At 47.0% G+C, this 288,358-nt stretch overlaps 5 protein-coding genes and 1 long non-coding RNA gene across 12 annotated transcripts; 4 read left to right on the top strand and 2 right to left on the bottom strand.

Annotated features, from left to right (window-relative positions):
• Window positions 1-13,086: 13,086 nt before the first annotated feature.
• Window positions 13,087-36,083, bottom strand: LOC144145397 (putative phospholipase B-like 2). Its single transcript, XM_077676986.1, has 12 exons — window positions 35,945-36,083; window positions 31,251-31,501; window positions 30,394-30,640; window positions 28,836-28,933; window positions 25,855-26,084; window positions 24,538-24,629; window positions 24,235-24,395; window positions 16,959-17,051; window positions 16,799-16,870; window positions 16,055-16,207; window positions 14,418-14,577; window positions 13,087-13,321 (listed from the first exon to the last, which is right to left on the bottom strand). The coding sequence occupies exons 2-12, from the start codon at window positions 31,463-31,465 to the stop codon at window positions 13,145-13,147; spliced, it is 1,698 nt and encodes a 565-aa protein (XP_077533112.1). The 5' UTR covers window positions 31,466-31,501; window positions 35,945-36,083; the 3' UTR covers window positions 13,087-13,144.
• A 64,688-nt stretch (window positions 36,084-100,771) lies between these two features.
• LOC144145390 (monocarboxylate transporter 9-like) lies at window positions 100,772-167,122 on the top strand. Of its 2 annotated transcripts, none has more exons than XM_077676978.1 (6): window positions 100,772-100,962; window positions 150,924-151,179; window positions 159,716-159,859; window positions 160,885-162,000; window positions 162,861-163,160; window positions 165,537-167,122. In XM_077676978.1, the coding sequence occupies exons 1-6, from the start codon at window positions 100,942-100,944 to the stop codon at window positions 165,692-165,694; spliced, it is 1,995 nt and encodes a 664-aa protein (XP_077533104.1). In that variant the 5' UTR covers window positions 100,772-100,941; the 3' UTR covers window positions 165,695-167,122. The 2 variants fall into 2 exon arrangements, with proteins under 2 accessions (XP_077533104.1, XP_077533103.1); XM_077676977.1 differs by lacking the exon at window positions 100,772-100,962 and adding an exon at window positions 124,443-124,517.
• A 14,665-nt stretch (window positions 167,123-181,787) lies between these two features.
• Window positions 181,788-183,862, bottom strand: LOC144145387 (uncharacterized). 3 transcript variants are annotated; one of them, XR_013317492.1, is made up of 3 exons: window positions 183,782-183,862; window positions 183,285-183,357; window positions 181,788-181,988 (listed from the first exon to the last, which is right to left on the bottom strand). It is a non-coding gene; the product is annotated as an uncharacterized LOC144145387 (long non-coding RNA). The 3 variants fall into 3 exon arrangements; XR_013317491.1 differs by having other exon boundaries at window positions 183,663-183,786; XR_013317490.1 differs by lacking the exon at window positions 183,782-183,862 and adding an exon at window positions 183,564-183,775.
• A 115-nt stretch (window positions 183,863-183,977) lies between these two features.
• LOC144145386 (uncharacterized) lies at window positions 183,978-207,254 on the top strand. Its single transcript, XM_077676975.1, has 4 exons — window positions 183,978-184,381; window positions 202,053-202,196; window positions 203,631-204,953; window positions 206,283-207,254. The coding sequence occupies exons 1-4, from the start codon at window positions 184,150-184,152 to the stop codon at window positions 206,420-206,422; spliced, it is 1,839 nt and encodes a 612-aa protein (XP_077533101.1). The 5' UTR covers window positions 183,978-184,149; the 3' UTR covers window positions 206,423-207,254.
• Window positions 207,255-212,455: 5,201 nt separating this feature from the next.
• LOC144145385 (monocarboxylate transporter 12-like) lies at window positions 212,456-242,123 on the top strand. Of its 2 annotated transcripts, XM_077676973.1 has the most exons (6): window positions 212,456-212,791; window positions 218,398-218,636; window positions 221,067-221,334; window positions 226,271-226,414; window positions 227,163-228,131; window positions 241,954-242,123. In XM_077676973.1, exons 3-6 carry the CDS (start codon window positions 221,124-221,126, stop codon window positions 242,100-242,102), a joined length of 1,473 nt encoding a protein of 490 aa, XP_077533099.1. In that variant the 5' UTR covers window positions 212,456-212,791; window positions 218,398-218,636; window positions 221,067-221,123; the 3' UTR covers window positions 242,103-242,123. The 2 variants fall into 2 exon arrangements, with proteins under 2 accessions (XP_077533099.1, XP_077533100.1); XM_077676974.1 differs by lacking the exon at window positions 218,398-218,636.
• An 11,962-nt stretch (window positions 242,124-254,085) lies between these two features.
• LOC144145383 (monocarboxylate transporter 9-like) lies at window positions 254,086-286,621 on the top strand. 3 transcript variants are annotated; one of them, XM_077676970.1, is made up of 7 exons: window positions 254,086-254,526; window positions 260,344-260,409; window positions 274,217-274,488; window positions 275,579-275,722; window positions 277,822-278,160; window positions 281,662-282,324; window positions 285,121-286,621. In XM_077676970.1, the coding sequence occupies exons 3-7, from the start codon at window positions 274,266-274,268 to the stop codon at window positions 285,330-285,332; spliced, it is 1,581 nt and encodes a 526-aa protein (XP_077533096.1). In that variant the 5' UTR covers window positions 254,086-254,526; window positions 260,344-260,409; window positions 274,217-274,265; the 3' UTR covers window positions 285,333-286,621. The 3 variants fall into 3 exon arrangements, with proteins under 3 accessions (XP_077533096.1, XP_077533095.1, XP_077533094.1); XM_077676969.1 differs by having other exon boundaries at window positions 274,203-274,488; XM_077676968.1 differs by having other exon boundaries at window positions 254,087-254,526; window positions 274,210-274,488.
• Window positions 286,622-288,358: the final 1,737 nt, after the last annotated feature.

Below are 288,358 nucleotides of genomic sequence, written 5' to 3'. Positions count from 1 at the left end.
TGCCCCGCGCAACCAGCGGAGGCCGTGGTGGAATGAGAACTGTAGGCGGGCGCGAGAGGCCCAGAACAAGGCGTGGGGTATCCTTCGTCGGTACCCCACGTCGAGTAACCTGCTCTTGTTCAAACGGGCCAAGGCGTTCGGAAAACGTGTGCGCCGTGAGGCAAAACGCGATAGTTTGCGTACATTCATAACATCAATTAACTCCTACACAGACACACGGAAAGTATGGACGAGAATACGTAAACTCAAAGGACAACAAACACACAGCCTGCCTCTGGTCAGCACAACAGGGGACACACTCGTAGACCAGGCTGACACACTCGCACAACACTTCCAACACGTGTCCAGTTCAGCACACTACACAAACACTTTCATGAAACACAAACAAACGGCCGAAAAGAAGCCTATACTAGATAACAATAGGTCAACATCTTCTTATAACTCAGAGTTTTCACTGTATGAGCTGAGGGCTGCTCTGAGCACGTGTAAACCCTCAGCTCCAGGCCCAGACAACATCACATATACAATGATACAATACCTGCACGCAGACACTCTTCTAACACTCTTACACCTATATAACAAGATATGGCTTTCAGGGCACATTCCAAACTCTTGGAAGGAGGCTATAGTTCTAGCTTTCCTGAAGGAGGGAAAGGACCCGTCGTCTCCCTCAAGTTACCGTCCTATTGCCCTGACGAGCTGCCTGTGCAAGCTTCTCGAGAAGATGATCAATCGCAGGCTCGTGTACTTCCTCGAGTACAATGGTCTTCTCGAGAGCTGCCAGGCAGGCTTCAGGGCGGGGCGATCCACGAACGATCAACTCGTATCTCTTGAATCGTATATAAAGGATGCCTTCGTTCATAAACAGTATTGTGTAACTGTGTTTTTCGACCTTGAGAAGGCCTACGACACCGCTTGGCGGTACGGGATCCTCAGTGACCTAAAGTCATTCGGTGTCTCGGGTAACATGTTAAACACTCTTGTCAGTTACCTGTCAGAAAGAACGTTTCGAGTGAGAGTCGGTGGTGCACTCTCAAGGGTTCACGTGCAAGAAAATGGCGTGCCACAAGGTGGTGTGTTAAGCTGCACTCTCTTCATAGTAAAAATGAACTCTCTTGGTAAGGCACTGCCACCCACAATCTCTTATTCCATGTATGTAGATGACGTCCAGATATCCTATAAATCATGTAATATGTCAATCTGCGAACGTCAAGTCCAGCTTGGTGTAAAGAAACTTGCCGGCTGGGCAGACAAGAATGGTTTTAAATTGAATCCTGCAAAAAGCTCCTGCGTTGTGTACTCCAGGAAGCGCGGGGTTCATCCGGACCCAAACATTACTCTTAATGGCGTGTCGCTTCCTGTGAATAAGGAGCACAAGTTCTTAGGTGTGGTGTTTGATCACAAACTCTCATTCATTCCCCACATCAAGGAACTTAAAAATAAATGTCTCAAAACAATGAATATACTTAAGGTTCTCTCCCACCAATCCTATGGTTCCGACAAAGAACTCTTGCTTCGCTTGTATACTGCTTTGGTTGGGTCTCGTTTGGACTATGGCAGTGTGGTGTATGGGTCGGCGACTAAGACAGCCTTGCGAATTCTTGACCCAGTGCTACACTTGGGCCTTCGTCTTTCGGCGGGTGCTTTCCACACTAGCCCTGCTGAGAGTCTGTATGCCGAGTGTAATAAGTGGAGCCTTCAGAACCAACGGACGTACATGGATTTACTTTATGCTTTTAAAATTTCATCGCTGAATAATCATCCTTTTTATCCTGTCTTTAACGATACATCCACATCTCTGCTCTTTGTAAATCGCCCATCCGTTCCTCTGCCTTTTTCACTTAGAGCGAGAGAGCGAGCCTCGGATCTGAGCGCTTCGTTTTTAGACGTGTACAGGTCATCCTCTTTAAACATTTTACCACCTTGGCAAGTTCGCCCTGTGTCCTGTGACCTTTCTTTTATGAAACTTGACAAAAATCGGGTACCGCGAGCTGCAATACTTCAGCACTTTCTTTCTTTGCAGTTCAAATACCCACGTGCTGAATTCTACAGTGACGCTTCTAAAACCTCCAGTATGGTGTCGTGCGCTGCTCATGGTCCTAATTTCAATGCAGCCAGAACCATGACCGTGCACACATCAATTTTTTCAGCAGAAGCGTACGGAATTTTACTGATTGTACGACATATCCTTGAAAATCAAATTCCCAATTCTATCATCTACACAGATTCTTTGAGTGTTGTTCGCGCATTATCATCGCATAAACCCCCCAAAAACCACATAATTAATCTTGTATTCAACACTATAATGTCGGTGTATGCGGAGAAGCATCGGCTGCTCCTCTGCTGGGTTCCAGGACACTCTGGGATCGCTGGGAACGAGTTGGCGGACGAGAGGGCCGGTGCTGCTGCACTCAGGAACACTGTCGACATAACAAGCGTACCATATACAGACCTCAAGCCTCACATAAAACAACACCTGCGCAGAACATGGCAAACACACTGGGACGAACAGACAGACAACAAACTACACGTAATAAAGCCACACTTGGGACGGTACACAACTGACTCACACAACAGACACACAGAAGTCGCCTTGGCAAGGCTGCGGATAGGGCACACCCATGGGACGCACTCGCATCTGCTGACGGGATCTTCTAGACCCCAGTGCAGCAGGTGCGGAGAAGCCCTATCCGTAGTGCACATACTAATCACATGCAAGGCACTTCACACAACACGACACAAACACTTCAGAGAACTCTACAGACAACATATTCCCCTACATCCATCATTTTTTCTAGGTGACGATGCCATTGTTTCTGTGAAACGTGTGTTTGAGTATTTGTTAGACGTCAAGTTTTTAAACCTCATTTCCTATCACGCATAATCAAATCTGGCTCTATACACCAGCCATCACCATTTTCTTTAATTGATTTTACTATGTTCGGTTTACACTTTTTTTTTCTTCTTCTTTTTTATACCTACCTTTGTATGGTAATCACTTCTCCATTAAATAACGTCTTCTCTGGCGCTCTTTGCCCTCGCTGGCCTTGCGCCATTAAACACTAACCATCATCATACTCCGCATGCAGCTGAACAGCCCTCCCAACACGCTTCCCGAAAACTCCCTGTGGGGGAAAATAATATACGGCCAATGCTTACCTTCAAAACTCCCATTTTAGTGGCAGTAAAACCTTACTTTCATATACTACTTAATGAACTGCGGAAATACTGGAACTACGACGATATTCCCATTGGAAGTCCCCTTGGAAGAAGTATTGGATACTCCGACTTGAAACTGAGATATGCAACAAGCCATTTACTCCCATTTCGGCTTCTTTGTGTTCTGTGTGTGCGATACGCTATCCGTGTTTGTCTGACATTCCGGAGGACCCTGATCCGGAGGACCCTGGCTGGAGGACCCCACCTAGGAATTTTATTTCGATGAGTTTAGTTACTTTGTTTATAGGAGCTTCCCTGAAAATTGGGCTCCACTTCGAGCCTTTATTGACTCATTTATTATCCCTTGAGCAGTAGGCCATATTTTGTGTGTCATTTTTCGGCAATATTGTGTCCTCTCCATCAGCCATATTTTTTGGGCCACGGTTGCCGTATTTTTTACTAAAGTAGTTAACTAACGATTTCTTACTAATCACTGCAACGACTACAGCCCAGAGGCTTGCCTATAACACGCAAAACTACTCAACTTGGCCCGTGACCCATCTTCCAGTTTGTGGGGAGCGCCTTGGCACGACACCTTCTGGCCTATAGGGTGGTGCTGGGGCCCCTCGCCATGGGCTCCCTTCCCTCGCCCTCCTCGCCTTCCGTGCGGCCACCGCGCCGCAAGACTTGGAGACGTCGGCACCCGAGGGATGGCGCTGGCGGACACGGAGCAGAAGCAGCGATGGGGAGGCGCGGGCGGTGGTGAAGAAGAACTGCGCGCGGGGAGTCGAACTCGGGACGCTGGGAGTTTTGGTGGTGTGTGTGTGTGTATGCCCGGACGGGCGATAGCGTGGTGGAAGATGTAAGTAAAGAGTTCTTTCACGCAACCGCAGTGTGCCTCATTCCTTGGCATGCCGTAGAGAGCAGATCCACAAGTTGCACTTCCCACTGTGTCCGGGTGTCATGTTGACACGAATCCTTCATTGATTCTGCATTGGCACCAAGGAGAGACCGCGTTCTTCCCAGCTGTTTTACAAACAACCGCGGATTCGCTACGCTGAGACACGTTCCAAGAGGCTCGTGCACTGACGGATGCTTTCGCAACCCGACGCCTCTGGGATGCTTTGGGGCCGGGGCAGCCATTTGAGCGCATCTGTTCCAAGCGACTTGAGCGTTGAACAGATGCTTTGCCAACAGAACGTTTCCGATGTGCTTCAAAGGGACGACGCCGCCTCTTCTGATATGCCTCTGACGGCTAAAGAGGGGACGCGTGCGCAACAAATAAGACGAAGAGCACGCCTCAACCTCGCTCTGTGGTGCATACCCCGAAATAGTAGCCTCGAGAGCCCCGTTTTGGCCCGTAGAATGACTTTCGCCATTACAATATATTGCGCTTCCTAGCCCTCTACTGGGAATTTCGGCGTCTACAGAACTGGAATAAGAGAACCGGACAAAAGGATTACAGTTAAACGTGGATACAGTTAAACGTGGATATAACGAACCTATATCTAACGAATTCCTGGACTTAACGAAGTATTTCAATTCCCCATTTCCAACTTCATTGAAGCCCATGTGTTTGCGACCTCTATGCAACGAAGGAGTTGCGACGGTTAACCTGGATGTAACGAAGTCGCTACGCTGATGAGCCAAGGTTTCTTGCCATTTTTCTGAAAGATCGGCTGCCGAAATGCACTAATTTAGTGAATTTCGCCCGCGCCGCAAACTCTCGTGCGTTTAGACGTGTGAGTGCGGTGCCGGCTAGGTGCTAGGAGTGTCTGTCGGCGGGTAGTCTCGTGCGTCCCCTGATATCTGTGGTGTTGGTTCGTGGATAAATTCTGCTGCCTGAATACGAAAAGATTTGTCTTTTCAAGACAAGTTCGCAATTTTAAATGCCGTTCCGCTGCGACAAAGAAGAACGTCACCGCCCGGTACAGTGTCCCAGCTAGCATCCCTTCAAAAAATTTGACGGCAGAAAAGAGCATGAAGTTCGCAAAAAGGCGCCCTTCAGCATAACTTTGGTTCGCAAAATGCGTTAAGGCCCCAAAAAGTATCAAAAATCACAAGTGATACTTAGTTACGTTTGGGAATTCTAAGGCCCTGTAGTAGCAGCAAGCGCAAATCACGCAGTTTTTCAGTGTGAAAAACATCCTTGAACATGGGTGGGTACAGCATCACTGATACCTAGCATACTGGTTTCGTTTCTACTTCATACCCGCGTGCTTTAATTCGAAACCTGCATCTAACGAAAACCCGGATGTAACGAAAAACTGCGAGTTTTTTTTTTGTCAACTTCGTTATATCCAGGTTTAACTGTATAACGAAGTTGGCAAATGTTCGCAATTTTTCATTACAGGAAGATTTTCGTTACACGCAGGTTTCGACTAAGACTCGCGTGAATGAAGCTGAAATGAAACAATATTGCTAGAGATTAGTGAAGGTGAACTCAACTTTCGAGGATTTATTCCACAGGGAAAAACTGCGTGATTTGCGCCTGATGCTTTCCCATGAGCTTAGGCACTACGCGGCACCACACAAAGAAGCAAGGTTACTTCACCCCGTATTCACAAGCGCAACTTAAGTATCACTGTTTCAAGAACCAAACTTCTTTGGAAAGGGCTCCTTTCCTCGAAGTTGATGCTCTTTTCCGTGCACTCAAATTATTGAGAGGGCGCTAGCTGACCTGTAGTACCGGGCGGTGACGTTAATTCTTCTTTCTCACCGCCGCAAACAGCATTTCAAAGAGCGAGCTTGTCTTGAAAAGACCGAACTTTTCCTTTCTTCGCAGCAGAACTCACCAACGGCGTAAGGACACCGCAGATAGCAGTAGAGATGCGCGACTACACGCCGCCAGGCAGGCCTATGGCGCACCTATCCGACACCGTACTCGCACGTGCAAACGCATGGTACTTTGCGTTGAAGGCGAAATTTGCTAAATGAGTGCACTTAGTGCAGGTTTTCCGAAAGCTTGTTTTACAACGCCTCGCACTAGAACATAACGGGTACTAAAAAATACACCGGGACACTAGTTTTTAAGCGCCTCGCGCTAAAACGTCTCATCTCCATTGGCAAAAACACGTACTAAAAGAACAGCCGGGACACTCGTTTTTCTACACCCTGTCACGCTAGAACGCTTCGGGATTCAAAGACACAATGCTTTTGCAGCAAATCTGTGTACCTCTACCCCCCAACGGTTTCATCTCCGTGAGCAAAAACCCCAAGGCGGCCTCATGCGCCGAGCGCTCAGCATCGAAACCGCATTATAAACTTGTACACTGCATGCTTCGCTCCTCGTCAGGTTTTAGGTTAGTGGAGGTGGCCCGGTTTTTAAATGCAGAGCATTTCTTTAACTCACGATGTTATGCGTCCGTAAGTCGGCGTCCGCAGCCAGCCAGCACGTGCGCCCCTCCCCCGCTCCTCCTCGCTCTCAACAACAGGTGCGGGCGCGCATGCGCGTGCTCCGGCGCTGAAAGAGGCGTTGCAGCAGCAGGTGCTACCTCTTCTCCCTTTGCTGCGCGCGCTACGAAAAATTGGGCCCATCTCCCCGCGAGGGGGACTAGAGTAAATGCGTCGCATAGGGGATGGGTGTATTCGTTAAAGGAGCCATGAAGAGAAAACAAAAGTTTGTTTTATTCGAAATATTAGGTGTTTCATAGTACCCCAAGAGCTTTCCCGGAAGCAAATGATGCTTTATTCACTGAGAAATAGGGCAATTTAAGCCAAAATTTTAAATCTCCCGCTAAAATTGCACATTTCGTCACGTGAACAATGGCGTCATACGAGCCGGTCCATGAAACAGATACTTAGTATGTCGACTCCATATAGCACCCACATGCGGGAGTCGACCGAGACGGCGGCCATTTTAAAAATACTAGTAAAACCTAGTGCACCCGCAGCCCTAGTCATGGAATCGCCTGATCCGGAGAACAAAACTCTCGCCGAGGAGCTCGGGCTTGCATTTAACAACCTCACACCACTTGAACGCTCAATGCTTCTAAGTGCACGAGCGGCAAGAGTTGTGGGATACGCGGTGGACGGGAAAGCGACCATTCCGCGATAGCCACAACAGACGAACGCCCAGCCGTCGGCACCGCTGCCTCGTCAGCCCCGTCGCGACGGACGAATGCAGACTGGTACGTATGTGCCGTATTTTCAATTTCAGTAGAAGTATCGCTTACGCCAGTTGGCCGGTGTCGTGTATGGAAAGCCGTTCGCTCGAGCTCTCTGCTCCGACCAGAAAGATTCGAGCGTCAATGCGCGGTGTGTACGGCAATTTTTTTCCCCAAGGTCAGGGCGATTTGAGGAAGTCGGCGACGAGCGCCAGCATGTCCGGGTCCCTGCCGTAATCACTTCCTCGGAAATGAAGCGAGCACACTCGTACTTCCTTTAGCTCTTTTTCTCCTCCGTTTGCAAAGTTCACAAAACGTAGCCACTTGCTTCGCCGAGGTTCGTCGTTGGGCAGCACATGAAAGGAGATCTCACCGGCGGGGATGTCGCAGTCCCTCGACGATTTGCCCGTACTACATGGGCATTTCAAAACACAGCAACGAAATTTCATTGTAAAGTACTCGAACAAACTGAAGTTTTCAGTGGTTGTAAACTGTAAACGAGCTCGTAACGACAGCAGCAAGCCAACACGACCTCCATACCGAAACCTGTGCGACGAGTGGCACTATCTCGTTGCTGCTCTGTGTTCCTTACTCCCCTTGTTTCTATTTTTACCTTTGCTGGTTGGCGCTATGACGGCCAACCTCCTGTGAAGGGATTACGATACCAAGCAAGGTCGCGGCTGTGCGTGCTGGGACGGTTCGTTGGCCCCGAAGAGCCTTGAACCCGAAAATTCGTCTGCACGACGGTGGCGACGGGGAGATGTCGAGTTCGGCTGGCGGTAGTTTCGTACGCATTGGCATACACGCTTGCGTGTTCGTTCGGGACTTCAACCGTTTACTCCACCGTTCTTTGTCATAAAAAGAATGTGCAGTATGTTTCACGGGCATTTAGCTCACTATGCAAACTGTAAGCCCTGCCTAACATGCGTTTGCTTTTGCCGGCCTCCGCCAAGGAGGAGATATGGCCTGTACAGCAGTTTTGGCAAGCCAGTCGTAAGTCTGTGAGGATTGCTACGTAATTGTACGAAGCTGTCGTTGCTGCCAGAGAGATGGCTGTCTCTTCAGATATTGTGGTGCATGTGCGGAGAAGGCTGAGGGAGGTAATATTAGCCGATTTGGACTCGACGACAACCAGTGCATCAGCGGGACGGGATGTTTACGGAGTGACGTCCGTGTATCGGGTGTCCGGTTTGATGTGGTATTCAGCTCAGATGAAGGTGACGCTGGCCTGTCTTCTCCCTTGATTGAAGGCAGGATGCACGTGCTTGGGGATGGGATGCACGAAGATGTGAGTGCGGAGAGATGGAAGGATACGCTGGGGGGACGTTGAAGGGCGAAGGAGTAGGGTGACCTAGTTTATTCAGTATACCGTGCGGCGAATTGGGGTGAGAGCAAGACGAGTGAGTTGCTGGACCCGCTGTGCTTCGAGGAGATCAGAAGGGGTATTGTGGATACCTAACTGCAGAACGCGGGCAGTAGGCGAGGAGGCCGATTTGTACGATGTCCTGATAAGGGCGTCCAATTTGACATGTTCCTTTGGTTTGAGGTCGGCGTAGTTATAACGAGTGCACGTGTTTTTTTCGCCAATTCTCCATTTTTGTGGAAATCCAGGGGGTTACATTGTTTTCCCGCGTTGTTGCCGTCTTTATTCGTATTTAGAACGCCTTTTCGAGGATTTTTCTTGTGTATTCTTTAGTCTTAGGGACAGATGTATAAGATGCATATCTTTCATTTCGACGGAGTATTTTTGTGAAAATTTCATTTTTTGTACTTTTACGTAATTCTTGGTTTTTCTAAATTCTGTTCAACCAATTATCTCCATCTACGCCATTAAAACGACTGCAGGCGTTACTCTTTACAAATCTGCATTTTTGTGGAAATGCAGGGTGTAACACGATTTGCCAATATCGCTATTTTTATTCGTATTTTGAACCATCCTGCGGATTCCTTTTGTTTATTCTTTGGTTCTTGGGGAAGATGCATAAGATGCATATTTTTTTATAATCATAGTTGGATGTTAAATGTGCAAAGCCAACTATGGCAAAGAGAACCAAAGCAGTGGTTTGCATGAGTAATGAAGACGTAAACACTAAAATCCACCAGCAAGAACAAAAGTAAAATCATAGACAATGAGGATGGTTGGTGTAGAAGGCCAGCTAGTGATTACGCGTGGCACGAAATTAGGTCTAAAAATTTATCTTCTGCTAAATGGTTTAAAACGTGATTGGCAGAAAACATGGGATCTTCTGACAGGAAATGCGCTGGGTGTAGTTGGATGGGTTGCCTGTAATGTCGTGTTGTGTGGAATGCTTTGCGTTGAAGGAGTACGAGGATTACAAATAGACCCTCTACACACTTGCTACACAGGGGTTTTGGAGATACAGTGAGCAGGTAGAAGTGTTTTACATGGGTGTGGCCTATCCGCAACCTAGCTAAGGTAACTTCAGTGTGTCTGTTGTGTCTGTGAGTGGTTTATGGTCTCAAGAATGGCTTTATTACGTGTAGTTTGTTGTCTGTCTGTTCATCCCAGTGTGCTTGCCATGTTTTGGGAAGGTGTTGTCTAATGTTGGACCTAAAGTCAGTGTAAGTTATTGGTATTACGTCCACTGTTTATTTTGCTTATTAATTTTTATTTGAAATGCTGCCAGTCTCTTTTGAGACCAGAGCAGGTGGACATGCATAAACAGACATAGACAATAACAGTAAAACAGGTGGGTACAAATGAACAAACATAAATCATAGTCAATAACAGTGGAACCGGTGGGTATACATGAATAAACACGGATAATAACAGTAAGGATACTCGGTAGATAACATAACAGTGGTGAAATGAACATTCTTTAAACTGATAAAAAAGAGACATGCAGGTTTTGTTTGCACAGCGGGTGTTCGGTGTCGAGAAGAAAATGAAAGTGCGCGACTCATATTTAAACAGAATTTGGTCGAACAGATCTGGGAAGAGTACGTGTCTGGTGTCAAGAATGGCTTTATTACATGTAGTTTGTTGTCTGTCTGTTCATTCCAGTGTGCTTGCCATGTTTTGGGTAGGTGTTGTCAAATGTGATACTTAAAGTCAGTCTAATGTATTATTATTACGCCCACTGTATTTGTAAGTGCAACACCACCGGCAATTTGATCCGCTGTCTAGTTTCGGGCAATCTCCGAGTGACCTATCACCACGCACACGGTCATTCCAAAATTTAACGCACATGCTGACATAATGTTTCTGCAAAGTAAAGGAATAGCATGATGTTTACAAGACTGTTTGCACGTACAACGCTCAAGGAATATGTGAAGCAGATGAATTGGTGGACTTCATGTTGGGCTATGTGATTTAAAACCTTAAAAATACCATAAGCTTCTGGCGTAAAAATGCTGCTTTTGACTTTCAAGATGCATATTTTTGATTTTGTTAGATAATATTTGTGAAAACATTATTTTTTCTATTTGTCTAATTTTTTTGGTTTTTCAGAAGTCTGTTCGACCAATTAGTACCTCTATTTGCGCTATATAACAGGTATTACTAAAGAATCACAGTTGTTACTAAAGGATTACAGGTGTTACTGCCGCCAAAGCTGCATTTGTGTGGAAATGCAGGGCGTTACACGTTCCTGGCTGGGAGGGGGGGACCTCAGCCAAGGCTTGAGAAAGATAAGGAACGGGGAGACCGGCCAAACTTCCCAGGCCTGTCCACTCCGGCCGCCCACTTCAGTTAAGGAAACTTAATGCAGCAGCCCTTTTATTATCTGCTCAAGCTCGTCAAACCATGAAACGTAATAAGAATGTAAAAAGGCGATTTAAAAACAGTACGAGAACTCCAGCCATACAAAAATTCCAGAACCCTGGAGACAAGGGACTCTGTTTTTCGTACCTCCCCACGTGCGCTGAATATTTGGAGAAAATCGTACGCTGTTCGACCATGTCGTGTTCTTAACATTGGGACGCCATGGATGAATCATTGCCTCCACACTCACACCAGACTAGGCCAGGCTTCATTCAAAACAAAATTGGATACGCAAAAAGAGGCGCCGTAGCCCATAGCATACTGCTTCGACGGGAACATAATTCGCGCCATGGAATTGTCGATGCCGAGCCCGCTAAGCGCAGCGCCGCCTTGCGGGTCACGCCTATATAGGTTGTCAAGAGCTCATCATATTGGATCATGCCGCCTCGGCTAGACGGCGCCACTTACCTGGGCGATGCTTGGGCGCAATGGTTTTTATCAAAGGCGCGAAAACAAAGCGATGCTTCCTTCTCGAACAGCGGCAGATCAAATGCAGTTTTGGTGAATAAATAGTGGGACGTTTTGAACAAAGACTGCTGCGACTTTTGCTGCGTTAATACATGATCAAAAGCAAAAGTACTAGTTACAAAATATAAATTGTTTGTGGTTAGGGTGGGCGAGGGGCCCTTGACACAGAGTGTCGCCGAAAACACAAAAATATAAAGCCGACTATTTTCTTGCCTGCTATAGAAGTGAGGCCACTCTTCAGTCATAAATTATCAGCCCCTCAGAATTGCATTTAAAATAGTTGTGATATGGTGGAAAATTTCACTGCGAGTGTAACGCGCAATGTTCCAAACATCACCGAAGGTGCGTGAGGGCTTTAACACCTGTAATATCTGATTGATTGACGCAACGCAGGCGATGAGGCGCGCCGTAGTGGAGGGCTCCGGATTAATTTTGACCACCTGGGGATCTTTAACGTGCGCCGAAATCTCGTGCACACGGGCGTTTTTGCTTTTCGCCTCCATCAGAAAAGCGGCCGCCGCGGCCGGGAATCGAACCCGCGACCTCGTGCTCAGCAGCGCAACGCCTTAGCCACTGAGCCACCGCGGCGGGTAACACCTGTAATATCTCATTTACGACGCTCAAAGCACGGGGAAACGAAATACTATGCTCTCGGGTGACAGAGTGTAACTGTACTACCCTGTATAGATGTAGTGTTCGCTCTCCTAGAGTCCGCGCTTTCATCAACTTTTTCTACTGCAATCTATACATCGCTTGTTCGATTTTAGTTTATTCTAATATATTTTATTCATTTATTTATAGGTGCCCTCGCAGCCGAATCGTTACACAGGAGAATTGTTTTGAATTCGTGGACAAGAACTGAACACAGTTGAAATGAAGCAGTCATACGAAAATGACGATATATTTTACGGCGAAGCTGTGTACAGATGTGTTGGGGTAACACTATAAAAACTGTACATATTAACACCGAAGGGGTCAAGGTTTAAGACCTCTGCGTGTTCAGCGTCTGCAAAGATATTGAGGTGCCTACGAGTAGCAGGGCTGCTGAAATGAATAACGTGGACATGATAAGACGGAGAGAGAGAGAGAGAGAGAGAGAGAGAGAGAGAGAGAGAGAGGGGGGGGGGGGGATTCAATGAAGTCGAGCGATGTTGGCCGAGCCTAGGTGTTTAGTTTGCTATGCCAGACGAATGTGGTGGCAATGATAGGGCAGATGCTGATGCTTGTTGAAGTTGGTGCGCACTGTTTCTCTCAGTCATTTACGCTGCCATGTGAATTAATTGATTGGTTGTAGGGATTAACGTGCCGACGAAGCGCAGTTGGTGAGGCGCGCCGTAGTGGACGGATCCGATTTAATTTTGAACACTTGGGGATATTTAACGTGCGCCGAAATCTCTTGCGCACGGGCGTTTTTGCCTTTCGCCTCCATCAGAAAAGCGGCTGCCGCGGCCGGGAATCGAACCCGTGTCCTCGTACTCAGCAGCACAAAGCCTAGCCACTGCTCCATCACGGCGGGTGCTACGTGGATAAAGAGAGGAAATAATTGAAAGCATTGAATTTATCCGATAGTGTCAGTGACGCGGGTATTTATTTTTCTTGTTTGTCTATTTTCTTCTAATGGTTGGCGCTAAGCGGAACAGGATCCCCATTGGTGGTGAACCGGTCCAAACTGCCACTTGTCAGGGTGTCCGATGTGGCTGTCGTTGAATCCACTCGTGCTCCACTCGAAGACGGGCTGCGTCCCCCAGGTTGGCCCGCTGATTCCGATGAACTCCAGCGACTTGAACAGCGTGTAGTTGGTAAACTGTGCAATAAATAATGTGCCGTAGGTTCGGGGTTCCGTGAAATAGCAAGCCATCATCCCGCTATAAAATGACGCAGTTTTTAACCTATGAATTCTATTTTGGAAACAAATTCAGCACGCATGAAGCACGCACTAAAAAAATGTCGGTGGCGTACCGCTTTGAAAATTATTCCGCTTGACACTCGCGGCTGTCGAATGTCTTTAACTACTTCACTAGATATCCTAAGAAATCAAATAACAATTTCATAAAAAAACACCGCCTTGTGTCTAGACCTTGAACACTGCTTTAGTTAATGAGTGAAGGCTACAGAACAATGAACGTTATTTATATCGAGCGTAATTGCCAAATGGATTCCCGCTGTCCTTGGTTAATTTTTTTTTCCTGAGAACCTGCACCTGTAACAACGGGCTGATCACACTAACGTGAGATTCGTTTTCTATATCTGCAAGGCTTGTAACATCATTTATGAGGTTGTGACGAAGCAGGTGTACATGTAAAATCATTAGTATCGGTTGCGTACAGGGCTGGTCAAATCTGTAAAAATATTAGAATCATAACAAATACTATACAGTACAAAATAGCCGCAACATTTACTGAAGAATCACGGCCACCTTATGTAATGTACATCGTTTTCCGTGTCCAATGTAAAGCAAGCAAACACTATTGGACGCAATTCATATCCTTGTAATTCTGCCAAAACCGGAGTGTGTTTACTAAGGCTGTAAATCTTCCTAAAAAGGGTAAAATGTAATCCACTCATAGGCCATTCGATTGGTCTGTATATCAAAGGCATGCATCCTACGGGTTAAAGTCGCACTATGACGAGAAGAGAAAGCGTACTACCCAAAAGCTATCATTTAACGGCAAAGTGAGGTTTATACCATTTTCCTTTCGCTCCGTCTCTCGTTAAAACGAAATTCCCTCCAGTCCGGCGTGTGCCAACGACTCTAACACTATTGCCAGTGACGCGTACAGCCGTCATGTTAAATCAGAAATGTTGTTAGCTTTCGCATTGCGACGATCGTCTGCTCTGTGCAAAAACATACCGCCACTGCGCTTGCCTGGTGGATGATGCCCCGTGTAAGAGCAACTCACCTTCATATCAGTGCCCCCGACAGGCATGGGGTGCATGTTGGGCACGTCGTACTTGCCGTGTGGATCAAGCAAATCGTACCGCGACGATATGGCGTACACGGCGTTGTACGGCGGCGTGCAGTTGCAGCGAGACAGAGGATCATGGGTGTAGTCGTTATACCTTTAAAAAAATGTTACGACACAAGGCGACGTAGGTATAGTACGCACCAGTGGGGCACAACGTTTAGTCAGTTCGCACAGAGTTCGCACACAAAGGAATTCACCGCGTCCTTGCACACTCCTGTCAAATTATAGGTAAAATGTGAGAGAATTTCCTCGCAGTGTGAATCGCACCCCGGCCTCACCCCGATTTTCGGGTGAATGTAGCGCGATCGATCTGGGGTACATCGGACGTCACTTATGACGTCAACAGGCAAGTTGGATAACAGAGATTACTCGCTTAATATTTTCGTCTTCCATCTTCTACAGAGCTGAACAAAGCAGAGCGAAAGAGGAAACCGTGTTATCGGCTTACAGTAACGCGCCCCATCCAAATAAATGTGCGTTGCATTTCATATCGTGTTTGCAGATGCTACTTTTGTTTATTTATTTATTTATTTATTTATTTATTTATTTATTTATTTATTTATTTATTTATTTATTTATTTATTTATTTATTTATTTATTTATTTATTTATTTATTTATTTATTTATTTATTTATTTATTTATTCATTCATTTATTTATTTATTTATTTATTTATTTATTTATTTATTTATTTATTTACCTGTTTATTTATTTGTAATATACTGCCAGCCACCTGTTGGCAGCCAAGGCAGGAGTGGTTACATATTGATACATTCAGCACTGTGGTGCAGCGGAGAACTCGCGTGGTACAGCGAAACACGTAACCGAACAAGGGAGACAAGGTTTTCTGAGTAGAAACCAACAATCCGAGAAAAAAAATAGCACGTAACATAGCTGACAAAAGCACTCTTGGTTAAGTACATCCATCACAAAGTTTCCGGAGCAGGAACAAGCAAAAAAAAAGCGCGTAACACACCAGAAAGCAGACTGTTGCGTAGGTGCATCCCGGCTTCAAAGAAAATACACACAAGTTGAAATGTACACAATTTTTGCCCAATGCGAGGCGATAACGCTCGTTGGCGTCTTGCGGGCCCTGTTTGTTTGTTAAAAGTACGAACTGATAGATGATACGAATGATTCCGGGGTCACAATTTCAGTGACAGCTTGTGGCAGCGCATTCCAATCCAATATTGTTCGTGGGAAAAAAGAAAAACGGTGAGCATTAGTTTTTGTGGGGGCATTTCAATTGTTTTGGCATGTTTAAGCATCTTTGCATGTTTAAGCATGTTTAAGCATGTTGGTATGTTTGGCATGAACCAGATTAAGAGCGCAGAAAGCTATGGGCTGCCCATAGCGTCTTCCCGAGAAGTTCCAACGCCTCTGTCCAGAAAAACGCTTCCTCACACAGGGAAGATGCGATAAGTACTACACGTAAAAATATGATGGGATGGAATATAGGGCATGAAACCATTCATCCATTCATAATGGCACGGAAACAGATTTTAGGTAGTGTGTGCACAAAGTCCGGGAAAATGACTGACGAAAGTAACAGGCTTCAAGATCCGTGCGTACCTCATAAGCGCCATCATAGAGTCCATGTCATGAACCTTGACGTGGTCTCTCCTGAATATATTTGCCCGGGGCGCTCTTTCGTAGCTGTAGTAGTCTCCGTACTTTTCAGCGAGCTCTGGCTGGCAGCTAATGTTGAAGATGTCCTCGAAGTAACTGGAAACGAAAATAATATTTTCTTACCCGACGTCACATATGCTCGTGGTCTCTCTCATCTCCTGTAAACAAAGTGGCAGCCCCAAAGACAGGAAAACAGTTCCCTTTGGAAAAATGCGAAAACGTTTATACCTGCTGAAAAGCCCTCATGCTAATTTTGTGAGGAATCGCGCTAACATCACGGGGTTACAACTGCGCACTTCAAATGGCAGTGCAGAACGAGGCTATTCGAGCTTCAAATTGCCGTCCATTCGGTGATGGTTCGCCTCTCAGAGACGAGGGTAAACTTTGTATTTATATCCACATGATTAATGTCAATTTACTGTGCAGTTTCAACAGCATTAGAACCGTGACAGCAACTGAGGCGAAGATATCTATAATATGTACCTGCATTTTCTAACACCAGGGTGAACATGACGCGCAAATGATACAAGAAGCGGCAGAGACTGTTCTAATTGACCGATCTACTAAGAGCCGCCAAGCAGTTGTATAATAACGGCCCAACCTTCTTTGAAAATTAGCCTTGGTATCAACGCAAAAGTCTCCCACTTGCACATGGCGATTCCAAGGATAACTGCAAAAGTAACTTACGCAACGTTGTAGCTGGGCCAGTAGTGGTTCTTTCGAAGAACGTCGCTAACGTCCTTTTGCCTCGTTATTCCACTGCAGAAAACGCCGCAAACACAGAGACCGTGAATGAATCTTAACAAGTAAATACTTACCGCGAGGAATCTTCGCGGTTTGAGCTTACGGCATTTGTTCGAGGATCCAGAGTGTGTCGTTCACGACCGGTGATCCAGGGGTGAACAACTTGTAATCGAGAACAATCCACTGGTTGTTGTAGCTGCGGAAACACGGATATTACGAAAGATGAAAAACAGGTCACTGACGAAGTCAAAAATTATTGCTATTATTATAATCCCTTATTTACAAGGGGTGACTCGAGGTCTAGTAGGGGATGGCGCAGGCGGTAAACGGGGTGAGGGCTTCTACGTCCTCTTGCGTATCCCCGTGGTACTTTCGAAAGTCCACAGGGACATGACAGTCTCCTTTAAATGCGGCGGGCCCAGATGACGCGAAGTCCACTCCTGAAGGGTTTTGATGTTAGGTGGAAAATGGGTTCTTCTCTCCTAAGCCAGCCCCGTGCACTCCAACAGCATATGGTATGGCGTTTCGAGAGCGCTATGACTCTTTTGTTCACAATCTGCAGCATGCATTACTCCGCAATCCGGAATTCGCATACAATTACTGTAATTGTATTGTTTACGTCACACGGAATCTCAGAAGAAGCAGCCATTGTGAATTCAGTGCCTGAATGTAAACAGATTTTTAGGGCGAATCTATTTGGGAGACTGCAAATACACTGATGATTACCATACTCCCTAATGCGAAATTTCTGCGGGGCGCGAACTGCTGTCTTCTCGGTCATTGCGCACACTGACGTTTACTATACTCTTTAATGCGAAATATGTGCGCAGCGCGAACTGCTCTATTCCGGTCATGGCACATATAGGCCTCCTGCGCTGGAGTTGATGATGACGACGATTGATGACTGCTATTGGTTTCCCCTTTGTAGCGGGGTGATGACATGTCATCTTACCAAAAAAGACAGAAAAACCTATGTTTTACACTCTTGGTTTAATACCAGCGCTGCTTAGGGCATGCACAAAAAGCTTATTAGGCACAAAATACCTCTTTTCTCTTATACGTGGTACTGTCCGAGGCAATATTCCCCTCTCTGCTTTTCGTCCACCAGCATTTTGATCTTCTTTTCGTCCCTTCGACAGCCTTTAAGTTAACTTCCTCTGTGATACCTATAAATCGAAGGGCTTCTGGAAGCCGAATATTTCCTTCGTGTAGATTTGGATGGATACCCTCACATTCTAATACTATGTGCCGCATAGCTTCTGTTCCTTTTCCGCAGACCACGCATACCCCATCATTTTGTGAATACTTCCACACAAATCTCTTAGTTCGCAAGCAAGCTGCTCTAGCCTCAAAAAGCAAAGCACTTCCCTGGGAATTATCGTAGGAATTTTCCTTTCTGATGCTTCATTTCTCAGCCCTGTACATCTCTAACGACGTTATAGCTTCCATTTTGTCCCTCCATTTATTCGTTTCAATCTTCCTTGCCTCTTTTTTGGTTACCTTGGCTGTTTTGGATTCTCCACTGTTCTTTCCGTATTTCATCGTTAGCCTTCTAGTCTTCCTTAACCACTGCGTGTCCACGCTTTTCAAGAATAGGCACCTAAAAACCTTAGCTGCCCACCTTCGTTGATCCATTGCGCTCAACCTCATCTCAAAACATATTTTACTCTGAACGACATCCAGCCCATATCTCCCTGTACTGCCTCGTTAGTTGTTTTTCCATGCGCGCCTAAGGCCAAACGTCCTATCGTTCTCTGGTTCACTTCAAGACCTCAGAGAACGTCTGATTTTAAGCAGAGTACAGCATTCGCAAACGTAAGACCCGAACCATTACTCCTTTCCACATTCCTCTTACTACTTCAAATTTGTTATACCCCCACAGAGCTCTATGCTTCATTATAGCTGCGTTTCGCGTTCCCTTAACCTTAAGTTCCTCCCCGTGAGTTCTTAAGTAGTTATCCCCTTCGTTTATCCACACTCCTAAATATTTATATCCCTTCACTCTAAGTAATTCGCCTTGCTGGATAGACACTACGTCAGTGGTAGCGTAATTGAAAACCATTATTCCTGATTTTTCTGCACTTAAATTTAACTCGAGGTCGGTGGCTTCCTGGCCGCTAATATTTATTAGTCGTTTCATATCGGTCCGGTTATCAGCTAAAAGAACACTGTCGTCTGCGTATAACATTCCCGGAATACGCTGTTGTACCACTTCGCCTTTCAGCATATGGGTTGCTCTAAATGCTACTTGACTTTCTTCCCGTTTCTTTTCTAACCCTGCCAAGTAAAGCATGAACAGTATTGGGCTCAAAGGGCATCCCTGTTTCAGTCCCCGATGGATGTTGACCTGCTGGGCGCATTTCTGTCCTTCCCATGTAAGGTGCACTCTATTGTCGTTATAGATTGCCATAAGGAACTGCCTTAACTCGTCATTTAATCCCTGGAGTTCCAGCGTTCTCCACAGCCGTTCTCTATTTACGTTGTCATATGCCCCTTTAATGTCCAAGAACATAATCCATTATGGTCTATTCTGTGCTTTCGCTATTTCAATGCATTGCGTTATCACGAACAAATTGTCATCCAGTTGCCTATCTTGTCTAAATCCATTCTGCAGTTCCCCAAGTATTTCATTTTCTTCCATCCATGCTTGGATATCTGATTTTATCGCCTGCATTACGAATCTATACACCACTGACGTTAATGTGAGTGGTCTGTATGAAGCAATACTGGCTTTGTCTCCTCCGAATTTATATATTAAATTCATCCTACTTTCTAGCCAGTTCTCTGGTATTTGTTTGGTTTCTATCACCTTATCTATTACCCTCATAAACGATTCCTTACTTTTACGTCCAAGCAGGTTTATCAGTTGCATTGGTATTCCGTCCTGGACTACGGCTGTCTGGGGGGAAACCTTTTGCTCTGCCTTTTTTAAACCAAGGTTGCTCAAACTTATTTCCCTTTCCGCAGTCTTCAGTGGCTCTGATGGTATTGGTGCAGGCTTCCCTACCACTATTGCCCGACACTTCTCTCTAATCCCTCGATGAATACGCGCCAACGCGTGCTCTCCTTCTAGATGTTTCTCCTCCTCATCAATCAAGAATTTTTGATGTATATCGTTTTCTGAGCTGAGTAATTTTACATGGTTCCAAAACTTCTTGGATGCGGTTTTGTCCTTCTTCCATATTTCTGCCATCCATTGTTCGCTTTTCTGCTCGATCTTTGCTTACACCATTTTCTGCCCTTCTAGTTTTTTCCCACGGTAGATATCCCATTTCTTCTTCACTACCTCCAGTTCTATACCAGTCCTTTTTGCTTCTCTATGTTCTCTCGACGCCTTTCTTCGCTCGTCAATAGCCTCTTTTATTTCCTTATTTCACCAGCTTCTCGGCTTTCTTTTCCCTTTGCATAGGTTTCGTTGCTTTGCTTCATTCATCTTACCCTTTACGAACGCAATGATTTCGTCGTAATCCCAATTTTGGTCTGGGTATTTATTGATTTTATCTTCCAAGCTATCAGCGATTATCTTTAACTGCTCATTGTTCAAATTAGTTCCTCCTATTGTACCTATTTCTAAATTTCTCTGGGTTGCGCCTCCAAAGTGCAAGCTAAGCCGCTTGTGGTCGCTTCCTAAGCTGTCTGTTCTATTTTCATCTATCCTCATTTCCCGCAACCTTTCGTATACTGTCTCGGATACTAAACTGTAATCTATGCTGGACAGACTGTTACCGCTTTCCCACGTTATTTGTCCGTCACGCTTGCTTTCCGTGTTTACTATTACAAGCCGGTTTTTCCTGCATACATCTATCCCAAGAGAACCGCTGTGGTCTGTGTATCCATCCAAACCTTCTATATGGGCATTCATATCTCCAACTAAGATTATTTCGCCCGAATCTTTCAATGTGCTTGAAAGTGCGAGTGCGTGCGAACGCGTATGTGCGTCGCACACGCCCGTGTGTGTGCGTGCGCGCGTGCGTTCCGCATGGTGTGGTGTTTTCGAATGCACTTGTTATTGGAGTCCAGAAAAGCAGCCAGCCAGTCCCTTGTTTGAATCCTTCCTTAGTACGCAGAAAAATACTTTGTATTTAAAAAGCTATAAGCACTATAAGTAAAAACTAAAATCGGGATAACAATGCTTTCGCCCCATTCGGGTTTTGGAAGCGCGGAATAGGGAATGAGGTGAGACTTTTAAAGTTACGTCATCGACAGACCGACTGATCACCTGACTCCTTTATTTGTTGATGACGACCTGACTTTTCGAATTTTTTATTTTATTAGCTATATTTTTTGTATTTTGTCACCATTGGGCGCGTAATCATTTGTGTGCGTGTGTGTGTGTGTGCGTGCGTGCGTACGTGTGTGTGTGTGTGTGTGTGCGTGCGTGCGTGCGTGCGTGCGCGTGTGCGTGTGCGTGTGCGTGTGCGTGTGCGTGTGCGTGTGTGTATGTGTGTGTGTGAGGGGGGGGGGGGGGGTACAGGGGCCGCGGAATGCCCCACTAGACCGTGAAGTACTCGTAGTAGTAGTAGTAGTAACTTTATTTGAGCTCGAGGCGTTTTCAGACGCCAGACCGTGAATGAACTTTTATGCGAACGCCATATATTAAGAATGCAGCATTCCCGGCACTGGCGTCTAACGCGGCAACAAAAATAATGATAGATGAAAGAGCAGCGTGGGAGAGCACAGCGATTTGAGATAGGTGGCGAGATAGTGGAAGTGGTAAGCGAATATATCTAGTTAGGCAAGTTGTGACTCCTTATCCCAACCATCAGCCAGAGATGATTAGAATGATAGGAATTGGGTGGAGTGCATTCGGTAGGCATTCTCAGATAATGGATGGCAGCCTAGCATTGTCCCTGAAGAAGAAAGTGTGTGACAGCTGCATCTTACCGGCACTCACCTACAGGGCAGAAACTTGGAGGATCACTAAAAGGGTTCTTGTTAAGTTAAACTGAGGACGACTCAGCGAGCAATGGAACGGAAGGCGATACGTGTAACATTAAGGGAGAAAAAGTGAGCGGGGTGGGTCAGGGAACAAACGCATGTTAAGGACATACTAATATTAGTAAAAATAAGAAGAAGACATGGGCATGGGCAGTGCATGTAATGCGAAGGCAAGATAACCTTTTGCCATTAATGGTAACAGAGTGGATCCCTAGAGAAAACCAGCGTGGAAGGGGGCGCCAGAAAGTTAGACGGGCAGATGAGATCAGTGGGCGTAGATAGGCTGGTGGCGATGATGCTGCTGCTGCTGCTGCTGATGATGATGATGGTGGTGGTGGTGGTGGTGGTGGTGGTAGTGGTGCTGATGATGATGATGGGTGGACGTTGTCCATACAATCGGGCCATATAAGCCTAAAATGCCTTGTGACATTTTTCTGCTCTTATGGTGAAACTAAAAACGTGATCGACATCAGACCTCTCGTATCGCTATATATACACCATTTTCCTTGCTAGAGGTGGGCGCCGCCATTTGCTTTTTCTGACCAGACGCTAGCGCCGTCTATGAAGCGACCGCCGAAACCTCCGCGCTGGGCTGTTAAGTGCGCCGTTCTTTGCGTGCGTCTGCTCGGTATCCGTGCATTACCGAGTGAACTGTAGTGGTTTGGCGTTAAGTTAGCGGTTGCAGTGCTTGTGTGTGTGTGTTCTGTTTTGTTTTCATCATCTGCGGACGGATTTTAGGTCCTAATTTGCTGCCAGAGCGGGAAATTCCGACCTCGGCTGTTGCGAGCAGCAGTAGCAGTGTGGTGGTGGTGCCGGTGGTGCTCCGCAGTTCCGCGATGCAAACGTACCGGTATGGCACCGACTGACATAGAAATCGATATCGGGGAGTAAATACGTGTTTTCAATGCCACCGTGCTTGTTATGTTCACCGATTAGTCATGTTTACGGAAGCGCGGACGTCGAATGCGGTGATTCGGTGATCACGGTGATCACGGTCACGGTGATCCGTGCTCGCGATGGACTTTCGACGAGGCGATTGCTACGTTGTTGACATTGCAATGCAATATAATCTTTCTTAACTAGACTTATGACGGTTACTGACGAAACGAAATTACCCGGGCTGAAAAATAACACGACCGCACAACCAGTCAAATTACTATTCGAAGGTTGAGCGAAAGGGTTGACGTTCGGGCGAGTTAATATTGGTTGATCATGATCGTGATCATGATTGACCTAACTCTGCGCAGGGCACGTGGACTGTCGCTCGGAGCCCACCTTTGCGAAACCACTGCTTGCACCACAAATGCTTTACGCGACCAGCAGTAACTGATTTGTAATTGTAATACTTTAGATTCCGTGGCAACGCAAAAGGATTAGAAGATTTTCTTTGACCGCGTTGTGAACAGGTTGAGCTATTTTCCAAATGCAGCGTACACGCGTATCTCGAGCTGCGTTTCCAGATTTGGCTGCCAGCTTATCCTCCTATCCACCAGCAGTGTGCGATGGAGAAAGTTATCCTTTCATATCGTTTGGCAGTGTAATGCGTTGGCCTGAAAAAAAGTAACCAAAACACCGTGATTTTAAAGGTTAGATTAGATGAAAATGGTATTGTTTAATGCCAATCGGCTGTAATGACCAAACAATATATGGTATTTTAAATTGACTACAAGGAACCAGAAGGTATTGTAGTGTTGTATTGTATCGGCGCTCGTGAAAGATCCCCAAGTGGTCAAAATTAACCCGCAGCCCTCCAATACGGCGCGCCTCATCACCCATGAAGCGTCGGGGCGTTAAACACCATAATGAATGAATGAATCAATCAATCAACCAACCAATCAATTCTGTATTGTAAAGGATAAAGTTGCTTCTAACATTTCAGGGGGTTCCGTTCCCTGTCGCAGCTTTGCTTGTGATAAATGGATTTTGCTCCGTCTGCTTGCCGTCCAAGTGCACCCAACAAACCCTGGAGTTGGTCGTTGGTACAAAGTCGTCGCGATTTATCAACAGAATCCACCGATATCTCAACTCGGTGCGCGTTGGGAAGGGATGCCGCAGAAACACGCCGCAACCGCACTGCATTTTCTCCAGGCAGTGTCGTGCACATGCGTGCTGCCAGCGACTGTTTCTCGCTTTCGCTGGTTGTTCAATAACCCACCACCGCGCAGTGCTACCAAACACCGTTTGCGCCTTGAACTGCATCGCAGCATTGGCTAAAACAGTTGAAAGTTCCGCAAAAACTAAGCACACGGTGCGAAATACTCCTGAACTACGCAGCGGACCACACCGCGCCGAGCGATGTTAGCAGCCCAGCGCGCTCAGGCAACGCTGGTCGGCCGCCGAGAGAACTGGTTTGAGAGTATTTTCCTCCTTTCCCGGCTGCTTATGGAAAATGGTGTATAGCTTAATTGACAGGAAACTTGTCCTATACTAAGAGTACTTACGTGCCGCTATTTTTCTGCCCAAATATGGTCACCCACTCGGAACCCGTCGTGGCCAGGCGGTTTGCAACCATAGCACGAACCCACGTAAATGGCGCAGCGTCTGGTCTCAGCAGCAGATACAGATCAGAATTGTTGTTTCCTAGCGACGTCTCGGTGATGACCTGCGCAAGTTACGCGTAGCCGAAACTCCTGTCAACCGACCTCGACCAGCGTTTCGACTTCGTGTCGATAATAATTACGTGGGCTTTCGTTTGTGCAGTTGAGCCGCTTGTGCGGGGTCACAAAACTCCGGGTCATTCTTACCAGTCCCGTGGAGGTCAAATAGAAGTCGTCTAAGGAAACCAGGTTCCCAGCATATGATGACATGGTTATCGTTTGACCAGGAATTACACCGCCTGGAAAACAAGGCGGAAATCATGTGTCGGTAAGCGTGCATACATCGTATACGTTACACGATGCCCACCGCGCTTTTCTGCACGTTGTAAGATATGCCTGTCTGTCACCGTTGCAATCACCGGTGCCCGCATCACACGCACGAAATGTTCCAGGGGAGTCGGAGATGATAGCGAGGTGGCTCATAATAGTCGGGGCTCACGTACCCATATCCGGTTGGTGCTCGTGCAGCGACCATATTACTTATGTTATTTGACCATATCAAAGCGGGGAGCGGGAAAAACGCCCCATGCTGCTAAAGGTATTTTCTGACAGCTTCAATTGGTGTGCTTGAAGACATCTTCCGATCACGGCTTCACGTTAGTTGACGAGTACTTGCGAAACGATGTGCTGATACAACTGGAGGAGTCGCACAATCCCGACTTGATAATGCGTTGTGCAGCAGGGCTTAGCCTAGGAGCTTTGATCTAATATGCCCAAATCCTTTTTATTCTGCATCAATCTCACTAGCCAAAATTTCAAATTAGCCCCTCTGTGCTTAAATACACTTTTTTAATGAATATATTCTAACAATCAACGCCGTGTCTGAATGTTCGCCAAGCACGATTATATTTAAATATTTATGACCAGTGTAGCTGAAAGTTGCTTATTAAATTAATCGCCAGTTTTTAGCGAGGTCTTAATATACACACCGTTCATTGGCTTACTGCAAAACTTTTACATATTTTATTAGAATGTGTAGTCTCCTTGGCACCAGGATCCGGTTTTTTTTTTTTTTTGTGGAAGATATTGAACGCCTACATCAATGGCCGGTAACTCTGAAGACTATCATAGGACCATGGGCTTCCCCCTCAAAGTAGCATCAGGCTCTGAAAAGTTTGTTTTCTTAATTGGAGGAGATTGGTCCCATTTTAAAATTGTGAATTCTGTAACGCAATCTGAAAAATAGTGCATCAAGCACGTCAAACCACGCCAGTGTTTTTGTTTCTTTCTGCCCACATCTTTCTAGGGCCCGTTTTCCCTACATCCCTGACCACCAGCAGAGATGCATGTAGGCGATTGGAAACGCCGGTAAAACTCCCTGCTTTTTCATTAAGAGCCTTCTCTCTCTGTTTTACTGGCCACTGCGGTGGTTTAAGTACCTACACAAATGCTTACGCATGCTTTGCAACCATCAGTGATCCTTATTCTTTGCAACTCTACTTATAACCTAATCTTTGGACGCACCTGGACCCGTCACGGAAGGTTTGTAGTGCCATGGAAAGACGTATTTCTTCTGAATCCTCAGCATGCTGCGGTACAGAAACCAGGTGTTGTGAGCTATGTAAATGTCGTCGTTCTCTCCCACGATTTTCACAAGCGCGGAGCAGGCAGGTGTTTGGCTGAGAGAGCTCTCGTCCGATGGTCGCCTGAGGGCGGGCTCGAGATCGAGGAGATCGCCCATCAGGCTGAACATGCTGGAAAGGAAGATCGATTGGAAGAATAAGCGCAGGAGGCACATTTCGGAGCTGGCAGAAGAAAATTACAGTTCATTTAAGCTCAAGTCAATTGCAAAAAATTAAAGCCGTTCCACTCAATGAGAAAGCTGTGGGAAGTGCAGAGCAGTGATTAGCCATAATGTCTGTAGCGCCCTTACCCGCTCACTGCTACCACCCAATACAAATCACATTTCCCGCCGTCGTAGTGCTCACGCGCCCCCTGCCTGAAACTGCGCCAGCGGGAGTTCTCTTCTTTTTGTGCTTGCTTTTCCTCCCGCACGTGTCAGTGCTGCACTGCCACTTTTTTCGCTTAGTAAAAACCAACCCAACGAGCGTTCCTAGCTGAATTAACGTGAGCGCTGCCGGTTAATTACGTATATTCTGCCTAAACGTACCTGCAGTTTTATTTGTGCTAAACAACCATGAGATGTATGGCAAGCGCCAGCGGTTCACGAGTTTAGAACGCTTATGACTATATAAACCGCTTGTCTTTCGAAGCCTCTGTGTTACGCCGCGACGACAGCGGCTACGACGGAACGCCAGCTCTGCTTGGGTCCAGCGAGTGAGCTACGACGACAAGGCGCGGCCCTGAAGTGCTCTGCACTTAATAAGACCCCCTAATCGCGAAAAAACTCGGTGCTCACGCTGCCGATGGAAACTCGCCTGCACTAAATCGTCAACAGGACACAGAATGCAGACCAGTAAAGCGCAAAAAATTACACAAGGGAGGAAGAAGGATTTTTTGCGCTTTACTTGTCAGAAGTGTAAACCACCTTGCCCAGAAGTGAACATTAATCAGAATAAAGATACTGCAACATGCAGTGCGATTGCAATGTGCATATACACCTCTTGGCTGCGCTTTGTGGCAAATTTCTTTGTCAATGATAACCTTTTTAAGCATCGCTTGAGCCCCAGATTTTGCAGCTTAATCACGAGTGGAACAACCTAGACTATGTTCAACACGCCCTTAATCCGTTTATCCGTCCGTCCGTCCGTCCGTCCGTCCGTCCGTCCGTCCGTCGGTCGCTTGGTCGGTCGTCGGTCGTAATAAGGACTGTCGCCACCGACAAGGACTTGACAATGACTTTCCAAGTAGTGAGGGGAAGGCAACCCAGGTCATTTCCCGGGGAAGGGGGCTGAGGGGTGCGTGCTGGCCGTGAAGCCATAATTACTACCAGCTTCAACATACCATGCAATCTCTGCGCTGCAGACGATGCAATCAAAGCCAGAGGCATAGCGAAAGCTTCGTCCATCTCATAAGATACTGTCTTCTGTGTCAATTGATTTTGTCCAGCGCGGCTCGAAGGTCAACTTTAGTTTCGCACGCATGCATTCTCATCGAAGAATAAAACCTTATAGTTTTTGTGGGTGTCAGGATTCCCTGGGACTCTTTTGCTCTCGACCTACTGAGACGCACACTGCGTCGATAAGGTATCAGCCCAACGACCAGGAACCTACGGTTCCCGTGATACCTGCCATCTGCTCGGTGCGGCCTGCCAACGTGATCCGTGCAGCTTAATTAAGCGGCACGTATGAACACGATGTTGAAGTCTGGGTCAAATCCTGCAAGATGGTGAGCAGTCATAAAAACAGGGACGATAAGATCAAGCTCAACAACGGCATTTTTTTCTTGACTGGAGTTGTAAACTTGTGGAATCGGATCCACGAAGTCACCAGTCGCATCTGGTCGCATTACAAAAGTAGCTTTGCAGAGGCATTCGGACGCACCGCAGTCCGAAAACTCCGCGTTGAAGAGCGTTTGCGCGGGTGCCCACTAATGACAGGCGAAACCTTGATTGCCTTCGTAGATCGAATACACTCTAAGAAATCACCGCAGGTGTGCCCCAGAACGACCGATCCGCCTGAGGAAATGTGTGAATTTGGAGAATGGCGAGGCTCAGCATGCGATTACAGTTAAAGGGACCCTTGAACACTTCCTTGATAAACGCTTTCGCTCTTTCCTTCCCGCCTGGAACCACTGCGAAAGCTATAGTTATCGCCAGCACGGAGCAGCACTGCGTGATTTGCATGTCGCACCAGATACGTCTTCCATTTCTGCTTTGTGTTTGCGACTTTTGTTTTAAGTTGCTGTCGAAAAACATTCATTGCTGCAACTGAAAAAAAAAACCGGCTAAGAGATGCTACATGGCCCTAGTGACGTAATTCTAGCCGTCGAAGAGCGCCAAGAGCGGGAACGAAAGAAAAATCTTTTGAACGAGCAGCAATTTTTGCCTGAAGTACCTTGCGACCGCCTAATATAAGTACTGGGTGTGTTGGGCGACTACGTTATATAAACATCTAAAATTTCAAAAAAAGTTGAAAAAAGTGTTGCCATCGCTGGGATGACAGAACCATCGCTGGCACGACAGCAGAAGACGTGCATGTGCGCTTTTGATCCAGCGATAGTTCATTTGTAGCTCTAATCGCATAATGAGGCTCGTCATTCGTCAAATGCGCGTATTTGGTCACGCTGATTGGTCGTTTTCGGGGCGTTGTGGTGTTGCCCATCTGCGGTGATTTCTTGGAGTGTACGTCGTCGATTTGTAACACCAAGGTGCGCAATACAATAAGCGAAAGCAAGAAAAAAATCGCGTACACATTTGTAATGGTATACCCGAAAACGCATTCAAAATGGCCATCGCCAATAACACTCTAACCGTTGTTGGTTTCAAACCATTGCTGATGTACTTTCGATCAGAAAAACGTTCTTCCTAGAATAAATGTACTTACAATGCCCTTGTGATATTGACAAGGTCGTGGGAGGTATCTAGGGTGGCGTTCTCAAAAGCGTCGCTGAGTCCTTGAAGTTGCCGCATTTGTAGATGAACCTGATAGAATGAGGAGTGTAACGGTAATCATGAAATACTGCTCTGCGTGAATGTATAATTCATGGGTAACACAAAATACTGCAACGGCAGTTATGCTAAGTTTGTTGTAAATGATAATGATTCCACATTGCAACAAAAGTCGTTGCGAAATATATTATTACCGACAACTGAAACTCCCGGCTATCTCTGAAATTTTTGTTTTGTTTGGCGTGGTGTTAAAAGTACATAGCTGTGGTGTGTTAACATTGCTGCATTAAAAAGCGGAGGACCAAGCTACAGAGCTGGAAATATCGACATGTGGGATGTTCGAACCCGTAGAAGCACACAGGCCTACGAACGTTTAACGTGCGTCCCACAATTCTTAATCAGACTGCACTGCTAAAAACGCAGTTATTAAGAATATGGCAAAGTTTGACGTAGGATATTTTATTCTGGTTTGCGTTAGCTTTTTAACAGTAATCCTAAGCTTAAATAAAAAGGCGACTAAATGCAATTGACAGCGATGTTTTTGGTGTGAGCCTTAACAGAGATCTAATCACTATCATTCGTATCATCTTCACACTTGTTTTTTCAACACATCCCTGGGCCCAAATAATCGGCAAACAAAAAAATCATTAACTGTAGTTTTCAGACCGTTTCCGAAGCATTTCCCGCAAATTAAATACGCAATTTGCTGTGCCGGTCTGCCCGACGTCCTGTCTCTCCGTGCTCGGTATAATTGTTGCAGATAACACCTTCGGCGCGTTAAACATTTCCTGTTAACTACAAAAATTTCTTGAGTTGTGAGCGACAATACGTCAGACAGATGGAAATATGCTTGACCAATAGGTCAAAGCAACATATTAGGTTAAAGGAACATAATTGGTTACAGGAACATCCCTCTTTTTGACAAAGGGATTGCTTTCAAGTAATCTGCCGACCGCGTCACGCGAGAGATAATTGAAGCTGAGCTGATAAAGACGCTGGGCTGCGCATGTTTGTGCTCCCCTCTGTTGCACTCTCAAAAATACATCAACATCTCCCCCATCATGCGCTCTGAAACCTGAATAGTACATATTGTGTTGTAATGGTCGCTCTTATATATATTTGTGTTTAGTATTTCTGTTAATTCTGTTGGTTCGGCGCTCATATAGGTGATGTCTTCTCTCCTATACACTTGATAATACTGCTCACATCACACCTAAAACAGCTTTTCAGCAATACATTTGGCTATATAAGTGAAGCCACCTTTAAAATGATAAGAATTTTTGTAAGTTGGCTTCCTGACAGTGCGGCTTGCAGTATATAGAGCCTCCTTAAAAATACTTGGCTGCGTGTGCGTAATGAAACAACAGTTCAATTCTAAGCATTGAATTCGCCAGTCGATGTGCTTTGGCACGACATTTCGTGGTTAGCGCCGTGAAAACGTCTAACGTTTTCTTTTCATTTGTAGGATGCGACGACCTCTATACAACTCTTACCATGTTCCAATATGGATCCGCGTCCCCCAATTGGGCCTCTTGACGCCGCGAGTAGTCGAGATTCTTCTGCAGGAATTCGTTGAGCTTCGCGTAAAATTCTGTATGATTGTCGCAGTAGTGGGCGAACATGTTCTCCCACTGATTTTCCATCAGCTGCCGTGTCAGGTGCGCTTCGAGTGCACCCGCTGCATAGGCTTGGACGTCGTCCGTTACATTAAAATTTGATTCGATCTCTAGGTAACCCCATCTGGACAGACAAAGAAAAACGGGAAGAGAAACAAGTTACAATGTGCGATCGTCCCTGATCAACCAAAAAGGTTAAAAAAATACCCCCGCCCTTTAACGACGGGAAAACTTATTAAACATCCAATCCCGAGCAATTTATCTGTCCCATTGCGATTTATAAAATCTCAAGAGGGCTAAAGTGACATCCCGATACCAACTAACGGCCCGCAGCCAGACATTCCAAATTTCTGTACACTTTGTGCGGCTGGCCATTCGAGTGGTAAGATTTCTCACTGTTGCCAGAATTTTCAATATGTTAACCATTTGCTTTAGCTCCAATCGCGGTCCTTTGTGCCGTCTGGTAAACCCAAATTTGCTACAAATTATTTACACATCTTTACAAACCCAACACCCCTTTGCAGATATTAGGATACGATTGGAGTTACTTTGTCCGAGCACTGAAATAGGATTCATAACATAAAATAACATCGTATTTTAGTTCAGATACCCTTCTTCGGCAATAACATTTGATACAGTGGAAATGTTTGTCGCGCAAGCTTCAGGCTCATTTCAAGCGGCGTGTAGGGCACATTGAATTCATCCACCTATTTGACCGTCTTTGCTCAACTTACCCGGTATTTTGTATGTCGTCTTGAAAGCTAGCCCAGGCGACGGGGATGAGAGCGGTAGGATTGGAAAAATCTGCCGAAGGTGGCGTCCCATCCGTGATGACGAGTCGACTGCTTCCGGGCTCTAACGTAGCATAAGCTCTATGGCACTCAGCAGCTCCCCTACTCAATGAGAGTCCCAGGAGCAGCAGCGTAGCCAGGGCGCGCTGATGTTCCATGACGTGCCAGCGCTTTGTTCTTTGTGGAATGCTCCCCTTTTTGTGAAGAAAAAACGAGCAAGAAACACATAAAAAAATGAAGTAACTGCACGCTACGGCGCGGGATTGCCTACATCGCAATTTTAAAGCAAAGCTTTCTTTGCCTCACAATGGCGACTGGCCACACTAACACGTACTACAGAAAAGCCAGCTTTCTCACTCAATGACGATTGTTGTGGATGAAGTGAAATATGGTTGAAACGCGAAGCTTTCTCTGGTCGAATGCCAATGTCTCCGAAGTCCAAAGTCAAAGTCCCAAATCCAAATCATTACGCCTAAAACGTACTGCAGGAAAGCCAGCTTACACAATGGGTTTCCGCAAAGACACATCAAATGCCTAAAAAAACGATTCCCGTGGTTGGAATCGAACTTCGCGTTACTAAGCCGACGTCTATCCAAGTACCCCATTCCGACACGGTCGAAGTAGTTGGGATTTCAGAGTTTGACTTTGACTCAAGTCGCATGGTAGAAAGCTTCGCGTTTTAGCCATTTTTCTCTTCAAAAAGGGGCTTTAATTTTCTTGCCATTGCTGGAATCCCGCCAAGGTCCAACTAACGTCTTTAAAAAAAACGGCGGTCTGCTGTACCGGTAAAAGTTTGAAGGATCAATATTTGAGGTGATGAAGGTGGGAGCACGGCCGCTCGATGGAAACTAGGTCCTAGTTTCCATCGAGCGGCCGTGGTGGGAGTATGAGATGGGTATTGCAGCATAATTGTTGAGAGAAAAAAACACCGTAATTACGACGAAAACAAAACAACAGTACTGCCATTTGGGGACCAAAGTATTTGTCCATATTTGAGGAAGACAAATCGTCCGGGGCGAATGAGGAGAACCGGCACACGATTTGATTCGTCCACGCTTTGACATTTCGTCTTGAGAACACGGAAGGTACTTCGTGAGATGTGTCAGCGAAGGTCCCAAATATGTTTTAAATTTTGCCGAAGACGGTGTTTTTTTTTTTTTTTTTTGTTTCCGCAGTAAACTAACCCGGAAAGTTGTACCGAAAACTGAATACAGCAATTTGCTACCTTTTTATGCCATAAAAACAAAGTTATATGTTCTGATACCACTGACAAGCCCTAAAAGGCGAAAAAAGTATCGACTCTTGACTATTTAAAATTCTGCAGCCACTGTTTACTAATGGCATTTACTGCCTCTAGGTTTCGCCGAAAGCCTTTCAAAATTTCCTCTACGGCGAGACAAAATTGTCGTTTTTTTAATACCTAGTCTCCGTGTTGGAACCTACCTAACGGCTTCTATGTTTCTTTTATTAGAGCATCAAAAGCTTTCGTTCCGTTCATCGAGATTCGTTTACGTTTCGTAAATGGGAAAAGACAACTGAGACAGAGGTTCCGTTTAAGATAAAATTCCGCGAAGGGACTCCTGCTTACCTAAATTTGGCTGTACTTCGGATGACAAGAGAATTCTGAAACTTCCTTGCGAGCAAGATTCTTATTAGGGCAAAGCTTTCTTTGCCTAGTATATGGCGACCGTACGGGAAAATTCACTGCAGGAAAGCCAACTTTCTCGGTCATGATGATGATTGGGGGTGACGCGAAGGATGGTTGAAGCGTAACGATCAAAGCCCAAACCGCCAACGATTAAAATTCACGCCTCAAGAGCGCCGCGTTTCAACCGTCTTTGTTGTTATACGAAGGGGCGTTTGTATTTTTTTACGTTTCGGAACTTCCCCACGTCCAATTATTATGCTCAACATAGCCCAGCTGCAGCTGTAGTACTCCAAACCAAAAGTTAAATGTTTGAAATCGCTATTTCTAATAGCGTGCGTGTGGCACCCCTACAGGCGTAACCAAGTCTGACGTGCTCAAGTGAATGTTTGTCACGAGGTGAAGTGAAAACGATAATGAAGACGTGCTCTACGGGATATGCTCCAAACACCCCGAACATCATCATCGTCGTCTTCAAACGTCATCATATGACAATATGCTAGCAACGATGGAAGGATGCGGTGACGCGGAAGAGGGAGAAGACGGCCGTGGGGAATGCTAGGGTGATAGCTGTCGGACGTTCGGACCCGAGCACATATCAGCAGTCATCGACGGGTGACGTCCGCACCTACCGTCAGCCGGTGAGCCACTCAAGCATCAAGAGGTGTTGACCGTGCGTCCACGAGGGCCGCGGTTGCTGCCACCGCGAGAACCCGGAGCACGGTTCACCACAGGGAACCTCCATGCGTGATCTGGCCCCCACCAACGAAGTCATGCGACGACTGGCCCATACCGACGCTGGCACGCCTTAACCGGACTGAAGGTGCGACGGGACTGAACACTCGTGAACCTGTAAGCCGTGCGCTGTACTCTTCCGAGTAGTTGAACTTTCGTTTTAGTATCAGGTGCAAACAGTGCACCTGATTGTTTGTATTTGTCTCTGCACTTTTCTTGTATTTTGTGTGCGTGTGTTCGGGTGCACACAGATATCAGTTCGGGTTATCGGGGTGTTTCGTACTATATATTTCAGTTTCATAATACAGCTTCAGTTGCTAGTCGCGCGTCGTCCTGTGTACCTTCTGGTTCTGTGTCGTCGTCTTTTATCGCGCCTTCTTTCGTGATGTATATGTACCAACTAGCCCAACTTTCCATCGTTCTGCCATTTGTAATCAAATGCCAAATTATCCCTTCGGCCTGAAATGGAGGGAAAATCCGCCTGCCTGAAGCACTGGGTTTAGCAGTTGAGGTACGTGTTTACGGATATGCCGTGAAGATGAGGAAAAAGGTATTTAATCATTGGTGGAGAAAAGACAGGGAAGGGATGAATACATGGGCGTTATCACAATAGTTAGCGTCAATGCGTAATCGAAACGTAAATATGTGTCGTAGTTGAGAGAACAATTCCGGGCCATCTCCACGAACGTGAAATATGGAGGGGGGGGGGGGGTGAAGCATGCAGTGTATAGGTGTATTCTTCGCGCCTTGGCGTTTTTGTCAATGGAGATGGAACTGTTGGAGGGTAGAGCTATGTATCTTTGCTGTTGACGTCTGGCGTCTTTGAAGCACGAAGCATTCTAGCGTAAGGCCTAAACGAGACGAATCGCTCCAGCGAGACGCGTAAACGAATGTCCCGGTGTTTTTTTAGCACGAATTACGAAACGTAACACTGAGAGGAGTAAATGAATGTCCCGGTGTTTTTTTAAGTACGCGTTACGAAGCGTTCTAGCTCGAGGCGTAAACGAGTGTCGCAGTGTTTTAGTACCATGACTAGATGAGACGACGATTACGACGACGACGACGATAGGAGATGCCAGAAACCCGAGCTCCTAAGGGACTGCGCCTTTAAAAAACAAATAGCCAAAGTTAAGTTACGTACCCGGGCGAGAAGGCATTTGCAATCACCGCTACTCAAAAAAAGACGTTTTTAATTAAGTAACATCATCGGCTGACGTCGGCTGAACCTCCACACAGGTAAACGTTTCCACCCTACTTCAGTGGCATTACCCGTTGATTCTGGTTGGTAATCGTGAGCGCCATTTCTTTGCCCGTCATCGCGTGCATGCTCTCCGAACTAATTGCTTAATTTCGTGTCTTAAAGAGAATAAGGGCAGTAGGAATGCAAGCAAACAGAGCTAAGTTGTCTATTCGTCAGCATGACATGTAACGTAACATATTGGGCCCAACTACCATTTTCGGCGTCAATGACTTAAATTCTGTTCAAGATACGTCCATTCGCAGAAGCAATACGCCGTTGGCATTAAAAAATGTACAACTTCTTGGCGGGTGGTGAAACTAGGCTTTGTTTACTTATGGCGTTCACACGTGTCTAAAACATGCTAGATATATATTACGCAGGGCTTCAGATTCCTTATTGGGGGCCCAGTTGTTCTGCCTAGTTGGCAAGCCTCAATTTTCACAAGGAATACGCTATAAGCACTTAAAAAATGTACAGCTTCGTGATGGGTGGTGAAACTAGACTTTATTTAGTTATGAAATTTACACGAGTAAATTTGCACACTTTAAGATATGCGTCACACAGGGCTCCAAATCACCTATTGCGAGCCCCAATTGTTCTGCATAGTTGGCAAGCCTCTGCTGACAGTTCTGCCGCCAATAATACAGCTGTTCTTACCTGGAGTGCGGGCACGCGAGCCTGACCGCCTTTTTAGTGTAAGCGGGTTCTAGAAAATGTACGTCTTAATGATTTCATATACTGCCGTCTATCGATAGTGCACCGTCCTTCAGTGAATAAATACATCCCTGAACTCTGTGCTGCGAAAGGAACCCATCTGTGAGCTGTAAAATATTCGCATCAAGGATCAAGAAGAAGACGAAGAAGAAAGACCTGCTCATGCAGCGCGAGCGCGCGATCTGTATTATTTTTTTTCGCCATTAAACCAGCGTGTTCCGACAGCCGCTCTGTCTCTCGTCTCTACAAAACGATGGTGCCGTGACCAGGATTACCTTCGAGCCGTGTCGACAAGCACCTTACCTGCCTCGGAGCAGCAGAGACGACCACGGCGAGGAGCAACTGAGCAACCTGGACGGAAAAGGGACGGCGATGGAGCCTGCCGGAGCTGAAGAACACGTACGCGGACCAATGTTCAAAGCGTAAGCGAAAACCGCTGTCAGCATGAGTAAGGAAACGCTAATCAAGAAGAGGAAAGCGCTTACAAGACAGATTACGCCGCTAACCAGCCTGGCGGGAGAAAAAAGTGCTAACGGAGTGCACAAGCGAACCTTGAACGTACTTCAAGCGCAGAACAAAGTTATAGCCGCCAATCTAAAGACAACAAATGAACAAATGGAGGAGTTCATCACAGATGACTCAGCTGATAGCGAGTTTGAAAGAAATATTCAGTACTATATAAAGATATTTGCTATTCTGTCGCAACTGGAGACCAGCATAGCCGAGTTAACTCAGGCCAGCGGCCCAGACATGCCAACAGCTGCAAATAACGCAGAGCGGATCTGCCCGACAGACGCGACGGAGCTAGTCAAGTTACCCAAGCTGGACTTGATGAAGTTTGACGGGAATCCGCTTGCTTGGCAGCGGCTTCGGTCGCAGTATGAATCGGCGGTACACCAAAGGTCAAACATGATGAAGGGACACAAGTTTAATTACTTGATGTCGTCGGTGTCGGGGAAGGCAGCCGCCGCTATCGAAGGTCTCCAGTACTCCGAAAACAACTATGATCAAGCAGTGGCAATATTGAAGGAGACATTTGGTAATCCGGAGCAATCATTTGACCTGCACATGGAGGAGCTAATAAAGATAGAAAAAATCGAATCTCCAAAGCAAAGAGACGCTCTTCGCAAACTGGTTCAAGGAGTCCAAAAGCACACACTAGCCCTCGAGTCATTGAATGTTTCTAGGCTTGTGCGAATAGTAACATTTTAGTTCGAAGCGAATTCGAAGTGAATAGTCTTTGGGGTCGAATACTTTCGAAGCGATGTCGAATAACTGTCAGATGTCACTGAGCTTCCTGTCACTGAGAGACTGAGCTTCCGGGCCTGGCGGGACCTTCATAAAAAAGTTCTATACAGTGGAATCTTGATGATACGTTTCTGGGTGACACGAATTTCGGGATAGTACGAATTTCTGATAAGTCCCGGCGAAATTGGATTGTTCGCAATGGGAAAAATTTAGGCTTTTACGAACGGACCTGCGCGGCCCGGCGGATGATACGACCGAGCCGGCGAGGCGCCCGACCGCCGAGCGAGAAAGCGACGGCGACGTACGGGCTCTCTCTCCCCTGTTTGTTGGTCTTTCTCCAGGAACGGCCGGGCTATTGTTTTCTGCTCGCGAAAACGCGCCGCGCAGGTCACAGGCGCGCTGACGCTGCCGCGGAACCACCCGCACGCTGCGGGCGGAGCGGCTGGCGGCGGCAACATGGCGGCAGCGTCCGCGGCGAAGTGGGGTCGTGAGCTCGAGCGACCGCTTTTAAGCGCCCTCTAAAATGCTGCCCAAGGTACGCAGGAAGCTGCTTGTGCGGTAACGGAGCTTATAATGTGGGCGAAAATGATATTATAAAACATCATCCGCGCCGCTAGTAAAAGCGCCCATGCAATATCTGCCGGGGTGGTAAGCCTAAACATCTCTGGCGGAGCCAGCCGGGTGTCTCGAGCGGTTCGAAATGCCGCGCGCGACGCGCGAGGCAGAAGGTGCAGCGCGTGCGGAATCGTCGACGCGGGCGTCAAAAAATCGCACGCGCAACGCCGACGCGCCCCAATCGCGTGCAAAAACGCGCCATGCGGGTCACGCTTAATAAGAAGGCTACGACAAAGTTCCGAATGTGGCTTAGCTTGTTTTGGCTTCACATGTCGTCAAGATGTAGGACTGATGTCAATGGCACTGCGGCTTGCCTAACAAACCCGAAACTTGAACGCCGTTTTGATATTTGTTCACGCAGAATGCCTCGAAATATCGGAAAATTTAAATTCGAGTCGAAGCGAATTCGAATACTTTAATATTCGTTAGAATATTCGAAGACACCGAATACTCGCACAAGCCTAAATGTTTCTGCAGAATGCTATGCCACGATACTGATGCCTGTGCTTAGGAGAGTCCTGCCTCCGGAGCTAGCTGTTGAGTTTAAGATGAAAGAAGTCGCTACGACGAGCCCGGATAGTAGCGATGTTCAAGGACAGAGAAGTGACCCAGCCGGAAAGAAGAACGATGAAACACTCAAAAGGTTGCTAGGGTTTCTGCGTGAACAAGTGAAATACAGAGAGGAAACAGGAGAAGAGCAAGAACTGGAAAGCACGAAGGAACGGGCGAAATGCTGGAAAACCACCGCAACTATTTATGGCTCAGCTGAAAGATCAATGCTTATTCTGTAACCAACGAAATCATATGACCGAGGATTGCTGCAGAAGCTTTACCACGGAAGAAAAGAAAGCGGCGTTGGTCGCGAGAAGAGCATGCTTTAGGTGCACACCACCAAACCACACCGCTCGCGTCTGTAGGTCCAAGGTTAAATGCAAAAGGGGCAAAGGCCGGCACGCAACGTCGATGTACAGGACTAAGCTAAGAGACAAAACAGGAAGCAACACTTCGGCCGCACCTCAAAAGGAGGCAACCAGCCCGGCTTGTACTCTGCACGCAGTAGATCGAGAAGACCAAAATAAAAACACTGCCGTACTCCTGCAGACGGCAGTGGCTTGGTTCGGCGAAGGAACAAGAGGTGATTATGCCAGACTGTTGCTTGAAAGCGGAAGCCACAGGTCGGTTATATCAACCCGGCTCTCAGAAAAGATTGCAGCAAAAGTTCTGAGGAAAGAAAAGCTTGGGAAAGGCTGTTTCGGTGGAAATGAAAAGGTTACGGAGATGGAAGTGGTGCAAGTTGCCGTGGGTCCAGAAAGAGAAAGTGACAAAATTGTCATCTAAGCGGTGAAGGTTGAGGTGATATCTCGAAACAGACTATCCAGCCCAAGTAAAGAGGTATGCCAAAAATGCAGGCGATGGGCATGAAAATCGCAGATGATAATAAGAAACCGGCAGCATTTCAGTCGGTTTGGGTGCTAATAGGATCGGATTATTACTGGGACTTCTTTACGGGAACATCAAAACGAGTTGGAGACAAGCTTATGGCAGTTGAAACAAAGCTTGGTTGGGTTATGCAAGGACCACTCCAAGAGAGCAGAGTGACGCTAACGCAAGCGCAGGCTGTGATGGTACTCCATGTGGAAGCCGCCGCGAACGGACTTCACGACGAATTGCAAAAGTTTTGGAGCCTCGAATCAATCGGTATTGAAAGCAAGACGAATGACTCAAGGAACAATGACCCCATACTTGAAGGTTTCGACATTGTAATAGTTAAGCTGGGAGACCGATTTTCAGTAAGTTTACCGTGAAAAGGAAACGTCACACTGGATACTAATTACGACATCGCGAAAAAGAGGCTGATGTAGCTAACTAGAAGATTAAAAAAATGGAGAAACGCTCATTCGGTAGGACAAGGCAATACCGTAATATTTTTCATGGAATGTAGCCGACTGTGTCTCAGGCGAAACAGAAAGGCTTACAATGCTTTGATACTGTATGCCACACCAAGCCGTCATTCGAGAAGACTGAGAAACAACCAAAGTCAGAGTCGTGGTCGACGCGTCATCTAGCTGAACAAAAGGAGGGTCTCTGAACGAGAACTTGGAAAAAGGGCCGAATTACAACGAGGACATACTATCACTGCTGAGAAATTTCAGAAACGACAAAGTGGCGATGATATCAGACGTCGAGAAGGCATTCTTGCAAATTTCAATTCATGAAGAAGATAGAGACGCCTTTAAATTTCTGTGGTGGAAGCACGACTACGAAGGCAATATAACGGATGAGACGGAGTCATGGCGAATGACCAGAGTAACTTTCGGAACAACATCGAGCAAGTTCCTACAAGCAGCCACAATCAAGCACCACCTGAAGACATTGGAAACCGAATTTCCTGACACGGCGAACAAGCTGAAGAAGGCTATTTACGTTGTTGACGTGTTTCTGGGTGCATAAACGATAGATGAAGCCAAACCTTTGTACAAGGAAGCCAAAGAAGTCTTCAGGAGAGCGTCAGTCAACCTCAGAAAATGGACATCAAACTACAATAAAATTAACCAAATATTCAATGAGCACGAAAAGGATGAAGTACACGAGATGGTCCGATCAAAAGGAATAAGTACATTTTTAGGGATGGCGTGGCATCACTCAGGAGACATGCTATCTTTCCCAGTAAAGAAATGGCCATCACCAACAGACAACAGTTCTTTGACAAAAACAGCTGCCCTGCAGGCTACGACGAGAATGTTCGACCCGAGTGGATTTTTATCGCCAGTCACCGTCACAGCGAAAATATCACTTCAGAAGCTATGGAAGTTAGGAGAGACATGGGATGACCCTCTACCTGCAGAAGATATGGAAAAGTGGAAATGTTTCATTCAAGATATACAGAATCTAAAACACTTGAAAGTGCCCCGATGCTACGGTCACAAAGAAGAGAACATCGCGACTAGGACCCTACATGTGTTTGCCGATGCAAGCCCTCAAGCATATGGGTCGGCGGTGTACCTCGTCCTCGCGTCAAGAGAAGCGAAAACCAATGGCAGCGAAAAGCAGTGTGGCTCCTATGAAGAATCTAACGTTAGCAAGGCTAGACCTTATGGCCACTGTGGTGGCCATGAGGTTGGGCGACTACATAAATAGGGATTACATCGGCATACTCGAGAAAACTTTCTATTAGACTGACTCTTTCATAGTCCTACATTGGATAAAGGAAACAATAAAAACTCCCACCTCCCCTCGCGGGAACCCCTGTGTAGATGCGACGCATAGGCGGAGCGGCGAAGGGACCGCGTTTTATAGCGCACATAACGTTGAGGGGACTGCGTAAGCCGGTCCCAGTCGATGACGACGTTGGCGCACTTGTAAAGCGGCGTGGACTCTAGGTGTTTGAGCCAAGCGTGGATGTTGCTTCGCCGGAGAACGGCACACCCCCGAAGGAGAGGAAACCGCGGAAGAGAGAGTACTGCACATGCGCCGGCCCCAGCGCGTCTGCTGCGGCTATGACGCAACACAGTCCAACACAATCCACTTTAATCCAATCCAATCCAAATCCAAGCCAAGCCAATCCAAGCCAAGCCAAGCCACTCCAATCCAAGCCAATGCCCCTCGCGAGAGAGTGTTCGCTATCGGAGAGGAGAGGGAGTGAGCGGCGGAGAGCGCAGCTGGCGCGGCGAGGAGAATGGGGGAGGGGCAGACAACGCCGACGACGACGACGCCGGAGGGACAAGGCGAGTGAATCAGATGCTCAGCATCTAAAAAACAGCCATACGTCGAGAACAGCGTGTCGGAAATACGAAGAACAACGAATCCAGACTGCTGGTCGTTCGTGCAGGGAGAAAATAACCCGGCAGACGTTGTGACACGCGGGATCAGCGCGAAGGCCGTGATAGAATCAGAAAAAAAACGGCGTGTAATGCGACGATTTACAACTTCGATTGAAAAGCGAAATGCGGCTGTTTAGTCGTTATGGATAATATAGTTCTGTCCAGCCAGGAGCCCACTAATAAAATTAGCAAGCGGGTACTACTAAACTCATCACGCGCAGCGCTCCAACAAGCGACGCGCCTAAGCTCGTCTCGTACTTAGAAATTTCAAACTCTTTTCCATTATAAAAGCGGGAGCATTGGGCATTTCCCTAATATCAAGCGGTGACCAGCTCGATCACAATGTTTTGACTACAAAACAAAACTAGGGCGAACGGACACAATGGCGCCGCTTTCTGTTGTTGCTGTTGTTTATTGAACTTTTGACCATAAAAAAATTGCCAAGGTGCTGAGGCAAAAGGCCACTGTAATAGTCGCCTGACTGGGCACTTAGCACCTGACAGCGCAAGCGATAGGAACAGAAGCAACTATTCGTCCCTAAAGAAATACACATATTCATACACACGTTTAGCGTAATAAACCGAAATAGTACCTACTGCAAAGACATAATGTCTAAAGACATAAAGAAAAAGACATGCGCGCATTTCTTCCGTAATAACGTTAAAATAAAATTACCGTGTAAACACTCCGCTTTTGCGAAGGAAACAAGAATAGCCTAAACATATACACAAAATAACACAAAATTACAGAAAATCTTACACATCACGTAGAAGGTACATTTTAGTTTTTCGTATAAAAGCGGCTAACGAGGAAGTGTGCTCTCAATCTTGTCAAACACTACAGGGTGACTGTTCAGTAGATTAGGAATTTGTCATCTGAGTGTTTGAGTGCCATAATTCGTTCTGCTTCGTACTTTTATCACGTTTTTACGCCAGAGATTATATGCCACTTCAGTGTTAGTGTAATTAAGAAGAAAAAGCTCTGGGTCAGCTTTGAACTCCGCAAAAGTCGTTCAGCCAGTCGGGGATAATACGAAGACTTAATATCAAGTATGCGATCTTGTTTAAAGTAAGAAATTGTGTTGGCATAGCTTGATAGATTATGAATGAACTGCTTTCAAAACGGCAACAGTTACGATAATGTGGCACCTCACGCTGACACAGCTAGAACCAAAGCGTTCACACTTTTCCCAGACCAAACAAACAAACATTATGTCTCACCCATAGAGTTTCTTAGTAAGTATACTAGAGAGGAAACTGCGCCTGGTAATCCATGTCGTCGTGGGGGTTTATGGGACTACTCCCCTTTTTGGCTTGGGCTTGGCATGCCAATTGGATTCTTAATCGGTTTTGGGGATTTGCTTTCTTCACTATACATTAACGCGTCTACGAGCTACGAGGAAGCCGAAATCCTTCCTGTGCTTTGGTAGCCGTGCCATAGAGAAATATGCCGTGCTCTGTGAAACGGCATGCAGTGCGTGATCGCAGCTGACGTTGGTCATGCTGCAGTCGAAGGACGTATGACTGAGCGGGCAATATGCAGTGGCGAAATTTGTAGCCGACGAAAAAAATAAACAAAAGGTACTTCGACGAAGACAAGATACGACAGATACGGGCGCCTGAATCCGTCCTATCTTGTCATCGTCCACGACTGTTTAACGCCACGTTTTCTTTTAAATGCAGAGCATTTCTTTAACTAACGATGTCACCCGTTCTTGGCGTCCGTAGTTGTCCGCATCGCTCGCCTCGACATGCCCGGCTCAGACGCTTCGCTATCGGCGCGATCAACATTCGATAGCGCGTCCAGGCACGTTTCAAGGACACTCTCTCCCCTCTCTCGGACTCAACGTGCGCCGAGGCTGCCAATTTTACTGCTGACGAGCGCTCTCTCGTCAGCAGTTGCCACAAGTGCAACTCCATTAACGTAACGCAAACTACTTAACGTCGTGCGCCCCCGGAAATGCTCTGCATTTGATCGTGCCCCTCGCGAGGGGGATGTTTCACTGCGTCGCCATGCGAACAGTTTGCCACGCTTTAGTTTCAGTTCCGTATCTCCCCGCCGCGGCCGTGTAGAGAAGGCGGCCGGCCGCGACTCTCGCCACCGCGGCGCTGCGGTTGCGAGTTGCGCTAGGAAAGCGAGCGTCGTCTTCCGCTCGGCATCTCCGGTCTTCGCCACTTCTGGCTGCGCACTGCAAAAGAAATAATTTAAGAGGTAAGAGCGAAAGAAAGAGACAAACAAGAAGAGGGAGACACGCATCACCGTGTAAATCAAAAGATCTGCGAAAAAAGGTTCAAGAAAGGTTAACTAGTTTTCTTGCTAAACTGCAGCTGACGGTCGGCGCACCGGTTCACCACGAATGTGGCGTTTCGTTTTCATAGGCACGCTGCAAAAACTTTCGAAACTTCTCAAACAACTTATTATTTCAAATAATGGTAAAGTTAATAAAATAGGTGTCTATAATGAGTTTCCTCCCCAAATATTACCATTTTTCGTAACTACCACCGTGGCCTGCCAAATAGCAGGAACAAACGTTCCTGCAAAAATACGCTTTACCTCCTTTTTTCATAGTAAAAAACTGCCTGTTTTATTTTCCACTTACATAATTGCACGCTATTTTTCGCGTTTTTGTGGAAACGTGTTTAAATGTGCGGTCACTAAAACGTTTCAATCCGAGCCAATGATGAAATTTATGCGAGTGCATGATTTGATGGCGGTCCATGACGACATAGACGGCCTTGATGTGAGCCGCATAGACGATAGCGCCAGATTCCGCTCTACTGTATATTGTAAGAAACTCTATGGTCTCACCCACCTATCCACTTACTTACTAGCAAATTACGCTTGCCGGAAAGCGAACAATTCGCCGTACCGCCCAGTCCAGGCGCAATGACGTATACCAGCAACGGTCAGTACCTGTCCACTAGTCTGTGCGCTATCGGCATGCGCACGACGACCGGCAATGGGGCACAAAATGTGCGGAACGCTAGACTGGGAAGCCCTTCTCAGCGAGCTAGCGTAGCAAGCATGGCGGGTACTGCAGTGTTCGGGCTTATCACAACACGAAATACGAAAATACCACAACAGAAGCAATTTCGATTTCATAACTAGCTCGTGGACGACCGTTCATGGACATAATGAAAAAAGCAAAATGCGGGAGCCCGGGTCTGAATTTCTAACTGGGCATGCAATTTACCAACCGTAATGGTAAGTGAGCGTCGACGACAACGTATCAGCGGGAGCAGCACGTATTTTGCCTTTCGCGATCTGAAGATATGAAATACATATTTCTTAAACCTCGCGCAACAGTAGCGATTCGTACTCCCTGAATCTATAAGGCGAATGAAGAGTTAAACATAATATACGTTGCATGTCATTCTGAACGAACGCATACGCAAACTTCAGCGGAAGCATGGGAATTTGGAAAATTTCGATCGTAGCGCACTTACAAACGGACTCTAAGAAGGGAGACGATAAACCATAGCACTGAATTCCAAACAGAGGCAGCAGCAAATCACATTCATCAAGGCAAGCACCTAAACTGGTGCAGAAGGATGTGTGGCGCTAGGTCCGCGTGGAAGCAAAGTATCATAACAGTGCGCCGCCGTAACGAGTAATGGCAAAAACTGACACGTTTAAGATTCCAAGACCTCGCAAATGGGCTACTTTTTTCGAATTCGCCCATCCGAACCGTTTCGCCATTCTGATACGCGAATCCGTGAAAATGTGTGATGCTGTTTTTAACGAGTACGGGCACTCACAATTTGAGCTTTAGAACAGCCTATGTATTGACAGCTGCAGCAAGCAAGGCAACTATGTACACCACGAACTACGACACCATACCGAGGTTCTTCCTAATGCTTCCATCGCAGCGTGCAGCGGTATTAAAATAAATTGGCTTTGTTGCGACAATGTTACCGACACCAATTACGGCACCAAGTGCTACGAGCCCTAAACAACACTCGACGCCAGTGTGCGCAGCAGTTCCTCAATCAGTCATGACAGTGAAGAGTATCAATGCAATGGCGTCAGACGTCCACCAAAATCGCATTCCTATATCAACGCGCCACAGGATAGTTACCGTGTTCACTCGATTTTTAGCACCCCCTTTTTTCCGCGATCGTGATGGCCAAAGTGAGGGGTGTGCTTAGATTCGGAAAAGCTAAATCCCCCCCCCCCCTCTTTTTCGCGGCCGTATTTTGACGAGATTGGCGCAGGGAATAATGTTTTATTTGGCCAACAGAAAAATAGGCACAGGCAGTGAACCCAGCGGTTAGGTATGATAACCAGTCACATTCACTACCATTCGAGTCCTTTGTGCTGCTTGGGCCGCCGCTTTTTTTTTTTTTTTTGAGTATCCGCCAGCAGGTCGTCTTCGTTTCTGTTTGAGCGGTTTGTAATTGAAAACTTTATAAATTACTTGGCCCCAACGTCAACTCGAGCACGCTTTCACGCGTCTGAAATCCACCTGGGGATGGTTGTTTAGAAAAAAGGACGCTTAGATTTGCATGCAAACTTTTTTCCAAATTTTTTTCCCGGAAGTAGGGGTGCTTAGAATCGAGTAAATAGGGTACCCCACAAAAGGAGCCGAATGACGACATATTCCCGAAGCTTAATGCAATCGCGCCATTAACTGGTGGCTGTGCGTACGGGTAGATAGCGCCCTCAGCAACAACCACAGCGAGCGGACCCTGCGACGAATAGCCAACAGCGAGTACAAAAGCAAGAACGTGCTCCACGCGGAAAGCATATCACTCACGTAGCGCGTCCATAACAACCTTAGTGAGCTCATAGAAGCCCAGCTAACCGCCCAAATAGAACGGCTTTCTAAGAGTCAGACAGGGATGAAAATACTAGATTCTCTCAAATAAACCACAGAGGAGCGCAAGGCGCGAAAGTAGAAATACCAGCGGAGATAGGGACCCACGTACATATCCCTCCACTCCCTAAGAACATGCATCCGGTACATAACGAGGAGCGACGACAGGCCAGAGCCAGGGCTCTGCACAAAAGATACGCGATATCCGAGGACGTTGTGTACGTGGACGCCGCTGAATATACCAGCCGCGACGCTATGGCCTTAGCGGTAGTGAATCGACAGCGCGATTGCATCGCCTCCGGCTCGGTCTGGACGACGGACCCGGAGGTTGGCGAGGAGGTGGCCATTGCCCTGGCAATGGTCGCGTCCTCTAAGACCAAAGTTATAGTAAGCGACTCCAAGTCGGCAATACTAAACTTCGCGAGGGGCTGCATCTCACCCGAGGCGTTTCGTCTTCTAAAATCCGGCTTCACTATGGAGCGGGACGGCAAAATACAACTAAAATGGGCACCGGCCCACTCTGGCCTGGCCGGGAATGAGTGCGCGCATGACGCGGCTCGAGGTTTCATTGACCGAGCCGATGTCGAAACTCCTTACATAGACGCGCACTCGATACGACGGTCAGGAAGGGACAGGCTGGTGTCCTACAGAGACATAGTTGACCATTATAGACTGGAAAGGGCCAAATATCCAGCCCCAGACAAGACACTGAGCAAATGGCAGTCAGTAGCGTGGCGACGGCTGCAGACAGATTGTTTCCCCAATCCAGTGGCTTACAGCCGATGTTATCAAGGGCTCTATTCAGATAAATGCAAGGCGTGCGGTGACAGGGCTGACCTACATCACATGGTATGGTCTTGCCCTCTCCGGAGAAATGACCCGAAAAGCAGTAAGGCAGGGCAGCCTGCACTCAGCATAAGTTCGAAGGAGCAGTGGGAGACCGCGCTACTGAGCTCCGACCCGGGTATCCAGACCCGGCTCGTCCAGATGGCCACGACCGCCGCCAGGGACCAAGGACTCCTGACCGACGGCTAAGCGACAAATCTGGGCAAATAAAAAGTTGCTCAATCAATCAATCACGTAGCGCGAGTGCACTGGGAGCTCAGCACTCGAGAGTGGACTCGCAGTAACTCTCGCTTGCCCTAAGCGATGGTGAGGCTCACTCCCCTCTCACTCGTGAGTGGCGAGGAGAGGGAGTGTGAGTGCAGTCGTGAGTGGGCCTGCCGACCTATGCGTGGAAACGTAGGCGTTCGTTCAATGCAGTGTAATGAGGTGGGACCCATGGTGGCTCGTGTCCGATGGTGCGACTGTGTCCTCTCATGCTCATCATCGTCGTCGTCATCGTAATCATCGTCATCGCAATCATCATCGTCATCATTATCGTCTCCTCCTCTTCCTCCTACTCCCCTTCCTTCTCTCTTCTTTGTCTTTGATTGATTTGAATATTGTAGGGTTTAACGCGCCACCGCAATGCAGGCGATGAGGCGCGCTGTAGTGGAGGGCTCTGGATTAATTTTGTCCACCTGGAGATCTTTCACGTGCGCCGAAATCTCGTACACACGGGCGTTTTTGCTTTTCGCCTCCATCAGAAATGCGGCCGCCGCGACCTGTTATCGAGCCCTCGACCTCGTGCTCAGCAGCGCAACGCCTTATCCACTTAACCGCCGCCGCGGGTTCTTCTTCTTCTTCTTATTCGTATTATTATTATTATTATAATTATTATTATTATTATTATTAATATTATTATTTTATTGTTATTATTATTATTATTATTAATATTATTATTTTATTATTATTATTATTATTATTATTATTATTATTATTATTTCAGAAGCTGCAGGACCCGGGCCTATGGCCGACAAACTGCCTCTTTAAACCTTTCCAGGGAATTCTTCATGATCGTCACCTGCACGCATCTGAGTTAGAAAATGAACAGGTCACTCATGAATAGGTCTCTTAACGTTTTGTATCAAAATGTCCGTGGTCTAAGGACTAAAGCTAACGAGTTTTTTTGTAATGTATCTTCCTCAATTTTTTCTGTGATTGTTCTTACGGAGACCTGGCTCTTACCCAGTATCTCGTCTAAAGATTATTTTCCGCCTTATTACAACGTGTTCCGCAGTGACCGTGCCACACGCACGGGAGGGGGAGCTTTGATAGCCGTCAATAGCTCATTTAGATGCGTGAGGCGCGCAGACCTTGAGACAGAGGATGAGTCTGTCTGGGTTGAATTGTGTTGCATCGGTGGCGAACGCGTCCTGCTTGGTGCATTTTACTTAGCTCCTAACATAGCTCCGGTTTCTTTTCAAACTTGTTTAACATCGATAGAAAATGTAATTTCCTCTCATCCTAGACACCGTATCATGATTCTCGGTGACTTTAACTCGCCGGGAATAGAATGGGGTGACCTTAGTATTTCTCATTACAATACCTACGTTCTTCAAAAGGCCTCAGCCTTACTGGACTTTATTTCATTTACTGATCTTGAACAGTGCAACCACGTTGTGAACTCTGCTGGGAGCTTACTTGACCTTTGTTTTTCAAACATCGAAAACATCAGTGTCAACATAAGCCCTACTGGTTTGGTTACCCCGGACAATTACCATCCACCCTTATCTATAGTACTACCTATTCATAGTGATGTGCAAAAGGCCAAGCCACGTGTTTCCGAACTCCCCCGCTATAATTTTGCTGCAGGTGACTACATTAGTTTTTACCAGTACTTGTCGAATTTTGATTGGTCGGCAATCCTCGCGTCAAATGACCCAAATTTTCAGGCCAGCGAATTAACCAAAGTACTGCAAGAAGGTATGCGCAGATATATACCACTAAAAAAATCCAAATCTTCGAAGTATCCTTTCTGGTTCTCGAGTGAACTCCGGTCGGCGCTAAAAGGCAAAGAGCGTGCCCACAGGAAAGCTCAAAAGAATGGGGTGACAAAATGGAAGTTAGAATTTAAAGAATACCGGTCACTTTGTAAAAAACTGTATGATCGTGATCGGTCTGCATACATTACGTCCATAGAAAGCAATCTTAAAAGGAACCCCAAAGATTTATGGAAATATGTCCGCAGTAGATCACCCCAGAATAACACTGAGTGCATTAATCTTCTTAACTCCGATGGAGTAATCATCGATGACGTCCCTGCCGCTTTCGCTCAGCAGTTTAAAACGGTGTATAGGGATACCTGCGATGTTCCGTCAGCTCCGATGTCCAATTGTCGCGGTACGGCACCGAGCACGGCATTTGTGGGGGAGGAAATCGTGAAGAAAAGCCTACGGGACGCGAAGCCCTCGCTAGCCTGTGGCCCAGATGGCATTCCCATGGCTCTACTCAAGGCTTTCAGTCCTATCCTTGCTCCAGTGCTTGTATGTGTGTTTAACAACTGTATTAGTACTGGCACATTTCCTAACTGTTGGAAAATTGCTAAAGTTGTACCTGTACACAAATCCGGGTCAAAAACAGATGCAAAAAATTATAGACCGATTTCCCTCCTGTGCAGTGCTTCTAAAATTTTTGAATCTATAATTCATTCCCTCATTACATCCAGAGTGAGATATGAAATTATTCCAAATCAACATGGTTTTATACGTGGCCGCTCGACCACTACAAACTTAGTTTCTTTTATGGAACATGCGTCAAAGGCAGTGGAAGACCGAGGCCAACTTGACGTGGTATACTGTGACCTTAGCAAGGCGTTCGATGTGGTTTCCCATTCATTGTTGTGTAGAAAACTTTCCCACCTTGACATTCCTGATCCGTTGCTGGATCTGCTTCGTGACTACCTTACCAGTCGTCACTGCTACGTTCACTGTAACGCGCAACACTCCGGAACGTACTCAGCCACCAGCGGGGTGCCTCAGGGCTCAGTCCTTGGTCCTCTTTTGTTTTCACTGTTTGTCAACGATGTTTCGACAGCAATTCAGTACTCATCGTTCTTGCTATACGCAGACGATATAAAAATATTCAAAGTTATTGGCAACATCTCAGACTGTGCACAACTGCAATGTGATATCGCCGCGTTTTCGGGCTGGTGCAACAGAAATAAGTTGATACTCAATAGTGCAAAAACCAAAGTGGTGTCGTATACCCGTAAAACAGATGATATCAATTTCACCTATCGCATAAATGAAGAAGATCTGAATCGGGTATGCCAAATCAGAGACTTGGGAGTTTTGTTTGACTCTAAGCTCACATTTACAGCCCATACTAATGAGATTACCCGTCGTGCTTTGCGAACACTAGGTGCAACATGTCGTGTCTCCAGAGAATTCAACTATCCAGACACATTTCTTCAGCTCTATACCTCAATGTGTCGCCCTCTACTGGAATACGCATCCGTGGTCTGGAATGCAACGTGTCGGTCCAACGCGGCGGCCATTGAGAGAGTGCAAACTAAATTTCTCTCAATACTAAAGCATAGGTACGCTACTGCGAAGGCTAAAGATGATCCTGGTGTTGATGACGCCAGCTTGCTTGTAATGGACCCATTACACAGTCGGAGGGCCAAGGCTGACCTTTTATTCTTGTACAAACTGGTCCACAGCCTCATTGATTGTACAGAGTTGCTGGGTGCCATAAATTTGAGAACCCCGACAGGCAACACCAGGGCACCTAGACCGTTTCATGTCTCTGCCCGTGTCAAGAGTCCCGTGGGACGCATTCAGCACCTATACAATATGCACGCAGAAAGTTTGGACGTATTCCATCGTCCCTTTCGAGCTTTTTGTAAGAAACTGCGTCGCTTGACAAACCAGGAGTAGTTTGCTTGCCCTAGTATGTAACGTCCATTCACACACTTTATGCTGCCGGGGTCGGTTAACTATGTATGTATGCTAATTGTTTCGATATTCACTTGTGTATCTAAGTTTTATGCCTTCATTGTGGCGTGATCTTTAGCTAATATCTTTTTCCGGCCTACATGCTTCAGTGTACATAATTTTAACCATGCCTTGTTGTATTACACTTGTAGTCTCCATAGCAGTCAGCAGTGTCTTATTGCTATGCATTGATTGCAATGCCTTGTTTGCATATGTGCTCGTGTCATGTGCGTGTGTCGGCGTGTGTGTATCTCAAAGTGTCTCATTCTCGTTCAGACTGTACATTGCTATTTTCTACATTTCTCTGAGATATACACTTTTCTTTCTTTCCGCACCAGCACATCGTTCCTTGACACACTAATGAACAATTTTGGTTGTTTCATTCATCATTTTTATTATCTCTGCGATTTGTTGGTCTGATCATTTATGTCTATACTCCTGCCATTGTTTTTTTTTTCGCTATTGTTCTGTCAAACTTGCTGCTCTGTTTGCTGTGTGTCTCGACAAGATGGGACATCGCAAAGGCATCGCTCGTTTTCGGGTAATACTTTATTGCAGTGTGACTTTTCAAAAATCAAAACTCTCGTTTTATATGTATACATTCTGTCTCCATCATGTGCACTGTCTATTTTGTTGTATATTTCCTTTTTCAAGTGCCTTGAAAGTTTCGCTGGCCGAGTGCCATAGCTTGCAACGGTGTTTTTTTTTTTTTCTTTTCTGTCATATCGGGGATTTTGTATGTTGTGCCGTGCTGTCTTACGTTTCTTTTAATAATGTATTTTATATGGTGTGCCAGCACCAAGACCTTAGGGTTGTTCCTGGGCACTGAAAATAAAGGTTGATTGATTGATTGATTGATTGATTGATTGATTGATTATCCGCATGATGGCGCCCAGTAAGGACAAGTGCCTCCTCTGCTGCCTCGCTTTCTTCGGCAGGCAGGCGTTTTTTCGATGTTCTGCGTGTAAACGCCGTGCGCACGGAAAGTGCATTGTTCTTCCGGACGAGGAACTGCAGCGTTTGATCTGCGGTGAGCAGCCGTTCGTCTGCAATCTGTGTGTGGCCGCGGCGTCACCCGCTAGGCCTAGCGACCCCGGTGACCAAACCAGCGAAGACGGTGAGCCAGCGAACATCCCGGCCAAACGAGTGGCGTCCCCTGTCGTCCCAAGCTTCAACCCTTCGGCGGACCTACGCGCAGAGGTAGCGGCTTTGAAGAATCTCCTGTCCGAAGCCTGCGACAGCCTCTCTTTTCTTGGGGATGTTGTCACCGAGTTGCGCGAGGAGAACCGGCTTCTGCGACGGGACCATGTGGCTGGGCTTGCCCATCAGGCTACAATCGTCGCGTCCCTGCGTGAGGAGGTTCGCTGCCTGCGAGGGGAGCTCGCCCGTCCGCCGTCTTTCCCGCCTGCTTCCCCGAAGCCTGCTAGCCGTTCCACGCTACCGGTGACGTCACCGCACTCCGGTCTCCCCATGAGGTCGTCGTTCGCCGCAGCTGCCGCCGGTGCAGCGGGCGAAGGCGACCCCCTCCTGTCCTCGACGAACGCTTCGGCATTCTTAGAACGCTCCAGCGGTCAACCAGGTGCGGTGTTGAATGATTTGAGTTCCCCATCGGACTGCCCTTTGCCTCCGCCTCTACGGTCCGACACTGCGAGTAATGGCCCGCCGGTGAACTTAGTGAAGAAAAGAAGCCCTCCTCGCGTTGGTGCATCGGAAGCTTCTGAGTTGGTTGTGGTGCGCCGACCGCCGAGCTCCAGGGCCATCTTCGTTTCGAAGTTGTCGGCTAACACTACATCTGGGCAACTGTTGGCCCACTTGTCGAATGTGCAAGTCACGCCATTGTCATGCAAACGCCTTAAAACCAAGCATGACTCCTATTCTTCTTTTTGTGTAACTGTTGACGCAGAGTGTTTCAGGCGCCTGTGCGACCCGTCTATGTGGCCAAAGGGCTGCCTCTTCAAGCCGTTCCAAGGCAAGCTCCACCCTGGCATGGTGCACAGCTGTGAAACTTCTGAGAATGACCAGTAAGAACGACACTCTCGACATCTATTATCAAAATGCTCGGGGTCTACGTACTAAGTCCTCCGAATTTCTTAGAAATGTTGTGTGCTCCAAATTTTCTACTATTGTTATTACTGAAACTTGGCTTTGCGATGATATCTCATCTTCCGACTATTTTCCTCCGACCTATGAAATTTTTAGAAGTGACAGAAAGTTAACTGGGCCCAAGCAAAAGGGAGGCGGTGTTCTCATTGCCATCGATCGCTCAGTGCAATGCGTGCGGCGTGCAGACCTCGAGACTGAGGAATCAGTCTGGCTTGAGATAGGCCTCAAGAGGGGCGAGAAGCTGCTCATCGGTGCATTCTATATAGCCCCGGATATTTTACCTGCTGAATATAATCTAAAGCTCACATCTATTGAAAATGTTTCCAATTCACACTCCAACCATAAGCTAATTATACTTGGGGACTTCAACACCCCAGGTATTCACTGGAACAGTCTTTCATTTCAGCATAAAAACCATTATGCAGCGCAGAAATGCACCATGTTATTAGATTTTCAATCATTCACCTCTTTGCAGCAGTTCTGCCACATAGAAAACTTCTGTGGTAATGTCCTAGATGTGTGCTTCTCGAACTTGAAAAACGTAGAAGTGTGTGCCTCCGAAGTATCTCTTGTACACCCCGACAAGTTTCACCCCCCTCTTATTGTCTCTATCTCTGTCGCTGCCCAGCATTGCTATGGTGGTGTTGACGATTGTGCAGTCCCGCGATATGCTTTCAAGCGTGGAGATTATGTTGGGCTCTATCACTTTTATTCATCTGCTGAATGGTCTAGTGTTTTTGATGTCAATGATGTTGACGAACAGGTTCGACGTTTTACCGAAATTGTCAGGAGTGGCATGGAAAAGTACATCCCTTGTTATATGCCTGTTCATTCCAAATTTCCCCATTGGTTCTCTAAAGAACTTCGAAGTTCGCTTAAACTTAAGGACAGCGCCCACAAAAAGGCCAAGCGTTCTGGGCTCGACAAGTGGAAAGCGGAGTTTAGTCGGTATCGCTCACTTTGTAAAAGCCTCTACCGGCGTGACCACCAGCTCTATATAGAGTCGTTAGAGGCTTCTGCGTCTCAGAAACCGGCTGACTTCTGGAGGTATGTACGCGGCCGTTCTAAGGAGTCTAAAGAACACATTAGCCTGCTTAATTCCGATGGGGAACAGGTTGAGGATGTCGCCACTAGCTTTGCTCAGTACTTTCATTCTGTCTTTCAATTGCCAGATGGTCACGACGAACGCCTGTCGTTTAATAATATGTCTAATTTTAGTACACTTATGTTCGATGAAAAACTTGTCAATGATAGCCTTAAACGGATGAAACCGTCATTTTCCTGTGGTGCAGACGGAATTCCAGCAGCCCTCATGAAGGTTTACGGCAACATTTTTGTGCCTGTCTTAACTTCCATTTATAATAACTGTTTACTTTTCGGCAAATTTCCTCGTGCATGGAAGATTGCTCGAATTTTTCCAATATTTAAGTCTGGTGATAAGTCAGCCGTTACCAACTATCGCCCAATCTCACTCCTTTGTGTCGCCTCAAAACTCTTTGAGTCAGCTCTGCACAACGTTCTTGCTGCCTGCGTCAAGAACGTTGTGATACCAAATCAGCACGGCTTTTTCTCGGGTCGATCGACGGTTACAAATCTTGCAAGCTTCATGACTCAGGCTTCGGCTGCAGTTTGTGAAAACGGCCAGTTGGATGTTATTTATTTTGACCTCAGTAAGGCGTTTGATGTAGTGAACCATAAATTATTAATTAACAAGCTTACTATATCCGGTGTTGATGCAAGTCTTGTTGCCTTGTTGTCCAACTATCTCCTTGACCGGTCCTTTTACGTAGATGTAAACTTCAAAAGGTCTAGTGTTTACACTGCAACGAGTGGTGTACCTCAGGGTTCTGTGCTGGGTCCACTATTGTTTTCTATCTTTATCAATGATGTGTCAACAGTGTTAACAAAATCTTCATTTCTTCTCTATGCTGATGATGTCAAGCTATTTAGGCACATTAGCAGTTTTCAGGACTGCTGTGCCTTGCAGAGGGATGTGTCGGAATTATCGGTCTGGTGCAGCAAGAACTGTCTAATTTTAAATCCAGCTAAAACAAAGGTTGTCACGTACAGCCGGAAAACCCATCGTCTACTGTTTTCCTACAGCATAGCGGGAGCTCCTTTGCAAAGGGTTGAGGAGATTAGGGACCTCGGGGTTCTTTTCGACAGTACCCTCTCTTTTTCTTCTCATATTAGGCTCATCACCCGGCGAGCGCTCCGAAGTCTTGGAAATGTGTGTCGGATTACAAAGGAATTCTCTTCTCCAGATGCATTTCTAATGCTATACAATGCAATATGTATCCCCCAGTTAGAATATGCTTCTGTTGCCTGGAACGGCATCTCCAAATCTAGTAGTGAATTAATAGAACGTGTGCAGAAGAAGTTTTTATCCATATTTAAGCACCGTCATCACAATCACAGTTTTCATCCTGATTCTGACTTACCCATAGTTACTTCCATCCCTTCGTTGACCTGCAGACGTATGCGTGCAGACCTTACATTTCTTCACAAAATTGTTCATGGTGACCTTTCTTGCGCAGACCTGCTTAACTGTTTAGAGTTTAGTGTTCCACAGAGGCCCGCCAGGTCGCATCGCCCTTTCTTGACCGCTGCGCGCAACTCCAATCATTCTCCAGTGCGCAGAATACAGAATTGCTACAACCGCTTCTCTGAACGCCTTGACATCTTTCAAAGGTCCTTTACGATTTACCGTAGTGCGCTGTTGAACACAGTATGTTAAACATCTATGATATCTCTGCCGTTCGTTTTTCTTTTTATTATTGCTGAAATTTGGTTTCTCTGTGGTTCTGTTTAACCAATATAGTTGCCTGTTTTTGAAACTGTTTACTTATCATGCTTGTCTTATCATTTGTCTCTATACTCTTGTCATTGTTTTGGTCGTCTTACTGTTAAACTTTGTTCTCTGCTTGTTGTGTATTCATTACAATAAGCTGAGCCACAAAGGCATCTTCTTTTTCTTTTTTACCTGTACCCAGGCTCCGCCTGTACTTTATTTCTGTAATTTTCGCTACTTCAATTTGTGTTTCTTGTCGCTTGTTTGTTTCTTCCAATATGTTTCTTGTATTTTGTTTTCATGTAACTATCCGTGCGCCAGCACTCAGGCCTCTGGCTGTTCCTGGGCACGTAAATAAACATGATTGATTGATTGATTGATTGATTGATTATTATTACTTTCATTCTGTCTTTCAACTGCCAGATGGTCCCGACGAACGCCTATCGTTTAATAATATGTCTAATTTTAGTACACTTATGTTCGATGAAAAACTTGTCAATGATAGCCTTAAACGGATGAAACCGTCATTTTCCTGTGGTGCAGACGGAATTCCAGCAGCCCTCATGAAGGCTTACGGCAACATTTTTGTGCCTGTCTTAACTTCCATTTATAATAACTGTTTGCTTTTCGGCAAATTTCCTCGTGCATGGAAGATTGCTCGAATTTTTCCAATATTTAAGTCTGGTGATAAGTCAGCCGTTACCAACTATCGCCCAATCTCACTCCTTTGTGTCGCCTCAAAACTCTTTGAGTCAGCTCTGCACAACGTTCTTGCTGCCTGCGTCAAGAACGTTCTGATACCAAATCAGCACGGCTTTTTCTCGGGTCGATCGACGGTTACAAATCTTGCAAGCTTCATGACTCAGGCTTCGGCTGCAGTTTGTGAAAACGGCCAGTTGGATGTAATTTATTTTGACCTCAGTAAGGCGTTTGATGTAGTGAACCATAAATTATTAATTAACAAGCTTACTATGTCCGGTGTTGATGCAAGTCTTGTTGCCTTGTTGTCCAACTATCTCCTTGACCGGTCCTTTTACGTAGATGTAAACTTCAAAAGGTCTAGTGTTTACACTGCAACGAGTGGTGTACCTCAGGGTTCTGTGCTGGGTCCACTATTGTTTTCTATCTTTATCAATGATGTGTCAACAGTGTTAACAAAATCTTCATTTCTTCTCTATGCTGATGATGTCAAACTATTTAGGCACATTAGCAGTTTTCAGGACTGCTGTGCCTTGCAGAGGGATGTGTCGGAATTATCGGTCTGGTGCAGCAAAAACTGTCTAATTTTAAATCCAGCTAAAACAAAGGTTGTCACGTACAGCCGGAAAACCCATCGTCTACTGTTTTCCTACAGTATAGCGGGAGCTCCTTTGCAAAGGGTTGAGGAGATTAGGGACCTAGGGGTTCTTTTCGACAGTACCCTCTCTTTTTCTTCTCATATTAGGCTCATCACCCGGCGAGCGCTCCGAAGTCTTGGAAATGTGTGTCGGATTACAAAGGAATTCTCTTCTCCAGATCCATTTCTAATGCTATACAATGCAATATGTATCCCCCAGTTAGAATATGCTTCTGTTGCCTGGAACGGCATCTCCAAATCTAGTAGTGAATTAATAGAACGTGTGCAGAAGAAGTTTTTATCCATATTTAAGCACCGTCATCACAATCACAGTCCGGGTCCTGATTCTGACTTACCCATAGTTCCTTCCATTCCTTCGTTGACCTGCAGACGTATGCGTGCAGACCTTACATTTCTTCACAAAATTGTTCATGGTGACCTTTCTTGCGCAGACCTGCTTAACTGTTTAGAGTTTAGTGTTCCACAGAGGCCCACCAGGTCGCATCGCCCTTTCTTGACCGCTGCGCGCAACTCCAATCATTCTCCTGTGCGCAGAATACAGAATTGCTACAACCGCTTCTCTGAACGCCTTGACATCTTTCAAGGCTCCTTTACAATTTACCGTTCTGCTTTGTTGAACACAGTATGTTAAACATCTATGATATGTCTGTCGTTCGTTTTTCTTTTTTTTTTATTGCTGAAATTTCGTTTCTCTGTGGTTCTGTTTAACCAATATAGTTGCCTGTTTTTGAAACTGTTTACTTATCATGCTTGTCTTATCATTTGTCTCTATACTTTGTCATTGTTTTTGTCGTCTTACTGTTAAACTTTGTTCTCTGCTTGTTGTGTATTCATTACAATAAGATGAGCCACAAACGCATCTTCTTTTTCTTTTTTACCTGTACCCAGGCTCCGCCTGTGCTTTATTTCTGTAATTTTCGCTACTTCAATTTGTGTGTGTGTTGTCGCTTGTTTGTTTCTTTCAATATGTTTCTTGTATTTTGTTTTCATGTAACTATCCGTGCGCCAGCACCCACGCCTCTGGTTGTTCCTGGGCACGTAAATAAACATGATTGATTGATTGATTGATTGATTGATTGATTGATTATTATTATTATTATTATTATTATTATTATTATTATTATTATTATTATTATTATTATTGAAGCTTGTCAAACCCGACAAGCTTCATCCTCCATTTTCAGTTTCGGCTCCCGTTTCGATTCGGCATTGTGGTACCTCACTAAAGTATAATGAACTCTCTCCCTTCTGTTATGCACGTGGGGATTACATTGGCTTGTATAGCTTTTTTTCTTCGTTTGATTGGTCGGAAATTCAAGAACTCCCTGATTGCAATGCACATGTCGAACGGTTCACCGAAATTGTCAAAAGCGGTATGGACCAATTTATTCCCAAGTATAAAACATACCACTCCAAGCACCCACATTGGTTTTCGAAAGAACTTCGTACTACTCTTAAATTAAAAGACCGCTGCCACAGAAAGTATAAGAAAACCGGGAGTGACGAATGGAAACAGAACTTCTGCTCTTACCGTAAATTATGTAAAAACCTTTATGAGCGGGACCAGCACTCCTATCTCGATTCTGTAGAGAGTAGTGCGAATTCTCAGCCTGAAACATTTTGGAGATACATCCGGTCCCGTAAGAACAACTCACATGATCTTATCAATCTTGTAGATTCCTCTGGAGAAGAAGTTCATAATGTCGCCGACCACTTTGTTCAGCACTTCAGTGCAACATGCGGCCAGCGTGACGTCTCTGAAATGAACATATTGTTAAATCGCGTGCAGGGCTCTAGCTTAGTGCTTTTGGACGAGCAGTTGGTTTTGGAGAGCCTAAAGCGCATGAAACCGTCATTGAAGTGCGGAGCTGACGGAATACCTCCAGCTATTCTCAAAACATACGGCAGCATTTTTGTACCTGTTTTGACGGTGATATTTAACCAGTGTCTAAAAACAAACGTGTTTCCTCTCGCGTGGAAAATTTCTCGAGTACGTCCTATTTTCAAGTCAGGCTCCAAATCGGATGCAACAAACTACAGAGCAGTTTCTCTCCTTTGTGCTTGTTCCAAGCTGTTTGAGACAGCGCTGTACAAATTACTGTCAAGTTCTGTACAGAATCTTCTTGTAAGTAAACAGCACGGCTTTATATCAGGAAGGTCGACAACGACTAATCTCTCCTGCTTCATGGAGCAGGCCTCGGCAGCCATTTCTGAGAGGGGCCAGCTCGACGTTGTCTACTGTGATCTGAGCAAAGCATTTGACGTTGTCTGCCACACGCTGTTACTTAAAAAGCTTTTACAGGTAGGAATTGATACACCACTCGTGGCATTGTTGGGTAGTTATCTAGATAACCGGTTCAGTTTCGTTAGCGTTAACGGGCAGACGTCTGCTCTGTACAGATCAACAAGCGGTGTGCCTCAAGGCTCCGTGTTGGGGCCTCTCTTGTTCTCCATTTTTGTTAATGATGTGTCAGCCGCAATTAAGATGTCTTCTTTCCTTCTTTACGCTGACGACATTAAAATATTCAGACGGATTGAGTCCATTAATGACTGCATTGCCCTGGAGCAAGATATATCCTCATTTTCCAAGTGGTGCTCAGACAATAGATTAAATCTTAACTCTACAAAAACAAAGGTCATGTCTTATAGCAGGAAAACGAACCGCACTCTATTTTGCTACAGTATTAACGGCGGTTACTTGTCTAGAGTTGAAGAGATCAGAGACCTCGGCGTGCTTTTCGACAGTGCCTTAACTTTCTCACCTCATGTCACTCAACTTACTAGGCGGGCGCTACGCTCTCTTGGGGCTGTTTGCAGGTTTTCTCGAGAATTCCAGTTTCCTTCTTCATTCCTAAAACTATTCAGAACGCTTTGTATTCCGCAACTAGAATATGCTTCTGTCGTTTGGAATGGAACCTGTAGTTCCAACTGTCAACGTATAGAGCGTGTACAAACCAAATTTTCATCAATATTTAGGCATCGTTTTCCTTCGGAGCCTATCCCTATAACTGTTTCTCTAAGTTCCCGGCGGACCCACTCAGACCTTCTTTTCATGTACAAATTGCTTCATGGTATTATTTTATGCCCGGAACTACTTGAATCAGTCAGTTTTCGCGTTCCACAAAAAGCTACAAGGCTCGCCCACCCTTTTAAAGCAGCTGGAGCTCTCAGCACACGTTCGCCTCTTCAAAGGATGCAGCATTTGCATAATGTTCACTCCGAGAAGCTCGATATCTTTCAGCGTCCTCTTCGGGAGTTTTTGGCCGGGTTGTCAGCTCTGACACACTAGGTTCATCTTGGCAGTGCTCTTTTTCTTCACTTATCGTCCTGACGTGTGTATTGACTTCACCGACCTTGTTCTTGTTCCTGGTTATTCGTGTATTGTGCTGATACTGCGACTGTAATTATCGTAGAATTTTTCTTTTTCTGCCGTTTTTATCATTAAAAGTTGCCATATTCACTTCATGCGTCCATTTGAAACTGAAAATGTACGCTTCCCGAATCTTGTAAAAATTTTCTTCTTTTCACTCACCCTTCCGTATAGTTACGCTTATTGTAAGATGTCTTCTTGCAATTGACCAGACATTACAGTTTCTATTGATTGTGTAATGTTGCCTAAAATTACACTATGGTATTTTTATTCTTCTTTGCAGTTGTAGTTTCTTCTTATTTTTTGCTCACTCACTGTTCTTTTGCCAGCTGTTGATGCATTTCATTGCTGTCTTATACCTTTTCTGTGCGCCAGCATGACTTGATTGCGTAAAGTCGGTTCGATTGCACTATTTTATTACTAATCTTCTTTGCCGTTTTTGTAAGTCTTTGTGTCTTTTTTTTTTTTTTTTGCTCACTGAGTGTTTATTAGCAAATTGTTGATGTACTACAGTGCTGCATTTTCCCCTCTGAGTGCTCCAGCACGAAGGCCTCCGCTGTTCCTGGGCACTATAATAAACATTGATTGATTGATTGATTGATTGATTGATTGATTGATTGATTGATTGATTGATTGATTGATTGATTGATTGATTGATTGATTGATTGATTGATTGATTGATTGATTGATTGGTTATTATTATTATTCTCAGTGCGATGCTTTCTTTTTCTTTCGGTTACTTCGCCAATCGTTGGTTTTCCTGCATATGCGCTATCCGCGTTTATCTGACATTCCGGAGGACCCTGAACAAGGGGACCCTCTCTCTAGTAGCCCAGCTCAAAATTTCCTTTATTTTCGTTCCAACAAGTTTAGCTACTTTGTTTATAGAAGCTTCCCTGAGAAATTGGGCGCCATTTCGAGCCTTTAATGACGCATTTATTATCCTTTGAGCAGTGGGCCATATTTTGTGTGTCATTCTTCTGCAATAAATTTTGTGTACCATCCGTCAGCCTTATTTCGTGTGCCATGGTTGCCGGATTTTTTTGCTAAAGTACTTAACGAAAGCTTTCTTCTTAACCACTGTAATGACTAACGCCCAGGGGCTTGCATATAACACGCAAAACTACTCCACTGGGCTCTACTTCCGGTCGCGCTTCAATCTGTTTCCGGGTGTCATGCTAATACGAATCCTTCATTGATTCTGCATTGACACCAAGGAGAGACCGCATTCTTCCCAGCTGTTTTGCCAACAACCGCGGCTGACTACGCAAAGACCCGTTCCAAGAGGCTGGTGCAATGGCGGGTGCTTTTGCAACCCGACGACTCTGGGATTCTTCAACCTGGAGACGCCGTCTGGCCACTAGGGCTGGGACAGCCATTTGGGCGCGTATATTCTAAGCGAGTGTAGCGTTGAACAGGTGCTTTGCCAACAGAACGCCTCTGATGTGCTTCAAAGGGACGACTACGCCTCTTCTGATACGCCTCTGACGGGCGAAAAGGGGACACGGGCGCAACAAAGTAGACGAAGAGCACGCCTTAACCTCGCTTTGTGGTGCATACCCTGAAATAATAGCCTTGAGAGCCCGTTCTGGCCCGTAGAATTACTTTCTCCATTAAAATGTATTGCGCTTCTTTAGCCCTAGCTCTACTGGGAATTTTGGCGTCTACAGAAGTGGAATAAGAGAATCGAACAAAATGATTACAGCTAAACTTGAATATAACAAAGTTTACACAAATTCGCAATTTTTTATCACAAGGAGGTTTTCGTTGCACGCAGGTTTCGAGCAAGATTCGCGTGAATGAAGCGTAAATGAAACAATATTGCTAGACATCAGTGAAGGTGAACTCACCTTTCGAGGATTTATTTCACAGTGAAAAACTGCGTGATTTGGGACTGCTGCTTTCCCACGAGCTTAGGCACTACACGGCACCCCAAAGAATCAAGCGCACTTAGCCCCATATTCAAAAGCGTAACTTAAGTATAACTGTTTCCAGAACCGAACTTATGCTGAACGGGCGCCTTTCCGCGAAGTTGATGCTCTTTACCGTGCATTCGAAATTATTGAGGGGGCGCTAGCTGACCTATAGTACCGGGCGGTGACCGTCTTCTTTCTCGCCGGCGGAAACAGCATTTTAAACTGCGAACTTGTCTTCTAAAGACTGAACTTTACCTTTCCTTCCAGCAGAACTCATCAACGATGTAAGGACACCACACAGACCAGTGGAGATGCGCGACTACACGCCGCCAGGCTGGCCTAGTACCTAACCGACACCGCGCTCACTCGTGGAGACGCGCGGTACTTCCTTCACGTTGCAGGCGAAATTTGCAGTAAAAGTTCTAAAAACAATGAATCATCAGCGTAGCGAATTCGTTACATCAAGGTTAGCCATCGCAACGCCTTGGTTACTTAGAGGTCGCAAATACATAGGCTTCAATGGGGTTGGCAATGCGGAATTAAAAAACTTCGTTAAGCCCAGGAATTCGTTACATATAGGTTTGTTACATTCAGGTTTAACTGTACAGGTAAACCTGAATGTAACAGACCTGTATGTGAAGAATTACCGGATTTAAAGAAGTTTTTTTAATTCCCCATTGCCACCCCCACTGAAGCTCATGTGTTCGGGAGGTCTATGTAACGAAACGTTGCAGCGGGTAACCTTGATATAACGAATCCGGCAAGCAGATCAGACATTGTTTTTTTTTTCAGTTTTGGATGAATACCGGCGGGCGAAATTAACCAATTCAGTAATACTAGCACAACTGTAAAGAGCCAGCAGTAAAGAAAATGTATAGTATCGCCTAAAAACGAAATTCCTCATGATGACGATGATAAACGGAGCGGCAAGCACCATCCCGTGGCTAACGCAGAATCCACTTCTGGTTTTGCTTGTGTAGCGTGATACCACACGAGGCAGCAAACTAACTACACTTCACGTTTTTTTTTTTTTTTCGCGTGTACCGCAAACTACCGTGCGCTTCCACATATGAGTGAGTGCCGTTTCAGTTCGAGACTTACCCTGGTATTCTTAGTCCTTCCTCCACTCGAACGTCCGGTGGAGCAGATCCTTGAAATCTGTTTCACCATGCGTGAGCATTGCGTAACCCTCCCATTAGCCTGGTTGAGGGAGAATTGAGTGGAGGAGGGACTCAGAATACGGGTTCTAGTTTTGAGGTGCTCGGCCGTCCTGTCGGCGTGTAGTCGTGTGTCTCGACTGCCATCTGTGAATTCGGTTCTACGGTGATTATTTCTGGCACCAGAAAACGAAAAGTTGTGTCTTCTCAAGACTAGCTCAGAATTTATGGCCTCCGCTGGCCACAAGCAAAGATGTCGCCGCCTGGTAGGGTTTCGGAGCTAGCCCCTTCCCAACAGTTTTGGGCACGGTAAAGAGCATCAAGAAAACAAAATGTGCCCTTTCAGCATACGTTTAGTTCTTTCGACGCGTTAAGGCACCAAAGAGTGTTAAAGGGCAAAAGTGACACTTAAGTTACGTTTGTTAGTACAGAAGTAAGTGACTTTTCTTCTTTGGAGCAGCGTGTAGTGCCTCTCATGCGAAAGCAACAGGAGAATCTCAAGCAGTTTTTTAGGGGGGAAGTCTTTTAGGGGCTCGGGCTGTCGGCGTTTTATGTCGTCGTCGTCGTCTCATTTCGTCGTAGTATCATGTAGTCACGGTAGTAAAACACCGGGATATTTGTTTTCCAACGCGTCGCACTAATAACGGGTACTAAAAAATACACCGGGACACTGGTTCTTAAACGCCTCGCACTAAAACGTTTCATCTCCATTGGCAGAAATACGTACTAGAAGAACACGCCGGGACACTCGTTTTTCAACGCCTCGCGCTATATTGCTTCGTGATTCAAAGACACGAGGCTTTTGCAGCAAATCTGTGTACCTCTACCCCCCACGGTTTAATTACCGTGAGCAAAAACGCCAAGGCGCAGTGGCCTAAGACGGCGAGCGCTCAGCATCGAAACCGCCTTATACACTTATGCACCGCGTGCTTCGCTCCTCTTCAGGTTTAATGTTAGTGGAGATGGCCCGGTTTTTTATTGTGAAATAAATCCACGAAGGCTGCGTTTTTCCTTCACTGACGTTTACCATTTTCGCTTCGTTTCTGCTTCATTCGAATGAGCCTTAACTCTAAAGCTGCATGAAACAAAATATTGCGAACTTTTCTCAACGTCGTTACATCCAGATCTATCTGTATGAGTATATCTGCACAACTTAAAACCACATTGCAAGCTCTTAAGCTCTTGGTATACAAATAGGACAGCGAACGTTGCCATGTGCGGACAGCGAATGAGGCCATGTGTGGTTCAGGACCACTTTGTCAGTGTTACTGTAATCATGGCATAAAGGTTGGGGGAAAAAACTCTAACCATAAAAAATTTGTAAGGAATTTACACATTCAAACCATTGGAACCCAATTCTTCGTCCAAGTACGAATTTATGGCACCAGTTCTTCGTTATAATTATTCCTTGTCCTTGTAGCGATTATGTGCTTTCGGTGGCGATGGAGACGCCGTGCAGGAACGTATACAAATGAATTTTCGAGCAGACAATTTTTTTTTTGGTGGTGTGTTCGAACCTGGCCTGCCTAACCTCTTATATTAAAAACGCAGTAAAATGCAGCAGGAATCGGGGGTGACGTTTTCGCCACTCGCCCTACTTTGCACCCTGGCCTCGGCTGGTAGCGTGCACACGGGCGGATACTGGCATGTCACCCAAGCGTGACTAGTGAGATAACGGAAAAGGCACGTAAAAGCCTCACGCATAGACGCTTGGGTGCGCTGACCACCCTTTGGTGCCGTAAGCTCCGCAGAGTTGAACACAACCACCCGACGCTCACTCGGCGATACTTAGTGCAACCTTGCGGTCTGCTCAACGACGCGTGGAAGCCCCAAACGTATGCGGTCGCGTGCAGCAGCTCAGCGAATCTAACACGCATGCCGGGCAGCGTTAAACTCTCGCCGCTTCCGCTGCGAAGGTCGATGATTTCCCAACCGAGGCGTCCCTCCATTGTTTCCCTCGGCTATATCAATCTGTGAAATGGATACCGGACCGAAGCTGCCGACGTGGGCATATATGCGCGGAGTTGGAAATGTGGACTTGGCTTTCAATGGTGTTATCGTAAACAACGTTATTGCTCACCTGAAATATCGCCAAGAATATCCTAGAAGAAATTGGATAGAATTATTGCATATCTCCCCAAGTCTATATACTGTGTGCGGAGAACGGTCTGTAGCGAAAAACCTGTCGTTACAAGCCGTTTTTTTTAGCAGCGAAGCTGTTTGACAGATCATTAGAGTTTGGTGTCCGCTGTTAAAAATACCAATAAAATGCCGCGCGCACGTGAGCGCGTGAGCGGCTACAGCGCGGCTGTTAAAAAACAAGAAACGGCCGAACGCTCGAGTGTGCGTGCCTCGCGGCGACCGCCCAACGACCCCGGCGCACGTAAGTCAAGCCAAGCATATATCCACTTCGGGAGATTAGCCAAGATTGGCCACAAAAAAAAAAAAAAAAAAACTCCAGCTTTCGCCGTAATTGTAGCAAAACTTCCTTGGAGCGCGAAAGACTCCAAGGAAGCTCACACTTATAGCAATCATGATGGAGTAAAGGTCGTTGCGGCAGCGAAAAAGAAGCGAATTAGCTGTGATCATGGACTTACACCGTCGTGAAGGCTGCGTACAGGTTCGCGACCTTCAAGTCTTACGCGTTATTGTGAGCTTCCTTTGTTTTTTGGGGGGAGTAGGATTCTTTGCCCAGTACCCCAAGGCCAGGACCGTGTAACGCCCTGCATTTCCACAAACATGTCGATTTGGCGGAAGTAACCCCTGTAATCATTACAATAGCGCCGACGGAGATAATTGCTGTGACGCAATTTTAAAAATCAACAAAGAAAAATATAGTAAACAACATTTTTCTAAAAATGACCCCAAAAAAGCTAAAATATGCGTTTTATACATCTCCCCCCAAAACCGAAGAATAAACCAAAAAGTCCGCAAAAAACTTTCAAATACAAATAAAAGATAGCGAAAATAAACGAACCGTGCAGCGCCCTCCATTTTCACAAGAATGCAGATTTGTTGGAAGAAAACTTCAGTAAAATATGGAGTTGGGCTAGTTCAGCTAGGTGGTGCATATCGCTTTAAGAAAAAGAGCGTTCAAAAGATGACACAGATGCGCTACTAAAAAAGCCATGTCCACAAACTCATACAACAAGAAACACCAACCCTTAAAACATATGATAAAATAAAGGAACCACTGCTGAAGAAAATAATCCCACACCTCTGCTGCATATCATCTAGATTTCGTGTTTTTTGGTGTGTGTGTTTGTACACAACCTACTTATACCCCTGTCTTTTCTTGGAAAAAATCAGTTGTTCGTAGTGCATCTGCATCGTCGTGCTTCGTTTTTGTGTCGTGCTTTTAGAGCTCTTTTTCTTAAAGCGGGAGTAACACTTTGAATCGTTGTAATAACGTAAATGGAAGTATTTGGTGGAACAGATTTTGAAAAAGGAATAAAAAACAAATGGAAAAAAATTATTACGAAAATGATCTGACAATGATAATCAAAATCCGAAGACTCAGCAAAAAAGGTCCGCAAAATAACGTCGGAAATACGAATAAAAAAATAGTGGCAACGGACCAACCCTGCACTATACCTTCCAACTTCGATAAAAAACCGTAATTAGCGAAGTAAAGGCACTTCATAACAATAATGATATAAATTTACATCATTGGCGAAAAGAGATAAAAGAAAACTTCAAATAAAAAAAATCACCATCTTCTCGTAGGGCAACCCTGAGTAGTATGCGAAGCAGCCATGGGGTCGACTCAAGTTCTCATTAGTTTCCAGTTCGATCGCGACGTTGCGGGAGTAGAATGAGGGGAGCGGAGCGAGCGCGCGCGCGTCATTTATACCGCGGAGCTACAGTGGCGCCCCCAGCGGAGTATGCAGCGGCTACCGTCGCGTCTCTTACCCTAAGCTGCTTCGCATTATCGCGCGCGGAGCCACAGGTGTTGCTATTCGTTGCGTAATCCCGGAGAGGAGAGGAGCTTTGGAGAGGAGAAGAGCGTCAGTGAGGAGAGGAGGAATGCCTCGCATACTACTCAGGGTTCCCCTACGTGAAGATGACGACGGTGGTTGAACGCGAAGTTATCTCGTGATGGATTCTTTGGTTGGCCAATTCCTAGGGGCATCCTGCCACAATCATCATCAGCGGTGCCTGGCCAGGCATGCGCAGTGCGGGTGTGGACGCCGCACAACGGCGCCCACACAACGGCGGAGGGAACAGGCTCGACCATAAGCTGCTTCGCATTTAATAACCCAACATATTTCGCTACTCATTGCCATATTTGGCTTTACGGGAACCTTAACTTATCGCTACCCCCAAGGGGGTCTGATGCACTAGCAAGAGATCCCCGGGTGTTTTTTCTACATATAAATAAACGTTAAAAAAAATCACTCTATACAAGTGGCATAAGAATGCTACAGATTAGTAGACAATTCTCTGAATTACTGTGGATTTATTGCTGCCGTAAAGAATACAAGGACCCAATACAAGGACAAAGAACCCATATTTGCATTGTATATATGTTGTAAATATAATTTCCTACATTTATTTGCAGTGCAATAAGTACCGTGTGTAATATCTAGACATACAAATGAGTTGATCTCAAGATGAAAAACAAAACTAAACACAATGAACAGTTATGTACATTTGCCTCGCGGGCGAACAGCATTCTCTTCGGGTTCGTAGCGCGGGCTTTGGCTTTGGAGTTGGCCCCGGGGTTTAGCGCGGGTTAGCGTGGTCCACTTTGGAGAGATGTTACAGCTTGTGGACGAAACGATCGGGGCCTGCCAGTCATAGAGAACTTTCAGAGGAAACTTCGGAAATAAATGTGAGGTGCAACAGCCAGGTCTCCAATAAAAGGAGAGAGACCACCTGCTTTGCTGTTTCTCCAGACTAGTGCAAACTGCGCCAATTTTGTTAAACTACTTCTTTAATAAAGAAACAAGCCTGGGTGATGTCCCAACGTATACTATACCACGCCAGCCCCTCAAATGTATTGTTTTGTATGTCGCAAGCCCGGCGATAAACCTGAAAACCGCCGATCAAAGGAACCCGTACAGCAAGTCAGTGCCTGTGCCGCCAATGTAAACCAAGCACGACGAATCCACTTCGCTCCTGCTAGCACGCATTTACGCAAAAACACGGCAAACGTTAGGCTTGAGAGACCCCAAGAAAAAAAGCCACAACACTTTTCTGGGCTAATGACTTGCGAGTCGTAGTTGGACAGTTAACCGGAAAACCAAAATCAGTTCTGCGAGATTCTGGCGGCAACACTGTTATTGTAAAGAGACCTGGGGCGGTATTCTCGAATTTTGTCCCTTTTGCGTCCCTTTCAAAAGTGTCCCTTTTGGCGAGTCCTGATTGGCTAAAAGCCAACAACCGGAAGTGACGTAACGCAAGCGCGGCAAACCTACTGCCAACCTTCCTCCATGCTGCCAACGTCCACCTCTTAACCGGAAGTTAGGTTACGATGAAAGGGACGCAAAAGGGACGTTTTCAAAAGGGACAGTTCCGAAAATACCGCCCCTGGTCCCAGAATAGTGTCTTACGGGTCAACCAACGAGTGTTATTTTCCCTGGAAAGGCCACTCGCCGGCTTGAAGAGGCATATATTATGGTGCGCACGCCCTACTTCTCGGAAATAGTCTTCGCCAACTGTATGCCAGACCTTGTATTGGGTGATGTGCCAGAGAGGCTAGCGAACGATCTTGATCCTAACTGGCAGCATCATTCAACCGAACCTGAAGACACTTCTGAAACCCTAGATGAAACTCATCCACGGGTCAGCAACGCCGAGATGACTAAAGGCCTCAAGGTGATTTCTGTGCCGAAAAGCGACGAACCCGGGACAATTCACGTAGCCATGGCTGAAATCCAAAGAGAATAACTAAACGCAACGCAAGAAGAAGATCCCACGCTTAAGAAGTGCTGTAAGAAAGAGGGTATTGAGTTCCCCTCACTAAGCGGGAACCGCTATAAGTTTTTTCTAGAAAAGGGCTTGCTCTACCGCAAATCTCAATTTCCTTCCGGCATACGGTATAAGCAGCTGATGGGCCCGAGCTACCTGAGAGAACCAGTGCTTTACTCGGCACGCGTGCATAGGCAGCTGGACACCAACGCGTTTGGAAAACTACTTCCAGGATTTTGCGAAAGTTTTATTAGGCGAACATCTACGCCGACGTCAAGAGATACGTCAGATCCTATGCAATCTGCAAAGCACCCACAATAGTGGCCTCCCGAGCAAGAACAGGCTTGCAGCATATTGGAGGAGGTGTGTCCGTCTGTGTCGGGTTTACAAGCGCCAGACATATGAATGAACTTCGCCCTTCACAGTAAACAATCCCGCCTACTCTTACGAGCCTACTCATTCTGCGTACAGTGCGTTAGGAGAATTGAAAAATTCTCTGCAGAATTTTTTTTAGCAGAGTGTAGTGTTAACTCTTGACGAGTGCTTACAGTGCTTACTGATGATTCTTAGTTATTCCGGCTATAACTTCGACGGGTACATGAGGGCACTGTGTCAACTTCCTTGAGTGTTTTTTTTTTTTTGGGGGGGGGGGACTGATCGTATTTCAGAACAATTGTGTATACAGCGCCAGTGGAAGGACTGCGAACTGTTGAGTGATTAGTTTCCCATTGGACATCCAGGCTTTTTAGAAAGTGTGCGTGGTTTCACCCCGGCAACTTTCTTGGTCGGTCAGTAATGTCATGGGATGGCCGAAGGACAATCGCTTATGTGGGGGTATGTGCGATGAAGAAGGTTACAGCGAGTGAACCGTCAAAATAGCGGAAGGATTAAAGTGACGGGAAAAGAAGAGGAAGAGAGATCGTGGCGGGTGCCGAAGCAGAGTGAATTGGAGGAGCCATGATTCGGAGAGCTGCCCGGGACGTGTGTCGCAGAAACGGATCATGCGCTTAAGAAAGGCGTAGTAGACGGAGGCGAACGTTTATGTAGACGAGACAACTGACGAAACGGACGTTACGGTTCCAAGCAGGATGCGGCACTGAACTGAGTCCTAAAGCCACAAGGTTCGGCTAGGGCGGAAAAGCTAACACGTCTCAGTTCTGTTCGAACGGAAACCCATAATAAAACAAACGTCTCACATGCCGTGGCACTGTCGATGCAGTCGATGCTGCTATTTCATGGTTGCCGGGGACTTCTTGGTGGTGGTCACGGGGGACACAACGCTGCCTAGTCGAAGTCAGGCGATATAATGCGCGGTCGACGAACGGCTGGTACTGCAGCCTGGCTGGGCCTCCGGGTGCCCTTAACGACGGCCTCGGCAGATAAAGACTACTTCATCTTACTGGCAGCCCTCCGAATCATGGCTGCTTCGATTCACACATGATATTGGGGTGCGCATACAACCAAACCCTCCCACCTTTATCCACTTCCCTTCCCCTCCCTGAGCCGTGGGAGAACCTGACGACCAGCGCCGGCTTGGATGCACAGCAACTCCTGGTATCCAGGGCTGAGACAGCAAGGTCGTCCCTTGGTCTCCTGGACAAAGGAGCCACTCCCAGATCACCAGGCTCGCAATAAAGTTTTTGTCCCCTCCTTCTCCACTCTGCTTCGGCACCCGCCACGATCTCTCTTCCTCTTCTTTTCCCGTCACTTTATTGTTTCCGCTATTTTGGCGGTGCAATCGCTGTAACCTTCTTGATAGCACATACCCCCACATAAGCGATTCTCCTTCTTTGACCATCCCATGACAGTATGCTACCTCCATTGATTTGATTCTCCTAACAGGTTGTTGTTGCGGAAGTCGTACGTAGTAAACTGAGCTTTGAGTTCCACGCGCAATGCCTTCCAGGTAGGCAGCCTGTACTGAACCTCATTGGCCCCGTTCCCCAACCATGATCTGTCCCCTTAGAGGTCGTCGGGAGTACGAAGAGCATTGCATGCAAACGGGATTGACATGAAACGTTCGTCAAAACTTTTACGCGAACCATGCATGTTTCCCCACAAGGCAATCAACGCATCCGAAACGACTTAACCTTTCTCAGCATGAACGCGCTCACACGAGGTGACAAATATAACACCATCATTTCCATATCCGCATTCCATACTGTTTAGGTACAAGCAGCGTCGTACACAATTCTTTCGTTTATTAACAGCGGTGCTGTTGTTACTGGCAGTAAGTTCGGGGTTTGTGCGCGCCGAAAACTCCCAGGGAGAAACGTTATCGCGTAGGCGTCGCGCAGCTGTCGCATTACTCACTCTACATCGGAAAGACACGTGATAGCAGGCGCCGCAACACTCGAGAGGAGCATGCGCATGCGCTCAGTACCGCAGGAGAGCCTTAAGCTTCTCGCGGCAGCTCGCGTCGTCGTGAAAATACTCTCCGTATCGTGCACGAGACCTCGCGCGCAGCGTCTTCACAGTTCTCGGCATGGCCCGGCCACAAATAGTTCGCATGGCCGAGGAAGCGGCTGTGATCTGAAAGGCAGGGCGTGCTACTGAAACTATGTGTCCGTCAATACTCACCTACAACAGCTTCGCGATTCAAGTCTTGCACATGAGTGCAAGCTTCCTTGGATTTTTTACAAACGTAATCATACAAGTAGAACTAGAACGTTTATACTTCCATAAGTGGTTTTAAGTGTATACTGCAAATATGAACTTTTTCTGAAACATGAATGTGTGGCGGTATCATAAAAGTGAAATAAGCTGTTTACTTTGGCGTGAGCAGGTCGCCGACTGCTCAGAATTTTTAAATGGGTGTTGCGAATGCGCCAACCAGTTATAAAGTGATTAAGGGAGCAGCTCGTCGATCGCTCGTACGCCGGCGACAGGTCACAAGGAAACGAGTCACCAAGCATTTTCCATGTGACCTCCAAGCGGAGGGGATCAGAGCACATTAATAAACGCGTACCCGGAAAAGGAAAGCGTTGTAAGGGTCTGTAGGTACATAACTTAACCACCCAGTTTCAAGCACACCCGTGCCGATGCTGATATGGTTAAGGTGACCCTAGTGCGGACACGTACTTTTTATTTCCATTCGATAACCTTTACGAATCCAACGGCGTCTGTACAAGTTAATGTTGAAAGCATTTTCAAATATTCCATCCCATTTCTCGCAAAATGTGCTCAGAGAAGGAATCAGTGGGAGCTTTATTCGCATGGGCGTCCTATAGACCGACTTTGCCAACAATACGGCGTGACCAGAATGGTTTATTAGTGCGAGTGAAACTGGAAACAAAAAAAAATGACAGGCGGTTCAGCTACGCCAAACACGGGATATTGCGCAAAAATAGCGCCAGTTTCTGCTTATTACAAAGATTTCCCCATACGCCCATACTTACCCTCTTGCGAATGTTGGCTGCTCGGTGCGCGAGTGTGTAACACTGGGCTAGGCTCCAAGTGCGCACACAAGATTCATAATTGCGCTCAACCCACAACGTGCTTGCACTGTGGAGTGATTCATTGTTCAGGAAGCATCTGCTGCAACGTGTGTTGCAGCAGCAAATATTCCCGCCACCCACGTTACGACACAGCAATGGTATACTCATACTGCCAGCACCTGGGGTAAGTGCTGGGATGAGTGCATTGCGCACTTGGCGTATACACCGTCATCTCATTGACGACACCAAGACCAGAACGTCCCGATGGCAGGAACTTCCTTAAAACTCCTGCACCAATACCCAAGCGACCCCCAGCAGCTCGTCGCTCCTGTCCGAGCCCGCTACACTGCTCACGCACCCCCATAGGTTGCACGCACATGTCAAGGCACTGCGAATCCGACGCTTGACGCGCCATAGATAAAGACCGACACCCGCAGCGCCATGGCACAACTCCACACGCAATCGGAGCTTCGACCCGACGGGATAACCAATAAAACGGTTCGGAACTTGGGCGATGACGCCTGTGTCACGACACTCACCGCCTACTTCAAGAAATGCTGGGCCGACGGCGTGATCCTGGACGACTCGAAAACTGCCACCGCCGCATTCATACTGAATCCAGCGAAGTCCCTGCAAATCGAGAAAATTCGTCCCATCTCGCTAACCTCATTATCAGGGAAGTTGTTCGAGAATTTGGTCATGTATCTGACATTGAAACACTTAATAAGATCACTCGGAAAGCATTTGAACAAGCCCTCAGGCTCCCCATGACTACCTCGACAACCAAGCTTCTTCAAATGGGTCTTCACGACATAATCGAGGAACTCATTGAAGGTCATCTAGAAAGCACACCGCTCTACGTAAATTTTTCCCACAGCTAAATACCCTGCAGCATATAATTTTGGAATGTGCTCAAAACCCAGACCGACCACCCCTCTCCACCTGCTCCTTTCCTGAGCTGTGGGAGGCACTGTTGACTAGGTGTCAACTGAAGGACCACACCTTACTGGTGACACGGGCCAAGACGGCTAGGGCAACGCATGGGTTGTTGGACTAGGGTTACCCTCTCACGCTTGAGCTCATTAAAATGTTCTCTCTCTCTTTCTCTCTCTCTCTCTCTCTCTCTCTCTATCTCTCTCTCTCTCTCTCTCTCTCTCTCTCTCTCTCTCTCTCTCTCTCTCTCTCTCTCTCTCTCTCTCTCTCTCTCTACATCCAGCTTATGATTCTCGACAGTCTTGCTGCATATGTGGAGCCACATCAATTGCTAACCGAGACTATGTACGGCTTACGCAAGGGACGCTCCACGCAGGGCGTGCTGATTCAGCTAAACCATGATATCATATACTGGGCACTGGAGTATCACCCCGGGTGAGTCGTCCTTGCTTTATATCTCAAGAACGCCTTCGATAATGCAGCCCACTATGCCATCCTACGCGGTCCCACGGACATGAACGTCGGCGCTAGTGCCTATCACTACATACATGATGTTCCATCCCACCGTACGGCACGCCTTGCAACGGGGGCCTCAAATCCCATCCCATCCTGTTGGGCGATGTGGGGCCTCCCCGAAGCTCCGCTCTCGCGCCTTTCCTATTTAACGTGGCGATGCGGAACCTCCCACCAGCCCTAGCCCAGATACCTAACCTCCGACATAGTTTATACGAGGACAATATCACTTTACGGATAGCCGGGGGTAGCGACGGCGACATTCAGAGCCCCTTCAAACCGGCATCCCAGTCCGGACTGTGGAACGCCACGACAGTGCTGCAGTGCTCCCGCAGAAATCCGACCTGTTAGTTATCGACCCAGGCCGCCACGTCACGCAACCTCATCAGAGCATGCATTTATATTTCAGCACGGCAACGCCTATATCACAGGTTCCCGTTATTTGGATATGAGGGACTCATATACAGGCAAACAGTATCAACTCCGAAATCATCCGCCTCCTCGATATTCATGCCACCTATAGGTCGGTGGTATGCTCACTCAGGTACCTATTTGGAGACAAGGAACATCCGAACACTCTCTACTTTACCTCGTACAAGCCTTTACACCTTCCAAGATTACCTATGACACCCCGTATCTGCAGCTGACTCGCCTTGAAATGAAAAAAAAAAGAACTCAATATAATTCTGCGCCTTACCTACAAGCAGGTGCCAGGCATTCCCAGCTATACCCACCACCTCTTGGAGCTAGGCATCCATAATACGGCTGATGAACTCATTCAGGGTCAGCGCACCTCTCACATTCACCGTGTCGCGCGCGCGCCGACGGGCGCCAATATCCTACAACGGCTAGGCCATAAGGTCTCACTTGAACACCCTACTGTGCAACCCGTCCCTTTCTTTTTACAAGTCTTGATGCGGGCACCCCTTCTACCCAAGAACGTGAAAGCGGGCCCCCAAGACGGTCGACGCTGGGAACGAACGAGGTACCTCACCCGCCTCCTCAAGACACATCGACATGTCTGGTGCACGGACACCTGCCAATATAAAGGACGCCCCACCCTCTCCGCTGCCATATCTAACTTTTTCAATGGCAGGAAATCACATGCACCTTGCCACAAGGCGACATCACGTACGCAGAATAGGCAGACGTCACCCTTGCGGTTGTACAGACCGCTCGCGGTGCCTCGCCTGAAATCAGTGTCACCGACTCTCACTCAGCCCAGCGAAACATCTGCAACGGTAAGTACAACCCTCCAGCTGCTCGCATACTATACGCATCATCGCCGAGACTGTGCACTTACCTCCCATACGTCTCCTTTGGACACCCGCCCGCTCGGCCGGGAGGAGAACGATGTGGTTCATAGGTTGGCCTGCGACCTCACCAAGCAGACGGCAGATCATCCTGCACTCCTTCTCCAGCACCCCTCCTTGATTTTGAAGATATCCTAACTCGCTACAAGGACACTGAATTTACACTGCAGGCACGCCTCGCTTACTCGATACCAAGCAATCTTATTACGGCTAATCCAGACAAATAACCTCCCTTCCCTATACCTTTGCAGCAGAATGCACCACACCTTAAAGGAGCACTGAAGTCATTTGTAAACATTTTGGAATTACTTCCGCAAATTGCGTTCCTAGGCAATGTTTCGACCACTCTTGGTTAGTTTACGCGACTTGATTTAGCAGAAAGATCAATTCGAAAGTGCTGTCCTCCTCTCTGCATCTTCTTTGCCAATTACCTATGACGTTTCGTAGGACGCTCACCCGAGTTGGCTTGGCTTGACTGCGCTACTGCGTGGCTCGCCGACACTCCTAGTTCCGACAGAACCAGTTGGGTGGCCTCTGGCGGGTCGTGGTAATTTGTTTGTTCAGTTTAAACTAAACTATGACACGATTTCTACCTGGAAGAATCTACCTCTAGTTTGTAGACTGTATGAAGCTTAGTAACGTCTATGAAGTCAAAGTGGCTCCACACAAGCGCCCATGTGACGCTTCGCTGACGTACACGCTACTAGAAAATCTAAGGCAATGAAAGGCTGTAAAAGAGACAGAAGTTAATATAGGTACCTAGGAATTACAATCAACCAAAACTTGTATTGTGAAGCGTAAAATCAGGGTGCGGGAGGCACGTTTTTGGGGGAATTAGCCCAGCAGTCAGCAGCACGACCACACATTTGCGATAGTTTTTCTGCGTACGGAATGCAGCCGATAGCGATAAGATATTTTTCGCAATTTGGGGAACCCTTACTGCACAACCGTTAGTTAAGAAATAGTCATCCAAGCTGCTGGGAATGCAGAAACTAGAACAAAATAAACAAGCTTTATGATATATACTTTATATTTCCTCCTAGAACAGCGCTTTGGCTATGCCGAGCGGTCTCGCGCACTGGGTGCATTGTTTCCTTATTCGCAAGTTGAAATCCCCAATAGCGAGCATCTGTTCCTTTCTTAACAGCAGGGCTGTTTAAGCTTTTAGTTCCGCAGTCCAGCGTTACCAGAAAACTCAGCCCAGTCGAGCGCACGTGAGCGTCCGCCTCGTGAGGAACGCCCGGCGTACGTCGGCCAGCTCGACCTTTGAGAATAGCCCGCTCAGAGTTCGTGGCGTGATCGCTCGAGTGCTCTTCTTCTCGCCAGTTCGCGTGCGTTCGCGCCTAAAGTGGAGAGCACAGATGCTTAGCTCGCGGTACCGAAGCCGGGTTCTTTAAGCCGGTCGCCGCGGGTTCTAGCGCGTGCTAACGCGGTCCAGTTTGGGAGAGGTGCGAAAGGGTGCGGACAAAACGATCCGGGCCATTCAGTCATAAAGAAGTTTCAGTGGCAAGTTTAGAAATAAAGGTGAAGTGCAACAACCGGCTCTCCGACGAAGGGAGAGGGGCCGCCAGCTCTGCTGTTTCTATAATGCAAGCTATACCACTATAGTGCAAGCTATACCACTATAGTGTAAGCTGCGCCAATTCTTTCTTTTTAGTTGATTTTTCTTGTAATTGGGTGATTTTTTTCTATTGGCGGTGAGCGCGAACACGGGCGGCGCTGCGAAGCGCGAATCCGCGACGTCGGCTTAGGGATTCTCGCATTTGTCGTCTGCTTCACTGAGGCTCGCTCTCCTGCTGTTTCTTTGCGCTCGGTCAACGTCTGATGCTTTTCCGCACCAGAATTGGCGTGTGGGTAACTTTTCATCATAATAATAGGCTTGAAATCGCATACACTAGCTCATGGTGCCACTTAAAGTATAGTTTTGGATACCGCTACGGAAGAAACATTGCCGGCGTCGCCCCATTTCTTGCGAAGCCGGTCCTGTGCGGAGCGCGAAGAGTCGGAGCTGGGCGTCAGCTTCTCAATTAAGCAATCTTTCGAACAAAGGGAACAGTCAGCTGCTAATAACCGACAACAGCGAAAATGGAAGACCAAAACAAATGCTAGGGCTTCAGGGCTGAATTGGCTTTGGCAGAAGGCATTACGGTTCCCAGTAATCATATGTAAGGTAAAACAGTTTTTGAAACCTTACGGAACGCTCGAACGTGTTGTGTCACATCACTTTACGTTGTCAAGGCATGAAAGTTTGCCGACATGGACTATGGGCTGCAAAAACTGTAGGTTGAGTTCCAAATAACCCACTGTGTATATAGGTGCGTGCAGATTTCATACCAGGCATCTAACCAGTATGGAGGTTTGTTGAGCTAAACGAGCCACGTCTACGTTAAATATACAGTAACACTATGTTTGTTCAGACCTGGAGGGATATTTCGGTACATTTTCCACAGCCATATCTTCCCGATATTCGGATATGCGTTATAGGAAAACTGCACTCAAGAGGAGCAGGAGTAGAAGGAGGAGAAAATTTTATTTACAATTAAATCGAGCTGGTTAGTGGACCAGGTCCTAAGTACAGGACAAGAGAGTAAAAGTAATTTTCTTCAATTCATAGAACGCCATCCCGAGTAGAATAGGATTTGTTCTTTGCGCCTGGAAGGGTTGGAATGCAATAAAGAGCTACTTGGAATTATTCTTCAGTTTCGATTCTTGTAATATATGCAGGTATACTATTTATTGCGTTAGTTAGCGAGTATATCATGCCTTCAATATCGTAATCATGTCACCATTGTTCGGGTTGAGAGTCAGTTCATTATGATAACGATATGATTACGATAGAAATTCGGAGCACAAAAGCCGCCTTCGACTACTGTGGACAAGGTTGTTTAGGGCGCGATCACGGTGGCGTAGCACAAACCTTCTCATTCTATTTGCATGTGCATAAACAAAGCACGCTGCGGATATGCTCCTTCTTGCACGCAGCCGTAATGAAAGCCAATTTGTGAAGAAGCAATGTATGCCATACAACACGAAGGAAATATCCACACGATCTTTGTGAGCCTCCAAAACATCCCAAAACCCCCTAATAAGACGTTTGTGACGGCGCAGAAAAATTAATGCGTTGGGCAGAAAAAAAAGTAAGAAGCATTAATCTGATAGAAGACAACATCAACGAAAGAAATAGAAGAAAGCCGCTTTATTTCCTGCTGTACGATGCGCGTGTAGGGGCCGCTGCTTGGTACGTAGTATTAGACTGTTGAGTCTTCATAAGAGCATCTAAAAAATACTACAGGGAAGCCTACGCATTTTGAATACTTATCGAGAATCTCTGATCGCTGATCCTCGCGAATAAGCTAGAAAGGACGAGTTACACACGATCTTGTGACTGATGCTCTGAAGAAAGTTGTTCTCTATCTCCTCGTGTGTTGCAAACTTGTGGGGGATACAGCTTCAAATTATTCAGATGCGTCAGAAGCTGGAAAAATAACTGAATCACTAGAAATACGCTTTTTAATGCACTACAGCAACAAAGCGGGCGATTTCTAGCACAGACGCTGCTACCCCTCACAAAAGGAGTGTAGCAGACGACAGCGGCGCGAGTCCCTAAGCTGACGTCATAGCCAGGGGGCGCCACTCAAACATCTCACCGCCAATACTGATTTCACCATTTTGCTCTCAAACATTTATTCCTCCAGAGCTTGTTGGCAGTATTATGCAGACTGACACTGACGCGCTGGCGAGTTTTAGTTGGCGTGGTTTTTACATAAGCACTGACTGCTTGCGGGCACAGTGTCGAATCAGCACACTCTCGTCATGGTGCGAAGACGCCCCTTACGACACAGGGACGAGCCAGGCAAGCCCCAAAGGCGAAGGTAAAGCGCCTCGCATTTAAGCGTCTCCGATAGCTGGAGGGAGGTAAGCCACTGTGTACTGCCTCGGCTAGTGAACGTTGGGATTCTGAGCGGTGCTGGCAGGCTTCTCTGACGCATTCTATACCCGACAACATGGCACAAGCACGGTTCCTGAGATATCGAGATTACCCGCCCAACGATAACTCCCGATGCCAAGCAAGTGCATGTTCTTTCACAGAACCGAAACCGAAACTGGTTTGAATTCGAATTTTCAACATTGTCCAATCACGTCGTATCTCGAATTCGCGTCACTGCTTTTAGTTGTAGCGGCCGTCGCAAATGTCACATGGTGCTCTTTTTTTTTTCTTTTTTCAGGCTTTTTAATTAAATACTGCTTTACCAACGGGATAAACGAGGAAAAGTGCGTTTATTTGAGCCAGTCAATGCAATGCAAACAAAAACAGAAGTTTGACAAATTCACTTCAATGTCCCGTTAAACAACCCGCTACGTCCACCCTGAGGATGCAACCCACGTTATGGCAGTGCTCCAGCATATGCTGACGAACAATTTTATTGACGTCGAATTGGACTCGGAGGCCGCACTTCTCAGCCCCAGCAAGGACATCGAGACGGTTCTTGTGGCTTTGGCGATCAGGGCGGGTCCTCCGGGGCTGCAGCGGCTTCCGCCACAGCGATTGAGCAGCCCGGCAACAGGCGCCGCCGTCGGATCCTCTCTGTACTCAGCCGCCGACCCTGTGGTAGACTATCAGGCCACTAAATAAAATTCTCTCTCTCTCTCTCTCTCTCTCTCTCTCTCTCTCTCTCTCTCTCTCTCTCTCTCTCTCTCTCTCTCTCTCTCTCTCTCTCTCTCTCTCTCTCTATCTATCTATCTATCTATCTATCTATCTATCTATCTATCGTTTTAAAGCATTCTCCAACACACCGTGGCGGGCAAGTGGAACTCTCCGGGCATGTAAGCCTTCGCTTGAATAGGAACAACAACTGTTGGCTATGAGCCGAAGCACCACAGCTTAGGCCTAAAGTTACGCTTTGAGGTCATACGACGTCATCCGGCTCCTGCAGCTTGGAGTACCTCCAGAACAAGGAGTACTTTTCCAAAGGGGTATTGATTGACGACGGTAGACTTCAGACCGTTGCGTTAAGCCTAACGTCCTATATATGTTAAGGTAATGCCTAACGGCAGTCAAACTTCAAGTTTAGCCTTACGATTTGCAGAGCCGCGCCGACCGCCCTCTGCGCCCGCGAACGTATCTTCGCGAAGGCGTGTGGCATGACGTATATATTGCCGCGCATACCTGCAAAATATTATAACAATGACAGACAGAAATGTTATAAAAGGCGAAGCCTCCAAAAAAAAAAAACGGTGCTGATGGAAGGATATCGCCTTCCTGCCGAGCCGTAGGCCGACCCAACTGTAAAGGCTGCTTTCAAGGCTTTGCCTTTCCCCACAGACTCTTCTTTTTTTTTTTGCAAGTACGGAGCCGTAGTGTTGGTTATTGCATTATAAAATCACTAAGTGAGCGGATGGGGTTGGTTAGCAGGCTGTAAATACGCATAAAAGTTGCCGTAAATTGGTTCACAACGAGGACCACCAAGCGCAATTACCTTTGGGTAGTTTATCACCCAGCGGTGACAGGCGTCGTCTGTGCTTCGTCTATTATTTCATGTGCTTACCGCCGTATTTGACACCGTCAACCACATTTGGTGCAGACACGCCTTCAAGCGTCGAGGTTCCAAAATGGTTCTTTAGCTATTGGATATCATAACATATCATTGGCTTTTCTTGCGAAACAAATTACGAAAGACTGTTGTCTAAGCCACTGAAAGGCTAAGAAAAATGCGCTTAAAACTGGCATCAATGAATTAAGGTTGCAAATACGTGAAACCCAGGCCCAAATTTTCGCGCTCCACCTTTTTATTTCCAGAAAACCTTCTGCTGCAATTTGGCTGGAAGGTAATGAAAGCGATGAAATTTCTTTCTGACAGAGTTCTCGTGCCGGAGTCGTTAATGTGGAGCGAAGAGTATCACCGGTTATGAATATTCTAAAATGATCACCATACGCCTATAAGCGACCCCCCGCCGCGACCTCCTCATTTAAATGAAAGTTCTTTGGTAGCCTTCCAGGAAGTCTGCGATAGCATTTATTTCCAGCCCTCGAGACTTCGTAATCGACGGTGCGTTCTATTTACAAACGTCACCACTTTCGCTATGCTCAAACAAGTGGGAATTTCATACTGTTGCGCATGTCGAGTGCCATATTCGGATCAGCCACTATGTAACGCCCATGTGGCTCAGCCAGTAGCTCTGCAGTCAACATCGTACTTCGACTAATGAACTCACATGGATCGGCTACCAAGCGGAAGAATCGCGCAGCGTGTGATATCGTATTCATCATCATCATCATCATCATCATCATCATCATCATCATCATCATCATCCGCAGCAGCAGCCTACTTGTCAAGCAAAATATCCTCTTAAGAGGCCTTGAAATGATAAAGTACTGTTTCCTCCGAACTGAAACATGCAGAGCTTGAGAAAGTTGTGCGGGCAAGTGAGAAAGCAGGCGAGGTATCCTGCACATGCGCTTCTCTTCCGGGCATCACGCCGAGTTGTTTCGATCTTAAATCACCTACGCGACTTCAACCCCGTAAAGCCGCCTTCATTCGTCTGCACTGTGTGGCAGAATTGATGTAGAAGAGGGTAATTTACTGTAAATCTAAATTGGGCTATTAATACCATTAGTGCTGCAAAAAAAGGAGCTCGTTCCAGACGCGAAGGTGCTGGCGGGCGGTGACCGACCCAGTGTTGCACGTATCTGCCGTATGTGGCACTGAGTGTCACGGGTTCCGGTCACTCTCTAGGCACTGTCCGGAACGGCGGGCACTGTAGTCGGCGACAGCTTAATTCTGCGGTGGCTTTTTCAACATGAAAAAGATTTTGTGTTTATCCGCCACCAATGGCATCTCGCCGTTTGTGTGGCGCCTGCGACGCAAGTTTGACAGGAGAACTACTTCCAATATGGCCGCGCTCGCTTGGGGACCGCTGCCGCGTCGCCCAGCCTCAACGGGAGAACCAAAAGCTATATGTGCGATTTGTGTTACGAATGAGCTGTAGTGCATCAAGAAGCCGCTTATCGTCGTCTGTCCCGTGTGTGTCTGGCCGCGTTTTGGTTTGTCAGTGAGGAAATCGTGGTGGGCTCTTTTTATATGCAACGCCATCACGTCGTCACCGAACTCGATCTGAGAACGCCTAAGCGTCGAAGCTGCACCTGTTGCTGGTGTAATTGTGGAAATTGTGTCAGTGTAAGGCAACCTATATTAGGAAATAATACGATTTGCTTTCTTCTGCGGCAGTAGCTATGATAAGTTCCAAGCCTAATCATTTCTTGGGGTGAACGTAGGCTGCGCCCGATGTCGAGCGCCAGGCCTACGTGGTGTCCGTCTGGCCCGACGCGGATTGTGCAAACGTGTGTGGAGTGTTTCACGTTTAAGTTTTAACAAAGGGGTTTACGCTGTATCTTGGCAGAAATTCAGATTTCCGGCGCCTCTGTCATCATAGACCATTGTTATTTTACTCAGTGGGGCACATGTTTGAGCGGCTTCTCGTGGAGCATATGTTTATTTAGATTCGACACCGCTTCCAACTTTTGGATGGTTTTATTGTTCCAGCAACTGTGACAACAGTAGGAGAACGTTCAAGCAGTGACTGCACGTGGTTCAGGTTCAAGAGCTGCAGTAATAATTGCAAACACTTCTGTAGCAGGTGGAAACGGGTTATGTCGCCCCTTCAGAATGCTATGTTCGTACTTTTCAAGCATGCACTGTTGCTTCTGGTTATACAGCTGCAAGAAGAAAAGAAAACAATGATGAGGCATATCAAAATGGTTTAACTCCAGGCCTTCAGAGTGTCATGCCGCTGCTTTTCGAGCACACGTTTTTGCTTCTGGTTGTACAGACGCACTAAAAATTGGAAACATTTGCTCAGCAGGTCGCAATGGTTTTATGTGACTTCTTCAACGAGCAATGTAACTCCTTCGCAAGGTTTAACTGTTGCTTCTGGCTAGAAAGCTATGGTAAAAAATGAAAGCTCTAACAACTTACGATAGAATGTGTTTATGCCAAGCCTTCAGGCTGTCATGTCACTGATGCTTACGCGCACATTGTAGCCACTGGCCATGAAGTTGCGGTGAGAGTTGAAGACGCTTATGTAGCACATTAGAATGAATTCATGCCGCACTTTCATTCTGTGAAGTCGCTGCTTCTCTCATGCAAATATTGTAGGTTCTGGCAATGAAGTTGTGGTGAGAGTTTAAGATGCTTGTGTAGCACATTAAAATGAATTTATGCCACACCTTCAGGTTGTGATGTCGCTGCTTCTCACGCACACATTGTAGCTTCTGGCCATGAAGTTGCGGTGAAAATTTAAGACCCTTATGCGGTACGTTGGGATGAACACACGCCACACCTTCACGCTGGGACGTCGCTGCTTCTCACGCATACACTGTTGCTTTTGGCTGTAAATTTGAGTTCGGAATTGAAAACACTGGTGCAGCAAATCAAAATGGATTCAACGTCGGGCTTTCAACGTGCCACTTCGCTGCTGCTGGCTGGACAGCGGGGTGAGAAAAGAAATGCCTGTGCAGCAGCCCATGGCATCTTGACAAGAGGCAGTGAGAATTAAATATTTCTTCTCCCTGTTCCAGTTCGGTGCTCTGATTGCTTGCAGAAGTGGGCAAAAGAATGGAAATGCTTGCATGGAGATGTCGGCTACGTTACTCATTTTAAATATGTCACTTAGATCTCATATTCATTTATTATGGGGCCTGCTGAATGTAGTTGTCTAGATAGGTGCAGTCACTTTTTGGTGTACACTACCTATAGGCGAAGATTAGTGGCTTCAGGAATATTATCAGCAATGAAAATGTTTCTCCAACAGCTTGACGTGGCCTCAAAGGAACTACATGTTTAACAGAACATTTTCCCTTGAATGCTATTTCAAAAGCCTCATCAGTAATAAAAATGTCTTCACGGCAGCCTGCTCTATTTCAGTTTAAAGCCAATGAAAGTTTAATGTAGCCTAACCTGGAAAGTATAACTTTGGAAGAATGCATTTGTAGGTAACTATTAATTCGTTCGATAAAAGCTAACAATACTAACGTTTTAAGACGGCTGCTAGTGCTTCAGGTTTTTTTTCTGTGAATTTTTACCGCCAGTCAGGGTTCTCTGCCTTATCATTCCACTGTAAACTGCCGGGCAGTAATATGAAACTAAAGAAACGGCGTTAGCTGTTTTATTACATCGCCAGTAAACACCTCAGGAATCGTTGCCTGGATTGAAAGCAATGCACCGTAGTTTAAATCAAACCAACTGACGTACGCGTCTTGCTACTCGCGTGTCTCGTTTAGTAGCAATGATTAACTGCTAATGTTTGACGTCCCGCAATTCTCAGCTTTCTCCATACGGTGGTGTCGTCTTGTTTAAGCGGAATAAAATAAAGCTTGTTTCTTCGCACCTACAGCCGATTTGGCTAGACAGGACATCCCGTGCGTCACCGCGATCTGCACCGTTAGCGTGCGTCGCAACGATTGGTGTTTGCAGGGCGTCACTCCGTTCGAAACTGTCGCACAGAACACTACGTCACCCATTAATACCGCGGCCGATAACTGAGTGTACCGATTAATTTTCACCGTTGGATTCCTTTTCACCCCTGCTTACACAGTCCGTGCACCGTATCCAGTCATAGCGGCGACGAACCGCCCTTTCTTCCCCCTCCGTTTACGACGCTTGATTCGACAGTGATGATGGCTGTGGAAGATATTTTACCGCCTACATTTCTTGGCAATGAGTGCACACGCCAAAAGAATAAATAATCGAATATGACGAGCCCGACCGAATATAACAGACGGCCTTTATTTTTCCACAAGCCGAGGACGGATAAGCGGAGCGCAGCGAGCCATATTTGAACTATGCAGACCCGAAAATGGTATGCGCGTTATTTAAGTTTTAATGAAACAGTTCTGCATTCCCTAAAAAGAAATGAATATGGATATATTCCCATTCTTTGTAGTGACTATTTGCAGTCAAAACAAGGCTATCATTACGGAACTACATCCTGAATCGCGGAGGCCCTTAAAGGGACACTGAAGTGATATGTAAACACTGCGGGATTACTAGCGCAAATTGTAGTCCGGAGTCCCCAGGCCATGTTTCGACCACTCTGGGTGCGTTTACGCGATTTTCTTTAGTAGAAAAATTAATTCGAAAATGCTGTCCTCCTCTCTTGACGCTCGCCCATTTTCTGTGGCGTTTTCGTGTGACGTCGGGAGGAGCCGAGCTCGCAATTGGCTGCGCTACTGCACGGCTCCCCGGGTACAGTGTACTTCTAGTACACTGTACCCCGGCCTTCAGGCAGAGTAAGTCGGCCCAGCGTTCCGTCCGCCGGCCGCCGACGGGTCGTCGCAATTCGTTCGCTTGCCGGAGGTACCGTTTATCAAGCCAGGACACGTTTGGGAATGGAAGAATGTGCCTTTCTTTACATGGTTAGTTGTACACTGTATCTAGCTCCAAGTCAAGGTCGCTTCACACCAGCGCTGCACAAGCGCACATGCGACGCTTCGCTGACTGGTACGCCAGTAGGAAAATATAAGGCCTCTTGAAGGCGGGAGGAGAGTCAGCAAAGTCAATATAGGTACTAAGGAAATAAAATCAACTGATATTTTTACCGTATAGCGTAAAACTAGGGTGCGGGAAGCACTTTTTTGCGCTAGGCGAACAAGCACACCGGCCAGCAGCACGACTACGCATCTGCGAACGCTTTTCCGTCTAAGAAATGCAATTGCTAGACGTGAGATATTGTGGAAACTTGGGGGATGCTTACTGCACGAGCGCAAAACAACAAATAGTCACCTAAGCTGTTTGGAATGCTAAAACTAAATAAAAGTGTAAACTGGTTATACATTATATACCTTAAATTTCCAAGGTCGGCCGCGGCCGCCAGTGGCCGAGTTGTTTGGAGCGCTAGGTATGTCATGTATGTGGGCTAGGTGTTTTGAAAGTCACAAGTTCGAATCCCCGCGGGTACGGGTTTTTTTTTTTATAAGCTAACTTTTTCGTTTTCAGCCGATGTTTTCAATACTGAATTCACCATATTTTGGGCCGCAACGTTAATTGCTCCACGAACTAGTTCACAGAACGCGCGCAGGCTGGCAGTGACGCGCTAGCGAGTTCTCGTTGGCGTACTGTTGCCATAAGCACCGACTGCTTGCGGGCAGTGGGCACAGGCCAGAATCAACAGACCCTTGGCCTGGTGCGAACACGCTTTTTACGATACAGGCATGAGTGAGGCAAGCTCCAAATATGGGGGAAAAGCGCATGGCACTTGAGCGTCTGCGGGGACGCGGAGGGCGTTCATGCACTGCGTAGGCCTCAGCTAGTGAATGCTACGATTCGAAGCCGTCCTGGGAGGCTTATCTTACGCATTTTACAGCCGACAACATGGCAGAAGCGCGGTACGATGGTTACTGAGATATTGAGAATGCCCATGCAACAACGCCATCGGTTGTGTTTTACAGAAGCGCGGTACGATGGTTACTGAGATATTGAGAATGCCCATGCAACAACGCCATCGGTTGTGTTTTACAGAACCGAAACCGAAACTTGTTTGATTGCTAACCTTGGGCATCGTCCAATCACGGTGCTCCCTCCTCCCAACGTCACAGCTTTAGTTGGTGCGGCCGCCGCAAACCGCGCATAGTAGTTTTTCTTCTTTCGCGCTGTGTAAAATAATTACTGATTTGTCAACCGGATAAACGATGAAAAGTGGGCTAATTTGAGCCAGTCTACGCAGTGCAAGCAAAAATGGGAGCTTGACAAATTCACTTCAGTGTCCCTTTAAGGCGACCGCATCACGCCTGCGGGCGCAGCATCCCTTTGATGATGGAAACGCCGCTGTAGAGTTAAGCAGGCACCAACTAAAGTTGGCAAGATTAAAATTCGAGGCGTGAGGATAGGCCTAACGTCGCGCCATCGCACACCAGGGTCGCCCCCTCCCTGTACTACGCGCCTACCTTTGCACAGGATAGGTGTAAACAGGGAAATGTGGGAGACTTCACAAGCTCTGACACATTTTACTTCCGCGAAATGCGCTGAGGCAGGCTAATATAGTGCTTTCGCACTAAAGGAGAGCAGGGAGGAGTTTCTTATCTCTCCAATCTCTGGGAATGCAAGTTCACCGCTTACTGTCCTTCTGTCTCACGAGGCACGGGCGGTGGTCGCCCAAGGTGAACTGCCCACGGCGCACGAGACTTAGACGCGAGTGGCCCTGAACAGGCCAGACGGTCCCAGCGGCCTCTCGCCCTTCCGTTCATCAGGTGCGCCCTGCGAACTGCCGCTGCTGCCAAACGCATTGATTGCTCAAGCCGCTCACGCTGTAAGTGGCACTGCGCTAATTGCGGCGCGAGATATTAGCGACAGACGACGAGTAGAGCGGTCGACGACGAATGCCACCCACTTGCGCGAGGCCAAACGAGGGGGAGAGGGCCGAATGCCGTACATCGACTGATTTATGCACGGCTGTTCTTTCGTTCTTATCACTGCACAGCTGCGTCGTAAGATTAGGCTCTGTTTTTTTATTCTTGGAAGCATTACTAGGGTGGCATGTCAGAGCCAAAACATCTGAGATTAACGTGTACGCCACCATCAGCGTCTGCGTGCCTACTGATAGAGATCACGCTCAACTTAATGCCTCTAATACTAGTGGGGAGTGAGTCGGAGCGCCAGACTCCTTACAAGAAGCGGCCTCATTCATAGGCCTCCTGCGCTGGAGTTTTGGCGACATGCAGCGCCCCTAGCGGCCGACGCCTCTGGGTAGTACAAAAGCAGACGACCCTCGCCGCTCTCCATGTGTTTTCAATTACAAGCCAGAGTGAAACTTGGTTGTGGCGCTTTGTGGCGTGTTTAAATGACTGCATACTGTATGAAATAGCCCTTAAAGTAGCTGCAGAGGCTAAACAAAATAATATCCGCTAAAAGAAGCCGATTTGTCGGCTTTCTTTTGAGCGAGCTGTCGCGGTTGTCAGTATCGCCAGGTCGGGTGGTTTAACTGTTTGACGACATTTACAGTTTTTTTCTTCTTGCGTGCGGTCGACAAAGGAAAGTTCACGAGTAGCATAAACACTGAACGCTGCTCATCTTACATCCTGAGGTAACTGCAAAAGGTTGCTTCATCGGGAGCATGCAAGCGAACGCAAGAATTGCGCAGCGCCGCAGCTGACTCAGCTGACACTGCTGGCCTGGCACCGCCTTTGAAACGAGTGGAAATTTTGTTTCGTATTTTCGCAAACTAAATGATTCTTTCGTAACGTTTTACGCCGCACGATTTACGAACGGCAGGGTGCATGTATAATAGCGACTAGGTGGGGCAATAGCGCCAATTAAATAAACAAATTAAGCGCTATTAAAGGACGCAAAACACGCACCAAATCACACGCCCGCTGCCTGCAGAATATTTACATACGATCATCACTGACTGTGTTGGTTTTCTAGTGCAGGGGTCATCGAATCTCAACGCCGACACGACAGTTTTGACTTCAAATGGAGTTAGACAGCAAGACAAGAACAGAGAATTGGCGTCCTCCAGCTGAATTGCCCCCTCCCCCCCCCCCCCCCCATCTTCACACTTCGCCAGGTTATTGTCAAATATTATTAGAAATTCACAGAATTTTTTTCTCTTTGCATTCAAAGCCCCCCTCTGCCTTCTCCTCCCTCCCCCCCCCCCCCCCGATTTGCCGTCCAGCCGTACGTCCGCCGTATCGGCTGCATGGAGCTCGGCCGTTGCTGACCCTCATTCTAGGCTATTAAGTGCGAACTGGGAATGTATGCTGCAAGAGCATAATTAAGTAAAGTGAGCGCAAACAACGAAAGCGAGCGGCCTCTTAGTTCGCCCGACCACTTTGTTTTACGGCCACTAATTTCGGAATCGCAAAACAGATTTCACGCTTCTGACGGTCGCGGCATTTTGTCACTGAGACACGCAACAAAACGGCAAGCTAACGCTGCACCATGTATTCGTAACGGCGACGCAAACGAGCACTGTTTAATGAAAGTGCACGCATAGTGTGCAGGTACGCAAAAGAGCGGCGCACCCCAGCAGGCGAGCCTGCGGTCCGCCGGACTCGCTGGCTTTTTAAAGCGCGATCATCGCCGATTGCGTCACTCTTCTTTTTTGATCAGCTGTTTTTGAGAAGTCTTTGTCACCTAGAGGATTAGTTTAAACTAGAAATTTTACTTAAAATTTCACTTCGTACGACCATCGATCGGTGAACCTGCGAGTAGCAGACGCCGTCACGGTCCCGCGGCACTTTAGTCGGCGCTGTAAACGTGTTTAGCGCTGCAAAGCTTTTTCCCCTAATGCCAACTTGATCGCGGACGCGTCGAAGATGAGCTGGTGACCACGTCGCAAAATAATCGGGAGCGTCGAGCTCATTTTGCTTCTATTCAACACGGGATCCTATGGGACCCACGCAGCTTTGTACTACCCGGAAGTACTGCCCGGAAGCCGCTTGCGCAGCGCCCCCTGGGCAGCGCAGGAGGCCTATACCCCCCGCCCCCACCCGAATCCATCTGTGATGCTCCCAGCACATTGGTCTGTTGGATTAATAAAATCCACGACTGCCGAGTATGCGCCCGAGTTCAGTAAGTTGGCCTGGCATTGAGCTTTAAGGTTTTACGGCGTAAACTGTACCCGAAGCTCGGTGTACAACGAGTACTTGGGGCTCGATTAGCGGCCGCGGCCGCGGCTTTTCTTTCGGCGCACTTTAAAGATTCCCATACGGTCAAAATTAATCCGGACTTGCACTACGGCGAGCATCATCGCCTGTATCGCGTCGGTGCGTAAAACGCCATAATCAATCAATCTACAGTACTCTTTCCAGTGGGTACCAGTTTACAACGTTTGAGCTTAAAGCGTGACACAAAGCCTAGAGTACAACGCTTAGGCTTAACGTTTAGCAGCGATTCGCGAAAGAGCTGCGGACCCCAGCGGCCTACACAATCCCATTCCGAGAGGTCTGTGAAATGTCGTGTGACGCGGCGTATGAAAAGACACCTTAAAAATGGGGGATAAGCCTAGATCAACGTAGCAGCGTGCAAAAGTTCTGCGGGCAATATTCATTAACAAAAAGTTGCGGCGCTGACGGAGAGATTCGTTGCAAATATGATTGCGCCTTAACGGATGTACGGGTCAAACAAAAAGTAAACGGAGCATGGGTTGCAGATTTTGAGGGGATTTCTCCGCCATGTGCCTGCGTAGCCAGCAACCTCGAAGTGACTTTTCAAGAAAGTCATTCTAAAATAAAATCCGGCCGCACATACTCTATTTATGCTTGAAGCCGCAGAATAGAAATCATCCTCATTTTAAGAAGCCGTGCTCCGTTTACTTTCTGTTTCACCTGTACATGCACAAGAAAGCTTATCAACAGCAGGGATATCTGCTTCGTTTAGCGTATGCCATGAGATGACGTGGAATCGCGAAAAGATGACGCGGATTTGAATAAACCCCAGAAGAAATAGGGCAGCCAGTCACGTGAGCTCTGTGCTGCCCGTGAAAAAGCGGTATTCGACTCATATGGTATTGCTCCAGTTTTTTTACCATGTCGTGCGACTACATTAGAATGCATTTGCCCTGAACAAGGTTGACCTGCATAAAACGTGCCACAGCAGATAGGAGTTGGGAAGCCTCTTTCACAGTTTGCACTTCGTGTTTACACTGCCAGGACAGAAACATCCCCCCCCCCCCCCTTTTTTTAAATGAAAGCTTTCAACATCTACCAGCCAACCGTTCTTTCGTGGCGTGCGGGAAAAGAAACCCCCCAACGCGGCTGCGGAGGGAAGGGCGGTTTTCCTTCACGGAGCACAGTGTAGATGGCGCGGCGAGTTTACCCAGCGTTCCCCGCGCGCGTAAGCCGGCGGACGCACCGGTGCGACCCGGCTTTGTCGCCTACTTTAGCGACGGTTGTTTTAGGGGCGAAGCTCCTCTTGCTCGGGCCCTGTCCCGTCCCTCGTTGCTGCTGTATACGGCACGGCACATTAATGATGATTGTGGCAGGATCCCCTATGGATTGGCCAACCAAAGATTGGCCGAAGAGGACAAAACGTTCAACGCGTTCGTTGCTACCCAACAAGGAGAAGAGGAAGAAGAAGAGGTTGTCGTTCGTCGCCTGCGAGCTCAAGACACGTACCGGGGGTACACGACACAAGATGCTCTGCAGAAGGCGACGGCCAAGGTGGTTAAAATGTCCCACACCGAATTCGCCAACTTAACCATGAAGGTTCTCATTGTCCAAAACAACCCCTACATAACCACCACAAACATCGACGTCGTAGACGGGCTTGTCAACGGAGCGGTGGAAAGCTTGACGTGTCGAGTCTTTATATGATGTGTGGGCGAATGTTTCACGGTTTTACCGATAAGTATTTTTGCTTCGCCCCTCTCATCATTATTCACTTCGTGGAGATGGCGGAATTTTGGGTCTGTTTAGGCGCAGCTTCACGTCCATTGCGCGCTATCATCGCACTACTTGATTACACCATTCGACAGCTAGCACCTCCTGGGTAACCCGGACACGACTAAATTAAGTGGTCGTACGGCAAACATACATTAAGGATTGGTTTGCAGGGCACGAACACAAAATGTAGAAACTACATACAGACATCTGGCCGCTAAACAAACACGGCATTTTGCGCACTGCTTGCCACGAATGGGACTCCATTTTCTAAATTGGTGAATACCAATTCGGTTGTTTTAACAAATATTACAAAAGGCGAAAGGAGCAACTGGTTCTGATTAATAGAGATTATAAGAGTTCCCTCAGCTTTCTCGCAATTCTCAAACTTACTGAACTAACTAGTTTAAATCGGTATAAATGGGAATCACTAAGCTCACATGCCGAATTGTGTCGGTGCCCGCGCTTGTGTCGCGCGGTGATGTAGCCACGAGCTAGCACATCGGGATGGCTGGGTATCGTTGTCTCACCCTTCAAATGACGCCCCTCGCCGTTTTCATTCTGCCAACGCACGTCCGGGTTACAGCAGCGGTGTCCGCCGCTCTAGCCCTACCATGGCCGACGCTTCTGCGTTCGGGACATCTCCCCTGCGAATTCTAGGTAACGGCAGGCAGAATCTCTGGTTTCACTCTTTGTAGAGCCACGTGTGTAAATTCAAGTGATGTCGAACGGGCAATTGTTGTGGGTGTCGTTTACAGCTTTGCTGTCCAACCACCTTCACAGCATTGATTGGAGCCGTTCTTTTTTTTTTTTTTTTGTAGTGGTACGCGCCTCCTAGCGGAAATTAGCGTAAAAAATGGGCGCGAAAAGAAAACTGGCAGTGTTCGCTAAGATGTGCTCCGCATATGAAACGAAGGCACAATACAGACATGTTTCAACATGCAGAAATTGTCTTCTTAAGTGTGTATGGCAGCTGATGATATGAAAGGTGCCAAACGAATACATGCGAATAACATCTTTCTTATTATATAGCTGAACGCGTCATAGCGGGAACTAATTCAGTGATGCATATATTAAAAGATATCCGTGCATGTGTAAAGAAGCTTTGCCAAACGACATCCAGAACATGGTAAAATGTTATTCGTAGCCGTATTAAGTTACTCGAAGGTTGCCTGCAAGCGGGAAAGTTACCCAGTTGGGTGTTGGTTGATATGCATGGATAAAATGGGTTCTACTCCCACGTTGTTATTAGAAGAAAAAAAAAAGGAAATACAGTAAACGCTGTTTAATTCTAACTGGAAGGGGACCATAAAATTGTTTGAATTAAGCGGAGTTCGAATGAGCGGTCGGGCCCTAGAATGAATGGAAATCGCTCCACACTGCGCGGGCAGAACACAAAGAAGCCACGTCTGGACTTGTTATTGCGAATTAGGCGCAACTACACGTTTGTGGCAGGTGATTTCGTAAATAATGTTTCGTAAAAAATAATGGCATGCGCAGGGGCACTGGGGCCGCTGGCGCGGTGCCCTCTGTAACCGTGATATAAGCTGTCGCAGGAGCGTAGCGCACGCCACGCTGTTGTTTCTCTGTTTTCTTGTGTTGCATCTCTAGTAAATTTGGTTCGGTTTGGCTTTGCAACACATTGCAACCGCCCTTGTCCGACTTCTTCTGCCAGGAGCAATGGAAATCGTGGGCTCATGCATCGTTGGAATTAACCGTTCTGGATACCGGCGCTTTAGAATTATCGGGAGTTTTCCCCCATTGGAATATACATGGTTTTGCCGGGACCAGGGCGTGAGTTCGAATTAACCGGAAGTTCGAATTAACCGAGTTCGAATTAAAGAGCTTTTACTGTATGAAGGAACTGGCGCGAAGCGAATACTCGTTTAACGTTCCATGATGTTTTTCGACGATTGAGTTATTATTGCACAATAGAAACGCATTTAAATTTTTCAAGGGTGATTCCGTCACCAAATAGCTGGTACATGAATCGCATGCGCGCGCAAGTTCAGCTGGGTGTTGAAGAGTTCAGTTCCGCTGGTCTGATAAGATGAGTAGGTGAGTCAGATTACCCGCATCCATTGTATCCGACTTATTTCTAAAGCGCAGTTTCCTTGGTCTTGGTGATTGCGGCGCCATTACCCAAAATACACCGCAGCAAAAACAACTTTCCACAATGGGAGGGAACATGATGATACTGATGATGACGATGACGATGAGGACACAAGAAGAAAACGCTTCCCGTGGTCTGAATCAAAGCTGCGTCCCCCGCGTTGTGTCGCCGACGTCTGTCCCATTGCCCCATTCAGATACGGTTGAAGCCGTTTGTATTTTAAAGCGAATTTGAACTCTTCACCTTGAATGACAAATATTTGGGAGGGGGCGGCGATTACCTTCTCGTGAGGGATTCGTTTGCTGTCGTGTGAGTATACACTTTAACTTGCAGGCAGTTTGAGTTGTGATGTTTGACGCTTTGGATGTGACTCTCAGGCAGTTTGCACTTTGATTGCAGTGGCTTTGGCTTTGGAACTTTGTCATTTGATTTTCGCACGCAGGGAGGCTTCACGTTTGAACCATGGTCGTCGTTAGGCGGAGGGAATTTCGCTTGTTAGAGAGAGTTATGATAATAGATGGGACTCAAACAATGTTTGGATATACTGACAGTAATCTGAAAAAAAGTATCATCAGCAATTAGTTCACTTCCTGAAGGTGGCTAACGGGAGGCGGCGGGTAGAAAAGAGGTTTAGTATGTTATGCGGGAGTCACTTGAAAACTTACGGTGTACGGTTAAGCCGATATAGTATTATGTTCGTGGAATCTATATAATAGGGTGGGGAGACGGGGGTTACTAAAGGTTTACCTTAAACTGCGCTTTTTCTGGTTATTATCAGCAAAGTGGATTATTTATCTTAATTATCATTAACCAGTCAGTGCACCGCACCGTTTTGATAAGGTTTGCAATGCCTTGTGTAAGCCTAGATGACCTTTGTCGGAATTATCTCGTTTAGCGACGCTCTGATTCTGGCAACGGCGCATTACAAAAATGATAAAAAAGAGCCCGACTGGTGTAACCGAATGCAAAGCCTCGCACGAAAGCAAAAGCCACAACATAGCTTGAATGAGCCGCGTTAAGCTTCGAACTTTAACTGTAAGAGCGTTGATTTCACCTAAAACTGGGTCATAACAGCAAAGAAAACATAAACTGAAGCACTGATGGTTGCTTCCTCGTTCTGCACTTAACTTTTTTTTTTTTACTGCAGCAGCGTTTATGCCACAGCCCCACCCGGGCCTGTCCCGGAATCCGGCCGTGCTATACAGACAATTAAAAACGGGGTCCCTGCTTACCCCAGCGCTAGCGAAACACGTGTGCCCGAGTGTTTACGACAGTGACCTGTGTAGACTGTGCGCTAAGGAGCGAGCCACTGCGGCTCACATCCTCTGGGACTGGGGAACTCACCCGCGCGAAGCCAACGAGGTGACGACGATCCCTCCGCAGCTAGAAGCTGCCACGAGGCGCTACGATCCAGACATACAACTTCAGGCCGTCCAGCAGGTCTCGGCAGCCCTGGAACGACAGCGACCGGACGAAACTGCGGACAAGAGACACGGCCCCCCTGCCAAGGGGCGGCGGCCCTCTCGAGTCCCCGGGAGACGCTCGACCTCTGGGAGCAGGAAGTCGAGATTAACGTACAGGCCGCGTTGGAGTAGCATTTTCCCTCTCTGCCTGCTCTGGCAGTTGGTAAAATCTCAGAGCGTCGATAACATCCGACATTCCTGGTTATCCATCCCTGCGCTATACCTAAACGAGTGCAAAAAAAAAAAAAAAAAAAAAAAACCGGGCCGGGGCTTTTAATGCACGAAATTTAAGCATCTCCCAACACCGCAGACGCAAGTGTTGCGTCTTTTGAAGCAATGAAACCTTAACTGTGCATGGACCACGTCTGGGAGAAATTGCACTGGCCCGGCGACACTGCCTAGACCGATAGTCTAATTCGATTACGGGCTGCTCGCGAAGAGCGGGCCGCACCATCGCGGGGAAACTGGTTGCGCAATTCGCGGCGGCCGTTTATGTATAGACTTGAATTGCGTGTGGGGCTTGCAATGATTGTGCGCACTCTTGCTGCGACTGCACCCGAAAAAGTGGGCTAAAACTGTCCCCGCGCTGCGCAGGGGCCCTGTTCATATCTGTTGAGGGCACTTGAGAGCACGCTTTCAGTGTTGCCTACGCAGACTTCCTGCTTTTTTCCGGTACGAGCGCTTGCTTGTTCATTCGCCCTTTGTAAACCGTATCTAACCTTCGGCTGGTCAATTCGGGCAGTTTCGTGCTACATGTAAATACCGCCTGAAATTTGTAGTAAACTGCTTTTAGGAGCAAATTAGTGTTAGTAGCTTGTTCCCAGTGGAAGGTTAGGAGATCGCACAATGGGCCGTGAAAGTCGTCTCTTGTTGGGCGTGGGATCGAGCAGGTTCGGAGAAGTCAGCAGGTATATTGGGGACCCGCCGCTATGGCTAAGTGGCTAAGGCGTTGTTCAGCTGACTCCAACAAGGACGCGGATGTGATCCTGGCCGCGGTGGCTGCTTTTCTGATGGAGACGAAAAGCGAAAACGCCTGTGTGGCGAGATTTCGGCGCATGTTAAAGATCCCCAGGTGGTCTAAACTAATACGGAGCCCTCCACTACGGCGCGCCTGATAGCTCAGCTGTAGCTTCGGTGCGTTAAACCCCGCAATCAATAAATCAATCAATCAATCAATCAATCAATCAATCAATCAATCAATCAATCAACATGGATATTGGGGATACGACGGAGGTGGGTAACGATGAACGCCCGAAGGCGGTTTTATTTATGACGTGTACATTACCGTAAAATTCTTTAAATGCAGTTATAACTTGACACTCTGCTGTACGATGTTCTTCCTGAGGCTGGGGCCGTGGTCTGCAAGAGATGTGACAGGAGAACATCGCAACCATGTGATGAGTAGTAATATAATTTTATTGTTAGCATTATTGTCAAATCGGGATATATAATTTTGAAGCATGTTTATGAGACTGCTGCAAAGCAACACATAAAAAACAGCAATCGCCAAGTTTTCGAACTGAACCCTTCTATGCTGCACGATCTGACATCCCTCCTCTACCGCGGATGGAAATTGAACCAATGAAAAGGAACAACAAAACTTGCTGCCATTTACTCTCTAATTTCGTAAAGTGAACATATCACGAAAACGCAGTTTTATGCCAGTGCTGCGATTATTTTTGTTTGTGTTTGTGCTTAACTTCAACCAACTTATACAAAGAAAAGTGCGTTTGAGCAAGCGCGACAGTTGAGTATTGTGATATCATGTATGGTTTAATTAGTCGCTCTAGTGTAAAATAATGGCTATATTATTACTATCACTGCCCCAGTATTAACTACGTACCATCGATACTATAAATGTACCCGCCGCGGTGGCTCAGTGGCTAAGGCGTTGCGCTGCTGAGCACGAGGTCGCGGGTTCGAATCCCGGCTGCGGCGGTCGCTTTTCTGTTGGAGGCGAAAAGCAAAAACGCCCATCTGTACGAGATTTCGGCGCACGTTAAAGATCCCCAGGTGGTCAAAATTAATCCGGAGCCCTCCACTATGGCGCACCTCATCTCCTGCATTGCGTCGGCGCGTTAAACCCTACGATCAATCAAATGGACACTATAAATCTATACTTAATAACTAGGAGGTTCCGATGCAACAAAAGCAAGAAACTGCGCTAAGTATGTTTTTTTTATGTACAGGGGGATTAAAAGAAATACGAACAACGGAGCACACAGCCTCCGACGCATGCCGCACCGTGTGGCTGCAGTGTCAGTAAATTGCGCGCATGCGTAATTCTTTCAGAGCGCTTGAGAGTGTGGGCTACTGTCAGGACAAATGGTTCATCAAGAAGCCACGCCGGTTGTTTATTTTAAGGCTCCTTTTCACGCTGCGTCGGCACTGAGCATCCTGTTATCTACTACATTCGGCAGCCAAGCGCGCAGCAGGCTGATTGCAGCTAGCATGATGCCCTTCAATCCTGCTCAGTGGCGACGCAGCGGGAAAAGAAGCCTCAAAATAAACAACCGGCGTGCCTTCTTGATGAACCATTTATCCTAACAGTAGGCCACACCCTCAAGCGCTCTGAAAGAACTACGCATGCGCGCAGTTTACTGACAGTGCAGCCAGACGGTGCGGCATGCACCGGACGCTGTGTGCTTCGCTGTTCGTATTTCTTTTAATCTCCCGTGTACCACAATACTAACTATTCAGAGTAACTTCATGAACGCTGATGTTTTGTTTTGACGTCTTTATCTTCGAAATGCATGTAAATGACTGCACCAGTTCTTCTGGGTGAGCAGTTCAGCTACTGCCGATGAATAAGACATGATTCCGCGCACGAAATATTATTAATGTTTACGGCAGGCCTTCTGTGACTAGCGCTTGTTTCGAGTCGGAATTCCTTTAGGTGGTGTCTATTATCGCGGCAACCGTAAGAATTACCATCACAAATTTCTCACGGCAGTCGCCTCTCATTGGCTAAGCAAGCTACCCCGAGATTATATGGAACAAATATTCCCTAAAAAGGCGTGTTTGTATATGCGTTTGTAGCGCTGTGGTATAGTACCAGAAGGTTCAGATTCGATTCCGGCATTGCGATGTGTTTTTTTTTCGGGGGGGGGGGGGGGGGGGGCTGCTTTCGGAAGTTTTCGCTCATCATAATTTTGTTAATGCTTTTTCTTATTCTGGTTTTTACTATATCATGAGATCGATGCACAGGACTTCTAGATTGTGTTAGATTACATTGAATACAGGTTGTGTTCTGTGTCGCTGGGCTGTGTTAGATTAGGTTAGTTGCAGTTGGGCGGGATTTGGGTAGGTTATGATGCGTTCAGTTAGGTTATGTTACGTTATGTTCGGCGAGGTTGTTATGTTAGGTGAGGTTACGTTGGGACGTAATATTACTCTGCGTATTTTAGGCTAGCCAGCTTCTATAGAAACTGGCGTGAGAATTTCCCGGGGGTAATTCTCACGGCTGCCGTGCGATTATACGCAGCCATTTCTTCATTTGGCGTAAACAACCGGTGTAATGTCGCGTGAAGGCCCGTTTTAATATAACATAGCTACTTACATGGCTGGAAAAATGAAGACGCTCTTTCTGGTTATTTTTATCTTCTAGCGCACACTTCATCCGATCAGCGGCGCTCGCCTAACCGCCACAGCGCACTGACTCCTTCCTGGACCACCGCGCTCTTCCGGCCAGAGTAACCAATATTAAGAGGCCATGAAAACAAATACGCTTTCCGTATATTAAAAAGGCTGCTTTGGCCAGATTACAATGATGAGAATTTTAGCGCGAACTTCACGAAAATAATGGATATATTAATGAAAACAGAGGAGGCAGTAATGACTTCGCAACAACTGCCCGGATATTTCTCTATGACGTCACAGGATATTGTTTGAGCGACTGGCGGATTTCGACCAAAGCAACAGCCAAGAAGCACAACTGTGTGGTTGTAGCGGAGCCTGTAGTTCTGCTTGACCGTAAACCTTCAGTTCTAACTGTGCTATTGGCACACTGATAACTATTTCTTTAGTTCTTGCCCATAATACGTCCCTATTTCCCTTACTACGTCACCGTGGCGCGAAACTTGAAAGCTTTTGAATAGTCTTTGCGTTTTTATTTTTTCGGCTAACAAATGACTTTGGTGGCTGGAATTGAGCTGTGTGAGCTACTAAAGGCTAATTCTTCCAATCTGAGCAAATTTGTATTTTGTCTGAATGGTCCAGCTTGGTCCAAATGAAGTTTTCTTTTCTCCTTCTTAACGTGCACCGCGATTTGTGAACGCGCTCGTGTCTCCAGCATGAATTACACTGAAATAACGTGCACTGGCCGCCCCCCTTACTGGCTGTCACCTTTTAATCGTCCTACACGCATTCCCGCAGGGATAAACCAATGCAGCAAGTACGAATTCCAGCCTCCATTACACCCAAGACAAGCTTTACTTCCAACGTATAAAGGAAAGCATTCACGACGGCTGTGCGGTGGGATCTGTCCTTGTCGCATTGTCGCTTGTTATCACCCTCCTGATAACACCAACAGACGGGAAAGTGAAAGCGAATCGGGCCAACAGGCAGACTCCTCGCTCGAAGACCGACGATCGCTCAACCTCCTCCGGATGTGGCACTTGCTCACCTCCGCTGAGCCAATCACAATGTCGATCGCCACGGGAGCCGGAATCTTACAAAACACACTAATTAGGCGTCAAGGAGCGCAGCGGCCCTTCGCTTCCCTGAAACAAGACTCAGGGTGGCTGAAACCAGACGCGAGAGAAGCATTCGCGGTCACGCCTTAGTCACCGAAGGCTAAGTTACGGCGCGGCAGCCAACGCTTCGCACCAAGTTGCGAGCGAGCACGCGCAACGCCGAAAGCAGGCCCCCGCGGGCTGTACATAGCAGCCGCGCCGGCGCTCGCCGCCTCGGAGATCAGCTGGCCGGTCGTTCCAGAGGAAGAAGGAAGGATGGAATCGACTAGCAGGCGGAGAGAAAGAGCGGGAAATTAAACACAAGCGCGACGCTGCGCCACGTGACCGGTGACGCGTAGATGACGAAATGAAGGAAGAGGGTAGCCGAGCAGCGGGCGAGGAGGGACAGAAGCGAAGGCGCGGGCATGCGCCACCGCGGCCGCCAGTGATGGTGGCACGGCCGCGGACGCCAGTGATCGTGGTACCGCGTAGGAACCACATCTCGCGGGGAAGCCCACCCTCGCAGGGATGCTGACCGTCGTCGGCAATCTCCAAAATGGCCCAATCGGACAAGCAGGTGAGCCGCTCGCTTCTCATCGTCCGCGCCGGGGATCCGCCGCCTCGGCTAGCGGGTTGGGGGAGAAAGGGAGGGACAGGCAGGTGCGCGCATCATCGGGCGCTGAGTCGGTGGAGCGCGGAAGCTCGCCCAAGAAATGCACACCGTCCCTATACGCATATCAAGGGAGATCCCGGTTGCATCTAAGAGAGGAACTCTGATTTCGAGTAAAACGCCGCTTCGGCGGCTTGCGCCCTCCTTTAAAAGATACACGCACCGAACCGTCCTGATTGACAGCGATGTTGCTGTTCATCCGACTGCTACTTGCATCTGACAACGCGAATTCTCTCAGCGCGCGTGGATGTGCTCTTGCAGCGTTTGACAGCGGCGCGAAAGCGCGGTGTGAGCGCCGTCGGTGCACGGTGGGCGAAGACGCCTTGGGAGGCTATTTTGAGGCGGCGTCGGGCCCGTGCCGAGTGGGCCAGGGCCAGCCCCGGCTGCGAAGAGAGCGAGCGCCGTGTTTTGGGAACAGCTGATCGCGAGGGTTAGGCTGGCCGGCTGGGGACTTGTCAGGCTTGCAGGGAGGAAGGAGGGATTCGGGCTGCGGCGCGGAGGAGTTGTTGCGAAGGGAGCGCGAAGCCACTTGTTCCACCCGCGGGATTCGAGGAAAAGGCGGGCCCCGTTTATCGATCCACGGTGACACATAAGCGCCGTCCTCCACACCACCGCCGTCGCTGTGTTGTTCCTCGGTCGCCGGCGGCGGATCGGAATCGAGCGGGCGTTGTTATGCGGAGAAGGACGTCTCCAGCGGTGGCGTGCACTTTTCGAAGCCTGCCACGGGTGTGTGGGGTGGACAAATAGTACGTTAGTCGGCGTCGTTTGGGTTTCGGCTACCGCATTTGTTAAGTGGTGTAGCCGCGTTGACCGACGGGAACACCTGCAGTGGTGATACCTCGATTTGAGGGGCTGCATGCACGAAAGTGTAGATTGCGCGATTCAGCCCTTCGGGGAATGACGCATCCGCAGCAAAAGTGGAATAAATTAGCCCTTGTGGTTTTGTACAAAATTAAGCTACACCGCAATGAGAATTTTGGTACCGTCCGCCATGTCTGGTGCGCTGAAGAAGCTTTGTAATGCTTTCTGGCGCATGCTAGTCCCTCGTGAAGGTTTTTGCATTGTACTTTGCGTCATAAGTTTATGGTATAGCGTCACTGATTAACGCCGATACGTCGAGTTTTCCCCACACGAATTGTCAGCTTGTGGAAGTTGAAAAATCGCACAATTCGATAGCCGACGCTCCCGCAGTTTCTGCGCTTGTTAGGGTCGACAGTATCTAATTTTTGGTGTGTGTTTTGGCGCATGATTGGCGCCTTGAACCGTGCCGGGAAATAGTAAGCCGGTTCGCCATTTTGTGAGAAGAAGAGTTCGCATTGTAGGGTTGTTGTTGGAAAAATAACTGTGTGCATACAAAAATATATGCGCTGGAAATTCAAACCAAAATTTAGGTCTGCGATAAAAATCCTAATTTTTATGGATGACGTCCTGCAATAGTATATTTATGGTAAAGAAAAAAAAGAGTGGGAAGAAAGTGGCATTTGAGATTTTATCGGTCAGTAGGGCATGAGAACTGTAGGCAAATCCATTATCTTGTCGTTTGCTTTCATGTATATTTTAGTGTTCCTCATCACTTTCCCACGAAATATTTTAATCAAAATGCCCCACCTGCAAACACGTACATTGAACGACATTATGGCATAAAGGCTACGTTATAGAACCATAATAACTCAGTGGCTTTGTATTTCCGATTGAAAAGCATGTAATTTCAATACCAAGTGTGCCTCTCCACGACAGGGACATCGGAAAACGATGACAGATGCAGGGGGTACAGGACAAGGTAAACTAAGTTCTATCATCGATAAGCACATAGAAGCTTAAAAAAAAACGTTATTTAACGTCAAAGTACAAGTCTAATGCTTGTTTCGGCGCGCGTGCCTAACTGTTCCAGCGATAGACAGGGAGGCCATAACGCCTACTGCGTGTACTTGGATTATGTAACTGCACTCGAGATAACAACGGAATGTTATAGCATTGTGTTTCATGCAACCAGACATGTGACCGGCCTTGTCTGATCCATCACGCCTAAGCAGCCGTTATTTGCACCTCTTCCGACGTCAAAGTTATGAATCGCAGGCATGTGTGATTTCAAATACCATATATCCCTGGTTTTAGGAAACATTTCTTCGTCTGCATAAGCGCACGTCATGCTGTCCCCCATTGGCGTCATCACCCTAATCCCCATAATCCTGTTACCGGACGAGGACTTCAGGTATGAAATTAAGGGTAGGATCAGAATGCGTTGCTCCGATAAATAGTAAGCATGGTCGTTCTTCGGGCAGTCCAAGGACAATCCGTGCACTTGACGACCCTTAGGAATACATGAGAAGATCGAGATGTGCATTGCATCACGGGCAGCCCGGGGGGAGTCTGAAACTGATAATACGTTATACCCAGTGGCAGTCCTCCTCCTATTCAACATGAGAACGGAAATCGTTATCTAGCTCTTGTGCGAAGCAGTACAATCTACATAGGCAGAAAGCTGGATTGACTGGCCACAGTAACTCTTCCGCGGCCACTGTATCGACCAGCTCCACGAGCATCATTTCCAGTCGGTGTCCACTGCATGAAGGATGAAGTCCTCTCGCGCGGAATTTTAGCTACTTTTGTCTTGCCTAATCTGGATACATTTTTTACCCGCAAAGTTTCTCACCTCATTCGTTCTACCAAGGTTTCGTGTGTTTTCCTGCTTCTAACTTTCTTCCTTAGCACCCATTCTGTTACCCATAATATTCCACCTGTGATCCGTCCAAATGAAAAGAAAAAAAAAACAAAGGAACGAAAAATTATAATAAAGGCCAAAAGATCTGGTATGATGCGCACAAATTTCCGGCACACCAGGCGGCCGGCCCAACTTTAGAACATGTCTTCTGCGCAACGTTTGTTCTCTGAATCCATATCCCCTGTCATCCTGTTGTCCACGTCTTTTTTAACCGACAAAGATTTTCCTTAGCGTTCTTTCTAAGACACTAGTATCACTCATTCTGAATTACTACTTCTTTCTTGTTTATGTTATGCTGTCGGCATATACCTACTCCTGCATTAACCTGGACCAGTATTTTTACCAACCGAAACATACTGTGTTGGATCGTATAGGAGTTTGATCAGGATGTCAATTCCACCCTCTGTTTGGTCGTATGCACGCATAGCTTTCAGTCAGGGGGATCTGAAAATGCAGGAGCAGTCGTTTCCACTGAATAACTTCGCATTACCTTTCAAAAGCGGCCGCGCGAAAGAAGGCAGCTTTGCCACCTTGTCCGCTGCTCTTCGCGATGTGCGTTAACTGCCGCTGACTTACGGTACCTCCGCTCGGCGTCTTTGTTGCATTGACTCGAGCTCACGTGGCTCCATTATATAGACCATGACGGCACATCGCTTACCGCTAGATTCACGGAAGCTTTCCTCTTTTCTATTTTTGTTACCGTTTGAGCACAGCTTGTAAGCAAGCTCCTATCGTAACCGATCAACTATATCCGGGCGCTTAGCCAAAACCTTCCGCGTTTGTAAGTGTTGTGCAGTGTTTGATTACGCTATTGCAGATTCAGTAGCTTTCCCGATTCAGTCGTTTACTACAGTTCGCCCCCGAAACGTTTGCAAGGTTGGTTCAAAGTCGCAGCCAATGCAAACGAAAATGCGAGAGAGAGGAAAGGAAAATGAAAGAGCGTGTGTTTTATGGTGGAGGTGATGTTACCCGAGCTGGTAATTAAGCCTAGCTTGGTATTCCAGATGCAAAGAAAAAAAAAAGAAGGAAAAATTATAATAGAAGGCCAGAAGATCCGGTATGACGCGCACAAATTTCCATCACACTTGGAGATTCCTCGCAATGAAATTTGTCGCAAAACATGGCCCAACCCTACGGTCGGCAATAACACCGGGGCAGCTATGGTAGCTCTTGCTGCCTGACTTGAACTACAGCAAGAACCCAAAACAGCCCCTAATTGGAGACCCGCGTCATGAAGCCTACACAGAAATGTTACGATCTTCGGCCTGAAGTCCGTGAATTTTGAGCTGACGTGGATGGCATGCGTGATGTTCGGATGGCATACAGAGCAAAGAGGCCTGCTGGAATTTCAAGATGAAATGCCTGAAAGCCTCATTCAACCCTAGTCGATGTGAGACAGCTTCCTTTCGCTTGTTAAGCCCAAGCGACGTCCTGAAGACGCACTTTGGGTAATTAGGTGCAGCCGTGCTTACTGCCGCTTGCATCAGCCGAGACAAACAGCTGCGTTTCCTAGGTAACCAAGAATGCGACGGTTGCCGCATCCTTAATCGTGAATGGAAAGGTGCAACAGCCGTCGCTCGAAATAGGGTTGGCTGTGACGCGTATCTGTTTCTCCTTCAGCGTAAGAGATGAAAAAAAGGGCTTGTCGCACGTCTCTTTTTTTTTTTTTTTTTCAGATCTTGCCGCAGGGCCTGGAAAATTTTGATTCGGCAGTCAGTTTCCACACATTCTACTCTTTTGCGTCCGCGTCGAATTCCCACTAACTTTCCGTTCGTTCCTGGCATCGTAGTTCTCTTTTTTTGTTGTTCGTTCCGAAGACGAGACAGCCTCTAAAGTGGGCAATGAACTTGACACTAGTACACCGCTTTCGGAGCTCTGAGCGGGGCCTTTGAGTTTGTGTCGTCATCGAAGCGTGGGTTGTGGCACCATTCAATCGCAAGAATCTCGGCTAGCAAGTCGATAACCGTTGAAGGGCGATCCCTTTTCTAGTTTCACAATTTCTTTTCCAATCTCTCCCTTTGTTTCAGATGAAGGTTCTATCGGGGACTTTATTTCTTCACGAAAGGTAATCAAACGAAATGCGAGACAGGCCTCAGCTAGCCTCTTTCTCAAGACACGCCAAGAATAAGAACGAAATCACTGAAAAAATATGCTGCGGAAATGAGGTAAAAAGAGAAAAAAAAAGTAGTGTAATGTAGTATTTGAAGAAAGTGAATGCGGTGATAGAATGTCGAAATGTAGTTTACGCTCTTGACATCTAAGAGGCAAGAAATCGTGTGATGTAAGTGCGAGTAAGTGCTCGTATTTTCTCCAGCGTGAAGTACCTCGTCAGCTCGAGATGGCGGTCCTTGTCAGAGATATTTCGAAAGTGAAAAAAAAAAAAACGAAAGTGAGATAGATGAGGATAGTTCACACTTAGTTTTTTTTTTCTTTCTTTCTGGTGTTCTCTTTTTGAGGACATTAACAAGTCACGTAGGCAAACAGAGACATTAAAAAAAAAGCTAGAAACGCCGACTCTAACGCTCCTGTTTCAGGACTAATGGGAGCTGTGGTTTACACAATCACTAATGCCTAAAAATATATTGTTGGTCACGACGTGTCCACATACGAACTATTGACAACCTATTGCCCTATGAACTATTGATGACCTATTAATGACCTAATGACCTATGAACTATTCATATTGATGATGACGGAAAACAACAATTCACCGCTAAAAATATTGGGGAAGTTATAGCATAGTAACATGACGAAATGTTGGTATGGGAGACACCTCTTTATCGCTGCTAGCAATTTATTTAACAACGCCCACGCTACAATTGCCGTAATATGTGCATGGTAACAGCATTAACGGGGACTGTAACTCTGCGGATATTTCAGAAAACACGTTTTAGAAAGCTACAAACCCGACGAACCGGTAAATTTATACGTCGATCACGGTGCGGCTTTGTTTCCGTGCGCGATGTGGTCATCGCGAAAGTGGGTCATTAATTCAGACGTGTACCGACTAATCCAGCCTGGGGCGCCGTCGTATATAGACGTGAGCTGGCTATGAGGCAACGAAATGGCCGCATAAGTAACAAATAAAACGAATACCGTTAAGCGTGCAATAGAGTAAATATGAATCGGCCTAAGTGCACGGAACAAAAGGAACAACAAACGGGTGCACGCGTGGTCGGGGCGGCGTCCAGCGGTTTAGCAGGGACGGTGATGTCGTCAACGGCTGTTCGCCAGCTGACAAAACCGGCTTTCGGGGCCCCCCTGTTGTAGGTAGGCCCGTGGGCCCTCCGCTGCTGTCGACTATTTCAGGAAACGGGCGCGTGGAAAGTTTCCCTTGACCCCAGGCCGCCGCCGCACAGAAGGCAGCGGCCATCCTCTCCACCCAGCTGCTGTGCAGTGCTGCTGCTGCGGGATCGGAAATCGAAGACGAGGCTCCGTACGATGGAGACGCGGCAACGGCGAAAGCAAGAGCGAACGTCCGCGCGCGGCTGCTTTGCCGCACGAGTGGCTCGGGAAGCGACGACGACGAACCAGCGGTGGATACATCAGGAAAAATTGTAGGGTTTCACGCGGCGAATCTACAGTGCCTGGGCTCTGAGGCGCGCCGTATGGTGGACGGCTGCGGATTAATTATGACCGCCTGGGGGATCTTTAACGTGCGTCGAAATCTCGATGCACCGCCGGTGTTTTCGTTTGTCGCCTCTACAGAAGAAGAAAAAAAAAATCGGCAGCGTATGTGCTCAGTTCGCTGCGAATGCCGTCGAAAGACGATACTCTTCCGCCCTTGCCGCGTAAATATCTCTCTCCTCTCTCCCTCGCCCACGCCCCACGCGCTTTCCCTCCTCTCTCTCCTCCCACGATATACACGGGGAAGATTTCTGAAGTCAACTGCATTTTCCCGCGTTAGGACTGGTCGCGGGCCATCTATTGGAATTTCTTGTTACTGTTGGGCTTTGAATTTCGCCTCGACGTCTGGGCTAGGGCGCGAATCCCTTTTTTTTATTTTTTTGGTGAAAGCATAATTGCCAACGTGTTTTTTTTTTGTTTTTGCGTTCCCTCATTATCAAACACACATTTGTTTTTAATTACAAGAACGCTTCTGTTACCAGTTGTGGGTTGATGTTTCGCCTCGAATAGGTCTGTTGTTTTCTTCTTGCTTAATAATGCTGGCAAATATAGAGCAAGGTTTCATATTTAGTAGTTTTGAAAATTTCTGCCCATATGAATGTCTTCAAGAATTTTCTTACTATTTGCCGGGCGGCTGGATCGAGGGACAGACAGACAGACAGGCAGACAGACAGACAGACAGACAGACAGACAGACAGACAGACAGACAGACAGACAGACAGACAGACAGACAGACAGACAGACAGACAGACAGACAGACAGACAGACAGACAGAGTATAGAGGCATAGGTGCCTACGGGTACCTGAGTATGACCGGTAAACAGACCGACAGGCAGGCAGACGGAATTCCAAGGAAGACTATCCTCTTTAAAACAGTCGCCGAATCCGGTATCGAACCCGCGGACCTGGTCTCAAGGAGAACTCCTTAGTCCCTGAGCCACTGCGGCGGGAAAGGCGAGTCCGTCACAAGCGTCGTACGTGGTTCGAAAGCAAGTGTTGGGACGAAGTGAGACATGGAGCCTTGAATTGTCAGTACCCAAACCCGTGAAAAGAGGATAACGAAAATGAAACCCGGCTTAAGTGGTTGATTTTCAACCAAATGTGCACCTCTAGCCGACACCCTTTGGTCTCTACCCCATTGGTTTGCTTCCCTCAGCGTAGAGCTTGTCAATAGACCACCACTTTCCAAGTTCATATGCTCCCGACTGATGCCACGCCTCGTCGATTTTTCGTGCCCAAATTGGTTATCGCGGCTGAGCAGAATAACCAGAAGAGAGAGAAGGACGCCCTCAAATTAGTAATCACAACGCACATTTCGAGAAACTCGCGAAACGATATGATTCCCAAAATTATTTAGAATGTTAACTCAACGGTAATGCCGCAGAGTCTCCTAAAGTAACGCAAAGATAGCTAAAACTTTATTTCAGATGATTCCTCTTCAAAATAAGTGTTCCCCATATAAACGTTGAAAAATGTGGTATGAAATTCAGATCGGCTCTTTGAAAGGTTAAATTACGATCTGAATTTAGTATGTGCCTATTCTGAACTTCATTGTAGTCTTGTGCAAAGAAGACAACTACTTCACATTTTTTTCTAATCAGCCTTATACGAAGAACCTTCTGTTTTCACTTACCGCGAAAATCTCACCACGAAGAGCGTTTGTTTATTAGTTTGTTTGCTGCGTTTGGAGCACGCATGCAGCAGTACGAATACAACGAGCGATCCCGTACACATGCGCGCTTTTACTCAGGTAAATTTTCCGCACAGCCCACAAATTTGCAGTGCCAGGAAACAAAATGGCCCCAAGCCATTTTGTGTTCGTTCCTGCTCTAAATTATGCCATATTGGAGCAAAAGGCGGCACAAATCTCATTTACCTAAAACGAGCCATATTCGTATATTTATCCTTTTTCTTTGTATCGCAAGCAGGTCTGCCCACTTATAAATCTGGATCTCATGAAAGCAAATTTTTCCTTAAATTTGCTGCAGTTCCGCGTAATAAAAGACTCCCCACTCCACCCCCTCACTATTTCTCTCTCTATCTCTTCAGGAAGTCAGTTTCTCTAATTTTGCTGCTGTAGGCGGAGGGGACGTTTCATTGCTGCGAGAAATTCTTTAAAAGCCAGTTCTTGTCCCGTCCACCCTCCGCAGTGGTTCTGCAAACAACGTGATGGGAATGAGTGAAGAGTATCGGGTTCCTGTCCCTTTTTCTGGTGGAGGCGAAAAGCAAAACGCCGGTTCGTACAAAATTGTGGCTCTCGTTAAGGATGCCCGGGTGCTACAAAATATTCCCTAGCATTCCGCTGCAGCACGTTTCAAAGCCCAGGCGTATTTCCCACCCGCAGAACCGAATGTGGAATTCACTTTTGCCAGCTGAATTTTATACTAATTTATTATCGCAGGTGCTTCGCTGAAGGTCTCGAAAACTCCTGATAACTCCCTCGCTTGCGTGTTTTATTTTTTTTAAGAGGAGAAAGTAACTTGGAGCATAAGTAATCTGAAACACTTCTTCAAGGCTAGGCGTATTTTCCTTCGCAGGGCATGCCCACAGCAGAGAAACCAAGTGTGAGGGGCCCTCTAAATTTAACGATCTCAGGAGCGCGTATACACCGACAAAGGAGCCTTCGTTGAACGGTGAAAATAAATAGTGGACCTTGTCGCAAAAAAGTCGAGAAACGGCAGGAAGTTCATTTAGTTATAATACAAACGCGTGCCGGATATTTCTAACCGAAGAATGTTGTAATCGGTGAGTTTTCACTATAACGGTGTTCACAAAGAAAAGAAGAAGAAGAAGAAGAAGAAGAAAGAGGAAAGAGAAAGGAGGAAAAAGAAAAGAGGAAAAGGAAACGGAAAAGGAAAAGAAGAAAAAGGAAAAGAAAAAGAAGGAAAAGAAAAGGAAAAGAAGAAGAAAGTGAAAGAGAAAAAGAAGAAGAAAGAGAAAGAGAAGGAGAAAAAGAAAGAGAAAGATGAATACGAAAAGGAAGTATCCGAATGAATTAATTCTAAGATTACATATAGAAATTTTTCTCGTGTGTGGCTGATGGTGCGCTGGCTGTAACTTCATGCTATATATATGGCCTCGGTGTTTTACGGTCAAGTTTGCTGTTACGACACTTGGCTGCCATTTCTAAGTTGGAAAAACAACGTGTATTGCCCATTAATTCACTCCATTATTAGCAACAAATATTGTTAATGTTTCATATTCCAGCCAATTTCTACAGATAGCATTTTGTTTGTTGTGGTAATAAGGTCATCACTGCTATTTATTAATTCATTTTCTCCGACTCATCTTTCTTTCCTGAACTTGCTTTTTATTCACATCCTCGAGTGGTACTTGCAACACTGTGCTGTGATAAGCAACTTGACTGATTTACTGGTGTAAATGTTTTTTTTTTTTTTAGCGTCCCGGGATGCTTCAGTAGGAATAAATACGTTTCAGCACATTCTAAATCACTTCATCCCAGTTTAAAAGGGCCAATTTATACTCTAATAAGCACAGTTGTGAAATATTGTCAAGGCCAGCCGTAAACGGGCACCTAGAGTTACGCCCCAACTTATCCTCGTACACCGGTGTCGTTACTCTTATGCGTAGCTTAAGATACGCATAAGAGTTAAGCTACGCATAAGAGTAAATAATTATTTACTAATTCTAGGGACAATGACATGCTGTTGTCCCCAGAGCCGTTATCTCTATTCCCTGCACATAGCCGTTATACTTTGCTATCTGTAATAATGACTGCGCCACCGAAAGAGGGCGCGGCTCCGCCGAGTCAGGGGTGAGATGATGCACGGGATCGCCCAATTACAAATGGGATACCACGATCGACAATCAATCAATCAATCAATCAATCAATCAATCAATCAATCAATCAATCAATCAATCAATCAATCAATCAATCAATAATTATGAATTGTGAATTAATTAATTATTATATATTTAATTGGTAGTAATTTTGATTAAAATCAATCAAACGCTCGATCGGACGATCAATCAATCAATCAATCAGCGCCACTAGCATCACCTGGTATTGAGAGAGGTGCGCAGGCGTTTGCTAGCAGACAGGTTCACGCCACTGCAAACAGTAATAAAACGAACTAGCTTACGCTGGAACAGAGAGCTCTAGATTTTTAACCGGTTACAACGAACTAAGCGAACTTCGGGTGACTAAAACTCTCTAGCGCCTAAACAGTGGCGCCACTCCTATCTTACGATGCGCTTCTATACACAACTGTGCAAAAGCAGGGGGACAACACAGGTGGCGCTGCGTGTTGTCCTTTTTTTGTACTCTTTGTTGGCGCTGTTCTGAATTACGTTGCTTATGAACCAACCAGCCCGATATATAACACTGTCGCGTGCACAGTGCACCAAAAAACGAAATTCACGGTTGCTTACACCCGTTTGGCATTCAGATGTGTGCACAAGAAAGCTGTGTTTGATCTTTCTTTTAGGTCACTGCACACCAGCAAAGCAAAATTCGGCCAACACATGACAAGTGCTTTGATCGGAGGTTCTGTTCTCGTTACACATAATTCACTAGCAGCTCTGGCATCACTGGAGTGAGCTGGCGGTGCTACACTGATCAACTAGTGGTTCCCGCCGAATTAATCAGTCTGGGAGCCGCGGCGAGATAGATATAAAACGCCATAGGTAAAAAAAATATATCCATGGTGCTGATACAGGGCAGTTGTAATTATAGCACTCACACACACAACGCACACACACACACGCACACATACGCACACGCACACACACACACACGCACGTGCACGTACACGCACACACACACACACGCACGCAACGCACACACGGGCACGCACATACACGTGATCGCACACACACACAACGCACACACGCACACGCAGACACACGCAAAAGAAAGAAATGCAACGGAGGTGTATAGCAATTTGCCATTGTCAAAGAAATGCGCACTATTCAGCACGTAGGCCCCACTTGATAAATTCATATCAGCATGAGGGAGTGATCGAAAAGCAGAGTGGCTCGAACAAAATTGCAGCGGTGCGGGACCGGGTCGAGAAAAGGAGGCGACATTGATTCTCGTAATCGTCACTCATCGTACCAAAATTACCCACAGACGATAAAGAGCACCCGGTAAACAGCGAACACAGGAGACGCGCTGACAGTTGATATTGGGAGTCTAGCGACCGTAGTGTGCAGTGGCCGGTAGGAAAATCGGAGTCGCATATGACACGGATAATAAATCCGTAGGTGGCTTCCAGCCAACGAAGTTGGTACTGCATATTGATAAAATTCTCCTCCTCAAGAGTGTATATGCTAGTGGTGTCCCGATGCGAGCGCTAGATGCGAGAAATTTTACAAAATGCAGCTTCAACTTTATCCGTTCTGTATTACACCAGCAGGTTGCTTCTCAATGTCCACAGTCAGACGGAGATACGCAATGAAGAAAGCTCCCAGAAATGAAAAAAAGTACGGACACACGGCAAATATTGCGCGCCCAAACACGAACCTGGCGATGTGCCATCTCAGCGAGAGCCAACAACACCCAAGTGGGCAGACCTGGTTCTAATGTAATGCTGGGCAACCGTAAGATCATGTACTGATGTAGTGATGGTGCGCTCTCAAAGAAAGGTTTTCGTTTTATTTTATGTTGCGGCTATTTTTACGGAAATCAGCTGAATAGTAATGATAGCGGAAACAGAACATACAAACCGCTTCGGCGTCGTTCATTTACGCATGTCATTAAAATAGAAGACACAAAATAAATAAGCACTAAAGTCAAACGTGAAAAATACTGTTTTACAAGGGCGAATATTCCTTCCCCTTCTTTGCGTGTGCACCACAAACACAATCCTCACATTACACGTATTGCGTTGCAATAAATACAACGATCCAAGTGCTAGTTCACTCATTACTGTGTTTACAGCTCTCTACGGCAATGGAACATAATACCATTAAAAAATTACGACATTCCGTTATCCCAAGCTCGCATATTAGTCCTATCAAGCGACAAGCGCTAAGTTCTGATAGTGTAATGCAATTTTATTTTCCTAATAGTCTACTGTTATGTGGCTTTATTTCTACTTAGGTGGGTATGGAACCCGGTCAGCTCTTGCACGGGAGCGCTCAACACGTGGCGTAGAAGCAGCAACATCGTTACGATAACAAGGCGTCTGTAGGCTGCCGGGCTCGCTCGTACGGGATGTATGCACGTCACATCCTTGTAGACGGGCGGGTCGGTAACATTAGTCAGAGGGAAATACGCACAAAGCAGTCTTCCTCGTGCTTTTTGAAAGCGCGAAGGCAAATAAATATCAATTGTCGAATCGCTCGAAAGAAGAAATGGCAGGAATGAGGCGCTATTATGATTCTTCATTGTATAACCTCGTTAGTGCTTGTAATGTTTTCGCGATTTCCATCCTATGGCCAAGTAAGAGATTTTACAACATTGTGGCTCTGTATAATTCAGCAAAGAGAACAACGCAGCCCTAATTTTTTTGCTTATTTTAATATACCAGGTTCAAGCTTAGCGTCATTGTCTGGAGGATGAAGCTTGTTGTCACCGGCTTCTTGCACCCCAATTATGCTGCTGACGTCAAACGAGGCAATTTCGACGCGCAGCATTTTGTTTCATTTCAGTTGTAATCACGTGGCACACAAACTCATTCGGAGCCCTCACCAAAGGAAATGCGTACGTTTTGCCAGAAAAAACTTTGTCCGGGCTGGGAAGCATGCTGCAACGTGTTAAGCCATGCCAGATCGGACCGGTTTCTGGCACAATATGAACGCGCCTCCTCGCGTAGAACCATTAGCGCCTGCCCGCCAGCCTCGATCGCAGCCGGAAGGCATGTCGGGGTTTTAAATTAGCCGGGCAAACGCAAGTCGAGGATAAACACGGCCGTGGCAATTGGACGAAAACGTCGGAATGGTTTGTCCAAGTGAGGCAATTAAGGTCCTAATTTGCGTCATTGGGAAGGAATATGGTTATCGATCAGGCTCAGATTTCTTTGACAGTGACAAATTGCCAGACATAGATGGTTTTGTTTTCTGAACTAACCCATTAACTTGTACGACGCTCTCGTTATGCGCGACTGTTGCCGTGAGGAAACTGTTCCGCCACCAACCGGATATGTAATTGTCGAGTTTCTTTTTTCAATTGAGGTTCCAATAGTTAACTTAAGGGCAAATGACGCCAAACTCAGGCATACCAAAAAGAAAGGCGTCGGCACATGCTCAGGCCAGGCGTATTCAGCTTACAAGCTGATTGCCGTCAAGTATGTTTATTCTTCCTTTTCTCCCCAAAATTCTAGCAGACGTATTACCCAGTTGGTTTGGCTCCCGCTTTGTTTAGTTTGGCGCTTTATTTGTAATGCTCACTGGTACATCTAGATTTCTGGCAAAATTAAATTACGTTTGGAAAAAAGGCAGCAACTTGCCAAGTAAGGTAATTTCAATAAGGAAGCGAATCGGACCAGTTGGAATATACTCATGCCCATACACGACATTGGACAAGACACGTAGGACGGTATAAGCGGATAAACCACCCCTAGTCTTCTTATCTCCATGTTTTGTATGCACCGTTCATCATGAAATAGGTTATATTTATCAGTTTCTAACGGGAATGTTGGCTGAAATGACAACGAGCTCTTCACGTAAACTCTAGACTTTCAGCCCTTGTGAGGTGCTTTATTTCTAGCTTTTGTTTCCGCGTCCTCCTTTTTTCGCATTTCGTCTTCACGCATAAGAAAGGATACATCATCCAAGAATGTTACTCTTGCAGCGTGGTTGCCAGCCACTTCGACTGAGTTGATGACGTCGGAGCAAATCGGCAGACAAGTATCTTTTAAAATGAAGCCTTGTACCTCTAACAGGAAATGTTATGTCGCGACCATCGGCGTCAAGAGAAAACTCCGCGAACAAATAAGAGAAATTACTGGCACCGCCAGAAATCGAACCTCGATCGAGTAGAGAAACAGAGCGAGAGGCCATTGTCTTAACAATTGAGCTACGAGCGCACGCGAAGACGGGGCAGAGAGAAGGTGTGCTCACCGAGCTCAGCTGCGGTTTACCGTGCGCGTCCTCGCTGAATGCCACGTGATACCGTCACGCGACCTCTCACGCCGCTGTGCGCTCCGTCCAGCGCACGTGTAGCGGCCGAGTGCGCGCCAGTAGTTCGTCCATTTCGTCCCCAAAGTGTCTGTACTCGTGTGCAATACTGATACCAAACAACCGACTACCATCTGTGGAACGCGCATTGTCTTAATTCGTTCACGAAGAATACAACTGCGGTGAAAACGCTAAGTCTGAACGTCGTGCACAACTGAAATAATAAAGGACGTGTTCAAGGTACAGTGTAACGTGTGATTAACGCAGGCGGGCCGTAGTCACCCGTGATGTCTAAAGCTTCGCTTCCCAATCATTTCTACAGGGTGGATTGGCCCGCGCTTTTTTTGAAGGATGCAAATCGCAAGTCATCTGGGATTTATTTTTAAATACATTTCGCCGCTGTGTGTGTGCTCTTAACAAATGCGGCTGAGTAGTTATATATAGAGGCAGACAAAGCGAAAAACATTCGGCGTAGAGGGGAGGCTCAAGTGTGCAGATGGGCGTACAGAGAAAAAAAAAACTAGCATCTGGGGGTTCGCTAGTAGTTTTCATTGACCGCAATTTTGGGCAAAAAACATTAACAGTGCAAATATTATTGTTGCAGTTAGTGGGGAATTCGGATGGAAAAATTAGGGTCAAGGAGAAAGGATAAATTTGAGCGGGATGGGACTGGGTCAATACTCGTTTTTGTATTTAAGAAAAGTGAGCCAATATTTGAAAGGACCACGTTTTCAATTGCACTTTTGTGCGTGGCTCCGGCGCGAGACGCCCGAGGACTTAATTTATGCGCAGCCATTTCACCATTACCCAGTGCTTCCTCTCGATTTATTGTCAAAGCGTTCGCGCTCACTCCCCTGGGGTAATCAAAACTGCCCAACGCTGGCACGCAGATAGCTCTTACATAAAGGCCAGAACGAAGCGAAGGTCTTTTTTTCCTACGGGTAAAAATAGCGGGACCTGTTAGTGGAATAGTTGACAGACATACGACTGAGACGGGCTAACGACGTTCCCATCTCGCCCAACGACCAAGCTTCGTGCGTTGAGCTTTGATGGGTGCTTCTGACCTTTAGCGGTAATGCCTGAACGAAACGCTGCTCCTACGCCTCGTCAGGCGTCGCTTAATGACGCGCCCTCATGGGAAGAATGCTGCATGTCTATTCTGTCGGGGCGGTGGGAGGATAAAAATACACCAATGAGAAGACAACTTGGCGTTCCCTGTGGAATACCGGAGATGGGAAGCGGAAAACCTGTCTTTGTATGGCGGCAGTTGGTACGTTTTATTTCTTTCTCCCACCGCGTGCGTTAAATGTGCCGCGACAAGGATTTTCTTTATCTTCGGTTCTCACGTAAGAATATCATTTCCTGCGCGAAGCTCGTTTGTCTCGAGGTCTCCTTTTCGTATTTCCAAGGATCTCTCCGAACGACACCATACACCACTTGCCACGAGGAATGATGGCAACGAAAAAATGGCCGCGTATCTGCTTCTTTGGTTGCAAATGTCGACGAAAGACGATAGTCGGCTGGTGCCCCTGCCAAGTAAATGCCTCCCTTGTCTTTTCCGCTCACCTCTCATGCTGTTCCTCTCCCGTCTCGTTCCTCCCAAGATAACACGCTAGAGGTTTGCTCAAGTCAATTTAAATTTACCGTGCTCCCCTAAGTCTGGTGTCTCGATGCCAGCACTACCGTACGGTGGAGACGCGCGTGAATTGAGGCACCCAACTACAACATTTATGGAACCACGATGCTCTACTCCACGAGCGCTCCAAGCAGAATGTGGAATATATTTAGTGGAACCTTTCGTTGCTGTTGCCGTTTGATTTCGTCAATGCCGCCTCGAGTAATAGTAGCGAGGGCAACAGCAAGCGACGGTTTTCTGCAGTTGATGTAGTATTTCATTTTCTATCGCAAAAAACCAAGCATCCATGATTTTTTTTAATAAAGGAATACTGCAAGTATAACTTATGCATTGATTTGCTGCCTTATATTTGCGTAATGCCTTGTTCTTTTTCAAGAACGTTGACAAGTATGAACATTGACACTGGACTTAGACGTTTAGATTTGGCTATGGGTATATAAGACTATTGCGCAGCTTGCGTTTCACTTTTTCCGGGTGGCTGAATCGAGTCACAGACAGACGGATGGACGGACGGACGGACAGAAAGACAGACAGACAGACAGAGAGACAGACAAACAGACAGACAGACAGAGTAAAATTTGTGCGTTTAAGTAGCCAAGAAAGACTATTGTCTTTAAAATTTCGAGAAGCGGCGGTTATGGATTACATTGCATTACGGCTGTAAACATCCGTCCCAGCGTCTGTTTTCTCCTCATGAATAACAGCGTCATGAATAAGAGATTTAATTCCTTTGCTCCTGCTTTTGATTCAGCACTATACATGTTTATTCTATTTTCCTCGTGTATACACATTGCCACGAGAAGGCGAAGAAGAGGGCAGTTTGGCATGCCGCAGTGGTCCTAACCATTGACGACGAAGAAGCTGTGCGTTGCGGGAAGCCTGCGCGGGCCAGGCCATGTCCGCCATGTAAATAGTGTGAATACATCGTTCGCATCTCTCCTAGCTCATGTCCTGTGTTTTTCTGCCCCACAACAATATTAATGATGAACAATATGCCGTTTGGCAAGGTATTTAAATAAATACGCTCAGTGCTGTAATATCGTACGTGCATTGTTTACATTTGGTATCACGTAAAATGATAGCTGCTTAAAAGCGTATAACAATGAAGCAAGAAGAAACGGACAAACAAGAAGGGGGGCTAACTAAAATGCGGCTTGCTCGGTGGTCGTACAGAGCAGCTGGTAATGACGCACGCATACCTGGGGCGGTATTCTTATGGTTTGTCCGTTCTGTGTCCGTTTCAAAAGTGTCCGTTTTGAGCAAGCCCTAACTGGCTAAAAGCGAACACCGGGATGTGACGCCATGCAAGCATGGAGGAGCTATGAGCCGCGGCTTCGCGGAGCAGACGATTTGAAGCAGACGATTTTTTGTCGCCTTGTTTATTCGCTGGCGGAACAATAAACACATAAAAGGTAGTTTAAAATAGGTTTAGTCCTATAAAATGTGTTTACAAGAACAGTTGCGGAAAAGTCAACCCAAAGACCGTATACAACAGGAAGTACGTCACAATAAAACGGACGCAAAACGGACGTTTTTAAAACAGACAAACACGAGAATACCGCCCCTGATCGTGACGGGCATGGCTCTATCGCCGATGGGACCACACGACGCGTGGACAGCGCCGCCCTTGTGCAAGAACCTAAACTATGTAAAATAATGGTGTAAAGAATGGGAAGTGGCGAATAATTTTGATGAAACTGCATATTTATGTCGCAGTAAGAAAGTCAGAAATTTCTAATTTGCATATATTGTAGGTAGTTACACTATTACGAAGGTACACAAATATGATTACTTGGGTGTGACAATCGCATCGAAGCTTATCTGGACAGCCCGTATCGAATGCACATGTTCTGCTGCCTGGAGGGAATTAGGCTTCTGAAAACACAAATTTGGTCGTACGTCTACTTCACTAAAACTTTGAGCGCATAAATCTGTATTTCGTCCTTCTCTAGAATAGGGCAGCGTTGTGTGGGTCCCGCATACAGCTACTAACACACAAAAAGTAGAAAAAAATACGACGATCAGCTGTTCGACTAACATTACAATCGTTACAGACGTCACGACCCGCCGTAGGCCATGCTGCAAGATGCGACTGCCGAACTTTTAGCTAACCGAAGAAAACGGCGCGACTTAATTCGATCCGCGCCTCTTCCACTTTTCCAGATTACACTTGCATGCCCCAGACGACGTAACAAAGGACACAACCACGGCTTCACGTCATAAACATGTCATAGCGCCATAACTATAATCGGCCGTTTCAACGTTTACAAGCATTTTTTTTTCAAGAAGCACTTTCTGACTGGACATCACTGCGGCACTGATGATTCCTTTATCCTTGACGTGGCGGGGGGAAACTGTATTCATAGCTTTTTCCACTCGCAGTGCTTGTCTCAAGGTCTCCGCTCTGGTCGCGTGTTTTTTCACCGTGGGTGCCTTAGGAAATGCGAATATATGTTGCACCGCAGTGTGTGTTAGCGGGTTTTTGTGAGCCGTACCATGCTCTCCTGCATGAACTGTGCTTGGTGTGCATTATGTGACAAAAAAATTAAAGCCGTTCCGCTCAATGTTAAAGCTGTCGGATGTGCGAGCAGTGATTCGCCCAAAATGGGCTCCAGCGCCGTTACCGCTCAGTGCCGCCCAATGCATTTCAAGTTTCCCGCCTTTGCAGTGCTCGCGCGCCCCCTGCCTTAATCTCCGCCAACGGGATTTTGTTCTTTTTGCACTTGCTTTAATTTCGTATGTTGGAGCTGTTTTGCGTCATTTCTAACGCGTAATTTTTTGCTTGCGGGGCTGGAGCCTTTCTGCGTCATTTCGAACGCGCCATTTCTTTCTTGCGGGGACGCTTTTTTCGCTTATTATCGTAAAAACCAACCGAACGAGCGTTCCTAACTAAATGAACGCGGGGGCTGCCGGTTATATACGCAGATTTTGCCTGCAGTGCTCTGTGCGCTAAATAATGGGGAGATGTATGGCAAGGGCCAGCGGTTCACGAGGTTTGGACGGTTATTTATTTAAACCGCGTGGTTTTCGAAGGCTCAGCGTGATTCCCTTACGCCGATACGGAAGGCTCTCCTTGGGTCCGTTATCTCGTTGCGCCGCCTGATTCCGGCAGTCGCATCGACCGTTAGCGAGCTAGGACGACAAGGCGAGCTCATAAAGTGCTCTGCAGTTAATAAATAATTCAAAAATGTGATAATGAGAAAAGCACGCGCTGCTAACGCTGGGCGCGGGGGGCGCGCCCTTGCGTACGGTAACGCAGTTTTACTAACCTACAACAGCGTCCTTACAACGAAAGGGCAAGAACAAATACGCAGACGGAGAAGAGGTAGCTCGAAGAGTGGTCATGTAGCTGCTTTCAGATTGCCTGTACCACGCCTATTCTGTGCATGAAGCAAATGCAATCAGGCTCTTCGAAAACGATGACGTCGTAAAATAATACTGTTCTGCAAAATGTGTTGTGTGGTTGTAGTTGGACGATGTCTTCGATGCAATATTGCGTTGTAATATCGTCATGTATCGCGAGTCTGCTTTGGTATTATTGTGGTCGCCCGGGCGGCCGTGGTCGCCCGGGCGGCCGTGGTCGCAGCCAAAACGGCGGCCGCCATCGTCAACTAACTCTGCCACCAACTGTGTTTCTTCTTCTTCTTCTTCTTCTTCTTCTTCTTCTTCTTCTTCTTCTTCTCCTTCTCCTCCTTCTTCTTCTTCTTATTCTTCTTCTTCTTCTTCTACTGAAGCATCGAAGTAGTCACAAAGATTTGCGATCGTCGCCAGAGTAACGTAATGTCTTCGCAGTACTACTGCGACGATATTACGCTTCTTTTGCGACGATTTCAAGTCTCACTGTGAAAGCGCGTTATGATTACGTGCTTTCATAGTCATAAAATGATCCAGACATGATCGCAATAAAATGGTGTAAATATCGCAATCATGACACAATATGCCGGAAACATGTACTTAATGTCACAATGCCGCAGTGTGCTGCACCCATGCATGTCGCAATGTCGTCGAATCATCATGCAGCTGCGTGTAATTTTAGGAATATCCGATCGAGTAAGCGGTTGCCAATTTTTATGTTGGATATTATTCGTCAGCTGGCCCACTTGCCCACTCAGGTGAGCTGTTCTACTGTGTATCAGTACTGAGTAAATCCGCTGGTTATATATAGCACCTTACTTTGCTCCACCCCCACCCCCCTGGAGCAATACCCTGCTGGAGATTCTATGGTTGCTACGGCCTTAAAATCTTCAATCCGGCCGGAGCTGCAATAGAGAACGGATAAATGTGCAATTTACTTCTGTCAATGAAAAAAAAAGCTACAAATCGTAGAGTGCATAGTGAAATGTTTATGCAGTTCAGTATATTCTAGTGAAAATGTGAAAGCTATGAGAAAGAAACGCGAAGTCTGCAGCGACCGTTAGTAGAAAATGTTTAAGACCGAAATGTATACGGCCTGCGCTCGAAATAAGACCAACTGCGTGTTTAAATGTTTATTTTGTTGTACGTCCTGCTTATACAGAAAGCCACATCCCCGGTAAATGAAGCCGTCCAACCGGCACAATGGAAGCTTGGTGGAATGCACTGTACCGCGTAAGAGAAAGCCCGCATTTTTCCATCCCGCTCGCTGTCACACTGGCACCCGCGTCGCCCGCGTGCCGTCTGGCAACACCCACCAAGGTCCCAGTCTTGTTGCGCGCCGCCGCTCCCAAATGTTCCACCAAAAACGCATGCCGCCAGCGAAATCCGTCTTTCCTGGTACGCCGCCAAGAAAACAGAGAACGGAGCTCCGCCAAGTAAACCGCTCACCGACAAATGTCACCCGAAGGCAAACAAAAAGGAAATACGTAAGTGAACGTTGCTAACACAAAAGCAGAGGAAACACAAACGAGCCGCAGAGTGCGGACAACTCCGGAGCGGCTCCTCCGTCCCACCTAGCAACAGCGACAACGAATGCACGAGAGCCTGCCGGAGAGCTTTCCTTCCTTTTGCTTTCATTTTCGCATCGCCGCTATTAGGGCGGCGTTTCCGGTGTTTCGTATATTTATTCGTTTCCCGGCGGGCCGCGCGAAGCATCATCCGTATCATGTGGCCCGTAGTCACGCCCGGCTGGCCACACTGGCGCACGGCTCTCTTGTGTCTTTGTTTGTCGCTGCGGAAATACTTTGCGCAGTATTTGACTAAGAAAAACTACACCCAACTAACGAAAAATAGCGTGATGAAAAAGCAGCCTGCCACACACTGCGTTAACTATGGTGTCGATTTCGAAGCCGCACAGAGCTGATAGAATCCTAGTTCTCGGTGGGGGTACGGGAGCTGGCATGTCTGCGCCGTTTCGACCAACGGTTATGCAATGCGAGTGATGAATTCGAACGACGTGCCGTTTGTCCCAGCATGTAGCCAGTGGGGCACGCCGGCGTAACCACCAAATGCGCTCTTACCGACTGGCCCGGTTCCAAGTTCCAACAATTGGCGTGCCCGCTTGTACGGTTTTTACTGCGCGCTCTCAGAATGCCATTACGCTGGAATCCTTTTTGGGTTCCAGACCGTCCGGCGGTTGCAAACGACATTGCTCCAAAAAGTTTTCGAATGAAAACCGCGATGTGCAGGGACGCAAAACAAAAACGGAAAAAAAGAAAGAAAACTCGTGGCTCTTGAGGCGCAACTTGATAAAGTCGTAATGCCATCTTTTTTATGCATAAGCACGAAAAAATCATTTTCTCGTTTCGAAATTGAATTGGTGATGAAGCTCGATCGTTTTCATCTTGCTTGGAGACGAGAAGAACGAAGCTTGATCATTTTCGTATTGCGTCGCTTTGTTTGCACATTTTTAAGAGAAACCACAAAACACAATGTTCGTTTAGTGAATGCGTAAAAGGAAAATGCAGCTATGCTTGAGCACCCCAACTAAACTTTTGGTGGCCTTTAGCGCACATATAATCCAGAGAGGTTGCCGCGATAATTTTCAGTTAACACATACTAACAAATGGTGACCAAGAAGCAGAAAATTGTTTGAATTTACAGCAGACGTGAGTGCATTATTAAGAATTCACACCGCCACAAGAAGTGCAGCTTGCTTAGTTTGGATCAATAAGTGCTGGAGCAGCAATCTTCTGTGCTACTATCGGCATGCTCACCGCATTTTGCATGTCGCGCTCACGCTGCTTTGATGTCCGAAGCGCCTCTTAGTTCCTCAGCGATAAGGACAATGACAGTAAACTATTTCTTAAGTGTGCAATGGCTCTAACCTACAGAAAATATTATGGGTCATCACAAAAGAAAAAAAATTATCGGGGCTTAACGTGCTGAAAATGCACCTCGGGCGAGAAACATATGGTTTCTTTCCGCTGAGTTTACTCACTCACTCACTCACTCACTCACTCACTCACTCACTCACTCACTCACTCACTCACTCACTCACTCACTCACTCACTCACTCACTCACTCACTCACTCACTCACTCCACTCCACTACGCTACACTACACTACACTACACTACACTACACTCACTCCACTCACTCCACTCACTCCACTCCGCTACACTACACTACACTACACTACACTACACTACATTCACTAACCTCGCCATCTCTAACGTGTGTGCGCACCGGCGTTATGGTTGTGTCGCTTTAATCAGAAGTACCGCCTTAGTGAACCGGCATGCCGCCACTACCGCGGGCGTAGAAATACGACGATTTACCCACTGGGCCGCTGGGAGGGCATACAAGCGACGTTGGTGGACAGTTACATTGTTCTACGCACGAGGCGGTGTATGCAAAACTACGCTCTACAGACACAAAGCAGGGGTTTGCTGAAACCTTTTTATAGTGTGTCCGTGAAACTTCCCGTCAGACCTGTCGTCTCTCAACTTCCGGTGTTCTGAGGCTCAGAGGGATGGGAGGGGGATTGGGTCTGGTTTCGGGGCTCTAGGCACCCAGATCTTTAAGCATGCTCGAAGATGGCGCTTTTGGAGTGAGCAGGATAACAAGGTCAGGGACGCTTGACGTATATATTGACTTGTTAGATAGACTCCTTGGTTAAGCGCGCAGTTTCGCCGTCGCCCTCACTCGTGGAGTGGCCACTCAAGGAGCCGGTAAGCGTTGTCGGATACCCTGCATGAAGGACAAAGGGATGGCGAAGGAGCGGACGAGTGTGTCCGTAGTATGTGACACATGTAGGGTGATAGCAGCGTGTTTGTTGGGAGCCTTCGAATGAGAGGGGCTTGTATTCTTATGACGTCAACCGGTCGAGGAGATACAACGATGGCGACGGCGTATCTCGTAATCCAGCCATATTGATTTCTTTGTGGCACACCTCGTGCTGAAACTCTGTGGTTCGGGAGTAATCATGAGTAGCGTCATCTTCTTGCGCACGCCTTGGAGATCGCTATGTGGCAGCAAGGTGAGCTTCTTTATGGCCAAGGATAAGTGGGTTTTTGGGAGATCCAGTGAATGCGGACACGAAATCCTCGTTTTGCCAGGTTATCGCCAGTGTGAACGACACTCTAGACTATGGCAAGGGGTTTGGAGGTCGACGCGGTGGAGACTTGATTGACGGTGCTCAACCAGTGAAGATATTTATTGGAACAGTCTCCTGTCTACTGTCATAGCTGAAAAGTAGTTGCAACTAGGGTTGGGCGTCGGATAAAAAATTTAACCCGCTAAATCGGCTGGCTTAATCTGGTTATTGATCAATTAAGTCGTTGCGTTGGTTTATGAAAGACCAAAAATAATATTGTAGTAATATTTATAATGCCATAATAAAAAAATGTGGTCAGTAGGTTCGTCGGCCTGTTCACAGACATTCCAGGTGAGGTAGTAGGCCATCATCACGGAGCTGGTGCGGGCGAGACGCTTATGACCGCGTTCGTGACTCACACTTTTCTAGAATCAGGAACATGAGTACCCGCCGTAATTGCAGGGGGCGCCTATTAATCATGGTTTACGTACTACAGAAATAGTTTATACAACGGCCAAACGGTAACATTGCCCGCTCGCCGGTTTTTGTGCAGTGAATATATTTGTATTTTTTATTCGAATGTTTGCCCCGCGGCGTAAGGATACACGAGTTCAGACGTACACGAAAATGTTGACGTCGTGTACAAAGTCCAATAGTTGTCGATCAAAGGATATTAGGGTTACCCATTTTACTGTCTGTCTTTGCTATTGGTGGTGAGATGTTTGAGTGGCGCCCCCTGGCTCTGACGTCGGCTTAGGGACTCGCTCCGCTGTCGTCTGCTACACTCCGCTTGTGAGGGGCAGCAGCGCCTGTGTTAGAAATCACCCGCTTTGATGCTGAGTGCATCAAGAAGCATATTTCTAGTAATCCAGGTATTTTTACCCCTCTGACACATGAATAATTTCAAGCTGTATCCCTCACAAGTTTGCAACACAGGATGAGAGAGGTGGAATAACTTTCGTCAGAGCAACGGTCAGAAGATCGTGTGTAACTTATCCTTTCTATAGCTTATACGCGAGGTTCAGTGCTCAGAGCTCCTCGATAAGTATTCAAAATGCGTAGGCTTCCATACATTATTTTTGGGATGCTTTTATGAAGACTGAACAGTCTAATATTACGTGCCAAGCAGAGGGCCCCTACGCGCGCATTGCATTGCAAGAAATAAAGCGGCTGTCTATTTCTTTCGTTGTTGACCTGTATAAGGTTGATGTTTTTTTTTTTTTTTACTGTGCCCAACGCATTAATTTTTCCGCACCGTCACAAACGTTTATTAGTAGGTTTTGGGACGCTGGGGAGCATCACAAAGATCGTTTGGATATTTTCTCCAGGCTGTATGGCATACATTCCCTTCTTCACACATTCGAATTCGTTATGGCTACGCGCATGAAGATGCATATTCTCTGCGTGCGTTGTTTATTCACATGCAAATAGAATGAGAAGGCTTGTGCTACGCCACCGCGATCGCGCTCCAGACAACGTACATTGTCCAGAGTACTCTAAGGCGGCTTTTGTGCTCCGAATTTCTACCGTAACCATCGTTATCATAACGAGCTGACTCTCAACCCAAACAATTATGACATGATTACGGTGTTAAAGGTGTGATGTACTAGCCAACCAACGCAATAAATAGTATACATGCATATATTAGAAGAATAGAAACCGATGCATATTTCCAAAAATCTCTTTATTGCTTTCCACCCCTGCAGACGTAAGAAACAAATTCTAGTCTACTCGGGATAGCTTTCTATGAATAAAAAAAATTACTCTTACTCTCTTCTCCTGGACTGAGGACCCGACCCACTAAAAAGTTCGATTTTACTGTTAAATTAAGTTTTCCTCCTCCTCGTCTTCCTCCTCCTCCTCTTGAGCGCAGTTTTCCTATGACGCATATCTGAATATTGCGGAGATAAGGCTGTGAGAAATGTACCGAATTTCCCTCCAGGTCTGATCAAGCGCAGTGTTACGGTATCTTTACCGTAGACGTTACTCGTTTTGCTCAATAAACCTCATACTGGTTAGAAGCCTAGTATAAAACCAACAAACAGTGGGTTTTCTGTAACTCAACCTAGAGGTTTTGTGGCCCATAGTGCATGTCGGCCTACTTCCATATGCTATTACAACGTAAAGTGATGAGATATAATACTTTCGATCGTTCGGCGAGGTTGCAAAAACTGTTTTTTTCTTTCATATGACTACCGGGAATCGTAATGCCTTCTGCCAAATCCGACAGCCTCGAATGTCTCGTATTTGTTTTGGCCTTGCATTTTCGCTGTTGTCGCTTATTAGCAGCTGGCGGCTACCTTTGTTCTAAAGATTTTGAACACTGAAGCTGACGCTTACTCCGACTCTTGGCGCTCCGCACAGGGCCGGCTTCGCAAAAACTGGGGCGGCGCCGGCAATGTTTCTTCCGGAGCGGTATCAAAAACTATACTTTAAATAGCGCCTTCAGCTGATGTATGCGATTTAAAGTGTTTTATTATGATAAAAAGTTACGCACACGCGAAAACTGGTGCGAACAAGCATCAGACGTCAACCGAGCGCAAAGAAACAGCTGGGAGAGCGAGCCCGAGTAAAGCAGACGACAAATGCGAGAGTCCCTAAGCCGACGTCACGGAGGCGCGCTCCTCAGCGCCGCCCTTGGTCGCGCTCACCGCCAATAAGCTTTCTAATTTAATCGCTATCACCTCTTAGCATACTGGCATCGTTTTCTGTTGTGACGTAAGACGGGTTATGTGAACACCGATATAGCCCTCAACACGCTTGCGCGCATTTTCAACGCGGTATTCTTGTTTCTATTTGCTCATGACTTACAGGGATTAACCGGTTAAAAATTAATCGCGATTAAAGCAGTAATCGATTACTCAAAAGGCTAATAGATCCATCGCCCATCCCTAGCTGTAACACAAGTACTGCTTCTGTTTGCTGATGGGATCGAACCAGAGGTAACGCGATTGAAGTTGGTTCTTTTGAGTTGGCGTGATGCACGGTGCCATATTCGACGTTTTCATCAAAAGGCGTACGCGCGAAATGTACTTGACCCGCAAGTATATTTGTGGAGGTGAATCCATTTTAACGATGGCTAGCGGATATACCTGGTTACTTGATGCGCTCATGTGTTTCGGAATCGAGCATTCGTCTCCCAAACGTACTATATGCCCAGGGGCTGGGCGATTGCAATCGGAATAGAGGATACGTCAGAGCACCCAATATCACTAACAGCGTTGCGGCCTGCATGGGTGATTTGTAGCCGTGCCACTTGGGTAAGCCTGGGCTGCTTCACCAACGCTGGAATATTTGGGATAATATCAAGACCAAGAAGCTGATCAATCCTTGTGAACATTGGCGTGTTAGTGGCAATCCTCATGCCGGCATCGTGGATGGCCTCCAGGCATCCGAACCGACTGGAGGTTAACGATGCATACGACAGGAAGTACATCACGTGAAATGGGACGTGCTTCCAAATCATAGTGCAAAGCATAGAATTTCATACTAATATGTACTAGAGGGAAATCTGGCGCCACATTCTACGGGAGCCGCGCTTCAGCGAGCGCTCCGTCATGTACCGGGCAGGCACGTTCCACATGTCCTTGGCATGGTTCAAGAACATGCTGAAAAGTTGGCTCTGGCTGCCAAAAAGCAACAATTTTACTGCAAAAGATCACTCAAATGTGTTTTGTTACTATAAAATTGAAGCTCCAAGAAGAGTTATTAGTCAGTAATTACTTAGAAGCTTCACGCAGGATGAACAAGGAAAAAATATTCCCCTTTTTTGTTGATTTTGGCTCCAAGACAAAAAAGAAGCCATATGGCTAGCTAAGCCAAGTCGGCAAGGAACCTCGCTAGCATAGAGTTTCATATTTGTATGAAACTCTATGCTTGCTAGCTACAACGGCGCCGCTCAAGGCGGCCCGCGATTTGAGCGCCCGATTTCCCTCTAGTATATATTAGTATGAAACTATCCGCTCAGAAGGTGACTAAGGAACTTTTACGCTTTCTACAGGCGACGAACTTAAACACCAGACTATAGACTGAACGCCTCCAGTGTCTATCAGTGTCAGTGCTTTCAGCGCTGGGCATATGTGTCTACTCCAACTTTTCTTCATTATTTCTTTTCTCTTTTTTGCCTATTTTTCCTTTCCCAAGTGCAGGATAGCAAACTAGGCTCTAGCCAGGTTAACTTTCCTGCCTTCCTTCTACACCCTTCCTTCTATGTGCAGACACGGCGGCGTTCGCGCACTTCAATGGAAGTGCGCGCCCGCCGCTACTCCAGTCCGGCCGTGGTGGAGAGAACATTTCGTGCTGCGATTTCGGCTCGCAGCACATAAAAAGGGCGCAGACTGAGTTGCTTAATACGCAATCACTCACCCAACTTTATGTCGTCGTTGCTCTGAGGTCATGGGATTGTGTAGTGACGATTTATTGATGTCATTGGGGATCTTCAGGAGCTCTATCCAAAATTAAAACAGAAGATGACAGTGAATTTTTGAGTAGAATGATATTATTCTAAGCAACCTACGATATAGGCATATTCATCTGTTAGGGGTGTAGCGGTGGCTTCGTTAACTCGCTATCACTTACCAACTTTTATGGCGCTGCACCACACGCATGAAAAATTATATTCGTGGTTTGATAGCAGCGGTCATCTTCAGGAATACTTGCGTATGCTGGAGCCAAGGTGTGATATTAATATGACTGCGCTGTGAATTTGCGTTGTAGTGAGAGTACCAATGCTGGGTGGACGAAATAAATAATGCGTACATGGTAAAAAAGGAAGTTGGCTTTGCCCCACCTCTCTCAATCATCCTCGCTATTTCTTCATCGTGGCACGCGATCGCGCGAAATATGTACGAACGGGGCAGTGGCGCCACTAGCTTGCGACGCAGGAACCGTCGTGTCATGTGACCCCAACAGCAAAGCTGTAGGCAACGCCTCCTAAAAAAAACTTTTGGAGGCGTTGCTGTAGGTTAGGAAAGCGTCTTCTCGGTCACTGTCCTTCCCGTCTTGTGACGAACGGCGAACGCTAAGGCAGTCCACGGAACACGATTCGTTTTGCTGAAGGGAGCCCTGCTGAGAACTCTAATTGCCACAGGACGGAGGTGAGTCGGCACTGAGTCACCAGATGGTGCAATGATCATAGGTCACGTCTAACTGCACTGACGCTGCACGCGTTGTATACGTCTCGCGGTCGGTAAACCGTCTCGCATGGATGCTGCCTCAAGCAGCATCCGCTCCGAAAACAATGTGCCGAAGCAGAAGCAGCACAACGTCGGCTAAACACGGAATTCTGCCTCACGCTGAGAGCCCCATGTGTGCAACCGTCATGCTGCATACAAAGGGTCGTGTGTTATCGGGTAAAACCAGGTATTGCTAGGTATTTTCCTCCTGAAGATTGTTTTAGCAATGTTGGAATAAAATATGCTTCCCCAAAGCTCTACCATCCAGAAACAAATCAAACTTATGGTTACAAGACGGGATGATGTTTGAAACGAACCTCTTGCTTGCAAAGTAAAATTGCGCCGCTAAAGCTCGGAAGAATTCCTGATCGGTACCAAACATGCCTCAACATATTGATTAACCGTTGAAAAAAACGTGACTAATGACAGACCTGCTTCGAAGTGAGGTGAGACTGCACGTGTTGGGAAAGAATTTCGAAAACTCAAATAAAATTGCAAGACATCCCCATTCTGGCCCATACCAAACACGCCGCTGGCGTGAGCTGTAGTGCAAATGTAGTACGGGTGATGGCTGTAGTACAACTGTAGTACAAATGTAGTACGGGTGATAAAAAAAGTACCTTAATAATCATTCATGGTGGCCCGGACACTTTCATGCTATTTTGCTATTTAAAAAGTAAAAAAAATATTCAGAATAAACTACATTACTTTTAACGAATCAATATATCTAAAACATAAATAAGAGGGTGTCCAAAACGAGTCTATTAACAAAATTATCAAATACTTTGTCAACAGAAGAAAATCGACAAATCTTACTCTCCGGACGTCGTTACACCATGTGCACACGTTCAAGGGTGAAAGGTTTAGATGTGTAATCAAAAGCGAGAAGTGACCGTTGTTGTCATCGCCGGAGACAGCACCAGAGGCTTTCTCCTTTAAAGCCCGTTAACAGACTTAAGTTTCCTCTGAACTATTTTTCTCTTGCCGTTTGGTCATGCTGGTTTGCTCCAACGCGCGCTTTTCCAATTTTGCTGGTTTGAAGTGAGGGCTTGGATGTAGCCATTTCGCACAGCTCTGGTTCTCCGTGCGTATTGATTAGCGCAAAGGAAAGGCCGAAGGACGTCTGCCTAAGTTAAAACTGGCCTCGGCGATTGTTTCCATTTTATTCCGAGCGTGCCAAATTGCACACCTCACGAAATACCCTCCTTGCTTTCCGTGTAAATTTAGTGCAGCTGTAGGCGTCTTCCCAGGCCTTTTTTGCGTCATCGATCACGACACGACGGGCAGCTTAAACAAGGCGTCGGAACAGAGTAAGGCAGAGTACAGATACTAAGGCGGGGTCCCTGTTTTTAATCATACCCTAGAGGGAGCTTAATAAAATATAAACGACCCCCGGGCATTTGCCAGCGCACTGCTTAATGATCGGTGACGGTCGCATGAGGAACCATCGTTTCGAAGAAAGCGGTGAAGCAGAAAGTCACACGTAAAAAAAGGTCTGCGAACACACGCGCAGATAAAAGGTATGTTTTAAACGCTATATGGTACTTCATTAAACGAAATGTCGACTCAAATTTGAGAGAGACGGGTGGAGGCAGAGCTTAACGTAGATGGGGACGTGTCGGTGCGTGTGAGCAGGACGCACGGTGCGTGCTGCGGTGACTTTCCGGAAAATTGGACCTCGGGCTCGGGCTCGCGTCGTGCTATGGGTGCAGAAGAGCCATCAGTTTTTTTAGGCCGCCGTGTCACGCGGCCAGGTGGGTCCTTTCCCGGAAGCTTCTTTCCGGCGCCGCGTACGTCGAGAGACCGAAATGAGAAAAAAAAACCAGCGCCAAGAAACGACAACGCGAAAGCGAAAGTATGACGTCATTGAGCGGCGGCAGCCGCCGCGTCAAAGGACGTGGGCGGAACGCTGGCGCTCGAAATTAGGAGTTGGGAAAGAGCGCTCCCCTGAGAGCGGGCAAAAATGGAAAAATACCGAGGCTCTGATGGAAGAGGTCGATGCAGAAACGGGTCGTCGGTTGTCATTTGATGCGAGAGCATTATGGGCCTCTGTGTCGAAAAATCAATGTTGACCGTCCACAGTAGATGATGCCAGTAAATGGGTGACGGCGCTGAGAAGAAAAGCACTTAAAGGAGCCATGAAGAGAAAATGCAAGTTGGTTTTATTCGAAAGATTTCGTGTTTTATAGTGCCCCCAGCGCTTGTCCGGATACAAACGGTGCTTTATTCACTGAGAAATTAAACAATTTAGGTTAAAATTTTGATTTTCCCGCTCAATCGTGCGTTTTCGTGGTCCCAAATGACATCACAGGAACCGACCGCTCTGCAGCCTAGAATACCTTCATTCACGCATCCGCCGTACAGGGTAGAGACACGTATACGCTGGCGCCGCCATTTTCGGTTGCTCGCTCGCCGCCGAAGCAAGTCATTGTGTCAAAACCGCGCTAAAAGTATCGCCGCAACGCGGTTTACTGAAGAAGTTTGAATCATATTGTCTGTTTCGCGTTGCTAGGTCTCGTGGGAAACGAAAAGAATAACGCGTTGAGCCCGTTGGCCCAATTGCGGCGGCACGGGACCGTTCAAAGGTTGTCTCCACCCTGTACAGCGGTGTTGGTTTGTTCCCGCGTTTCTTTACGTTCCGTAACCTAGATGGCGCCACCATACCGTGGCAAGCGTTTGGTTTGTTTTTTCCCGCATTTAAACCTGGCTTGTTTTTGTTCTGGGAGAAAATATTGGTTCCCTGAAACAGTGCTCGCTCGACAAATGGGGTCACGTAAGACACCGTTGCTTGCGTCAATCGGCCAGTGTCGTCTGAGACAACCCCAAGCCCCGTAGTGCTGTGCAGCTAAACCAAGCATGCTGCTGTGCGCAGTACGAACAGCAGAACGCATCAGTACTTCTATGTTTACATGTGCTTTCGTAACTTCCACTGTTTGTCCCATCATTCTTATTGCTTTGTAAAGAATGTGCCCTAAATTTAAGCGCAAATCGCTCGTTCGTCTAGTTTGTAAGCTCTACCTAATTTGCGTCTGCTTCTGCCAGCCTCCGCCAATCGCAGAGCTTAGCTCATGTGACATCATAGGTTCTGTTGCGGGAAATGAGCTGGTGGGTCGCATGACCATTCCCGTTTTTCCTAATTATGTAGCTTATTTGAGCGAAGTTTACGTTAAAAGTGGTGTCAGTATGATTCTAACGAGACAATCTTTTGAATGAACCAAACTTGTGCTTTCTCTTCATGGCTCCTTTAAGGAACTCAGTTGGCACCAGATTTTTCAGGTAGGTTCCTGCCAACAAAATGAATTAACGGCTTGAAAAAGAAAATTTTGTTCAATCCGGTATGGATGATAATCGAAGCCTGGCCTCCGGGGGTAGTGACTCCGACGGAATGACTGACTAAAAAGGTGCCTAGGGAGCGCGTCAAATGCATGTCACGGTCCAGCCAGGTGGGAGGAGGTACACGCAACGGCACGTGACGAGAACAGGTGCACCCAGCTACATAAGAGCGCTGATCCTGGTGAAGTAGGTACGTGAGAGTCGCCGGTCTGACTGCCGAAGTCACGGCTAGATTGCCCCTAGAGACGTCAATGACCAGACAACGCAAGCCACCTGCATGGGCTTTCGTGTTCTAAGGACTTGCGCCAAATCAAACACGAGTCAATACGAGAAAGGCAGGTGCGGCGTAGTGTATGCGCTTGAGCCCGGTATGTCTGCCAGCGGATGTGACAAAAGTCCTATAGCTATCTCTGGGACCGTAGTTTGCGACCTAGCCAAAATTTTCTGCTCCCAAACAGCTTTCATTGGTGCGCCAGGTTTCTGGGCGCGTCCCCAGCATTGAGCAAGACCGGGGTGTCGCAGCGGTTGCTGACGCCTTGCTATGTTGGAAATATCAAATGGCCTGGTTGCCGCTTTTAAACGTAAGTGGGGTCCTACTTCAAGCACAATGGCCTTGGCATGCTGCCGGCCGACGAAGGTGCGGGGTTTGCCGTCCTCTCGTTTAATCCCTTGGCGAAAAAAAAAACTAGCCAAGTTTTAGGTAGTAGAACCAGCTCTGGTTTGGTATTTTTGTGTTGAACCGTCGTATATAATAGCAAGCTTTAGGTCGGCACTCGAGGGCATAGTCGTCTAGCGTGTCTTACCTTGTGTGAAACGGGGTAGTTTATGTTCTCTGAGTTTTCTCATCTCAAACCTTTGTACCATTCTACCTACCCCCTGTGCTAATAATGTGAGGCTGTGATTTTGTTGCATGGGCGCAGGAGTAGTCTTATGAATCAGAATAATGTTGGCGTTTTTCCAGGCTAAGGGCACTTTTCGAGTCCTTAAACATGCCAAAAATAGTGCAGCAAGCTTTCTTAGTACAATATCTCCTCCCTCCTTCAAAATATACATGGTTATGCCGTCATCACCTGCAGCGTTTCCTCTTTTCATGCCATTGAAAGCCTTTCCTACTTCCCCTTTAGTTACTAGTGGGACATCGAAAGTTAAGCTTGTACTCTCAGTAATTTGCCCTGGCCTAACGTCGCTGGCATACAGGCCGGTGTAGAATCGTTCTGCTACCTTTATTATCTCGTCCATGTTGTGCGTAGTGACACCCTGCTCGTCTCTGAGTGTGCACATACTGTCTTTGCCGATGAGTATCTTCCTCTTAGTTGCTTTTAGGCATCCCCCTATTTGCAGCGTTTCCTCGATCACTGCCATGTTGTATGCACGAATGTCGTTTGTTTTACTTCTGTGAATCAATTTAGACGGCTCTGCTAACTCAACGTGTTCCACCGTACTTGACGCTTTCATGTTCTTACGCTTCGCAATTATGTTGCTTCGTTTTCTTAGTTAGTTTTCCAGTTTTCTTCCAAACGTGCCGCTCGTGCTAGGAAAGCCTGCCAAGATTTCTGCCAAATGACACTGCGTAGAAACACGATTGCGCATATCTTTTCAATACAAACATGCCTGCTTACTGCAGTCACAAAAAAGTATTAATCAATTTTAGTTAATTAAGCCACTGACATCAATAGTTACCACCTCTCTGTGTTTCTTCCTGGGCACATAACATCAGTGTATAGGTGGTTTTCACGTACAGTTAAGCGCGTAATTATAAAACCCGGGGACTTATGTTTGATCACCCTGTATAGTAACTGACATAAACCAAGGCAGTGCCGTCTAATATTTGATTTGCGCTCAGCCCGCCTTACGGGAGTACTCGCATGGTTTTGATTGGAGTTTAATGGTAAAGGCGAGATTAGCCGAGCCATTACGCTTATCTTTGTGCAATTAATTGATGCAATACTCTCCCGCGTTCTTCGTCTCCGTGGTTTTTTTTAATCCACAGCAGGCGCTACTCGCGTGCAAACGTACGCGGTTAGCGAGGCTGTGAACGCCAATAGTAAGCTCCTGCGCGCAGTTTTCTTATCAATAGCAGGTTGCTCGCGTGCGAATGTGCGTTGTTAATGAAATTAAGAATGTAATTGAGTAACCTCCAGAAAAGGGGTAAAAAGGAGATACAGCGCCAGGGAGACACGGAAATGAGATGGATATGCAAAATGCAGGAAGTACATCACGCTTTTGTATACATACGTGACATATGCGCATTTGCCCTTGTCGCAGGTTTCCTAAAAATGAAGCGCTTCGGTTTGCGTGAGAGCGTGTTGTAGGCGAGATAATTGGAAGCCTAGAGACGGCGACTGACTGTGTTTAATTCATTTTCAAGCAAAATTTCTTACATTTGTTTCATGCTTTCCATGAAGTGCATCAATGATAGGGACTGTGTACCCTGAATAAACAAACAGCTTTAACCAGCCTAAGGGTACTTCTTATACATTTTGTAAAGTACAAGGAAAAGCTACAAAAGGCGGAGATGAACTGAAACAAAAAATTGCAAAGTGTGGGCCGAAGAGTAACTTAGCATGCTACTTAATTTATCCTTCTGCATGTGCAATCGGATGTCGTACAAACCAAAGAACATGCATGTGAAGAACATATAAACACTGCAATATCATCATTACTTGCAGCACTGCTTAAAAAGTCGTGTCGATACACTTTTTCGACAAAGCTTTCTTGGGTGTGAGGGGTACCGAACTTTTCAGCGTGAAATGCGGGAATTAGTAGCCGTTTTCAGGCGGCATCTCTTGCCATGGTGTGCAACACGTAATTTTAATGCTCAAGAGCGGCCTAAACCCTTAGAGACACGGAATAAACGTTTATTGAAATAAAAGGCTGATTGATTATGACGTTTTAATGCGCCGAAGCAAAGAAGGCGATGAGGCGCGTCGTAGTGGAGGGCTCCGTATTAATTTTGACCACCTAGGTACCTTTAACGTCCCCGAAACCTCGATCTCACGGGCGTTTTCTCTTTTCGTCTCCATCAGAAGAGCGGCCGCCGCGGCCGGGAATTGAACCCGCATCCTTGGGCTAGCAGCACAATACCAGAGCCACTGAGTCACCGCGGCGGGGGACTCAGTGGCGGGTGACTCAATAGACCGGCACCCATTTCATTTTTGTTTTTGCGTTTTGTACATCGATTCGGTGTCTAAGGAGCCTAGGCTAAAAAGGGCAAAAGGAAAGGGAGGGAGCGATGCTGTGCTCAGGAAATTTAGGGAGGTTTTATGACACCGAAACCCCCCCCCCTTCCCCCTGGCAACGTCCCTGCTTTCGGCTGTATGTAGCGAAGAGCTCGCGCAGTCTCAATAACCAGGTAAGGATTGTGTTGCACGAGGACGGAGCGGAGGGTTATGATGATGATGATGGCGGCGGTGATGTGCCTTACTGAAAGCACATATAGTCACCTCTTCTTCTTCTTCTTCTTCTTCTTCTTCTTCTTCTTCTTCTTCTTCTTCTTCTCCTTCTTCTTCTTCTTCTTCTGTTAAGGAATGCAGTTACTATAATATAACCATAGGAGTCAAAATACAGACAAAATAACAATATTCACTAAAACAATCGCTGTAGTTTTACTAAAGGCAATCCGCTTTCCCACAGCTATGGTCACCTACAGCATTCTATTATATTAGATGCGATTACGGATGTAGGAGCATTCGTGTGCAACACGTATATGATGAGCACTTGGAGAGAGCACTCTCCAGCTCGGACCATGACGACCAGCTTTGGCTGGTGAAGAAAGCCCAATAAGCAGGATGGTTTCAAGAAACCCTGGAATGAGGCCTCTTCTCTATAAAGCTGACTGCTCCACAAAGAAGTTTATACCTTCCCCTTCTCGTCGTAGTCAGGCGCAATCCCTCTCCCCTACCCCCTCCGCGTCCACCCGCATTGGAGGGTAGTGGGTGGGCGGTGGGGGAAGTGTATTTACGTATGTCTTAAAATGCCACCAGTATAAACCAATTTATGAGAACAAGTGCGATCAATCCTCTTTCTTGCGTACTCAACGACACCGTGGGCTGCCAGCCATACGCACCCTATGCCATTATGCAACGCTCGGGTCGATGCTGGCGTAGCCTCATTACCTCGTCTTTTCGTCGTTCGTTATCGCCGACACCAGCGTGTCTAATTCTATACTTCGCTTCGTGCATGGTTTCGCGGTTGAGCAGACACCTTGTTTATCGAAACCGACGAGGGTGTGCACGACCAAGTAATTGAACCCTTGCCATCTCATGTAGCAACGCTCGTATATAAGTGTACGCGTTTGCGTGACTGTCGGTTGCAACACATGCGCTTCACGTCTCGGCAGACTGCATTGATTTGCGGCTCGCTTATCGTGCATTGAATGGTTTCCTTGTACGTTGCACTGGCGTACACTAATAAATTTATCTAAATTGGAAGAACGAACCCGCCTGTGCATGTGCGCCCTGGAATTATATTCAATTTTTCTGAAGTCTGCACGACGCATAGCAACAGCAGTCCCTTTTGTCCTGTGGCCTTCCGAAACTTAGTTGCTGAGAACTCCCTTTGAGGCTTAATTTCCACACTCCGGCACCAAAGTGCCGTGTCGAAGCTACATAAGGCGGAATCGATGCCTGTGTAGAGGTATGCGTGGAGTCGAGATCGACTGCTCTTTTTACAAAGGAACGGCTTATGTGTCTTTAATGCTTTCGTCAATATGACAGAGCGCTTTCAAGGGTACAGTACGACGAAATGCCACAGCAAGAAATATTTGCAAAGAAAAGGAAGACGATCGTGTTCACGCCAGTCCTCGTCTGCCTGGAAGAGAAAACACAGTAAAATCGATGCCCGAGCATCGCTAACAAGTTTACACACGCACAACCATTAGACGCGTTTGGGGCGTGGTTCTGCCCTTAGCGTCTGGCCGCACGACCGAGCCTCGGCTCGAGACCCGAGTACGAGCGGCAAGGCCGTTTCGAAAGAGGACTGACCCCGACTCCGGCCGTCGCCATGGCAACCAGCCTGCAGTGAGCTGTGTGTGGGGCCGTTGCCGACGTCAAGTCAGACGGCAGCCTTTTCGTAACGCACTGAGAACAATTGTAGATATACCGTACATGGTTATATTTCTTTAGTTGTTATAGAGCCAGTGAATCTATTTCGGACAGTAATACGCAGGGCGCGGGTTCGCGCCAGAGTAGTAGCCGCACGGAAAATCGAAACGGGTACATCGTACGCGGCTTCTTTTGAATGGTTCGTTGGGCTGTTTGGGTGTCAGCAAAAGGATGACGGTAACAACCTAAGTGTATAAATATATAGCTTTCACCACCGACGAGATGCGGCGTTTGAAAAAAACTGCTTTTGTTGGGAAAGAGGCCCCGGAGTTGCGGGGAACGGGTGTGGTTCTCTTTATAATTGCATCTCGTTATGAAAAATGTTCTCGTTTATTGTGGTGTTTATAAAATGTAGTCAGGCTGCATATAAAATAGGACGCGTTTTGGCAGGCAGCCAAAGAGCCGCACGGGCTGAAAAAATGTTCGCTTGCTGCAGCGGGAACTGCTCATAATTCACGATGCCGATTTGCGTCACTTTCATCACGCACTCTTCCAGCCGACCAAGCAGAAAGCCTTAATTGCTGGCAAGTTGATTTCGGCGCCCTTCGTGTACGTACGGGCGATTCGATCGACCTGAGCGAAGCGAAAGCTTTTTTTAGTGGGGCCTGATGGCGTTCTGTAAAGAAACTAATGCATTCCGTTATAGACCGGTTGGTCGACCGAAAATCTCTGAGAAGATCTCTGGACACACGTCGCGTGCTTGAAACCGGGCTTCCTTTGTGTCAAAGCGGTTACGTGAATATCGCGAAGAAGGAATGGTTCTAGATAAGACAATACACGCATCCATCAAGAAGGAGGAGTGCAGTAGCATACTGTCGCGTACAGCAAATACGCGTTGGGGGTGTTGGTAAGCTTTACTAAAACGCTATAGTAGAAGGAGCAGCGGAGAAGAACGCTCTTGACCGCGAAGCACTCGAGCTGCCAGAGCAAGACACTCATGATGATGCGTTCCCGGTAGCGCTCGTTCGTCGTCGTCGTCGCCTCGGCTGGGATGTCACAAATTAAAAGTTCATTCAGATGCTTGTGGGTACGTGACAATACCTTTATCTCATAAACCACGTATGGGTATGCGTTAGGATCGTTCGTAGATGCGTTTACTTAGTGCGCGAAAAATCGTCTCGCACGGGTTCGTTTTTCGTTTGCGATTTGGGCCTTCAGAGGTTTGACGATCGATTTGACGCACTTTCAACGAAGGTTGGACGCACTTTTAGCTTTCACGCCTCTCTCAAATTTTTTTACGAAGGGATGGCGAATTTGTTTTAGTGCTTAGACAATTTTGATACGCGGTAAGCCTTATTTATTAGGTCAATCTCCCCCTTTATATTTATTAGGTCAAACTCCCCCTTTACGGGGAAGCTGTTATGGGCTGACCCCTCCGTTTTCTTTGGTGGATGGAAGGGTGGGGATGCGTGTTCGTAGGACGAGAAGATCCCCTATTTCTCTTGTCTCCCGGACCGGTGTTTGCACGTGCCGTGGCCGACAGAACGTGTTCTCCTTTCGCGCTATATGCGCACTCTCTACCTTCGGCCTGCTGTTCGCCTCCGGCGCTTCCTATTTTGACGCAGATGGATACCCTGAAACACGTCTTTCCGGCAGTGCACTTCTTTTAGAGGTGAAGCCGACTTTAAAGAGATCGGTGTAAGCGAGGTTTTTGTGAGCTGGTTTTCCCACATTGTAAATTGCGCAGTGAATTCTACACACATGAAAAATCTTCAGAAATTCAGAGAATTGTCTACTAATACGTAGCATTCTTATGAGGCTTGTCTAGAGTGTACGTTCTTTACAACCAAGCTTTTTCCGTTTTTTCTAAATTCTGTCCGAACAATTATGTATATTTACGCTAATATAATGATTTCAGCTGTTACTTCCGCAAATCTGCATTTTTTTTTTGTAAATAAAGGGCGTTGCGTGGTCAAATGTCTTTTTATGTACTCTTTACAGTGGCGGCAATTTTCTGTACCAGACAACAACAACAACGATAATTTTTTTTTTATTAACGAAGAGGAACTTACGTCTGTCGCCTCAAAAACTGGCCGCGTCGTCTGCGTTTATGTCGCACATACTCATATACGGGAAATCGTCCCAGGGAATTGACGCGCGTGTAGTGAAAATAAAAACTGCTCCGCAACAGCACATGACAAGTACCGAGTCGGCTTTCAGGATTGACGAATAATGAACAGTGGCGCCTCGCCCCATAATAAATGTTCGGGCCTTTCATACCGGACATTTACCTCATGGTCAGAACAAACGGACCAGGACTTGTCACCTCCCGCTGTTCCATCGTGCTACCCTACATTCCACACAATTATGGAAACGTTCGCCTTACTCTGCCTCAACCCCACCCCCAACTATACAAAGAGGAAGCAACCAACTGGCGTGGTTTGCAAATAAACACCTATTACAACGCACTCGTCCTCCACTCTGTTTCCCCTGCCCGACACCCCCTCGCCTGTCACGCCTGCGCCTCCTCTCATAATATTACCTAACTGCCGGGTGTGGGCGTACGAAAACATCCCACCGCTCACCCCCATGCCAACCCTTCCCCCGAGCGGTGGGAGGGCCTGCTGACCAGCCCCATCACGCTGACCGGATCTTTCTGGTCACCCGTGCCAGGGCTGCAGCCAAGGCCCAAAGGTACCTTGTCTCAGGCGAACCCAGCCACCGCCCTTTGCTCGATGAAACGTTCTCTCTCTCTCTCTCTCTCTCTCTCTCTCTCTCTCTCTCTCTCTCTCTCTCTCTCTCTCTCTCTCTCTCTCTCTCTCTCTCTCTCTCTCTCTCTCTCTCTCTCTCTTCTAGCTAGCTGTCTTGTTACTGGCTTGCTTGTACAGTCGTATGGTTCCTTTTTCGAATTTTATGCGTTCCAGGGGAAAGGTAAACTGCAAATTTTTCGCGGTATTTCGGCCTTAATCCGCAGGGTAGGCTTCAAATTTTGTATGCAACGGACGTGTTTTATTAAGGTGCAAAATAGTGGCGAAACAGCGCCCAGCACCTACTCAGCTCCGTTGTCCGCTCCACAGTGTTGAGGGTCGAAGGCACAAAATTTGTTATTTCGGGCGGCCATCCAGGAAAGGAAATCATGCATGCGAAAACGCTTTTCTGCTCTGTTTTATGCGTTTCTGCTAGCGACCATGATACTATTTTGCAGCGGTTTTTCTCTAGTGAAAGTGAAGGAAGTTCTAGCGCTTACAATATAAAGATGAGTGCATTCTTATCTCACGTGAACTTTATTTAAAATTTTCATGCTTTCTATTGGAAACAATGCTGGCGCGCTGGAACATTTTTCGCTATTTAAAACGTTGCTCTTGTATTGCTCGTATTTGTATGTTGCTCATAATTCGAGCAGCAGCTCGAATTTATGCACACCGTGGTCAGTGTGGCGTCATTTCTCTGCCTGGATGATCACGTGCTCATCAGCGTGTCCGTTCGTAGAATTCAATTTCGGTCAGCGTCGGTACCCGGCTCCAGATATAAACAGCCACGGTTATGACGAGTGAAGCCACCAACACAAACAATGCTCTAGGGTACCGCCGGTATAAAAAAAAGCCATGACAAAAAGATGTTTTATTTAGGTTGTGAGCCCCATAAGATGCCGGCGCCAGATTCTCAGGCAACATAAACGGACGGACACACACAAACGCCTCACGCTATGGAATTCCTCGCGCTTCAAGGACACGCGGAGCAGTCGGGATTGTGCTTAAAGACTACTACTTCTGCCTCGGCGAGTCGGAGGAAACTGGCCACACACGTGATCAGATCGCGGAATAAAAGAGAGCGCACTACTTATTTGTCGACAGACAAGATAAATACACACAACCGTAGCTATACACATCATGGCTGTGCAAAAAAAAAGGGGGGGGGGGGGGAGGAGAAGCTGTTGCGTCCTTCACGGCCGTTTGAATTTTTGACGTCTTAATGAATGACGCAGCGGTGCCGGCCCTGTAGACCATTTCTCCAGCCGCCCCATACCACACAGACGATTTCCCGTAAACAAGCCGGGTCAGCTCCCCAAGCGCTGTAATCCCGCAGAAGTGCTGAGCGCCAGGAGGGGGTCGCTTGTACCTGTTCAACCGGCAGGTGCCGGACCCCGGAGCGAGGCGCTCGAATGCGCATGGTGACTTACACACCAACGGTGGACGCTCACTTTGGTAACCGCCAGTGGCAGGACAACCACTGCCAGACTGTTTCACCCGCCGCAAAGCGATGTTGTTGATGGCCGGTCGGTTCCGCCAGATAGACAAGGGTTAGGGGCCTTTCACAAGAACATAAGCAGCATTCTAGGCTAGATTTTTCTTTCAAAGCAGCGCACTCGACCAGGGACGCCTGTACTCTTTTAACAAGCCGGTGGGTGCCCGGCGATACGCGTATTCGAACCCGGTACTTTCCACATACGAGGCGAGTTCTGTACCTCCGAGCCATTGGTGCGGTTTGCGCGCCTTACCCTGGAGGATAACTGGTCAAACGACGTCACTCGTTTATCAAAGCCCAAGTGTGTACTCTTGACAGTTTAGGTGCGGAGTACCTTAGGACCGCACAACGTCCGTCCGCGTCCGTGCGCATAGCATTTAGAATCGCAAAAAATCACACAGGCACCGGCAGGATTCGAGTCTGTGTCTGGTAGACCAGAGAGAGTTAATGTCAGTCGTCTTACCCATTGGGCTACGACCGTTTTTTTTTTTCTTTATTGCCTGCTTAGCGACAACATAAAACACACTGCCCAGTACACAAATTAGTAGCTCCAGCCACCAATTGGATGAAGGGAGTGGCTTAAAATACCTTAAATTGCGTTAGAACATCCAGAATGGGTAACCTCTCAGGTTCTTCCGGCATGACTCTATAAACATTTCTTACATAAGCAACGCGTTCAATAAAGTACTCTCGCTTTGTGCGAGCATCATCTTCGGCATTTTGAACGGCCATGCGAGTTTTCCACATAGAATGCAGACTAAGTGCTATGAACATATCATAGGGCACGCCTCCCTCATTGTTTACGGAAAAAAAGCGAATGCCATAAGGCGTTAATGGTAAGTCTTTTTTCAAGATTTGTTGGAGGATGTCCCAGTGGAACACCGCGTCCCAACAGTCCAGAAAGATGTGCTCGATTGTTTCCATCTTTTGTCATAATCGACAGTTAATTGTCCATCCGCATCCATCTATGCGCACACCACCATCAAGCAAAAATCAAGCGAAATTCGATTCGAGCCGTGAGTTGTAGTTTCATTTAGGGAATAATCAAGGTGAAACTCCTGGCTCAAATATAATGACGGTCGGGGCGCAGATCGGATGCCACTCGGGGCGCAACTTGGATGTCATTTCGAGTCCCCGTACTCCGCACCCTCGCCGTCATCCACGGAGTGGAGATGCTGCACTTTTTTTTTTTTTTTTAAATGCAGAGCATTTCAGTAACTCACGATGTCACCCGCGTTGACGTCCGTAGTACGCACCGCACCCCTCTCTACTATATATATAAAAAAAATACTATCCGGCGCCCGGTTTCGATCCCTCGACCCTGCGGGCGGAACGCAATGTACATGGTGCTCTACCCACTGCGCCACAAAGCCGACACAGAATGGGACGCTACTAACGCGCCTTATATCGTTGACTCATTCAAATTACTGCTGACGAGCGCTCTCTCGTCAGCAGTTGCCACAAGTGCAAAAACATTAACGTAACGCAAACTACTTAACGTCGTGCGGCCCCGGAAATGCTCTGCATTTGATCGTGCGCCTCGCGAGGGGGATGTTTCACTGCGTCTTCTCTCGGTCGCGGGACCCGTGGCGCCATCTGGCGGAGGCGCGGCACAACTCGTAGCACTTCCTTTGAAAAAGCGCCTCGAAAGCGCGGCAAATATGAAATAGGGATGACGCGCTTTCGAGGCAATCCGCCGACGCGGCTGCTTTGTTTACGGACTCGGCGGCGAGCGTCCCGGGATTCTGGTGCCGACCGAACCCCATTTTCTGTACTCAAATGACCCACAGATAAGACTGAGGCTGCCAGAACGACTACCTCGCCGGCGGGAAACACTGTTTCATAGACTGCGACTTAATGTGGCGTTCACTAATGCCTACTTACATCGCATAGGCCAAAGTACAAGCCCACATTGCGACAACTGTGGCGCCCCCGAAACCATCGAGCATATCCTGCTAGAGTGCTCCGCCACATTGACGCAAGGAGTCGGTTAGAGCAAAGGATCACATGTCTTCACCCTGGACCAATTACGCTGAGCCTGCTACTTGGACCATGGCATTCTCCGTCATCTCAACGGAAAGACCTGTATGCGTTATTTTGGTATCTTGAAGATATTGGCGTCACCGAGACTTTATAGCCCCCCTTAAGCGGTCAGTCTATGCTACGCCGCATGTCCCCTTATATGACCCTCTCTTTTTTTCCCTCTTTCACCTACTACTCTTCTTTTTACTACTCATCTGTCTTTTCCCTGTTCCCCTTCCTGCAGAGTGGCATGTCGACGTACGCATGTTGGCAAACCTCTCTGCCTTTCCTCCTTTAATAAAAAGCTTCTCTCTCTCTCTCTCTCTCTCTCTCTCTCTCTCTCTCTCTCTCTCTCTCTCTCTCTCTCTCTCTCTCTCTCTCTCTCTCTCTCTCTCTCTCCTTGACCATTAAATTGGCGGAATATATTTTATGAAAAAGACAAAGTCGTGATATTTTCCTGCGAACAGACAGGTCAACTCGGTCAAACACCATCAGACATCAAACATCATCATCAAACATCAGACACGTCAAATATCAGGCCGCATTGAATGTCTTCAATAAACGAAATTTCACATACAGGTGTTCTAGTAAACACTTTGTGTTTTTTTTTCGGCAAAGTGGCTTGGTTTCAGTGGCTTGGTTTCAGTGTATAGTGCCTGTACACTCGTACGGACGTTTACTTAGCCGTTACGTCCTGATTTTGTAATCTGATAAGGGCTTTACACACTCGATATGAGGCGGAAAATGTTTACACACTGCGGCAAGACCTTATGGGACGGCAATGCTAATATTTATTTCGTGTTCATGACGCCGATACAGTCACGCACAGGCGGTGAAGTGCCCAGCCTGGGTGCCTCGCCTTACGTCACGATGCATTCCCCCGCAAAAATACATGGCGCTCTGTACAAACATATGAGTAACGGATTGCTCAACACTTGGAGAACTTTCACGTGTACATCGCTGGAGTAAAGCTGAGTAATATGTTGCCGCAGGCAAGCATGACGTCCGCCAGAAATTAAGCGCTGCTAAATATGTGAGGGAAATGTTAAATTTAGTTGTTTTTTTCGTAGCGATGCCTGATCTCTAAAAAGAAAAAAAAAAACAGCATCGTCGGAAGTGTAGGCGGTAACTGGAGCAGCTTCGCGAAGTGTTTTCAGGGATGTGGGAACACGTCTTGCGTAAGAGGTTATTTTGCAAGTATCGGATGGTTTTCTAAGAGCCGCGTAGCCACTTTACGTCCGCTGAAATTAAATTACTACATCGGCATAACGCTTGCTGACGGCGTATACCGATGTGGCTCATGAGATAGGCCAATGGCATCATGTACAGTGTTTGTCAACATTTTATTGGCCAAGCCGCAAGAAATTCAATGTACACGCTTACGTCCCTATCGAGGCTGAAACGTTTTATGACGGAAAGTTAGAGAAAACATGTTTCTTTCTTACTGTCATAAAATAATTTTGTGACATCCAAAGGTAAAGCAAAATCTCTGACTTCATTATGGTCCGGGAGGCTTAGGATTGGCTTAGAAAATTCTGACAAAGGGTGCACGTGCACCTAAACGTGGACTAAACCTTGATAAAAACAACCTTGTAGAAGGTTGACCATCCCCAGGTGGTCAAAATTAATCCGGAGCCCTCCACTACGGCGCGCCTCATCGCCTGCGTTGCGTCGGCGCGTTAAACCCCACAATAAATCAAGTTAAACGCAATGTAGACAGTTAAAGTATAGGCCGACCGTCGATTCTTAGCTAGCCAATGAGCTGCGCTTGCAGGTCAGTGCATACAGGCGACCCAACGCATTTGCACATAAATAGTACACAAATGTGATGCGGTAACATCGACTAGAAGGACGAAGTCGTTTAAGCTAGTCGACTGGAAAGATGATAGATGTTTAAGTTTAGCAACAAAAGTACTAGAAAGCTGCCGCTGTACGTCTGCGCGGAGGCCCGCCGGGGTCGGCTGCAGCGGCCACCCGCCGCCGAAGCAGACGACGCGCCGGGAGTAGCGCAAGACTTGACTGCAGCGCCGCTAGTTCTCGCGACCGCCGTTTGGCCCACCCTCCTCCGCTGGCGGGGATGCGGAGCTCCGAAACTGAGCTTATTCTCTCGGTTACAACTCAAGAACGGCACCACCTCACGTAGTGTATCACTCCGCCAAAGCGCCGGGGTTTGCTATAAATACGTGGTATCGTCTGCCTTGTCTCGCGCAGTTTGTTTGTCGTCACTGGAGTCGTTTATAAGCATATTAAGTCCAAAAAATCACGGGAACAGCTCACGCTATGTTCAAAATATTCCCAGTAACGCCCTACTTGCGCCGCGCGGAGAAACATTCGGCTACGGTGATAAGGCACAGCGGCAACGTCCGGTGCCGTTCTTAAGTTGTCACCGAGTATAGTAACGTTGGTGGCAGGGGGTGTACCACTCTCAAGGAAACAGCGTAGCAGACGACACTCATACAACAGATAGCCCTATGCGCGTGCGCGTACTCTCGCCTGTTTTGCTCCTGAACACAGTGATTAGGCGCTGGCATGCCGATCGGTCGTCGCTCCCGCTATATTATTAAAACTTTGGGAGGCTGTACAGCTAATCCGGCAGGTTAATACCCATTATAGCTGGTATGTGCAAACACAGTATTCTATTCGATGGTAAAAACAGTTCATTCAAGCGCGGCTGCTTGTCGCGGGGATCGGCAACTAAAGGCTGAATAACTTTTCAGGCTGATTCGATAATACCTGTAGCTTGTGCTTCACTGCAGGCTATGTGCCATGAAAGAAAGCCAACATCATCAAGAAAGATAAGTGATAAAAAGAAAGTTTTGCGAAGGTATTGTTACGCAAACCCACTTTCGTGAACGCCATGGTTTTTACTCTCCAATGGGATCCGCCAAACGCTGAATGCCAAAAAAATATATCGAATTTCGTCCCAATTCGTGTGCGCTCTCTTGCGATTAGCGCGAGAAACTGTGCATCCGGTCTCGTTGTTTTCCTCTCCGTGACGCGTCTGGTGCTCCCGTCACCACCTCGCTATGACCCTACACCAAGACTAAAGGATAACAAAGCGAACGCCTAAGAAGCTTTATTAAACCCTCTTTTCGTGTGTCACCGTGGCAGAGGTACAGAAATACAGGGAGCGTATACGATGGGCGGACGTTGTGGGTAAAGAGCTCGAAAATAGGGAATATGTGGCGGTGAGCCTGCAGTGGTACTTTACTGGAAACAGTTAGACCTGTAGATTATACGTCCTTCTAGTTAACAGCGATTAACGTGCCACTGAAATTCTCCGTATTACATATGCGGAGCACGCAGCTATAGAGGAGCGTTATCAATTTACTTCGTCTTTGCGAGCCGTTTATGTCACTTTATTCCCTGTATTAGGAATGGCTTGACGTTTCAGTCCTAGGGGTCCAGAGCTGGCGGGAGGTAAACGTAGTGGTGCCTAGGAAAAGCCGGCGGGCTAGTGAACAAGAGTCAGTAGTGGGCAGTTGATGCCAACGGATTCGAATCCCTGATTGCACAAAGCAGAGACCGCGGGCGCCGTTTTATTACCGCAATCTAGTCATATGTTTGCTCGTCTGTTGGTTCTACTTATCCCGAAGTCTGCTCTCGGATATCTCAGTTTAAAAAAAATTTGTTGCAGACATTAAACGCCCGCCATGGGCACCAACTATTCCGAAGTACGACAGTTTTGTTAAATAAAGTCAAATTAGCGCTTACCATTTGCAACCTACACCTGGAAGCGGTCGGTCCTGAGCACGCCAAGGGCAGTATGAGGTGAGAGAAAGTGGCCAAGCAACACCCGCACCGAGCCAAATCCGCGATTATCCATCACCCTACAACGCTGTTTGCACCTCCTGCGTAATAGCAGCAACTGCGTGCTTCTCGCTTGTTGCAAGAGAGCTGGCGACAACGACGCTTTACAGAGTACCATAAACGGCCCTTCAAATGGGCAGCCAATTGATGTTTTAATTACGGTGGTCGGTAATTCTGTCCGACAGTGATGGATAGGACACGCGACTGTTAGAAATGTACCGTATATGCGGCTGCGTGCCATATAACGGAATCAACGCTAGAGATTCATCTCGGGACTATTGCATCTTTTTTTGGTAATTGTGCTGGCGCAGCGCGAACGCGACGAGAATCTTTGGCTCGCAAGCAATCAAGATCTGAATGCGCCGTCTCGAAATAGGGCCATTGAAGGCTGTTTCCGTGTCCGCCGGGTATGGTGACAGAACGGCTGTCAACCGACGATTGGTCGCCGCGCAAAATTGCGGCCTTCGTCGTAAGTCCGCCAATTCTCGATGAGCTATGAGGGACGCATAACGCTTTCCGTTTCTGACACCCCGGCCGGGACGGCGCGTTGTGCGGTTTCCAAATACGCGACGAAGCAGAGGCTCTATTAAGCTTAATGAGCAGCGGGAAAAATTGCTGCTATTATCCCATCGTTCAGTCACCGTGGCTGAAGTGTTTCCAACTCCCATCTGTCATCGGAATAAAAATGATCGCGAGGTAATTACGGGCTCAAAAGTTCCGGAAATGACGTAGCCAAATAAAGGTGTGTCTGGAATTGGCTCTCTTATATTCATTTTTATGTTGGTGCTGAGGACTCGGTACGCGAGAATGAATCCAGTCGTTTAGAGGGGGGGGGGGGGGGTGGAGGGGTATTGAGGCTCGTCTTTCTTGGAGAATTATAGAGAAAAGGGCACAGAGTGTACAAACAGTGGAAGCATGAACAGACCTGCATACGCCGGGGTGTGATCTGCCGCGAATTTGCGGTGTTAAATTGGAGTCCAGGACGAAAATGCAATCGAGCGTCCAGAAAAGAAAGCTCACTTATATTTGAGGCGGGTGGATGGACAGATTAATTGAGAAGGTGGAATGATGAGTTAATGCCGGTACGATGTACGGGCATACGATTTACAAAAATCAAACGGAGCATGGCTTCGTGAAATCAGAATAATTTCTATTTTATGCGGCTGCCAGCATAAATAGTATATGTGGGGCCCGATTTTATTTTAGAATAACTTTCTTGAAAAGTCACTTAGAGGTTGCTGGACAGGCACAAGGCGGAGAAATCTCCTCAAAATCTCCAACCCGTGCTCCATTTACTTTTTGGGGCACCTGTGCAGTGTAGTGAAGGAAGAAGATATAAAACACAAAGAAAAACCAGTGATGGCATATGTGTCACTTTAATGAGGAAAAAGAAACGAAGGGGGTATAACGAACTGAAAATAGGCTCACCATGTTTCAACGCTACGCGCGCATTAAGGCATTCATACTCACATTGCAAACCTAAACCACACTAGGACAAATCGTATTAGTTCAATAATATACAATGCGGCAGAACGCGCTAGTTTAGGCATATAGCAAAACAAACAAAAAAGGAGACAGAAAAACACCCGCAGATGATCCCGCCAAAGTTATACGAATGACAGCGACACTTGTTTTGCATACATCTATACTATTAAAAGGAGGAAAGTTGTACTTCAGGCTATGGCGCATCACGGGCATAACTCGGAACTAAACTACCCATAGCTTCGGGCGCACTTGTTCAGTTGAGACACAAATACAAAAGAATTTATAGAAGCTTGCACTCACGCGCAAGGCTTGAATGGCGAAGTGGTTGTAGGGGGGCATTTACTGACTCATAGTTAATTTTCAGTATCATTTTTTTTATTTGCATAGTTGCAGTGCTAGTATTCGTCGTCATTTGCATGGAAGAGGTCCTCGTCTTGTGGAGTGGTGGATGTAAAGTGGTGGATGTAAAGTCACCCTCAGCACTGCCGACTACACCAGCTCAACTGACGACGCTTGCACTAAGTCGCGGAATGGTTGAACCATAGCCAAGCTGCGGCATTTCTTTATACGTGAGCACCGAAGGACACATCACCACGCATGTGCGCAAGTTTGAAATTGTTTATTTACGTGTTCCGCTGTTGCTTTGCACGGTGCTAGTAATAGTCATCGTGGTATGCATCGATACCGTTGTGTTCCTCAAGCGCTACCACTCATTACATGGGCGGTACCGGTAGCGTTTCACAACAGCGCCGGAGGTTTATTTTATTTTCATTTTTTCTTGCTAAAGGCACTGCTTGAGCCGGGAATGCTCGGCAGTCGCCGCGAGGCACGCGCTCATGACCGCTCAGCATTTTCTTGGTATTTTTTTCCCTGCAACACCGCACGTACGGCTTGTACGGCTCGTTTGTTAAAAAGCGAGTGAAACACATATTCGCAACCAAGTAAACGTTACTCGGCTGTGGTATTCGCCGTATTATAATAAGTTCTTTTTTACTTTGGGTAAAGCGCCCGCAAGTTCCAGCTTTTTTTTTTCACTCTCGAGAAATGGTCGCATATACGAACAGGCCGTTTCTTGCTGTCAGAGTCACCCGGTTTACCCCTCTTCTATAGAGCAACGAATAAAGCGGAGTTTATGGGCCGACAGGCCATTGGCTGTGCGAGCATGTAATTCTTAGAAGAGACGTCGCCGCGGTTGCCGTTCAAGGCTCATGTTTTTCTCGGATTTCTGTTCCCCACAGAGCGGCGATGGCGAGGGGGGCGAGCCGTCGTCGTGCGAGCAGCCGGCGGCGGACTCCGGGCGGGACTCCCCGGAGGAGGCCGGCCCCTGCGGCCAGTGGATGATCGCCTTCTCGTGCGCCTGGATGAACTTCTTCCACCGGGGCCTGATCCGAGGCACGGCCGTCGTCTACGTTCAGCTCATACAGACCTTCGGCATCACGCGCGAGGAGGCAGCGCTGCCACTAAGCCTCGTCTCCGCCATCGGAGGCGTCTCCAGTGAGCCTCGTTCATTCACTGCATGCAATACCAAAGGAGAAACAATACAGCAGTGCTAACCGGGCAGAATTGCAAATGAAGAATTCTCATGATGAACGCAGGAAAGCGAATTGATTCAGACTCAGTGGGCGATGCACACACACGCGAACAGAAAAAAAGGACAAGCTGTTTGCAATGACTTCACGAACAAATCAGGATCTATAGGTGTGGTCTGCTCTTCTACATTAATGAAATGTCAAAGCGAAAGTTAGACACTAAGTCCGCGGCCAGGAGGGTCGAGTCAGAAAGAAAGCTGAACCGTGAAAAAAACACGTTTCGCCCTGGTGCCGGCAGCAAGGTAGAACTGGACCAGTGCGTTTTGGTGCGACAGCTGAGAAAGGGGGGTAACCTGTGAGGAATCGACTGAATTAATAAATCTTTATTTAACCAGCATCAGGCACAGATGTTAGTGCAGCCGCCCGGTAAAGGGCAACCTCAGTCCGGTACACCTTGGCTGCGGTTTGTTGTCCAGGTCCTCGCCAACTGATCTTGCTGGTTCCCAGGGTCCGGGCAGGTCATCCACTGCTCGTACGTAGGACTGCATTGAGAGTGAGAGCGGGGTTAGTTATCGTGCGGATTGGGTTGGGAAAAGGAGAAAAGTTACGGGGTGGGGGGGGGGGGGTATTTTAGAATGTTATTGAGACCACCATCTGCTGCTGGCCGTGTAGGAAGAGCTGCGTACTTACAAGCTTTGCCTAACTTGATGCTCTGGCCAGGTTGCCGAAACTGCGCCGCCTGTGAACCGAAGTAAGCACGTCGGGGGCCATGCTAGCGGCAAGCAGACGAATGGAGCTACAGAATCGTCTTGTAGCAATGAAAGGAATAAGCCGCTCGACCGAGGCGGCCCGTGAGACGAGGGGCCTTGTGTCGGAGCAGTTCGTTCAGGCGGCTTCAAGTAGAAACGCATACTATCCAAAGTGACTGGTCTGTCAACTTGTGCTTTCCCTAAGCTGGAGCAGAAGTGCGCCTCGATGAGCAAATGTGAGGAAATACAGTTGATTAAGGGAGATTATAGGCTTGTTTTGGAAGGTATCTTAAGAAATATTTTCTCTCTCGGTCCTTCGTGCATCGCAGCAAAGTCGATGATTTAGTCTTCACCGGCTAGTGACGGTGCTTTGTCGCTGACGCCCTGCGGCTGACCCACTATTCAGATTTTAAAAATTCTGAAATGCCCTCCTTTAAATCGGTGATTACATGTTTTAATCGTTGCAATCGGAAGGTAACCTGCCATTCGCAACGATATTACACTAGGCGAGAAAGGATGCCGACAATTCGTACGTTTCAGAAAGGCGTCAGCAGTCGTTTCTGCCAGACAAGTCAAGTTCTCTGGCATGCAGACGCCTGTAATATTCGACACAGATCCTTCGGTATTATGTTCTAGTTGGCGGTGACACCACCAGACTTACTTCCGTGACTTTAGAAAGCGCACTGTCATGTATTCAGAGATTTCGACAAGCGAGCACCTTTTCAGATCCACCATTTACATGCTCAGTCGTCGAAAAAAAAAGCTAACTGCAAAAATGTTGTTAACGCTTTACTGTGACAGCAAACTCACTTGTTTCAGGAAGGACGTGGGGAAGTAAAATACCTTCCGTGCCTAGCCAGATGCATGTTGCTCCTACTGGCGAAACCCTCGATAAGATTGAGGCAGTAACATGCGTTTGACCTGTCGCGGGGTATCTTTCATTTTCTCGAGTCCTTTTCGAAACATTCGCACCCATTCAGTCAGTGTTGCCTTGGACACACATTTGTCGCCACATATGGCCTGTATTCTACGCTGAGATCCGGCTGGCCGCCACCTATAGGAACTGCACCAGCGGTCGTGGATCAACCTTGGCGGGATTCCCTCTCACACCAGTCATGTCCGTTCATTGTATCTGCCACATTCGAGGACAACGAATTCTTGGTCGCGTTTGCTGCGGGGGACAATAACTGCGACGCTATCGAGCTCTTCGTGTGCCGGTATACGTGACCAGCAAGAATTGGTTTTATTTGATGGGGCCTCGTATACCGTCCCTGTATTAAAGACGGTACTCTTTCTTGTGCTTGGTAAACACCAGAATCTGTCTTTCAAACTGTCTGCTAGTGGGTCACTGACCAAAGAGCCACTTAGAACTGCGTCACTTCACCGGGCAGATCACCGAGTAGCTCGTAACACGCAAACTACTAGTGGAAGTAGTGGTCCAGCGGTGGCCCACTAGTCGTCTACTCATGGGTCAACCATGGGTCACGTGAACCGGGCAATGGGGAGGCGGATTTAAGGGGAAAGGGGCATGTGCGCGGATCGGACAAATAGTGGGAGAGGGGAACTAGCTGTTAAGGCGTTAAAAACGCTATCATCTTTCGACGACACTGGCTGGGAAGAAAGCAAATATACACGCGGCCAATTTTGGAGGATTTCCACACCGAGGGCGAACTTTTCGAAAGATCCCCGCACGGGGCACCTTGAGCAATCTTGGTGACGGTACTGGCGATACCGCGGACCCCGAGCCCCCAAACATACGCTGGATCCAACCGTGGCAATGTGTTTATAGGTGGAGGGTTAGAAGCCGTGAACGGTGGCCGTCGGAGCCCAGGTCAAGCTCCGGCGGATGGGCTCCCTGTCTGTTCACCAGGCAGGGAGCTCCGGGACCTCTTTGGCTACCAGGGTAAGGTCAAAGGAGAAAGTACCCCCGTCTCCCTGCTTTCCAATGTGTCATATGGCATTTTCCAAACCCCCCCCCAAACGTGATCGGCCCCCGAAAAGGGGCCGCACCGAAGTTTCGTTCCCACCACTTCCCAACTTGAGTATTCCGAAACCAAACAACTACTCTCGCTTCTTAGTAATAGAATCAGTTGACCAGTTGAACCCTCTTGCTTCAAAATCAGTATTTCTCGTCTCCAAATTTCTTGAAGGTGTCATCGGCGAATCATATAAAGCCAAAAAACAAAGAACTGGTGAAATCCTTGTTGAAGTCAGTAGCCAGGATCAGGCTGATAAACTACTTGCACAAACCCGCATCGCCGATCTGGCCATCCGAGTCACGCCCCACCGCAGCCTAAACAGCTCCCAGGGCGTGATTTCCGAATATGACCTAATCAATGAATCTGAAGCTGACCTGCTGGAGGGCCTTCGTAGTCAGGGTGTAACAGCTATCAGGCGCATAACCATCCGCAGAGACGATAAACAAATACCGACAAAGCACCTCATCCTAACCTTCGACAAGGCGACCCTTCCTGAATTCATCAACGCAGGTTACATCCGTTGTTCAGTCCGGCCTTACATCCCGAACCCACGGCGCTGCTTCAAGTGCCAACGGTTCGGGCACGGCACAAACACCTGTCGCGGCCGACTTACCTGCGCAAAATGCGCCCAGCACGATCACCCGGCCGAAAACTGCAACGTGCAACAACTTCTTTGTGTAAACTGCCAGGGTCCACATGCGGCCTACTCCAGAAAATGCGAAAAGTTTCAATTAGAAAAGAAAATCATTAACATCAAGGTCACTGAAAACATCACTTTCCCAGAGGCGCGGAAGAGGTTCGCCTCTTTCCCTCTGGGGAGGTACGCCGACGCAGCTCGCCGGGGGGCGGAGCGGCGTCTGGTTTCGGCGGGGACCCAGTACCGCGAGTCGGACTTGGTCCCGCCCCCGCCCCCCCCTGGGTTGCCTCTGGCAGCCCAACCCGCCTCCGCACCGCTCGCTGAGCCAGCAGCGGCTGTGGTGGCATCCACGTCCGGTGGGGATGCTGCTGCACCCACCGTTTCCCCCCCTCTACCGGCCCGAAGCACACGCGAGGGCCCGGACGAGATGGAGACGGAGGCAGTCGCAGCGACCCCCTCCCCCGCCTCACTGCCTGTGCCATCTGGGGCGCTCCCCACGCCTTCGGCACTGGCAGCACAGGCAAAGAACACCCGAAACGGTATCACGTCAAGGGGGCCCAGTCCGCTGGGCACCCCCTTGCCTTCAGATGATGACATGGACGTCGAGCCCTTCCGGCTTTCATCGCAGCGGAAGGAACGGGCTGCGACGTCCAGGTCAGTAGAGAAGGCCAGAAAACCCCTTCCAAGAGTCCAAGCCCCGAAAGACCCTACATAAATAGTCACACTCCAGTAGCTCTGAACACATAATAATGGGAAGAGAAAATATTGTTCAATGGAACTGCAGAGGCCTTCTGAATAATCTTGACGACGTGCATGAGATTCTGCATGCCAACCAGCCAAGTTTAATGTGTGTCCAGGAAACACATCTGAATTCCAAACACACAAATTTCTTGAATAGTTACATGGTATACAGGAAAGACAGGGATGGCTGCACACACTCTTCTGGCGGTGTTGCCATAATCACCCGCAAATCCTTAGCATGCCACCCTGTCACCTTGAACACCGTCCTTGAGGCTGTAGCAATACGCTTAATAATATTTAATAGGTTGATAACGGTATGCTCCATATACATTCCTCCTGATGTTGCACTTACGAGCTCCGACTTCGAGGCGCTGGTTGACCAGCTGCCCGAACCATACATCCTTACAGGCGACCTTAATGCTCACAACTCTCTTTGGGGCTCTTCCAGAACGGATGCCCGAGGTCGCCTGATAGAAAAATTCCTTACATCTTCCGGAGCATGCCTTTTCAACAGTAAACAGCCTACATACCATAACATAGGACACAACACATACTCATGTCTTGACTTGGCGATTGGCTCCGCAGTTCTCTTTCCTCTTCTCGAGGGGGGTGTGGGAACTGACCCATATGGCAGTGACCACTTCCCCACCTCACTTACATATATAGGTAAAGGCTCAAGCAGTTCATCTTCCCATAATAGGTTCAATGAAGCACGAGCTAACTGGAATACATTTACAGAGACATCCAAACTACACCACACATCCATAGGACACCTACACGTTGAAGAAGCTACCCAACTCCTCACGGCGCACATCCTCGACGCCGCCGAAAAGTCCATTCCCCACGTCTCTGGTGCCCCGCGCAACCAGCGGAGGCCGTGGTGGAATGAGGACTGTAGGCGGGCGCGAGAGGCCCAGAACAAGGCGTGGGGTATCCTTCGTCGGTACCCCACGTCGGGAAACCTCCTCTTGTTCAAACGGGCCAAGGCCTTAGGAAAACGCGTGCGCCGTGAGGCAAAACGAGAGAGTTGGCGTACATTCATAACATCAATAAACTCCTACACAGACACACGGAAAGTATGGACACGTATACGCAAACTCAAAGGACAACAGACACACAGCCTGCCCCTGGTCAGTACAACAGGGGACACTCTGGAAGACCAGGCTGACACACTCGCACAACACTTCCAACACGTGTCCAGTTCAGCACACTACACGAACACTTTCCTGAAACATAAAGCCTCTTGTGAAAAGAAGTCCCTACACGACAACAACAAATCACAGACTTCGTACAACTCCCTGTTTTCACTATATGAGCTGAGGGCTTCTCTGAGCACGTGTAAACCCTCAGCTCCAGGCCCAGACAACATTACATATACAATGATACAGAACTTACACACAGACACTCTTGTAACACTTCTTCACCTTTTCAACAAGATATGGCTTTCGGGGCACATTCCAAAGTCTTGGAGGGATGCCATAGTTGTAGCATTCTTGAAAGAAGGGAAGGACCCTTCTTCTCCCGCTAGCTATCGACCCATTGCCCTGACCAGCTGCCTGTGCAAGCTTCTCGAGAAGATGATAAACCGGAGGCTCGTGTACTTTTTGGAGTATAACGGCCTTCTCGAGAGTTGCCAGGCAGGCTTCAGGGCGGGGCGATCCACGAATGATCAACTTGTGGCACTAGAGTCGTATATTAAGGATGCCTTCGTGCATAAACAGTTCTGTTTAACTGTGTTTTTCGACCTAGAAAAGGCCTATGACACCGCTTGGCGTTATGGGATCCTTACTGACCTGAAGTCATTCGGTGTTTCTGGTAGTATGTTTAACACCCTTGCTAGCTATTTGTCGGAGAGAACCTTTCGCGTCAGAGTTGGTTCTGCACTGTCAAAGGTACACGTGCAAGAAAATGGCGTGCCGCAAGGCGGGGTTCTAAGCTGCACTCTCTTCATAGTAAAAATGAACTCCCTTGGGAAGGCACTGCCGCCTACAATTTCTTACTCCATGTATGTAGATGACGTGCAGATATCTTTTAAATCATTTAATATGTCCATCTGCGAACGTCAAGTTCAGCTCGGCGTCAAGAAGCTTGCCGGCTGGGCTGACAAGAATGGCTTTAATATTAATCCCGCGAAGAGCTCTTGTGTTCTATTCTCCAGGAGGCGTGGCGTCCCCCCGGACCCAGACATCACTCTTACGAATGTGTCAATTCCTGTGAACAAGGAACACAAGTTTTTAGGTATTATATTTGACGAAAAACTTACATTCATCCCACATATAAGACAGCTCAAATGCAAATGCTTAAAAACAATGAATATTCTTAAGGTCCTCTCACATCAATCTTATGGGGCCGACAAACAACTCCTGCTGCGCCTGTACACAGCGTTGGTGGGGTCTCGGCTCGACTACGGCAGTGTCGTGTATGGGTCGGCGACAAAGACCGCACTGAGAATGCTCGACCCAGTGCTGCATCTTGGCCTTCGCCTCTCATGTGGCGCATTCCGCACTAGCCCCGTTGAAAGTCTTTATGTCGAGTGCGACAAATGGTGCCTAGGGCATCAGCGGGAGTATGTTGACCTGTTGTATGCATCCAAGATCGTGTCACTGACCAACCATCCTTTTAATCCCATCATGAACGATACATCAAATTTACAACTCTTTTTAAACAGGCCATCTATTCCCTTACCGTTCTTTCTCAGAGTTAGGGAGGAGGCTTGCGCTTCTGCACTCAATGTCCCCCTTTCAGACACGCACAAGACACCCATTCATAATTTTATCGCACCATGGCATCTTCGTCCTGTAACATGCGACCTGTCATTCATTCGTGTAGAAAAAAATAGGGTACCCAGGAATGCAATTCTTCAGCACTTCCTGTTCCTGCAGGACAAGTACAGGTGCGCAGAATTCTATAGCGACGCGTCCAAAACTAATTCTACTGTCTCTTGTGCAGCGCACGGACCAAATTTTAGAGTTATCAAAACAATGAATTTTCACAGCAGTATTTACACGGCAGAAGCGTATGGCATTTTACTCGTGTCAAATCACATCCTCGAACATAAGATTCCAAAGTCCATCGTCTACACAGATTCTCTAAGCGTTGTGCAGGCATTGTCATCAGGAAGGTCGTCAAAAAACTATGTAATCAATGTTCTTTTAAAGGTCATAATGACTGCATATGCTTCAGATTTAAAAATAACCATATGCTGGGTACCAGGTCACTGTGGGATCCCTGGCAATGAGACCGCTGATCAAATGGCTAGTGCTGCTGCTCTCATGACCACAGTTGACATAACAACAGTACCTTACACCGACCTAAAGACACACATCAGACGACAGCTTCGTAACACATGGCAACTACATTGGAGTCAACAGACAGACAACAAACTACACGTAATAAAACCACAACTGGGACGCTACATAACTGACTCACACAACAGATACACTGAAGTTGCCCTGGCTAGGCTGCGGATAGGCCACACACATGCGACGCACTCCCACCTGCTCACTGGAACTTCGGGACCCACGTGTAGCAGGTGTGGAAAGGGCCTATCCGTAGTCCACATACTAATCACATGCAGAGCACTTGACACAACACGACACAAACATTTCCCTGAATTATACAGACGACAGATTCCTTTGCACCCATCATATTTTTTAGCCGATGAACCAATGTTTTCTAGTCAACGTGTTTTTAAGTTTTTAGCTGAGGTAAACTTCCTGCAGCTCTTGTCATATCATGTGTAATCACCCTGGCCCTATACACCAGCCATCTCCATTGTCTTTTGTTTTGCATCATCTTTACTTTTAGTTACATGTTTTAGTACTTACGGTGTGATGAAAACTCAATAACTTCTTCTTTGGCGCTCTTTGCCCTCGTTGGCCTTGCGCCATAAAACACCAACCATCATCATCATCATCAACTTTTCGAAAGATGACCCTCCAGAAGAGTCGCGTCCTCTGCAGGAGACAATAGTCGTGGAGCTCTTCTTCCTCCTTTTTCTTCAGAACTTTCACGTTTAAGACAAGTTAAATGAGGCGATATGGACACCTCTGGATACATGTTCAAAATTTCCTTATATATTTTGCGAAAAGCTGTGTCAGATTATTCATTACTACTAACTCACGCAAAGAATGATCATTGCAGAGAGCTTCCACAGGCTGTTGTAGAGTTCCAAAAATTTCGTTTCCAACACTATGGTTGCAGTAAGATTTTAAACGGTCCTGCCGAGCTATGACAGTTTCTCACGTATTTTAACTTAAGCATCATACAGACCAAACTGCGGTTTGTACCAGAGCAATTCATTTTCGTGGAAACGAAAGCATGCGCATGAGGAGTATGCTACACTACGTGTGTGCACCTGATATTGTTCTGATCCCGTGAATGTACCCCTCGCAGGCCTCTCTGTGGGGATCTTGACACACTACCTCAACGACCGGATCCTGGTGGTCATTGCTACGCTGATATCGGCAACGGGCCTCGTGCTTTGTTACACGGCCACAGGCATGACGCAGATCACTGCGTACTATAGCATCAGCCAAGGTGACATTATTTCTCATTATTTCCTTACCTGCTGTGTCTAGATAGTAACAGTTCCCGATTCCAGATGCCTTTGGGAACGTTTTTCTTCTTCATTCATTGAAGGCAAATACAGTCATTCGGAGGACATTCAAAAGAACGACTGCGATATTAGAACTTTTTTATTAGGAATGACATGTACCATTAAAACGACAAGAACGTTTGTTAGTCGCTTTTTGAACATGAACATAACAAGTGAAGTAATAAAGAGAGAGCCGAAGATAATGAATGGCAGCCTATCATTGTCCCTAAGAAGAAATTGTATGACAGCTGCACCTTAGCGGTGCTCACCTGCGGGGCAGAAACTTGGAAGCTCACTAAAAGGGTTCAACTTAAATTGAGGACCACTCAGTGAGCGATGGGACGGAAGAGGATAGGTGTAACGTTAAGGGCCAAGAAGAGAGCGAAATGGATTAGGGAACAAACGCGTGTTAAAAACACATTAGTAGAAATGAAGAAGAAGAAATGGGTGTGGGGAGGGCATGTAACGCGAAGGCAAGATAACCGTTGGTCATTAATGGTAACAGAATGGATCCCTTGAGAAGGCAAGCGTGGCAGGGGGCAGCAGAAAGGTAGTTGGGCAGATGAGACCAAGAACTTTGCGGGGTTAAATTGGTCGCAGTTAGCACAGGACCAGGATAATTGGAGATCTATGGTAGAGGAATTTGCCCTGCAGTGGGCGTAGACAGGATGAAGAGGGTGATTATGATTAAAGGAGAAGAATGCCAAGAAAATTGTTCCACTACCGAATGACTTTGCGCGCACTACATATATATAAACTCTAAAAGTGTTCAAAACGTGCTGTGTCTCAGCAGTAAACAATTTGACAACTTTTTTCTACGACAGGGCATTTCTAAGTGTTTGGTGGCTAACATCGAACATTTTGAAGCCTAGTCATCCTACTAATTCATAGAATAAGAAGCCTTATTCAATTTCCTCAGTTCACACTAAGAGTCTGACTGACTCACTCTTCCATCCTTGCCTTTCAGGCCTCGGCACCGGCCTAGTTTTCACTCTGACGGCTGTGATCCTCAACAACGTCTTTAAGAAGAACCGGGCCACGGCGTCGGGCATCAACCTCTCAGGCCCCACGCTGGTAGCGCTGGTATTCCCGCTGCTGTTCCAGTACTGCGCCCAGAAGTACGGCTTACGCGGCGCCTTCCTCATTTCGAGCGGATTCACCCTCAACGCTCTGCCGGCGGCGCTGCTGCAGAGCGGCAAGATTCGCAAGCCACCCAAGCCGCCGGAAGAGTCAGTCTGCGAACCGGAGATCATCAATAACCCGCGTTACGACTGCGAGGTCAACATGACCGGCAGTACGTTCACCCTGGCCGACATCCCTGGAAGCACGTCGGACATCCCGAGCAAGCTTCTGGCGAGGAACGCCGCCCGCACGCTGTGTCAGGGCAGTAAAGTCGCACTTTTCGAGAAGGAAAAGCTTCTGGAAGACGACGGTACCGCTGAGGACACGGACGATGTGACCAACGGGAACAACAACATCGAAGATGTCGAAGAAGTGTTCGCCGCCAACGCCGTAGGCAAAAACACCGCTCACAGGGGGTCGAGGGACTCACAAGGGGAAAAGCACGCCGAATCTCGCAAGTCGGACGAGTTCAACATTGGATGCAACACTGCCGTCGACAAAGTCGTTGCTCCGGTGTATATCCTGCCCAAGCAGGGAGGAAAGAACATCATGAACTTAGCCAAGGACTCGTTAGCCGAGAAGGAAAAGCTGATTGGCCATGCCACTGCGTCGGGAGAGAAAAAAGGAGTGATCGTCGTCGCTAACGGTATCGTAGCGCCCAAGTGTCAGCCGGAGGTGTACTCGGACCACGCGGAGGTTGTCTTCCGGAAGGAGCGCACATCTAGCCTCCCCACCGTGAAAGGAACGCTGCCCAAGATGAAGGGCTGCTGCTCCAAGATCTCGAACGGCATGTCGATGTTCAAAGAGCTGTTCTGCTCGCCGTACTTTCTTCTTGTCTGCCTCTCTCAAGTATCGCACGTCTTTAACCATGCTACCTTCATCACCATCATCATCGACTACGCCAAGGATAACGGCATTCCCCCTGAAGAAGGCATTTACATACTTCTGGCTAATTCAGCAGGTGAGTACGGCGTCATTGCATGCTAGAGAACCACGAAGACACTTTGAGAAGGACCAGCGCACGTCACTGTGGCACTCTTCTGCAAATGAGGCTAGCATTCGAGTCTTGGCGCTCATATCAAGTTATGAGACAGGCACGCTGTGTAAACGCACGCTACGAACTTAACAGCGTGCCGAGGCTTTCTTGATTCTTTGAGATTCGCAATTGATCAACAAAAGCTCGAAACTACTATCATTGGCGACTGAGTACATTATGAAAACACAATGGTATCATAATTTCCGACAGTAGACTTGAGACTCTGGACGGCTCCACAGGTTTATTTAACAATCAACTCAACTCGGCGCTCGTGCAGGGCAGCACAATGCCAATGAAAAGGGTGTCGCTTAAGTGTGGAGTCGGTTTCCAAGGCAGCATGACAGGTGCCACAACGTTTGATCTACCGCAGCAGGTTCCTGTATTCCGCACAATATATATTTTTTCTAATGACCTTAAGCGATTCCTCTGTGTATTTTGTCGCTTGCACATGTAATTTTTCTAAGAGAAAATTACCGGTGGGTTTGTTCTGCACACTCATTCAGGCGCACCACGTTAACGCGAAAATAGACAATGTTATTCTAGCCTTACAAGTTTAGGGTTGTCTGTCCAAAGCGAATTTCCTGGTGGCGTAACCCTGCGCCTTGAGTACAAAGAAGTATGTCTGTCGGGTACTATCGAATTTTCAAGATTGTTTTTAATGATCCAGCATTCTGCGAAATGTTCAAATGCAGGCGGAAAACGTTTTAGCATAAAAACATGTTGAGTTAGCATTTGGCCCTTTGCAACTTTTCTTACAACTACGGGGCCGGCTCTTGCGCATGCAGGTGACCTGGTCGGCCGGCTTGGGCTGGGCTGGATCTCGGACAAGAAGCTGATCGAGCGTCGCAAGGTGATGCTGCTCAACTACCTGATCACGGGCATCCTCATGCACCTGGCCCCGCTGTGCACCACGTACGCCACCATCACGGCGCTCGCCGTCGCCATGGCCCTGTGCGGCGGCAGCACCATCACCCTCTTCTCGGTGCTCTTCTTCGAGTACCTGGGCCTCCGGCTCATGCCGCTCGCCTACGGACTCAGCAACTTCGCCGCCGGCAACGCCAACTTCTTCCGGCCCAGAGTGATCGGTACGCCTTCCCTCTGATATATCATCCGCTCATCTGCTGCCTGCTGCCAATGCCGTCTGCGCGGTAAAAAATTCAGGGTAGCTCGCACTCACGCGCAAGACTTGATTGGCGAAGCTGTTGTAGGTGAGCATTGCCGGACACATAGCCAAGTTTCATTATAATTGTTTATTAGCATAGTTGTGGTTCTAGTAAACGTCGTCATATGCATCGAAGAGGTCGCCGTCTTCTTCTCGGCGAGTGGTGTATGCAGTCATCCTCAGCATTTTAAACTTCCACCAGCTCTTCGTAATCGGCTCGTGGCAGCGGTGGCGGGATCTGCAAGTCGTCTCGGGAAGGAGTGGCACACTCGTGGCCATGTCTCGAATTATCCATAGTGGCTTCCAGAGAATGAAGCGGCCTCGGTGGCCTCCCCGTATCAGGGAGTGTTTTCATCTTTAGCATTAGCGCTGGAGTATTTTTTTACATGCATGGAACACTTTACGACAGTGCTGGAGTTTTTTTCTTTTTTGCCAAAGCCACTGCGCGAGCCGGGGACTCGGTGGTCGCCGCGAGGCACGCGCTCACAAGCGCACGGCTTTTTCTTCGTGTACCTTTCCAGCAACTGCAAACTCTTAAAACGGTGAACAGCTCTCGGTGCCAGTCATCAACGGATAAAATTTTTCTTCTGAATAAAAGCGTATGCACCATAGCGGCATCAGCGAGATGCTGAAGAAAGAACTGTGGTTCCTTATGGAAATGTTTTTCTATGTTGTTTTCGCATGCACAGTATACGCTAACCACAAAAGATATATCCGGATAGATATCATCACTCACTACTGAGCAAATCTAGTAGGATGAAAATTCAGCATAAGTTCGACGTTGGCGAAATCTATAAGGAAGGAAAACGCATTGGCTAAAACCTGGACGCCAACAATTCAAAGATCCAACAACTTTTAATTATAAACAAACTGCTCATAATGTGCCTTGTTTCACTCCTCCCCTGTTTGTCTGGCGAAAAAACAGGTACAAATCAAACTTCAGTTTAGCACAAATTCGCATGTAAAACAGCAAACAGCGTGTAGCAAACAGCATTTGTCTCGGTAGCATGATCTTGGCCTCTTACAGCAGGAATGAGGACAGGTGTTTCGCTATTTACTAAAAAGAGGAGTTGAGTCAGCAGCGGTCGGGCGATAAATTTTACGGTACACCAGTCACCGTTCGTACAGATGGGATGTAAGGCTGGTACATGCGAAAATAGGTCCTTACGTATATGCACTTGCGCGTCGGAACGAACGTTACTAACTCCCCTTCCACCACAACGTAGTTCATCCCTCTGGATATATCTTCTTTGGTTAGCGTATACTGGATATGCGAAAACAGCGCATGAAAACATTTGCAGAAGGAACCTCAGTTCTTTCTTCAGCATCTCGCTGATGCCGCTAGTGTATACGTTCTTGTTCAGAAGAAAAATTTTATCCTGGACCCCATTGTACGCCTGTGTAGCGCGAGAAACAAGTACGTGTGCACTTATCTACTTTCGTGTGGAGAGAGTGTGTCGTCCGGAGAATTAAACAGTGACGTACAATGAAAGTGCGTACTACTTAAGGTATGCGTACTTATGCCTTACGCACATACGTCATCATTATATACGTACAAATGTCACCAAGCTGCTTCAGAACAACTCTGTCCCGCCGAAAGTACCCCCGTCGGGACATACCATCTTATGCCAATATGCATTTCAAAATACTTTAAAAGGATACTCAGGCTTTTTTTTCCCTTATCAATCCTTCTTAGGTACACCACTAGCACATACGGGCATTGTTGAGACGAAGGATTTTATCCCGGAATCTTACCCCAGAATTTGATATTTGGTTGGCTCTAAGAAAGAAAATTGTCCGTACAGTATGCGCACGCACGTCCCTACGAATCATTACGACGATCAGTATAACTTTCCCCTCACTAATCAAAGAATGGCCCGCACCCCACAATATCGAGGGCGCGCAGAGATGAGCGTGTTCTTTCGAAAGAGGTAGTTGCGGATCACACAGCTCCTAATGAGGGACGTGAGTGTGTGTGGATGGCGCAATGAAGGAACGTAGCAAAAACAGTACAGCAAATGCAGGGAGGTTAACCAGGAAAGCCTTCGGCTGGCTACCCTGCACATGGGGACGGCGAAGTTGGATGAAACCTTTTTGTGTATCGAGATGATATTCTGCCGTACTATCTTCTCTGACGTTCTGTCGTCTGGAGCAGATTAAGGACGAGATGTTGTGCGCGCTTGTTTCTATATCGATGAATGCACCTGCGGTCACATTTTTCGTTTGTCACTATTTCTTTGAAACCAGGATTAAACATAAATGTTTGTTCTTTTCCCCCGTCCCCTGCAATGACATGTAGGCTACTACCGAGATTTCCACGGCACGTACGAAGGCGTGTTCCAGTTGCTGGGAAGTTTCCAGTTGTTCGTTTCTTTCCTGTGGCTGCTGTCTTGCGTCGTGGAGAGGTTCAGGCAGTCCAAGGACGCCCCTAAGCAACAACCAGACGACGCCGTGTGAAAAGAATCGTGTGACCCACCCAGCAACGCCTACAAAGACTACGCGCACGCACCTCTTGCTAAGGGATGCGTACACCGCACATTTTGGCCTGTGAGGCCACAGAAGCGATTCTTTGATTCCAGGCCTTCCAGTAGGCCGGTTTCACGAGGGGTATCACGACGACAGCTCTGTTCGAGCTTTTCCTCCAACACGAGAACAACATCCTCAAGGAAACCACGTTGAACAAGAAACGTTCGTCTTTTTGAATGAATATGCAGATCTCGTCCGATGAAGGGCCAAGGGCTCAGTGCCAGTATGATCTTTGCTTGGCCCTAGGCTTCGGAGCGAGTGTGATGCATGCATGAGCTTGGTGTCCTTGTGCATTGTTTCCATCGTCGTTGTGCACACTTTTTAACTAGCAGTCGTTTTGAAATAAACTTTGTTTGTGGACATTGTGATACACGTACCCGATGTCAGGAAGGTTTTTGGCAGGATGCGACGGTGACACTTAGCCCTCAGAGTAGAGCGATTTCCGTGTTAGCCTTGAAAGAGAGAAAGAAAATACAACAGCAAGCATAGAACGTTATGTTGAAAGTGCATGTATAGGTAATGAGTGTATAGTAACAAAGGATTGTAACGACCGCGAAAGTATACCGAGCGCATTTTTCGGTCCGTTTGGCTGAGCCGAGGGTCCCTCTGTATTTTTGTGCTGGAACAGAGTGTTAGGTATGTAAAAGCGTTGTGAAACACAGTTCAAAGCCACTGCGATAACCTGAAACAAACTACCGAAACAAAAACACCCATACAAACACACAAACAAACAAAAAACAAAACAAACAAACGGAGACAAACGAAGAAAACAGAACATACACTTATACACACACGCACTAAACACTTTATTGTGCTGCTGATGCGTAAAGCGCGCGACTGCGAGAGCCAATATATTTACTTCTATTTTTGAGACGAAGCATTTCGACTTGAGAATTGTCAGCGCGTTCTTAACTGTTGTCACATTGAGCTGAGTTTTTTGTAGCGTAGAGCTATGTACCGGAACAGCCGCCGCTATAGCGTGCGTGCATTTAGCGTAGGTTAGTGCGCTGCGTTTCTTTGTTTTCTTTGTTATTCTGGACTAACTCATTCCTTTCAGACACTGTGTGCATGATGCCAAGCGTACAGCGACCAAACAGCGATAAACGAGTTGAGTACTTTAACATAGAACTGTTACATGTTTAGACACTGTGATTACTTATAATCAAACGAATCGTCTTTCCAGCTACAGCGTTGTAGTGAAATGTACATTCTGCGAATGCTGTTTTTGTTTGCAACGTTTGTGTGTATGAAAGTGTTTATAAGTCAACTTTTTTCTTTTGCGTTCCCTCGTGTGTGATTGTCACGGCTGAGTTTCGTACATTGTTGAATAAAACACTTGATTTGTTGGTGCTCCAAGTATGCACATGCTTCTCATTTTTGTCTCAATCACACTGCAGGTGACTTTTAATAACTGCAAACGCTCTATGAAGATAACACACATGTGAGAAAAGCACTATTATAGAGAATGGTATCTGAAATTGCGATTTATACACTTCTTCTAGCAGCAAACGCCTCTGCGAAACCAACTAGTGGCCTTTTAAAGAGTTTTGCACCATACAAACCTGCGACGCCTTATTATAAATACCCCAAGTAGCCCTGATCCTTTCGCCCTCAAATTAAGTGGCCTGAAGTCAATGCACCCAAGAAAGCTAGATTATTGATGCGGCCGTTTACAAGAAAAGTCTGATAGGCGTAAAATCGATGGCGCCGCCACCGCCAGCAAAATTTCTTAGTTCCATGTTACTCGAAATAATTCTGGTTTCGGCAGCATGTCCCATGCGGCAGTGCGCAAATTACGGCACAATCACTAAACTATGAACAGCGAAAGCTTAAGTTTTTTGTCGGTCACAACAGTTCTGGGACCTTACGGCGGTATCTTAATGTATCCGGGTGCGTTACACACGCCTACCAGGGAGCCACACGGGCCTGTCCATACAAGAGGGTGATGTCTGACCCGAAACTACAATTTTGTTGATGAACTATGCTTCCCGGCCTGAATAGATAGTTATAACACATTGTAGCGGTAAAAATTAATCATTGGGCTGACAGTAACATCAGCATTGCAGTGATCAAGTCACTAAAGTAATTCCAGAGTCTCTCTATCGTTTAAGCCGGGCTCCAATAGGTGTCAGCCATTCGGTTTGTTATATAACACGTTAAAAAGCTTGGCCAACAATAAGTGAAATTGTAAATATAAAGTAAATGATGAAACAGAGTCCTAATACTGTTAAACCTGCAAAAATACGAAATTGGAATGGTAACAGAGAATGACATGCAGTGATCTCTCCAATGATCACTGCTTTATTTAAAAAGCCGCAGTCCGTACTTCCGAGCCATAAGTGTACCCAAGGAGTGGTCGTACATTGCATTTTCTCTCGTTTCTTCTATGTGCATCAGAAAGTAGGCGTAAATTCTCGGCGGCTTCGATTTACTCTCTCGAGCATTTGGGAATTCCCACCACACACTTCTTGCCGATTGCACAAAACTAAAAAAAAAAAACTACTCCTCCCTGCTGTTCTTAAAGGGGCAATGAAGACAACATACAATTTCGCTCGATTTGAAAGATTTACTCGCTACAATAAAACGTGCGCCAATTTTATTGCGAGCCTCAAACAAATGGGCTCTATCCTACTAAAAATATATAACAAATGGTGGCAACTCACCAGATGCTTTCCCCGCATTTGACTGGTTAGGCTGTAGGTCTCAGATGATGCAGGCAAAAGCAACTGCAAATAGAAACAGAGTTTCGCAGGCCTGACGATCGAACTCGTAGACATTAGGGAGTAACCTAATATTGCGTCTACAAAGCGACTGACACGTGCACAGTGCAAAAACGTCGCAAAGTCAGAATGACTCAGACAGGAGCACTATAATTGACAAGAAAGCTGCGACATTACAAAGAGCACCCGTAGCAGTCGGAAAGTCTCTGGAATGGCGAACAAGTAGCATCCGTCATTTTTTCAGCTTTGAGGTTACTGTCGAGCCCTAGTTCAATTCTGCTCAGTTTTATCCCTCCTAGCAATCTAGCAATGACGGAGACAATATAACGGGGTGCAAGGTTAACACACGGTAGAGCGCCTCATTCTCTTTATTGTTATAAAATCAAGTTGCACTCATGAGAGAGAGAGAGAGAGAGATAGAGAGAGAGAGCAACTTTAGTTAGTCGCCTGCAGAGCGGTTTCGGACTTACTATAAACAATGGGCGGAACAGCTGACCAGCTCTGAGCTCTCGGACCGCACCGACTGGTGGGACAGGTCCGGACGACCAAACAGCACCAGGGCATTTTAGACAAAGGATGCCTCTCACTGAGTGGAGGCCCTAACAACATCTACTGCTCACGTTTGCCTATCTCTTCACTCCTGCCTCTCCTTTCTAGGTTTAACTGGGCTTAATCAGAGATACAAAACCTTCAGTTTTTTCACTACGGCATCGAGCCAGCTTGCTGACTACGCGTTTTTTAAGGTAACCTTAAGCCGAAATATTAAGCGTTAATCCTCAAGCTGAGTACGGCTTTGAAATTGTAACTCCAAGAACCGACGAAACATCTGCGAATCGCTACCAAGGCTTTTACTGCGAGATAGACCAACGCTAGGCTTGTCTGATAGATTACGTTCCAGCTACAGCTGTTAGTACTCGCGTGATGATGTCACACACGGTCAGGTCGCGCAGCTCGCACTTGCGCCACTTTTACACCGGCGGCTGGCTCTTGCTTGTGTCAGTTAGAAGAGGAAGGGGACCAAGGAAAGGGACAAAGTAAGACTGTCAAGCTCTGGTAACAAAGACAGACTATCGAAATCTATCAATGTTCTGGTACGTGCTAACTCATGTAAATATTTCTATGAAGTGGTGGCTGTCTTGACTTTGAAACTCGCCTTAATATGCTCCATCACGGCGCCACACAGTGGTATCAGAGCACAACAATGATGACCAAGTGTGAAACCCCATCTTTTACACTGCCCTTACAAGGTAACCTGAACGACTGCGCAACTTTCCAATATAACGCCCGCACCATGCGACCAATGCTTGCCGACAAGTTGTACAGAGATGTCAATCATCGTTTGTCGTGGTCTCGGAACCTCGCTTTGGAGATGACTTTCAGATAAAAAGTATTTCTTTAGCACAGCTTGAGTGGAGTGAGTCGGTTGTTAATATAGGCTTCCGCGAGAATGTGCAGCCGACAAGAATTCCTACTTTATCTCGTAGCACTGACAAATATGTCTGTGTTTAAAATACGGCTGGTACTAAGCGTTTTGTATTCATTCTCATCTATGTGGAACCAGCACCGGCTTTTGATGCTTACAGGAATGAAAATGATGTGACTGGCACGACTTTACTTACCATAATCTGTGATGACTTAACGCACCCACGGAAATTTGGGGAAGTGCATATACAACTTCTGGTTGGGCAAGGCTTGCTGAGCTACTTGCAAAAGGGACCATTGAGCCATGCCCGCTGGTATTACCAGCCCATTCAGAGACGATTACGGCAAATACGGTGACCACTGTGATTGCGGCGTCATGCCTAACATCTTCATCTTGAAATATTCTAACCATAGCGCAAACAAAGCCTGAAATATCAAAACTGTTGGTTTTAAAAAAGTCGGTTTACCCTGCATGGTATTGGTCACAGTGGTTAAAACCCTCCACCAAAAGCTGAAGAAAAGACCACACCGTAAGGCCGACCACGTGACAAGAAAAAAAAGCCGCTGGTGGTGCCGTATATCCACAAGGAGGTTATCAACTGCGAAAAATAGTGGCAGATTCGCACGGGGGGGGGGGGCAAAGACTGAGCAAACAGCGAAGCTGGTGACCCTATTTAGCTTATTCTTGGTGCGACTAAGTTTATCCGTGGTTGTGTTTCGAAACTAGGTCAAGTTTTGTTCGTGCTGTCGTCGTTAGCCTCCCAAAGAGCAATAAACACTCGGTCGTTAATTATGTACAATGTACGCGAGCTCGTAACTCCGGATCTTCTGTAACTCGCCGACGCCCTGCCGCCTCTTCACCCGCGCGATATTCGGGACTGGACCGAAGTCGTCGCATGCGTTCTCGAGTAGCGGCGCGGCGGTTTTCGCGCTGCACTTCCTCTTGTTCGGTAGTGATGCTCTCCTTCTGTCGGGCCATCTCTCCCTTCGTTGAAGACCCGGCTGTTGCACCTCACACGTATTTCTGAACCTACCGCTGAAAGTTCCCCATGACTGGCAGGCCCGAATCGTTCTGTATACGCAGGAATTCACATTTCTTCCAAAACGTATTACGTTAGCACGAGCTAGAATCGGTGGCAATCGGCTTCGCGAACTCGGCGTCTGTAGCACGAGCTGTTCCGTGCTTTTCCCTTCAGGCACGAACGCGCGTGAACTGGCGTGGAGAAAAGCACGCTGGGCAGAGTGTTCTCGAATGTTGAGCGGTGGCGGCGCGCGCGATGATGTGATCGCTCGCCAAGTTTTTCTCGCGCACGTTCACCGGCCCAATACCAGATTTAACAAAACCGTTACAAATTCTGTGCCATTCCACTCTGAATAAGGATTACCAGGATTACCAGCGGAGCCTCAACATAGGCTACAATATTCCCTGACCGGAGCGTCGTCCGAGGAGTTACGAAACAAAACACGCCTGCTGGTAATTTGCGATTGGGCATACTTGCAAGTTAATTACCTGGATGAAACTTGGAGGGACTAGTCTTATTCCAGCAGACAAACACAGGGCTGTCAGTTTCCCTCCTATAGAAGCTCATGTATTGACAGCAGGAGGGAATTCCACAAAATTTACAACTTCACCGGGAATTATGTAATTTGGGATAACAAAAGACACACGGCGTTTCAGCGGCTAATTTTTATGCAATTTGTTGCGGGATAGTTCAGACAAACTAAGTGTTACAGCCATTTTCTGTAACAATCCTCTCTCCGTAGATGGGCGTTCACTGTGCAACACTCGATGTTGGAAAGCCACGTTACAAAGACCAAGATTAACCGATCACCATTAATTCGTCTTCAGCTCTAAACACAAATGTATTGCTGGGAAGACAATTTTCTGGGAAAATACAAGCAGTCTTATATGAAAATATGAAGGTCCAAAGGCGGTTTTGTTTTTCAGCTAAGTTTTTCCATTGGCTATAGGTGTGTCGTGCAGTTTTGAAGTCCCGGGTATTTAAGTGGTTGCCGCAAGGTGGCGTTACGCTCGCGTGCGATTTTTGTCTACATCGTTCTCTAGTCGGAGACAATATGATGGATATTAGCCACAGACAGCTTCGCTGTAAGAATGCGGCCAAATGGAAAAACGTATACCAGGGGCCAAATTCTCTAAAAAACGGGCGTCTCTTTGAAACGACGGGGTAGCGCCATGCAAATGCATGTGTTCTGGGGTTGGGGCCGTCGCTTTGAGGAAGGTGTGCACACAGTGTGGGCCGCATAAAAGCACTGTGCAAGGGCGCGAAGCGACAAGTGAAACGATGGGGGGGCAGTGGGTGTCGCTTCGCGCCCTTGTCACAGTGCTTTTAAATGCAGAGCATTTCAGTAACTCACGATGTCACCCGCGTTGGCGTCCGTAGTCCGCGTCCGCATCGCTCCCCCTACACTATATAAAAAAATAAAAGCCGCCCGCATCTTCCCACGGGGGGAACTCGAGTAAATGCGTCGCATCTACTCGAGTCAAGCAAAGCGTCACGTCAAGCGAAAGCCAAGCAAAGACGCCCTTGACTGAATTCCGAACGCGCGCTCCGCCGCTTATATACGTTGAGGGGACTGCGTAAGCCGGTCCCAGTCGACGACGTTGGCGTACTTGTAAAGCGGCGTGGACTCTAGGTGTTTGAGCCAAGCGCGGATGTTGCTTCGCCGGAGAACGGCACACCGGTTATATGCGCCGCGCTAGAAAGAGAGGAAACCGCGGAAGAGAGAGTACAGCACATGCGCCGGCCCCAGCGCGTCTGCCGCGGCTATGACGCAACACAATCCAACACAATCCACTTTATTCCAATCCAATCCAAATCCAAGCCAAGCCAATCCAATCCAAGCCAATCCAATCGAATCCAATCCAATGCCCCTCGCGAGAGAGTGTTCGAATCCAATCCAATGCCCCTCGCGAGAGAGTTCGCTATCGCCTCGACTCGACGCGCATGCGCAGTGAGCGTGCGGACTACGGACGCCAACGCGGGTGACATCGTGAGTTACTGAAATGCTCTGCATTTAATACTTGCCGGCGCCAGGTTTCGATCCTACGACTCTGCGGGCGGAACGCAAGGTGCACGGTTCTCTACCAACTGAGCCACAAAGCCGACACAGAACGGAAGGTTACGAACGTGCCTTATATCCTTGACTCATTCAACCGTCGGCCAGAGGTGCGCCCTCTCCCCCGCGTCCTCCTCGCCTTCTCTCCGCTCGCAACGCCCTCTCTCGCCGCGTTCGGTTCGGGCGCACAACAGGTGGGGACGTGCGCAACACCCTCTCTCGCCGCGTTAGGTTCGCGCGCAAGGACATGTGGGGCGCTCGCATCGCGCTCTCTCGCCGCGGTCGGTTCGCGCTTAAACCACATATGTCGTTCGCGCGCGCTGCGGTCGCTAACATCTGTGGCGTGATCGTGACGTCAGCATCACGCGTTCACGTGGTGGCGATTTCGGCGCTATAACACTCTCTCGCGAGGGGCATTGGATTGGATTCGATTGGATTGGCTTGGATTTGGATTGGATTGGATTAAAGTGGATTGTGTTGGATTGTGTTGCGTCATAGCCGCGCCACGTTGCGTCATAGCCGCTCCACGTTGCGTCATAGCCGCGGCAGGGGGTTCACGGCACGTTTCACCATCGACTTCATCGACAATGTCTACGCTGGAAGACAACAATTACAACAACAACAACCAATACGTAATCCATACGACTTGCAGGCGCGCCCCCCCGCAGAAATGCTCTGCATTTGATCGTGCCCCTCGCGATGGTGATGTTTTTTATGCTAGCGCGTGCCGTATACGACGCGCGGCATTTGTACCGGTCACGCCCGCTGCCCACACGGCAGCGATGAACGCTTCGTCTAATGAGGAGTGACACTCGGCTGCTGCGCTTGGTGCTGGGAAAGAGCCGTCGTTGCTAAAGCCTGAAGGACGCACCTCCTCCGATCGCCGATAAGGGGCAACCACCGCGACAGGTCACGTTTTGGTCTGAACACTCGCCGAATGCGCCGTGTTGGCGCTGCGCGCTCAGCTAAAATGCGGCGTTGCGAGGACGAGCCTTCTGCGCGAGATAGAGATAATAAAACGGAAACCGTTAGAATACTCCGACGGAGTATTTGCTAAACGAAAAATTTAGGCTTGCGGAACCTTTCGGCGAGACAGGGCAGGCTTTGCATGCGAAGCATATCTTCGATTCGAGGCAGGTTTTGGTGTAAAGGCCTAAGAGGTGCATTTAGTACATTGTCAAAGACCGTTCCATCGGGCGAGGGGGAAACGTACTCTCGCACGCAGCGGTCGCGGCGCGCGGCCGCCTTTCCTCCTCTCTGGAGTGTGCGCGCCGATCACGGCGGGCCTGGCGCGGCTGCTCCTTTGCCTTGACTACGCTCTGTAGACATCGCGCTTGCGGGTTTACCACTAAGTTACACATTATTTTCTGCGGCTCACACTGCTTGCACATCTTTGTTAAAGCGACGGCCCCAACCCCAGAACACATGCATTTGCATGGCGCTACCCCGTCGTTTCAAAGCGACGCCCCGTCATTTTAGAGAATTCGGCCCCAGATGTGGCTGTTGCCATCAACTCTCTCCGTGCATTTGCGCCTTCAGGAGACAAGAAGTAGGTATGCTGAAAAGGCATGCATATACAGGGACGCACGGGTAAGGTAATCATCAACGAGAGTGAAAAGACCCAGATCAGACAAAAAGGGAGGCAAGAAGACACTATCTTTCCAATATTGTTTACAGGCTGTCTTAAGAGGGTATTGAGGAAGATTTACTGGAAGAAGACAGGGGCAGGAGTGAATGGAGAATATTTGAGCCACTTGAGGTTTGCAGACGACAGAGAATTTTAGCACATCATTACCGCGTTTGCGTTACCGTTTACTGTGTTACCGGAGGCGGGAATTTCCGTTTACCGCTGAAAACGGTAGGACACGTTTCTGCTTACCGTTTGCTGTTTGCGTATTCCGACCGCCAAGGTGCAGATAGCGAAGTCTGAGGAATTAGTCTCAAAAGAAATCGTGCATAATTTTGTTGCTCATACCTATACGCTTTGGTTTAAAGTAGCTTGATGGTTTCGCTTCGTGGATGAAGCGTTCCCAATAATATGCGTTCTATTGAGAATACCGTTGCCATCACCTGTGAAGATCTATAAAAGAAAACGCGGTTGTGGCGCCATCGACTGAGTAGAGTTTGAATCAAGGTGAACTAAAATTTACGCCCGCACTAGATATTCCGGCAAGAAATGATTAAAATATGTTGTAGTAATTACTCAATAATCTACACTACCTAGCCCAGCACAATTGTTGAAGCATGAAAGCCCTTTGCGAGCTCAGAAACTTATCCAAACTATTTGAAGCGGGTGAGGCTTGGACGAGTAAAGGCGGCCATTTTTCTCTCCCATCTGAGAAAAATAGTCGTTTGTCGTTCTCCCCAGCGTCATTTAACACGAAAATCGTAATAAACAACATCAACTAAGATTACTTTTATTTGCTGTACCAAGCATCAAGCGCCAAGAGCTCTTGTATCTGCGATAGTCAAGACGCGAGGGTACACTTAGTCTGCTCGGGACGCTCGCTGGCGACGGCAAAGCCCGTGCCGGTAAGTTACCGTTCGAGGCAACTTCTCACGCGTGCGCAGCCGACTCCCACAAGTACCGTAGATGGTAACGTACACACAGTAACGGTATGCCAACACTCTCTATTATATTGTACAGTGAACCGGCAGAAAAACCACAAAAAGCCTATACAGCCATACCGCACTGCCAGAAATGACAAATGGGGCATGAACTAAAAGCGTACTAAGCAGCATGAAGGATAACTTCAGTCAGCTGAAGGAGCAGTGTATATAAAGACGATGGTAGGAACGCTTAGGGACAGCAAACGAGCATTCCATACTACAGAACAAACGTTGGTGGAAGACATCACAGATGAAAGTGAGAAGAGGAAGGAGGGGACTTAACGCGGATAACGGGCAACCGGTGGATCATCAAGGCAACTGAGTGGCTATAGCGAGAGACGGAGAAGTAGGGGAAGGCCATTTACTCGATGGATGGATGAAATAACGAAATTCAGGGTAAGGAATGACCTAGGGCATCGCAAGACAGGTACTGCTGATGGAACATGGGTGAGGCCTTCATTCTGCAGCGCACGCATGCAGGCTAGTAACTGCTGATTACGATGATAATGAAATGTCATGTAAAAAGAATTATTATACTCCCTGGATTTCTTCAGAACAAGGTTGTTGGCATAAACGTGATGCACTGTTAAGCAGCATTTTTTAAAACCCAGCGTGTTCCATCGGTTGTCCCAAATCTAGGGTGTCAGTTACGCTCTTAACTGATAAACTGATATCTTATTAAGCAACTTATATACAACCACAGTCCTCCAACTTTTGGATGTTTCAATCTTCAGATCATTGGGCTTACTTGATCAAGTTGTTCTGGGATCCGAAACCGGGTCCTACAAAAGGCGAGTTCAGCACGCATCGCCGGCACGATTGCCGAGTCCTAGCTCGGCATAAAAGGTGGGCCCAGTGAACAAAAGGTGAACCCAGTGAATGCGCTTGTGGCCTTCGACTTAGAAACGTGTGCTGGAGACGTGTATTGAAACCTGCACGAGCAATGTGAGAACGCTACTTACGCACCACCCCACGTTTTTATGGTAATAGCGAATACGTAGTTCCTACCGTAAAGCCCGTTTATATCGAACACGGTTATATCGAATTATTGACTGTACCGAACACTTGTGTAATTCTGGTAAAATTACATGCATTTAAAACTTTTTATATCGAACGCGATTTTGCTCACAATGGATATATCGAACTCTCCCGCGCGGAATTTTTCGCTCTCCTTAGGCATGCGGCAGGCTTTCCCGCAATACGTCGGCGCACAGCGGTGTCGCGGGTGTCGCTTGCGACTCCCGCGCGAGCGCGGGCGCGTCCAAACCGGCCGTGGAAGAGCGGACCAGCTCTACGCATGCATGCCGTTGGAGGTGAAAGCGCCACATTGGGCGCTGCGGGCTGCGGTGTCACCGAACTTCAAGCCCGCGCCACTCGCTTCGCGCACTTGCTGGGTTCGCTGGGTTCGCCGTTATTCGCTTGTATCCATGCTTGTCTCCGCTCTGTCGAAGACGCCGAGGACTCCGAGCCGCTTCCGAGCACGAGTGAAGCCGTCGCTGCCGTGGCCCTGCGCTACGGCGATACTGCAGTGCCATTGAGGGCAGCGGTCTTGTGCTTGTCGACTGTTTAGATACCGTGCAGCAAGCAGTCACCAGCAACGCGTTGCGCTCCAAGAAGCAGGCTACACTAACGCAGTTCTTCCGCCCAATAAATTATTGTTTTCTTTCCGAGAAACTGTCGTATCAATAGTGAACTGCAGGGTGGTAAGAGCTCAGCGTTAGCTCGTGACTCCGTCGGCAAGATTGATCTCAAATGTTTTTGCTTCACGTTCTATAACGAATTTTCGCTACATCGAACTATTTTACAATCCTCGCGCTGTTCGATACAAGCGGGCTTACTGTACATGGGCGATGGAGGAGGAAACACAAGAGAAGAAAACAATCCCCTCCGTGGGTACGCGGAGATTACCCTGGAGGAAAAGAACAAAACAAAAAAGACCCACAAGGAAAATGACCTAGACGACGGTAATGGGAGGACACAATCGAACCCATGGGTCCTACAGGAGTATTCTGCAGATTCCTTTTAAGAAAGTAGCAAAGCTTGCTTACAGGGTAACGAAGGCGATTGGCCAAGCCTTTCGATAATAGTAACGGAGAGAGGGAGAAAACGACGCAAAGAGAAAATGATCGATAATAGCAGCACACTATCCAACAAGGGAATGACCACATGAACAATTTGAGCATTGCTAATTACAAAAGCAGCAAAAGACGTGTGCTTTCACATCGTGTATGTGTTGCTAAATAGGGCGATTAACCAAACATCTCATTCAAACTAACAGGGTAAAGTAAAATATGCCACCAGAAAAGGATAATGACCATTGATATAAAAAGACAAGCGAAGCACTGCGAACATTTCTGTATGCCTGTGCTGCCTCTACTACGATGCACTATAAAACGTCTACCCCCCGCCGCGGTAGCTCAGTGGTTAAGGCGTTGTGCTGCTGAGCAAGAGGCCGCAGGTTCGATTCCTGGCCGCGGCCGCCGCTTTTCTGATGGAGGCAAATAGCAGAAACACCTATGTGTACGAGATTTCTGTGCACGTTAAAGATTCCCAGGTGGTCAAAATTAAGCCGGACCCCTCCACTACGGCGCGCCTCATCGCCTGCGTTGCGTCAGCGCGAAACCCTACAATCAATCAATCAATCAATCAATCAATCAATCAATCAATCAATCAATCAATCAATCAATCAATCAATCAATCAATCAATAAATCAATCAATAATAAAGTGGCTACCTCGGTGGCAGCTGTGAAACGTTACCGCCCGCGGAAGTACGTCCAAGAAGAAGATGCAAGAAACCAAAAAATGCCGCAATGCGAGGAAAATAGCGGGCGCTCGCTGCAGCTGAAGTCACCACAAGCTGACAAGAGCACAATTGTTACGGCGCGAAGATTACGCGGCAGACATAAATCACTCTTGTGACGAAGACGTCGCAAAGATAAGGACATAATCCCGGCCGACCTGCGATTACACATCGAGGATCACACAGCTTGAAATAAAATGCAATGCTTTTGCAACCCCACATGTAAGTCTCGTAAGTGCCTGCCTGGATTTTTCCCCTGTCACCTGCGGCTTTTTCTGCCTTCGCTCTACTGAGTGCCTTGATTGATTGTAGGGTTTAACGCGCCGGCGCAACGCAGGCGATGAGGCGCGCCGTAGTGGAGGGCTCCGGATTAATTTCGTCCACTTGGGGATATTTAACGTGCGCCGAAATCTCGTACACACGGACGTTTTTGCTCTTCGCCTCCATGAGAAAAGCGGCCGCCGCGGCCGGGAATCGAACCCGCGACCTCGTGCTGATCAGCGCAACGCCTTAGACACTGAGCCATCGCGGCGGGTTACTGAGTGCCTTTTGCAGCTCGTTCTTAATTCCTGCTAGGCCCTCGCCAACCAAGTTGGATTCGGTTACAAGTTAAGAACAGCCGCGGAAGTTGCCCCTACGCGTTATCAACGCAGCCGGCTGCTCCTCCGGACGGCGCGAAGAGTCCATTACTGCAAGTATTTTAGGGTGCTCAAAAGAAAAGCAGGCGCAAAAATAAATCATGCGAATATCATATTCTTAAACACGTAGAAGTTTAAAGCCAAACTTGGTGATAATACCAGATGACCTCGCGCATTAAACGCAGTGCAACTTCAAAAAGCCTACCCATTGACGTCCCTGCTTGTCCCTGCTTCATCGCTCGGTTGAGTGATGCACTACATGGGCTGAGCCAATTCTTAAGGCCAGGTTCATACTGTTGCCGCAACTGCGGTAATAACTTTAAATGAATGACGTCATTTTACGTCTCAGCCAACTGAACTGCGTGAAGTGCCGCTTTTTTATACGTTTATAGATCACGATATTATGGCTTTTGCGTCGGTAGTCTGAACAAAGCCTCACTTGTACCCTACTTATTTCGAATCCAGTAGTGCTTTTCTTGCAACGTTGCTGGAGTATTGAACCTTTCGGACAAATTGACTATCTCATATGTTGTTCGTTATGTTCTAGGCTTAGTAGCCTAGCCTGTATATTTTCTCGCTGCCTTAATAAGCTTTTTTGTTTCCCAGAAGCTTTCACGTTCCGTTCATGCCCCTTCAATCCTTGCTACGGTATAGCCAACTTCAACAAGCCCCGCGTAGGAAGGTTGGTACAAGGCTGATGCTGCTCATCTGTTGAAAGTTTTGTTCATGTGCATCAGCTGGGGAGGGGGGGGGGGGGGCGACTGTGAACGCTAATGGCAATTCATTTCGAAGAACAAATATCCTAGAGTGTCGCAATGAACACGCCACGTCGCTTCCCTTCCTCCTTGCGGGCCGTTGCCCTTTGTAGCCAGGCTGCCCGACGCAGTAATTGCCCACTTCAAAGGCGCAGCCTTTTATCATAGATAATACGCTGCTCATGTTTGCGCGCCACGTACGTGAGCAGCGGCACACTTAAAATGTTACTTTACGGCCGTATTTAGAGAGATGGGGCCATTTTACCGAGTGACAAGACGACCCGATAGCAGCAACGTACAGTATTTCTGCACGTGTATGCATATACTTCATTCGCCCACGGGTACGGCGGCATTGATGGAGGCGATGTGCTTGTGAGAACATGGGCAACGCCGAAACATCGGGGACTAAAATAATGCGTTTATTGTTTTAAAAAAAGCGAGATAAGGGTGGTACCAAGCGTATTACGAGTATTTTCTACGCGAGTTCTTTGTTCATATGACACACTATAGAGCTCGCTTTGGAACTAGCAGTGGTCCGGAATAAGCAGTGTCGAGGTGTCAGAAAAACTTTTATACAGCCTACTAAGCCCACCCTACCTTTCTAATTTTTGATTGCGGAAATTCCGAAAAACGAGATTTCGTAATAGATAATGGTATTCCTGCGAACAATTATTCTATCTCATTTTATCAAAATTTGTTCATGCGTATGAACGTACGCACATTTGTCAATACATCGCGATTGCGATCACCCCCTTCTTAGTGAAACGTACGCGGGTACCCACATCTGAGGACGTTAACTTGTGCCAGCGGTGATTCCCGCGGCCCTTACGCATACATTTGAGGTTTCAAAGCTGTTTCAGAGAAACAGAGAGAAAAGAGAAAAAAAATATTTGAAGACACATGCCCATGTTGCCGAAGTAAGAAATGCTGTGGTCGGGAAGGAGCCTAAAGGGTGCTTCGCGTTATTATCGCGTTAATTGGGTGCACCGGTTCGTGTCATGATGTATTGGGCAATGAGACCTCATGTGTTGATGCAAGGTAGGCAAACTTACGCGTGCACGTGTGTTGGGATCACTAGTGTTTTCGTTGTTCAAGAAAGAGCTTTGGAGAAGAGGGCTGTGTGTGCAACCGGTTGTACTTCGTCGTTAAGACCCTCGCATATGCAGGTAGCGCCATTCACATGCCCGCTATCGTATCGCATTTCGAAAGTTCGAAAGAAACCGAGTGTGGGAGTGATTTGGCGAATTCGGTCGACTTCATTCGAACGTGCACTATTGCGAAGCAGAAATCTTTAACCGGTGAGGCGTTGCTACCTCTTAGTTTCTGGTGTTGAGTATGTATTTATTGTTTTGCCTTAAAGCTCATAGGCTGAACGATTCCAAGCCTACCAGGCTCGTTCTAGCCGCAGTAAGTAACAGCACAAACGATACGCATGCGCGATTATGTCGCTTGTTAAGATAAGATCAGTGTATTGCGTTAGAGCAGCCGTAACTTTCTTTTCAGTCTCGCTCCATTTTTATTGCTATCATACCAACAATATTAAAGATTTTTGCGGCACCTCAGATCTTCCACGTCGTCCGGATGGTAATTTAGGGTGCCATAGCTTCGATAATGCCACTGATTGATTCTCGGATGGCTTGTAACTGATATTCAGATGTTCCAATAGACTTATTTATTTCTAGAGTCAAGTGCAGACACTCTTTCATTTATTGCAACTAGTTTTCTTTCCACAGAATGCCGGGCTCCTGACATCATTTACGGCTTTCAGCACGTCAACCTAGCTGGCCTTGGGAAAGACCACCAGACGGCTGTTTCAAGCCGCACAAATGCCACAAGATTTCCGTTTGCCATTCTGATTCACCACTGTATAGGATTGTAGGCTCCTCATGGTTTTCTGGGGGGCTGCGGTTGAGGTCAACAAAGTCGGAACACAAAAGCAGCGTGCCAAGAACATCAATACAATAACCGAACAAGCCGCATACAACCCGGGGGTATGGACGAGGAAGAATAAACATCTTTATTGTTGGCAATGTTTCAATGGAGCCTTCACGAGGTGGAGTCCTCAGTAGGGTGGCTTATCCTCAGTCCAGGACCCCATATGACTTTCCAGCCACGGCACCCGCTCGACCAGCAGAAGATGGTGCTGCAGGCACCGGTGTGGGCAGGGCGCGGCTTCAGAGCTCAGGAGAGTTGAAAGAATTCTGTGAGGGGAGAGGGTGGGAGGGGCTAACCATGTGGAACCCCCTCTGCCCCTATGTGGAGAGGGGGTACAGAAACAGCATTACAATGCGGTTGTTCAACCTTTTGGCGTAAAGTGGTTGTCCATTACAGACGCGAATGAACTGAAGGAACTGGTCATTAGCAGTTTGGAGCACAAAGCCGTTTTTTTTGCCCCTTATGTTGCTCCTGTAGCAGAGGTTACTTTCATTTTTTTTATTGTGATAGATTGCCCTACGGCATAACGGGGAGGTTTATAGGTACAACGTTGCACCAGTTGCACGCAGAAAGCCAAGAAGAGACCGGTGCTGGGGTTCCCATATCCAACGCTTAAGATCGAGGGGTCTTCCAAGATGGAGGCCTGGGTCACTTTTATTCGGCACGACTGGTGCTTCTACCAAGGACGCGACTGTACTTCACCTAAAATTGTTCCCATTACTTTTGCTGCAGGCTTCGTAAGGTTAGCGCTACATTTTCCGCCGGAATAAGTCCGCTGGTGAAGGTATTTGACAGCTTAGGCCCGTATCGTGACGTAGTTCGGTACGGAAGGCAGCCGAAATCTGAACGAATTTAACGAGCGGAGCGATATGCATTGGTAGCCCAACGTTGCTTCCTAGCCGAGCTAAAAAAAGAGCAGATGAAAAGGAAGCAATGAAGACATGTGCACACTCGTGGCGTCTGTGACAGACTGTTTAAACAGCCGAATAGTAGTGTTTAACGTAAGAGGCTGATTATAAAGGGAAGTACTTTTGTGGTTGAAGAATGCTGCACTGGCCGAAAAGATTGCTAACAAATCATAGAAGGCAGTAAAATCTCCAATGGATAAAAAAAAATTACGATTTTTTTTTGGCAATGTGTGCGCTTGCGTTGCATTAAGCCAGCGTCATATGTAGTCGGAGTAACGAAAACACCCGTCATTACATGTTAACGAGACAAAAGGGAAATTCAAAGTCGAATTCAGAGAGAGTTCATGACACTTAACTGATACTTTGAAGTATGGAAGTTTTATTTCAATTCCCGAACAATATCACCACTTAATCTCTTGGCGCAGATAAAGGCGTTGCCTCACTTTCTCTTATATTTATGAGCAGCCTTCTTCACAAAAGAGAGAAGACTATTGGCAAAGAACCTCCCATGCAGAACGTGCGTCCCACTCCACAGTGAACATCTTCAAGTTACAAGGAAGATAACATTGAAAAAGCGAACAATTGTAGTCGTCGTAAAACGACTAGAAGACATGAAGGGTTGAAAACAAGCTGGCAGACTTGAGTACTACTCACCAGAATCAGGACACACATGTTCGACCACTTGACTGCACAAGTGGCAAGGGCAACGTCCAGAGCTTGCCTCCGCCTAGTAACAACGGCCAAATAATTTCGTTGTCAGAGTTTAGAAGAGCAAGAATTTACGAAAGTGTGTTCTGTAGTCCGCGTTTCACTGAATTTTATGTGGCGGCCAAAAAAGTCCGCAAAGAAACACGCATCCGTGTATTCTTCAAGCCCAGAACCCCTCCGAAACATTTCTAGGCATCATTTTTTTAACAAACGAAATTCGCCTACCGTAAAACACTGTGGCTAGAGTTAAGCACTTTTAATTTCACAACGTCACACGGGAGCTATTTTGCTTTTTCTGACTTTCAGTAACAAACTGTAACCCACGGAGGCCATCCCGTCATCACGCTTGCACCCTTTTAACTTGCAAATTGAACAGAGGAAGGCCAAAGACATCTCCTGGCCCTTTTCATAGCTATCGTAAACAAATATCCGACCACCCTAACCGACAGCTGCTGCAGACATGCTCGTCTTCAACCGCTCAGATGTCGGAAGCGATAGATATCGCTAGACGCGCAACGGGGACATCAATCGGGCGCCGCCGCCAGGGAACGCTCGTCACCGTCCGGACGACGTCGGCGACACGACCCGGCGTGTGTACTCTCCGCGCCCCCCTCCACATCGACGCGGCTTCAGGTGTAATGCGCCCTCGGCGCGTGATAGGCGCAGGAGCAACAGCTCGGCGTACGGAGGGCCCGCCGAGGCCGCCGCGAGAACCCCTCGTACTTACCCGCGACGAAACAGGGCGCCTTCGTTGTCTTTGGCATCTGGACGTTTGACGCCGTGACGCGCAGGACCAGAGTATAGGAGCAAAATGTCCTCCCACGAGAGCACGGCCAAGGCCCGGCGAAAGCGTCGTAAGACGGGGCCGGACTCTCGCTACAGCTGGGTGGTGGCCCTGGCGTGTGGCGGCGTCAACGTGTTCATGCACGCCTCTGGAAAGGTGGTCGGCCTGCTGTTCTTCGGTATGCTCGAGGAGTTCTCCGTCAGCCGGGAGACGGCCGCCTGGCCGCTAGTCTTGAACAACACACTGCTCAACCTCGCAGGTGGGTGCACTTTCCTCGCACGGGTGATGGTCCTCTGCGGAGACTCCAGCGGCGCAGGAAGGTCTCCAAAGCGAACACACTATATCGTCCCCGTACGAGGTGCAGATAAAAGGGTAGTTAGCTGAGCAAACAAACGTCTTTTGTACGCGGCTCCAGCACGGGCAGTCAAGCATGGCTTCTGCGAACGAAGCCTCTTTGTACTCGCTTGATAGCAACGCTGCGTGCTCTAAATATGCAAAGTGGCCTGAAGGTATTCAAAAAGAGCAGAAGTGAGCTTTTCTTCGGAGGGAAGTTTGTAGTCCGGGCACACTGGTACGTGCTTACATAGCGGAGGCTGTCGTGTTGTTTGTTTATATTCTTATCGTGAGCTATCTACGCGAAGAGTTGCGGCTCCCAAACTGAGAGGTCACGGGATCCAATGTCATGCGTCGCTAGAGAGAATAAACTTTCTTTATTGAGAAAAAATAAATAAAATGGAGTCTTCGGGGTGCCTAATGCAGCACTCTGCCGCCACGGCTTGACTCAGGAAAATGGGGGGAAGTCTTTCAATCATTCCTGGCTTAACGCCACTGCCAAAACGAAAGCCACGCTGTACCTTGACCGTACAGTCTTTGTCAATATTTTGTGGGCCAAGTCGGAAACGCGCAGGCTGCAACAAATTCAATGTACAAGCTTGCGTCCCCGACAAAGGCTGAAACGTTTTATTCAGAAAAGCTAGAGAAAACACTTTCCTTTCTTATTGCCTTAAATTATTTTGTAACATCTAAAGCCAAAGCCGATTCTTCGAATTTTTTGTGGTCGAGAAGGTATAGGATTGGCCCACAAAAGTTTGGCAAAGTGTGTACATAGCTGCTGTCGTTATTATGTCGTTAGCGTGAAAACAGAAAAAAAGGCGGGGATGAGAGCCAGAATTAGTTACTGCATGTTTAAGAAATCTTCGGTTTAAAATTAATTATACGAACCCCACAGTGTTAGTAAGAAGCATTTTAATGTCAAACACAAGGGGGAGATCAAGTAGCCGTGGTACGTCTAAGAGACACACGCCACCAGCACATACAGCACATATTAGATATCTTTATTTGGACTCTCTTAAAGGGTGTCCTGCAGAGATTTGAAGCATACGGAGGCTTGTTCCAGCACGTGCTGCCAGCAGAAAGTATACACATATGTCTACGGGGTGACAAAGGCGGCATACAACATTGGGTTTGGATCTTCCCCCTATGTATATTTTAATTAAAAAAATTAGTTCAAATTAACTATATGCCAGTTATAGCTACCCAGTGGAGGCTTTTATACAGTTCGTAGTTGGTCGGTCAGACCACTCTATTAGTCGAAGGACCCCATACCAGATGCTGCTAGGATACGTTAAGCCCCGAAAGCTTGATTCTCAGGCTTTGCAAAACACGCCCTGTCTGAGTATGCTGTCGCTTGATTACTTCGCACTACTATAAATGAAATATTTGCACATTTACGCATTCCTTGTTTATCTAAAACTCCACATTTGCTAATGAAACGAAGAGTTCAGGAAGCGCAGGTGTGGCAATATCTCGTTTCACTGTACGTTGAGGCTAGCATGGTCCGTCAGTTCAAATAAAGTGTCATCGGTAGTGCCTCTTACCGGGTTTTCTATTATTTTCACCCCCCGAAACGCGGTGCTAACGACAAAAATGTATTACAATAGTGTAAACCTTCGCTCTACTGCTGAGAGTCGTTCGGCCTTTTCATGGAAGTTTGAGTCTAGTTTTTGTTGCACTTCCAATGATCATAACAACGACAATTACACTGAACACCGGCGTCGACATCCACGTATCATGCTGCAGCACAATAAGCGGGAAATATTATTCATTTTCTCTTGTGCATGGGACGTTCAGTGTTTAAAAGATTAACGAAATCAGTGTGTGGCGATTGACATTCTTGAGAGCGTAACGTTTACCTCCTGCGCGATTGGATTATGGATAGAAGCTGCAACGATGTATCAATCTGGGTATTTAAGGGAAGCCCTGACACATTCTAATCAATTGTTATTGTTTATATCAACCACAATAGCTACTAATGTGCAAGCAAAACTTCGTTCCGCGAACAATGCAAACTCAGGAAAGTCATTTACGACAGCCGGCAAAGATGTTCTAGAATTTGCGTCAGCTATAAGACGTTAGGTTGTCTAACGGCACCTCGATGGTGAAGAGACTGAGTGCTGGCTCAAAATATCTGATGACAGCACGCTGACCGGCTAAGAACCTTATCGCGTAAGAACGCCTGAGGAACAGCGGCTGCTTAGGCCCGCTTTGGGAGAGCGAGATAACTAGCCTACCGTAGCGTGGCCTCTCCCGTGTTCTCAAAAAAACATGTTTGCTCGTGTTCGACCGGCGTCTTTCGAGTGTTGGGTACACAGACATTACATGTTCGCTTGCAGCCCTCCGTAATCGGAGCGCATATCGGCGGAGCCCAGTTCTTTTCCTATCGGTCACAGCGCTACCGCATGCATAGATGAAGCAGCCGTATCGAAAACCTACGAGGATAGGGACATGGCCACTGATCAAGGAAAGCAGTAGCTGTGGCAGGATGCCGGTTGCCTTTTTTTCCGCAAGGGTGCATTAAGTTAGAAGGTGTCACCAAAAACGAGGTAACGGAGAAATCCCTTTCGTTTGCTTTAGGTTCGAAACATTATCAAAAGCTATGATAAGACAAGCGTGCGCTTGTCGCGCCGCACGTTAGGTCAACGTGTCCAGCAGAGCAGAGGAAACGAAAGCAAGAAATTTTACGGTCCGAAACTACGCCTCAGCTATCATGCACGCTATAGTGGAAGGTCACCAACTAAAAAATGCGGCCTTGGGATCTATAGGGTGCGCCGAAATCTGGACACACGGGTGTTCTCGCTTTTCACCGCCGTCAGGTAAACGACTACCTCGGTAGTGATCAAACCCGCGTCCTTTAGCTCAGAAGCTACCCGACACCGTGGATCAGTGGTTGACGCGTTCTCCTAAGCCGCGGGTTATCCCTACCGAGGTGGCCGTTTTTCTGATGGCGGCGAAAAGCGAGAAAACCTGCCTGTCCAGATTTCGGCACACGTTAAAGATAGTACAGTGTTTGAAATTAACCCAGGGCCATCCCCTCCGGCGCGCCTCATATCCTGGGTGCAGCTTCGGCTTGTAACGCCCAGCCCCCCTTCAAAAAAAAAAAAATTGAAATTGAAATTGGAATTTCGGGGCTCAGCAGCATATGTGTAAGCCACTGAGCCACCGAGTCGGGTTGAGGAGGGCTTAATATGATTTTTGTAGGATTCCTTTGGTATGCAAAAGACCACTTATGAAAAAGTGAGTTGTGAGAAGCTGAAGGTTCGGTATTATTGCAAGACCTTTTTCGCGCAATTCGCACCTGCTGTGCGTGGCTTCCCATACGTGCGAATTTTCCTCTTAGTTTGTGCGATTTGACCAGAAGAAAACACTTGAAACGATAGCTGGAAGGGCAGGGCTGCTTTTCAGTGCGCGTTCTTTTCTTGTATGAAGTGCTCCTCGGTGTGAAGAATGGTTGCTTGAGTCTTATTGTATTGATAAGAGATGCGCGCGTGGGGGGTAAACGCTTAGTGCTACTTTTATGCCAGATAATCTAGCCTCCAACATATTTCTAGCGTTAGGAAATTGTTCTTTTCTGTCAGTCTGTGAAGGGCGAAAGAGCAAAGCGGGCCAAAAAAGAAACTTGGCTGCGTATCTGCGTGCTTCGCTGCAAATATATGTCAAAATACGATTAAATAGGGTCAAAAGACGATTAGAGGTGACACTCTATATCTTCATTATGTGGTCGATCTCGTATTTCGCAAACAATTTGAGGATGCATATTTGATTCCAACTTGTCGCCCTAGTGGAAACTAGTGTGACAGTGCCCCAGCATCTACCGAGCTGTGCAGCAGGAACACCACGGCGACGCCTTTATACGAGAGCAGTCACCTGCGATACATGCTTCTTGCCATTGCTCGAAGGGGTCACCACTGCCAGTGCTGATTTAAAGGACCCCGGTACTAGAATACCTCGAGCACAGTCTCAGGTGACCCCAGCGGGTACGACACGATTGTTCAACGCAGGCACTTGTCATGCCTTCAAACGCGTGGCAGTTAGTGTCGTGCCTTTCTCATTTGGTGCTAATTTGCCGTCCTGTACACGTTAGATTAGTTTCAATGTTCCTAAGTAATTTAGCGGTAGTTGTCATTGCAGGCTGCAATATTCGTTTTACATTTCTAGGTGTTTGTGTGGAAAGACAGGGCGACAAACCAAAATTTCAGCTTTTATAGAGCAATAAAGACCAGCATCGTTGACATTGTAAACTCTGCTTGTTAGTACCGCCCTTCTCAGCAAATTATAACGCGAATGATACGTCACGAGATGCAGGTGATGGGATATTATTCCTTGACAGATGATCGGTACGGCGCGAGATTCGCTCGCACATTTTCTTTTTTGCATTTTTGGCTGTTTCTGAAGAACAATGCATCCAGCTGGATAAAGCAATTTTAGCCATCACGCAGTTTTTTAAAAATATGTGATCGATGAGCTTATGTGTTCTTTTTTCAGACCAACTCGGAAAACAATGCTTCCCTGCTAATTTAAAAAAAAAAAAAGTTGAGGAAAGTCCCACAGCAATTACTGCAGCTGTCACGTTGGCTATTCGGATTCCCTTGCACAGAGGTCCTTCTTAGACCCTATAGTCAATAAAATACCCGAATCGGCGCAAACATCGGACGCTAGTTTGGCGCGTATACCTACAGAACCTACCATAAAAAATTCCTGACATGTTGGTACCGTTATGCATTGTTTCTCAAGACGATGACCATAGCAGCTAAATGCTTTCTGCCCTGAGAGCTACTTCGCGAAAAAATTCTGGTGGCCAGGCAAAGGCAGAGCACTGTAATGACATCAGAGTGCATGTTTGCCAACATAATGTGTTTTCTCAGAACAGCCACGGCGGCACGCACGAAAGTGATTGCACCCATCACGCAAGCAAAGAGGAGCGACTGCCGCAATAAGATAAGATAGTGCGCAGAATATTCAGAGCTTTGCTTGTTTTCTTTCTTTGAGACACGTCGAGCACCAATTGCTGCTGGAGGGAAGGCGGAACAAAAAAGAAGACGCCCCATTGGTCTTGTGCAAAACAGAAACAAATTAAATGTCTGAAACAAGAGACGCGAAAGGCGAAAGAATGTTTGGGAAATGCTAATATTGCTATGTAATCGCTACAATACGCACATTCTGTAGATTTAGGGTTCCATTGTTCAGTGTAATGCTCTGTTGACGCAGGAATATCTGTGGCCCTGCCATCTGTTTCTGTAACTGCTTCGCTATCCTTCGAATTTCCCGAAAAAAAAAATCAAAGCCTTTCCACTCAACGTGAAATCTGTGGGAAGTGCAGAGCAGTGGTTCGCCATAATGGGCTGTAGCGCCGTTATCCGCTCACTGCTACCCCCCAATGTAAATCAAATTTCCCGCCATAGCAGTGCCCGCGCACCCCATGCCTGAAACTGCGCCAGCGGTAGTTCTGTTCTTTTTGTGCTTGCGTTTCTCCCGCCCGTGCCGGTGTTGTACTGCCACTTTTTTCGCTTACTATCGTAAAAACCAACCAAACGAGCGTTCCAAACTAAATGAGCGCGGTAGCTGCTGGTTAATTAGGTATATCTTGCCTCAAATGTACCAATAGTTTTCTTTGAACTAAACAACGGGGAGATGTATGACAAGCGCTAGCGGTTCACGAGTTTTGAACGCTTATGACTATATAAACCACTTGGCTTTAGAAGCCGGGGTCTACTTGGGACAAGCGAGCGAGCTACGACGACAAGGAGGGGCCCTAAAGTGGTCTGAACCTAAAAAAGACGAGGGAACCATAGCCAGTAGTGGCACCTAAAACTGATTCTCAGACAAGGTAACCGGGTTCCTTAATGTCTCTGCGACAAACTGTTGATGCATCAAGTGCGCGTTGATGCACCTTTGCAACAGCAAAAACAAAAGGTAGGCTGAAACTTCAGATGTGGCGACAACAGCTGACCTTGTTACGATCATCATGCTTGTGGCAATGTTTTGTTGTCTAAAAGGGTTTAGAGATTTCCTCATGATGGTGAAAGGAATGGTAACATGCGCCACGTGCCTACGCGTTACACCAAGTGGCAATATGTGCCAAACACCACGTGCCAATATGTGTAGCTGCTCGAAGGTTCTGTAGAATTACACCATGTACGGGCGTGGATTCCCTCGTGTACGCGATCGTGGGATGCGAATGCAGTGTCGATGAGAGCAGCCGCTTGCGTAGCGGCTCTCTGAAGCGTATCTATGACGGTAGCACATCCGTTATCGGCACTACCCATTAGAGCCACTTGTCCGCAACAAAGGACCGCAGCTGCCGCGTGCACTCTTCTGGGAGCGCATTCTGGAGCAGATACCCGAAGATTCTGCCTGCTCTGCCTCACAGATCGCTTTTCTGTCGGTTCGCGGGTCAGTGGGACATTCTGCTGATTTGAGTCCCTGTGCTCTTTCTCATCTTGCGACGTGCACTAGAAGCGACTGCTGGCTGCGTGCGGCGCGTGCAGTGAAGCGCGAAGGGCTGAAGGGCGTTGGCAGCGCTACAACAGCGTCATGCAACATTGCGCACGCAACTACCGAAGCAAGTGTTGTTTGCTGCTGGGTGTTCAGCTGTTACACCTAAGCATTCAAATAAGTGCTTGTTTTAATTTAGAGAACTTTTAAGGCATATCGACATTTCGAGGCCGACCTTAGCTGATCGTGGTAGATTTCGAAGCCAAGTTAAATTCATGAGTGACGTGCCACTAGGCCGGAAGTGCCGCCTACAGCAAGAGTCCAGCACGAAATAAAATCGTATTCTAGAGTTAAATTTATCGCCAAGTTTAGCTGGGCAGATAAGTGTGCTCCCGAGTTGCGTCATCTCCTGGACATCCCGAGGAACATTGATATTCAATATCAATATTTAATATACGTACGTCTTTTTGAAAAAGACGCATTGATTCAAATAGCCTGACAACTTGGGACCTGAAGCTCTGGCTCAGAAGCACCAGCATCCGAAAACATATCTTTATTTCCTGATAGACTTGCTACTTTTCGTTAACACCCAAGTTACCCTTTTCTGTCCATCTTGTATAGTAGCTATCAAGACGTATCCGCTGGCTCGAAGGTTAAGATGGGGACATGAATGGTTTCCCTTGTAGGTGAACCCTTTAATATGTCTACGCTTCATTCACTTATATAACACGTGAGTTAGTACTAATGTTCTGGCAGTACATTTGCTGCGGCCTACTCTGCTCACCGTGCTTATGATGATCGAATGGTGCACACTTATGTTGTACGGTAGACGCTCTGAGAAGGGCTACGAAGGGGGGCTATGGATCCGGAAACAGCATTCTGATTAATCTACGCCACATAAAACAACACAGCAATTGACGTCTCTCAAAGCTTGCAGCAATGTTGCGAAGAAGTTTATTCTGTTATGTCATCTTAATTAGAAAAAAGTGTCATGGCACTGGGCAAAGTTTTTGGGCGCACCAAGTGAGCGCCCCTCTTCCTTTGGTCTACAATATTCGGCACCTACTTGGTACGTGCTTCGCACAGATTGAGGCATTTTTAAATCCTACACCGCAGACTAGCTGAGCCGTCACGAAGATCCAGAAGCATTCGATGTCACTACCAGCCAAGAGGGAGCCGGGTGCATCGGAATGTTCTGCAGATTCCTCTTTCACGCTCATCAACATTTTCGACGTTCTCTACTCTGATTGCAGTGAGTCTATGAAAGAAAGCTGCACAATACGATTGCACGCCACATGTTTACGATATCTCCAAAATCGCGTTTACAAGCCCAGGAACAATGCTAAGCTGTCCAGGCACCGGAACGCACCAACAACACATTGCAGACTAATCACGTCAGGTTGGTAGCGCCATCCAGAGTGCACTGAGCCTTGAATTTTCAAACTTGTACGCTTTCGACTGTCGTCTTTATGCGTTTAGCAAGTTGTAAAGCCCGACAAAACAATTACACAGGGGAGAATCTTCCTTCGCCCGCCCTTTCGCTGACCTTAGGTGTACCTAAAGCACGTGCTAAACAATGCTGCGCACCTGCTCCAGCAACAGATCGCGGGAAAAAGAAAAAGAAATAAAAGCAAAAGAGTTGTGACCGCTAAAGAAGTTGTCAATTAGGACGGATAGATGAAGGATTGTTTCTGTGTACGGGCGCGCTAAACGACAACCGTGTAGCAAGGTATGGAGAGAACACGAAAAAAAAAAGGAACACTAAGGACGGTTGAGAACAAAGGGCTGCATCTTCGCACCCATAGGCTGTGCGTTTCAAGCTCTTCTGCGCCATTCCCGTGAAGTAATAATACAGCGAACTCAGGCTACGGACTTGCGCGCAAAATGGAATAAAAAATGGGGCGGCGACTTCAGCGTATGTTCGTTAGTGCTGAGCTTGCGCGCTTTCTGACGGATATTCGGATGGGTTCTTTAATGCGACGTATGTCATATATGTAAAGTACGGAAGAAATGGGTGTTGCGTAGCTCATTCTCCGGCGACCCGTCACTCCCATGTTTACTATTTAAGGAGACAATTTTATTATTTACTCTACAAGGCAGGAGTGCATGGTCAGGGTGGTTTCACCAAACAAATGCACATGTCACCTTGACTTTAGATGCAGTTTCTATGTGACTACGTAATTTTACGTAGCCCTATATTCCCATATGCACACATGCAGATGTCTCCGATGGAGATGTTTGTCTCCTTCTAGAGCGATAATTTTGGGCCTCACGGCCGCATGTCATAGCCGTATACATCAACCACCGTCACTGTAGGCCATATCATTCTGCGGTGATCGTCGGTGAACAAATACTGCAATGTGTTTTATTTTATTTATAGAAGATACCCTTCGGGCCCATGCCGGGGCATAGAGTAAGGATAAGATATTATAGAAACGAAGGCAACACACACAATATAAGCACAGCTAGGAAAAAAGTAACGACAGGTAATGAGCGAATACAGCAAACTGCGCACACACGAATAATCATGCGGAAGCCGCGAAATATCGAGTCGAAGTTTCTACTCGGTGTCTTCTGCTGTGGGAAACATTTTTTTGCTTATCGATACAAGTAGTGTCATTATTTCTGGTTTGCCTGCGCTGCTCCAGCGAAAATACAAATGCCGAATAAATAAAATATTCTCTGTGTTTTCATTGCAATTTAGTTTTCCACACACTGAAGCGGAGGCTTTGCTCTTTTCAGGTTATCTCTCGTTCGGCCAGGATGCGCTTTTGTGACGTTGGGACTTGTGACATGGAAATGTGTCCATACGCCTCACCGAATGCACTTTATTATGGAAATATTTTCGGTACGGCGCCCTTTAGAAGTCCCACGAGTAGTAAATCGTATTCCCGTCAACATATTGCTTAGGCTTCGGTTGCGTCCATAAATACACTCTTGTGTTATATACATACAGGTGCAGTGCGTGTATCACGTGCGTCATGCTCTCATCTCTTTTCGGGGCGAAGTCCCTTTGGGGGCCGGGCTGTCGGCGTCTCATGTGGTCGTCGTAATCGTCGTATCATGTAGTCAAGGTACTAAAACACCGGGACACTAGTTTACACCAAGCGCTAGAACGCTTCGTAACGCGTACTGGAAAAAAACCACCGGAACACTCGTTTACGCCTCGCGCTAGAACTCTTCATGCTTTAAAGAGACGAGGCTTTTACAGCAAAGCTGTATACCTCTACCCCCAATGGCTTCATCTCCGTCGGAAAAAACGACAAGGCACCAAGAATGCACTGATACACTGAATGCTGCGCCCCTCTCCAGGTTTAACGTTAGTGGAGATGGCCCGGGATTTTTTTTTTTTTTTTGCCAATCTGTTTTGTGCAGCCGCGCCTCATGAGATCAGGCCGGAAAGCAAAGTTATATTGTGGACGCGTGTTTCACAGAATGACCGATCATGGAGGGCCCCTAATCAGACCCCAAGGCCCATCGCTCCTTCGCTCACCACCCGCCACAACGTCGCAGGCGTGCCCTCAGCTGCTGAGCACTACGTCGTGCGTTCTTTTTGAATACGCGGGGGCTGTTTTTCTTGAAGAAGGCAAAAAAACAAGGGGCATTTCTTATGTGGGAGATTTTTGGGGCACGTTAAAGGAATACATGTGCTTCGAATTAACCTGCACTCAGCCTTCTCTACTGGGCACCTCGTGGCCCGGTGCTCGCTCGCTCACTCACTCACTCACTCACTCACTCACTCACTCACTCACTCACTCACTCACTCACTCACTCACTCACTCACTCACTCACTCACTCACTCACTCACTCACTCACTCACTCACCGATATTTTTGTTTTTCTGCACGCATACAACTAATATGGAATTCGAAGGTCAATGTGACAACGCGTAAAAGCGTCTGGGTGAGCAACTGTCTCTGAGGCATGTTTGTTTCTTGAAGGCGCAAAATATGAGATCATGTGGACGACAGACACATTTCTGTCAAGTTGTTTGTGCCAGAGAATTCTTTCCTAGTGTCCATGCACATCAGCCACTTGAGCACAAGGTTCGGACTTCCGGTAGGCAGAGTATCGCATTCACTTGCTGACTAAAAGCTCTCCAAGTAAACAACTGCGCCACGGCAAACCTGCTCTATCCATTGCCATTCGCAAATGTTTGCGACCGGACCTACGTTATCGTGTTGCCGGCACCACAGCTTTTAGAAGTTGAACGGGCCGTCGGCAATCAGGGAAAAGTAGACGCAACAGGATGTTTCTGTTCCGTTGTGAGCTTATGGGACCTTCGTATGCAGGAAAGGTTTTATATGCCAGTTAAAAATTAAGAGGACAGAAGCGGCACGTGGCAGGCTATAATATAATGCCGTTGCTTCATTGGGCCCTTCTATGGCACCAGAAACATACGCACTTAAAGCACCCTGAAAAGGTTCAAGAGGGCTTAAAACGGCACTTCACGTAACGTTCCTCGGAATAGCCTTGTGAAACCGCGAAATGAAATGCGCAATTCGAAGGATTTCGAAGTCACACACGGATGTAACCACAGCGAGAGTGAGAGATAGAGAGAGAGGGAGAAAGAGATGGGAGGGTGGCTTTTTAGTTAAAATAGAGCAAAAGCTGTCTAATCCACATTCATAACACAGCACGGTTAAGAGTGAAAATACAAAATAAAAAGATGAAACAGTGCAACTACGTTCTAGTCGTCATAATTTATATGGTATACTAAATGAGGACACGGAAGAGAGAGGACACCGCACCGCACTGAATTATAACTGTTCCTTTATTCGAACGACACCAACTTATATGTGCGCAAACCAGTAACCCACTCGCCTACATCACATATCCTACTCACCACCAATGCAAGACGTGTTGAAGCCGCTAGAATAAATCGGACTCCTTGTGTGAGAGACCTAGCGACAGCACACTTGCGCAGGAGGACCCCACTCGTATAATCAAATGCACCTCTATTATTTCCTTCACATTCTGCTCCCTATTTATAGCTCTTACAACGCATGTATGTAACAACTGCACGTAGCTGCAGTTTTGGAAGTGGAAAGACATGTGGCCGTTCCCGTAATTTCCCACATTTACCCTATGACCCCTCAACCGGTCTTCGTTTGTTTAAGAGGGGACAATGCTTCGCGTAGGGCACTTGTCAGACAGCAGGCGGGACACACGGGCGAACAAACTCTACACATGCGTGCACGCACGCGCGTGTCAGTACTGTAGTATAAAGTAGTATACGCAACGAGTATCGATTCCCGACAAAAGGTATGTGCCCATTTCATCTTCCCCTCTACCACCATAAATATAATTATCATGAAATATATGCATTTTCAAGCCTTACAAAATAAGAAAAATCTAGCTAGACGTTCACAGCAGGGAGTAAGACGCTTAACCGATATCTGGACGTTGACTCAGTCATGTTAATAGCCGTAAAGAGACAACGCCGTAGTAAAAAGATGACCCATATTTGCTTGCTTTACTGCGCGTGACGTCGACAGACGATCGCGTTTCTGCCTACTCTCTAAGATAGTGTTCCTCCTCCCTCGCTCCCTGTCCCCCTCGCTTTCTTCAATTATCCTCCGTATACTCCCTGTAGAAACTTTCTAATCATCATCGTAGCACCGATGCGAATATCATCATCGGGGCCCGTAATTTCTGGTGAGCAGCTGTTGCTCGAGCTGCTTCTTCTTTCTCATTCCGCCATCTTGTTAATAAAACCACCGGGACGTCTCGGCCCTTGGTCTCTCCTCTCATTTTAAATGGTGCCGATAAACCCGGGAAGAAGGCCCTCCTGAGATTCGGAGTCTTCCGAACTTCGGCCTTTTGGAGGAGGAGGACCCCTTGATACCGACGACGGATCGGTGTGATGGATTGAACCGGTGGTGGTACACTAAAGTGACCGAGGCGATGGGCGGACTAGACGACGACGGATCCTCACCTCCGACGATTCCCTCGATCGGCGGCGATTCCTTGAACGGTGAGGGGAATGCCACCGCTGATCGCGCAACGCAAGACGCATTAACTTCGATCTGTGACCAGAGTATTCTTGAAAATACAATGCGCCTTAACGATCTTAAGACGAAACGAGAAAAGGAGCGGATAGTAGCTCGAGCATTGTGCAAAGAAGTAAGAGCAACATTAGCCCTCTCAATGACGAGCAGTGGTGTTAGTGATGTGTTGGCAACCTTTCTGCACAAGTTACGAAAAAATGAAGTTAGGTTGAGATTGCTCAACGAAGAAATCGAACCGTTTGTCGACACTGAGCATATATACCAGGAATTGGCTACCAGCATCGAATACGAAGACGAAATATTTCACGTTATGTGCCGAATATATTACCAATTGAAAGACAGAAAATGTGACGTCCTGAAGCAAAGCCAGATCTTCGAGTCATTGAATTTATCAACAAGCTTCGTGGAATTTTTGACAACGACAGAACGATTCTATGACCCAGATGATTTGAAGAACTCCCAAGAAGACTCGATGACAGAAACTTCGTATGCGTCAGATTTCCAGCCGCAGCCACAGCATGAGATTGAGGCAGCTTCGTTGGTCGCGCGTGACATTCGAACAGGAGATGCCTTGCTCTCGTATGCATTCGAAGAGTCTGTCGAGATGACCGCAAGTAGCAAAAGCTGCACAATGAATCCAAAAGCAACAGTACAATCTCCCTGGGGCGAACGTCTCGAGCAGCAGATCATGCTTCTTTCACCTGAATTACTAAAAGCGCAAGATGAAACAGAAGTATTTGAACTGAACAACCAAGTGATCCAGAGCACCAAAGAAAGGGATCCGGACGGTTTTCCAACAGAGGTTAAGATTGACGTTGCATTGACCGGACAACGCAATGTAAAGGGAACAATGCGCGGAAGTCACCGTTCCAAGTACAAGAAGGCCTCTGACAACGATGCTGGAATAATGAAAGTAAAGAGCTCGAAAAAGAAGCGCGAGCTTTCAAGACACAGTTCTCACGCCGCAGGGCAAAATCTTGAAGAACTCCTATCCGTGTACAAGACCGTCGAAGACAGGATACGGATTTCAGCGTGGCGACGTGGACTGCAGACACACACTGCGTGTATTCAAACGGTGGCCCCAGTGTCAGTTTCGCCTTCTGACTGCCTCATCGGATCGACAAGAGTGACCTAACTGTACCAGCTGAACGCGGAATGACCAGGACTTCTTTGTGGCCGGGGAAGATGTAGAAACTTTCTAATCATCATCGCGGCACCGATGCGAATATCATCATCGGGGCCCGTAATCTCTGGTGAGCAGCTGTTGCTCGAGCTGCTTCTTCTTTCTCATTCCGCCATCTTGTTAATAGAACCACCATCGCATCACCGGGACGTCTCGGCCCTTGGTCTCTCCTCTCATTTTAAACTCCCCATTACCCACTTCCTTTACATCTTCCCTTACTCTCTCACGCTCTCTCTTGTTTCTTCTTTCCTTCTTTGCCTTTCTCCTATTCTGCTATCGCCCCACATGTCATTATATTACCCTCTTTCCTGCGGTTCTTCTCACCATCTCCCTGATTTTATTTCTTTTCTTTTCATCACCTCTCCTCCCCTCACGTACTCTCCCCCATCACCTCCGCCCTCCTCAGCCATTGCCTTTGCGTTAAGTCTTTATGATCATTGATCATTTCATTACACGTTTTCCCACCGAAGTATGTCGCATGCTTAGTAGAAAAAAAACACTAAGAATGCGGCTGATCTAGATAGAGATATGCATAATTATTTGTTGGATGTTTAATAAGCCGATCTACTAAACTCAATAAGGTATCGTTCACGGGGCCGACATTCTCAAGCCCGCACGTTTGTGTGGGCCCCAATGAAATAGCATTCCAAGGTATAACCACTTGTTAAGTTTTGATTGATGATGTGTACCTGATATTTTTGTCTTGTTCAGGTAAATATATTTCATATCGGGGTGGTAAAACATCATAAGCAGTATTATTGAAGACAACTGCAACTACAACATAACCTCGGTTATTTTTATGCTTCAACAAAAACTGCCACACATATTTAGAAACACCACTTTTTGGTGAGCTGCTGTTTGCTGGCAGAGGCAAACTCCTTAGCCATACAGTTAGACATAGATGTAACGAAGTTCTCAAAAGTTCGCAATTTTTCTTTAAATCCAGGATTTCGCTGCATGCAGGCTTCGAAGCGAGAATGCTAGACATAAGTGAAGGTGAACTCACCCTTCATGGATTTATTTCACAGCGGAAAACTGCGTGAGTGGCGCCTCCTGCTTTCGCACTAGCTTAGGCACTATACACGGCGCTCCGAAGAAGCAAGATATACCACCGTTTTAACAAACGTAGCTTACTATCACTTTTGCCTTTTGTCAGTTTTCGGCGTCTTATTGCGTTACAAGAACCAAACGTATACGCTGAAACGGTGCCTTTTTACGAACTTGATGCTCTTTACCGCCCTCAGGATGGTTAGAGGGTCGTAGCTGGAATACTATACCAGGCGGCAACATTCTTCTTTCTCACCAACAGAGACGGCATTTAAAATTGTGCGCTTGTCTTGAAAAGACACAACTTTTCGTTTTCTAGCAACAGCACTCATCACCGACGAACCGATACCACAGATAGAAGTGGAGACATTCCGCAGACCTATACACAAAACACATACCAGAACACCCAGCACACTTTCTATCAGATGAAGCAATTCTCTATCTCAAAAGAGCGTTAGCTTACCTTGCGGATGTAGATTTTTTAAAGGAAGTTTTATGCTGTGTGTAACCGCAGCCTGCTGCTCAGTGATGAGGACAGTGCTGAAGATTTCTTATGTGATAATCAGGGGCCTCGCCTTTTTGCCTTGGCAAAGCAATCTGCCCGAAGCACCCTGTTTTGAAGACCACACGTACTCGCGCTTCTCGAAGTGTTTTATATCCACCTTTCACCACTAACTATTGGCCCTGTACACCAATTTTAGGCAAGCACCTCTAACCGAAACACCAGCACTCCCCTTGCCGCTCTTTGGCCTATAGCCTTTGCGCCATGAGACCCCACCATCATCATCAGAAGTGGAGACGGGCGACTACACACCGACAGGACGGCCTAGCACCCCAGAACTGAAGTCTGGAACCGAAACCGCACTAACACGTGGAAACGCACGGTAGTTTGCGGTGCGAGCGAAAAAAAAAAATCGGAAAGGGTAGTTAGTTACTCTTGCTAGCTGGTGTGGTGTACACTGCACAAGCAAAACCAGACGTCACTGCTACGTTAGCCACGGGATGGTGCTAGCCCCCTCTGTTCATCATCATCATCATCATCATCGTCGTCGTCGTCGTCGTCGTGACGAAGTTTGTGTTTAGGTGATGCCAGATGTTTTAATTGCTGCTGGCTCCTTATGGCAATGCACGTATGGCAATGCACGTATGCCTGCACCCAACGTGTGCGCAGGCAGCCGTAGCAGAGTCCATGTTGAATGAACTAAAGAAGAAAGAAAAGGAGCAGGAACAGCCTCAGTCCAGCTCCCAAAAGAAGGAACCCATTGCAGTGGTGCCGTACATGCATCGAATTGCTCATGGCCTGAAAAAAGTAGTAAATGGCGGAAATGTAAAAGTTGTATTTTCAGCTGCCCTGAAACTGTCGCAAATGTGTCGTAAAGTTAACAATCGTCTCACGATGCGAAAGAAGTGCACAACGAAGCATCACAAACAGTTTGTTACCTGCGCAGAAAAAGTTGCTTAATCTGTGCCTCTCTCGTGCGGCAAGAAATACGTCGGCCAAACAGGCCGATGCCTGAATGATAGGCTGAGGGAACACCAATACAATGTTTCAAAAACGTTCAGTGGTCACCTCGCCCAGCATTGTCGTGATTGCGTTAGCAAATGCCAGCCCTTTCGGACCAGAGCGTAGTGTTAGGCGAGCATGGCAGCCAAATCGTGCGAGAAATCTTAGAGACCACAGAAATTAACAAGTTAGGTGATAAATGCATAAGCACCCCATCTATCGCCCTCACAGAAAAAGAGTGTAGATTCATAGCGCAGGAAGCCCCACCCTGGTAATCTTTGTCTTGTTTCCAAACTGATTACAAAATGGGCTTCTTTGTTTTGTGTTGATTGTACTTCTTGCCCCGCATGTAGATTAACGTGTGAATAAACGTAAAGTTAATATGATGCCACGCTCGCGCTCTCTCAAATGTTCACGTGTTACTTTGTGTTTCCTTCTCTTTTTTTCCTTTTTGTTGTTTTTGCCCATGTGTGTATAAAAACCACTGGCCTAAGCAATAAAACTCAGTTGTTAGTCAGCGCCGTGTTTGTGCCCTCTTCTTTTTGTCTGTGTCGGTAGCGCTGTTAATATGAATCGTTAAATTAGTTCATTTATTCGGTCCATTTTTCAGTAAAAGTGCAAAAAACAATGACTGATCAGCTCACCGACTTCGTACATCAAGGTTAACCGCCGCGACGTTTTGTTACATAGAGGTCACAAATACATGGGCTTCAATACGGGTGGAAATGGGGAATTGAAAAACTTCGTTAAATCCAGGAATTCGTTACATAGATGTTCGTTACATCCACTTTTAACTTTATATGCTTCTGGCAGATTTTACTTTCCTGGTTCAAAGAAAACTCCCGGTTGCATCGCAGTACCCGGAATGACGCAATCTTTTTTCAATGCAAACTAAAGTGGGGGAAATTATGAGGGAAAGGCCAAAAATGGGGGAAATGCACTTTGGGAAATTATGCTGCTGTAGTAGAAGTAGAACGCCAAACCTAGAGGATACAGCCACTTAGCCTTAACATAGCGTTTCGGATTATTTGCATAGCAGCTTCGGTGAACTGCAAGCCAAATTCAATTCATTTTTGCTTTCGGAAAAATAAAATACAGAAATGAATGAACACAGCTGAATGAATACAGCTGAATGAACACAGCTTGACGAGGCCTGTGGACCCGTAACGAGGCAGTCAGTCTTCCTTGCTTCTATATTACAACAGTACGGCATATATGCGTATACAACAAACGTTTAGGAGAAATACTTTGTTCAAGAGAATCGTCGTTTCAACGGAGTGCAAACTCAGAATCAGGAACTCCGAGTAGCTGATCTATGTACGGTTTAGAGCTTTTGTTTGTTGTTGTTGTTGTTGTTTAGCAATAAAGGATTAGGCGTGCCTCCTTTCGCAACTCCAGCGCATATCTCCACGCAGCTCCCGCCTTTGGCTTCCTGTCGAAGTTCTTCCCCATCCGGAACATTATCATCCTCTCGTCGGCCATTTCCTCGGTGTCCGTCGCACTCTGCTTCTTCGTGTCCGACGTCTTCTACATATCCCTCCTCTTCGGGGTCATCCATGGTAAGTGGCGACCATCACGCGACATGGCATCCTCGGCTGCCATTGGAAAACTTAAGCGGATACGCGCCACAACCACGCGCCGGAACGATCAACCGCTGCAGTCAAGGTAGCAAATGCTATTATCAATACAATTTTACTATAAATGAGAGCTGCATTGTTACATTGTGCAATGGAAAACGTCATGCACGCATTGGGTAGCGTCACAACGACGGCCACATTAATCTTGCCAAGTCGTGCAACAGGCATCGCCATTAACCTAATTGGCAGCTTTAATCACAATGAATAGTCATATAGGCTGGTTGTGGTTAAGGAGACCCACGGGAGTTGTTGACGGCGTAACATTCTTTAATATTAGTTTGCATAAAGAAAATAAGTAAAAACCTTTGGGAGGTTCTTGGGTCTCACTTGGTTAACTATAAGTACCCTACACGCGCTAAATTTCTTGTTTTAAATATTAAACACTTCTACATGAACTCACCGAGTAAACCCGTCTACCCGTCTATGACAGTTTATGTGTCACACTTTCTCCGCACACAAAAATGAATTGTATAAAATGTCTTACCGCCGTCATACTTTGATATTACGCTCCTTATATTGCCCCTAAAAAAATGCCTTCCGAGCAATGCATTTATCATTAGTAAGAGAATTATAATTTTTATATCAGGCACTAGGGCACTCATATTTCCACATAATGTCTGTGCTACAAGGTAACTTTCACTTGACGATTGGACTCTCGCCCAGAACGGCGCCCCATGTTACTGCAATGGGCCACTCGGTAGACAATCGTTTGAACGGCCTTCCGAAGGCCTTTGAAACAACCGTGTATAACAGGTATGACATTCTTATGCCCCCTCCCACCCGCACACCACCGACACAAGAAGTCTTTCTACCAAAGTATTTGCGTATAGTACTGCAGCCAGATTTAAAGGAGCTAGACATGTAGTACTTCATAGTGATAAATAAGGTTTATGAAGGTATTTATAACGAGGTTCAAGTCCCTTTCTACTTTCTTACCAGACTGGTTATATGGCGCTAGAAAATGTCTTTCAAGCAAAGCTTTGCTCGGTAGTAGCGAAGCAGACTTTAAAGCACCCCGGCGTCTATCACCGCTGCCTATGAATTTATTCGACAGTTCCCACTCTGCAGTTCCCCGTTTAATGTTCATTATCATATCTACCCATGTTAATATTTTCGCTCTTTGATTAATAACTTTTACCGCAATGAAAGCTGTACGGCCATGAAGGCTGTACTTTAAATGAAAGTTGAATTCATGATGACCTTGTGCCACTATTGACGTGAATGTTAAACAACAATGTCTAGGTTCCCCATTTTCTCCAGCCGTCAACTGTAATTGTCTCAATCCCACGTGTATATCTGGCAGGTTAAGCCACAATTTGAGCGTCTTACGGATTCTTTCGTTCTTCTCCACCACAGGTGCCGCCACGTGCGGGGCCGTGCTAATGACCCAGGTGTGCATCAACCAGCACTTCATCCGAAGACGCGGCACTGCAGCCGGCGTCGTCTCTGCCATATCCGGCCTCAACTGCGTCATCTTCCCGCCGCTGTACGAGTTCTGGATGAGCCACTACGACCTCCACTGGAGCTTCCTCCTGCTTGGTGCCAGCATTCTGAACTCCATGGCCCTGGGCCTCCTGGTGCGCTCGCCGAGCTGGCTGATAGTGAATCCCGTCGACTACTCCAAGCGGCGAAAGAGCATCTTCACGCGCGCCAATGTGGCCAACAAGGGACTAGCCAGCTGGATCACGCACTTCAGCGAGGACAACAGCGACTCCTCAGACGAAGAGGGCGAGCTCGAAGCCTCGAGGCACCTGTCGGGATCGGTGCGGTACTTCTTCAGCGAAGGAGGTGGAATCTCTACTTCGGAGAGCCAGACGCAGATAGAGATGATGCCTGTAATACACAGGACGAGCATCGCACCTGTAAAGCTTCGCTCGGGAGCACAGGAGGAAGTGCTCAGGAGTGATGGAGTTATCGAGTGCCAGCGTTCCGACGTCATCTACAGCGACGAGAGGGACTTCAACATATCGCCAGCCCTTGGACAAATGCGCCAAGCACATCAGCTGCTCATTCGGACGCCCGCCCCTGTGGCTGACAGCAGGATCACGGTGCATCCCCTCATGACCATTCCGACGGGATATACGCTCTGCAAGCCCCTCGAACCTGTCTGCACCACTCCGGCCTACTCCAAACACTTTCAGCTGAAGGATTCATCTGCGGAACACCAAGATTCAGACACGGATGACAACTTCAACAAAAAGCAAAAGTTTTGGAAGATAGCCAAGACGTTCCTAACCATCTCTTTTTGGCACCTGACGATATCACAGTTCCTGGTCCAGTTCGGCCTGGGTGTGTTCCTTTTGACCATAATCGACTTCGCCAATGACTGTGGCATAGGCGCTAAAGACTCCGTCTTTTTCATGACGTCGTTTTGCATCGGAGATATGCTGTCTCGAGTCATCACGGGCTTGATTGCAGACAGAGGATCGGTCCACCTGGAGTTCTTGGTGGCACTGGCCTATGTCCTTCAAGGCGTTTGCTACGAATTTATGTGCTATATGAAGAGCTACACGTATTTGCTGCTTTTGACGCTCGGCATCGGCGTCAGTCATGGATCGAGAATTTTCCTGCTACCGATTTTCCTCACGAGGAGTTTTGGGCTGAGGGGACTTTCTGTCAACCTCAGCGTGGCAACATCCATATGCGGCATTTTAGCATTGATCCGTCCGATCCTCATCGGTAAGTGCACGCAGCGCCTGCTAATAGGTTCTATCGCAATACGGTTCTTTTTGTAAAACGTTTTGCATTCCCTGGCGCCGGATTTGAGAACGGATGTTTCTCTGATTAAAAACCGAGGCTTTGAATTGGGCGACCGCTGTTTTTGGCGATTAGTTTTCGATACTCACAACAACCTATATATTGAATTTTTTTACTGGTAGCAATATTAATATGCTTCAAAAGATCGCCCATCTTCCAAAACACGAACATCTCTTGATGGGAATAAGGATTACCCGCTATTTATTTCCAACGGGAAACTCATAAATCAAAGTCCCCAGATGGATTACGTGTACAGCGGCGAAGCACATCGTGCGCAAAAATATTTATATTAATGCCGTTAAGAAGGACGTAGGTATACAGGGTGCAATGAAACGCTGGCGCGTTGGCGTTTGTCTTTCTATGAAATTTTGTTTGTTTTTGTTCAGCGCCGTATGTGATGCGTGTGCGGCAAGATAAAACCTGTCCGAATGACTACCGCCCCACCCCCATTCCAGTGATGGCATAATTTCCAAGCGTTTGGTATGCGATGCATAATGTAGTGGGTTCGAGTGCCTTCCACAAGGCCCCTATTTCTTATAAGGACGAAACGCAGAAACGTCCGGGTCTACGAGATTTATTGGCACTCTGAATCTGTAGTTGCAGCTACTTCAAACTCGTCGTCGCCGTTGTTGCACCCTATTAACTTCCCGCCAACTCCCCACTCTATGCTCTGTACCACTATTAGCACTAAAGAAGGAGGGGACTTCTCCCGCCTTCACACTACTCCATAATCACGACAAAAGTTCTTTCTTCTTCGACGCCTCTAAAAAAAGTGATGACCTTCCAAGCATATATGAGCATATGACAGCGTCCTCTTGTCATGTTAATTTTATCTGTCAATTCAGCAACATTTAGCGCCCTCTTTATTGACTAAGGATATATTTTCCGACTTCTGCGTGATTAGTTTTGCGTCTAAGTTCGACGAAACCTTACCGCCACCACTAGGGTAAAATGACTGAGTCGACGGCAACCTACATAATTAATCTACACACGAAATTTGTCAAAAAAAATTGTCTATGGACACCTTTTGTGAATTTATAGCTGTGGATATGTCACCCTTGTTCACATTCCTTACTATTTTTAATCTCTTCAAAAGAGGAACTTAACCAGTACATTTTCGGTGCCTTTTCCCATGCCATGCTCTGCATTCATTTGTCCATATGCTTGATTCGTTTTTTCTTCGCTAATCAAGGTTGAATTCGAAAACATGTACGAGCCTCTTCTGATTATTTTCTGTCCTTTCCTTTGCAGGCTATTTCAGAGACCAGCAAGGCACTTACAAGGGTCTGTACCACCTGATCTGCATCGTGAACATGGCCATCGCCGTCACATGGTTCATCAAGATGATGCTTATCCGCAAAAAAGACCGAATTCAGCTTCAAGGAATCTGATCGCAGCCAACATTTTCGTTTCCATGAGCTCACCCGCATGATTTGGAATTTATAGCTTGAAAAGTTAACTCGGCTTAAAGCTGCCCTAAAGCCCTTTCCTGGTTTTGTAAATATTTGCCTTTCAGTAACTTCTTCGTTTCATGAAGATTTGTTCCAAAGATACCCGGATTTTCTGGAAGTGGTACATTAATGCTGGCACAAAAGGGACAAACAAGCAAAAAACACTTTCTGTTTGTTAGTGGAAATCTTCCACCATATACGTCGCCTTCTGATTCTATTTATAGTACGAAAATGCAATAATCCAGAAATGTGCTCTAATGAAATACACGTGCGAAAGCTTGAAGATACCATCAATCGTCCGCGAACTAAAGCTGATGGCTCATGTGAGAAGGTAAGGGCGAGTGCGGGGAATAGAATACATAGAACTGCCAAAGCTATTATCTACGAAATGTACAGAGTTAGTACAAAGCAATATAGGCAGCTCGCCTAGTGATATTGGCGAGCAAATGTGCTCGCGTTAGGTGTTTCATGGGCAAGAGATACCCTTTACATATCTCCAGCTCAGTTGCGTGCCCAGTATTTATTTGTTTAGCAGCAGATATGACGTGTGCTTGACCGATACAGCGTGTAAACGGCAATGTAAATAAAGTGAAGGACGTGCTTACATTCTTGGCAGTTGAAAGAAAGTGCGATTTTGAGGCGGCATTTAGTGAGCGCCGGCTGCAATGGTATTGTGCTACTTAATTTATGCTTCCAGCGCGCAATACGCTTCGCATTTTGTATAGGTACCATTTGATTGTTCAAATAAATGCCTGAAAAATGTCCACACAAATTCATCTCTTCTAGTGAGTTTATTTCTTACAGAACGGGAAATCGGCAGACAGAGGCACAGATGTTTTCAAATCTGTGTGCGCGTAAGCAGTCACTACACTGTTATCACCAAGAAATTGTGATAGACAGTTGCCCTTCCGTTTGTTAGTTTCACGGGCATTCTTGGAAAATACTAAAAGAAGAGTAACACAATGAAATTCCACTAAAATTCTTTTGAAGGAAAGCTTTAGAGTTCATACAATGTGGCAACCGCCACCCGCTCATCGAGTCAACGACGCCCCTTGGAGAAGCCACGACGCCGTGCGAAATAAAGTAAGAGCATGCGGCCTTCTCGGCTACAGGAGGAAACAAATCGAGTAAAGATTGGCGTCGATATTGTTTTTAAGCCAACAGGTGAACCCGGAAGCAAGCGACGGAGCAAGCAAGCGAACAGGTTGGTTAGCAAGCACGCTGGTGCGTCCTGCTAGGCGCTTGTATGGAAAAGAACACCATCCGACTAGATTAAGAGCACGTACAACTTCGGTTCGAGCTTGAGTGGTCACTGCTAACAGGCAGTTAGGTGGGCCTCACTTTGAGTGATCATACTATAAAGTGATTTACGTGAATAAGGTGAATTTTCCCTATCGTATGACTAACACCCTTACACGCCAGCAACAACACCAGAAAACACCCTATTAACGAGCGTTTTGCGTTCGTAACGTTCTTTATATCCATAAATACACGTTTATAACACCCTTTTAAAGGGTTTCTTGAGTGTTTACTATAGAGTGTAAGGGTGTTACTCATAGACCAGAAAAATCCCACTTAAGGATGCAAACCATTTTACAGTGCTCGGCACGGTATGTGCCTTGAAGCACAACGGGATGACAAGGAGAGAGTGCGTACCAAAACATGTAGCATTTGTGCCGTCCGAAGGCCAGAGGGTTAAAGAATGAGCGCACATAATGCCTATGGTTAGGGCGTGCCTGGTCACTTGTAGGGGAACCCGAATAGTCTTCGCCCGACCTTGCCGCTCAAGACATTTTAGTTTTACACAGAACATCATCGTATTTCAGCGATCATTAAGGAATTCTATACATTTCTACAAAGGGAATAATAATTTTTATGTTCCTAAAGAAACTGATTCCAGGTGGAGGCAGCCCTAGCCACAAAGAGGCTTGCGAGACTTTTCCCAGCAGTTTGCTACACAACATAGGGCGTAACAATACACAGACATAGCATGAGCAGAAAAAAAAATAAAACTGGTCAGCCCTGTAAATAAAGAAAAAAAGAAAGAAGAAAAGTAACACAACAAAGAGAGCGCAAAAAAAACGAATACCAGAAATACATTTGAAAGCGTAATGACAACCACGTAGTTCGGAAACAGTCTAATTTGTGCACAACTACTGAGCGAAAGCAGTTCGGGGAAGAGCCAGTTGAGAACAGAAGGGACATAAGACATAATAAGTGTTGAAGGAAGGAAGGAACAGTACAGGAAAGACAGGGGAGTTAATGAGGGAACTGTCCGGTTAGCTACCCTACACATGGGGATTGGGATACGGAAATTGAAAGGGAAAGAAAAAAAACGTAAAAAAAGTGGCATATATAAAAAAAACGAACATGATGAAGAAAGTCGGATAGAAAAGGCGTGGGAAGGATAAGCACAGAGACAGTACAAAGGCGCACGAAAGAAAAAAAAGAGAACGCGCAAAACCGAGGTGGTAAAATGACATTTTCGAAAGAAGGACGCTACTCGCTATTAACGTGACTACAATTGTTCAGCGAGGCCCGTGTCCTTCGAAAAGCGAAATAAAGCTTTTGTAGCCTCTCGGGACTGTGACGGGCAACGCCTGTGCTCCAAAATAGTTTGTGCGGCAAAGGGATGGTCGTCGAGTCTGTGGAGTGTGGTGGAGAGCTGCTGCCTCGGCGTTGTGAATCGGTCACCATGGCACAACAGGTGTTCCATTGTGGCGTCGTTTCGGCAGCGCACACATCACAGGCAGGGCTCCTGGCCATGCTGGTAGTGAAAGAGTAAGCACTGGTGAAGGCAAGACCAAGCCACAGGCAGCAAAATAAGGTGACGTCCTAGTGTGGCACGTTAGTAGATAGGTGGCGCTGCACATCGGTGTCCAGCGAGTAGAGATGAGCGTTCGAGGCTCCCGTGTATTCCACTTAATGAGAGTGACTTCGCGGACAATGAACCGCAGTGACCTTGCTGCATCGGGGATGATAGGGAGATGAAGGCCAATCTGGAACATTTATAGCATCATCGTCGTCATCATCATCAACACGAACAGCCTACTTGCGTTAACTGCTGGACGAAGGCCTCTCCGACTTCAAACCGCTCTTGCTACTTAGGTCATTCTTTCCTACCGAATCTCATTATTTCGTCTCTGCAGCGTGTTATTGGCCATCCCCTTTTTCTATAGACCAGTGTCTCGGTATCCACTATGTTACTCTGGTGGTGCACCGGTTGTCATTTCGTCTCACTACATGGCCAATCCATGGCCATTTCTTTTGCTTTATTTGAACTATAATATCTTCTTTTGGAGTCTGTTCCCTGATACAAGACGCTCGTTTCCTGTTCCCAAGTGTTGCTCATATCCCTCTTCCTTCCATGGCCCGTTGAGCCGACAGTAGTTTGATCTTTAGTTGTTCGTCATGTCATTACCGGCAGGAGGCATTCACGGGCCGAATTTTCATTTCCAGTAATGCCGCAGTGTCTTTGGAGCCACTGGAAAATGACATCACGTTCATGTATTACCAGGTCACATATGAGACTTACTAGCCCGCTACGAGTTGTTCATATGAGTCGCGGCGAAGGGAAGACTGAAGGCACTGAAGTGCGGGCCTCGAGTCGCAGACCACAGCCCAGTTTTTTAACAGGGAGGTTATTTAGCAATTTACTGATACTGGCGTTTCAGAAAACGCAGTATAACGAGAAGATATCACCGCATTGTTCGAGCCTGGGTCTGGTAGACAAATGGAATCAGAGGCAGTCATCTTACCGACTCGGCTACGACCATGAGTTAGTTAGTACCCAAGAGCCAAACGGCTTGCTCAGTCGGCCGCGACTGTGCGGTGAGGAATCACGCCACCTGCTCGACACGAAACACGTGATAGGGTACACGCTGCACCTGCGGGTGCCTAGTTTCGTTTCGCTCCGTTCGTTCGTTCTGCTTCTTCGATTTTCTTCTTCTTCGCCGTTATAGCAACAATGGTGGAGTAAAGGTCGTTGCGGCAGCGAAGAATAAGCAAAGCGGCGGCAATCGTGGACTTAAATCGTCGTGATGGTCGTGAAGGTTGCGTACAGCTTCGCTGTCTGCACGTTTTGCGGGTTAGTGTGAGCTTCCTTCATTTTTTTTTAGATTATTGCTTTATGAATAAGAGAGCCTCCCGAACAACTATCCGTCCAGAAGCGGTGGACGTTGTTAAGTTGGGAAGTTTAAAATTAATGTCGATAGATTTGTCTGGTATTACTACTGCACCGGTGTAACTGGAGGTGGTTACGGATCCATCCGTGTAGACATAGACCCGGTCTCTGTAGTCCTCGTCTAGAAACAGTAGGGAGAGCTGTTGTAGACCACAAGTTGGAAAGTCCACTTGTCTAATGCGTAGCATTCTTTGCTGAGTACCCCCACAGCCAGAACAGGTGTAACGCCCTGCATTTCCTTAAAAAATGCAGATATCCCGGAAGTTACACTTGTAATCGCTATAATAGCGTAAATGGGCATAATTGGCCGAACGAGATTTTGAAAAAATAGAAAAACAAAAATATATTGCGAATTGCGAACCGTGTAACGCAGTGCATTTCCACAATATGGCAGATTTACCGAAAGTTCCAAATGTAATCGTTGCAATAACGGAAATGGAGATAATTGGTCTAACGAAATTTTGAAAAACTAAAAAATAAGAAAAATATTTAAAAAACACGAAGAATGTCAAAACGTATACCGCATGCCATTTCCACAATAATGCAGATTTCGAAAAAGTCCCACCTGTAGTCGTTATAATAGCGTAAATGGACATAATTGGTCGAGTAAAAGTTTTAAAACGAAAGAAATAAGGAAAATATAAAACAATTATGGAAAATGGCGAATCGTGCTACGCCCTGCATTTCCACAATAATGCAGATTTCGCAAAAGTTTCACCTGTAATCGTTATAATAGCGTAATTGGTGATAATTGGTCAGACAGGCTTTCGAAAAAACAAAAAAAGATTGGATGGAGAAAACTCACTCAATACAGGCGGCATAAGAATGCTACGCATTAGTAGATAATTCGCTGAATTTCTGCAGAATTTTTTTATTCCCGGGATGTTTTGGGGCAGCTGTGGCTTTAACAGGCGTAGATACCTGATTTTGTATGATCTTTCACAATACGCAATAAAATTACTGGTTGTCCTGAACACCTGTTTTATTTAGCTGCATGCTGCTCAGGTTTATGATGTCGTCTGAGGTTAAAGCCGCCACCTGTTGACACGGTAAGCTGTGCCGAGCCACGCAGTCACTGACAGGTGCTGCAGGAACGCTACGGAGAGCTGCTCTATTGTGCAGGCAGGTGTGGCGGGCAGTGGGCTGAAGCTGTTTCGAACATAGAACGGCGAACATGCAAGTACACTTGTTTGTAACGTAACATGTAAGTGCACTTAAACATTTCGATCCCAACCTATGCACCCATGTACCAACTTTCCGCGTATTCGATGTCGGCCCTGAGAACAAGGATCACCCATTTAGCGATGTCCCTAGGGGAAAAAAAAAGTTAACAAAGCCATTGAAAGGTAAAGTATAGTACGTCGACATCTCCCCGAAGTTAGTTACCTTTAATTCGAAATTAATTCTGTGTTCTAGCTTTTACTCTGTCCATATTTCTTTATTCATCCTTTCCCTTTACAGGTTCACCCCCTCCCCCTATCACAGTACTGCAACCCAGACTCGTCGTAAAGCGTACTCTTTGAATGCACGACTCTTGCCGTCTTTAAATCAATTTGCTGCCACTATTAGTTGCAATGATTTCTAGATGTTTATTGGCAGATAACATTTTACCTAGTTCAAGGGAGGGAGAAGAAAGAGGGCAAAGTATTCGTGCTGATATATTATCGTAACTTATTCCGCAACAGCCGGGAGGTCCTGGTTACGTAATACGTGCGTTCGTTTCTCCCGCGCATTAGGCGCGACGCCTTGTCTGCTTCCCTGTACTATAGATGGCGGCAGCAGTCCCACTAGGTCCAGTTGCGTCGGCGAAAAAAACGTTCCACGTGTGCCGCTAAGTTGGGAAGTGAACGAAGCTGGAAATTACCTTTGCAATGAAAGTTTGTAACATCTGCACACTGCAAAAAGTGCCCTCACTTCTAGCACACCCACGTGTCCAGTACCCTTTTTTTTATTTTTTCGTGCCGTCCCAGATCCCCGTCTTTCGTACGACCAGCTGATCTCGCTCAATTTTCTCCAACTGACAGCCTCCTCGCAACTCAAGTGGTCCGCCCTCTGCCAACGTCCTCCGGCCGGGCGGCGTTTCTTCTTTCACTCCGTCAGGATTCGACATGATTTGAATTGTTCAAGTAAGTATACACGGGTACTGAAAACTGCAGTAACGCTGAACCTACAATGCTTAAAAGATCATTCCCCGTGGTTCCACGAGTTTTGCTGTTGCACTAAGATTTAAAACTCGAGAGACTAGTGCGCCTATTTCGTATTCTGTTCCTTGTAAGGCACATGTTGGCTGTCGGCTGTCACTTAGTCTTTCCGGCGATGAAATTGCAGCGTGCAGCTCGGCGCAGCTGGCAATCCCGTTAACAGCGTGCGTTACCCGTGGTATTGTCATGCACGGGGGTCACTTGTATCGCTCACGTTTCCTGTCGTGTGGGAGTGGGGGATGTTTAAGGGGAGGGCAGGTTGTGCGGGACTTATAAATGCGTTGCTCGCTCACCCTTAAAGGGGCCATAAAGACGAAATAAAAGTTTGGTTTATTCAAAATATTTCGTGTTCCATAGTGCCCCGGCCGATTATCCGTAAGCAAACGATGCTTCATTCACTGCGAAATTAATCAATTTAAGCTAAAATTTTGATTCTCGTGCCAAAACGTGTGTTCGAACGACGTTTCAAATGACATCGTAAGAACAGGTATTTCAACTAAACTTGGGATGGAGCGGCATGGCCTCCGCGATTTGCTGCCGGCGGCGCGCCGTTGCTCCGGCCGTCCCATTCGGCGCGGAAGCAAGAGAGAGAGAGAGAGAGAGAAGTGATTGGATGGAAGAAAGGAAAGGAAAGTGCACTGGGGATATTATTGAGCTCAGTAGGGAGCTCACCTGCATACAACCCAGTGCGGTGGGGAGGGGAAGAGGGGATAAAAGACTTGGGAGGAGGTTAGGGGTGGAATAGAAAAGGTGTGAAAGAGAAAGACAGGAAGGAGAGAGAGAGAGAGAAAGAGAGAAGAAGAAAAAAAGAAAAGAGGGGGGGGGGGGCATTACATGAGCGACAGCGACACAAGTGCTCGGCGCGAGGCGGAAGCAAGAGGAGCGGTGCAATTTTGCTAACTCCGACACACGCCGCGAGGCGGCGCCGTTAGCCTATGGTTGAAGCGAGGCTCGTCTGGCCGACGCTGCCTGCGCTTTGAGTTGTAAATCAGCCTTCGTTGTCGCGTCTTCGGGATAGAAAACTCTTAATATGTGGTCTATGTATTTTGACTCGATCCTAAAAGTACAAAGTTGTTTAGCGTACGTTGTTTAACACCTACGATTGCCTTTGCACGCAGCTTTAGTGGTCATTTGCTTGATAGGCGAATGCCATAGCCCAGGGTTCTGTCATCTCGGGCAGAGTGAATGCCAGCGTGCGAATTCTTTTTTCGCTGTTACAGCATTTTCGCGCGATATCGCTGCGCGAAAATATGCTTTTTTTGCCTTTTTAGTTGTTTCGAACGCTCTGGGGTATCCGTTGTTTGTGTGTGCGTGTGTATGTGTGCGTGTGTATGTGTGTGTGTGTGCGTGCGTGCGCGCGCGCGCGCGTGTGTGTGTGTGTGTGTGTGTGTGTGTGTGTGTGTGTGTGTGCGCGAGTGCACGTGCGCGAAAACAGCGTAATACCGATAAGCTCTCGTGTATTGTTTATAGGCAGGCGACTACGATAGTCAAATAATCTGTTAGGCTTCCACGGGTACGAATCAATCATTTTTTTTGCGTTTTATTTAATATGCCTAGGGGTTTCAAGTACCTACTGCAATCTTGCTACCAAATTATTTGCCGTGAGTGAAAAAGTCATGTTATTCCGCGATGCCTTTCATATCGCTATCGACTCTACATATGTATTTTTTCGAAAGGCTGTTTCTTAATTTCTAGATTTGCTGTGGTGATATATTCTGCACATAATTTGTTGGCATGACATATTAAGGGCATTATTTTTTTCGGTGAGCAGATAAGCTGATCACTAATATCTGTATTCACAACATCGGCTGTAAGTAAGTTGTTCGGGATATTAGGGAATAAACAAATCAAGTGGAGAACTATACCAATCGTAACTAGGGTAAAAATTTTTATTACATTACTTAGACCACGTCCATGTATGGTAGACTGGAAGTCTCTCTGTACGTTTGTATATGCAAGCATGCATGCCAATAAACGGCACCAGCACGTTTAATCTGCCTATTGCGGAAGAAATACCGATAGCCATTCGGACAGTATACACTTCAGATACTGAAGTATACGACGTCTCTGTTAATAGTATCGCCGTAAAAGTTACGCCAAACGTTTCGAGTAGTGTTGCCATGCCATCTACTTTATCTGTCAAAGACCGCACATTTAAAGGAGAAAAAAGGAAACGACATAGGGGGTATTTCGTGTTTACTAATGGTTGGATTTCGGTCGGTTGAGTTCCCATAATTTGGTTCTTGCTCGGAACGCACGGAATATGCGTTCCGTGCGTTCCAAACAACATGTACGATATTTTCAGAAATAAAACCGGAAAACGTGTTGTGTTTTGGAACCATGCGTGACTACAAAAAAGAATACTGCTGTGCAATGAATTCACTTATGCATCACCCCGGGCATAGTCTACGTCGAAAATTCAAAGGCACCAGTAACTACCCTAATGGCACGAGCAGCTACTTCTACCTTTCTCCTGCTTTGTTGTGCGGTAACTTTTTTATTATTAACCGTCGCACACAGGCTGCGAAGGCCGAGTTTTCGTCCTCTGCGCCCGCCCGCGCCAGGGAAAGTGACCTTAGGCTACGCGCGCCGCGGTGCAGCGAAAAACGCGGCCACGCCCCCTTTTCAACTTACGCTGTCTCCGGGTGATTGGGACGACCGGAGCAACGGCGCGCGGCTGGCAGCAAATCGCGGAGGCCACGGGAGCGGAGACTTGTGTACTGTTATTCAACCTAGATGGCGCCACCACACCGGAGGCATGCCGTTTTCTGCTTCTGGTTTGTTTGCGACCGTATTTTAACCTGGCTGTTTTTGTTCATGGACAAAATAATAGTTTTGTGATATATGGTGCTCGCTCGACCAATATGGTCACGTAAGACACCGTCGCTTGCGTCAATCGGCCAGTGTCTTCTAAGACAACCCAATGCCCCGGAGTGCTGGGCATCTAAACGAAGCATAGTGAGCGCAGTACCAACAGCAGTACGCATCAGTACTTCTTTGTTTACGCGTGCTTTCGTAACTTTCACTGTTTGTCCCATCATTCTTACTGACATAAAAAGAATGTGCCCTAAATTTAAGCGAAAATAGCTCGTTCGGAAAGCTTATAGGTTCTGCTTAATTTGCGTCTGCTTTTTCCGGCCTCTGCCAATCGCAGAGCTGGCTGGTAGGACATCATAGGTTCCGTTGCGGGAAATGAGCAAGTGGGCCGCATCGCCATTACCTTTTTTTCCTAATTATTCAGCTTAGTTGAGTGAAATTTACGTTAAAAGTGGTGTCAGCATGATTCTAACGCGGCAATCTTGTGAAAGAACCAAACTTGCATTTTGTCATCATGGCCCCTTTAAAGGTACACTGAAGGCAACCAGCAAGTTGGTTTCAAACGAAAGTCTAACCTTCTTATAGCCATTTTAGCGTTGATTATGTGCCGAGAGGTGCCCTAAATGCCGATAAGCGGAACCAAACGCCTTCCCGTTAGTATTGAATGCAAAACGTGCACAACATCATTGAAATATTCTCGTATACATATGCACACTCTACAGCGGAAGCCCTGAATTCCTGACGTTACTTGTTTTGGCGATCGTACATAACGCCCAAAACTAAAGGACTGGATTGCACGTATACGTTTTAGTCGAATAGAAAATACTGCAGAAATAGGTTTCGAACAAACGCGACGGGACGACGTAACTGCTTGCACTTCGACGCGGAAGCGCAAGAATAAAATACGGTCTTTTGCCTCAAGCCTGTCGTAAACATTGCACTCAATTCACGCTATTTGCGGGATCGAACAGCAAGTCGCTTCACTCTGGCGTGAGCCGAGGAGGCTTTTAATCACTGCGTTTAGGCGTCACTAGTGATAACTAATTCCGAACATAGCAAGTACAGTCTAGCCCCAGCAGCATACCATCGCCTTCCACCGCGAGGCGAACACGTCTACAGCACACACACACACAGCATCGGACGCCGGCCTGCGGGAGCTTAGTTCCGGCTGTCGGCGATGCCACGTTATAGTTTCGCTCACCGCGGGAGCAACGTTTAAGAATACAGGAGCAAAAAAGAAGACCTATTTAAGAAGACAGGAGCAAAAAACGTGTTCTGTAAGTTGAAAATTACTGTTCACAGTGGAACGAAACCATTGAGGTGGTCCGCCCTACTTGCCGCGATGTAAACACAGGGGACACGCACGGGCCGTAGCGTACGCACGCTACTTTGCTGAAATAGCGTGCCTTTCCTTTACGGCCGCTCAACGCAAAGCCAGCTTTACTACTGCGCATGCGCAGTGCCAGCGACGCAAGGAAGTAGCGTAAGGTGACACTTTGCGTAGGGTTCAACACGCTGTACTAAAACTTTCTATTGTCCTTTTTAGGCTGCGTTAACGTTAGCGTCGAACCAACCGGCGACCGCTTGTGTGCGGCCCCCGCACGGAGCCTCGTATAGCGGCATCGCTGCCAGCATGGATGAGTAGCACCATCCAGCGGCAGCCAGGGGAGACGTTTCGTGAGCCAGACGTTGCGCACTCTTGAAAATACTAACTTCAGCCCAAAAAAATAAGAAAAATAAAAACGTTCGCGGGTGTAATTTTTAATGCAGGAATAGCACGCAGAGGGTCACTATAGATGTGGCTGTGCACACAGTACTGTACAAGGGTCGCACAATTATATGGACGACTATTGCACCAGGAACTGCATCGAAACCAAAATTAGCGTGTTGGCTTTCGGGATCGCCGTGTGGTCTATCTGATGGGCTCCCGTTATATTGTTTCTAGGTTTGTTTTTGCGCATTAGGTTACAAAAGCTTCCACTTAAGTTTTTATAAAATTCTGAAGGCATATTGTTAAAATATTTCTCACGCGAGTTTAACCACTTCCGGTGTACGTAGCGCGGTGTAGCCAGTGGAGGCGACACCTGTATTCACATTTTCACTATTCTCTACCTTACTTTAGGGAAGCTACGCCTAAGAGAAGTATATTTGTTTTTTCGGGCACCTAATCGCCCACCTAACCAAAAACTAAATTAATTTTAAACTAAATAAAATACTAAGTAAAAGGAAAAGAAAGTAATAAAAAAATTAATTAAGTCCCCGGGACCTAATCGGGTACCTAAATAGCAATCGCGTGCTCTGGAGCTCGCATGCTTTCTCTTCCCAATCCTCGTCTGAGTCTCATCGAGGACTTCACGTCCGGCACACATGACGCAAGGAACTTGCGTCCTCGATAAGATAACGAGGCTGACCGTTGCGTCTTATCACACCGATAGCTGCTTCGCACTTTCAACACATGCAAAAATAAGTTCTACATTCGGTTTTCGGCCGTCTCGGATAACGAGCGCCGAGGCGTAGAGATAGACAAGAGGGACTTTCTCCCGCGAGCCGCTCTCTCTTTACCTGGATGAACGCCAAGGGCGTCCCAGTGTTGCCAAGAGCGCATTACGCCTCTCACCGAGGCAAGAAGCTGCGGCGTGTGCAAATACCTTTGCTTGTACTCGGACTCAGACAGCCAACACGTTGATAGAAAAAAAATATCCCGTTGGTTTCAGGTCGCAGGAGCCTATGCCGATTGGGGGCTGGTCACTATGTTGTGTGCAAGTTTATCCCGGCTGTCCGTCTCTGGGAAGGGTGATGTGGCGAAGGGGGGCCCAGAGCGTAGCTTGTCACCCGTGCACCCGGTAGCAAGAATGTTCCGCTGAACGACTCCAAAGCGACACGGAGCTGATGCGGTAGAGGGGTGGAGCTGACATTGCTCTTTCATCATCGGTGTGAAGACAACTCGGTTCTTGTGAGTAACTTTGCAACATAATTCCTTCCAAAACAGCCGTGAAATGTTAGTGTGGAATAAATTCCTAAAATACTCTTCTCTTGGCGCAGTGACAATTTGGCTTTTACAATTTAAGAAGGGAAAGAGCATTGACGAACAGGTGATAAGGCAGAACGTGGTTATCTTTACCTTAATAAGCAAAAAAAAAGGCAGGCTCGGTATTAGTATAGAGATATAAGAGTACAACGGACAGCGTTGACAACAGAAATGGATTCCGCAATGCTAGCTCATTGAAGAATAAGACTGGCAAAATAGAGCCTGTTGGTCATTGAGGAAAGAAGCAACACTTCACGTCGCTGCCTAAACTTACAATAGTTTGCGTCAACACAAAGGCAGTTTACGAAGTTGTTGTATTTGGTTCCTGTAGAGTCGTTAAGATATGGTACCATATATCCTTAGATTGCGAGAAAGCAGAAGTGACAGCGTTCCTAACCGTTTGGAACTTAAAGAACGGCAAGTAAGATTCATATGTTGTAGAAATAAGCCTCTGATAATCGTATGCATTTCAGCACATTGAAGGCTTGGGGCCCTTGTTCTAGATTACGTCATGTAATACCACATACAAATGAGGTGAGCTTGAAACCTCTAATGCCTCTAGATCTAGATAGGACAGTCTGGGCTTTCTAAAATGGATGAGAATACAGTAACACCCCCTTCCTTAGTTCAGAGAAGAAAAAATTGCATAAAATCACCGTGACTATATAGATATAGCATTGTAAGGAGAGAGATAACCTTAATAAGCAGACATCCCTAGAAACGCTTGGGTGAATTTCAGAAATGCTGGTTGTGGGTTACGTGACAATGAGCACATCTCTCTTTCTTTCTATCACTGCAAGACGGTACGCAGGTGAAGAGTAAACGGGGCAGGTACTCTAGAACTACTAATATTTTATATATACACAATACAAGGAACCGGAGGAGACATGAACGCAGTAATTGTAAATGTAATCTTCGATTACCACACGTGTTACATGGTGATTTTCGTGACAACAAATACATTTCTTTCCTTGACAGCGCCATGAATAGGGCACCCACGCAGGCGTTGCCGTCATCCGCACTAAGAAAGGCGTGACAGACGTATCGCTTACGACGATTAAATCTTCGGTGGAGCCCTTATATTTCTGTAAGCTAAAGTGCACGAGAAGCGGCGGCAATGGTTGGCTGAGTGCCCTCTTTCCATTATCACCTGCACAGTCGCGCGATGGTATCAGCGCCCATCATCAAGGAGAGCTCCCAGTTTGCCCTACGTAGCATTTACAATTTGCCCCATGTAGCATTTACCGGAGGACAGCGGAACGCGATAAACTCCGTCAGTACCAACGTTTATAGACCTTAAACGTTAGTCAGTGCAACATGAACAAAACTTTTAGCGCGCTTGTTTAAACACCAACTTCTTAGTGTTTGAACTGGTTGCTCCTTCCTTGTGTCTTCTTTTTTGAAGGCTAGAAAGATGCCTTAATTAGCAATTAGGTGGTGTTGCTAATTACTCGTTTAGCGTTTCATCGCACGGCTGAGAATCATCTTTAATGCTGAAGTTTTCTGTCATATTCTTTGCCCTTTTGTTTGTAATACGAGATTGGTGTGAATCGTTTCTTAAAACAAATTGCAATATCCGGGTTGTAGCATGCGATAGTGGGGCATGGGGGAAGTCTTATGGGCAACTGGTGATGACGCTATCATCTGAAGACTCTGTGAGATGAATAACGTGTTTGCGCGTGCCATGGCTTCCTTTCATAGTGTACAAAAAATATTTGTTCGCGAACGCAGATCGCTTTTCTACGGGGACGTAAGTCTACACAGATTACGAATTCAAAGAAAGGCGGACGTCACAAAATAAAAGATCCTGAAACGTAGTTTAAAAAGAAGGAAAAATAGCGAGCTGGTTTCAGCTGAACAAACATTTGCTCGAGGCTTACAAAAGCTTTGTAGACTAAACACTGCTTTTGGAGATTATAAAACTCATTGATTCACCACGCTTGAATAATTCAAAAGTGAGTGGTGGAGAGTCTCATGAGTCATTAGTATCTAGCTTGCTATTGAGACAGTTTCGTCATTGCTTATGGAATGTTTTTGAATCAAGGGCACGCTTGAGTAAATCCCAGAACTTATTTACATATTTCCCGCCTGCTTTACACCGTAACGGATTTATCAAACTTTGCTGTATATTGGCGCTACTAAAAAGTAACGGCTACTCTTTAACTAGCGAGTTAAGTACAGACTATTTAACCTCGCTTCAGTCAGTTTGCAAAGCTAAGTCATCATTTCTCGAAAATTTGCGCCATTACCCTGGTGTCCCATTTTTTCTCTTGGGGCAACTACCATATCGCTGCAGCGATTTTATAATCAGTAAAAATCTGAAGTTTGCACGCCTTCTTTTTCTCTTCTTTTCAGTGCTGGGCTGCAGCTTAGCTACCTGGGTCAGAATACTTCGCTGTTTTGCCCCGAGCCATGGCGTCACTCAAGGATGACCCCCGCTTCGGCCTGGACTCTCGCCACAGCTGGGTAGTGGCGGCATTTTCAAGCTGGTTCCTTTTCATGTTCGTCATCGTGCAGCGCGTGTTCAGCGTCATCTATGTGGGCATTTTGAGCACCTTTGGCGTAACGAGGCAGGAGGCGTCCTGGCCCATGAACATAATGGACCTGTTCACAAGCATCACAAGTAAGCTGGCCTCGTTGACATTGTTGAAGGACGTGGGTGAAACTTTGTAGTTTCCTTCTTAGTGCCAAGACATCTTTTGACCATGACAGATCTGGATACGTTGTCACGCGAGAAATTTGTGATGCGTGACACATGGAATAACAGCTCCTTCGATCTTTACCGGGCAGCATATCATGGGTTTTCGGGTAAATGCCTAGGTTGCACTTTTTGACGTTGAAATTTCAAGTCCCTGGCGGCGTAGGTACGTAAAAGTGGCAGATACTGCTTTCTGAAGCCGCGCTTGCACGTGAAGTCGCGTTACACCTGATGTTCCAATGCATATATCATTCGCATAGGAAGATACTAACACGGTTTTAGGAAGCACTTTAGTGATTCCTATGAGAGCCAGGGTAATAGCGTAGGGCTCAGGACTCCTCCTTGTGGCACACCGCACGTGACGAGTGATCGGATGTCACTCCATCAAGTGTGGACATGGGGCCAATCGGTTTCATCGCTGTTGCGCCTTTACCAGGCGCTCTTTATTGGCTATTTGCAATACAGTGCCCCTATACTGTGTAACCTTCGGCGATCGTCACTACGCGTGCTTCAAAGTGCACAGGCACAAGCCCTACGAATCTGTTTTGGGTTGCCTCGATGCACATCAACAGGTGGAACGATCGCAGAAGTGCGAGTCTGCCCAATTCAAGTTTACCTCGCGCAAGAACCTCTTCGTGCGCACCTCGGACATGTGACAAGACATGAGTGTCATCCACTGTCGAGTGTTTTCAGGGACCGGCCGAATTCAAACTACTCCCGAAGTATTTCGGCGCAGCAACATTTGATGTCCTTCAGATTTGCAATCTCAAAAATATCAGAAGTGGCTCTATGGGTTGTACCTGATCTACAGGTGCGGTTGTCGATTCCTGGTATCGATAAAAAACCCCACATGGCGTCTTCGGTCTTAAGTCAACTTTCACTATTTTACATCAGTGAAATGTACGGGGAGGCGTCGCATGTTTTTGTTGACGGCTCGGTCACGGTGTCTTCGTCGGCAGCGGCAGTGGTTATGCCTGGGAAGGACCTGACCCAACGTTTTAAGATTGCTCACAGGACGTCGTCTACCGCAGCAGAACTGGTCGCTTTACGTGAAGCGCTCCGCACCATTTTTTATGAAAGGCCACAGCAGTGAATTATCTTTTTTGACTGCAAACCAGCGCTGCAGGTACTGAGGTACCCAATGAAGCGAGGCGCTTATGATTAGCTGACCACTGATGTCGCTATCCTGTTTAAAGAGTTGAAAGAAAAGGGCCACACGGTGGTGCTTCAGTGGATACCAAGTCACTGTGGCATCGCTGGAAATGCGTTGGCGGATGCAGGAGCACAGCAGGCACACCACAGTGGAACTCTCCTGTGTATACCGATCACAAGGCAGGATGCTAACGCGATACTCTACCGAGAACGTAAACAAGCTGCAGCCTTGCATTCGTCGGACCCGCAGAATCGACATGAACGCCTTCACCAGATCGATCCAGAGCGCAAGTTCTAGCTCAGTCATGCTCCTCGTCTTCGCCGAAGTCAAGAGACTTTGGTACACAGGCTGCGTCTTGGGGTAGCATTGACTCGGAAGTATCGTCACACAATCGGACGAGACGGCAGCCCGTACTGCCTTCTGTGGGGTTGTCCTGAGACTATCGAACATTTGCTTAGCGATTGTCCAAAGTACTCTAGTGAGCGAAAGAACCTTGAGACAGCATTACTACGCTTGGACACTCGCCCTCTGTCCGAAAAGATTTTTGGCACGTGGGATGACAACAGGAACCAGAGCCTAGCCGTTAATTTAAAGCCCTGCTTACATTTCTTGGTGACTCCTCTCTGGATTCTCGGCTCTAGGCGGTGACAAAAAGTAGCAGACGGCGAAATAATGTCTCAGTAGTTTTTTTTTTGTTCGTGGACGATAGTCATGTGCTGAAAAGTGAACTGTAGTCATCTGATTTAGCGTCCCGTTGTATGTGAGACGTTTATTGGTTTTACTGCTTGTACATAGTTCATTTGTCACTTTCATTGTCATTTCCCATACCTCCCATTATTAATTCCTTACTCTTTGAGTCCCCAGTACCCTCCCCCCAGAGGGAAGTAGCAGGCCCAAGATCAATTTCTCAGGCCGACCTCTTCTCCTTTTCAATAAACATTTACGCTCTCTCTCTCTCTCTCTCTCTCTCTCTCTCTCCTCTCTCTCCTCTCTCTCTTCTCTCTCTCTCTCTCCTCTCTCTCTCTCTCTCTCTCTCCTCTCTCCCTCCTCTCTCTCTCTCTCTCTCTCTCTCTCTCTCTCTCTCTCTCTCTCTAACTCTCTCTCTCTCTCTCTCTCACTCTCTCTCTCTCTCTCTCTCTCTCTCACTCTCTCTCTCTCTCTCTCTCTCCTCTCTCTCTCTCTCTCTCTCTCTCTCTCTCTCTCTCTCTCTCTCGTTGATTGCTTCTTTAACCGTCGATTCCACCGTCCTATAGGCAAAAAGGCTTTTAGCGGAGTTCGCTATTTTGTTGTTGTGTGCGCGTGATGTCTTGATTATGTTTAAAATTATCAAAGGTGCGCATGTTCTCAACTCGCAAAGCAGCCTGCCGGCGCTTCCAACAGAGGCGCAGTGCTTGTGCCGAGTACCTATCTTAGTTGTCGCGCGCATCGCATCATCAAAGCGCTCATATATCGACTGCAGTCGGAATACTGGATGCTACTGCAAAAATTTAGAAATGTGTGCTGTAGTGTGAAGATTGATCAACGGGCTGTATTTACACGAGCAACGCCAGGAAAGCGTACCAGTTATACGAGCACCGGAACAATCCGTGACTAAGACGATGATGATATACCTTTGAGGTCCTCCTTCCCACCGTTCTTTTATATTCTTACGTCACGTCCGGTACCACCGTTACATGATTTAGGGGAGAAGCAAGCTCTAACGCGCCCCTTTGATCCTTACCTTTGTGGCAAAATCAGCGCACAAGCTACATATTCACGCACAAACCGCGCAGTCTTTTGGCCGCTACTACAATACATTTCCTTTGTGGCATGAATTTGTTACAGAAAGAAGTTGCGACAATGAAAGAAAAACGAGCGCAGCACAGTATCGTGTCATGTTCTCGTCAACCGCAATAACTGCAACGCGTGACCTAAGTGACCTGTACATCACTGACACGAACCACTGGGCCGCTCTTAACCGCTCTCCCCTCTCCTTCGCGCACTGTGGTCCACAGTTCATCGCGCACTTTGAGCGGTCCAAACATTTTCAGGGAAAAGCTTAGCACAGCACGGTAAAAAGCTGGATCCTGCACTACTGTTTGATCTCAAACAAGCACGCGTCTTACGCCTGATAAAGTATATCCGCAAGAGCTGATGATTTTAAGGTAGGTTTACACCACAGGAAATACGGGTTTATAGCAAACACGCAATAAAACGCCAGATAAGTATGCCGTAGAAATGCTAGTAGCAGATGACGCGGCGCGGCGGAGACGATGGACGAACGCTTGATGACGCACGCAATGCTCACAGTGAAAATTTAGCTAGCCTCGTTGCGTAAGCACTGCGAATTTGCGGTACTTCGTGGGAGAGACAGCAGGATGCACTAACAGTAGCAGAGTGTGACGGCCATCTGACCGCATATTTTTTTCAACTGTGACCAGGAAAGTGCGTAAACATACGCCGTTGATGAAGCTTCGAGTGCATACTCGAACTCACACTCGCTCTCTGATTCTGACACACTGCAGACGGTTCTTTCATGCCATCCCTCCCCGCACGCTAACTGGCGGGCTATCTTGCTAGCTGGTTTGATCACTTCATTGTCTGATCATTTCTTTACTTGCTGTCTTGTAGCGTTTCTTGCACGTTGTGTTTTTTTTTTTAGATATATGAATTTCGAACTTGTGGTGTCCGGCCTCGCGCCGCAGTTTCGTAAGGTCAATAATGCTCATGCATGCAGACGAATAAAAGGCGTCCACCGCAACCGGGCCGCTAGGTCTTATCTCGACAAAGCTCCGACGAACATGTGGCAATAAACGACGATTGCCCCCAGAGCGGCGGCCGCTTTTCTGATGGAGGCGAAAAGCAAAAAACTCCCGTGTGTTCGAGATTTCGGCGCACGTTGAAGAACCCCAAATGGTCAAAATTAATCCGGAGCCCTCCACTGCTGTGCGCCTCATCGCCTGTGTAGCATCGGCGCGTTAAACCTCATAATAAAATCAAATCAGTTCTGCGTCGCCACCCAGCCATCTTGACTATAACGTATCCTGGCAAGCAAAAATGTAAATAAGAGTGAAGTGGCTGCTAAAAACACAAAGATAAAGGACTTATTTTTGGGCCGACGCTCAAAGCAAACATCCCTGCTGTGCCTGGTCTCCATTGACCAAAGCGGGACTGGTTATCAATCAAAAAGAAATCCGTGAGCATGAATCATTAGCTGTACGCCCAGGCGACGCAAACTGCGGCGTGGTTACAACTGTAAGCATCCCAGCTGCGTGTGCGTACAGTTTGTTCCAATGCCGACAAACTCGAAGTAGTTCTACACGAGCATTCACGTCTTTCCTCATATTATTGTCTGCTCGTAAGTGCCTCAATACGGGTGCGTAACGCTATGCGCTCTCCTCGGAGTTCTTCGGACACACACTTTTCCCCCAGATGGAGCTGGCGTGACTGTATAAGTCAGCTTAGTGGGAGCCGCAGCAGCTTTCACAGCTCTGTCGGCATACTAAAGTAAATTTTCTCGCAGAAGTTTGGTGCACAACAGTTGATACACGGGAAGACCAACTTCATAAAGATTAATGCACCGTGAGAAGTGTCCTCAAATTTCGTGGGTAGATTACTGAATAGTCTGGGCCGTGGTTTACTAGTTTCCTGAGGCGTGATTCCGTCCCTACGATACACCTTCCCGGGTCTTCCGAATCTGCTGAATTTCTTTGTATTCAATTTCCACAGCTCCCATCTTCGGCTACCTGTGCGCGCGTTTCTCCTGCCGCGCTGTTCTTCTCTGCTGTGGTCTGCTTGGACCCCTTGGTGTCATTCTTTGCTTCTTCGCACCCAACGTCGCCTTCATTACCGTCTTCTACGGCGCAATGAATGGTGAGTTCACAAAAAGAATTGTTTTGTCTCTGTGATACCAAAAGAAATTATGAAATGCGTTTCGCGCCTAACTGCGGTTTTCTTGCCACATGTGAGATCCTATCAGCGCCATATCCACTTTTATTCACAGGGCTTCGCAGAGGACCTTTGGAATGCATTTACCCTGAGATTTATTTACTGCAGGAATAAGAGTGCGGAGCCGTATCTGCGAGAATAGTCTGCAAAATAACTGCCAACAGATTGCGTCGCGAAGGTGGCTTACGATCGTAGTATACGCTTGCTGATGTAACGCCATGTTTGTTAAAGGCAACATTTCTTAGATCTTAAAGAATCCTGTGTGCAACTTGACATGATCAACCAACATATTTGGTTCACTGTCTTGATTGCACGGGCAGCTTTTATTTGTGTTCCGGACTGATTTGTGTCCAAAGACCAAAAATCAGACAGGCATTTTTTACAAACCTTAATAATGTTTGAGGAGGCGTTGCTCATTAGTCAACATTATCAATGAGGCGTTGCTCATTAATCAAAATTAATCAACAGCTAAGACAGCCGCTACAAGACAATGTGCACATTTTATAAAAGAAGCTGCTCAAACAGCTCCCTGCTCTGAGTGGGAGTTATCATCATCGCACGACATCGTTCATGACAAAACTGAGCTTCTCATGTGGAAATTTATGGTGCACAGTGCTTGTCGCATTACAATAAATTACAATAAGTTTCTTTTTACTGACGCTTTTCTTTCCAGGTGCCGGGATATCAGGGACCATGATGGCTCTCACCGTAGTCCTGGCGCAGCATTTCGAGAAGCGGCGAGCGACCGCGTACAGCATTGTATTCACAATTTCGGGGTTCAACACGTTCATATTTCCTCCACTCATCGAGCTTTGTATGTCTACTTACGGTCTATACGGAACGTTCCTTATGCTGGGGGGCATCTGCCTAAACTCTTTCCCGGCGGCAATCGGCATCGTGAGCCCTCCGTGGTCAAAGCCAACAAAACATAAAGTGAATAAGAGGGTTGCGGACACAGAGGCCAACAGGTCAACTCATGAAGAGATACAGTTGGCTCCTCACAGCGATCGCGGAGGAACTTCCCAAAGCAATGGACGCAGTGAAGATCCTCAAGGTGCTGATACGGACACGCAAGACAATCCGGGGGACGTCATTGAACCGCTGATGACACATCCTGAAATTAGGAACAAACAAGATGCCCCTCCAACCAATGTTAGCAAGATTGAAGTTTTGAGGAATGTGATGAAAGTGTTTTTAACAGCCCGCTTTTGGGTCGATTCAGTGTCTTTCGCCGTAATGTATTTGGCACTGGCCCTTTTTTTGACACTGACGGTGGACTTGGCCAAGGACAGAGGCATCGCTACAACTGAGGCAGTGTTCCTCTTGCACGCCTTCAGTGTCGGAGACGTCGTCTTCCGTGCTGTGTCTGGAGTGATGCTGGACTCCAAGCTCCTGACTGTGGACGGTGTCATGCTTTTAGGCTTCTTCCTCCAGGTCATCGGAATCGAGGTGCTTGCGACAGCAGCCACTTATCCTCTCCTGATGTTGGGCTCGCTTATCCTGGGCTGCGGAAACGGACTGCGCATGCCCATGGCTGGTGTGGTTCTAATTGCCGACTTTGGAGTGAAGGCGCTTCCCGTCGTGTTCGGGGGCTTCGCGTTAGTCTGCGGTCTCAACATATGGATACGCGCCCCGCTGATCGGTAAGCTGGCCTGCTTTGAGTGTGTATACTCTTAGCGCGTAAACATCAGCATCCAAAGCGAGACCAAATTAGAGGTCAATTATCCGTCCATACTACAGTGTGATATGGGTAAATGGTTATCTGCCAAGATATGGTTAATTTGCTTTGTCAGGGTAGAAAAAAAACGTATCGGCAAAACGTCGGTGACGCGATGCGGTACATCAAATGCTGTGCAGTTGTTGCGCCGCGTAACCTTGTCGGCTTTTCTTGCTTCCTTCGCGACAACGTTGCAATGTGCATTGCGTTACCCTGCGCGTGGGGCCATTGCATAACTTTACAGAGCACATGAGTCACTCACGGTAAAGTTACTCTAAAATTATATTTAGTGTGCAGATACAGTGTCCTCCCTACGGTGTATTTAATACGCGGGTATCCGTACAGGCGGGAGAACGTTAGCCAGTACAGAGATTTCCAAATGGTATCTTCGATCATACTATTGCCTAAAACTGAGCCGCCGCCACACTGCGTTATAAGGTAATCATCTCGGTAATGGATGATAGTTTATTGATCATGTTCATTCAATTAACTTGGGCACTATCTACGCTTTAGAGAAGCGAGAATGAATATGCGAACTTGTAAAAAACGAACGCTTTGTTGAATATACGTAGCTTGTCCGGTCCACCCTGTAGTTGTTACCGGGGCGCTGTCAAAACAGCACACGACGAAAGAGCACGCGACAGAAGAGCACCGACATAACAGCACGGCGTCAAAAGGGCACCCGACAAAACAGCACGCGACAAAACAGCACGGCGTCAAAAGCGCACGCGACGGAACAGCACGTTGACAAAACAGCACAGCGTCAAAACAGCACAGCGACAGAACGGCACGATTTTATGGAACGCCTAAATGGGCAAATATTTTTATTTTAACTTGGATAAAAACACTTTAGTGGGCGCAAACTGCTCTCTCTGAGGTTCTCTTCACGTTTCGTTACTCTTTCTCGGGAAAAATACTACGGCTTTGATTATTACAGCATGTGGGATATCCAAAATGAAAGAAGCAAAAGCCAGGGACGACATTTGGTAAAACTTTTGTTCCATTTTAGGTAGCCCTACAATTTTTATGATAATAATAATAATAATATTATTATTAATAATAATAATAAGAAGAAGAATTTTATTGCGATACTATTGTTCCTAATTGCTTCGTCACTTCTGTACTTCATCTGTACAGCACTCTGAAGCCTGTGTTTCCGGTGTTCCCGCGCCTTAAGATGGAGGGAAAGCCAGGGATGCCTTATCAGTGAACTTTGATCGCACCCGCCGCGAGCTCGACATGTAGTTGGCGACAGCGTCGCGCTGCTAGTGTGGATGCTCCGCTGAGCAGCCCGTAAGAATGCACACTATGGGCGCGCTTCGTGCCTTTTTCTTGCCGTATGTGCGCACGACAGGTGCAAACAAGAGTGGTATGCTGTGGTTCGGTTACTCAACGTTCAATGTATAGCATGGAAGCGGCAGTCAGTTTTAATTATTACGCCAAAAAACGCGACGACCCATCCGGAATCTCAGAATGGCCGTAACTGTGACAATAAACTTGTACGCTGTGGCTCGTAGCAAGCTCGATCTTTCCAGACTATGGCTTTGAGCCTTCAATAAAAGCATAAATAGAAACAAATCAGGAAGCCTCGATCTCTGAACTTCAGTTTACAACGGCAATCTCAATCGCTTTCACTGGTAGCATGACGCATTCTTGCATTTGTGGGATGCTCTGAAATGGTAACACTACTTAACTGCCCCGAAATTCCTTCTAAGAGCTTACGATATTTTTTGTGTGTTCAAAAGGCAACATAAAATTACTGAATTTTGATCAGCGCAGAGATATAAATGTAACCGCTCTAACGGGTCTTTTAAATGAAATTTTAGCGACTCTGAAGGAAGGTTTCATGAATAACGGTTTCGGATCACCTATTTACGGCTTTCGTCGCAAGTGAACTTGCGAATTGAATTGTCAACGCACGCAGTACAATCAACATCTCATGTTTAGCTAGGTTTTCGCAAAGTGACAAGCAGGCTTACAGTGTGCAAACCAAGCTTCTGGGACCTCACAGTGAGCACAAATTTTTTGTGACGGCTGCTCTGTTGAAGATTTGCGTTCTTTTAGAATCTAACAGGTGCCTGCAACAGCGAGATGTGTTTGCATTCTTGCGTATAAGGTCGCTTACGAACCCTAAAGACGGCAATAAATGAAGTTGCGCTGTTGCAGATGTAGTAAAACATTTCCTTTTTATTTATCGTTGCAAATCAGCGTAACGGGTTCCCGGTAACTACTTTGTTTTGTAAACTGAATATCGCCTTTGTCTTGGCATTTAATTCTTGAGGATTGGTAAAAAATTAAATTCTGCGCATTTCCATTTTTTTCGGGAAGGGGGAGGGGGGGGAGGGGGGTCCTGCCAACGTTGCAAGAGCAGCGAGAAGAGAACGCATGTAACGCGCGCGAAAAGCCAAACTATGGTTATCAGTAATATTTACAATCGAAACTACACTAGGCGTCGTGTTCTGTAGCGGTAAAAAAGCAGTACACGTATTTTCCAAAATGTATAACCCCCCTTTGGTCCGAGATTGTCCAGAAATTGTGGGATGCCTTTTTCAAAATTGTATTGAAAGCAAGCATTGTGGGAAAAAAAAAAAAAAAACCAGAGAGTCATGGCACACACCCCACACACATGTGGGCAACAACGTGCATTATATATTACGCGTTTTCTCCTCTTTTTTTAAACTTAGGTCTACCTTAAGAGGTTAAGACGTGACCAAATTAGGCATTTGGTTATGCTGAGTGAGACACGTTTCTGGACAAGGTGATTCATGCCGGATTTGAAAATGATATATATGAAAATGACACACAAAATGCCACATGACTGACGCAAACTCACAACTGCTTAATTTTACCGAAACATTCCCCCTAAATACTCTTGCGCATCCATAGAAACGTATTTTAAATAATACGTAAAATTAGCAACTCGATACAGTTGAATAAGTGTTTATTCCTCCTCCTGAGTATAACCAACGACGGTCCAAAAATGGTATTTATTTTAGAAAAGGTACGGGAAGGACACGATCACACAGACGCTTGCGGGTGTAAAATACGTGTCCGGTAATGTATGGGCGATAGCGCACGGGTCGTGTGCACTGTAAATGTTTTTGTTTGTTTCTTCTTTCTATAAGGACACAGCGCAATTTTACAAGGGCTGATGGAGGCGAAAAGCAAAAACGCCCGTGTGTACGAGATTTCGGCGCACGTTAAAGATCCCCAGGTGGTCAAAATTAATCCGGAGCCCTCCACTACGGCGCGCCTCATCGCCTGCGTTGCGTCGGCGCGTTAAACCCTACAATCAATCAATCAATTTTACAAGGGTGTGGAATTTCCACGCGTATGCACAGGTCTTGTCGCTTCTTACCCGTTTCGCGTACTAAACTTTTATCCTTGAAATAATCGCCACGCCGCCTTCAAAAAGCACCCTTCGACGTTCCCGAAACGGCAGACGACTGCACTCAACAATAAGGAAAGTGCAATGTGTGGAAGCAATGTTTATAACACGTTTCGCACTCAAGCGGTGACCACAACGAAGATGTTTCGTGGAATTAAACCAGCGCATAAACCCGCAACGGCCGCTGATTATTGCGTTTCTAGAGGAAACGAGCACGCAGAGGTTACTATGTCATTGCTTACTGCCAAACGAGCACACATATTGGTTGTTTTGTCGTGTGCAGCACGCGCCTTGCGCCGCACGCAACGTGAAAAAGCAGACGACGCGAGAGCGCCGTCCACACTCACGGCCGGACTGGAGCAGCGGCGAGCGCGCACTTTCATACGGCCTGCGCACCCAAGAAGGAACCAATACAGCAGATTCTTTACAGTGGGGGCGCTTCGAACCAACCCTCTGCCCTTCCAACCCGCCTTTCTGTTAGTCGACGCATCGCTTCTGGCCGAGCGCAGCTGTGTGTTTTTGACAGTGCGCTTCGCTGCCGGCGGGCCGCTCAGCCCGACCGGAGCGTGAATAGCAGAATCACGTTTAGCTAAGCGATAACCCTATCTCCCTCGACGGGAAATCATTCGCGTCACTGGTCGTGCCCTGTGCGTGTGCAAACCAAGACATCATTCGAAAGGAAAAATAAAAAAATAAGAAATGATATTATACACACAGAACACAAATAAGCCGGAATGGGAGTAAATGGCTTGTGTCATAACTCAGTACCAATTCGGAGTTTTCAAAACTCCTTCCAATGGGAGTTTCGCCTTACTCCCATTATTTCGGCAGTTTTTTCAGTAGCATATGGGAGTTTCATTTTACTGCCACTACAATGGGAGTTTACAGGGGTACCATTGGGAGTGTATTGTTTCCTCCAACTGGAAGTTTTCAGGGGGCGCATTCGAGGTTTTTTTTGTGTGTGTTTTTGTGCGCTTCATATATATGCGCTGCAGTTGAATTTATTACTGCATTTGGGAGTTCTTAATAAGGGCACAGGCCGAATTTTTATTTTTCGTTGGGGATGACGTTATTTCTAGTCTTTTTCCGCTTCAAACGTTGAATGGCGAAACGTGAAAAGTTTGTTTTCTGCACAGTCAATTTATTGCATAAAAATTACATGAATACGATACACGTGTGAACACGTTAATAAGACAATAAAAACACTGAATCAACAAAACACCTACATCGAGAACACAAGGTATCTTGGTAAGAACTGTATCTACTACAACACTCCTCAACGAAAAAAAATTTAAGCCATTTGCAAACAATGAGGTCAGCATGTCGTCGGTGCGCTGTTTGCTTGCACCTGCCTCCCAAACGCTGACGTTGCCGCACCCCCTGGCACGTTCTTCTGGAAGCCACAACGGCACATTGATTAGGGGGATAGCAAAACGCTTTAAATCTGCGGTAACAAATACATAAGCATATTGTGCATCTGACCTGAAAAAAAAAAGAAAAAAAGAAACGGCACTGTAAAGACGCTGAACTTGTCACTCTTGTGTCCAACTTTCCGTAATGTCTGAATGTTTGTTTAAAGCTACGCAAAATTGCACTTCTGTCCGAGACACCTGCGCTCACTAGTTCGTCAAAACGAAGTGTTCTGCTGTTCAAAAGGGTGCGCGGCCCCTGTGACGACCAACTTCTCAAAATGCTTCCTTTCCCTCTTTTCCTTGCCTGTAGTGTTCTGGGAAAAAGCTTCAGGTTTTACCCCCCGCACTGCCCCTCTCTCCCCTCACCGAAAGTTAAGGAAAAATTTCGGTCGGTGTGACACCTGCGCGTGCCACCCTTCAAAAAAAAAAAAAATAAAATAAGCAGTCGTCTGTCGACTCTACAGAATGCTCCCTCGAATGGAGTTTGCTGGTTATAGTTACACGCGCCTAGCGTACGGAGAGCTCCCACGGGGCCCCGCAACACCACCTTGTTGGGCCCCGACCTTCTCCCTTTCCAGTGAAAGCAATTAATCGCCGGCGGCACGCGGCAGTCACCCTCCTCGTAGCAGGCGCGGCTGGCACCACACCTACTTCTCAATAAAAGCGGCCGTCCTGCGACGTTTGACCGGCCAACTTCACCCTCGCTTGCCAGTAAGCCACAGACACAGCCTAACTACAGTGGCCTAACAAAAACACCTAACAGCCGTCCACAGTTCGGACAGTTTTCATTCTGCTTGCGAGTGTGAATGAGTGAGTGTTCCGCTCGAGACCCGCGCAAATACGCATTGTTTTCACACCGTTCGGCCTCCCCAATGACGTTCCGGGCATGGTGCCGTCTTTCACGCACAACGCTCACCTCCAGTGGCGGAGAATCGCCCGTGCAGTGACGCGGGAAACACGTTGAGTTTATTTGACGCTAGAAGGGGCACAAGTCTCCCAAAATGTTGCGTACAATAAAAAACGTGAAAATCTTACCTTCAACCACCTCGCAGAGGCACAACCACGTTGTTTTTAACGAGCCACTCTCAGCGATCACTGCATTTAGGCCTCGCGTCGGCTGGCTTGCGTATACCGTCGGCTCGAAAGTCGGTGACACGGAGGCGACGTTGCAGTCCGTCGCACGTCAGTCCAGGCTGGTTCCACAATGTTCGCAACGAGCTTCGGTTGTTGGGAAGCACTTCACATCCGTTCGTCCGGCCGCAAGTTCACACTGGCAAGAAATTTTCGGGGACGCTGGAGCTCACACGACACACGACACCAACTGGCAGCCATTTTGTAAGGACGCGTAGAGGAGGAAGGGGTGAAGGAGGAGGAGAAGGAAATGGAGGCGGCGTGGGAGTTTTCAATACTCCCATTAGGACAAACGCAGTAATCACAGCTAGATACTGCGTTTTGTGAAGAGGTACAACCGTGGTAAATGCGCTTATTTACGACCGCTTGTGGCCCCCGGTGTAAACTGGCAGTTTTTCCACCATCATACTACCACACGTGGGAGCAGGCCGCCTGTCGTGAGGAGTTTAAAAGACGTATTCCAGCCAAGAAACTCCCATTCAGGCTAACTTGTGTTTTGTGTGTAGTCACGGAAAGTGCCGTGTTTATTTGCCTGTCTCACCATTTTCATATAATACAGTCGCTGATAAGATATGAAGACCTCGCATATTTTTCGTCATGCGCCCCGCGTTGAAATGTTTCTTTCAAATGTTTGATTCGGCGCTTCCGAATGATAATGTTAGGCTGTTTGACCCTAATAGACCGAAAATTCAGAAGGGGGTAAGGAATCAACTATTTTAAGAACGCCCATGTAAATTAACACTGGCAGGTATCACCTGTATCCACGGCAGGGCTAGGGCAGCGGCAAATCCGCGCGCACCGCTCCTCTACCCCGCCCGTGCTGTGGGTCAACTGGCGAGGGTTGGTCCGAAGCGCCACGAACTAGCGGCGGTAGAGGAGCGGCAGGAGCGGTGCGCGCGGATTTGCCGCTGCCCTAGCCCTGCCGTGGCTACAGGTGATACCTGCCAGTGTTAATTTACATGGGTGTTCTTAAAATAGTTGATTCCTTACCCCCTTCTGAATTTTCGGTCTATTAGGGTCAAACAGCCTAACATTATCATTCGGAAGCGCCGAATCAAACATTTGAAAGAAACATTTCAACGCGGGGCGCATGACGAAAAATATGCGAGGTCTTCATATCTTATCAGCGACTGTATTATATGAAAATGGTGAGACAGGCAAATAAACACGGCACTTTCCGTGACTGAAATATCATTTCTTATTTTTTTATTTTTCCTTTCGGATGATGTCTTGGTTTGCACACGCACAGGGCACGACCAGTGACGCGAATGATTTCCCGTCGAGGGAGATAGGGTTATCGCTTAGCTAAACGTGATTCTGCTATTCACGCTCCGGTCGGGCTGAGCGGCCCGCCGGCAGCGAAGCGCACTGTCAAAAACAGCGCTCGGCCAGAAGCGATGCGTCGACTAACAGAAAGGCGGGTTGGAAGGGCAGAGGGTTGGTTCGAAGCGCCCCCACTGTAAAGAATCTGCTGTATTGGTTCCTTCTTGGTTCCGCAGGCCGTATGAAAGTGCGCGCTCGCCGCTGCTCCAGTCCGGCCGTGCCACACTAGGAGCGGTTCGTACCGCCGCCGCCAGGGGCCGACTGTGTTCGCGCTCGGGGCGAATAGCAGGGGAGCAACTCATTGTACGTCTCCGTGTGCGCATCGGTGCGCATTATACGCTCTGCGTTCCACAGCAGCCACTGCCCCTTTGTTCGTCTTGGCGGCAACAAAAGCCGACCCAACCCTCGTTTTCGCTGAGGAGACGGAGGAGGTCGAGGGGAAACGAGAGGGGGCAGTTGCTAACATGCGCATTGAGTGGAGGGATTTTGAACACGAGCCAGTTTATTTTGAGAGCGGGACTTGGAAACAGGCAAAACGCGTTCGGGTTGTTCCGTGGTCCACCCGTTCTTGCATCAATCGTTGCATCAATCGTTGGCTTTTCATTGTACCATGACAAGTGACAGTCTTTCATTCTCGCAATTTCTGGGAAAGTAAAGCCGTCAGAAAGATGCACACGAACATGTTTATGTATTTTAGCGAATGAACTGCATATGTTTCTGCACAAATGCGGTTCCCAACAACAGAGTTTGTTGTTTATGGTGAGTGGCCTGTTTTCATGAGCTCACCTGCTGCAGTCAGCAATTGTTAGGCTCCCGCAACACGCCGGCAAATTGAACAAAGCATGTTAGCCAGCAGTCTTCTAAGCCTTGCAGCAAGATAATAGGCGTCATAGATAATAGCTATATGTCATATTTTCGGGGAAAATCAAAAGTATCGAAGCTGCAAGCTGCAAAAGTATCAAGGTCCAAAACCTTAGTGCTGCTTCGCTTGATTCCAACTGCAGATATCGAAGCATTTCAGATGAAGAGCACAGTATCGCAGCTTAGGTAACGCAGTAAACCATTCATCGGGTAAAGTTCGTTTTTTTAAATAGCGAGAAATCGGCGAGCGTGATCGCTAGTACAGCTTTATGTTGTCTGATATTCAATTGTGCCGGCCCACTCCCATTTTCGATACATCATGTAACCTGAATAATATTGTGCCTGTAAAAGCGCTCACTGCACAGCCTGAATCGTGATACTCGCTTCTCAAGCGTTAATAAACGAAAGGATACCAGCAATGGAAGCACGGGAGAACATACTCGTACGACGACAAATTCGCATGCAGCATTTATTTCAAATAATTTCAGCCTTAGCAAATATATTATGTACGGACCGATGCAAACACATTGTGCACAAATACAAACATGTAAAGACAAATAAACTGACCCCCTCCCTGCTTCCCTTATACAGGCGCTCATGCATAGGTGAAGTAGTGGTGGGACATTTTTTTCCTACTTTGAAGTTGGGACATGTTTTCCGGCACCATTTGTTCCGGGACTATCAGTTCCGGGGCCAGTAGCTCCGGGACCATTTGTGCCGGGATCATATCGCCCGCACATCGTGCGTATGGTCTTCTGCTTAGCAGTTACACAGGAAAAAAACAAACACGCCTCAAGTTTAACGTACACTGCGATGACGTACACTGCAAACACCCCACGAGATTAGCGTTGCACATCCTATAGCAGTTTTTTTCGCAATAAGGCGGGTGTTCGCGAACCACTTCCGTGCGGCCGGAGCCATGCACAGCGGATTGCGTATAACGCGGCTCTTTTTACGCCGCACCAGGCACCCTCAAACAAATTTAACGTTCTCTCGCATTTAGCAACATATGCCTGCGTTTATCTTTAATAAAGTAATTGTTTCTAGTAGAGCTACGGGCTTTTGGGCCTCTATTGATGCTGGCGCGCATGTTGGTATGAAGGCCGGATCACAGTCTGGTACGCCATGATGATTAAGATGATGATTATGATGATGATGATTAGAAGCCCTCCATCTGTATCGGGACGTCCGTTGCCACCAACCAACTTGCCTGTCTTACTCTACTCATTAAACCTACCCTTTATTACCCTAACGGGTTAGCCCTCCGCCTACCGGTTTTAAACTCGCTTCTCCTATTGCCGTTTTCCGCAGCGCCACCTGTAGGGGCTGGAAAGAGCGGATAGCGTTGAGCCGCTGAGCCAAAGAAAGCGAGTTAGATGCCCGCAATGGTGGTTGCATTTCAAATGAGGGAGAAGAGCGAACACGCCGGAGTGTCGCCGTTTAAATGCACGCGAAGAAGTGTGAAGTCCTTCACTGCGGAGCATCCCATATTCCAAATTTAGCGTTCTGGTTGTGAAGCCTAAAAAAGCTGAGAGAAATGAAAGCTTTTGTGTGCTTCTTTTATTGAGTCCGCACTGCGAATACAAAAAAAAACGGCATCAAGGCAAGAAAAGACCTTAACCCGGTACCGAGGCATGCTTTGCAGCGGCCGTGATCTTTCGGCTCCCACAAGAAGATCTTCTCTTGCTGCTGTTTTCTTTTTCTGCTGTTTTATCGAAAGTGTAAAAAAAGAACAAGTGCCAGTTGAAATAGGCATGCCTCAGGTTATCATGAGCCGCTGCAACCCAAATCACCTGGAATATGATGGAAGCGAAAAGCCGAAGTGTAATTCTTAAGCGCTACTAATCTGACGGATAATTTGCTTCTTACTGAAGTCCTACACCACTTAATTCTAATTTATACATGGGGGTTTAATTTGTTTAACAGCACAGAGGAGCTCTTAGTGGGTAAGAAATATTTCCGCAACAATATTGCGCGTCAAAGCAGCGTCCGCGAATATGAGCTACTGTGGATCGTGGCTCATTGGTGACCTGGCAGCTCACATTCTTCACTTTAGTGAAAAAGACCGTCACTATACATCGAAGTTTTCAAAAGAATGGCGTCAATGAGCAAATGAATAATTCAAACAACATTTATAAGAAAAGTAATTAAATAATAGAGGATCCAGGAACAATCCTCAGTAAATTGACACAGAAAAAAGTGTTCACGAAATATGCAGATTCATGGCTCTGCGTTAAATTACCACGAAAAGGGCACAGATGCCGTCTTTATAAAAATAGATCCCTGAATTCATGGCCAAAAACCAATCAATACAACGGGATCGAGGAACCACCTTTAATAGGCAATTACTGGAGTAGTCGTTTCATAAACATAATTGCACATATAACCATGCGTGAAAAAGAAAGTAATACGAACAAGTAAAATCTGTAATTGATATCAACGGCTCACTATGTTGTGTTGCTTCAGCCTATCACAGGCACACCTAAATCTCTTCCTGTACCGAAATCGCCCTCCACTGGAATATGCGGGTGCCTAAATGTCCATGTACTGATATGTTCCTGCACAGATAAGTCTTGTAAAAATAAGTTCAAATGAATGTGCTTTTCTATTCCTTACTTGCCGCAGAATTTGGATTCCGTTCCGGCGAGTGCACTATGCCGTACTACCTAGCAACGCCACCGCACCCAACTTTTACAGTGCTCATCTCTTGCAGTGTGCTGTTTTGTCGCGTGCTGTTTCGTCGCCGTGCTGTTTTGTCGCCGTGCTCTTCTGTCGCGTGCCGTTTTGACGCCGTGCTGTTTTGGCGCCGTGCTCTTCTGTCGTGTGCGGTTTTGTCGCTGTGCGCTCTTGTCGCTGTGCTGTTTTGACGCGTGCTGTTTTGACGCGTGCCCTTTTGACGCCGCGCTGTTATGTCGGTGCTATTCTGTCGCGTGCCGTTTCGTCGCGTGCTGTTCTGTCGGTATACCGTTGTTACCACCTATTTCACAAAGTGATTCTTCTGTATTTTGGTTGTTATAAATATGTTTTTTTTTTTTCATTAATGTTAGGGTTGTGCTAAGTACTTGCCGGTGGGTCAGCATTCCACTACAAAAATATTAGGATATTTGCACGACGGCTAAAACCAACAAACTTTGTTTCCACAAATTATAAAACGAAGGAAGGCACGATCACTTACATCGCATACTGTTAATACCATTTATGGTGTAGGCAGTACCTGTTATAGAAAAATGCGACTACTTGAGTAGAATCATCAGGAGGCCTAAAATACGCCTAGGAAGTGTTATTTGCCTAGGAAGTGTTATTTGCCTGCGTTGGAAAAAATTTCCATTATCGCGATAGTTTTCAGACGTCTGCAGACCTATTCTTGCGCTTAATAATAGCACAAGTAGTGGAGCAAATAAAGTCTGTGGGGTTTTGTGTTACTTTAGTGCAGGGAGCACGACGGGTGTTTTCTGAACGGCAAACGGATGGCCGAACTTCACGTTTGACCATCTGTGATCTAACAACTCCTGGCATATCAATGTCTCCTATCGGGAACAGCGGCCATGCACTCCTACCTTTCACTTACAAAAAATAATCATGCACCCCTCCGTCTAGCGACGACGGTGGTTGAACGCGAAGCTTTCTCGTGAAGTATTCTATGTCGCAGACAGTTTGGGCTTTGACTCGTTGTGCTTCGTCTTTAACTTACGCACAGGTTGGAATTTTGATTGCAGCGACTTAGAATTTGACCCCCCTTCGCCATTTGATTTCTCACGAATACAGCTTCGCGTTCAGTTATATCGTCGTTCTGGGATGGAGGGGTGCATGATATTTTAAGTCCAGAGCACTTTAGGCGCTCGCCTTGTCCTCCTAGCTCGCTCGCTCGACCCGAGTATATACAACACCAAGGCGGCGTTCCGGGGTAACGCTGTTGTTCGCGGCGTACCCCAGAGGCTTCGAAAGCCAAGCGGTTTATATAGTCATAAGCGTTCGAAACTCGTGAAACGCTGGTGCTTGCCATACATCTTCCCGTTGTTTAGCGCAAGGAAACTATAGGTACATTTTAGGAAAAATATACGTAATTAACCCGCAGCGCCCGCGTTCTTTTAGTTAAGGACGCCCATTGGGTTGGTTTTTACGGTAGTAAACGCAAAATGTGGCAGTGCAACGCCGGCACGTGCGGGGAGAAAAGCACAAAGGGAACAGAACTCCCGCTGGCGCAGTTTCAGGCAGGGGGCGCGCGAGCACTGCGAAGGCGGGAAATTTGAATTGCATGGCGTGGTAGCAGTGAGCGGATAACGGCGGTACAGCCCATTATGGCGAATCACTGCTCTGCACTTCCGACAGCTTTCACATTGAGTGGAACGGCTTTAATTTTTTTCTAACTTTGCACGTCTATGCACCCCTCTCAAAATCCAAACTGGCACGACCGCGTCGGAACAGCGCAATCAAATGGACGTCGGCTTCATAACGCGAGGGACTCAGGTTCGATTAATACCACGGGAAGGGTTTTTTTCTTCTTTCACTTCACCCACGATCATCATCATCATCAGAGAAAGATACGCCATCAGTGAGACATAGAAAGGTTTTTAAAAAGAGGCAGTGTAGAAACAAATGCCCATACAGGTGCAGGAGAATGGCACGAAGGTTGTGAGGTTCTTCCGACAAGCCACACGTTCGAAAAAGTAGGGATAGCTTCATATCGAATGCAAGGATCCAGTCTAGTGATAGCAATATCTTCTTGCATGGAGAAGGGTGTGGTAAAGTACTTCATTTCTAGGTAAGAGACCAGTGAGGTCACCTCCGTCCCCTTACTTTGTATACGCACCTGGCGGCTATTGAGTGGTTCCCGGGGGTTCGACGGATTTGTGGCTTTCTAGTAGATTTTTGTAGATATTCAGCGTTTCGTGGATTTAGAATGTGGATCTTCGACTACATTGTGTACATTTTGAGGCACAGTGTGCCCCGCCACCACTTGTCAAGATAAAATTAAAACAAAATTCCACTCTAGAATTGTACCACTGTTGCTGCGACAGAATAGACCATACGGTTCTTTTTCAAAAGAACACGTGTGTTGGTGAACCTACCCTATAGGATGCGCATGGTGTGGATCGTTCGTTTTCTGGACGTCATTCAGTATGTGGGCGCTAGGTTGCGAGTCTTTGAAGTTGATGACCATTTTCACGTATTAATTACACTGCTGAGTCCTTTTTCGAGAGATGCATGGTGCGCTCGCGCTGTGCTGGGCTGAGAAAAAAAGTCTTCGTGGATGCCTCTTGCGGCATCATGGGCGCTTTTCATGGTGATCTACGACGTGGTAATCGGGGAGCCACCCTATTATGCAGTCGCAATAAAAAACGCTTTTTTTTGCTGGTTGCCCCAATTATTAAACTATACTGATGTTCTGAACAGTATTGAAGAATTGAAAACACGTTGTTACGTGAACCCATTTCTTTTGTGGCGCCTCGGTGGAGGCAAAGCAAGCACTTGTGGTACAGCGATGGTAAGGATTGAGGTAGCTAAAATTGTAACGTGCACGGCTGGCAATTTAATGGTTATCAAAATTTTGCCATGGGCCTGTGTTTTTCTTGATTTTTTTATCTGTCATTCGGTATTTCTTGACATGTTCGTGTGCTGCTGTTCTTTCCAGGTTACTTCAGGGACACGCACGGTGCGTACGATGGTGTTCTTCACGTTGTGGGAGCCTTCTCTTTCGCTTGTGCTCTCGTCTGGATGGTGCGGCTTTTCTTGAAGCGAAGGAAGACTAAGCAGCTCGCTCGGAATTCAAATGTACAATAAACTACGTCGCCTATCAGCGAATCTTACTTTGTTCGGCTTTTGCAGTGGAAGCGCCCTTACATCTCGCGACATATTAAGCAAGTTACATTTTTTTAAGTCCTTAGTTCACGGACCGCCATTCGCGGCATGAAGCATAACATTCGCTGGTATGACAGGTAACGTTTACCAGCAAAAAGTCAATGCGAGTAGAGGATATCATTTTACTGACGGTAGAAACGAGCCGTTATTACCCAGTGAGGGTCCTATGAACTCAGCAATACTTTGAAGTTCCCACACTTCATGGCCGACCAACTGTCACCCGAAAACCATGATAGCCGAAGGACAGGGAAGGTTAGAGAAGCGTCCACCTCCCACAACGCTACCGGCCCCGCTTTGAAACATGTCTAGGGCAGCAGCGACCGCCACTGGCAGAGTGGATACCCCCCATCACCTCGCATTTAGCTGGTATCTTCACTAGTTAACAAAGCGCACCAGAAACATTTTCTGTGGAGGATATACGGAATAATTCTGGCTCAAACTGGGTATATTCACACGCATCGCACCCAATAGAGACATCGCCACCCTGCCTACTTGCTTTTATTTATTTATTTATTTATTTATTTATTTATTTATTTATTTATTTATTTATTTATTTATTTATTTATTTATTTATTTAGTCAGTCAGTTAGTTAGTCATTCATTCATTCATTCATTCATTCAATCATTCATTCATTCATTCATTCTGTGTTCCCCCTAAAAAAACAACAAGCTAGCAGGAATGGCGGATCCGCCCCGGGACAAAGCTAATTAGTACTTCCCTGCTCTGCTTATAATAGCTACACCCGGGAACGGAACAGAGGCCGTTTCAATGTTCCCATCCGAGATATGTCCGAGCTCCGCACTTTCGGAGTGATGCAGAACACTAGTTAGACGTATTCATACGCCGCGTCCCGCTTAGCCGACATACAGGACACCGAACCACCATTATTTCCGAAAAGAATGCCTAAGCTAAATCAAGGATCGCTTAAGAAAAAAAATTCCCCGCATTTCCCCGAGGGGAAGAATGTGAAAGTGCGAATGCACGAGTTGAATTTGGCGGTTCGGTAATGTTCGCGAAAGAGAGATCACACACACGCACACACAACTACAAAGAAAGAAAGATGCATTTATTCACAGACACCTATTTGTGTTGTCGTTGTACTTGATTGCTAGAGCGGATCTCAGCTTTGAAATTTCGTGTCAGTACTCCTTTAAGCGGGTGCATTAGCCCTTCTCACGCCCGATTCTTGGCCAATCCCCCACATGGGTATGTGCCATGTCAGCGGCCAGTCAGCGCGCGCCCATCTCCCCCCGTTGCCAAGGAAGACGAGGAGCGTGCGCACCCGCAGCTGTTGCTATGCGGACTACGGCGGCGGACGATTCAGGCTCGCTTAAGAAGTGCATTCGCACTTAAAACTTTACCATCGCTGACGATCGATCGCAGTCCATTTACGGTAAAACCAGCGACTGTACCCATAGACAACGGAGACCGAACAGCTGAGTTCCTCTAGCAGTTGACCAAACGAACACACGGAATTTTACAAGACAGCCAACGGGTGGTGCTGGGTGCGTACAAGAAGTGCCGGGATTGTTTGTACATGGACGGGAATTTCACGAGGCCAATGCCGGCACAGTTTCATACAAAAGAGCGAGCCGGATAGGCGGTAGTGCTTTATGTGATTAAGAGGGTCCCTGTCTCACACACTCTGCAAAGGAGTTTTAGGCAAAACGTAATCATGTACAGACAGTGTGTTGTAATACTCGAGCAAGCTGTGTAATAAAAGTGCATTGTGATAGTCTAATTCGCCCCTGAAGGATAGCCTTACAACTAATAGCTGATTGCGCCATGCAAACGTCGAGTATTACCGGAGGGCAGCAGATGCGCTTGATAATCACTTAACCAAGAGTGACACAGGGCCCCTACGCCTATTCATGCGAGGTGAGAGCACGAAAGCATGCGTGCGACTGATTTAACGTCGAATGAAGAGGACCGCACTGCGCAGACAGTGGCTCCGCTCCAATCATATGACGTATTTTGGTATACCTCAGGTTCAAACTAGGCGCCTTAAGCTAGCTTGCGCCACCTGGTGAATTTCTCGTGTTGCACCGTCCAACGCTCTCTTTGTACGTACTACGTAGGTGGCACGAGTGCTTGATTCTGATGCACGAGATATGAAACTGGCCGCAATCAATGCGAATTGGCCCATCACCGAGTGTTGCTGTTGCCGGCGTTTTTGTGGGCACCTTACGCGGGATCAGCTGGATGCCCAAATTAGACAACCAAGTCAAGTATCGCTTTCGCGCTAATTTCCCCCCAAGAGAAAAATCTGCAGAAATTCAGAGAATGGTCTGCTAATGCGTAGCTTTCTTATGCCGCTTTTCCAGAGGGTGAGGTTTTTGCAGGAAAATATGGCTATGAGTAGAGAAAGACGTCGGGTTATCCTTCCTTTACAGTTTTTTGTTTGTTTCTTTTGCCGATGATGTAAAGGCGAAGTGCCTTTACTTCGATAACTATTGATTTTTTTCCCGAATAAGCACGTGGTACTGCAGATTCGGCCGGTTACGCCTTTTATACGTATTTCAAATGTTCTGTTTCGGCCATTACTAGTTTATTCTTTGGTTTTTGGGGAAGATGTAAAAGATGCATATTTTTGATTTTGTCAGTTCGTTTTTGTGGAAGTTTTATTTTTTCTGTTTTATTATTCCTTACTTTTTTTCAAAATTGTGTTCGACAAATCCTCTCCATTTATGATCGCCAAATATGCATTTTTGTGGAAATGGAGGGCGTTACACGGTTTCTCGCCATTTTGGCCGTTTTGTAATCGTATTTAGAACGTTTTTGCGTACTTTTGTTGTTAATTCTTTGGTTTCGGGGCAAGATGAGCAGGATGCATATTGTTTTCTTTTGTCAGATAACTTTTGTGGAAATTTTATGTTTCCTGTTTTTCCTATTTTTTAGGTTTTTCAAAATTCTGTTCGACCAGTTGTTTTCATTTACGCTGTTATAACGATTACAGGTATCATTTCCACCAGATGTGCTCCTTGTGGAAATGCAGGGCGTTACACGGTCCTGGCTGTGGGGGTACTCGGCAAAGAAAGCTACACATCAAAAAATTCCGCCGCCTTCGCAATGGATATGCGAAGATAAGAAACAGCGTAGCTAGTGGTTTTCACTTGCTTTAACTTTTCCTTTCTTATGTCTGCCAATATTATCGGTCGATCGGACACTGATGCCGCATAGCGCACGCCGTCTGTCTCGACTATCAGAACACCTGCACTTCAGAGCTTTCGTCATCACTAGGCAAAGCCAATCCACCGGAACATCTGCGCTGCTACGCGCACTCCCCACACCAGCTCGTCGGCTCCTTGCCTCCGCTCCACTTCCCCTCACACTTGTTGGCCTATCATTTTCCTCCTTTCCCCTTTCCTGCGCCAAGTGTTGAGCGACGCCCGGGCACGGATACAGCTGAAGCTTAAACAGCTCCGCAGATAAAACGGCCCACCCGTTTTGGAAAGTGAATACGCGTCCACTTCGCCATTACTGCCCTGGGCAGTCGATGCAGTAGAGCAAAATCCACTATTCGTAAAATTTCACTGGACGCAAAAGAAGGGGTCATGGTGATTTGTGTGCATGTCAAGTAGTATTTCCAGTGGCCAACTTATTCGTTGAAAGGGGAGAAATCGCGTAGACACATTGCGTGGATCTGAAAAACCTGCAGTATAAGCCAGCGAATGTAAAGGTGGTATTCTTTGAAAAGTTTAACTGTGAATTTCTTTGCTTGGCAACATTGGAAACGGCCACGGACACGGCCGATGCGCCACGGACATGGCGCGGCTTGTGCCACTGCGCCCACAGGCCGAAGAAAGAAATCACCGGCGTGCGTCGTCTGCTCCGTTTCAACCCGATTCTCAATGGTGGCGTCAAAAGAGATGTTATTAATCGGACTCACATTGGACTCGAGGCATTACTTTGCGTTTGGTGAGGCAAAATTTGGAACATCCAACACAAATAATGTGCTCAGCACGGACAACTACCGCCATCCCGCGGAGCCCGACGTAACCAGTAATGGCGCACTGACATGGTTGCCTGCATGCGTGCCTCGTCAGTGAATACAAGGTATACCTTCAAGCACTAAATGCCTTCACATCAGGCCTCCTCTTGTACGTTGACATTAGTTGCGATCGACAGTACTTCCCTACATTTTTAATTTTAAAAGCGTTGCATATTATTTATGAGTTTCCTGAGTTTGTATCCCTACAGGCCGCCAGAGTAACTGAGCTGCTCAGCGCTTCATGGCGTCTTTTCAGCGTCATGCCTGTCAGCGAGACATTTTAGTGGCATCTTGCTTCAAGAAAACGAGCCCTACAAACCAGGACAGAAAAAAACGAAGAACGACGAGACAGATGCGCTACTAACAACTGATTTATTCCAAGGAAAGACAGGGGTATAAGTAGCTTGCCTACAAACACACAAACAGACACCAAAAAATAAGAGATCCAAAAAGATACGATGAAACAAAAAAACAAAATCCCAACAGCATATTTTACTTTACTGGCAATTTGAGTCATCATCAAAGCCTGAAATAGTTGCTTGCGTTTCGCTCTCACGTGAGAGCACTCTCACTCCATTTTCACCGGCTCGTACTCCGTGCCGCAAATGTCTCGTCGCATTCCCAGCGTGGCTCGGTGTCGCATTCCGTATACATTTTCGATGTGCCTTTTGAAGAAAAGAGAAAAATCGGATGATACCGCGTACATAGAAAACTCATCCCGCGAAACCTTTCGCGCATACGCGAATAAAAAAAACACGTTGGACAGCAGTAAAAAGTAAGAGGAGAGCGGGTGGTTGAGTTCATAAATGACATAACTACGCCCTCGCATCTACCAAAACGGGTAAGTGGGAACGGCGCATCGCCGGGAGCCAAAAGAGCATCCCTCGCAGCAAAGCGCGCGCATGACGGGATACTGCGTCAAGCACAGCGCAAACGACAACGGCAGGCAATGGCTGCGTTGTGGTGGTCGTGGCAGTCCGTCAACGTGTAAATGGCAAACACCGGCCGCGCGTTACTTCGAAACAGATAGACGACGCCTAGTTCGTATTATCAGAGTCCTTCAATGCTTCTCTGGTCATGAAACTCCCGTCCAAGTTTCGTACGGGGACAAAGGCTACCGCGAGGGGCGCAACCGCAGAACGGAAGGCATCGGGCGGCCCCCGCTGCTCTGTAGCCAGACCGGCAGGCAGGAACGCAGTAGCAACATGCCCGTTCGCACCAAATTTTTTCGCCACTCACAAAATGATAAGCCCATTTGAGCGGCCCACGACACGTAAAGCGAGAGCGCACTGCTGATAAGGCGGCGAGCGTATCTAACTCGTGGTCCGTTCCCTGCCAAATGCGCTCTGACCACGCCTCCGGCTGCCCTCCGATCAACACCATCTCCGCGGCGCGGCAGCGTACGAAGCTTTCCGATAACGTGACGGCGAATATTCATGACAAGAAAGGCATTGAAGGACTCTGGTATTATCGAGGAGCAGGCAGCTTACGATTGGCGACGCCGCGATCAGGAACGGGAAAGAATGAAAGCACCACGAATACGCAACGTATAATGAGAAAGACTTTAATGAACCATAAGGAGTAACGCATGGGTAAATCCCGGCCGCACGTTACCGCTTGTCTGTTTAACCGTCTGCACGGAATGCATGGGCGCATTTTTTAAATGCAGAGCATTTCTTTAACTCACGATGTCATCCGGCGTGGTCGGCGTGCCTCGGCGTCCGCAACAGCCGTTCCAGGTGCGCCCTCTCCCCCACTCCTCCTCTCCCGCATCACGCTACCATCCTCGCTCTCAACAACAGGTCCGCACCCCTCCCCCTAAACTATATAAAAAAATAATACTTACCGGCGCCTGGTTTTGATCCCACGACCCTGCGGGCGGAACGCAAGGTACATGGTGCTCTAGTCACTGCGCCACAAAGCCGACACAGATTCAAAGGCAACGAACGCGCCTTATATCCTTGACTCATTCAAACTACGTCAAGAAGCTGCTGATACAACGCATTCACTACCTGTGGGAGGAACGCGAGGTACATGGTGCTCTTCCCACTGCGCCACAAAACTGACACAGAATGAAAGGCTACGAACGCGCCTCATATCCTTGACTCATTCAAACTACGTCAAGAAGCTGCTGATACAACGCATTCACTACCACCAACTCCCCAAACACTAAACGTTAACGCAATACACCCACCCCCTATGCGACGCATTTACTCGAGTCCCCCTCGCGGGGAGATGGGCCTTTTTTTATTCCAAGCCCCCACGGCTTTATTTCGCATAAGCATCGACCAGGGGCGGTATTCTCGTAACTGTCCCTTTTGAAAACGTCCCTTTTGCGTCCCTTTCATCGTGACGTACTTCCGGTTAAGCAGTGGACGTAGGCAGCATGAAGAAAAGTTGACAGTAGGTTTGCCGCGCTCGGGTTACGTCACTTCCGGTTGTTTGCTTTTAGCCAATCAGGGCTCGCCAAAAGGGACACTTTTGAAAGGGACGCAAAAGGGACAAAACTCGAGAATACCGCCCCAGGTTCAGCCGATCATGTGGACGATGCATGAAACACTTCAGATTCACGTGTCTAATTTCTGCGTTAGGGAATTGATCGTACTAGCGAACATTAACACAGAGACAAAGCTACAGAAGAGACAAAATACACTCGTGTGTTTCGTCCCTCCTGTATAGTGCCAGGTTCGTGGACAATAATAAATAGAAGAAACTCTGTACTCTAGACTGCACGTTTGTATTACCGGAAATTCAAAATGATACACGAAACCCGCAGAAACAACGAACTAACAATGGGGAAAGAACTTCGCAAAGGCTGTACAGAAAACGTTAAAAAGTTCAAACACACGGATAAATGTCTCAGTCCGGAAACGAAGAGGAAAAGCACAATACATGTTCCCTGATGGAACGGAGTAATCCTAGCTCACGTGTTTCAAGGTTCAGGCAGAGTCCTTCAATGCTTTTTAAAGGACTCTGGTTCAGGTGACGTGTCAACCACGATAGTAAGGCGCACACCGAGCTCCCGTCGTATAGTAGCGGACGCAGCTCTCTTGAGCCGCCGCGGTCTTCTACCGATGTCCGACGACCCATCTCGCTTGCGGAGGAGATGTCCTGGAGGTTGCAGTTGTGGAGGGCGCCGTGGGGTACAACACGTATCTGGTCGCCGACCCCCGAGCATCCCAGTCACGCTGCACCCTCCGACTCTCTCGTCTTTTCCGGGATACCCTCGGCCGCCGGCCGCTGTCGCTGGCAGCTTCTGATTTGCCGGCGGCCCCGTATTATATAGGCCTCAGTAAACACCAACACCGATATATATGAGCTATGGGAGGCAGCTCTGGCCAGCTCCAACCCTGGGGATCAGAAGTATCTGATCTTTAGGGCCAGGTCTGGGGCAGAGGAAACAGGGGCCCTGGAAGAAGGGAACCTACCCTAGCCCAATCAAGACCTTTCATTTCAAATGAACGTTTCATCTCGTTCTCTGCCGGCGGTCGGCGCAGATCGTGCTGTGGTCTCGAGCGGCTTGGTGCCGTAGCTGGTATCGATGACCTTGGCGGCGCGCCTCGCGCGTGTCGTCTGCTTTGTTGTAGCGTAAGCTACACTGGCCGAGGTTGAGCAGTTTCGCGTGTGCCGTGAAGGGCCGTTCTGTGCAAGCGCGAGGGACAGTGGATTGGCTTGGCTTGGCTTGGCTTGAATTGGATTGGATTGGATTGGATTGGATTAAAGTGGACTGTGTTGGATTGTGTTGCGTCATAGCCGCGGCAGACACACTGGCGCCGGCGCGTGCCCAGGTATTCTGCTGCACCGCAGCCGCTTGACAGCCGTTTCGCGTGGCTCGTGAAGAGAGCCGTGCTGAGCATGCCCGAGGAGCAGTGGCTGGACAGGACTGGACTGGACTGGATTAGACTGAATTGGACTGGACTGGACTGGACTGGACTGCGCTGGACTGGATTGGACTGGACTGAACTGGATTGCTGAACCTTAGCTCACGCTGCATATATCCTGGCATAGCAGAGCTCAGCCACTACTAAGTTTTTTTTTCGTCTTCTTTAAACGGCGTTCGTTTTTGTCGTTGCGATTTCTTTGCATGACAATAGCTTTGTCCCTGTGCTTGTGGTCGCTGGTACGATGAATTTCTCAGCAATCAACTCGCCAAACTTTCCGTTTTGATTTCTGCGCAGCATACGGCGTAATTATGTGGCTGTAATGTTTCCCTTTCGCTCGTGCGAGCAGCGTTACTGAAGTATCTTGTATTGCGTCGATAAAACATTTTTTTTTTATTGAAGCACGCCAGGACACTGAATATCGCGTGCACGTGTCGTGGTGTGGCACCCTAAATACGGATGCTTGACTGCCTCGGCACTCAGAGGGGTCATCAAGCTGCCTCTGAACGCTTTTTGTATGAGCTGATAACGTGCTCATTTCTGACCTGGAAATTCAGCTTTATTTTAATTATCAAGTATAATATACCACTCTGTTGACACTTCGCGAAAACGGCGCAACTGCCGCACAAGGGTGGGTAAATGTGATAGCCGTCAAGCACTTTTCGATTACTTCAAGCCTGGTTTTCGTCAGCTTTTAATCCCGATACCAGTCACCTCCCAGCACCACGTACTATAACGACTGTGTATTGTTTTGCAGCGTTTCTATATTTTCTAAAGCCTTATCTACCGTACTGACTTCCCTTCGAGAAGGGCAAAACCGTGAAACGATTACAGCGCAGTTTCCCATGCTTGCTTTGATACGGCCGCTTCCAGGACTGCGTTAAAAGGACCCTGCAACACTTCTTTCAACTTTTTTAGAAACTTTATATGCTTGCAGAACGTGCTCAACCAGCACATATCCAGCACTTAGATGAGGGCTCGCAAAGTATCTCAGCCAGAAATTACTGCTCTATGCTCATAATATAACTTGGAAATTCGCTCCAAAGATTTTTCTCTCTTTCCCCGTCTTGGGGTTCTTCGACCGCTGGAATTACGTCATTACAGCGGTGTAGCGGCTATTGGCCGGCTTTCGTTCAGTTGCAGCAATTTACGCATTCGATCGCCACTTTAAAGAGAAAGCCACAAAACCAAAGCAGAAATGGAAGGCGCATCTGTTGCGACGAGCAAATCACACAGTGCCGCTCCGTGCTGGCGATAACTACAGCATTCGCAGTGCTTCCAGACGCGAAGGCAAGAGCGAAAGCGTGCATCGGAAGTGGTGCAGCGTCCCTTTGCCTCCACTCAAATGGGAAACACTAGGCGTATTTACCAAGAAAACGAATACGCGATTGATGTTCCCGGCATCGCTACGTGCGCCAATGATTACCCACTTGAGCCCTTTGCCGTAAAAGCAGGCTCTTTGAATTACCATATTTAAAGGGACCCTGAAACACTTTCGATAAGCGCTTTCATTTTTTCCTTCGCGTCTGGAAGCACTGCGAACGTTAAATCTATTACCAGCACCGAGTGGAACTGCGTGATTTGCTCGCTGCAGCAGATACGCCTCCCGTTTGTGCTTTGTTTTTGTGACTTTTTTTTTTAAAGTTGCTATGGAAAAGCGTTCATTCCTGCAACTGAAGGAAAACCGGCCAACAGCCGCTACATGGCTTTGGTAACGTAAATCGATCCGTCGAAGAATGTCAAGACCGGGAAAGAAAGAAAAATCTTTTGAGCGAGTTTACAAGTTGTCTGATGGGCATAGAGGAGTAATTTTTGGATGATGTACTTGGCAACCCCCTAATCAAAGTACTAGGTGTGTTGGGCGACTGCGTTTTGCAAGCATTTAAGATTTCAAACAAAGTTGAAAGAAGTGTTGCAGGGTCCCTTTAAGTCTTCTCTTGGATGGGAAACACTGGGCGTATTTATTAAGAAAACGAATACGCGATTGATGTTCCCGGCATCGACACGTGCGTAATTAATTATTACCCACTTGATGCATTTGCCGTAAAATCAGGCTCTTCAAATTACCATACTTAAGCAGCCAAGACATCCAAGGAACAAATTCATCCAGGCTCCAGCTGAGTTAGAGTCACAAGACAGCAGACTCGATAGGATCTGAAACACAACTCCCCCCGTCTGTTTTTTATCTTGAGGGAGTGACGGAAGCAACGCGCATAATACATCATCCATGCTTCTAACTAACGCTAAGCTCTGCCAAAGGCTGGTGCAGTGTCCCAGCGAGTAATGCCCCCAGGCCCAAGTGACCACGCACCCTCTTCGGCTCCCTCGCGCCGTTGGCAGTGCAGCCTCGCAGCCCCTCAGGCGGAAAGATGCGCAGCAACCGAGCGCCAATTGGCTGGGATTGGCTATGGAGCTGCGGACGCAAACGGGTGGATCACTCTCGGCTCCCTCGCGTATCATACATCGCGTGGCAGCGCATAGGCGCCACGGGGTCTGACTGACTGCGATATTTCACGCGCCGGAGCCGGCGACCTTTATTCACCTCTCTTTCTCGGAGCCTTGCGCGATTACCAACAGCCCTGAGATAGCCAAGGCCTGCAGGGACTCGGACGACGTTGGAGGTCAAGTTTCAATTCTAGTTTTAGGTATAATGCGCAGGGGGAAAGTTGCGATGTTTAATTTTTACGCATTTTTGCGGCTGTGAAAGGAACATTGGGTGCTCAAGGGGGTGCAGATTAACGCGGCTTGCGTTCATCTGAAGTTAGTTTATTTGAGCATTTCTAATACACAGAAATTTAGGGAAACGGGGACAAAAAGCATATCATGCGAGAGCTTGACGAGGTCCCAGTACACATTGCATACAGCGAGCCAACGCCTCTCAGCATAGATAACAACATGGAGAACAACTGAACTAACAGACACAATTTTCTTTGCCTGAGTAACATGAAGCCAATAGAGCAATCTAAACCTGAAACCAAAACACAGAAAACATATGACTGTTTTATCTCCTAGGTAACGAAAAGCCACGCATGTGATTTACACAATGGAAACGACACGTATAGAACCATAGAGATGCTTATCTCTTCATTATTACAATTTACGAGAGCAATGAAAACGAAATAAAACATGTAAATGTACTTTGCTAATTACACCAGTCAATACTAAAGGAATTCAAAACGTGTCATTTCGTCCTCTTAGCCAAAACTTTGAAGTACAGGCACGCTCTTATGTCCGCTTGCTTTCTGTATACGCTAACGTTAGCTTTCCTAGGCCGCTTGTGATTTTTTTAGTTGGTGGTTACCCACTTGTGTACGACTAAAAAGTCCGATTAAACATCCGTTCGGATAATAACGAGATGGAATGAGAAACTGACAACTTTGCTGATCTCGGTAGCGTAAGGCTATTGTAATATTTTTTTTTTATTTTCTGTCTTCGCTTATTAGTGACGCCCAGGAGCTTCATTTTTAATTTTTTTATACCCTTTATTGCTCACGCCGGGCGATTCCATCCGCTTTTGTGAGTTTCTTATATATGTTGCTTTGTTTTGTCGCTCATTTCATCCCACGTGGTCATTTCGCCTTGGTAATTTTGCCCTCGATTCTATTTTGTGCATCAAGATCTACACACGCACTCATTCGGCTCAAGTTGCTGGGACCTCCAGCCCACTGCCTCCTTACCCTCGCTTCCTCCTTGCACTTTATCCTGCTGTTGATGTCGGCCTCGAACCTTCTTTCCATAAAAGATTCTCCTTTCTCCTGTAAACTTATTTATCGGCGCCTTTATCTTGCTCACTTGTCCCGCCACCGTCGCCCGTATTGACCGACCGTTACGGTGACGCCTCCTCGTGTTCCTTTTGATTTAAATACACTCGCGTAGATCTTTTCTAATCGCGGCCTTGGACGACGACGCTGCGCCAGTTAAGACTTGCACTTTAACTTCTCCCTCGTCTGGTTGCTACGACTCGCGTCGCCGTACGGAGAGAGAGGAACGCCCTCTCCTTCACCTCCCCTCTCCCGCTTCCCACGGAGCCGACGGAGCTTTGACGGACAGCGAGCGCAGGTTTCGATCTACAAACTTCGCTCGCGCCGGAAGGCGTATAGAGTGAAGCGGACGAGCTCAGCGTTGAAGAAGAACTGTCGACTCCGACACGTGAGAACTCGAGTTGTGGTTTCGCGCCAGCGTTGCAGCAGTGTCGCGTTGCTTGCGGTTGCGTCGGCCGCTTCGAGTTCCTCGGAAAAGCCCGCGCGCGCGGTCTCCCACGCTTGGAGGAAGGGTTTCTGTGGCGATTTTCCGCATCGCGCTTGCTCCTCGGCAAGCCAAGCTCTGGTCGACGGTGCGTACAGACATAAGTCTCCGGTGTCTCCTTTCCTACGGAGCTGCGTATCAAACTGGCACGATTAGGCTGCCGAGCCACTCTGGAGCCTTGACTTCCAGCCAAGGGCAAGACAAAAACATGCTCCAAGTTACTTCGAGGTGAGTGAAGCCTTTCTTCCGAAATTCGCCGCTACCTTGCTTCGTTTATTTTTTTTTTTTTTAGCCAAGGTAACTAACTAGAGCCCAGCTACAGCATGGGCCGCAATCAGTACTGTATTTATGCGGCGTGTAGCTGCTGACGCAAAGCCAGAATCTAACAAGCGCACTTATATTTCAGTCTTTTAAACAGTTCGCTGTGATGCTTATGTCATATAAGGGGTAAATACGCCGTAAGTCCTGCCACTTTTGATATAAAACTACAAGAACGAGATGGCACAAAAAATCTTCGAACTCCATCCCTTACTTAGGCTGGCCATGGGATTTCAGAGGGCTTGTAAACAACAACTATAAAAATTAATACACCTTCGTTTAAACGTGACTTCAATGTTTGCGGGCTTCAACAGAGAAGACGTGCGGTATTTTCAGTTCGGCGGATATTCCTATAAATTCAGCTATCGCAGCCGTAGCTGCAATAGCCGAGCATTTTTTTAAAGATCGAAAAGTTCCAAGAATGTCCCTGAGGAACGTTGGCGCAGGCTTTGAAGCTTAACAGAAACTAAATTTTAACTCTCTACCAGAACAGTTTCTTTTCTAAATGAAAAAGCAGCAACCTAACAAGGTCGGTCGCATTTAACTATGCAGGACTTCCGGGGTGCGCAGCGAATCTAGAAGTTACATATGGTCGTTGCATAACATTCTCCAGTTTGCTAGAAATTCTGAAATGGAAACGTAGGGTCAGATTACAGGGTACCAAAATCAAATCTCATCTCAGCTTCAAATAAATAATAAACACATCGATTCTGTCTCCACAATGTATGCCCAGAAGATCAATGGGTATTAAACCTGGAGGCTCAGCGAGACTGCAAAATATTCGCAGGGAAATCGTACAGGCGCCGTGAAAAGTAATTGTAATACGGTCTTGCAAATTTACAGTAATTTCGTCTTCCGGAAACACCCTGGCTGCATTGGTGTGCGTTTAAAGAAGTCTTCCCTAATAGAAAAAGCTTTCTGTAAACCGATAATGGCTGTCATAAAGCCAGTAACATAATTATTTTGTGATATTCACCAATCCTTGTTCCAATTACTTATGACGGCACCTGTACACTCTGCGTTGCCGCGAAGTTATCGTAAGGGTACTTTGTGATTAGTCTACTCGTTGTCTGTCATTTTACTTTTCTAAGGGGGGGGGGGGGGTAGAGGGGGCCCGTATCTGTGGGATCTGCGAAATCACAATTTGCTGCTACGCTATGTCACGAACGAACAGTTTGGTGAACCGGGGCTCTAGTTTTTCTGTTTTCTTTTTCAGTCAGCTAGACTTAAATAATGGTTAGCTACGATTGGCTACGAAAGTAACAGTTACTGTAATTTTGACACGATTGGCATTATTTGCACGTTGGCGCATGTATTAAACTCCGCGCTGTGATTGTAACAGTGCTGAAAAACGTCATGCGCCACTACCTTTAAATTGGAGCGCTTTTCGCACAGCGGTACCTAAATCGTCGTTACAGCGACGTGTGCATATTTTGTTTCTGTTCGCGTGTTTTCTGACTGCGACGGGAGCGCAGCTTTCGCTGCATTCTTGGATGTACTTCCTCCACCAGAAATATTCGTTTTCGGTTATCTGCGCTTCCTTCTGCGTGGCTACTAATTGGACCTGTTTCATGATCAGAGCAGGAAAGCACATCGTTTGATAGTAACTAACTAAAAAAATGAACATTACTTTGGTGTTAAAAAGCTAGTTTACACCTGCCAGTTTGCGGGATATGTCAGATATAACCTGGTCAGGCTTCAGTGAAGGTCGAGGGGGGGGGGGGGTATAAATGTTTCATTTAATCCGAAGCAGAGGTAGTAGAGCTGGTAAATGTCGTTCTTTGTGGCGGTTTAATCTCGGCGTATCTGAGATGTAGACGCAACGTCACATATGGGGCGGGCCTGCATTGAAACCATCTGGGCAATTCCGTTTCTTTGGTTGTACAAGGCACTATACGCATCTGTCTTCTCTTTTTCAGTCCTGCGCCATTACGGGCGGTCTTTTTGATTGGCCGAAATAACAAACTTTTTGACCCGCATTTCCGATTAAAGGCAAGCACAGTCGAAAACAAATACGAAATAGTGAGGCAACAATACGAAACAATAACGAAACAATACGAAGTAATAACGTAGGGCACCGAGAAGACAATACATTATTTGGGTTCCAGTTCCTAGTAACCGGCGCGGTATTTAGTCCACGTTCTCGTCACGCCCTTCGGATACTGAGCCCACGTACTCGATTATGCAAGCATAACAGGATGCATGGCACGCATCCTATCGACTATACGCTCTTTCTTACAACCTTCCACTCGTTCCAACACTATTGATATTATCGTACTGCTAGCGCAGGCCGCACTGTGAAATAATTGAGGCGTGGGATTCGGGCCACGAGAGACGCGTACTGCTGTAGATGAACTCCGGAAAAGCCAATGTAGATTGTTATTTTACCTGCGGCAAGAGATAAGCTTTCCTGTGTTCAAGCACTATCTCCAAGTCCTGGCCTTCCTCCGCAACCCACTTTGCTCATTCCAGGCTAAACAACAGAAGTGTTGTGTGCTCTTGGGCCCCCTCGGCAGCCCGAATCATTAGGAGGCCAGACACAAAATTGTGAACGTTCAAGAAGTTTATCGATGTGTTTGAAAACGCGCAAGTTCACGTGCCCAGGAGTTTTTGTTTCGTGCTCGGTAGTGTTACGGCTTGGAGGAAAAAAGACGACTGAGTCCAAAGTCCAACGAACGCAGAAAATGACTTCCACAATATCGATTCTAGCTTGGAAGCTTGAGATGATTGTTTATTTGGAACTCAAAAAATTTATTTCCGAGTGGTTTTTTTAATAGGGAATCTGTTGGCGTCGGAATTGTAATAACGCAATAGATGGCCGTGAAAGAACACGTGACGCTAGCAATCAAGTCCGATACCACCACTAAGAGTTGCCACGTTAAAAGGGAGGGTAAAAGACACCCATTGCTCCGTACGTGAATTGGTGATCTGGTTGGACAGACCAACCCTATTTCCCAGTGGTAAAATCAACGCTAAAAATAAACCGAATTTCATCAGATAAGCCTGATCTCCCGAAATAGGGCAGGGGAAGGGGCCTGCGACTTTCCGTACAAGGAAGATGCCACACACCGTCCTTTCTTTTTTCCAGCTCCAATAAATGTCATTCAACTACAAGAGCTTCATTTTCAACATCCACCACCGTAAATGATGAATGAGGCTCAGCAGAGGCTTTCCCGCTATTGACTTTATCAACCGCATTTGGTGAACATGTATTAGTGACGTGATCTCGGTTCCAGCTTGTTTAAGGAAACTCTGCAATACTTCCGATAAATGCTTGCGCCCTTTCCTTCACGACTCAAAGCATTGTCAAGGCATTGCCATTGTCATCAGTAGCTCGGACCAGCACTGCGTGATTTGCTCGTCGCAGCAAAATTATCCGCCTTACGTTTCTGCTTGGTTTCTGGCTTTTTTTTCTAAAGTGGCTATCCAATGCGTTTATTGCTGCAACAGAAAGGAAGTGACCAATAGCCGCTAAATTGCTGTAACGACGTAATTCGAGCACTAGAAGAACGCCAAGACAAGGGAAAGAGAGAAATACATTTTGAGCAGCTTTCCAAGTTATCTGGTGGGCATAGAACAGTAATTTTTGGCTGAGGTACTTTGTGACCTCTTGCTCTAAGAACTGGATGTGTTTGTTGACTACGTTATAAAAGTATTTATTCTTTAGAAAAAAGATTGAAGAAGTGTTGCAGGGTCCATTTAAGGTTTGCGGGGGATGCTGGAAAAATTTAATAGTACTGTCAACCTCTTTTCTTTTTAGAAGCGCTGTCGAAGCAACATCTACGATAAAGTGAGTGCGTGCTCATTTATATCTCAGCTGCGCAATCTTTTCATCCGCATGAATATATGCGGAACTCTGGACTGTGCACCGAAGGGTTGTGAAGGCAACGACCTTGACTCCAGGCACTCAGTTTTCGCGCTGTTCGTAGTAGAAATATAAATTTGGGAACAACTCGACCGCTAAAAACGTTATTCTAGTTCAGACGGAAAGACGAACTGGGTTTAAAGTGGCAGCGAAGTGTAAACGGAACTTGGCCTGGATCCGCAGATTACAGCATCGTGAATACGGGCCGCAGCAGCAGTTACTTATTATTAGAGAAAATGTCAAAAGCGACAATTTGCGACACAGGACCTCGAAGGGTCAGGCGCGGGATTGGTGGAACTTGCTTGAACGCTTTTCTGAAACAAACGCTGAGGCTGCAGGGACATGTAAGTATAAATGAAATGTATGTCGGAATTTTTTTTCCCATCATGTGCTTTTTTAAAAGACACAAACTTCAGCTAGCAAAACTAAAATCGTTTGCGTCAGTCCAGGAGGTAGGCTGTGTTTTAGTTTCGATTTCGTTCAAAGGTGTCACATTGCGTCCAAGAGCAATCGAAAGACGCCTGCATACGGACGAAAGTTGAGCCTACCGTACCTACTTACCAGTAGCGCATACATATGCAAGATCCAGTGGCAAACTAAGAGGTTATTACAGAAATCCGCTTGAAACGATACGACCGACAATCGTATTTCGGAATATCACGTGTATTTTCCGCCGAGATAGCGTCAGAAACTGCTTGGCCCCTAATCTTCGCAACGAAAGTGAAAGCCAGTGATAACATGCCTTTAGGAAGGTGGCGACGATTGAGTAAAATTGAAAATAACGCCCAGCATGCTTTGGGAACTTTGTTGCGTGCTCCTCAACGTCACAAAAAATAGAAGAAAACATGGGAGTGAAATCCAAGCTTCAATTATTTACTTCTCAGCGAACTAGGAATCGTTTTTCGTCGAAGAAGATCCGATTAGAGTTACGAAACGCATGAAATTTCTGTTCAAACAAAAATATTTTCACCCTGCAATGTCCCATTAATGCATTAAAAAAAAACACCATTGTTTGTACTGATCCCTTCAGGATTTAGTGCTGGGTTCCGGCTTTAGATGGAAACCGGAAAAGAAAAAATGCGTTTGAAGAAATACGCTCCATGGTGTATATATAGGTGACGTTTCGCAACTTCCTTGATTCTCTATGACGCATAATGCTGTCAGTCAACAGCAAGGAGGGGTAAAAGGTTTGATTATTTCTCGGGCGATATTTTGGCTCTTACTTAGATCGCCATTATAGGACTGGCTGGCTAGTCGGTGAATGAGCTGAATACCCTGAGCGAAATAGGCACCGAACAGGCGCAGAACTTATGAAACACGATATAAGAATGTATTTGTTCTGAACTCTTCAGAGATTACTTTGTCGAGGGGAGGAATCTTAGGCTACTATTGTTCCCGTATCTCAGGCACGTTCTAGGTCACCAGATCACGTGAGGAGCTGAAAATTTCCTAAGAAAGCCGGCAGTTCATTGGGTGCCTATCGGACAAGCAGCCTTTTGTTCGCCTTAGGCCAGCGTCGTAAAGTAAAGCAGCGCAAGAGTGATTGGATCTTGTACCATGCGTACGCAGTCCGTTAACAATAAAATCAAAGCCACTTGTGGATAGTGAATAAGAAGGCTTTAGACCGCAGTTGGCCGTACCGGCGACAAGGGGGAGGGGAGCAGGAACAAAGCTACGTCATCATACTGTTTAAGAAAAGAAAAACGCTATCGTGAGACAAGAAGGGTAGTATCGGCATGCGGCCTTATCGAATCATTCTTGAATCGCGCCGATGGAAGCTCTCATGTGATGGTATGCGGCCTTCCAACCTGAGTAATAGCGCGGACTTGTAATACTTCGCGGCCTCATTGTGCACCATACAGGGACCATGTCGGCAGCGCCAAAGCCTATCGAAGAAGCCGGGGCGACAGTCCGGGTTTCTAAAACAAGTAAGTATCACCGCAGTTTGATATTTTGTACACAGGGACTGCAAATGAAAGGTCTTGTGGCGGGAAATCATTTTTTTTTTCAGCAGAAGTTGAATTTAAGAAATTCTACAAATCTTTTGTACAGAAGGACCGCAAACGAAAGGTCTCGTGGCGGGAAATTGACTTTTTCAGCGGAAGTTGAATTTAAGAAATTCTACAAACTTCTTTTTTGCGGGCATTTTGTGGTACCTTTGCGTGCTAACAAACACACAAACATAAATGCCCAGGCTCCGAACCCTTGGATACTCGTTGGGGCTTTCACCTAAGCAGTAACGGACTCGGCTTACCAAAGTCAGTTTACATTACATTATAAATATTACGACAAATTCTGAATTACTTGCTTAAGAGTACGTAGTTTAACGCCATTGTTTTGTCGGGATCAGACGCCGGAGGGTCTGAAGGCCCTATTACTGGCGGTTGAGATCCTTTTATCCAACAAAAAGGACGCCATCCCGCCTTGCGAAAGTGAATGTCCAGCGCAGCCGTTGTAAACCACTACACGTGCTGATGGGGGAGGGTATGAAATGTGCCTCGTTGTCTTGGTGGGCTTATCGCTTGCACTCGGCTTCTCTGGCGGCAAATGCTGAGTCCTGACGTATGCTCTCGGTGTCTTGGGTGAAAAATGCTGCGTCCCGCCTAGCCTGACCCATGCCCTCGAGTGACGTCAACCCCTCTCATCTTTCGAGAACAGCTGCAAACCTAAATTTTACCAGGACACATTGGAAGAGGGTGGTCTCATTGTCCACCGGCGCCTTATCATCCATCATGCGGTTCCGATGCTTGTTTTGAGGTTTTTTATGTACACGAATACTGAGCTGTATGCTGTACGCTTGATCAACCCTACGCGTGCGTTCGGTGTCTTGGGCGAAAGCTGCTGGGTCCTGCCTGGATTTTTTTTCCGGCACGAAATTTTCCGTCCAATGAGAGGCTAACAGCTTCGCTGTTAAATATAGTACGCTGACATACTAGTTCCCTACAGTTCGCGTATGTTCCGTATTCTCAGCCACTAGGATGTTCCCGTCTTATTAATTCTGGTTGCACAACACTGCAAGTTCAGGCAAGCTCAGAGAGCAGAGAGCAAGCTCAGTACGGTACATTTGTTTGCCGCTACAAACAAATGTAAGTGCATTCAACAAATTCCGTATCGCTGGTTATTAGTATTGCTAACGTGTCGTTTTGTATGCAACCTGTATTCGTATACTTTTAGGTCTAGTACAATAATCTGTTTCGTCCACGCTTTCTCACCGCATGCATTCACGAGTGCAGCGCAAAAAAAGTATCGATCGCAACATCACCCGATTATCGGGAAAAGGAGACGTCAATATTTCTCTGCTTCCACCGTGTGTTCGCTTCCCTGAGCGATGATAAAGTGGTGTTGTTGCGCTCGTCACTGCTAGGAAAATAATGTGCAGGGATGCATTGGCAGTATACATGTGTAAACAACGCAGAAAATCGTAAATTGTAAAGCGGGAAACTGTGGTTTAAGCGGGCGAGGCCAGGAAGTGAAATTATTTAATGTATGTAACAAATAAAAATGTTAGTGCATTTTACTGTAACAATCTAAAGCAGTAATGGACGTAACTATAGCAGTGGCGGATCCAGAGGGGGGGCGGTAGGGGCGATCGCCCCCCCCCCCCCCCCCCAAAGCTTGTGTCAACATCTCCCCCTCTCCCCCCTCCCTTCAGTGCCTGTGGCCACCTCCTTGGTCAGGTTGCCCCGACACGACTGCCCTAACCGCAGAGGAAGCCGAATGGCTAGAACGGCTGGAACGGCTGTTATGATCGGCCTTCACGGCTTGAGAGGTAGCTACACGGCAGGCATAACCGAAGTTAGTCTCCTAACCGTGGTTATCGCAAACCGAGCTAGGCAAGCACGGTTTACCCTCACAAACCCAGGAGCTGCAGACCGGTGCACCAGCCGTGAACCGGCGCAAGTTAATCGACAGCTTCGCGGAGCGGCGGGGGGAGCAGCCGTGCTTGGGCTTTCTCTCTGCCCCCGCTTTCTTCGCGCATGCTGTCGTTCAGGAGATTGAAACAAAAAGAGCAGTGACCTCCCACATTTTTGTGTGCTTTTGTATTTATTCAGACGGTCCAATAAGCCGCGGCCGCCGCTGCGTAGCCGGGATTGCTACAGCCGCTCTGACCGCTCTGTTTTTTTCCATCAAAATAAACAGAAGTGTAGTGGACGCGCACTTCACAGCTCACTGAAGGTGCCTTTCTCACGCTTGCTCGGGCGGTTCGCGTTACCTGACCCGCCGGATGTATGACACGTGAGATATCGTGTTCCACGCCTGCGCTGCCGCGCCATCGGGGACCGGGGGGGGGGGGGGGGGTCACCATTTCTCTTCGCTTAATAAAGACACTTGAGTTCCAGCAACCGATCGGTGTGTACACTTTTATCGTTATTCGTCAGCCGACGAGGCAAGAAGGTTCGGTGCTTCAGTTGGTTCAGTACTGCGGCACAAGTTGAAGGAGGTGTGACATGTGGTCGAAGGTGACGAAACACTCACGTGCTCAATACATGACCAGCACATGATTTCGTCGGCCGAGTCGCATGAGTCTGACGACTGGTACTGTAGTAGCCACTTGACCCATCCTGACGACTCGAGGTAAGCGTTGGCCACGCGCAAATATATAGCTTGCGTTTAGAACTTTATATTTGATACCCGCACCTCTTAATTGTTTCGTTTTTGAGTAGAAGAAGACTTGAAACGTGCCTATCATTGCTAGCTGCAGTATTCGAGATGCCAGTCACGCCAGTATTCAGCCAAGCATACCCCGGATGTTGTAGTTGCTATACTGACCCTTCTAACGCAGTTACGAGGAATGTACCAAAATCCTATAGAACCCGCTACGACAATATGCATCAGTGATTGAATTAAGTACTTTTTGCAGCAGTATAGGTTATTCATATGATAAAACTTCAAGGTACGTTTTTCTAAACATGCGTTTACAAAGAATACGAGCATGTGTTGTTTCATATTGATGAAATGAACACTGCCCACGATTTTATGCTGGGGAGTTTCAAAGGTAGTGAAGCAATGTCACATAGACTGAAATAATTTTTCTAAAGTACAAGCGATTTGATTATCGTAAGCCGATACAGCATCTCTTGCTCAAGCTTAGCACGACATCATGTCGCTACGCGCTTTGTGATTAATTCTTTCGATTACACGATGAACAGTTCTTTTTAAAGTATTCCGCTGAAAGTCCCCTGTAAGGTTTACGTAAATATGCCTAAGCACTGCGCCGTTTGCTAATTTTCGTCGTCTGCGATGCTTCTGCACGTTGAAATTGCTCTCGCTCTGTTTTACTTGTTAAAACGATGCAACGCATGATTGAAGATGAGCAAGTGGAGCAGTGCTTGCGCAATCTCCTGTGTGTATTCATTTATTGTTCGAAGAATTTTCTTTGCTGGGTAAGCTCCCCTGTTAGTAATTTAAATGTTCATATACTCTCGCACAGATTCTAGGATGTGGCTTTAAGTCATGAGTTCTCGTTCTATCGTCAGGTCAGCAAATATTACTTTTTGTATTCTGCATATTGATACATGAAGCATCTTAAAACATGAAGCTCGCAATTGCGGCTTGTCATGTACACCTACAGCATTGGACTATCACATTTTCTTTCGCCTGTTTGCAACCCCAAAGCTCTCTCTGAAGAATGAAGAGGGCAAGTTCGCAGAAGATCGACAAGTTATTCCTTCCTGCTGCTAAGAAATCCCTACATGTTGCAGTCGAAGGCACGGAACAGGCCACCTCATCAGCAGTTGTGCCAACGCTACGACTGGACGAGAAATACGGTAACACCTGTATTCTTCCACGGTCGGCAGCATGTAGCGCATCGCTACCTCTGCAAGGCGAATGTTCACCCCTTTCTTCTCCATGCCACCAGACTATCGAATTTGAAAGCGAAAGATTGGACGTGGTATCTCCGAGCATCTCCGCGGAATTCTCGAGTGATATAGGAAAGTTCATCGGTAGGAAAGTCGATGACTACACTAAACGGCGTTTGTTGGAAACGCATTGGTGCCCTCCGGATAACTACAGTTTTCCATTCTCACTTCACCGCAAAAACGGCAAAAATGAGAAGCGATACGTAAGTCGGTCGCATTTAAACAAGTTCAAGTGGCTTGTCCTGTCCGATTATAGCAGGGGCCTGTACTGCAAGTACTGCGTTTTGTTCGTAACAGGTGCGATGGGAGGCTACCAGAAAAATGTCCCACTCCAAAAACTGGTCACCAAGCCGCTCACATCCTTTGCGAAGCTGCTGGGAAAGGACGGCGATCTTTCTGTACATGAAGCAAGCAAGTACCACAATGAAGCAATCCAGGCTGGGGAGGAATTGCTCGCACGTCTGAAGGCACCCGAAAAAGATGTAGCCAACCAAATCAGCAATCAACGTCTACATCAAGTGAACGAGAACCGAAACCGCCTGGTCCCAATTATAACGTCTATCATCTTTCTAGGGCGCCAAAACATATCATTTCGTGGGCATCGAGACGACGGAAGACTTCTTGAGCGGTCAAATGAGGCCTCAATGACTTCGAATGAGGGTAATTTCCGCGAGCTTCTGCGCTTTCGAGTATCAAGCGGGGACACTGAATTTCAGAAGCGCCTTGCCAGCACATCATCTCGAGCCACGTACATCAGCAAGACGACCCAGAACGAATTGATCAAGTCCTGTGGAGAAGAGGTTCTTGCTACCTTTATTCAGTGGGTGCACGAGTCGGGCGTCTACAGCATTATGTTCGACGAAACAACCGATGTATCTCACACGTCGCAGCTAAGTCTTGCTCTGCGCTATGTACACGAGAACGCTGTACGAGAGGACTTTTTCCAATTTGTTGACCCTCGCAATGACAGCCATGCTGTCGACGCCAGCATAACTGAGCCTATCCTGACAGGAAGAGTACTTGGTGAGCGGGTTCTGAAGATGCTGAAGGACCTACAATTCGACTTGGGCAGGTGCGTCGGCATAGCTACAGATGGATGCAGCCTCATGGTGTCAGAGCTGCGTTGCGCCGTGTCAGAAATTAAGCGGTGTGCCACAAAAGCAGTTCACTCTCCGTGTTTTAACCACGCACTCAACTTGTCGATCTTGAAGTCATCGCGCGTTCAAGCCGTTAGGAACGCGGTGGGGGTTATGAAGGAGGTAATTTCCTTCTTCACCGCCTCAACTCACCAAAACGAAACAGTGTATTAAAGAACACACTTGGCCACCAGCTGAAAAGCCTTTGCGAGACGAGATGGGTGGAGCGACATGACAGTGTCATCCAATTTCGGGAATCTCTTGTCTTCGTGGAGAAAGCTCTTGACGCCGTCGCCAACTGGAAGGAGCTTCAAAGCGATGCAAAAGCAAGGACGCTCCGCGTCGCCGTTGGCGATGGTGAGTTCATAATGGCGATAGTTTGCCTCTCGGACCTTTTGGCTCACACGCTTCCGTTGAGTCGTCTCTACCAGAAGGAGTGCGTTGATGTGCATACAGCAAGGAATACGCTGACAGACACTGTAGCTGCCCTCACTGCTCAAAGGCGTGACAGTGAAGAGGCGTTCACACCTCTCTACGAGAAAGCCGTCGCGCTCGCGGATGAACTTGAAACAGAGCTGCGGCTACCTCGCATCACGAAGAAACAGTCCTACAGGTCTAACACTCCAGCGCTTGATCCAGAGAGCTTCTTCAGTACAACAGTGTATATTCCTCTACTGGATAATGTGTTGGCAGACATGAAATGGAGATTCAATGATGATACTTTTGGAGTTTGTGAGCTCTTCCTATTTTTGCCGTCCCAGCTGCTGAATACCATAGCATCAGAAGACGAAGCAAAAGTAGTCAAGCAGATTTCCCAGCGGTATGGATCGCTCGTAAGGCACGGCCCAATAAGTGCTAGTGTTATTGCAGCAGAACTGCGGCTATGGCGGGAAAAGTGGAAGCGTGAAAGAGAACAAGGAGCCGACATCCCTGCGACTGCTGTTGAAGCATTCTGCATGTGCGACGTCGACATCTTTCCTTCGATCAAAGCACTATACAAATACTGGCCACTCTCCCTGTCAGCGTCGCCAGCGCCGAAAGATCCTTCTCTACGCTTCGCCGCTTAAAGACATGGCTGCGATCAGAGATTAGTGAGACATGCCTGACCGGCCTCGCCTTGCTACATACGCACAGAGACATCCCTGTTGGCTGTGAAAAAGTTATTGATCGCTTCGCCAACGGAAATCGTGGACGACGGAGGTTGAAATTTGTGTTGTAGCATTGGATTGCTCACATTAGAACTTTCAGTAGACCAAATCTACCAACCAGACGTCGTGGTGCTCTAGCTGCACATATTTCTGTGGCATTGTTTCTCGTCTCGTACATGAACTCCCATTGTATCTGCAGTAATGCTTGGTTATCAATGGGACATTCACTTTTGAATTGTGCAGGTATGTGCTCATCATTATGACCCCGGAAATATCCAAGAATTAGTGGAATTCTGGTGACCACATCGAAAGAGGGAAAATGATTGGACGTCAATCGGCTCATTTAATATGGTGCCGTGCACCGGAAAGCGCCGTGCCTGTTCACTGTGATCCGGATAATGTAAATAATTGTATAAAGACAGCGTTCTTTCTCACATCAACTTGTCCTGATGACTGCCCGGCACGACACCAACCCGTGTTCGCACCGGCCACGCAACCCGATTCCTAACAAAGGCTTAGCACAGCAAAATGTGCCTACATCTAAAGTATGGTAGCCGGATATTTGTAGTATTTCTTGAAATTCATTAAGATTAGAAAACTGATTAGAACAAATGAGTAGAACCACTGTGAGCAAAAAATAACAGTATTTATGCTCTGACGGGGTTCCTTTGATAATAGTAACTACTAAAAACAAAAGACACCCTCCCCCTCTTCATTTGTACTTCAAGTGACCGCCCCCCCTAAAATGAGTGGCTGGATCCGCCCCTGGAACAGCCTCTACGGGATGCCGACGGGGAAAAAGTTGCGAATGTGAGCAGGTGGCTGTTGTCGGTTAGGCCGGGTTCAGACTGTTGCGGTAACTGTCGTAATAACTATAAAGAATGACGTCATTTCACACCTCATCCAACCGGACTGCATGACACGCGTTTTTTTTTTTTTTTTTTTTTTTTTTTTTTGTCCATAGATCACGCTATGGCTTGCGTCGGTAGTCTGAACATAGCCATGCAAGCTTACAAGCAACGGTGCAGCGGATTCTGTGTGCGGAGCGCGGAGTTTTGAGCAGCCTTCGAAAAAAGGCTCGCAAAAATTAATTGATACAGCTGTGATCAACTGAAATGACCCCCGCGCTATGCGTTTTGTGTTTGTGACGGCGCGGAGGAGCAGCAGCTAGGCATACAAATTGTACGGAAACGCGGAGAATTGTCTGCTAATGAGTGAGCATTTCTACGCCGTTTCTCCGTTTCATAAACCTTACGTTTTATCGGTGGCATCTTGTGTGCTAGTTTTTATATTTTTGGTTTTTGAGTTGTTCGCTCGATGAGGACGGTCGATTAGTTAGACGTTCGTGATTTCGTTACTTCATTATGCGGTTTTTAGAGCCAGATTTGGCTATCAGTAGCTGGATTAGGGCAATGTTCATTGTTTTTAACTTTCTGTTGGGCTATATTGGGTAAATTCACCGTTTCGTTTTGTTATAATTGTTTGTTTGTTTTTCCTTCATTTTTTACCAACGATCTGCATTCACAATATTATAACGAATCAACCCTTCTATCTTCGCCAGCTATGTGTTTTTTTGTGAAGATACAAGGCATTACACGGTTGGTGCTTTCTGATACTTTTTGGTGTGAAGTAATGTCGAACTTTATTTTAACTTTTGTTTTCTATATTTCTGTTTGTTTTCGTTTCCTTTTACTCGTTTCTTAATCGCATGAAGGCTGTGGGTTAGCTAGACCTTTGAGATTTCGTTAGCTCTTTTGTACCTTTTTAGCTTTTTGTAATTTTGTGGGACAAACAAATTCCTTTTGCACCGTTATAACCATTACGTAGTTAAGTTCATCACCAGGCATGCCAATTTTCATGGCTGTACGGCAAAGAATACTGACACATGAAAAGAGATCGGTCAGGGCCGAAGGAACAAGTGAACGGTCCTGCAGTCAGAAGACAAATATTAATACATAAGCATTCGTTGCCGAGTACGCCACAGCACCAACCGTGTAATGCCGTGCACCTGCACAAAAATGCATATTATCCAGGCTAACTCATTTTTTCGCTTTGTTGGGTAAGTAATAATACTTGGTCACAAAAAATAGGAGACAACACACTAGAAATGGAATAATAAAAAAAAGCTAGAAGCATCACTAAAGGGAACGACCGAAAAAAGAAATGTCTATCTTACACACAGCTTGCACCATGGGGAAGAGCGCGAAATAACATGGACGCAAATAAAAGAAGGGAACAGGGCGGCAGAAGAAAATAGAATACAGAATATATATACAGCAGAGAAAAGACAGCAAACAGGACAGCTCTCACAGGACGGAGACAAAGATAAGAAAGCCCCGAAAAACAAATTGAACCACGAAAAAAATACTCTGAAAAAGCATCAATCGTGTGACGCCCTGCTTTTGCACGAAAAATGCATAACCAGCAAAATTAACGCAAATAACTGCTACCATCACGCACATTTAGTCTTTGTGGAAGGGGAAAACAGGGAGGAAAGCGGCTTAATAGTGCTTACGCATCAGTTGACAATTCTCGGAATTTCTGTACATTTTCGCTTTTTTTTTTTAATTTACGTTCTAAAGAGCAGACGGGGGGTCGAGCACCTCTAACGGCCGCTGCAGACATCGCATCAGATGTCGGAGCGCCGCCGTAAGAACGAGGGGACGATCCCACATGTGCGCGTAAAGCTGTCCGTGGAGGGCCGACAGGCGCGTTCGCTACCTAATGGTCAATACGCCGCAGACAGGTATGAAACGTGAACTCGTTGATCTTTGAATATGAGCGAGGAATTTTGAGGTCGACGAACAACTTGACGCGCACGTTCGAAAATTTACAATGTCCTGAGCGCGGTAGCGTCTCCTTAAGGTCTACAGCATGGTGCTATAACTTTCGTGAAGCCAGCGCCGCAAGCATTTGCTTACAGGCACATTTCTGGGCGTTTGTAAGTTGTGAACATGAGGCTATCATGGTTAGTTTATGAAATCTAAGGATTCGCTATCCATTTGCAGTTTGTTTTCTAGCCCGCAACGAGGGAAAGCTGCCTAGAAGGCTTCTTTAGATACCTGCGCTCGTTCTCGGTGCAAGAAGGTAGTGAAAAAGACACTGCAAGAAAATACGCTGCAATTTTCAATGTCTTGAACTCGAATATAAACGGAGAGTGCTTCTAACGCAAGCATTTATGCGGCCTATAGCAGTGATGGAAGTGCTGCTCCAATTGCTCCAAACTGCTCCAAGACGAAACTTCTGCTCCATGCTGCTCCAAATGGTCGTTTTAAGGGATTTTTGCTCCAAACGTGCGCCGAAGGGGCATTTCGAAAGCGTGTGGTAGCACTTCTAACTCTCTAATGCAAAACCGAAACTGAAAATAAACTTGTGTCTAGTGTCAACTTTATTTAAACATCCAAGTCAAACCCACTTGTAAACTGAGTTTGCTGCGATGTGTCTGCGCATCTGTAGACATGGCCTTCTTTTTCTGTGATCGTCCATGGCTTTTTTTATGGCTTTACGGCCGCCCTGGGGCATTGCCATGTTTATCACAAAGAACATATGAACGGTTCGTTGTGGCGTGTACTAGTGTTGTTAACATTGTAGAGTTAGTATTATTCGGCTTTATATTTTTCAAGACGTTTTTCTGCAATCATTTTCTATTACATGCTGCATCGGTCCAACTCCAACGTTGTTGTGGTTTGCCCGAACTACATATACAGAAAAACCCAGAAGTTAAAATGTTCAATTTTTTTAAAACGTGACGTAAGGATGACTGTGGTTTGGTGGCTTTTGCTCTAATTGTGTTTACCTTGTTTTAGTTTTTGGCTGCAAGTGTAAATGTACGTTTTAAAACTAGGACAGTTTAGTGATGTACCTCGAGTATTTTTATCCGAAAGTTGAAGGCAACAGAGATCTTGTTTGGATTTTTGAAATGATGTGCCTACTGCATTTGATTGTTGATTTTTACATGCAGTATGGTGCGTAATAAATATTGGAAACTTTAACGGTTTCCTTGTGCATTATATACACCCTGTATTGAAGCGTATTTTGGCATCTGCTCCAAAGTGGCTTATGGCTGCTCCAAACTGGAATTTTGCCTGCTCCAACAGCTGCTCCGAGAAGCAAAATGCTGCTTCCATCACTGCTATAGGTTGGCAGGCTCACTCACGAGTGCACTCACTACTCATGAGTGAGCCTTGCCATCGTTTGGGACTGGCAAGTGTGAGTGCGAGTGCACAGTGAGCCCCGGTCACCACTCGCGAGTGCACTCGCGCTACTCGCGCCATTTGCGGTGCTTAACGCGGAGAGCGCCACTATTGCGCTTGTACTCCCTGCTGGCTATTCGTCGCAGGAGGGCGCTCGCTGGGATAATTGTTAATGGCGGGATTGCTTTTAGCTGCGGAAATATGTCTTCACTGAGCTCCTGCTATGGGGCACCCTAGAATTAATTATCTGGTGGCGTGTTGATTTAAGAATATGATTTGGAAGACCTTCTGACGCCGTAATACGCTAATTGTGTTCGGTTTCATTTATCATGGAGGGTCTGCTGCACACACTCGCGTGCGAGAGAAGACGATGAGGGGTGAACGCGAGCGCTAGTGGGTGCGAGTGGTGACGGTGAAAGGTGAGCGTGAGTGAGTGCGGGTGGTGATGGCGAGGGGTGAGCGTGAGCGCGAGTGAGTGCGAGTGGTGACGGCGAGCGGTAAGTGTGAGCGCGAGTGAGAGGGGTCACGGCGAGTGGTGAGGGTGAGTGCGAGTGGGTGCGAGTGGTCGAGGGCGCGTAGTGAGCGTGAGTGCGAGCGAGTGCGAGTGGTGAGGGCGACGGGTGAGCGTGAGTGCGAGTGCGTGAGGAAAATGTTTTTCTGTGTGAGTGTGAGTGAGTGGCGCCCAGTTTTGCCGAGGTACGCTTATGCCGCAACGGCGTACAGGTATTCTCGCAAAAGAAGCACATTCAAGATCGGGACAGTTTGGCTCCGATGTCGAGTTCTGGGCGTGCATCAACAAGCTATCTGTGGACGTATATCATCACTGCTCAGTGACACTCGACGTTTTCTTTTTGGTGCCTATGGGCAAACTACGACAGGTTTCCTAGCGTGGATGGTTTGGCCTTCGGATTTTTGTGAGGTTAAGGCAGAAAGTTGGGCTAGCTGGTTATTAATTGACCGCCAAATGACGGGTAGATTTGCAAGCGATTTCGGATAATAGGGGCAGTATGTAATTTGCCAAAATCACCAACATCGGGGAAGCTTAGTTTAAGTGTTACTATGGCGGAAACAACGTCCAAGTGGGCGTGTTTCTGTGATTACTTATTGGATGCCCCTGTCACCCAACGGCTCTGGTGCTTCCTTTTGTATTTTCAATCGTGTGCATTTCATCAATGCACAAATAAATCCCATTATAATTTTAATTCTTATTTAATATATCTGTATACTTTCTTTTTTTAATTTGTTCCTAGTTATAAACAATGAAGTTTAGAATTGGTACAAGACTCAATAACTGGGACTCAAGCCAATAAATTCCAGGCGTGACTTCCTATACTAGTTGCTTTAAATTAGTAACCAATAAATTCTCGCAAACAAAACAGGCTAGTAACACCAGCAGGTGTCATGGAAAATCTATCGAAATAAACATGAAACAAAGGGTATCTCAGAGAAGCTACATAATGTATTACACAATGGAAGTCAATTGTAACATCAAGAGGCAGATATTACGCTCAAGTAAAACTATAAGTTTATTGCGAATTAATTATTAGCAGGTAAGCGTTTTCAACATTCTTTTTGAGAGCCGTAGTGAAGTGGTTCGTCGCTTCAGGTAGCATAACACAGAGCAGTAGCGATAGAACTACTTCAGAGTTGCCACAGATTTTACTTAGGGCAATGACGAATCGGGGAGAAAACTTGTGTACCATTAGAGTTGACTGAACGGCATGGGGATGAAATATACTAAAAAACAAAAGCTCCAACGATATAAAAATAATTATCCACAAAATGTAGGATATTAGTTTCCTAGTAGTATTAGAATACTTTTAATAAAAAAAAGGAGAAGCAGGGGTCAGAGATATGAGAATAGAGGGCTACGAAAGGGTCAATGAAAATAAATACCAGCAAGTTTTTAAAAAGTTGAAAAGGTGAGGCCACTACGGAAGGAAAGGTAATTAAGTGAATCGCCTGTATTGAAGCCTTCTAAGTGTATTGGGGAATTTTTGTGCGAAATTATATCTAAAAAAAATGCCGATCAGTAGCCAGTGGTTGTGGGTAAATGCGTATTATTAAAATTCAACAATACGTTATGTATTCAATATTGAAAAAAAAAATTGTTTGAAACGTGCTCGTATGCCAAAGGAAGTCGGCCATTTTGCAACTATACATTAATAGAATATTGCTATTTTAGGCTTGAAACTGCTACCATCACTAAAAACACGCGCGGTTGCGGTGAATGGTGGGCTTACGTTCATATACAAGCATGAAGTGAATTTTCATTTCCCGTTCAGGAAGCGAGAAGCCATTAAAGAAAACCTGAAGGAATCATAGGATATCCTATAAGTAACACACCAACGTTAAAGGGAAATTACGTACCTTTGCAGGTTTAAAATTAGAACCTGTCTATCGAAGCGTTGTGAAAAAATTGGCCGCGTATCTGCTCCTTTCGTTGCAAATGCCGTCAAAAGACGATAGTCTTTATCGGCTTTTGCGAAGTAAATGCCTCACTTCGCTTTCCCGCTCACCTCTCATGTTGTTCCTCTTGCGTCGCGCTCCTCCCAAGGTAAATACGCCAAATGTTTGCTTAAATCATTTTAAATATCCCGCGTTCCACTGCTCCAAACCGGGTGTCTCGATGCGAACGCCGCCGTACGGTGAAGACGAGCGTTCATCGAGGCGCCCTAGTTCAACGTTTATAGAACCGCGTTTCCCTACTCCACGTGCGTTGCAAGCAGAACGTGAAACATATATCTAGTGGAACCTTGCGTAACTGTTGCCGGTTGATTTCTTAAAATGGCGCCAGAAGCTGTAGTGGCGCGGGCGACAGCAGGCGACGGCGGAGTGAATTCTTTTTTTGCAGTTGATGAAGAATTTAATTTCGCAAAAGTCAAGCATATTTGATTTTTTATAAAGGAACACTGCAGATATCACTTCTGTATTGATTTGTTGTCTCATATTTGCGTAATGTCTTGTTCTTCTTCAACAATGTTGACAAGTATGAGTATTACACCGGGCATAGACGGGTATTTTTAGCTCTGACTATATAAGACTATAGCGCAGGCATTGTTTTGCTTTGGCCGGGTGGCTGAATCGAGTCACAGACAGACAGACGGACAGACAGACATACAGACAGACCAAAAGATCTGGGTTTAAGTAGCCTAAGAAAGACTATCGTCTTTAATAATTTGATTGTAACAAAAGCAAGTTAAAGCAGCGTGCCTCGTCGCACGTCCAGGCGTGGCCTGCAAGCGCGCTACTCGCTTGCAGGCCACGCGTTCCAGCCAGAGGGAATCTGGTGTGCCACTTTTCCGTGGCGTCTTTTCTGCTACAACTTTTCGATGTCACGCGGTTTTCGAAGAAGGATCCAAGTAGTGATCTCGTTCTTAAAGGAAACAGGACGCAGGTAACAAGTGGGAAACGAGCCAGCCAGCCGCCCAACGAGCCGCGTCATCATGTCCCGGAGCGTGGCTTCCCTAAAGCGGGACCCGCAGTTCGGGCTGGACTCGCGCTGGAGCTGGATCACTGCGGGCTTCCTGAGCTGGGTGCTGTTCATCTGCACCGCCAGCGTGCGCGTGGCAGGGGTGCTCTTCTACGGCATCATCGACACGTACGGCGTCAGCCGCCAGCTGGCCTCATGGCCGGTCACCCTCAACGGATGCCTGCTCAACCTGGCAGGTATGCCCGCGCTTGACCTCAGTCCCCGCGGCATGCACGAAGCTACTGCATGTCGTATTGCCATTGACCTTTCCAGATACTGCCCGTCATGCTTCCACTGATAGGCGCATGCAAGTCATCCGAACAAAACAAATTCTTCAGAAATTCAGAGAATTGCCTACTTATTCGTAGCATTATTATGCCGCTTGTGTTGACTGTGAGTTCTTTACGGCCATTTTTTTTTGTTTTTACAAATCCTGTCCGCCAATTATCTCCATTTACGCTATTATATAATTATAATGCTATTATAATCTCTCCCTCTCCATACTCTCTCTTTCTCTCTCTCTCTGGGTGCGTACGTGCGCGTGTGCATATACGTGAGTTGTTATCCTGAAGACTCTTTCTGTTTGTGCGTCGTGTGTGTGCGCGCTCCCAATTGAAATCGGGATGAAGCTCGCCGATTATGCAGAAGCGCCGTCCGGTGATACGTCATGTGAGTTAGGAGTGGTGCCAGGATTTCGAGAGACGATTCACTGACAGCAACATCACATGGCGGGCAACAAGTGTGTCTGGGGATCATTTATTCAACCTCCAAAACCTAGCAGGTTGGCGAAGCTTAATGGTACCTTCGCGCGGCCAACTGCGAACCAAGGGGGAAACTTTTGTAGTTATATATTCGTTTCCAGAATGTCCACTGTTTCGGAACCAATGGGATCGCATTGTATGAAGCGTTGTTCTCGTTCTCATCCTACGTTCTATTTGTTATACTAATTCGAAAGCATTAGCTAACTACGTGGGTTGCAAGCCCGGTGCCCAGGCACACAGAATGGCCCACGGCTCAAAGAATGAAAACGGTTCAGTGAATGTTCTGAATGGCGCAACCTTTCTCATGCTCTGCCGTTCTCGAGCCGACAGAAGAGAACCACATATCATCTGTTTGAGCAGATATCAGTGGGTGGAACTGGGTTTAATTCTTTGACGAGTGTTTTTTCAGTAGTGCTTATTATTGCATTGGGGAATAAATGCGGCTACTGTGACTTCTGCCCTATTGTGCAGTATCCGGACTGCCTTCACTGATTGCTAAGTGGTAAACTTTCCTGTGGCAATGCAGGTCCAGTGATGGGGCTGCTGTGTCGACGCTTCTCCTGTCGCATCGTCCTGCTCACCTGCTCGTTCATCACTGGCCTCGCAATATGCGTCTGCTACTTTGCCGAAGGGGTTCTCTTTCTCAACGTCTTCTTCGGTTTGGTTCATGGTGAGTCGAGTCCGCCTACTCTGAAGGTCACTATCACATATCACCCACGAACAATGTGAATGGAATAATTAATGTACTAATGTACCTGCCGATACTAAGATATGCTTGAATGTTCATTCTATAGATGGTTTTCACTGAAAAGTGTAACTGTCAATTTCTTCGCTCGGCAACACTGGAAACGGCCACAGACATGGCCGAAGCGCCACGGACATAGCGCCGCCTGTGCCACTGCGCCCTCACGCCGCAGAAAAAAAAGACACCGGTGTGGGTCGTCTGTATCGTTTCAACCCGATTCTCAGCGGTGGTGTCAACAGATAGGTTATTAATCGCACTCACATGGAGTCGAGGCGTTACTTTGCGTTCAGTGGGGTAGAGTGTGGAACGTCCGACACACATCATGTGCTTAGCACGGACAAGTACCACTATCCCGCGGAGCCCGACGTAACCAGTGACGGCGCACTTGGTTGCCTGCTCGCGTGCCTCGCCAGCGAATACAACCTGTAGGATTGTGTTAACTCCAAGTGGTACTCACTCGATGTTTTGGTTTCCTGTAAACTTGACAATAAGATCCCGGGTAGGGGGAGTTTATAACGCGTACGTTAAAATTTGATCATTTGTTCAAAAATCGTGAAGAACAGGGACGATTACTTCTGCTTGTCATATTGGTTCTGCCCCAAAAATCACCTGGTCGGGTGGCCGTGTGGTGATCTGGTCAACAATTGTAGAAACAATTGATTACCCGCGAACGTCGGGGTCCAACACCTCCTAAATGTCAGTGTTCTCAGCGACGTGATCTTACACAATGAGCAACTTCTCGGAAACAGTTCGTGGCGTCTACGTGGGCCCGTAGGCCTGTCACCGGTTCTTCTAGGAATCAACTTGCTCATGTCAAAAAACTTTTGAATTTAATCCCCTGTGAAATGCGGTCAAATGCATTTCCAAGATGATAAGCTTAATGAGATTTCATAAGCAGACAATGGTGAATTGACACGGAATTAACGATCAGTAATTCGCCCCTCATAGAATTTTTGATGACTCACCGAACGCCAAGTGGAATCTGCCGCTATGCTTCTTTCTGGTGGTGGCAGTGCGGCCGATTGCCGACTTTGCTCCCTAGTAGGGTGAGGAATACATGCCTCCCCTCTAATGTCGGGGTCCAGCAGGAGTGTTTGGTAAGATCCAAAGATGTATCCTTTCGGATAGGCTTACCTGGCCCGAGATGATTCTGTTTCATCACAGGGGCCCTTAACCCCAAGTTGTCCGACCGGCTCTGGCTACCTCCAAAACCATAGGGTGCACTTATAGGCATACTATAATGCACTAGAAGGTGGAGGGGAACACAGTCGTCCCGGTAGCTGTACTTAAAAAAGTATAGGTCACGTAATACGACGGTTAAGGGCTGGGATACCACCTGGGCCGGACTTATTCCGTTTTCATTCTTTTTAACATGCCAAGATTTATATTTTTTGACAGAACAGAGCACGTTACTTCCCCTGTGTTCATGACAGATTACTTTCCTTTTCCTCCCTCCCTTTCTCCCTCTTTATATGCGTGGTGTTGCGACAAGCGCATTTAACCAATTTTTATTTGTACCTCCTCAATCCAGCGTATTGAATATCTGCACGAATGCCACGATTTATGGTCTTTGTTCATTTTTAACACCTAAGGCAACGGATCCCCGGTTTGCTAGTATAATTCACTAAAACCCAGCTTTGGTGTACGGGAAAATAGGCTGGCTAATGACTTTTTATTGTATCCGGTTGCGTGTGAAAGACCCGAAAAGGCATAGACTTCGTCATGGATAGAAATACGTCTTCCTTTTTGGGTGCCAGAAAACTGGGGTAATAGGGTTGTTTACGTGTATTATCGCGGCAAAAAATGGGCCACACAATGCGACCCGCGTGATCAAGCCGACCGTTCGTCCTAACTAAATTTGTAAATACGCTCATTTATTGACATGGCATCCTGCATATGTGGACGCAAATATCCGACTTGTGTTGCTACGTAGCCTTCTTCATCAGTCTTTCTTCATCAGTAGCCTTCTTCGTAGCCTTCTTCATCAGTTAAGTTTCTCAAACTCCTCCTTTTTACTCCTGCAGGAATCACGCTGTCCGGCGTCTTCGTGGGCGTCAACGTGCTCGTCTCCCAGCACTTCGAGAAGCGCAGGATCACCGCGTGCAGCATGATCTTCACCTTCTGCGGGCTCAACACGTTCTTCGCGCCGCCCTTGGTGGAGTACTTCCGCACCACGTACGGCCTCCGAGGCAGCTTCCTGCTCCTCGGCGCCATCATCCTCAACACCTTTCCGGGGACGATCGCGCTTCACAGCCCGCCCTGGATCAGCAGGTCAGCCGAACCGTCACCTCCTCCAAAAGCGCGGAGAGTGGAGCTCCTGCACAAGATGGCAGCCGCCAAGCATACATCCCTCTTGTCTCAAGGTACTGGGCGCCTATTTCAAAAACATTTCCCTACGCTCTAAGAAATAGCCGCAGGTGGGCTTTTTTCACCACAACGCTCCAAAAACTGCCAATCCGTGTGACCAAACGTGCAAACTTGGGGAATAACGAGTCCAAGCATGTAATTAGAGTAAAATATTGAACCTGCGCCGGGCAACACCGCACCTGCGTGCTTGAACGCGGTTGTCCCAGCGCAGATTCTATTGTGACACTAATCGCATGGTCGCCTCGTTATTTGCCAAGTTCGCACGTTCGGTCACGCTGATTGGCAGTTTTGGAGCGTTGTGTTGAAGCCCACCTGCGGTGGTTTTTTAAAGTGTAGTTACGAAGGCCAGTGATAGGGGCAAACGTACTGTTACGAAGGGTTCCCACTCTCGGTTTCTGTGAGCTTGCATGCTTCCTTGGCTGGTCATCGACTCACTCACCTGTGTCGCTTGCTCACTCGCCTGTGAGGGTAGGCGAAAATTCGGAGACTGCAGTATCCTATAAATGTACAGAGCACAGTGCACGCGCGGAATTTTAGAAGCGTTCTTCATGCGAAATCTGGGGACGTTAAGTGTGAGAGCACCATCTGGTCTCAGGATTGTCACATGACGTTCTCTGCTATAACTTTCTTCCCTCATTGGCAGTCGCAATTCCACCAGGGTGATCCACTTCTTTTAAAGTGAAGCTTTGTATGTCTGCGAGCGAAGGGTTCTGTCACGACCATCCGCGTCAACAGAAAACTCCCGCGAACACATAAAAGGAATTACTGGCACCGCCAGGAATCGAACCCGGACGGAATAGAGAAACGGGGCGAGAGCCCATTGTTTTACCAATTGAGCTACGAACGCACGCGGAGACTCGGGAGACAGGCGGTGTACTCACACAGCACAGCTGCGGGTTTACCCCTGCGTAATCGCTGAATGCCAGGTGTCAGTGTCACGCGACTCCTCGCACCGCTCGCGCTCCGCCTACGGCACGGCACACCAATGCACATGGCCACCTATGTGTAACACCGATACCAAACAACCAACTACCATTCGTGAAATGTGCATTGACTTAAAGGGACCCTGAAACACTTTTTCCAATTTTTTGAATTCTTAAACGCTTGAAGAATGTAGTCACCCAACCCACCCAGTACTTAGATTAGGGGGTCGAAAAGTACCTCAGCCAAAACATACTGCCTTATGCTTATCAGATAACTTGGAAACTCGTTCAAAAGATTTTTCTCTCTTTCCCGGTCTTGACGTTTTTCGACGGCCCGAATTACGTCACTGAGGCCATGTAGCGGCTGTCGGCCGGTTTTCCTTCAGTTGATTCATCGTAAATAGCGCTTGAAACGGGACACAGAAACGTTTCAAGCGCTACTTACGATGAATCAAAACCAACTAGCCCAGCTGTCAATTTTACTGAACTTTCCTTCAGTTGCAGCAATGAACGCTTTTCGAGAGCAACTTTGAAAATAAAGCCATAAAAGCAAAGCAGAAAATTCCCCCGCATTTCCCCGAGGGGGAGAATGTGAAAGTGCGAATACACGGTTGTCGGCCCGCTTGCGGCGCTTGCGCTCGGCCCCCGCAGCCCACCGCCTCGCCGCCTTCTCTTCCATGTCTTCCATCGGGTTTGTAGTATCACGTGTACACCACGCAGTTATCAAGCCGCTATAACGCCGCTGAGTCGCCAACGCACGCCGCTGACGACGTAGTTTGAATGCGTTAAAGATATAAGGCGCGTCAACACTGATATCACCGTCGCGTCCGTGGCTTGATCGGTAGAGCGTCGCGCTGCGGCCGCAAAGTCCGCGTATCGAAACCTGGCGCCGGATGCTGTTTTTCTTTATAGAGGAGCACTGCGGACGCCGCCGACGCCGCCGCCGCCGACGCCGGCGGTGGATGGTTTGGGGTCGCTTATAAAGTGTTCACACTTAAAACGGAAGGCGTATCTGGTGCGACGAGCAAATCGCGCAGTGCCGCTCCGTGCTGGCGATAACTGTAGCTGTCGCAGTTCTTCCAGACGTGAAGGAAAGAGTGAAAGCGTTTATCGAAAGTGTTGCAGGGACCCTTTAACGTTCACGAGGAATATAACTGCGGTGAAAACACAAAGTCTGAGTCTGTAACACACCGATAATAAGGCATTTGTGAACGTCGTGCTGAAGGGAAATAATAAAGAACGTGTTACAGGCACGGTGTAAGGGGTGACTACGCAAGCGGGCTGTAGTCACCTGTGGTAGGGGCTGTATAAGCTTCGCTTCTTAACCATCTCCACAGGGTGGATTGGCCCGCACTTTTTTTTATTCTCCGCGGTGCATGACCGGTCTAATTCCACTGTTTTTCTCTTTACTAAATACTTGAAGAAATATTTCTATCATCAGAACAGCAGAAGGAGCCATTCACATAAGAATTATGCAGACGCCTATAGGGATAGTGAACCAGGGCCTTGCATTAACAGAGCTCACTTGGTTGGAGAGTTTATATAAAAAAGCTTAGGAACAGCAATTAACTGGGCTTGGTTTGTTTTAGTAACTGAAGCCACAAAGATTATGTGACCTTTTGGATGTGGTTTTAGTTTGCACACACAAAGGGCGCCACTAGCGGCGCCAATGTCATATACGCTACCGACACCGCGAATGTTCTAGTACAACCGCCTCTACTACAAGGCTGTATGGAGGACTAAAACAACATCGAAATTCTGGTGGTAAGAAAGCCACAAGGGTATATAGCACAAGACAGATACCCCCTGTCAAAAATAAAATTTAATTTTATCCTGCCGCTAATTGGAGCTCTAAAACAAGATAGATTCATCGGCGTGTTGGGTGAGATAACACGCGCCATCACCCCCTACAAAGTGAATGATAGAATCAATCAATCAATCAATCAATCAATCAATCAATCAATCAATCAATCAATCAATCAATCAATCAATCAATCAATCAATCAATCAATCAATCAATCAATCAATCAATCAATCAACGCTACAAAAAGATGCTACAATCAATAAATCGGCTCGCCCTCCACTCGCCCAGAGTGGACCAACGGGAGCGGAGCGGAGCGTCAGAAACAAAAACAAAGTTCTTTATTTTAAACTTTATTCAAAACTTTATATTAATGTAAATCAAAAACTCCAGTCGACCGAGTTGCGAGCATCACCTGAATTGCATGCCTGCCACAGTGGTTTAAACCACGGACAAGAGCCCTGCAAATGATGGAGAATCATAGCGATGCCAAAAAAACAAGGAAATAAATGATTGGATATCTTCTAAAACGACGTTTTGAACTATAGCTGAAGTATTCAGTCTGATGTATTTTTTAATGTGACCGCAGAAAATACCGGGTAACAAGAAACCCTTTACGAGTGCCATACGAAGACTAAGCGTCTCATCCTCCGATGATTTCTTGGCCGTATTGCTCGAACGGGGCCTTGTATATCTTTGAAATTGACGCATGTGATCATTTCTAAGCGTAGCTACTCTTGCAGTGCGAAATTAAACACGTTTTTTTAACGCAGGCAAAGAAAAAATCAACGACAACCCGGGCATAAGACCGATAGCTGCTCCTCGGCGACCCAGCGCGGCACAGATTGCGCGGTCCGCCGTCATGGATGACTGGATGGGAAGCGTCAGCTCGTTCGGAGCCCTGGATTTTGGCGTGGCCCCGCAGACTGACGAAGAACAAGGAGGAGCCACACGCCCTCTCAGCCTCAAAGACACAGCACGGCAGTTCTTGACTGCGGCCTTCTTGGTCGACGCCCTGTCCTTCACCATCGTGATCTTCAGCATGGGGACGTTCGTCTTGCTGTGCGTTGACCTCGCCAGGGACAGAGGGATCTTGCCGTCGGACGCCGTGTACCTCTTGCACGCTTTCACCGCCGGGGACATCACATTGAGAGCCATGTGCGGTTTTGTGATCGACTCGAAACTCCTCTCGCTCGAGGCTGTCATGTTCCTCGGCTACCTTGTGCAAGCCTTTGCCTTCGAGTTCCTAGTGTGGGCAGGGACTTTCCCCATGCTGGTGATATGCTCGGTTCTCATGGGTGTCAGCAGTGGGTCCAGAGTTCCCCTGCAAGCACCGACACTCATACATGACTTTGGAGTCGAATCACTGCCTGTCATGATGGGCGGCATGGTGTTCTGCATTGGCGCCGGATCCCTGGCACGACCGCCTCTCGTGGGTAAGGAAGCCGATGTTTCTTCCGAAGTCAATAGTTCGGTAAGGGCATGGGAGCGCTGCTTCTAATGCGTAGATGTTTAGCGGCGCCATTGAAGAATTAAAAAAAAATGTAAGGCGCACTTTTAACTTGAGTGGCTTTATAAACAGTCGGAAAACTATTTAGAACTGTGAGCTGAGAAGCTACGGATTTGTATGTGATATCTTCGTGGAACCATCGTGACACACGCGCGTTGTAGCACTAAATCACCGGCGGAGGAAGCATTAAAGGGAAGCTGAAGCACTTTCCAAAAAATTTGAGTTAGATTAACAGTTATATAGGTTCTTGCGCGCTGATTCCGAATATCACATTGAAATTTATCGTACATGAGTCCAAGTGGCATTTATCTTGCAAAAAGCGCGGCCCCGTTTGAAAGACGCGCGCTTTTCGTCTTTTGACGCCCCTGATTGGTTGCGCCCGTCATGACGTCAAAGGAGGACATCCTTTGGCCGCGCGGGTTGTCGGAAGCATTGCGAACGATCGCACGGTTGCCTTTGCGGCAATTTAGCTTGCAGTTTAATTTTCGCACATCACTGGAAGTTCGTTTTATAATTTCCCGTGCTGTTGGTTCAATTATCTTGGAGCTTAAATTTGCTTTACACGACAGAGAACCCCAAAGCAGTGACTGTGACGTCGACTAGTGGGTTCCATCAAAATATTTTGGAATTAGGCAACCAGCATAGGGGGATTTTATACCTTATGTTAATATTAGGTACTGCCTTAACTGTTTCTTATTATACACAAAACCATTTATGCCGAAGATTAATGGGCGTTTTATAAACAATCTACCAGCGAAAAGCACGGACGTGCACTGCGCGAAATAATAGCGTTCATGCCCTGTAAACGTATATGCGAGACACATCTTGCCGGTACACGTATAAACCAACAAGCAGACTCTGCTTCCGCATTTCCTTTGTTCGTTGTCGCCCACCCCAACCCCGTTACTCATCCCCGTACACAGACCCACACGCGCGCGCCATTTCGGCAGCGGCGCTACGGCGCCTCCGCGATTGCTAGCTGCACTTCGATGAGTGGCGTCCTACTGCTTCACATGCATTTATTCCGAAAACACTGCAGCATACTAGTGCCTGCTCAGTATTATTGGCTGTAGTAGGGCTTGATTTTCGCTTGTGCGTTGCGCATTCTGCTACAATATTACGGCCACCTCGTTATAATTAACAGACCAGTCGGACAAGGCAGTTACATTGTAGTTACGTTACTTTAGGTAACAATCACCAAACGTTTGTGATAATGAATCGTTGGCCTGTTTCAGCATTTCTAGATTTAAGCATTTAACGCGCTAGTCGGACAGAGGCCGTATATTTACTCTTCGCTCCTAATTTTTCTAGTATCATCATTATATGTATCACCGACTATCACTGGAGCACACTTGAGGTTCAGTGACAACAAGTGCTTGCCAGGTTATAATATGCAGCCACACGGAATCTTGGGCAAAAAAATTAGGCCCCCGCAGTCAACATAAATTATGGCACGGTGGTGGTTCGGAGTTTTTTTTTTTTAATTCCAGACAAACACCACCTTATCGTGACATGTATACTTGCAAAATCAGTAATCTGGTTGTCTTGGTTCTTTTACTTTGTAGGAATACTGTTTACCTCTTAGCCGGGAGAGAAGTTCTATCAGGATAGGCCCCTAGTTTTAGTTTCGCCAAAAAATTGTTTTTTTAACACTATCCTGAGCCCATAGGGAAAGAAAACCGACGCGTTTAACGAAACAAGTATGTCCTCAACAAATGTGACTTGGTTTCTGGAATGGGACGAAACATCCCCGGCCAAAGTACAGCAGTATTCCCCATCCTTCCTAAATCTAGAACCTAGTGTGAACATTCACGTCCGTCGCATCAAAAAAAAAAAAAAAAACGCACTGGAGCGGTTTACAAAGTATTTAACGTAGTGTAGTATATTCTCTGTCATCAAGCACAGCCACCTCGGCTGTCGCTTCGGTATGTTATAAAGCATCCCGGCGTGGCATTATTCTGCTTAGGAATACGGCATGATAACGTATGCCTCGTTTGGCGTATCGTGCATACTTTTTGAACACGAAAATTGTACAAATGAGTGCTATCAACCACAACAAGTATCATTCACAAGGAAACACGGCGAAAAGAGCATGGCCGAGGCGGCCGATCCGGCCGGAAGTCCAGGTATGACGTTTTTCAGCCGGTTTTCGCCCGCGCTCTTCGGTCTTCCGGCATCGCGCGGCGAGATGGGGGCGGGGCATCGGGCCACTTTTGTTTGCTCATTGCGCCGCTTCTATTGCATGTATTGCGAAAATATTTCGTACACGGGAACTATTCAATGTGTACTTGCTGCTAGTCAACTTTTCTTTTAATTCTAAAACCGCTTCACCTTCCCTTTAATGCTGTCGTATTCATGGCATGTAATCAGACAAGTGCACTTCAGAAGTAATGCTATAGTTGTGGTGTCGCTATTGAGTAGTGGTTGCGTCCCTTAATTCTTACTTCACGCCCCCCAGTCCGATTTCTGTTATTGCTACGGTTTTTTTATCTTTTCATAATTGCAGTGCTTGGTGTAGCAAGCTCCTTTTTTGGTTGGAGATAATCTCTCCGATAGATCACTATCTCTCTCTCTCTCTCTCTCTCTCTCTCTCTCTCTCTCTCTCTCTCTCTCTCTCTCTCTCTCTCTCTCTCTATCTCTCTCTCTCTCTCTCTCTCTCTCTTGTCATGAAATTGGGATGTGTGTGCACCCCTGACAATACTCTCTTTATTTGCCCCTTCAGGGTACTACCGAGACCAACACGGATCTTATGATGGTCTGTTTCACATCATGGCTGTCATCAACGTTCTGCTGCTCGGTGTGTGGGCGCTGAAGCTTGCTCTCAGCAGAAGAAAATGTTCAACAGCTAAAGAAGAGGACGTCAATAAAGAGCGGCGACATTCTGCGTTGGTTCCAGTAAATAGCTTGATAATTGAAGACAAGTGCAATGCTTGATGGAGTGGAAGAATGCATGCTAACGGAAAACAGCATTTTCTCAGGTTCTCGTAAGCGATATCATTCACTGTAGCAAGCCTTGAATTATTGAAGCAGTCAGCGGCGCCGGAGTTGCAGCCCCAACACACCAACGGGTCGTCTATGAAGGCTTCAAAAGCAGCTTTAGAGGTTCTGTGAAATAACCAGATCAAGAACGGACACTGCAAGATTCTACATGGCATCACTGAAGTCTTTGGAAAAGTGGGGATTTTGGGAATAATATGAACTTTCAATGTGTGCCAAGGCCTACTGGACTAATTCGGCAACAACAAGCAATCGCCCAGTAAGCGAGCCAATGCTCATTATGATCATCATGTGATAGGTCGCTCCAACAGTGATGGGATGGATTCTGAGGTCATCAACATCGCCTTTCAATTATTACAGCCGTTACTTAGAGCTTCCAGCAAACCTGTAGTGCATCGTGGACAACCTGCGTCATAGTGTCCGGCGATGTGCGGCATAAACATGTTATGTTCTGCTTGTGACTCGTCATGCAAACTGTGGGCCGTGCCTGTGAGGGGATCCAGATGTGGACGTCAATCATGTGTTTCCCGTAGTGTCAAAAAGAAAGACAGGAGACATACTTCAAGTTAAGCGTTTCTCAATCGTTCATTGTTACTAGAAGCACTTCAACGCCTGCTACCGACCTTTAGTCTTTAGAGAAACATTATGGTACCCGTGAATCAGTTTTTAGTTTCATCAGTCGCTGTGTACGGCTGCTATCATCACATGTCTGTGTTTATTGTTGTTTTGAATGTTTTTTGTGGGTGTGAGATGGGGTATGTGGCTGCCATTGTTCAAGAATTGCAACGTCTTCTGGGGCCTTCCGGACACGAGTATCCGGAGAATATGTTTTGTATTTATTTTTATTTCTCTCTCTCTCTCCTCCCTATATTCACAACTGCTGCTGCCGTTACAAAACTTTGAACAAATAAATACGCCAAATATATTTATAAAATTGAGCTTTCTACTTGATGATCGATGGTTGTAAAGTTTCCGTATGGAGGGCAGACAACGTACGCACGACTTCGTGCATTTTCGTAGTTTGATGTACTTTGTATGGCTCTTGGCACTTGTCGTTCAGATGAACAGCCTCGTTTTATTCGAGCTATCGCTCGGCTTCTCGGATCATAGTTATTTTACACTATACTAAGCAATACAGTCGCGGCAAATTTTGTGATGTATCCAACCACCGACATATAAGAAAAAGTCCGGTGTCTGTGACTTTGAAGACATGTGTATCGATACCTTGCATCTACGTTTGGAAATGCATTTTACAGGTTCATACGTCTACGCTGAATATGTTTTAAGTACCTTGTTTGCTGGCGGCAGTAGGACAATAGGGAAGAACTGAAAAAAAAAAATGGTGGAGTTCTAAATAGCAGTCACCGATAAACTGGAGCGCGGCTCTCACAATCGCGACCACGTTTGTAAGGGTCGCTCTCCCGTGGCTTTGCCACAGACTCACAGACATTCCCGCTGACAAGATCCGCGCAGGAATGGGAAAGCAGTTAAATATAGCCAGAGTCCTTCAAAGCATTGAAGGACTCTGATATAGCCTAGCCATCAGCAGAAATGTGCGGGTGGCCGTCAAAACAGCGAGATAAATGTTGGTATATACAGCTGCTGCGCTGGCAGCTGGAGCAATATTTTGACATTTCTCTTACCCCCGGCATTGTCTTTGCTATAATGCATACAAAGTAGCCCTAACACACGTTTGTTTCCTGACCCACTCCGCTCTCTTTTTGTCCCTTAATGTTACACCTGTCATCCTCCGTTCCATTTCTCGCTGAGTCGTCCTCAGTTTAATTTGAAACCTCTTAGTGAGCCTCCAAGTTTCTCCCGTAGGTGAGTACTGGTAAGATGCAGCTGTCATACACTTCCTTCTTAGGGGACAATTACTAGAGATTAGTGTTAAGTACATATTAGTAGAAATTGAGAAGAAGACATAGACGTGGGCAGGGCATGTAATGCGAAGGCAAGATAACCGTTGGTCATTAAGGGCAACAGAGTGGATCACTAGAGAAGGCAAGCGTGGCAGGGGGCAGCAGAAAGTTAGGACAGATGAGATCAAGAAGTATTAGGGGATAAATAGGTCGCAGTTAGCACAGGACCAGGATAATTGGAGGTTAATGAGAGGTGTTTGCCCTGCAGTGGGCGTAGATGGGCTGGTGATGGGCTGGTGATGGTGGTGATGATGATGATGATGATGCAAAGTACCCATTGTGCTAGCTTTGTTCTTATAAGATGGTAAGGCTTCCAGAAACATTCACCAGAATTCAAGGAATTGAGCTGTATTCTCGGGGATAGGCAAATGAGTTGCTAGCTTAATTAGGCAGGCATAGCGCCTTACGTGACACCGTCGGCTGAGAAGCTGGTGACTGATTTCTACAAGTTTTCTCCATTGTGGAAGGGCAATCAGTGAGTACTAGCTATACTCGTAATGCTTGGGCCTGCAAATCATTCATACGCCTAATAGGCTAAATCTAGTTTTCGTGAGGGCACCGGGTGCAGGCTTGATGTAACTGTGTAGTGGTTTGTAGGGAAAGAAAGAGAGATAGCTATAGACTTCAGAAATCGCTACCGACCTCCGACGTTAGACAAGCAAAACGCGAAGCATGCTACACCGAACATACAGGGAAAAAAGTGGCAGCGTATCTGCTGCCATCGCTGCAAACGTCGTCAAAAGTCTTCTACCGCCCTTGCTACATAAGTCATCGTATCTTAGCATTTTCTAGGCTTGTCATCGCGTCTACAGCTGGCACTCTATGACCACCGCCATGGTCGCTGCAGGGCGGAGAACTGCATGATCTGGCGCAGTTCTTTCCCCCGCGCCACCTAATCGACGAGGTGGCGCCATCTGGCACTGGCCCTGGGAAACACACAACTTTTCTTCCCAGGGCCACCGCCAGGTGGCGGCACCGGGTCCACCACGGAGGTCTTTTATTTCTTCTATGGATCGTGTTTCGCATCCAGCGGCTAAGTTT

This window comes from Haemaphysalis longicornis, unplaced genomic scaffold (genome assembly GCF_048455015.1).
Source record: "Haemaphysalis longicornis isolate Haplotype H1 unplaced genomic scaffold, Haemaphysalis longicornis Haplotype H1 scaffold_7, whole genome shotgun sequence".
Taxonomy (NCBI): domain Eukaryota; kingdom Metazoa; phylum Arthropoda; class Arachnida; order Ixodida; family Ixodidae; genus Haemaphysalis; species Haemaphysalis longicornis.
The sequence above is the reverse complement of the archived record's forward strand: the minus strand, read 5'-3'. Positions and strand labels throughout refer to the sequence as shown.

Excerpts from the sequence above, each read along its gene's own strand:
- LOC144145397 (XM_077676986.1), bottom strand. The coding sequence starts at position 31,465 with ATGGAACATCAGCGCGCCCTGGCTACGCTGCTGCTCCTGGGACTCTCA. Across the intron at positions 24,396-24,537 it reads ATTTGACCTCCACGGGACTG|GTCATCACCGAGACGTCGCT; the intron begins GTAAGAATGACC and ends TAACTTGCGCAG. Across the intron at positions 13,322-14,417 it reads TCGGGGGCACTGATATGAAG|TTTACCAACTACACGCTGTT; the intron begins GTGAGTTGCTCT and ends TTTATTGCACAG.
- LOC144145390 (XM_077676977.1), top strand. The coding sequence starts at position 124,464 with ATGAGTAGCGTCATCTTCTTGCGCACGCCTTGGAGATCGCTATGTGGC. Across the intron at positions 151,180-159,715 it reads CGCCATCGGAGGCGTCTCCA|GCCTCTCTGTGGGGATCTTG; the intron begins GTGAGCCTCGTT and ends TACCCCTCGCAG. Across the intron at positions 162,001-162,860 it reads ACTTCTGGCTAATTCAGCAG|GTGACCTGGTCGGCCGGCTT; the intron begins GTGAGTACGGCG and ends TTGCGCATGCAG.
- LOC144145386 (XM_077676975.1), top strand. The coding sequence starts at position 184,150 with ATGTCCTCCCACGAGAGCACGGCCAAGGCCCGGCGAAAGCGTCGTAAG. Across the intron at positions 184,382-202,052 it reads CACACTGCTCAACCTCGCAG|CTCCCGCCTTTGGCTTCCTG; the intron begins GTGGGTGCACTT and ends ATCTCCACGCAG. Across the intron at positions 202,197-203,630 it reads CCTCTTCGGGGTCATCCATG|GTGCCGCCACGTGCGGGGCC; the intron begins GTAAGTGGCGAC and ends TCTCCACCACAG.
- LOC144145385 (XM_077676974.1), top strand. The coding sequence starts at position 221,124 with ATGGCGTCACTCAAGGATGACCCCCGCTTCGGCCTGGACTCTCGCCAC. Across the intron at positions 226,415-227,162 it reads CTTCTACGGCGCAATGAATG|GTGCCGGGATATCAGGGACC; the intron begins GTGAGTTCACAA and ends TTTTCTTTCCAG. Across the intron at positions 228,132-241,953 it reads GATACGCGCCCCGCTGATCG|GTTACTTCAGGGACACGCAC; the intron begins GTAAGCTGGCCT and ends TGTTCTTTCCAG.
- LOC144145383 (XM_077676970.1), top strand. The coding sequence starts at position 274,266 with ATGTCCCGGAGCGTGGCTTCCCTAAAGCGGGACCCGCAGTTCGGGCTG. Across the intron at positions 275,723-277,821 it reads CTTCTTCGGTTTGGTTCATG|GAATCACGCTGTCCGGCGTC; the intron begins GTGAGTCGAGTC and ends TTACTCCTGCAG. Across the intron at positions 278,161-281,661 it reads TACATCCCTCTTGTCTCAAG|GCAAAGAAAAAATCAACGAC; the intron begins GTACTGGGCGCC and ends TTTTTAACGCAG.